This window comes from Oncorhynchus keta, chromosome 28 (genome assembly GCF_023373465.1).
Source record: "Oncorhynchus keta strain PuntledgeMale-10-30-2019 chromosome 28, Oket_V2, whole genome shotgun sequence".
Classification (NCBI taxonomy): Eukaryota; Metazoa; Chordata; class Actinopteri; order Salmoniformes; family Salmonidae; genus Oncorhynchus; species Oncorhynchus keta.
Genome location: NC_068448.1, coordinates 15106835 through 15353805, shown reverse-complemented (window position 1 = coordinate 15353805; position 246971 = coordinate 15106835). Strand labels below are relative to the sequence as shown.

Here is a 246971-nt window from a genome sequence, read left to right as displayed (position 1 = left end):
AGGTAGTTTCAGATAAAAATAAACACAGTTGCAACAAGTCTTAACGCAAAATTGCTTGAGAAAGACAAAGGAACAATGTGTTTACGCAACATCTTCCTCATCAAGTAGCCTAATAGACCTAGGTGTAATATCATGGTAACCTACTGCTCCATCCTAATAGACCTAGGTGTAATATCATGGTAACCTACTGCTCAATCCTAATAGACCTAGGTGTAATATCATGGTAACCTACTGCTCCATCCTAATAGACCTAGGTGTAATATCATGGTAACCTACTGCTCCATCCTAATAGACCTAGGTGTAATATCATGGTAACCTACTGCTCAATCCTAATAGACCTAGGTGTAATATCATGGTAACCTACTGCTCCATCCTAATAGACCTAGGTGTAATATCATGGTAACCTACTGCTCCATCCTAATAGACCTAGGTGTAATATCATGGTAACCTACTGCTCAATCCTAATAGACCTAGGTGTAATATCATGGTAACCTACTGCTCCATCCTAATAGACCTAGGTGTAATATCATGGTAACCTACTGCTCAATCCTAATAGACCTAGGTGTAATATCATGGTAACCTACTGCTCAATCCTAATAGACCTAGGTGTAATATCATGGTAACCTACTGCTCCATCCTAATAGACCTAGGTGTAATATCATGGTAACCTACTGCTCAATCCTAATAGACCTAGGTGTAATATCATGGTAACCTACTGCTCAATCCTAATAGACCTAGGTGTAATATCATGGTAACCTACTGCTCAATCCTAATAGACCTAGGTGTAATATCATGGTAACCTACTGCTCCATCCTAATAGACCTAGGTGTAATATCATGGTAACCTACTGCTCCATCCTAATAGACCTAGGTGTAATATCATGGTAACCTACTGCTCAATCCTAATAAACCTAGGTGTAATATCATGGTAACCTACTGCTCAATCCTAATAGACCTAGGTGTAATATCATGGTAACCTACTGCTCAATCCTAATAGACCTAGGTGTAATATCATGGTAACCTACTGCTCCATCCTAATAGACCTAGGTGTAATATCATGGTAACCTACTGCTCAATCCTAATAGACCTAGGTGTAATATCATGGTAACCTACTGCTCAATCCTAATAGACCTAGGTGTAATATCATGGTAACCTACTGCTCAATCCTAATAGACCTAGGTGTAATATCATGGTAACCTACTGCTCAATCCTAATAGTACAAATCACTACAAATTAATTGAAAGAACTCAGAGGCTGCGTTTACACATGCAGCTCAATTCTGATCTTTTTCCCCCCACTAATTGGTCTTTTGACTATTCACATCAGATCTTTTCACATCAGAATTGATCTGATTAGCAAAAAATACAAATTTGTGAAACATTTGTGAAGAATTGGGCTGCCTGTATAAATGTCAACGCATCCAAAGTTATGATCAATCAGTTATCTGCGCAATGGGCCATCTCGACCATTGTCCCGAAGAGAGGGGGCTCGTTTGAGTGGTAAGGCTGAAGCAATCCACTGCAGATGAAAGTTGAGGAATGAAGTCGGGGGAGGTGCATCTGCAACAGCAAAGTCGGACACCAATGTGGTTTTCCAACAGCAAGGTTCAACGCAACAAGGCAGGATTGCCATTGTTTATAAAAGTTTTTATTAGTAATGAAATACACATGGCTCCAACCCCCATATTACACACTCACAAACTGTTAATATATGTGTGTATATTGTCCAATCAATTCAATTGGTGAGAGAGACGAAAATATCACAATCATTTGTACTGTCAAGTGGAGCGGAACAGGGGAAGCCAAGAGCAGACTCAGACGAGGAGACTGGGATGAGGTAACCAAGGTATTTATTGAAACACGGGGGGGGACGGGGGGGACTGAGTGCAGGCCAGGGGAAGCTCAGGCGGATTGCCGAAAACCAGGTGCGAGGCTGAGGCTGGAGCGAGAGGTGTTGGGATAGGGTAAGCAGGTCCGGAGGGGAATCCAAGGGAGCGTAGAGTGGGGAATCCAGGACAGAGTAGCAGGACTGACGAGAAGTCGGACTGGAGACAGGGACCAGAGTCAGAGCGGGAAGAACTGTAGTGGAGAGGAAAACTGCGTCAGGCAAGGGAAAACAGGCCAACAGGATCTAAACAGGAACAAACGGCTAGAAACATGGACTGACTGAGCAGAGATTACAATCTGGCAGAGAGAAGAGGCAGGACTGAGTATATGTAGAGGTCTTGATTATGGAACAGGTTGCAGCTGGTGGGGATCTGCTCTGACTCCAGCACACTTGTCTCTGCCCACAAATCACACACACACACACACACACACACACACACGCACACACACACACACACACACACACACACACACACACACACACACACACACACACACACACACACACACACACACACACACACACACAGAGACAGAGAGAGAGAGAGAGAGAGAGAGAGAGAGAGAGAGAGAGAGAGAGAGAGAGAGAGAGAGAGAGAGAGAGAGAGAGAGCACTGGAGGAGTGGCAGCAGGTCAAGTAGACACAGGATGAGCACTAGTGGGCGTGGCAGGAGCAGATGTGACATGTACATTGAAGTCTATCAATGTACAAATGACCTGTCATCAAGGCAAAGGGTGGCTACTTTGAAGCTACTCAAATATAAAATATTTGTTGATTTGTTTAACACTTTTGTGGTTACTACATAATTCCATGTCATTTCATAGTTTTGAAGTCTTCACTACTTTTCTACAATGTAGAAAATGGTAAAGATAAAGAAAAACCCTGACAATAGAGGTTCCCACAATGCAGCTGCAATGCAAACTGCAGAAACTTGCAGTCAAAACTTCATGATCTTCGATCGCATTGTTTTTGTAAAGTCATGCAGTTGTCATGTAGGCACAAGTAAGACAATGTTGATCCTCTTAATGCAACACACTTTGGAAGGCTCGACAAAAGTGATCCTCTTGAACTCACCCAAACACTTCAGAAAAATTAATGTGTGGAGAATTGAGGCTACAAAGATGGGTTTCCTGGCGTTGTGGCGCTCTCTAGTGACAAAATAATGAACTGCAATTTAATGTTAGTGAGGGGACGTGAATAATCCTGCCACAGTAAAATAATGTATGCTGAAGAGACAGCCTACATTTCCTCCACAAACACAAACACAAACACTCACATTTAGGACAACATGTGTCACTTGTTTGTGTATTTGTTCCTAAAACACATGGTCTGAATGTCGGCCATCAACTTCAAGCCGCAGTCCGCTACTAAAAACTTCCGGACCAGTCACGGTGTGCGCCGCCCATTGTGCATGTGCCTCATCCGCCCACTTCTCGTTATCGCACGCTCGGCATTATGGTATGTATAAAATGTACAGTATGTCAGTAGGGCGGCGCACGCCCAGGCACATGCAGAGCGCACATGCACCGTGGCTTTACTAAACGCGTAGCACCGTCACATAAGCGCATCAAATCTCCCCTCAGCTCTAAATACCGGCCAATGAGAACGCATGATAGAGTAAAGGGTGAAAGGAGAGTTCAAATGGGACATATAGTGAGATGAGATATACATCCAAACAGACACAACAGAAGTTGAGTGAGGACGCAGAAGCGAGTCACATTTTTTAAAGTCACCTGAAAACGTGATTGATGTGGAAGTGAGTGCGTGTATTGTTTGATCTAGTTTACAGTTCAGTTCACCCTCGGAGATGCTGATGGAGCTGTGAATTATTGGGAGTTTAAAAATTAGAATCACTTGTTCTCTGCTCGCGACACTCCCTTCCGCCGAACCAAGCAACTCACTAGCACAGTGCAGAACGGATCCAGGTAGCATGCAATAATAATATATCCTGCACACCTGAGACAGTTGGACATAACTGTTCTGCATAGAATACAGCTGGACATAACCGTGCTTACAGTATGCTACAGAGTGTTCTGTCGTTGACAGATCAATACTATTGTCTTCAACTGTGCGCTCGTTCCATGGGTCAGGTATTTTACACAAAGGTAGTTCTCGACTATCACCTGTCTGTAGTTTAGTATTGATCCTGCAAATTGACATTCAGAAGCAGCTGTATATTGACAAGTCGAGCTTCATTCATCACAGCAAACAAGACACATAAAGAAACATGGACAGTCCGGGTGGTAAGTGCTATGATTGCGGTGATATGTTTTGTTATTTCCGTTGATTGCTGATTTTCAGATTATATTTTGTTATTGCACACATGTTATATATCAGTCGCATAGCAATACTATTTTTTTGTAGCTCAATATTGAATTTGGTATTGGAGTTATACATTTTGAGTTGAGTATGGTGATGATTTTTTAAAGAATTTAAAGAGTATTTACCACGTTTTATTGTGTTTGTTTCTCTTTGCAGTCGTGCGTATTTGTGTGTAAAATACGTTCCCAAACGTCCTGCATGATGAGGTTTTACATTGAAGGCGTCTCTTCATCGGCATGTTAGAAAGGGGGTCGACCATTTTATAAGGCTAGTACTGTATGTCCAATTCTATATGTTTAGAAAGTTGCGACATGGAGATTAAATATATATATATATTTGATTTTACCTTTATTTTACTAGGCAAGTCAGTTAAGAACAAATTCTTATTTTCAATGACGGCCCAGATGAGAACAATTGAACTTTATAACAGGACCATCATGCTTTTTGTGCATTATCCTCCCATGCGTGAACTTGGAAAATGCAATGAATACTGATTGATATAAGTTCTGAAACAGGTGTAATATCCAACAAGTGTATGTTTTCTTTCAAGCATACAAAGGTGCACATGAAAAACTGCTAAAAAGATTAACGATGATATGTGACAGTGCTTGAAGTTCACCAACTTACATTTACATTTACATTTAAGTCATTTAGCAGACGCTCTTATCCAGAGCGACTTACAAACTTCCCACATAAAAAATGACTACAGTTTACTATAGAATGCTACAATACTTAATATAGAATTCTGTAGTAAACTGTAGTATATTGTAGAATTGTACACACTGTAGCATCCCTCGATCATGTGTATTACTTACTATATCATTTTGTAGTATACTGTACTACAGTATACTACAGATCGCAAAAACACTACAGTAAATACTACAGTAATGTCGGCAAAAACGCTACAGTAAATACTACAATAATGTCGGCAAAAAGACTACAGTAAATACTACAGTAATGTCGGCAAAAAGATTACAGGAAATACTACAGTAATGTTGGCAAAAACACTACAGTAAATACTACAGTAATGTCATCAAAAACACTACAGTAAATACTACAGTAATGTTGGCAAAAACACTACAGTAAATACTACAGTAATGTCATCAAAAACACTACAGTAAATACTACAGTAATGTCATCAAAAACACTACAGTAAATACTACAGTAATGTCATCAAAAACACTACAGTAAATACTACAGTAATGTCTGCAAAAACACTACAGTAAATACTACAGTAATGTCGGCAAAAACACTACAGGAAATACTACAGTAATGTCGGCAAAAACACTACAGTAAATACTACAGTAATGTCGGCAAAAACACTACAGTAAATACTACAGTAATGTCGGCAAAAATACTACAGTAAATACTACAGTAATGTCGGCAAAAACACTACAGTAAATACTACAGTAATGTCATCAAAAACACTACAGTAAATACTACAGTAATGTCATCAAAAACACTACAGTAAATACTACAGTAATGTCGGCAAAAACACTACAGTAAATACTACAGTAATGTCGGCAAAAACACTACAGTTAATACTACAGTAATGTCGACAAAAACACTACAGTAAATACTACAGTAATGTCCGCAAAAATACTACAGTAAATACTACAGTAATGTCGGCAAAAACACTACAGTAAATACTACAGTAATGTCGGCAAAAACACTACAGTAAATACTACAGTAATGTCGGCAAAAACACTACAGTAAATACTACAGTAATGTCAGCAAAAACACTACAGTTAATACTACAGTAATGTCAGCAAAAACACTACAGTAAATACTACAGTAATGTCGGCAAAAACACGACAGTAATTACTATAGTATATTATACTACAGTATTTATTTGCATATACCCTGCCCATTTTCCTCCCCATACCCAGTTTGTACTACCCTAAAGTGTGAAACCTACATGCCAAGTATATATACAGTACCAGTCTAAAGTTTGGACACACCTACTCATTGAAGGGGTTTCATTTTTTCTTTCATTTTTACTTTGTTCCACATTGTAGAATAATAGTGAAGACATCAAAACTATGGAATCATGTAGTAACCAAAAAAGTGCTAAACAAATCTAAAATATATTTGAGATTTGAGATTCTTCAAAGTTGCCACCCTTTGCCTTGATGACAGCTTTGCACAATCTTGGCCTTTTCTCAACTAGCTTCATGGGGTAGTGACATGGAATGCATTTAAATTAACAGGTGTGCCTTGTTAAAAGTTAATTTGTGGAATTGATTTCCTTCTTAATGCATTTGAGGCTATCAGTTGGGTTGTGACATGGTAGGGGTGGTATACCCTATTTGGTAAAAGACAGAGTCAGCCATCATTACTTTAAGAAATGAAGGTCAGTCAATCTGGAAAGAACTTTGAACGTTTCTTCAAGTGCAGTTGCAAAAACCACCAAGCGCTATGATGAAACTGGCTCTCATGAGGACTTCCACAGGAAAGGAAGACCCAGAGTTACCTCTGCTGCAGAGGATAAGTTCAATAGAGTTGGCCTCCCGGGTGGCGCAGTGGTTAAGGGCGCTGTACTGCAGCGCCAGCTGTGCCATCAGAGTCCCTGGGTTTGCGCCCAGGCTCTGTCGTAACCTGCCGCGACTGGGAGGTCCGTGGGGCGACGCACAATTGGCCTAGCGTCGTCCGGGTTAGGGAGGGCTTGGTCAGTAGGGATGTCCTTGTCTCATCGCGCACCAGCGACTCCTGTGGTGGGCCGGGCGCAGTGTGCACTAACCAAGGTTGCCAGGTGCACAGTGTACCCTCCGACACATTGGTGCGGCTGGCTTCCGGGTTGGATGCGCGCTGTATTAAGAAGCAGTACGGCTAGTTGGGTTGTGTATCGGAGGACGCATGACTTTCAACCTTCGTCTCTCCCGAGCCCGTACGGGAGTTGTAGCAATGAGACAAGATAGTAGCTACTAAAACAATTGGATACCACGAAATTGGGGAGAAAAGGGGTCAAATTCAACAAAACAAAAAAATCAATAGAGTTAACTGCACCTCAGAGTTCAAGTAACAGACACATCTCAACATCAACTGTTCAGAGGAGACTGAGTGAATCAGGCCTTTCTGGTCGAATTGCTGCAAAGAAACCACTACTAAAAGGAGACCAATAATAAGAAGAGGCTTGCTTGGACCAAGAAACACGAACAATGGACATTAGACCGGTGGAAATCTGTCTTTTGGTCTGATGAGTCTAAATTTGAGAGATTTGGTTCCAACCGCTGTGTCTTTGTGAGATGCAGAGTAGGTGAACGGATGATCTCCACATTTGTGGTTCCTACCTTGATTTATTTCAAATTCAAGGCACACTTAACTTCTTGCGTCGAGCCATCCCGGATCCGGGATCGTGAATACAGCCTCAAGCTCATTACCATAATGCAACGTTAACTATTCATGAAAATCGCAAATGAAATGAAATAAATATGCTAGCTCTCAAGCTTAGCCTTTTGTTAACAACACTGTCGTCTCAGATTTTAAAACATTTGCTTCTCAACCATAGCAAAACAAGCATTTCTGTAAAAAACAAAAATTAATTCATCCAAACGCCAAACTTTCTTCCACATTAACTCCATAATATCGACTGAAACATGGTAAACGTTGTTTAGAATCAATCCTCAAAGTGTTTTTCACATATCTCTTCATGATATATAATTCCTGGAAGTCTCCTCTCTGTCTTAATCACATGGATGAATGCGAGCAGCTTGGAGATTACGCAACAATTTCAACAAAGGACACCGGGCGGACCCCTGGTAAATGTAGTCTCTTATGGTGAATCTTCCAATGATATGCCTACAAATACGTTACAATGCTGCAGACAAGTTGGAGAAACGATAGAAAGGGCAGGCTAATTCGTGGCGCTTTCACAGCCATATAAGGAGACAATGAAAAACAGAGCGTCAAAAATCCTGCTAATTTCCTGTTTGAAGTTTCATCTTGGTTTCGCCTGTAGCATCAGTTCTGGGGCACTCACAGATAATATCTTTGCAGTTTTGGAAACGTCAGAGTGTTTTCTTTCCAAAGCTGCCAATTATATGCATAGTCAAGCATCTTTTCGTGACAAAATATTGCGCTTAAAACAGGCAAGTTTTTTGATCCAATAATGACATAGCACCCCCATATTTGATTCGTGTTTACTTTGTTTCATTAAACATGGATCGCAATAGCCACGCCGCATTTTGGTCTGACTCTACTTCACCTGAAGAGAACCGTTACAATGGAAGCCAAAAGGGTTCTACTTTAAACCAAAAAGGGCTCTACCTGGAACCAAAAAGGTTTATCCTATGGGGACAGCCGAAGAACCTTTTTGAAACCGTTTTTCTAAGAGTGTAGTATTTATACCATAGTATACTATACTATTTTTTCATATGGGTAGGAGACACTTCCTGTTTTTCCTCATGAAAACAAATTCACATGGAGTCTGGTTACAATGCATTCTATGCTTATTGCCAACAGTAGGCAGGCGACTTTGTTTTTGTGTGTATCTATAAGTAAATTATTCTCTACCACCCCATGTGCATTGAGATGCTGAATAGATAGAAGTGTTGTGATTACTACATTAATAATTTGGTGGGTGCCTATTTTTGTCCTATTTCACACATGGACAAGTGTGTGTTATACACATGTGAAATGTAAATGTGTGTTGCGTATCCTTTCGGTTATTGGTCCAACGCTCTTAACCTCTAGGCTACCTGCTGCCCTTGGAGGCTGGGCCAGTGACATGGGTTGATAACGCAAAGCTTATGGCTATGGGAAACTATAGAGTTATGCATGGAGCATTGGGAGGTGTTTCCGCAAGGTTAGCCAAAGTACACCTGGCATCATTTATTTACATATTCTACTTCCACTCCCAGCTGTTGAGTGGTGATTAATGTACTAACTCTGCAGTCACGTTTCAGTCCAGGTGATGGAAACGGTCTGGGTCAAGGTGCCCTTCTGCATGTTCCACGGGTTCCATGTCAGTTATTATCTGGAGGACAAAACTTGGAGCTTTTCAGACCTCTGCATCCGACACTAAATTTTGTCATTTATTTGTTTAAATGTTATATATAAAAAACGTTTTTATTAACTTATTCATCATCTACTTTATTGGCCTTAGATATTTTGTATGGGCTACTCGGGTAGGCTAAATACTGTATACAATTTGTGGATGTTTGCATGATGTCAATACGAAGGTTAAAAGGTCACTGGTGCAGTAATGTGGGATATCTGAGCACCATGCCGCAGCATTTTTTACTCCTGCCATCTGCCTGCAACTTGGAGGCGGTTTTGAATGGTGGCTCTCTCTCTTTTCTTCATTGAGAATGTCATCCAACTTGACTCTATGATTACATGGCTCAGTTAACCTACAGCTAGTGCCCCTGTTTGACCTTGATATGTAATGGTCTTAGAGGGAGAGATACAGTACATGCATTCTTGATTTATCTTATCAAACCAAGCAGAAGTAAACAAAATCAGATGTAATCCATATAAATCAAATCAAATCAATTTGTATTTGTCACATACACATGGTTAGCAGATGTTAATGCGAGTGTAGCGAAATGCTTGTGCTTCTAGTTCCGACAATGCAGTAATAACCAACAAGTAATCTAACAATTCTAAAACTACTGTCTTATACACAGTGTAAGGGGATAAAGAATATGTACATAAAGATATATGAATGAGTGATGGTACTGAGCAGCATAGGCAAGATACAGTAGATGGTATCGAGTACAGTATATACATATGAGATGAGTATGTAAACAAAGTGGCATAGTTAAAGTGGCTAGTGATACATGTATTACATAAGGATGCAGTCGATGATATAGAATACAGTATATACGTATGCATATGAGATGAATAATGTAGGGTATGTAACATTATATAAGGTAGCATTGTTTAAAGTGGCTAGTGATATATTTACATCATTTCCCATCAATTCCCATTATTAAAGTGGCTGGAGTTGAGTCCGTGTCAGTGTCAGTGTGTTGGCAGCAGCCACTCAATGTTAGTGGTGGCTGTTTAACAGTCTGATGGCCTTGAGATAGAAGCTGTTTTTCAGTCTCTCGGTCCCAGCTTAGATGCACCTGTACTGACCTCGCCTTCTGGATGATAGCGGGGTGAACAGGCAGTGGCTCGGGTGGTTGTTGTCCTTGATGATCTTTATGGCCTTCCCGTAACATCGGGTGGTGTAGGTGTCCTGGAGGGCAGGTAGTTTGCCCCCGGTGATGCGTTATGCAGACCTCACTACCCTCTGGAGAGCCTTACGGTTGTGGGCGGAGCAGTTGCCGTACCAGGCGGTGATACAGCCCGCCAGGATGCTCTCGATTGTGCATCTGTAGAAGTTTGTGAGTGCTTTTGGTGACAAGCCGAATTTCTTCAGCCTCTTGAAGTTGAAGAGGCGCTGCTGCGCCTTCTTCACGATGCTATCTGTGTGAGTGGACCAATTCAGTTTGTCTGTGATGTGTATGCCGAGGATCTTAAAACTTGCTACCCTCTCCACTACTGTTCCATCGATGTGGATAGGGGGGTGTTCCCTCTGCTGTTTCCTGAAGTCCACAATCATCTCCTTAGTTTTGTTGACGTTGAGTGTGAGGTTATTTTCCTGACACCACACTCCGAGGGCCCTCACCACCTCCCTGTAGGCCGTCTCGTCGTTGTTGGTAATCAAGCCTACCACTGTTGTGTCGTCCGCAAACTTGATGATTGAGTTGGAGGCTTGCGTGGCCACGCAGTCGTGGGTGAACAGGGAGTACAGGAGAGGGCTCAGAACACACCCTTGTGGGGCCCCAGTGTTGAGGATCAGCGGGGTGGAGATGTTGTTGCCTACCCTCACCACCTGGGGGTGGCCCGTCAGGAAGCCCAGTACCCAGTTGCACAGGGCGGGGTCGAGACCCAGGGTCTCGAGCTTGATGACGAGCTTGGAGGGTACTATGGTGTTGAATGCCGAGCTGTAGTCAATGAACAGCATTCTCACATAGGTATTCCTCTTGTCCAGATGGGTTAGGGCAGTGTGCAGTGTGGTTGAGATTGCGTCGTCTGTGGACCTATTTGGGCGGTAAGCAAATTGGAGTGGGTCTAGGGTGTCAGGTAGGGTGGACTCGTCTCTCAAAGCACTTCATGATGACGGAAGTGAGTGCTACGGGGCGGTAGTCGTTTAGCTCAGTTACCTTAGCTTTCTTGGGAACAGGAACAATGGTGGCCCTCTTGAAGCATGTGGGAACAGCAGACTGGTATAGGGATTGATTGAATATGTCCGTAAACACACCGGCCAGTTGGCCTGCGCATGCTCTGAGGGCGCGGCTGGGGATGCCGTCTGGGCCTGCAGCCTTGCGAGGGTTAACACGTTTAAATGTCTTACTCACCTCGACTGCAGTGAAGGAGAGTCCGCATGTTTTCGTTGCAGGCCGTGTCAGTGGCACTGTATTGTCCTCAAAGCGGGCAAAATGTTTTTTTTATTTTTTACCTTTATAAATAAGGCAAGTCAGTTAAGAACATATTCTTATTTTCAATGACAGCCTGGGAACAGTGGGTTAACTGCCTGTTCAGGGGCAGAACGACAGATTTGTACCTTGTCAGCTCGGGGGTTTGAACTCGCAACCTTCCGGTTACTAGTCCAACGCTCTAACCACTAGGCTACGCTGCCGCCCCATTTAGTCTGCCTGGGAGCAAGACATCCTGGTCCGTGACTGGGCTGGATTTCTTCTTGTAGTCCGTGAATGACTGTAGACCCTGCCACATGCCTCTTGTGTCTGAGCCGTTGAATTGAGATTCTACTTTGTCTCTGTACTGACGCTTAGCTTGTTTGATAGCCTTGCGGAGGGAATAGCTGCACTGTTTGTATTCGGTCATATATACATCCAAATCTAAATAACACAAGATAGTTCAACTGATTGCATAATATTGAGTGAGGGTACTGCTGGTTTAACCTAGATGCCCATATTCACCTGCTGCCCAATTAGGTAAGTCTCACAGAGCAATGCAATGGGGTGATGGCATTTAACTGAGAAGCCCGGATACACACACACACTTTGGAACCATGCCAGTCAGGTCAGGTCATCTAAACGTGTCCACTACCCACAGGATATCTAATCAGATCATCCAACCTGTTTTCGGAACTGTAATCCAGTGTTTCTATGTGGTCAATATTGGCCACTGGCTCTATGAATGATCGCGTGCGGTGTGTGTGAGGGGGGGGTGTCCTTGCAGTTCGCACAAATGATTCTAGCGCCCATTCAGAACATCCCCAACCAACCGTACACCATGCTCTATTTGAGTTTCCTCGACAATTATAACAGAGGCTATAAAGCGCGGGTGGTGATTATCATTTCTGACTGCTGGTGATAGCTTCATGCAGCGCGAGTCTTCCCACTGAATGCACTCCTCTCATTCTCGAATCGTCCTCACGTGGATGCATTTGCTAAACCGCGTGCGGCGCGTGATTTTACAGGCCGATACAGTTCTCTCTCCCCATTTCTTTTTTTCTCTTCGCTCTCTCTCTCCCGGCACTTATGTAGTGATGGTGCCTCCGGTGGTGGAAAGGGGGAGGTTAGGTTGGAAAGTGATGGTGTCTCCGGTGGTGGAAAGGGGGAGGTTAGGTTGGAAAGTGATGGTGTCTCCGGTGGTGGAAAGGGGGAGGTTAGGTTGGAAAGTGATGGTGTCTCCGGTGGTGGAAAGGGGGAGGTTAGGTTGGAAAGTGATGGTGTCTCCGGTGGTGGAAAGGGGGAGGTTAGGTTGGAAAGTGATGGTGTCTCCGGTGGTGGAAAGGGGGAGGTTAGGTTGGAAAGTGATGGTGCCTCCGGTGGTGGAAAGGGGGAGGTTAGGTTGGAAAGTGATGGTGCCTCCGGTGGTGGAAAGGGGGAGGTTAGGTTGGAAAGTGATGGTGCCTCCGGTGGTGGAAAGGGGGAGGTTAGGTTGGAAAGTGATGGTGCCTCCGGTGGTGGAAAGGGGGAGGTTAGGTTGGAAAGTGATGGTGCCTCCGGTGGTGGAAAGGGGGAGGTTAGGTTGGAAAGTGATGGTGCCTCCGGTGGTGGAAAGGGGGAGGTTAGGTTGGAAAGTGATGGTGCCTCCGGTGGTGGAAAGGGGGAGGTTAGGTTGGAAAGTGATGGTGCCTCCGGTGGTGGAAAGGGGGGGAGGTTAGGTTGGAAAGTGATGGTGCCTCCGGTGGTGGAAAGGGGGAGGTTAGGTTGGAAAGTGATGGTGTCTCCGGTGGTGGAAAGGGGGAGGTTAGGTTGGAAAGTGATGGTGTCTCCGGTGGTGGAAAGGGGGAGGTTAGGTTGGAAAGTGATGGTGTCTCCGGTGGTGGAAAGGGGGAGGTTAGGTTGGAAAGTGATGGTGTCTCCGGTGGTGGAAAGGGGGAGGTTAGGTTGGAAAGTGATGGTGCCTCCGGTGGTGGAAAGGGGGAGGTTAGGTTGGAAAGTGATGGTGCCTCCGGTGGTGGAAAGGGGGAGGTTAGGTTGGAAAGTGATGGTGCCGCTCTGGCTAAATGACTTAAATGTAATGTAAATTTAGATCTAGCTATAAATTAGAGTGGAGCCAAATGGGTGAACTTCTCTACCTCCACCCTACTCTCTACCTCCACCCTACCCTCTTCCTCCACCCTACCCTCTTCCTCCACCATACCCTCTACCTCCACCCTACCCTCTACCTCCACCCTACCCTCTTCCTCCACCCTACCCTCTTCCACCACCATACCCTCTTCCTCCACCCTACCCTCTTCCTCCACCCTACCCTCTTCCTCCACCCTACCCTCTACCTCCACCCTACCCTCTTCCTCCACCCTACCCTCTTCCTCCACCCTACCCTCTTCCTCCACTCTACCCTCTACCTCCACCCTCCCCTCTTCCTCCACCATACCCTCTTCCTCCACCATACCCTCTTCCTCCACCCTACCCTCTTCCTCCACCATACCCTCTTCCTCCACCATACCCTCTACCTCCACCCTACCCTCTACCTCCACCCTACCCTCTACCTCCACCCTACCCTCTTCTTCCACCCGACCCTCTTCCTCCACCCTACCCTCTTCCTCCACCCTACCCTCTACCTCCAACCTGCCCTCTACCTCCACCCTGCCCTCTACCTTCACCCTACCCTCGACCTCAACCATAACCTCTACCTCAACCCTACTTTCTACCCTCTACCCTAACCTCTACCTCCACCCTACCTCAATCCTACCCTCTACCTCAACTCTACTTTCTACTCTCTTCCTCCACCCTACCCTCTTTCTCCACCCTACCCTTTACCTCAACTCTATCCTCTACCTCCACCCTACCCTCTACCTCTATCCTACTTTCTACCCTCTACCTTCACCCTACCCTCTACCTCCACCCTATCCTACCCTCTACCTCAAACCTACCCTCTATCTCAACCCTACTTTCTACCCTCTACCTCAACCCTACTCTCTTCCTCCACCCTACCCTCTACCTCCACCCTACCCTCTACCTCCATCGTACTCTCTACCGCCACCCTACCCTCTTCCTCCATCCTACCCTCTTTCTCCACCCTATTCTCTACCTCCACCCTACCCTCTTCCTCCACCCTACCCTCTTCCTCCACCCTAAACTCTACCTCCACCCTACCCTCTACCTCAACCCTAACCTCTACCTCAACCCTACTTTCTACCCTCTACCCTAACCTCTACCTCCACCCTACCTCAATCCTACCCTCTACCTCAACTCTACTTTCTACTCTCTTCCTCCACCCTACCCTCTTTCTCCACCCTACCCTCTACCTCAAACCTACCCTCTTCCTCCTCCCTACCCTCTACCTCCGCCCTATCCTCTTCCTCCACCCTACCTCAACCCTACTCTCTACCTCCACCCTATTCTCTACCTCAACCCTATCCTTCATGACATGTCATTGCAAAGGCAAAACAAGCTAGGAAAACACTAGCAGCCTTGCCAGGCTTACAGCTGTAGCATAGCATAGCTCAGAGAACAAACCAGGGGAAGGCTATAATAGGGGAGGGGGAGGAGGGGAGGAGGATGTGGGCAAGGATTGTTGTGCCTGTTAAGTGCTCAGCGCTCACGTTTCCCCACCTGACAGCCTGCCTGACAGCCTGCCTGACAGCCTGTCTGGCTCTACACCTCGACTCAGGCACATAGATTAGTGGCAGAACGGGTTGGTTAAGGTCACGATGGGAAGCTGCTCTCCTCACTTCCCAACCTGCTGCTGATTCCACAATTAACAGTAGTGTCTGTATGCACTGATGTGCATTTTAACTAGCTTGTGCTCGTGAGTGTATGTCTCCTCTTCTGTCTCTTCCCTGGGTTACATTGGGCATCCTCTGGTGAGGCTATAGGATATATGCTATCCTTCTGGCTGAACATCAAAGCCAATTTACATTACTAAAGTCCTATAGCCCCCTATGGTTTTCTATACTCTCATGAGGGCCATGTTCTCTGAATTTGAGTTAGTTGACTTGACACAAAGGCCATATACTTAAGGCCATATACTTTACTTAGCCGCTGGTCAAGTAGATGGCATATTACTGCAGTACCGTATATAGCAGTATAGTCAAGCTTTGCCTTCGGGAGACTGTAAAATATGATAATTAATTGACCACTTTTATGGCACCAGTTTTGAGGGACCCTCACACACACAAACTAACATAAAAGTAGCTCACGTGAGTATTCAAGTGGACATGCCAAAGTCTTTGTGTGCGGGTGGAGGTGGGACAAGTCCTGGCTGGGTCAGCAGCAGGCTGTCTGTTTCCAGTCTCAGGAAGTGGCAGGCCAGGGCAGGACCAGGAGGTCCCTGTCAAAAGACCAGCACTAGCTCTGCTGTGTTAACAATCAAGGGAAAAACAGGGAAGACAACAAGAGGAAGGAAAAGGACAGATGGTCATGTTTCCCATATAAAATGTAAGGTTACATGACAAGTGCATGCTATTTGGGAATATAGTTCTATGGGAGAATGTAACTCACTCTTTTCATACCTAGGGCAGCGTGCTAGTTTAATGTACAGTAGGCTACACCCTCTGTGCTGAATGACTACCGCCCTGTAGCCTTGACATCCTTAGTAATGAAATGCCTTGAGAAACTTGTGAAAAGTCATATTTTCAGCGTCACCCAGAAGCTTCTCAACCCATTTCAGTTTGCCTATCAGCCTAGCAGAGGAGTTGATGATGCCATTCTTACCTTCCTTCACATGGTCTATAGACATCTAGAGGGTGCCAAATCCCATGTTAGGGTTCTATTTGTTGACTTTTCGTCTGCCTTCAACACAATCCAGCCCTACATTCTGGCACAGACTCATTTGGGACTTCTCCTTGAGGGGCTGGTTTCGTGGCTGTTGGACTTCCCGAGCCAATGCTCACAGCGAGTCAAAATAGGTCCCCATGTGTCAGACATGCGCAATACCAACACAGGCTCTCCTCAGGGATGTGTTTTGTCCCCACTCCTGTACATCTTGTACACTAATAGTTGTACTAGTTCCCATCCTGACAGACACCTCGTTAAATTTGCTGATGACACTGCCTTAAACGGTCCTAGATGACTTTGTAGAGTGGTGTGAGGAATCACACTTGGTCCACAATACCAACAAGACCAAAGAGACGTGCATAGACTTCAGGAAGCGTACAAAACCTCCCTCTGCAACATCTATCAGAGGTCAAAATATAGAGATTGTAGAGGAATACAAATACCTGGGTGTCCTCTTAGACAATAAGCTTCAGTGGAGAAAATGTACAGACGTGACCTACAAAAAGAGCCAACAGTATTTTCTCAAAAAGCTGGGATCTTTTAATGTAGACTGTACTATACTGACTCTGTTATACAAATCTTTCACTGAGAGTATTTAAAAATGTTGTATTGTTTGTTGGTTTGGCAATGCCACTGTCAGCCAGAGAAATAAACTGAGAAGGATTATCACCACAGCAAGCAAGGTACGTGGAGTCAAACAGACAGGCCTGGATGAGATATTTAAGGTTAGAGCCCTCCACAAGGCTCACAAAATAGTTTTAAACCCAAGCCACCCCCTGTATCCAGACTTTGAACGACTCCCCTCTGGGCACAGGTATAGAGCACCCCTCAGCAGGCAAAACAGAACTAGACAATCATTTGTGCCAGGTGTGATATCACTCCTAAATAGCTCAGGCTAAGTAAGGCCAGCAGGCTAATGTTCCCATCGGCTCAGTAAGGCCAGCAGGCTGATGTTCCCATCGACTCAGTAAGGCCAGCAGGCTAATGTTCCCATCGACTCAGTAAGGCCAGCAGGCTAATGTTCCCATCGACTCAGTAAGGCCAGCAGGCTGATGTTCCCATCGACTCAGTAAGGCCAGCAGGCTAATGTTCCCATCGACTCAGTAAGGCCAGTAGGCTGATGTTCCCATCGACTCAGTAAGGCCAGCAGGCTAATGTTCCCATCGACTCAGTAAGGCCAGCAGGCTGATGTTCCCATCGACTCAGTAAGGCCAGCAGGCTGATGTTCCCATCGACTCAGTAAGGCCAGCAGGCTGATGTTCCCATCGACTCAGTAAGGCCAGCAGGCTAATGTTCCCATCGACTCAGTAAGGCCAGCAGGCTGATGTTCCCATCGACTCAGTAAGGCCAGCAGGCTGATGTTCCCATCGACTCAGTAAGGCCAGCAGGCTGATGTTCCCATCGACTCAGTAAGGCCAGCAGGCTAATGTTCCCATCGACTCAGTAAGGCCAGTAGGCTGATGTTCCCATCGACTCAGTAAGGCCAGCAGACTGATGTTCCCATCGACTCAGTAAGGCCAGCAGGCTAATGTTCCCATCGACTCAGTAAGGCCAGCAGGCTGATGTTCCCATCGACTCAGTAAGGCCAGCAGGCTGATGTTCCCATCGACTCAGTAAGGCCAGCAGGCTAATGTTCCCATCGACTCAGTAAGGCCAGCAGGCTGATGTTCCCATCGACTCAGTAAGGCCAGCAGGCTAATGTTCCCATCGACTCAGTAAGGCCAGCAGGCTGATGTTCCCATCGACTCAGTAAGGCCAGCAGGCTGATGTTCCCATCGACTCAGTAAGGCCAGTAGGCTGATGTTCCCATCGACTCAGTAAGGCCAGCAGACTGATGTTCCCATCGACTCAGTAAGGCCAGCAGGCTAATGTTCCCATCGACTCAGTAAGGCCAGCTGGCTGATGTTCCCATCGACTCAGTAAGGCCAGCAGGCTGATGTTCCCATCGACTCAGTAAGGCCAGCAGGCTGATAGTATAGTATATGCCATTTAGCTGACGCTTTTATCCAAAGCGACTTACAGTCATGTGTGCATACATTCTACGTATGGGTGGTCCCGGGAATCGAACCCACTACCCTGGCATTACAAGCGCCATGCTCTACCAACTGAGCCACAGAAGGATGTTCCCATCGACTCAGTAAGGCCAGCAGGCTGATGTTCCCATCGACTCAGTAAGGCCAGCAGGCTGATGTTCCCATCGACTCAGTAAGGCCAGCAGGCTGATGTTCCCATCGACTCAGTAAGGCCAGCAGGCTGATGTTCCCATCGACTCAGTAAGGCCAGCAGGCTGATGTTCCCATCGACTCAGTAAGGCCAGCAGGCTGATGTTCCCATCGACTCAGTAAGGCCAGCAGGCTGATGTTCCCATCGACTCAGTAAGGCCAGCAGGCTGATGTTCCCATCGACTCAGTAAGGCCAGCAGGCTAATGTTCCCATCGACTCAGTAAGGCCAGCAGGCTGATGTTCCCATCGACTCAGTAAGGCCAGCAGGCTAATGTTCCCATCGACTCAGTAAGGCCAGCAGGCTGATGTTCCCATCGACTCAGTAAGGCCAGCAGGCTGATGTTCCCATCGACTCAGTAAGGCCAGTAGGCTGATGTTCCCATCGACTCAGTAAGGCCAGCAGGCTGATGTTCCCATCGACTCAGTAAGGCCAGCAGGCTAGTCATTTTGTTTTGTTTTATTGGTATGTAACTGTTATGAAAGTTTTATTGTCAATTTCGTTTTGTATTTAAACTCCACTTTAAACGTGGACATGACACTGCAACAAAATTTCCCCATGGGGACAATAAAGTTGTTAAGTAAGTACCTCTCTATACCATTCCCGGGGCGCTCCACCATCAGACCTATATTTCTAAAATCAAGGCCCCATTTTTACATTTTAGCATACGGTCTCAAACATAGCGATTTACAGTAGTGTGTGCATTTATTTTCATAATTTCCCCCGTACTGGTCCCCAGTGGATCCAACTGAGCCACACAGAACCGGGTGGTGATTGTTTTAACTATAGTGTAGGCAGTATACCTCGCGCACACATGTCAGTGCGCGCAGTTTTGTCTCAGCGCGTGGACAGCTCATGATAACCAGAGATACGAGGAGAGGATGCGATGGCAGCTGAGGGGCCTGTTAGCCTATTTTATAACGACCGCAAATAAATACTGTGGTTTGCCTGACGCCAAAAAATGTTTAAATTACCACGTTTCCTCCACAGTTTTTATGCGAGTAGCCTAACGTCATATTTTATAAAAACTAAATAATGACAGCTGTGATGAAAACAGGAAGTTTCTGTGTAATTTTATAAATGCAGACAGATATTTTTTTCGTTCGACATGGTGTGATAATTTTGTGTCGGTAAAATACAAACGTTTTCGCTCTTAAAACAATCTCATCAAGTACTGTAGATTAGTCAACACACACAGCCTACCCTTCACTGTATCTTCGAGCTATTGGCTACAGCGCACATGTGCCAAAACCAGAGTAGTCACGTTTTATATTTAATGCAAATTTGTTTGAAAATGTGACGAAACACATTGAATATTCGATTTTTATACGGTAGGCCTACATGAAAACGTAAGCGGAAAAAGGACATCATCATACACTGATTTTAATTCTCCATCAAGTCAGTTTGTTGGAAACACACCACTGTTGGGAAAATGTGCATATTTAGAATTTGGTTGGCACAGAAGCAATGTGCTGTGTTTCCCACATGGTTTACTTTGCTCCACTCCCTGCATGTGCTTGAATGCACAATTATACCTAATTAAATTCATATCATATGATGTGGCAGGATGCTTGCAGCACATTCTCAGAGCTGACCTCCTTTGCAGGGTCAGAGGGATGTGCAACATGACATCACATAAAACTTGCTGTTCCAAAACATGTTATGCACTTGTATAAATTGTATATTTTTCGACACCAAAATGAATTCAGTACAGCCCTTTTCGAATGAAGGTTTTTGCTTGTTGAAAATGGCATCCTAAACTACAGCATGCACTTTGATACTTTAAACTCCTTTTCAGAGCAAACTTATCAGCTATTTTGTGTCAGCTACCTGACTAACTCCCTGCTCTGTCTCTGTTTTGTGAACAGGTGGTGTTATTCTGTATGCGGGCTCCTCTGGCAGTGCCAGCCCAGGCAGCCCGTCCAGTGGGTACCAGACCGAGTCTCCCCCCTCCTCCCACTCCCAGCCCTCCTCCCCAGAGGAGATCACCTTCACAGAGCTTGGGCACCTGGGGTCCCTGAAGGGCCAGAGGGGAGGAAGATGTACCCCTCCATCTTCCAAACTGGTGTTCCAGTTCCCAGAAGTCTACAAGGTGGCTACATCAACATCCACCCACCAGGACACCTACCAACACACCAGCGCTGGGACAAGACCATGTGGATTCACAGGAACTTTCACCAGTGAGTTGTTTACCAATGTGTTATTTTCCCTCTTTACTTCCTGAACCTTTAGTTTAGTTTATTTTATTTTTACAGGGACAGTGCACATTAATCAACGTTTCAGTAAAAGTGCCGGTTTTAGCCAGCCGGCTAATTTTCAACCGCAGTCCCTGGGCAGGTTATTAAAAACAATTACGATATAGACAATAGCACCATAGAACAAGCAAGACATAGCAACTTAGGACAAGCAAGACATCGCATACAGACAGAGCAACATATGACAAGTAAGACGTAGCATACAGACAGAGCAACATAGAACAAAAAGCAACAAGACAAAATTCATAAAAGCAACAGTGTTTCCACACCTCACAAGCTACAGACAACAGACAACATGGAAAGCGGCAACACACAGCTAGGGACCATGTTCACAAATCTGATTGACCTTTAGCCATGTCTTCAAGCATTTTGTGAAATCGTGATATGTGGTGCAGTTATGTGTGTCTGATGGCAGTGTATTCCAGACATGGGAAGCTCTCACAGAGAATGCAGATTTACTAAAGGTGCTTTTCCTTAGGGGAACTATACAGTCACCTCTCATGGCAGACCTTGTGGATCTGCTGCCATATGTCTGGGTTTTCTGTTTAACAAAACTATTGATCGGAGGGGGAGCCAGGCCATTAAGGATCTTGAAAACAAGTCATGCGTCGGTGTATTGCACAAGATTTTCCCAACTCAAGAGCTCATGCTTTCTAAGGATGTGACAATGATGATGGCTATTGGGCTTCCTATCAAGCCTGAATATCCACCTTATCCATGACCCATGTCCCCTGCATCTTTTAGTTGACTGTACACATCTTTTGTTGCTTGTACAATTGGTTGGTATTCACCCTCGTAGGCTCACTGATCTGATCACATTTCTGATTATCTGTGCCTCTCTCTTGCTATGTCTACAGAGGCTGGTGGGATGGTGCTTCTGTGCAAAGTGTGTGGAGACATTGCATCTGGGTTCCACTACGGAGTGCACGCCTGTGAGGGTTGCAAGGTAAAGACCCTGACAAATAAACACAAACTGTATATGATATGATTACATTACACAGTCTATATTACCATAAAAACCAACCAGGATGCAAACTAACTGTACATCTGCTTGTATTTCCTGTCTAGGGTTTCTTCCGTCGCAGCATCCAGCAGAATATCAACTACAAGATGTGTGTGAAAAATGAGAACTGCCTCATCATGAGAATGAACCGCAACCGTTGCCAACACTGTCGCTTCAAGAAATGCCTCTTCGTTGGCATGTCCAGAGATGGTAAGAGTTATAGTGAAATCTTAATGGTAGTGCAGGCTCAAAATGGGGCAGAGAGTCTTTTGAGGCCATCCAATGAGTGTTTGTCAGTTACAAGTTCCATCAGCACTGCACCTTATCTTTTTATCGGCAGGTAGTCTAGTGATTAGAGTGTTGGGCCAGTAACCGAAAGGTTGCTAGATCGAATCCCAGAGTTGACAAGGTCAAATTCTGTCGTTCTGCGCCTGAACAAGGCAGTTAACCCACTGTTCCTAGGCCGTCATAGTAAATAGGAATTTGTTCTTAACTGACTTGCCTAGTTAAATAAAGGTAAAATAAAAAATACATCTTTCACCTGAGACATTGCACTGGCCTACTGTTGAAGGGCAGACTTAGGAAAATACCCTACACAGCCTCTTGCACATTCCAAGGTTTCAAAGTCAGTCTGTATTTTTCTTGTTCAGATTCCTCCTCTCTCTCTTGTCCCTGCTCTTCTCCATGTTCCTCTCCTTCATGTTCCATGATCTCTCCTTCTGTGCTCTTCCTCCATCCCACTCTCCTCTCCCTCCCTCCATCCTACTCTCCTCTCCCCATCCCACTCTCCTCTCTTCCATCCCACTCTCCTCTCCTCCATCCCACTCTCCTCTCCCTCCCTCCCTCCATCCCACTCTCCTCTCCCTCCCTCCATCCCTCTATCCCACTCTCCTCTCCTCCATCCCACTCTCCTCTCCCTCCATCCCACTCTCCTCTCCCTCCCTCCATCCTACTCTCCTCTCCCCATCCCACTCTCCTCTCCTCCATCCCACTCTCCTCTCCTCCATCCTACTCTCCTCTCCCTCCATCCCACTCTCCTCTCCCTCCATCTAACTCTCCTCTCATCCATCCCACTCTCCTCTCCCTCCATCCCACTCTCCTCTTCTCCATCCCACTCTCCACCATACCATCCCACACTCCTCTCCCTCCATCCCACTCTCCTCTGCCTCCATCCCACTCTCCTCTCCTCCATCCCACTCTCCTCTCCTCCATCCCACTCTCCTCTCCCTCCATCCCACTCTCCTCTCCCTCCATCTAACTCTCCTCTCATCCATCCCACTCTCCTCTCCCTCCATCCCACTCTCCTCTCCTCCATCCCACTCTCCACCATACCATCCCACTCTCCTCTCCCTCCATCCCACTCTCCTCTGCCTCCATCCCACTCTCCTCTCCTCCATCCCACTCTCCACCATACCATCCCACACTCCTCTCCCTCCATCTAACTCTCCTCTCATCCATCCCACTCTCCTCTCCCTCCATCCCACTCTCCTCTCCTCCATCCCACTCTCCACCATACCATCCCACACTCCTCTCCCTCCATCCCACTCTCCTCTGCCTCCATCACACTCTCCTCTGCCTCCATCACACTCTCCTCTGCCTCCATCCCACTCTCCTCTCCCTCCATCCCACTCTCCTCTCCCTTCATCCCACTCTCCTCTCCCTTCATCCCACTCTCCTCTCCTCTCCCTCCATCCCACTCTCCTCTCCCTCCATCCCACTCTCCTCTCCCTCCATCCCACTCTCCTCTCCCTCCATCCCATTCTCCTCTCCCTCCATCTCACTCTCCTCTCCTCCATCCCACTCTCCTCTCCCTCCCTCCCACTCTCCTCTCATCCATCCCACTCTCCTCTCCCTCCATCCCACTCTCCTCTCCTCCATCCCACTCTCCACCATACCATCCCACTCTCCTCTCCCTCCATCCCACTCTCCTCTGCCTCCATCCCACTCTCCTCTCCTCCATCCCACTCTCCACCATACCATCCCACACTCCTCTCCCTCCATCTAACTCTCCTCTCATCCATCCCACTCTCCTCTCCCTCCATCCCACTCTCCTCTCCTCCATCCCACTCTCCACCATACCATCCCACACTCCTCTCCCTCCATCCCACTCTCCTCTGCCTCCATCACACTCTCCTCTGCCTCCATCACACTCTCCTCTGCCTCCATCCCACTCTCCTCTCCCTCCATCCCACTCTCCTCTCCCTTCATCCCACTCTCCTCTCCCTTCATCCCACTCTCCTCTCCTCTCCCTCCATCCCACTCTCCTCTCCCTCCATCCCACTCTCCTCTCCCTCCATCCCACTCTCCTCTCCCTCCATCCCATTCTCCTCTCCCTCCATCTCACTCTCCTCTCCTCCATCCCACTCTCCTCTCCCTCCCTCCCACTCTCCTCTCCTCCATCCCACTCTCCTCTGCCTCCATCACACTCTCCTCTGCCTCCATCACACTCTCCTCTGCCTCCATCCCACTCTCCTCTCCCCCATCCCACTCTCCTCCATCCCACTCTCCTCTCCCTCCATCCCACTCTCCTCTCCCTCCATCCCACTCTCTTCTCCTCCCACTCTCCTCCATCCCACTCTCCTCTCCTCCATCCCACTCTCCTCTCCCTCCATCCCACTCTCCTCTCCCTCCATCCCACTCTCCTCTCCCTCCATCCCACTCTCCTCTCCTCTCCCTCCATCCCACTCTCCTCTCCTCTCCCTCCATCCCACTCTCCTCTCCTCTCCCTCCATCCCACTCTCATCTCCTCCATCCCACTCTCCTCTCCCTGCATCCCACTCTCATCTCCTCCATCCCACTCTCCTCTCCCTCCATCCCACTCTCCCCTCCCTCCATCCCACTCTCCTGCATCCCACTCTCCTCTCCTCCCATCACACTCTCCTCTTCCCCCATCACACTCTCCCCTCGCTCCATCACACTTTCATCCTGTGCTCTTCCTCCATCCCACTCTCCTCACCCCCATCCCACTCTCCTCTCCGACAGTGATTTATGAGAACAGGAGCCTTGAAGTCCCAAAAGCTATCTGTCATCCAGAAAACTGCAGCAAACAGGGATTATTTTGGGAAATTGGAACAGGGGCAACTTGATTACCTTGTGTACTGTTTGCCCTTATAACATCTTGTGGAATTAATTAGGGATACAGCAAACAATTAAGCTTGAGAGGCAGGAACAAAACAGCCTGTCCTTGACACGCAATTAATCAATCGTATCCTACGGTTTTAGTCTTAATAAGCAAAATATTGATAAATTGCCCCATCATAGCAGATTACGAGAATACGTTTCGGTTTATCTAAAAAAAAGCATAGCAAAAATAGTGGTTCCTCGTGACTTCGTTCGAATAGTTTGCCTGTCTCCTACTCTTCTTCCTGTCAGTATTGTTGTAGTTATCTCTAGTTCTCTATATTGCTTAATCTATGAGAGAACCAAGCGTGATTTATGCATGCGGTCGACAGTTTGGTTGCTCAAAGGTTGATTACAAGAAACGAGGGTAGTGTATAGTGTAGAGTTTTTTTTAAGGGAACAAACACTCATATTGACCCTATTAAAAAATATGTTCTCGCAATTGTCAAGAACCGCAACCTAGAAACCTCTTTCCTTCTGCTGCAACTGTTGCGAAAACAGGAAAACCTCAGTCAACTGCCTGCAGTCCACATGAAAGAATACGCCCTAAATTCTCAGGAGCCTGATGATGTGTGATTCTGTGTCTTATGATACCGTATAGGCAAGGCAAATATTTCAGTCAGTTGGCACAGTAGTGGCATACTTTCCCTCCCTGAAACCAGTTAGTCTTCTTAAAGATACAGTCCATACTGTAATGACTAGACGCTACAGAATCATTTCTTGCCATATAATAGTAAATCCATATAAACTAACATAGCAGATCTCCTCTAACCTCATGCCACTGTGTATAGCCCTTTAGCTCGATCTAGGTCGATGATCTTTAGGGACAGTGCAGAGACCCAACCGATCATGTAATGATGCCAGATATATTAAAGGCCCAGTGCAGTAAAAAACATGAATATCCTGTGTTTATTATATACACTTGAAGTCGGAAGTTTACATACAATTTAGCCAAATACATTGAAAATCCGTTTTTTCATAAAACTCCTGACTTTTAATCCTAGTAAAAATTCCCTGTCTTAGGTCAGTTAGGATCACCACTTTATTTTAAGAATGTGAAATGTCAGAATAATAGTAGAGAATGATTTATTTCAGCTTTTATTTCTTTCATCACATTCCCAGTGGGTCAGAAGTTTACATACACTCAGTTAGTATTTGGTAGCATTGCCTTTCAATTGTTTAACTTGGGTCAAACGTGTCCGGTAGCCTTCCACAAGCTTCCCACAATAAGTTGGGTGAATTTTGGCCCATTCCTCCTGACAGAGCTGGTGTAACTGAATCAGGTTTGTCGGCCACCTTGCTCGCACATGCTTTTCCAGTTCTGTTCCAGTCATTGTCCATTTGGAAGACCCATTTGCGACCAAGCTTTAACTGATGTCTTGAGATGTTGCTTCAATATATCCGCATACGTTTCCTCCCTCATGATGCCATCTATTTTGTGAATTGCACCAGTCCCTCAGGCAGCAAAGCACCCCTATAAGCAATTATTATTTTATTTTTTCAATTTGAATTGAAAACAATCACAGTAAGGTACTTACTTGTTCCCCAGAAATGATTTGATATTGAGATAAAAAAAAGTCTGCATTGGATCTTTACCACAGATGTTCACATCTGTAACTAAAGCAACACACAAATAACTCCTCCAATCTCATAGCTTAGTGCAGTATCTTATTTTGCCCTCAAACACTATAACTTAGATTGTTTCTACAACATACGTTCATGACTGCACTTTTATTAATCATTCTTATACATGATTTACATTTGGCCTCATGCATTGTGCTGGCTTGGTTGGAGAACTCTCATGAGGCAGGACTGCCGTCTGAAGTCTACTTCTTATCTCACACTCCGCCTTGTGGCGTCTCACTCTCCTCACTCACCACTTTCTCTCTGTAATCCTCTACTTCACTCCTCTTCACTGTCACTTACCCCCTCCTTCACTGTAACCTCTCCTTCCTCCATCCCTCATTCTCTGCAACCTCTCCTTCCTGCGTGCGGAGAGCCTATCTCTCTTTTTCTCTGTCCGCCACAGTAGCAGTGACCCACTGCCCTACTTACAGAGCAGAGAGGGAGGGAGGGAAGGAAGGAGACAGAGAGAGAGAGAAGGATAGGAGGAGAGAGAGGGGGTCTGTCAATTACATCTCCAGCAGATGGATATTTTTAGAGAGGGGAATAAGGAGAAGAGGGGGAACGGAGAAGGAGAGGGGATAGGGTGGAGGAGAGGGGGTAGGGAGGAGAGGGGGTATGAAGGAGGAGAGGAGATGAGGAGGGGATAGGGAGGAGGGTAGGGAGGAGGAGAGGGAGTAGGGAGGAGGAGAGAGTGTAGGGAGGAGGGTAGGGAGGAAGAGAGGGAGTAGGGAGGAAGAGAGGGAGTAGGGAGGAAGAGAGGGAGTAGGGAGGAAGAGAGGGAGTAGGGAGGAAGAGAGGGAATAGGGAGGAGGAGAGGGAATAGGGAGGAGGGGAATAGGGAGGAGAGGGGGTATGAAGGAGGAGAGAGGATAGGGAAGAGGAGAGGGGATAGGGAGGAGGGTAGGGAGGAAGAGAGGGAGTAGGTAGGAGGAGAGGGGATAGGGAGGAGGAGAGGAGGAGGGGAAGGGGGAGGAGAGGGGGTATGAAGGAGGAGAGAGGATAGGGAAGAGGAGAGGGGATAGGGAGGAGGGTAGGGAGGAGGAGAGGGGATCGGGAGGAGGAGATGGAGTTGTGGGGTCCATTACAAGATTAACACAATCTGCTCAGATCCATCCATATTGAAGAGACAGCCAGATACAATTAACACATTTTAGTATTCAAGGATATGTGTGAATATTTTGGTTTCTGTACAGACCATTTAAACACGTTAGTCCAAGTCCATTTCCTTCTGTTTGTCTTCCTTAGCTGTGCGTTTTGGCCGTATCCCTAAGAGGGAGAAGCAGAGGCTTCTGGAGGAGATGCAAAGCTACATGAACAGCCTGAACGAGTCTAACACCACCATGGACGTAGACTCCTCCCCTATCTCCGAAGCCCCTCCCAGCCCAGCAGAGGTTCCCTCTAAAGAGGCAATCAGAGCCATCTCACGGTCCTATCAGGACATCTTTGCCAGCAGCCAGGGCAGGGCAGCCAAGTTGGGCATCAACATCAATAACAACAATAACAACCTCCCAACATCCTGCCCCTTCAAGAGTTATACATCTCAGGAGACCTCCCATGGCTCCCCCCACTCCGGCTCTACCCAAGGGTATCAGTCCTGTCCTGCAGGCCCAGCCCCTTGCTGCTCAGTAACCAATGACAACCACCATACACTCCCTTCTGTGGACAACTGTTGCTATAGTTACCCTGCGACATCCAATCAGAATCACGGACAGTCCAATATCGACACGCCTCAACGGGGCGTGGAAACACACTGTTTCTCCATTAAGGAAGAGACCCAAGAGACCCAAACTCAGACTTCCTGTCCATGGAAGTTAGCAGCGGGCACCAAAGTGCTGGTGAGTAAATGGAGAGTTGTTATAAAGTTGGTCTTAAACTTGACTTTTGTTAAGCTGCAAAACAAATAGTATAGTGTGATTATAATCTAACGCTCAATTCAATTCAATTCAAGGGGCTTTATTGGCATGGGAAACATATGTTAACATTGCCAAAGCAAGTGACGTAGATAACTTTCCCTCTCTATCTAACCCTCTCTTAACTCTCTCAGGCTTGTCCTCTCAATGCGTGTCCTGTCTCTGCGGCCAGTCGTTCCGGCCAGCAGGTATGGGAGTCTTTCTCCCAGTGTTTCACCCCAGCAGTGAGGGAAGTGGTGGAGTTCGCTAAGAGCATCCCTGGCTTCCAGGAGCTCAGCCAGCACGACCAGGTCATGCTGCTCAAATCAGGCACCTTCCAGGTAATAACTGCTTGGTTAGTCCAGGACTAGGCTTTATCTGGGAAACCGGCCCTAAATCAGATGTTTGTAACTGCAGCTGAAATTAAGTTAAAAATACCTCTTCATTTTCTCTCCCAATACATTTAATCCCACTCCATGTTGGCTAACCTTCCATTGTGTCTTATGTCTCGGTCAGGTGTTGATGGTGAGGTACTGCACCCTGTTCAACCCTGAGGAGAGGACGGTGACTTTCCTGAACGGCCAGACGTACCCTCTGTCCTCCCTGCGGGCGCTGGGCATGGGGGCGCTGCTCAACTCCATGTTTGACTTCAGTGAGAAGCTGGGAACTCTAAGGCTGGAGCCTGAAGAGATAGCTCTGTTCATGGCCGTCGTGCTGGTCTCTGCAGGTGTGACAAAGAGCTGTTTAATTCCTTATAGTATTGCATTTGCACCTTGACCAGTATGGAGATAGGCTTACATTTGTAACTTGAATGGTGTCATTTTTTTTAGAATATATTTTTGTATTTAATCATTAGCATAACGATAAACTAACCAACCACAAAGCTGTGCCAACATCCATAAATAGATATTGGTGTTTCTCAAACAAACTCTCACCCTGTCTCCTCTCGTCTTGTCAGACGGTTCAGGCATCGCTGACATGGGTGCAGTGGAACAGCTCCAGGAAGAGTTGATCCGCGCCATGCGTTCTCTCATCCACCGCCGTCGTCCTGAAGAGAGCGCTGACATATTCTCCAAACTGCTCCTGCGCCTGCCCGACCTGCACACCCTCAACAACCTGCACTCAGACAAGCTGCTGGCCTTCCGCATTGACCCCTGAACAGCCCTGAACACACACACACAGACAATCACAACTTGCCCACCACCACTTTCTAGGGCAGGACTTTCCAGAGACTTTCCATGAGAAGAACAATGATGACTTGGGCAAATCAAAAAATATATATTCAAGAAGCATGTTTGAAAAAATACAATATTGAACAGATTTTGATCGTCATCCTGTTTTCATGCACACTTATACACACACACACACGCACACACACACACACAAATAACCTGAAGATCTCCACGGTCTGTCAGAACGTAGTGTTTTACGCTCACCGTTACACTCCTGGACAGATTCATGTGTATTGCTGTTTACCCAGAGACCAAAAGACTGTTTGTTCACTTACTTGTTTAACTCATTCCTAATCTACTGACCATCGCCAAACCACAGTTGAGAGAGAATCAGAGAAGATGTTGTTTGTGGACAATGATGTGTCAGGGACCATTATTGGTGACTGAATGTGTGGGGGTTTAATGTGTGAATAAGAGAAAGAGATCCTGTATATATAATAATACATAGATCAACTTTACACTTCAGATTATGTGACTCCCATTTCACTTACAAACATGTCTGGGGTTTAAATATGCAATTAAGTCTATATATTCAACAGCCTTGGATTTCATATAGAAGTGCTATTTTCTGTGTATTGTTACATCTAAATCAGGTTGAATGGAGACAGAGACAGCACTGTGTCTCCAAGCTTGTTGGGTTTTGTTCTCCATTTTGTTCCGATGATTTTGTTGTTGTAAATAATACATTGTCTTATTCAAATAATAACAATATATGGTGGAACTGCTGGGCAAAATCACAGTACATAAGACAAGTTTATGGATTAGAGCCTATAGAAATGTTATTGACTCTCTAAAGGGTGGGGGTTGGCAATGAAGAAGTGGGCTATGCACTGGAGAAAGTCATGTTGGAGAGGGCTCTGTATTGTATTGGTGAGAGGGATGTGCCATTAGCAGACACTTATCCAGAGTAGAATAGTGAGTGCATGCATTTTCATAACTCACAAAGGTGTCAGATCAGATCGCATATTGAATAAAACCAGCAGAATCCCTGAATTCACCAGCTCTCCTCACTCCACAACATGCACATTCTCCCCTATCCCCATCCACAAGGTTTGTCATACAAACTTAAAAAGAGACTCGGGGTGAATAAGGATCTTACCTGATTGCTCCAGATCTGAGCACATCTATTGTTTGTAAATGTTGTTTCTTCTTGTTCTTCCACAGAAATGATATAAAGATGAAGTGATGTACCTATTGAATTCCACCTTGTGTTTCTTCTTTGGTGTCCCAGAACAATCTCACATAACACATCTAAAAGCCTTACATTCCATGATATGCAGGTTTCCACAAAAATGCTGCTTCACTAATGCCGTACAACACACTGACCCAATTTAGTACTTAATCCATGAAAATACTGCAGTAAAAATCAAGTCCTAAATATGACTGACTAGTGCCTATACCGCTTACTGCCTTTCAAATTGTTAAAGAGAGACAAACTGATTCTCAGTAGTAGGTTACAATTATACATACGTGCATGCATTTCAGATTTTTGGAATAAACGATAATGTTATGCATGAATCATCATGGCATAATCATTTCTGAATAGATTATTATGCAAAAAAATATATTCTGGATGTTCTGCAAGTGTAGCTGCTGGTCTTGACTCAGTTCCATTATATTACACATAAGAGTCATTGAAGGAAGGCCTCTTCTGTAGGGGGGAGTTTTGTTGAGAGCCGCGAAAATCAGTCTGAAAATGAACATGCATCACTTGCAGTACGGTTTTGGAAGCATAAGGACATAGCCGCGAAAAGTAGTTTGGGGGTAGGGGTGCTGTGATTTGTTTGCGGACATAAAAAATGCCTCACAAGTCCTCAACTGGCAGCTTCATTAAATAGGACCTGCAAACACCAGTCTCAATGTCAACAGTGAAGAGGCGACTCTGGATACTGGCCTTCTAGGCAGAGTTCCTCTGTCCGGTGTCTGTTATTTTGCCCACCTTAATCTTTTCTTTTTATTGGTCAGTCTGAAATATGGCTATTTCCTTGCAACTCTGCCTAGAAGGCCAGCATCCCAGAGTCGCCTCTTCACTGTTGATGTTGAGACTGGTGTTTTGAGGGCACTATTTAAAGAAGCTGCCAGTTGAGGACTTGTGAGGCGTCTGTTCCTCAAACTAGACACTCTAATGTACTTGTCCTCTTGCTCAGTTGTGCACTGGGGCCTCCCACTCCTCTTTCTAGTCTGGTTAGAGCCAGTTTGCACTGTTCTGTGAAGGGAGTAGTACACAGCATTGTACGAGATCTTCAGTTACTTGGCAATTTCTCACATGGAAAATCCTTAATTTCTCAGAACAAGAATAGACTGATGAGTTTCAGCAGAAAGTTCTTTGTTTCTGTCCATTTTGAGCCTGTAATCGAACCCACAACTGCTGATGATCCAGATACTCAACTAGTCTAAAGAAGGCCAGTCTTATTGCTTCTTTAATCCGAACAACTGTTTTCACCTGTGCTAACATTTTAATTTTAATGTATTTTTAATTTTACCTTTATTTAACCAGGCAAGTCAGTTAAGAACAAATTCTTATTTTCAATGACGGCCTGGGAACAGTGGGTTAACTGCCTGTTCAGGGGCAGAACGACAAATTTGTACCTTGTCAGCTCGGGGGTTTGAATTCGCAACCTTCCGGTTACTAGTCCATCGCTCTAACCACTAGGCTACGCTGCAAAAGGTTTTTCTAATGATCAATTAGCCTTTTAAAAGTATAAACTTGGATGAGCTAACAGGAGTGATGGTTGCTGATAATGCGCCTCTGTGCGCCTATGTAGATATTCCATTAAAAATGAGCCGTTTACAGCTACAATAGTAATTTACAACATTAACAATGTCTACACTGTATTTCTCATCAATTTTATGTTTTTTTTAATGGACAATAAACTTGCTTTTCTTTCAAAAACAAGGACATTTCTAAGTGACCCCAAACCTTAGAATGGTAGTGTATGTTTACCAGTTTCTTCAAGTACTTTGAAAATGCAAGTTAATTCTATGTGAAAATGTAAATAGTCTATTCATTCCTTTTCCAATTAAGTAGACACTCTTATCCAGAGCAACTTACAGTTGTGAGTCCATACATTTTCATACGTTTTTGTACTGGTCCCCCGTGGGAATCAAACCCACAACCTTAGCATTGCAAGCACCATGCTTTACCACAGCACATCATCACATCACATCATCACAAACCACTTGATGTCTCAATGTACTCAATTACTGTAGTGGTCATTGTTTTTCTTCATGGTGATAGAAAGTCTACAGGTATAAACCTAGATTACCAGCCCATGTACAGTACAGTAATGTACATTAAGTGGTTTGTAAGGATGGTAAATTAATGATGCATGAAAAGTGGTTGTTTTCTATGTTATTTGATCAAGAACAATATTTAATTTGATGTGGTTGTTTTGTGTCTTTGCCCATAACTTTGCACCTTTTGATGTAAATGTTTGAGGACAGGGTTTTGTTCTATCTGGATGCCATTAGAATGATGATCACAGAGAAAGAGACGGTTTGGTTCTTTCTGGATGCCATTAGAATGATGATCACAGAGAAAGGGACAGGGTTTTGTTCTTTCTGGATGCCATTAGAATGATGATCACAGAGAAAGAGACAGGGTTTGGTTCTTTCTGGATGCCATTAGAATGACATCACAGAGAAAGAGACAGGGTTTTGTTCTTTCTGGATTCCATTAGAATGATGATCACAGAGAAAGAGACAGGGTTTTGTTCTTTCTGGATTCCATTAGAATGATGATCACAGAGAAAGAGACAGGGTTTGGTTCTTTCTGGATTCCATTAGAATGATGATCACAGAGAAAGAGACAGGGTTTGGTTCTTTCTGGATTCCATTAGAATGATGATCACAGAGAAAGAGACAGGGTTTGCTCTCTCTTCGTCCGCCCACGTGTTCTCGCACACCCCGAGAGCTTCTGGTCAGCGGGATGGTGGCACCGGGATCCTCATCTCTCCCAAGTGGTCATTCTCTCTTTCTCCCCTTACCCATCTGTCTATCGCCTCCTTTGAATTTCATGCTGTCACAGTTACCAGCCCTTTCAAGCTTAACATCCTTATCATTTATCGCCCTCCAGGTCCCCTCGGAGAGTTCATCAATGAGCTTGATGTCTTGATAAGCTCCTTTCCTGAGGACGGCTCACCTCTCACAGTTCTGGGCGACTTTAACCTCCCCACGTCTACCTTTGACTCATTCCTCTCTGCCTCCTTCTTTCCACTCCTTTCCTCTTTTGACCTCACCCTCTCACCTTCCCCCCCTACTCACAAGGCAGGCAATACGCTCGACCTCATCTTTACTAGATGCTGTTCTTCCACTAACCTCATTGCAACTCCCCTCCAAGTCTCCGACCACTACCTTGTATCCTTTTCCCTCTCGCTCTCATCCAACACTTCCCACACTGCCCCTACTCGGATGGTATCGCGCCGTCCCAACCTTCGCTCTCTCTCCCCCGCTACTCTCTCCTCTTCCATCCTATCATCTCTTCCCTCTGCTCAAACCTTCTCCAACCTATCTCCTGATTCTGCCTCCTCAACCCTCCTCTCCTCCCTTTCTGCATCCTTTGACTCTCAATGTCCCCTATCTTCCAGGCCGGCTCGGTCCTCCCCTCCCGCTCCGTGGCTCGACGACTCATTGCGAGCTCACAGAACAGGGCTCCGGGCAGCCGAGCGGAAATGGAGGAAAACTCGCCTCCCTGCGGACCTGGCATCCTTTCGCTCCCTCCTCTCTACATTTTCCTCCTCTGTCTCTGCTGCTAAAGCCACGTTCTACCACTCTAAATTCCAAGCATCTGCCTCTAACCCTAGGAAGCTCTTTGCCACCTTCTGCTCCCTCCTGAATCCTCCTCCCCCCTCCTCCTCTCTGCAGATGACTTCGTCAACCATTTTGAAAAGAAGGTCGACGACATCCGATCCTCGTTTGCTAAGTCAAACGACACCGCTGGTTCTGCTCACACTGCCCTACCCTGTGCTCTGACCTCTTTCTCCCCTCTCTCTCCAGATGAAATCTTGCGTCTTGTGACGGCCGGCCGCCCAACAACCTGCCCGCTCGACCCTATCCCCTCCTCTCTTCTCCAGACCATTTCCAGAGACCTTCTCCCTTACCTCACCTCGCTCATCAACTCATCCCTGACCGCTGGCTACGTCCCTTCCGTCTTCAAGAGAGCGAGAGTTGCACCCCTTCTGAAAAAACCTACACTCGATCCCTCCGATGTCAACAACTACAGACCAGTATCCCTTCTTTCTTTTCTCTCCAAAACTCTTGAACGTGCCGTCCTTGGCCAGCTCTCCCGCTATCTCTCTCAGAATGACCTTCTTGATCCAAATCAGTCAGGTTTCAAGACTAGTCATTCAACTGAGACTGCTCTTCTCTGTATCACGGAGGCGCTCCGCACTGCTAAAGCTAACTCTCTCTCCTCTGCTCTCATCCTTCTAGACCTATCGGCTGCCTTCGATACTGTGAACCATCAGATCCTCCTCTCCACCCTCTCCGAGTTGGGCATCTCCGGCGTGGCCCACGCTTGGATTGCGTCCTACCTGACAGGTCGCTCCTACCAGGTGGCGTGGCGAGAATCTGTCTCCTCACCACGCGCTCTCACCACTGGTGTCCCCCAGGGCTCTGTTCTAGGCCCTCTCCTATTCTCGCTATACACCAAGTCACTTGGCTCTGTCATAACCTCACATGGTCTCTCCTATCATTGCTATGCAGACGACACACAATTAATCTTCTCCTTTCCCCCTTCTGATGACCAGGTGGCGAATCACATCTCTGCATGTCTGGCAGACATATCAGTGTGGATGACGGATCACCACCTCAAGCTGAACCTCGGCAAGACGGAGCTGCTCTTCCTCCCGGGAAGGACTGCCCGTTCCATGATCTCGCCATCACGGTTGACAACTCCATTGTGTCCTCCTCCCAGAGCGCTAAGAACCTTGGCGTGATCCTGGACAACACCCTGTCGTTCTCAACTAACATCAAGGCGGTGGCCCGTTCCTGTAGGTTCATGCTCTACAACATCCGCAGAGTACGACCCTGCCTCACACAGGAAGCGGCGCAGGTCCTAATCCAGGCACTTGTCATCTCCCGTCTGGATTACTGCAACTCGCTGTTGGCTGGGCTTCCTGCCTGTGCCATTAAACCCCTACAACTCATCCAGAACACCGCAGCCCGTCTGGTGTTCAACCTTCCCAAGTTCTCTCACGTCACCCCGCTCCTCCGCTCTCTCCACTGGCTTCCAGTTGAAGCTCGCATCCGCTACAAGACCATGGTGCTTGCCTACGGAGCTGTGAGGGGAACGGCACCTCAGTACCTCCAGGCTCTGATCAGGCCCTACACCCAAACAAGGGCACTGCGTTCATCCACCTCTGGCCTGCTCGCCTCCCTACCACTGAGGAAGTACAGTTCCCACTCAGCCCAGTCAAAACTGTTCGCTGCTCTGGCTCCCCAATGGTGGAACACACTCCCTCACGACGCCAGGACAGCGGAGTCAATCACCACCTTCCGGAGACACCTGAAACCCCACCTCTTTAAGGAATACCTAGGATAGTATAAAGTAATCCTTCTCACCCCCCCCCCCTTAAAATATTTAGATGCACTATTGTAAAGTGGCTGTTCCACTGGATGTCATAAGGTGAATGCACCAATTTGTAAGTCGCTCTGGATAAGAGCGTCTGCTAAATGACTTAAATGTAATGTAAATGTAAATGTTTGGTTCTTTCTGGATTCCATTAGAATGATGATCACAGAGAAATAGACAGGGTTTGGTTCATTCTGGATTACATTAGAATGATGATCACAGAGAAAGAGACAGGGTTTGGTTCTTTCTGGTTCTTTCTGGATTCTATTAGAATGATGATCACAGAGAAAGAGACAGGGTTTGGTTCTTTCTGGATGCCATTAGAATGACATCACAGAGAAAGAGACAGGGGTTTTGTTCTTTCTGGAGGCCATTAGAATGATGATCACAGAGAAAGAGACAGGGTTTGGTTCTTTCTGGATTCCATTAAAATGATGATCACAGAGAAAGAGACAGGGTTTGGTTCTTTCTGGATTCCATTAGAATGATGATCACAGAGAAAGAGACAGGGTTTGGTTCTTTCTGGATTCCATTAGAATGATGATCACAGAGAAAGAGACAGGGTTTGGTTCATTCTGGATTCCATTAGAATGATGATCACAGAGAAAGAGACAGGGTTTGGTTCTTTCTGGATTCCATTAGAATGATGATCACAGAGAAAGAGACAGGGTTTGGTTCTTTCTGGATTCCATTAGAATGATGATCACAGAGAAAGAGACAGGGACAACAACTCTTACAATTCCAACTATTGAATCCTGCAAGATACTTTTCTTAATTATACTACTACCTTTTTTTAGCAAAAGCAGAGATGCTGCAAAAAAAATGGCCCCTGCTACAGAAGTCTATATCGGTCTGCTAATACGAATAAAGGCCCAGTGTTACACCTATATATTTTTTGTAATCTGATTTTTCAGGGGGTGCTACAGCACCCCCACTTTCCGCACTTATGCATAAGGACCTTATATTTCATATCAGCAATAAATAATTGATTTAATTGATACACAACTTTATAGGGTTCCCAAACAGCCATATGTCCATGTTACAGAGCTTGTTCACGGAAAACAGACAGAATACAGAGTAGACTACCTATGCGAATTAGCTATCTGCTTCTCTGAACACTGACAGATGCCACAAACTTGATGTCACTGAAAAATACCATTGGCTGCAACTGTGGTAAAACCAGTTAAAACAGTGTCCAGAAAAATTGTATTTTGCATTCGTGAAAAGATTGTGATTTGATATGAAAGTAAAGGGATTTATGTTTTTATAACTGTACTGCAATTGATAATCGATTCACGTTTAGATGGAGTATTTGGCTGTTTTGGCTTCCAGAGACAATTCACCCTTTAAACAGAACATATAAGAAAGTCCTTGGAAGGTGTAACGTTAGGCTCCTTAAATCCAATATTGGGAAACTGCAAGGTTTCCAGTAGTTACCAAAGCCATAAAGTCAAAATTGCTCGTAAAAATTCATGAAAAGAAATGTGCTTTTAACACTTAATTTAAGGATAGGGGGTTAGCCATAAGGTTAGTAGTGTGGTTAAGATTAGGTTTAAATATAATATTAAGAAGATAAATTGTATAAAGGTTTACGACTTTGTGACTGGGGTAACGAATGACGACCCAACTGCAAGTGCAGAGATGGGTCATGCACAATCGGGATAGAAAAAGAAAGGCTGCCCCCAAGTGGTGAAACTGAAATCAGAACCCGGAAATGGGTGGTGAAATTAGGACGTTGTAGGACACGGTTTGTCCTCTTCTTACTCGTAGTTAAAGAACTTTTAACCCCTACTTTAATTTTAAAGTGGCATGGAGCATGTATCAGACAAGATGGTAAGCATATCACAAACTGTCGAATATTTCACAGCAAGGAAAGGGAGAGAGGTGGGAGGGGCACAGCCTGGCAGAACCGTGCATCGGTTATCAAAAGATGTACGGTAGGCTATCGCAATTTACTGGCTTTGTAATGTCTCGCGCAAATTCACTAAAGTAAGGGTTATCAATAAAAAGGCTGAGATATTCTACACGCAATAGACCAAAGACACACTAGCGTTTTTCATGGAGAAGAGAAAGGGGAGCAGGCAGAGAGAAAGAGGATTGGTGCAGGTAGAGAGAAAGTCAGAACCGTGCTCATAGTCTGTATCTTGGTCATCTATCAATCAATGCCTTCCAAATTCACCAAAAGTATATTAAAGTAAGGCTATATATTAGGCTATAAATGAGTATGGCTAAGCTATTCTTAATAGTGCCAGCGAAGGGGAACAGGTGAATTGAAGTTAGCCAAACAGCCAAATGCATCAGTTGAATTGGGCCTAAATGATCTTATTTAATGAAACCCTGTCTAGCTATCGATGTCCTAGGTCAAGGCTCTCCAACCCTGTTCCTTCATGTAGGCTTCTCCTCCAACGCCAGTTGTAACTACCCCGATTAAGTTTATAAACCAGCTAATTATTAAATCAGATGCGCTAGATTCGTTTTGAAGTGAAACCCGACATGATGGTAGCTCTCTACGAACAGGGTTGGAGAGCCCTGTCCTACCGAGGCAGTAGATCGCAAAATAGCATCCCGGCTAAACATTTTGGAAATGGCAAGTTCACTTTCTCATCCGTAAACACAGTCAAGTGGAAATACGGTTCAGTAGCTCAAATCAGCAGGATGTGGTACATTGTTATTGGGAATAACGTCTAACATGGATGGATCGCTAAAATCATGTTTATGATAACACTTTATACATGTACATATTATGGGGAGACCTATACATTTGGCAGCCAAGCACGAGTTATCAGTGTAGCGTATTATCGTGTGGACATGACGTTGAAATTAACGAAATATCTGCAGGTCTACAATAAAAGCCTCCAGGCTCCCGTCATAAGAGTCCATTTGAAATAATAATGTGACTAGATCATAAATGAACAATTGTCCAGACAGAGGCTTGAGTTTGCGAATTGACGGTTTATTAAACCAACTTTACACAGGCTACTGTTTGGGCCGTAGCACACGCCAAATAGATGACAGATAACCCACAAGCCAATCGTGACCTTCTCTTGTGAAGCCCAGACGTAAGAGAGAGAGAACAAAGGCTGAACCTGGTCTTAACTTCCAATGCCCAACCCCCCTCCACGCCACTCCGCCAACCACCAGGATGCCCGGTATCAGAACATTCCAGGCATTCCCGTGATTGGCAGATAGCAGGTTGATTGACATGTCGGACCCCGCGAACACCGGGTACTGGTCAGTACAACACTACCACCTCCTAGCCTAACCAGCTGTCTGTGCGGGTCGCTACAATAATAATAATTACAGGGGGGGCAGTTTGTAAATATTAATCCTGTGTGAATTGGCCTCTGGAATAACGCACATGCTTGGAAAATAGTTACAAAACCAATGCCTAGTAGTAATATCCGTCCAATAGGGCTGTAACATGGCAAAGAATAGGTTTATCAGAATAGTGTGTGCCGCATCACATGGGATCCGTTAAGGCTGCACACAGCGGAAATATTCCAGTTTCTACACATCACCTTATATATTCAAACAAAATGGGCAGCCTCATGCTCATATCAGTCCTCTAGAATGCAAATGTAGTCTTCCTAATAGGATTGCAATAATGAGATGGTGTGTATGTTTGTGCGCATCCGTTTGTGTGTTTTGGGAGTCGACTCCAATCACAGGAGTCGGATTTGGAGTCGAATCCAAAAATCCTGGAGTCTTGCGCCACAAATGAGTCATAGTGGGCAGGACAAGGGGGGCAGCCAGGGTACTGGTACAGTGTCAATGTGCGGGGGGCACCGGTTAGTTGAGGTAATATGTACATGTAGATAGTTATTAAAGTGACTTTGCATAGATGATAACAACAGAGTAGCAGTGGTGTAAAGGGAGGGGGGCATGCAAATAGTCTGGGTAGCCATTTGATTAGGTGTTCAGTCTTATGGCTTTGGGGTAGAAGCTGTTTAGAAGCCTCTTGGACCTAGACTTGGCACTCCTATACCACTTGCCATGCGATAGCAGAGAGAACGGTTTATGACTAGGGTGGCTAGAGTCTTTGGCAATTTTTTGGGGCCTTCCTTTGACACGCCTAGTATAGAGGTCCTGGATGGCAGGAAGCTTGGCCCGAGTGATGTACTGGGCTGTTTGCACTACTCTCTGTAGTGCCTTGTGGTCAGAGGCATAGCAGTTGCCATACCAGGCAGTGATGCAACCAGTCAGGATGCTCTCGATGGTGCAGCTGTAGAACCGTTTGAGGATCAGAGGACCATGCTAAATATTTTCAGTCTCCTTTGTATTTCCCTCTTCATGACTGTCTTGGTGTGCTTGGACCATGTTAGTTTGTTGGTGATGTGGACATCAAGGAACTTGAAGCTCTCAACCTGCTCCACTGCAGCCCCGTCGATGAGAATGGGGGTGTGCTCGGTCCTCTTTTTCCTGTAGTCCACACTCATCTCTTTTGTCAGTGATCATGTTGAGGGAGAGGTTGTTGTCCTGGCACCACACGGCCAGATCTCTGACCTCCTCCCTATAGGCTGTCTCGTCTTGGTCGGTAAGGACTACCACTGTTGTGTCATCGGCAAACTTAATGATGGTGTTGGAGTTGTGCCTGGCTGTGCAGTCATGAGTGAACAGGGAGTGCAGGAGGGGACTGAACACGCACCCCTGAGGGGCCCCTGTGTGGAGGATCAGCGTGGTGGATGTGTTATTACCTACCCTTACCACCTGGGGGCGGACCGTCATGAAGTCCAGGATCCAGTTGCAGAGGGAGATGTTTAGTCCCAGGGTCCTAAGCTTAGTAATGAGCTTTGAGTGCACTATGGTGTTGAACGATGAGCTGTGGTCAATGAATAACATTCTGACATGGGTGTTCCTTTTGTCCAGGTGGGAAAGGACATTGTGGAGTACAATAGAGATTGCATCATCTGTTGGGGCGGTATGCCAAAAACAACTTTATATTGAAGGAGTGTCTTTGATTTGACAGCCTGCACATGCGCAGTTCAGCGTGAGACGACGTGTTTCTACACATGAGCTTAGCTAGCCAACGTCACCATATTGGAGTATTGGAGTTTTAGCTTATCTTCAAACCACAGGAGGTTGGTGGCACCTTAATTGGGGAGGATGGGCTTGTGGTAATGGCTGCAGCAGAATCAGTGGGATGGTATCAAACACATGGTTTGATGCCGTTCCAGACATTATGATGAGCCGTGCTTCATACTGTACCGAAATAATCATATTTCAGATGTGTATCTTACTTAGTTTTTATTTGATGACTTTATTATTTAGAATTCCTTAAGGTCATCATCTCTGCTCAGGCCGTAGAAGCCAGACAACGTTCTGTGTTTTCCATACTGTACTGTCTTTAGTCATTCTATTTAGCTAGGCTTGCCTGCCCAAGCATGCTGCAAAGATGTCTAATGAAATAATAATAATCATCTAAATCTACTTACACGAACAGTCTCTATCCCTCTCTCTTGTCGTTGTGAACATGTCTATCTTATGTGGTCTGTGTGTATCTCACCATCCATCTCAGTCTGAGCCTGGAAAAACAGGTGCAATGGATTATGGTCATTGTGTTCATCAGTGTTTCTGTGCTGAACGAGGTTGAATATTTGCTTTATGAAACTTACAACTCCCTTCAGCCCAGAGTCCCACATAGTTATTGACTTGATTTCTGTCAATTATTAGATTTCTCTCTAGAGAAATGGCACGTTGGGCTCACACAAAACAAAAACTAAATGGAGTACTTGAACTGATGTCGGTCAATTAGTTGTTTAACCAACATTGAGTTGTTGTTTTTTGTCATTAATCACTCAGCACTTCATACTGATGGCTGAACGACCCAGAGGTAACTCATTTGGGGGTTTTAAGACTACAAGCTGGCGAACTCTATTCACCCCTCCATATAGGACTTTTTTCTCCACCATTTTGTTTAGTTAACAGACTTCAATATACTTTTGTTACTCACCAAAGTAAAGATGTTGCTGGAGTGCTGACTAACTTTTCTCTGTATGTCGCCAGAATAGCTGTAGTTCACACATCCGTCAGATGCAAAATGCACGTGGATGCATCCAGAATGGAATAGACATTCATTGCTGCATCTCGTGGTGCAGATCCAACGCTCAACTCTATTCTTTTTTCATTTTGGAGAAACAACAGTTTGCACAGACAGAGAAATGTTCTAGCCGATTTCATGGTCAATCCAACATCTAGCATTTACAGCGACGCGGTCGCCGCAGAAGTCAGGCCGTTCAAACTTCTTGCACTTCAGGGCGCTGTCATAGTGATTCAGGGCCATTGGTGTCAAGTACTTCAGTAAAAAATACTTTAACGTACTACTTAAGTAGTATCTGTACTTAATTATTTATATTTTTCAGAACTTTTACATTCCTAAAGAAAATAATGTACTTTTTACTCAACTTTTTTGTGACACCCAAAAGTACTCGTTACATTGTGAATTCTTAGCAAGACAGGAAAAGTGTCCAATATTCACACTCCTCAAGAGAACATCCCTGGTCATCCCTACTGCCTCTGGTCTGGTGGACTCACTAAACAGAGAACATCCCTGGTCATCCCTACTGCCTCTGGTCTGGTGGACTCACTAAACAGAGAACATCCCTGGTCATCCCTACTGCCTCTGGTCTGGTGGACTCACTAAACAGAGAACATCCCTGGTCATCCCTACTGCCTCTGGTCTGGTGGACTCACTAAACAGAGAACATCCCTGGTCATCCCTACTGCCTCTGGTCTGGTGGACTCACTAAACAGAGAACATCCCTGGTCATCCCTACTGCCTCTGGTCTGTGGACTCACTAAACAGAGAACATCCCTGGTCATCCCTACTGCCTCTGGTCTGGTGGACTCACTAAACAGAGAACATCCCTGGTCATCCCTACTGCCTCTGGTCTGGTGGACTCACTAAACAGAGAACATCCCTGGTCATCCCTACTGCCTCTGGTCTGGTGGACTCACTAAACAGAGAACATCCCTGGTCATCCCTACTGCCTCTGGTCTGGTGGACTCACTAAACAGAGAACATCCCTGGTCATCCCTACTGCCTCTGGTCTGGTGGACTCACTAAACAGAGAACATCCCTGGTCATCCCTACTGCCTCTGGTCTGGTGGACTCACTAAACAGAGAACATCCCTGGTCATCCCTACTGCCTCTGGTCTGGTGGACTCACTAAACAGAGAACATCCCTGGTCATCCCTACTGCCTCTGGTCTGGTGGACTCACTAAACAGAGAACATCCCTGGTCATCCCTACTGCCTCTGGTCTGGTGGACTCACTAAACAGAGAACATCCCTGGTCATCCCTACTGCCTCTGATTTGGTGGACTCACTAAACACGCATGCTTCATTTGTAAATGATGTTGTGGTGTGCCCCTGGCTATCCGAGTGTGCCCGTGGCTCCGCAATTGTCACACCCTCCGTAAGGAGCCTCTGGACCACATTTTGCGGAACAAGCATAAATCTGCTTTTAGTCAGCACTCTAGTAACAAATTCCTCCGTGGGTTGAATGGAAAGATGCAGGCTGTTGAAGAAAATTATCCCGAACATATTGGGCTGGACCAGAGCTACTAATGTTATCTGCCAAGCTTATGCTAGCTGTTTAGCTATCTTTTGGAAGCAAACTTACAAAATGTACATTGAAGAAGGTTGCTACCTGCCAGATCTTTAGTTTAATTTGAAGCCTTTGAAACTCTCAAACCAGGGAAGTATTTTGCTGCCTCGTTCACGTCATGTCGGAAACTCTGACATCTCTGACTTGCTAACCTTGGCAGGAGAGTGGTATCAGAATCAACCAATGGGAAGCTCTACGCAAATAACTTACATTCATTTGAACTCCGAGGTCCCGAGTTTCCGACATGACTTGATGGTGGCATAACACCTGCAAATCTGTGTACACGACCAATAAAGTTTGATTTGATTTGTAGTCCTCTCATGCAGCAGTATCCAGATGAGATGACAACCCTAAGCAAACATCTTCTTTAGATAGCTAGTATGGACGCCACGTTTACAGAACTTGGCTTTAAGTTATTTATGCTGGTAGATATTCACAATAACTGTCTTTATGGTGCCGTTAGTAATAGAGTCTCTGTCTCCACAGCCTTTGACTGAGCCACAACGGATAAGACAGGAGTGAAGAGACCTCCCCGCCCCTAACAGTCACACTTGGACAAACCCATCATGTTGGTGACAGCCTACCTGGCCATGGTGGTCCTACTGGTGCTATGTGTCGGACTGGAGCTAACGGCACGTCGCCTCACCCCACCTCAACCCACCCCCTCTGCCATGGGCACCAACCCTGCCTTCCGTAGGTTCCAGACCGTGTTCCTAAGAGGCTACCTCTTAGCCTTGTCGGCTGACTGGCTGCAGGGGCCATACCTCTACAAGCTCTACCGCCATTACAGCTTCCTGGAGTCCCAGATAGCCATCCTGTATGTCGTTGGCCTGGCCTCCTGTGTGCTGTTTGCCCCTGTGGCTAGCTGGCTTCCTCAGGTAACAATAACCAGGACCACAATGTAAATAAATCAAATTAAAATGATCTATGTTTATTCATCAAGTACACCATTTACTGCAGGTATAAATGATGCATTGTAATGCCTACTTGCAAGCTCCCTCAACAGTGCAGTATCAATATAATCCAAATTTAAATTTAAAAAAATAACAAGGAGTAGAAGAAAGTGGTATGCATTTTAGTAATGAAACTGATACAGTATAAATTATGAATGTGCTATGTCAAGTGTGATTATTTAGAAATATGAAGTCAATGGTGTCTTGGGTGGGCAATTGAGTAAAATAGTATATAAATAGAACAGCAGAGTTGGCTGTGTGTGCTTGTGTGTTAGGGTTGACTGTGTGTGCTTGTGTGTCAGGGTTGACTGTTTGTGCGCTTGTGTGTCAGGGTTGACTGTGTGCGCTTGTGTGTCAGGGTTGACTGTGTGTGCTTGTGTGTCAGGGTTGACTGTTTGTGCGCTTGTGTGTCAGGGTTGACTGTTTGTGCGCTTGTGTGTCAGGGTTGACTGTTTGTGCGCTTGTGTGTCAGGGTTGACTGTTTGTGCGCTTGTGTGTCAGGGTTGACTGTGTGCGCTTGTGTGTCAGGGTTGACTGTGTGCGCTTGTGTGTCAGGGTTGACTGTGTGCGCTTGTGTGTCAGGGTTGACTGTGTGCGCTTGTGTGTCAGGGTTGACTGTGTGCGCTTGTGTGTCAGGGTTGACTGTTTGTGCGCTTGTGTGTCAGGGTTGACTGTGTGGAGAGTCCATGTAAATAGTCTTTAAGATGCAGGTCTGAGCAGGTAGACAGATAGCGTTAGCCGTTCAGCAGTTTGATGGCCTGGGGGTAGAAGCTGTTTCGGAGCCTTTTAGTCCGAGAACCGATGATCTGAGAGCCAATAAAAATAAGTCCATTGTTTCTCAATCCTGGTCCTGGGTACGCAGTACTGTTTTTACCCTGGCACTAACACACCTGATTCAAATAATCAAAAACTTGATGAGCAGAAACCATGATGATGAGGGCAAAAACCAAAATGTGAACCCCTTTGGGTCCCCAGGACCAGGATTGGGAAACACTGCGTTAGATTTTTTACAATGTATATGTTGTTGAACTGCTACGACTGAGGTAACTATGTATTTAAAATGTGTATTAATTAATTCAGGTCCTGGGGCGGAGACGGACCTGCCTGCTCTTCTGCGTGGCCTACTCAGCCTGTTGCCTCACCAAGCTGTCCCGTGACTACTTTGTCCTGATCCTGGGTCGCGTGCTAGGAGGCCTGTCCACCTCTTTGCTCTCCACAGCCTTCCATGCCTGGTACGTGCACCGACATGCTGACGTCCACGACTTCCCTAAAGAATGGATCCCCAGTACCTTCACCAAGGCTGCTAGCTGGAACCACGGGCTAGCGATGGGGGCTGGGCTGGTGGCGAACATGTTGGCTGAGTGGCTCCACCTGGGGCCTGTGGCGCCCTTCCTCCTGGCCGTGCCCTGCCTTGGGGCCTGTGGCTGGGTGGTGCTGACTGATTGGGGCCTGGAGGAGAAGGATGGAAGCCTGGAAGGGGACAACAAGAAGCCCTTGCTCGGTCCTTCTAGTTCAGCACCTCTGGCCCGGGCTTCTGCACGGGCCCGGTTCTGGCGCAGCTGTCAGGAAGGCCTCCGCTGTCTCTTATCAGACAGACGGGTGATGCTTCTAGGAGGAGTCCAGGCTCTATTTGAGAGTGTCCTCTATATATTCATCTTCCTGTGGACCCCCGTCCTGGACCCCTATGGCCCTCCGCTGGGCATGGTCTTCTCCTGTCTGATGGCAGCCAGTATGGCGGGGTCCCTGCTCTACCGCCTGGCCACCTCCACCCGCTACCGCCTCCAGCCTGGGCACCTCCTCTGCTTCTCCATGCTGCTTGCCTTTTTCTCCTTCTTCATGCTCATCTTTTCCACTGCACCGGGCCAGCCCAGACCCCGCGAGTCCCTGCTGGCCTTCCTGCTGCTGGAGCTGGCCAGTGGCCTCTACTTCCCTGCTGTCAGCTTCCTCCATGGGAGGGTGATCCCAGAGGAGAAGAGGGCTGGGGTGCTGGTCTGGTTCAGGCTGCCTCTGCACCTTCTGGCCTGCCTGGGGCTACTGGCGCTCCACAGGGAGGTGTCGGGGACCGGAGGGGGCGAGGGCGGTAGTGGAACCAGGCATATGTTTGGTGGTTGTGCTGTTTTGATGCTAGCTGCACTCTTGGCTGTGGTCAGTCTCTTTACACTGGGAAGGAATGATGTGGATCTCAGACTGGATGGGCCCAAAGGAGAGGGAGATAATTGACATTTAGATTCAGAAAACTGAACTGTCCCAACATTGGACAATGCCATGGAGGAGGAGGACTAGGAATACACTTACTGCTTTGTTTACAGCGATGAAGACTTGTTTGGGAACTAAACAACTTTTGTATGACTGAAAACTGAAGCTTAATCAACATAGGAGTTGCAAATATAAGACAATGATTTAAAATAATCTGGTGTTGGTAAAAGGTATATATTTTTTGTTGCAAGATTTCCTGATATTTATTGGTTTTAATTTTGTTAAGACTAGCAAATATCTTGTTAGATTGTTGAGTATATGAAGAAAATGTGTTTTTATTTGGATTTACTATGTGGCGGTCTGCATCTTCTCAAGGGGTTGGGTTAAATGCAGAAGATACACTTTGGTTGAATGCATTCAGTTGTGCAACTTACTGATTTCTTTAAACACACACACACACACACACTCTGACACACTTGCTTGTGTATTAATGTTGCACCAGTTGGTAGCTCCAGGATGTTATTTATATCTCAGCCTGACCACGTTATAGGGTTTATCAACTGCATTGTTCAGGGTGTACCTCTCAGCCAGGGCAGAACAAGGCTTCCATCACTAGCGTTGTTCAGGGTGTACCTCTCAGCCAGGGCAGAACAAGGCTTCCATCACTAGCGTTGTTCAGGTGTCAGCCAGGGCAGAACAACCTTCCATCACTAGCGTTGTTCAAGGTGTCTCAGCCAGGGCAGAACAAGGCTTCCATCACTAGCGTTGTTCAGGGTGTACCTCTCAGCCAGGGCAGAACAAGGCTTCCATCACTAGCGTTGTTCAGGGTGTACCTCTCAGCCAGGGCAGAACAAGGCTTCCATCACTAGCGTTGTTCAGGGTGTACCTCTCAGCCAGGGCAGAACAAGGCTTCCATCACTAGCGTTGTTCAGGGTGTACCTCTCAGCCAGGGCAGAACAAGGCTTCCATCACTAGCGTTGTTCAGGGTGTACCTCTCAGCCAGGGCAGAACAAGGCTTCCATCACTAGTACAGCTGCTTGCTCCAGCAGAAATATCACCCACTCTAATATCACATAACAAGTACTTCAGTGTATCAATTCAGTTTCAGCTGTAACTTTGCAATCAATTGACATTACACATTGTCAGTGTAAGGAACATACACTGCTCAAAAAAATAAAGGGAACACTAAAATAACACATCCTCGTTCTGAATGGATGAAATATTCTTATTAAATACTTTTTTCTTAACATAGTTGAATGTGCTGACCACAAAATCACACAAAAAATGATCAATGGAAATCAAATTTATCAACCCATGGAGGTCTGAATTTGGAGTCACACTCAAAATTAAAGGTGGAAAACCACACTACAGGCTGATCCAACTTTGATGTAATGCCCTTAAAATAAGTCAAAATGAGGCTCAGTAGTGTGTGTATGATCTCCCTACAACGCCTGGGCATGCTCCTGATGAGGTGGCGGATGGTCTCCTGAGGGATCTGCTCCCAGACCCGAACTAAAGCATCCTGGACAGTCTGTGGTGCAACGTGGCGTTGGTGGATGGAGGGAGACATGATGTCCCAGATGTACTCAATTGGATTCAGGTCTGGGGAACGGGCGGGCCAGTCCATAGCATCAATGCCTTCCTCTTGCAGGAACTCCTGACACACTCCAGCCACATGAGGTCTAGCATTGTCTTGCATTAGGAGGAACCCAGGGCCAACAGCACCAGCATATGGTCTCACAGGGGGTCTGAGGATCTCATCTCGGTACCTAATGGCAGTCAGGCTACCTCTTGGCGAGCACATGGAAGGCTGTGCGGCCCCCCAAAGAAATGCCACCCCACACCATGACTGACCCACCGCCAAACCGGTCATGCTGGAAGATGTTGCAGGCAGCAGAACGTTCTCCATGGCGTCTCCAGTCTGTCACGTCTGTCACATGTGCTCAGTGTGAACCTGCTTTCATCTGTGAAGAGCACATGGCGCCAGTGGCGAATTCGCCAATCTTGGTGTTCTCTGGCAAATGCCAAACGTCCTGCACGGTGTTGGGCTGTAAGCACAACCCCCACTTGTGGACGTCGGGCCCTCATACTACCTTCATGGAGTCTGTTTCTGACCATTTGAGCAGACACATGCACATTTGTGGCCTGCTGGAGGTCATTTTGCAGGGCTCTGGCAGTGCTCCTCCTGCTCCTCCTTGCACAAAGGCGGAGGTAGCGGTCCTGCTGCTGGGTTGTTGCCCTCCTACGGTCTCCTCCACGTCTCCTGATGTACTGGCCTGTCTCCTGGTAGCGCTTCCCTGCTCTGGACACTACGCTGACAGACACAGCAAACCTTCTTGCCACAGCTCGCATTGATGTTCCATCCTGGATGAGCTGCACTACCTGAGCCACTTGTGTGAGTTGTAGACTCCGTCTCATGCTACCACTAGAGTGAAAGCACCGTCAGCATTCAAAAGTGACCAAAACATCAGCCAGGAAGCATAGGAACTGAGAAGTGGTCTGTGGTCACCACCTGCAGAACCACTCCTTTATTGGGGGTGTCTTGCTAATTGCCTATAATTTCCACCTGTTGTCTATTCCATTTGCACAACAGCATGTGAAATTTGTCAATTAGTGTTGCTTCCTAAGTGGACAGTTTGATTTCGCAGAAGTGTGATTGACTTGGAGTTACATTGTGTTGTTTAAGTGTTCCCTTTATTTTTTTGAGCAGTGTATATTATGAATGGTTTGTTGTGGAGCAATATCAGATAATTTCATCATGATTTCCTTTTTTTTCAATAGCTGTTATAGAAACAGAACTTGTATGGGGCTTGTCAGACCTGAATACATCTTGGAGAGGCATTGGTACTTGCCTTATTCTTAAATCCTTGTCCTCCAGGACCTTCAGTAAAACAGGACATCTTGTAAATATCTAATAAATAAGATTTTAATACCCTCTGACATTTTGTGGTCCTTTGAATTGCAGTGATGATGTTGTTAGACTGACTTGTCATACTCCACATACATAACATCAATACATATTCTACAGTCTTACATGAATGTTTTACAAGTAGGAGATTCTAGTATTTTCATGAATGTAGTAGTCGTTCAGGAATTAAATGTAGGGTACTGAATCATTGCATTACCTAAAGATAGACCATTTTAAACTTTGTTTTTTTTCTTGCTCTGAAAAATATGAATGCTGTTTTTATTTATAGCCTAACTGCTTCTGACAGGGATGTAGAGGGTCAACACAACTTTCAGAACATGTAATACCATCTACGTCATCCTATATATATATATATATATATATATTTTATTTTTATTTTTATACTGCAGACCAAATATTCCAGTTCTCTCTGGCCCTTTCCTCACTTGACTCACACAATGATACATCTGTACCTCCCCCTTTTTGCCAAGCGTATTGGTACAGTCCAATCTTCCCACAGCACTGCTGCTTCACCTGGATGTTGCTAGAATGTTCCTTTTTGGGTAAGGGGAGGGGGGGGGTCTGTGAGAATCCTAACTGCGTGGCTGTTGGATTAAGAAACTGCAGCATCAGAAAGGGTTTAATCTAAGAGAAGCAACAGCAGAGAGCGAGCGACCTAGTGTCAGTCCTTTTATTTTGACTGCAAGTACGACTGGGCAACAAGGATACATATAAGAGGATACAATAACAAAAGGAAAGCAGAGCTTCTTTGACTGGAGCAGAGAGATAAATAAACCATTGTAGTATCTGCTGCAGACACCAAACACAGCCATTATGACCCAGGGCAAGGTAAGGGCCTTACAGACACGTCCTACAGATCTCATTCTATGCTCATTCTGCTGCAAAAATATAGTTTCTTGGCTTCTTTCCTTTTTAATGTGTTTGGTCCAGTGTCTTCCGTTGTCATTGTGGCAGCATGTACACAGGCTGTGTGTCTCTGCCATCCTCGCATGTGCCTCTATTCAGGAGCTCATCTCATTGTGTTGCTCAGTAATGGTGCAAGGTCTGTTCCGCATCAGAGAATGAATAGAGGAAAATAAAATAACAGCTATTAACTAGATTGTATGGCGATAGAGACAAAGGTAGTCTTTAGCCTGCGTCACTACCTTCACTCCAGAGACGTACTACTCCTCTTTCTCACGTTGCTATTTCTCTCACAGCCAAGTGCTACATTTCAAATCTGAAATGTTGCTGTTATGCATTGACTGGAGGCTGATGAAATTATAGAAATATATTTAGCCTACTTAAACCAATTACTGTAAATTAGCTCATAAGACTGCTAATTGTATTTCTTTGCAGGAAATATGGAGGTACAGAGAGACAGAAGTTGGATATTCATATTCTTTGGTACATTAGCTCAGGGCCAGATAAGCCATCTGGACAGTTGTGTAATGTCTAATTTGCTGATTCTGGAACAGTCTGGGGTTCTGGAACTATGCTACAGTAGAGGGCTCATCTAAGAACTGATCACAGTCCACATCTTACAGTCAGCAATCAGAGAATCAGATAAAATTTCAAATTCACCTCAAATTGTGAATGCAAATTATTTATGTTTTCTGCTTAAAATGTGGATTGTTTTTGTTGTTAAAAAATGTACATTTTCAAAGCAAATTCGATGAACTTGGATTCACAAGATGGGGCTAATTTCAGATCAAGTATCACTTCTTAGTTGGTTAGATTGGCTCATAAGAATTCTCTTTCAATTATTAAAAAGTATTTACAGACAGCTATTATGTCCTGATTGGGGATCTTATGTTATTTACCCCCAGCTTTCAGTCGCAAACAAAGCTGCTGAAGCAGGAGAGAAGCAGTATGGCACATCAAGTGGAGAAGCAGGAGGGCCACCTGCCCCTCCCACCTATGAGGAGGCCACTGGCACAAGTGAGAAAGGTATGTTTGTGTCGCAAAAACAACTGCCGTCTCTCCACCCCTCTATCAATGAAAGCGAGAAAAATAACTGCCAATTTACTGTGTGTGTGTGTGTGTGTGTTGTTCTTGTCAGCAGGCCTCAGCGGCAGCCCCTGTTACGGTAGGGCTTGTCCTAGTGACGAGGAGATGCTAACAGAATTCAGCTGGAGTGATAAAAACATCCGGCGGATCTTTATCCGCAAGGTAGGCGATAATTAAAGCTATTCCCACCACATTACTACCAATATTACTACCACATTACTACCAATATTACTACCACATTACTACCAATATACAGAAGATAGCCCTGTTTGGTAAAAGACCAAGCCCATATTACGGAAAAAAACAGCTCAAATATGCAGAGAAAAGACAGTCCATCATTACTTTAAGACATGAAGGTCAGTCAATCCGGAAAATATCAAGAACTTTGAAAGTTCCATCATGTGCAGTCTCAAAAACCATCAAGCGCTATAATGAAGCTGGCTCTCATGAGGACCGCCACAGGAAAGGAAGACCCAGAAGTACCTCTGCTGTAGACGATATATTCATTAGAGTTAACTGCCCCTCAGATTGCAGCCCAAATAAATGTTTCACAGAATTCAGTAACAGAAACATCTCAACATCAACTGTTCAGAGGAGACTGTGTGAATCAGGCCTTCATGGTCGAAATGCTGCAGAAAGAAACCACTACTAAAGGACTTGCTTGGGCCAAGAAACACGAGCAATGGACATTAGACCGGTAAAAATCGGTCCTTTGGTCTGATGAGTCCAAATTTGAGATTTTTGGTTCCAACCGCCGTGTCTTTGCGAGACGCAGAGTAGGTGAACGGATGATCTCCGCATGTGTGGATCCCACCATGAAGCATGGAAGAGGAGGTGTGATGGTCTGGGGGTGCTTTACTGATGACAGTGTCAGTGATTTGTTTAGGATTCAACTTACACTTAATCAGCATGGCATCCACACCATTCTGCAGCGATACGCCATCCCATCTGGTTTGCGCTTAGTGGGACAATCATTTGTTTTTCAACTGCACAATGACCCAACACACCTCAAGGCTGTGTAAGGGCTATTTTAACAAGAAGGAGAGTAATGGAGTGCTGCATCAGATGACCTGGCCTCCACAATCACCTGACCACAACCCAATTGAGATGGTTTGGGATAAGTTGGACCCCAGCGTGAAGGAAAAGCAGCCAACAAGTGCTCAGCATATGTGGGAACTCCTTCTAGACTGTTGAAAAAGCATTCCATGTGAATCTGGTTGAGAGAATGCCAAGATTGTGCAAAGCTGTCATTAAGGCAAATGGTGGTTATTTTGAAGAATCTAAAATATAAAATATCTTTTGATTTGTTTAACACTTTTTTGGTTATTACATGATTCCATATGTGTTATTTAATGGTTTTGATGTCTTCACTATTATTCTACAATGTAGAAAATGGTAAAAATAAAGAAAACCCTTGAATGAGTAGGTGTATCTAAACTTTTGACTGGTACTGTCAACCTATTGACGCTTCAAGAATATAACTTATCAATGCCTCATGAGCTTATTTAATCTGTTTAACACCCCATCAGAGGCCAAAATTTAAAAAAAGCTTGTTTTACTCCAACATTTGTAAGCATTGTAAATGTGAACAACTACTATATAACCTCAAAATATGCTTAAAACTATCATTTTGATATCTTGCATGGTCAGTTCTTGCATCCATAGCTCTGTCTATGACTGTCATAGTGGTTACATTTCTCCAGACCCATCCTTTAGCTTTTACCACAGTTGTGTTTTTTTGGGGCCTCCTTTTAGGTTTACTCCATCTTGATGATCCAACTTCTTGTCACTCTTTCCATAGTGGCTCTCTTCACATTCTGGTAAGTCTTCTAATACCTCTGAATATGGATGCTACTTTTCACCCTTCAATAGTTCTATCTGGTCAGGCCTGGTCAGTCCTATACTTTGATACAGTAATGCTCCATCACTCTGTGAACCAGACATGAACCATTCAGAACACTCCATCACTCTGTGAACCAGACATGAACCATTCAGAACACTCCATCACTCTGTGAACCAGACATGAACCATTCAGAACACTCCATCACTCTGTGAACCAGACATGAACCATTCAGAACACTCCATCCCTCTGTGAACCAGACATGAACCATTCAGAACACTCCATCCCTCTGTGAACCAGACATGAACTATTCAGAACACTCCATCACTCTGTGAACCAGACATGAACCATTCAGAACACTCCATCCCTCTGTGAACCAGACATGAACCATTCAGAACACTCCATCCTCTGTGAACCAGACATGAACCATTCAGAACACTCCATGAACCAGACATGAACCATTCAGAATTCAGACATGAACCATTCAGAACACTCCATCACTCTGTGAACCAGACATGAACCATTCAGAACACTCCATCACTCTGAACCATTCAGAACCAGACATGAACCATTCAGAACACTCCATCACTCTGTGAACCAGACATGAACCATTCAGAACACTCCATCCTCTGTGAACCAGACATGAACCATTCAGAACACTCCATCACTCTGTGAACCAGACATGAACCATTCAGAACACTCCATCACTCTGTGAACCAGACATGAACCATTCAGAACACTCCATCACTCTGTGAACCAGACATGAACCATTCAGAACACTCCATCCCTCTGTGAACCAGACATGAACCATTCAGAACACTCCATCCCTCTGTGAACCAGACATGAACTATTCAGAACACTCCATCACTCTGTGAACCAGAACACATAGAACCAGACATGAACCATTCAGAACACTCCATCACTCTGTGAACCAGACATGAACCATTCAGAACACTCCATCACTCTGTGAACCAGACATTCAGAACTCCATTCAACCAACATGAACCATTCCATCCATCCCTCTGTGACCAGACCAGAACCATTCAGAACCATTCAGAACCAGACATGAACCATTCAGAACATCCATCCTCTGTGAACCAGACATGAACCATTCAGAACACTCCATCCCTCTGTGAACCAGACATGAACTATTCAGAACACTCCATCACTCTGTGAACCAGACATGAACCATTCAGAACACTCCATCCCTCTGTGAACCAGACATGAACCATTCAGAACACTCCATCACTCTGTGAACCAGACATGAACCATTCACAGGAACTAGATAGGAAGTTGCAAGTTTTGAGATGACTCATATGGAACGTTTAATAGAAAAGGAAGAAAACACATATACCAAACACTTTGAGGGAAATGGACAAACATCCCATATTTACAATTCTTTGTGCTTCCTTCATCAGTGAACCAGTGAAGTTCTACATTCAGTCCAACCCTGGATGGTACTGGGCTTCTTAGTAAGTCACAGCTTTGACCTTGCGTACATCATTACTATGTTGATTTCATTCTGAAAGTACTAACATATATGTTTTATTTCTTTACACAGTGCTGTATTCTTTGTCACATACATTACACTCGTCTGCTGTCCTGGACCAAGGTGGGTTTAACTTTTTAACGCAACTTCAGTTATTACGATAATAGAGAATGTATAATTTTAGCAGAATGTAACGACAGTACTTACTATTTTCTATTTCCGATAGGAGACAGTTTCCATGGAATCTGATCCTGCTCGCCGTCTTTGTAAGTATCATGTAGTGTTTGAAACAATAACAGTTATACACATTTATACACATTGTCTAAAGACAATACCTCACATAATTCAGACTCACGTGCTTTTCCTTTGAGTGTAACCTACAATAGGTTTTCTCAGTAATGTCTCTTTACTTTGTAATCTCTCCTGTTGCAGACCCTCTCTCTCTCCTATATGACAGGGATGCTATCCAGGTACAGTCTTTCATAGCTGTGTCTACAGTTGGTTTGCCTCTGCTGTCTTACTTCTCACTGTGTCTGTCTCGTCCACTATGCTATATGGCTAGAATGATGGCTAGAATGATGTTTTTTGCAGCCAGGTAAACTGCTCATGTAATATTAAATCCAGCTAGTCAAGGTCTTGGTGAGCTAATCAGGTATACTAAATTAGGGTTGTACTGAAAGGAATGTAGACCTCCAGGAAGAGGTTTAGGCAGCCATGCATGAAACTGTCAGTGTCAATCAGTTATGCCAAAGGTATACATGGTCTTACTAACAGGGACTTACCATATGTCAACATATCACTGTTGCACTGTTGTAGATTTGAGCTTTGCTTTGTTACTGTGTATTTACCAAAATAAGTCATTCAAATGTTATTACTGTATGATAACCATTTTAGTATGTCATTTCTTAGTAACTAAATACTTGTCAACTCATTTGTCTGACATATATTTCCCCTTTAATAGTTACTATAACACCAAGTCAGTGGTGATGTGTCTGGGTATTACTGCTATGGTCTGTCTTACGGTCACTCTCGTCAGCTTCCAAACTAAGGTCAGTCTGCCTGAACGTTCCTCCAGCGAAAAAGGAACTTCTACAATTTAAAAGAAAGATACTATGAATGACAAATTGTTATTTTGTAAGTTGATATTTTTAACTCGTGAGCAAGTTACCTTCTCTTTTCTCTCCTATCTTCTCTTCTGTCCTATTCAGTTTGACGTGACCTCATGCCAAGGCGTATTGTTTACCTTCTGCATGGTCATGATGGTGTCTGGACTGGTCTTGGCCATCGCCCTGCCCTACGGATATGTAAGATAATAATACACTTTCTTTGTAGAGCACATTGTCATACAGGAAGACTGCTGATCAAAGTGCTATACATAGTAAGAAGTTAAACTACCCTAATCAGAACCTATATAATGAATTAGATGAATAAATTAATGCAGATGGAGACTAACATGAGGAACTAGACAGAGGTCTCTACCAAGCCTAAAGCTGGGTCAGATCTAATTGAATGTGTTGGATATGATATTTCATAGATATAATATATGTCATGTGCTGCAGGTGCCCTGGGTGCATGGTGTCTATGGTGTCTTGGGAGCGTTACTGTTTACCATGGTAAGTGTAAAACCGATATAGTCTGATTTACTACACAGTCTATCAATGACAACTATCAAAGAGAGATGTACAGTCGTGGCCAAACATTTTGAGAATGACACAAATATTAATTTTCACAAAGTCTGCTGCCTCAGTTTGTATGATGGCAATTTGCATATACTCCAGAATGTTATGAAGAGTGATCATCTGAATTGCAATTAATTGCAAAGTCCCTCTTTGCCATGCAAATGATATGAATCACCCAAAAACATTTCCACTGTATTTCAGCCCTGCCACAAAAGGATCAGCTGACATCATGTCAGTGATTTTCTCGTTAACACAGGTGTGAGTGTTGATGAGGATAAGGCTGGAGATCACTCTGTCATGCTGATTGAGTTTGAATAACAGACGGGAAGCTTCAAAAGGAGGGTGGTGCTTGGAATCATTGTTCTTCCTCTGTCAACCATGGTTACCTGCGAGCTGTCATCATTGCTTTGCACAAAAAGTGTTTCACAGGCAAGGATATTGCTGCCAGTAGGATTGCATCTAAATCAACCATTTATCGGATCATCAAGAACTTCAAGGAGAGGACCGTCTCCTAAAGTTAATTCAGCTGCAGGATCGGGGCACCACCAGTACTGAGCTTGCTCAGGAATGGCAGCAGGCAGGTGTGAGTGCATCTGCACGCACACTCAGGCGAAGACTTTTGGAGGATGGCCTGGTGTCAAGAAGGGCAGCAAAGAAGACACTTTTCTCCAGAAAAAACATCCGGGACAGACTGATATTCTGCAAAAAGGTACAGGGATTGGACTGCTGAGGACTGGGGTAAAGTCATTTTCTCTGATGAATCCCCTTTCCGATTGTTTGGGGCATCCGGAAAAAAGCTTGTCCGGAGAAGACAAGGTGGGCGCAACCATCAGTCCTGTGTCATGCCAACAGTAAAGCATCCAGAGACCATTCATGTGTGGGGTTGCTTCTCAACCAAGGGAGTGGGCTCACTCACAATTTTGCCTAAGAACACAGCCATGAATAAAGATGGTACCAACACATCCTCTGAGAGCAACTTCTCCCAACCATCCAGGAACAGTTTGGTGATGAACAATGCCTTTTCCAGCATGATGGAGCACCTTGCCATAAGGCAAAATTGATAACTAAATGGCGTGGGGAACAAAACATTGATATTTTGGGTTCATGGCCAGGAAACTTCTCAGGCCTTAATCCCATTGAGAACTTGAGGTCAGTCCTCAAGAGGTGGGTGGACAAACAAAATCCCACAAATTCTGACAAACTCCAAGCATTGATTATGCAAGAATGGGCTGCCATCAGTCGGGATGTGGTCCAGAAGTTAATTTGACAACATTCCAGGGCGGATTGCAGAGGTCTTGAAATAGAAGGGTCAACACTGCAAATATTGACTCTTTGCATCAACTTCATGTAATTGTCAATAAAAGCCTTTGACACTTATGAAATGCTTGTAATTATACTTCAGTATTCCATAGTAACATCTGACAAAATTATCTAAAGACACTGAAGAAGCAAACTTTGTGGAAATTAGTATTTATTTCATTCTCAAAACATTTGGCCACGACTGTACTAACGCTTCAATTGTTTGCTTCTCTGTTTAGTTTTTGGCGTTTGACACACAGCTACTGATGGGGAACAAGCGCTACACAATAAGTCCAGAGGAATACGTCTTTGCCACTCTCAACATCTACCTAGATATTATCTACATCTTCTCCTTCTTCCTGTCCCTGTTTGGAACAGAGAGAACAAACTGATTCCACATCCAGGCCAGCATCGCAGATCACCATCTACACAGGATCCGTATTCATAGTCTCAAACTGCATTTACACATGTAGCCAGATTCAGATAATTTTTTCACTAATTGCTATTTGACCAATCAGATCAGCTCAAAAAAATGTCTGATGTGAAAAGATCAGATGTGATTGGTCAAAATACCAATTAGTGGAGAAAGGTCTGAATTGGGCTGCAGCCTCAGAGTAGTAGTGTTGATCAAGGATTTGCCATTTAGATCATCAAATCAAATGTATTTATATTGCCCTTCTTACATCAGCTGATATCTCAAAGTGCTGTACAGAAACACAGCCTAAAACCCCAAACAGCTAGCAATGCAGGTGTAGAAGCACGGTGGCTAGGAAAAACTCCCTAGAAAGGCCAAAACCTAGGAAGAAACCTAGAGAGGAACCAGGCTATGAGGGGTGGCCAGTCCTCTTTTGGCTGTGCAGGGTGAAGATAACAGAACATGGCCAAGATGTTCTATTGTTCATAAATTACCAGCATGGTCAAATAATAATAATCACAGTAGTTGTCGAGGGTGCAACAAGTCAGCACCTCAGGAGTAAATGTCAGTTGGCTTTTCATAGCCGATCATTAAGAGTATCTCTACCGCTCCTGCTGTCTAGAGAGTTGAAAACAGCAGGTCTGGGACAGGTAGCACGTCCGGGGAACAGGTCAGGGTTCCATAGCCGCAGGCAGAACAGTTGAAACTGGAGCAGCAGCACGGCCAGTTAAACTGGGGACAGCAAGGAGTCATCATGCCAGGTAGTCCTGAGGCATGGTCCTAGGGCTCAGGTCCTCAGAGAGAGAGAAAGAAAGAGAGAATTAGAGAGAGCATACTCAAATTCACACAGGACACCAGATAAGACAGGAGAAGTATTCCAGATATAACAGACTGACCCTAGCCCCCGACACATAAACTACTGCAGCATAAATACTGGAAGCTGAGACAGGAGGGGTCAGGAGACACTGTGGCCCCATCTGATGATACCCCCGGACAGGGCAAAACAGGCAGGATATAACCCCATCCACTTCCCCAAAGCACAGCCCCCACACCACTAGAGGGATATCTTCAACCACCATCCTGAGACAAGGCTGAGTATAGCCCACAAAGTATCATAGTATTATATACAGGGGGATCTGATCCTAGATCAGCACTATCAGCTATAAATGCAGGCTCTGATCTCACCATCATTATGTACTGTACAAAACCCATTGATCCTTGATCCACCACCTCCTCCCACATGCCCCCTCTAGCATGATATGGACCTATACTACTGTATCCAGTATTGAGTTTTTAGCCTGTCTATTAAGCTGTTGATCTCAGCACTAATGTACAGCAGTTTTCATCCATAGGGCCACAGATCTATAGATTTACATTGCTCGCAGTAGACAGATGTGAAAGAAAAAATAACATGCAAAAATACTGAGTCTAAAATCTATAACTGACCGTAGGTGTTTGTGTCATGCAGATGTGATGTAATTGTTTTCTCCTATCTTTTAACAACAACAGTCATCTATGACACTGCTCTAAAGGGGATCCCCTCTTATCACTCCTGAACACATGAATATCAGTTATGAAAATCAAATTCAACAATAGCAATACTGTTTTCATTTCGACTTTTGCTTTAAAAAGCAGCTCAAACAAAACATGTAAAATTAAATATAGCCATTGAAATCTACCATGCAAATATACTGTGCATTATAGGGAAATAATGCACACTCTAGAATGCCCTTCAAGCCAATCGGAAAGGAGACTTTTCACCACCATTTTACTGAATCAGGGTATATTTAAATGTATATTTAAATGTAGTTGGCGAATAAAGGTGATTCTCTAATACTAATGGTTTGAGCGTTCTCTGGCACTCCAGGATGGAATTCCGTTTGAGTCTTTGCATGTCAAAAAAGATACACGTCAAAGGTGTCAAATAATACTATTGCATTGGTGCTAGCTAGGTACCAAGCTAAAGCTAGCTAGGTACCAAGCTAAAGCTAGCTAGGTACCAAGCTAAAGCTAGCTAGGTACCAAGCTAAAGCTAGCTAGCTACCCCAGAAGTTGCTAATAACAGCTGTATCAAAGATATTTGCAAACATTTTTGATTCTAATCTAATTTCAAATGCTCACACAGACGTTTTTCCATTCGGTCGAACAAATAATGACTTATTACCAACGCAGTATTGTACAGATTTGACAGTGATCGTAATGGTGGCGCTTGGCTTGCACGTGCAAATTCAGCACACACAACATTCCATAATGGAATTGTGTTATTTGAAGTGTCAAATTAAAAGCTTATTTGACCATGTATATTTTTTGACACATAAAGACCCAAATGGCGTTCCATACTCCAGAGTGAATTTACAAACGCACCCTACATCAGTGTTATTACATTTACATTTAACCTTTATTTAACTAAGCAAGTTAGTTAAGAACAAATTCTTATCTACAATGACGGCATACCCTGGCCAAACCCAGACAACGCTGAGCCAATTGTGCGCCGCCCTATGGGACTCCCAATCATGGCCAGATGTGATACAGCTTGGATACTGGTACTCAAAGCTCTTTACATAGTGGAGAGGAACCAGAGACTGTCGTGACACCTCTTACACTGAGATGCAGTGCCTTAGACCACTGCGCCACTTGGGAGCACATTGAGTACAGATGTAGGATCTTAATTTGATCACTCTGTTGCAGGAGAACTTTCCGGCAATGCAGAAAATGTCAAACTTGTAGTGTGTTTAAGTTTTAAAATGTATTTGGGAGTTTGTCATTTGAAAATTAATGTCCATTAATTATAATCCTCATCATAATTCACATTTCCTGTTGCTGTATGATTATTTTACTGCTGCAGCAAACTGGCACCTGTGCACAGTATGTCTGTGGTTTGTTGTTTTTCTAATGCCTGTCCTCCGATCTGTCAGCTCTTAGCCTACTGGTTTAAATCTCAAACGAACATAAGATCCAGAGTATGCAGGCAATTGAATCCAATTCTGAATAAATGTGCATGTGGGCTAATTGCTTGGCTTTCCATGACTGCTTTAAATCAAGTTGCACTTAAACTGGAGATGCAATCCTGTCTATATGATGAGCCATAGTCCAATGATGTCCGTAGGGGTTTCACCACTCAACCCTGGTTGGCTGCTATGAAGTTCTAATTTATTTACAGATGGTCTAAACCAATGACTTCATACCCATTCTTTGCTGAGCATGTTTTGGGGGTCAATCTGGACAACTTTTATTCAGGGTTGTGGTAAATGTATTTGCTCCAGATGTTATATGTTCATGACTGAACTTGGTGGTTGTTACTGTTTTTATAGAGACCGAAATATGTTATATTTTGTAAAATCATTTATTTAAATGATTGTAAAAGTTCATCGTTTTGAATATTGTAACTAAAAATAGTTAATCATGCTTGCAACATGTCTGAGTGCCTTGCGAAAGTATTCGGCCCCCTTGAACTTTGCGACCTTTTGCCACATTTCAGGCTTCAAACATAAAGATATAAAACTGTATTTTTTGTGAAGAATCAACAACAAGTGGGACACAATCATGAAGTGGAACGACATTTATTGGATATTTCAAACTTTTTTAACAAATCAAAAACTGAAAAATTGGGCGTGCAAAATTATTCAGCCCCCTTAAGTTAATACTTTGTAGCGCCACCTTTTGCTGCGATTACAGCTGTAAGTCGCTTGGGGTATGTCTCTATCAGTTTTGCACATCGAGAATCTGATTTTTTTTCCCATTCCTCCTTGCAAAACAGCTCGAGCTCAGTGAGGTTGGATGGAGAGCATTTGTGAACAGCAGTTTTCAGTTCTTTCCACAGATTCTCGATTGGATTCAGGTCTGGACTTTGACTTGGCCATTCTAACACCTGGATATGTTTATTTTTGAACCATTCCATTGTAGATTTTGCTTTATGTTTTGGATCATTGTCTTGTTGGAAGACAAATCTCCGTCCCAGTCTCAGGTCTTTTGAAGACTCCATCAGGTTTTCTTCCAGAATGGTCCTGTATTTGGCTCCATCCATCTTCCCATCAATTTTAACCATCTTCCCTGTCCCTGCTGAAGAAAAGCAGGCCCAAACCATGATGCTGCCACAACCATGTTTGACAGTGGGGATGGTGTGTTCAGGGTGTTGTTTTTACGCCAAACATAACATTTTGCATTGTTGCCAAAAAGTTCAATTTTGGTTTCATCTGACCAGAGCACCCTCTTCCACATGTTTGGTGTGTCTCCCAGGTGGCTTGTGGCAAACTTTAAACGACACTTTTTATCTTTAAGAAATGGCTTTCTTCTTGCCACTCTTCCATAAAGGCCAGATTTGTGCAATATACGACTGATTGTTGTCCTATGGACAGAGTCTCCCACCTCAGCTGTAGATCTCTGCAGTTCATCCAGAGTGATCATGGGCCTCTTGGCTGCATCTCTGATCAGTCTTCTCCTTGTATGAGCTGAAAGTTTAGAGGGACGGCCAGGTCTTGGTAGATTTGCAGTGGTCTGATACTCCTTCCATTTCAATATTATCGCTTGCACAGTGCTCCTTGGGATGTTTAAAGCTTGGGAAATCTTTTTGTATCCAAATCCGGCTTTAAACTTCTTCACAACAGTATCTCGGACCTGCCTGGTGTGTTCCTTGTTCTTCATGATGCTCTCTGCGCTTCTAACGGACCTCTGAGACTATCACAGTGCAGGTGCATTTATACGGAGACTTGATTACACACAGGTGGATTGTATTTATCATCATTAGTCATTTAGGTCAACATTGGATCATTCAGAGATCCTCACTGAACTTCTGGAGAGAGTTTGCTGCACTGAAAGTAAAGGGGCTGAATAATTTTGCATGCCCAATTTTTCAGTTTTTGATTTGTTAAAGTTTGAAATATCCAATAAATGTCATTCCACTTCATGATTGTGTTCCACTTGTTGTTGATTCTTCACAAAAAAATACAGTTTTATATCTTTATGTTTGAAGCCTGAAATGTGGCAAAAGGTCGCAAAGTTCAAGGGGGCCGAATACTTTCGCAAGGTACTGTACATGACAAAAATAATAGCATATTGTATTCGACCTGGAAAAATAGGAAACATACAGTACCAGTCAAAAATGTGGACACACCTACTCATTCAAGGGTTTTTCTTTATTTTTTAATATTTTCTACACTGTAGAATAATTGTGAAGACATCAACTCTGAAATAACACATATGGAATCATGTAGTAACCAAGAAAGTGTTCAACAAATAAAAATATATTTTAGATTCTTCAAAGTAGCCACCCTTTGCCTTGCACACTCTTGGCATTAACTCAACCAGCTTCACCTGGAATGATTTTTCAACATTATAGAAGGAGTTCCCACATGTGCTGAGCACTTGTTGGCTGCTTTTCCTCCACTATGCGGTCCAACTTATTCCAAACCATAATATATAATAATAATATATGCCATTTAGCAGACGCTTTTATCCAAAGCGACTTACAGTCATGTGTGCATACATTCTACGTATGGGTGGTCCCGGGAATCGAACCCACTACCCTGGCGTTACAAGTGCCATGCTCTACCAACTGAGCTCCATCTCAATTGGGTTGAGGTCGGGTGATTGTGGAGGCCAGGTCATCTGATGCAGTACTCCATCACCCTCCTTGTTAAAATATGCCTTACACAGCCTGGAGCTGTGTTGGGTCATTGTCCTGTTGAAATACAAATGATATACTCCCTAAGGGTAAACCCGATGGGATTGTGTATCGATGCAGAATGGTTGGTTTTGCAGCAATTCGACCATGAAGGCCTGATTCACGCAGTCTCCTCTGAACAGTTGATGTTGAGATGTGTCTGTTGAACTCTGTGAAGCATTTATTTGGGCTGCAATCTGAGGTGCAGTTAACTTTTACCAAATAGGGCTATCTTCTGTATACCACCCCTACCTTGTCACAACACAACTGATTGGCTCAAACGCATTAAGAAGGAAAGAAATTCCACAAATTAACTTATTACAAGGCACACCTGTTAATTGAAATGTATGTCAGGTGACTACCTCATGAAGCTGGTTGAGAGAATGCCAAGAGTGTGCAAAGCTGTCATCAAGGTGAAGGGTGGCTACTTTGAATAATTTCAAATATAACATATATTTTGATTTGTTTAACACTTTTTTTGGTTACTACATGATTCCATATATGTTACTTCATAGTTTTGATGTCTTCACTATTATTCTACAATATAGAATAGTAAAACATTAAGAAAAACCCTGGAATTAGTAGGTGTGTCCAAACTTTTGACAGGTACTGTATTTGCTTACATAACACCCTGAATGGTTCATATGTGTATGAAATTTGTGGCCTTGGAATAGTTTTATCTGAACAAATTGTAATGAATTTGCAGGTGTAAATATGCGCCTCTTGGCTAAGTGCATTGCGTGTTATTCCATATGAATATGTTAGAATTATTATTATTTATTTTTACAATTCTTGCTGTACATAATACATATGTATTTATTAGAACGGGAATGTGAATGTTTTTTGCATTTACCTCTAAAATAAAATTTAAAAAATGGACTCACCAATCTTAATTTTTTTTTTGTATCTCAGACTAAATAGAATACAACAGAAAAATCCGTGTAGACTATAATATGCGTTTCGAAATCTGTGAACATCAAAGTAGCGCCAGAAAAAAAGCACTCCAATCAGCCAATCACGTTTCAGAATACTTTGATCTACTCGAGATGCTCATCCAATGAAAACGTTTCATGGTACAACTTCGAGCTCAGCCATGTTGTGGTTTTGAATGAGGAAGAAGCGGGAGAGGTTATCGTTTCGTGAGTTTATACACCGTATTTTTGTATTTGAAGTATTACATTGGGTTATTTTTGGCCCCTTGGTTAATTAAGAAACATCAATTGCATTGTAGAATGTGGTACTAGTGATTAAACTCAGTCCAGTGCGGATTAAAATCCTAGTAGCTAAAGCCACATACAACAAGCTTGTTAGCTAGCTAGTTTAGCTAACCAGTTTTCAACCTTGTTAGCTGTGCGAGCTAAATAACTAACTCATTCCAAGGGAAGGAAGGGGGAAGGTAACCTGATTAGTAGTGTTGGTCAACTAGCTACGATTTACTTGCCCCGGCCGAATGACGTTGGGTGGCTTTATGTGCTTTTGGCTGCGCTGCCAGGCAGGTTGGAAGCAACCATATGGATACCTTTTTTTCGCGGGCGGGAGGTTTTAAACTTCTCTAGCTAAACATGTTCAATAAATTTTACGAATGGATTGGAACGGGCTTCGCTAATCTCCGCTACGGACTGCCAGCTCCCGACCAACAGGATAACGTTGATACACATGGAATACAACAACGGCGTCCGATAAGGAGAAAAAGACCTATCGACTGGTAAGTTAAGGTTAATATTAGTTATAATAGCTGACTAACGTTATCTGTTATTATATTTTGTTTAGAAAGTTAGTTAAATAATTTAGCTTAGTTTCAGTTGGTGGTGACAAGGGATGACCAGTCAGTTTGTTTTATGACATAACTAGTTGTCTGTTAGTTATGTCTGAGTTGTAAATTTGCTGTCTAGTTCATTAGAAATTGTGGTGAGATGTTAGCAGGTATGGCACACATTGTCTCACTTGCTTACTCAACAACCCCTATGTATGGAGTGGATTGTAACAGGTCGCTGTCTAATGTGAATGTAGTTAACTAGCTATGAGAGTTCTAATGACAATACCCGCTATCACTGACTGGGTCTCTGGCTTATTCTCATTTTGAATGTTTTCCCCTTTTTCTCAAAGTTTGGAGGACAGAGAGGCTGTTGACCATGATGACCAAGCCCTAGCAGTGAAGAAATTCCAGATGGGTAAGCTTTGCTGCAGCCATGGCCATGCAGTCATAAGCATATATCTTGTGTTGTCTAACATGTTCTTGGCACTGTGTATACTGTGATCTATAAACAAACCATGGCTCCCTGTCTTAGACTGCATGTATGTCTATTACAGGGGATCTTGTTGATACAGTAAAGACTGCGGCTGAAGGGGTGAAGAGCCATAGTGCCGATGTGGCTTCATGGGTACGGAACAGTGTGACCCCTACCTTGAGGAACATACTGCCTGCTTCCCCTGGTCCTCTAGAAGAACACCCACGGGAAGAGCCTCCAGAAGAGCCCCAACTGGAGCCCTCAACCTTTGCACCCCCTCCCTCAACTGTCTGGGAAGAAACTGAGGTATTGGAGCTCTGTTTCAGGGCCCATAATTTGCAAACCATCTCGGAGTAGGGTGTGCTGATCTTGGATCGGCTTTGACTTTTAAATCATAAAAAATACGAGGGGGGACCTGATCCTAGATCAGCACTCCTTCTCTTAAGATACTTTTTTAATATAGGCCTAGTAGTAGATTTCTACGCATTCATTACTCCAGTTTACTGCAGTCCAGAACTTTGTTATATTCATATTGAACATTAATATCCTGTGTTTTAATGGTGGTGTTTTCAGGTCCTCGAGGTGAGGAACTCTACTCCTCTGGATGGGACTGTTGTTGCTCCCTCAACAACTCTGAAATGGAAAAGCTCTAAATCAGGCAAGACTATTGTACATTTTCTAAACTCTATTCTAAGAATGTCTTTGCCGGCTGGAAATGTCGCTATGGAAATGGACACTCTATTTCCTCCTTTCTTCACTGTAGAGTCCTATAGAATTGAGAAGTCGATGGTGGGATCTACGGTCTGCAGACGGAAAGTTTGCATGGCTCTTACACATCGTGAAGCACCCAAAACAAATGGGCACTCTGTCAGTCAGCCTCCTTCCTCCAGCAGCACCTCTAAGCCATGTCCCACTCCCCACCTCGGAAGGACCCACTTCAGAACACCTACATCAAATAGGTATGCTCATATTGTCCATAGATATAGGCCTTACTTTTTTCATCAGTGAGAAATTAATTCTGCTATTAATTAATCAAGCATTGTATGGGTTCTTGAAAACCTCAAATTAGATTGATTTTGAACCGTACCATTTCAAGGTTGTGAAAGTGTTTGATTTTCTAAAAGTGCTTTATTTTCTGTGTGTGATAGTGCTCCATTCACAATAATATAATTGAATTCTCTGTCTGTCCACAGGCGGTTTACCTCAGCAGGGTTAGGTACAGGAAGCGGCTCCATCACCAGCATGCATGAGAAGACCTTCCCTATCCGCGTGGTGCAGAGTCCTTCACACGGCAGCTCCTCCTACCGCCTCCTCAGAGCCAGGGCTCGCTGCACTGCACAAGAGGTCAGATACCACCTACCAGTATTTTTATGGATCCCACTCGCTGCACCGTTTGCTGAACTTTTGCTATTGGGCTGTTTTGGATGAACTTTTGCTATTGGGCTGTTTTGGATGAACTTTTGCTATTGGGCTGTTTTGGATGAACTTTTTCTATTGGGCTGTTTTGGATGAACTTTGTTATATTACTATTATTCTGCTTGTCAGCCAAGATAAACCTGGATAGATACAATATAATAACTTTCCCCAGAGGGAAGTTTGGTTAAGACGTAATGTTGCATCTTTTCCATATCAAAGCCCCATTTATAATAGTATTGGGTCCTCTGGGTGTCTCCAGTCTGTCCGTGAGGAGGAGAAGGAGGTGTACAGACAGCTACTGGCCATGGTCTCAGGTGGACAGTCCTCCTCGTGTCACAACGGCAGCTCCCATGGCTTTCCGCGCTCACACAGAGACTTGTGAGTACAACAACCACAAAGCCAATACTACAGTCTTCTCACTTCCCCAGTCGACACAGACAATTCAAATCCAATGTTTATTGGTCACATACACATTTTTAACAGATGATGTTGTGGGTGTAGTGAAATGCTTGTGTTCCTAGCTCCAACAGTGCAGTAATATCTAACAACTCACAACGATACACAAATCTAAAAGTAAAATAATAGAATTAAGAAATGTATAAATATTAGGACAAGCAATGTCGGAGTGGCATATTCTAAATTACAGTAGAAATAGAATACAGTATATACATATGAGATGAGTAAAGCAGTATGTAAACATTATTAAAGTGACTAGTGTTTCATTAAAGTGACCAGTGATTCCATGTATATGGGGCACCAGCATCTAAGGTGCAGGGTTGAGTAACTGGGAGGTAGCCAGCTAGTGATGGCTATTTAACAATCTGAGGCCTTGAGATAGATGCTGTTTTTCAGTCTCTCAGTCCCAGCTTTGATGCACCTGTACTACGTTCTAATATTTTTTGTTGAACACACAAGAATGGTGTATAGGTATAAAAGACAAGTATGCAATTCTTATTTAAATATGAAAGAGCGGACAGAAACAACAAGAGTTCTAGGTACAAAACAAATAATACAAGACATGCAGAACCAGGACATGTAGAAAGAAAGAGTGTAGATGTCACCCCCCTCCAATTGCTCAGGTGCCGGGGCAAGCACATGCTGCCCAAAGGTAGATTAAAATATTACAATTGAGAGTGCGTTAAAATGTACAAATTCACAGCGCCGACTGGTCCAAGCAAGAGAGGAAAGGCTGTCAGATTTGATAAAATGTTGATAATTTATTGTTCAGAATATATCTAATTCTTTCTAAGTGTACACTGTTTGCCAATTCGCTGAGCCATAATTTTGTTGAGGGAGCTTCCCTCCTTTTCCAAAACAGCAAGATGCATTTCTTTGCCGAAATGAGACTGTAAGTGATGAGTTGTTTTGGGGGTTTGGTTAATCCGTTTTGGGAATCAGACACTCCCAGGATTATCAGAAGCGGGTCTGGGTCTATTGAATTCTCTAGAGCTTCAGAGAGGATCCTAAACATTACACACCAATAACCATACAAGTTCGTTAGAGCATAAGGCAAAGCAGTGGAGTAGTGTACCCTGCGCAGCCTGACATATATCACACATAGGGGATGTATCAGGAAATATCCTATGCAGTTTAGTTTTGGAATAGTGTAATCTGTGTAATACCTTGAATTGTATGAGACGATGTCTGGAGTTAATGGGAGCAGGTGTGTATATACTCCAAGCTCTCTTCCCAGTCTGCCACAGAAATGTCCCTAGTTCTTCCTCCCATTTTGCCTTAATGGCATCTGTAGGTGTGCTAACAGATTGAAGAGTGTCATATTGACCAGATATCAGTTTGTCTGAGGTGGTGCATATTTTTATGCATCCGTCAAACATGGAAGGTTTAGCATTCCCAAATGTCGGGAGCTGTTTTCTAATTTAGTCTAATCTGTAGGTATCTGAAAAAGTTACTTCTGGGAAGAGTATACATTTCCTTCAGCAATGGAGGCAAAGGTCCTTTCTATATATAGATCCCTTATGGTATTTATCCCTAGCTCTCCCCGTCGCTCAAAGGTGTTATCAAGGTTAGCGGTGGCAAAGGAGGGATTCTTCGCAACAGGAAGCATGAATGCTATTGGTCTAAGATCAAAATGGACTTTAATTAGCTTCTAGATTTGGACTGCTATGTATAATAAGATTGTTACTATAACGTGACATCTCCAAATTGACAGGCGAAAAAATCACAGCGCCAATAGAGAAGGGGTGACACTCCTCACGCTCCATACTAAACCAGCTGGATGACGGCAGGATACACCTGTACTGACCTCACCTTCTGGATGGTAGCGATGTGAACAGGCAGTGGCTCGGGTGGTAGATGTCCTTGACGATCTTGTTGACCTTCCTGTGACATCGGGTGCTGTAGGTGTCCTGGAGGGCAGGCAGTGTGCCCCGGTGATGTGTTGGGCGGACCGCACCACCCTCTGGAGAGCCCTGCGGTTGCGGGCGGTGCAGTTGCTGTACCAGTCTGTGATATAAGCACGACAGGATGCTCTCAATGGTGCATTTGTAAGAGTTTGTGAGGGTCTTGGGGTCCAAGCCAAATTTCTTCAGCCTCCTGAGGTTGAAGAGGAGCTGTTGTGCCTTCCTCACCACACTATCTGTGTGGGTGGACCATTTCAGATCGTCGGTGATGTGTACGCAGAGGAACTTGAAGCTTTCCACCATCTCCTCTGCGGCCCCGTTGATGTGGATGGGGGCGTGCTCCCGCTGCTGTGTCCTGGTCCATGATCAGCTCCTTCATTTTGTTGATGTTGAGGGAGACATTATTTTCCTGGCACCACTCCGCCAGGGCCCTCACCTCCTCCCTGTAGGCTGTCTTGTCATTGTTGGTAATCAAATCAAATTGTATTGGTCACGTACACATGGTTAGCAGATGTTAATGCGAGTGTAGTGAAATGCTTGTGCTTCTAGTTCCGACCATGCAGTAAAATCCAGCAAGTAATCTAACAATTTCACAGCGACTACCTTTTACACACAAGTGTAAAGGAATGAATAAGAATATGTACATATAAATATATGGATGAGCGATTGCCGAACGGCATAGGCAAGATGCAGTAGATGGTATAGAGTACAGTATATACATATGAGATGAGTAATGTATGGTATGTAAACATATATAGTGCCATTGTTTAAAGTGACTGATACATTTATTACATCCAATTTTTCATTATTAAAGTGGCTAGAGATTTGAGTCAGTATGTTGGCAGTAGGCACTCAATGTTAGTGATGGCTGTTTAACAGTGATGGCCTTGAGATAGAAGCTGTTTTTCAGTCTCTCGGTCCCTGCTTTGATGCACCTGTACTGACCTCGCCTTCTGGATGATAGCGGGATGAACAGGCAGTGTCTCGGGTGGTTGTTGTCCTTGATGATCTTTATGGCCTTCCTGTGACATCGGGGTGGTGTAGGTGTCCCGGAGTGTAGGTAGTTTTGCCCCAGTAATGCGTTGTGCAGACCTCGCTACCCTCTGGAGAGCCTTACGGTTGTCGGCAGAGCAGTTGCCGTACCAGGCGGTGATACAGCCCAACAGGATGCTCTCGATTGTGCATCTGTAAAAGTTTGTGAGTGCTTTTGGTGACAAGCCACATTTCTTCAGCCTCCTGTTGCACCTTCACCACGCTGTTTGTGTGGGAGGACCATTTCAGTTTGTCCGTGATGTGTATGCCGGGGAACTTAACTTTCCACCTTCTCCTTTTACTGTCCCCATCGATGTGGATGGGGGGTGCTCCCGCTGCTGTTTCCTGAAGTCCACGATCATCTCCTTTGTTTTGTTGACGTTGAGTGTGCGGTTATTTTTCTGACCCTCACCACCTCCCTGTAGGCCGTCTCGTCGTTGTTGGTAATCAAGCCTACCACTCTAGTGTCGTCTGCAAACTTGATGATTGAGTTGGAGGTGTGCATGGCCACGCACTCATGGCTGAACAGGGAGTATATGAGAGGGCTGAGAACGCACCCTGCTATGGCCTGCTATGGTTTTGTCTGCAAACTTGATGATATGAGTTGGTGTGTGTGGCCATGCAGTCGTGGGTGAACATGGAATACAGGAGGGGCCTGAGTATGCACTCTTGTCGGGCCCCAGTGTTGAGGATCAGCGAAGTGGAGATGTTGTTTCCTACCTTTACCACCTGGGGGGTTGTCAAGAAGTCCAGGACCCAGTTGCACAGGGCGGGATTCAGACCCAGGGCCCCGAGCTTGATGATGAGCTTGGAGGGTACTGGTGTTGAATGCTGAGCTGTAGTCAATGAACAGCATTCTTACGTGGGTATTTCTCTTGTCCAGGTGGGATAGGCAGTGTGCAGTGCAATGGCGATTGCATCGTCTTGTGGTTATATTGGGGCGGTAAGCAAATTTAAGTGGTTCTAGGGTGTAAGGTAGGGTGAAGGTGATATGATCCTTAACTAGCCTCTCAAATCACTTCATGATGACAGAAGTGAGTGCTATGGGGCGATAGTCAGTTAGTTCAGTTACCTTGGTGTTCTTGGGTACAGGAACAATGTTGGACATCTTGAAGCAAGTGGGGACAGCAGACTGGTATAGGGAGTAGAAGTCGACCGATTATGATTTTTCAACACTGATACCGGTTATTGGAGGACCAAAAAAGCCGATACCGATTAATCGGCCGTTTTTTACATTTTTATAAATGTATTTGTAATAATGACAATTACAACAATACTGAATGAACACTTATTTTAACTTAATATAATACATCAATAAAATCAATTTAGCCTCAAATAAATAATGAAACATGTTCAATTTGGTTTAAATAATGCAAAGACAAAGTGATGGAGAAGAAAGTAAAAGTGCAATATGTGCCATGTAAGAAAGCTAACGTTTCAGTGCCTTTCTCAGAACATGAGAACATATGAAAGCTGGTGGTTCGTCTTAACATGAGTCTTCAATATTCCCAGGTAAGAAGTTTTAGGTTGTAGTTATTATAGGAATTATAGGACTAGTTCTCTCTATACCATTTGTATTTCATATACCTTTGACTATTAGATATTCTTATAAGCACTTTAGTATTGCCAGTGTAACAGTATAGCTTCCGTCCCTCTCCTCGCTCCTCACTGGGCTCGAACCAGGAACACATCGACAGCAGCCACCATCGAAGCAGCGTTACCCATGCAGAGCAATGGGAACAACTACTCGAAGGCTCAGAGCGAGTGGCGTTTGAAACGCTATTAGCGCGCGCTAACTAACTAGCCATTTTACTTCGGTTACACCAGCCTCATCTCGGGAGTTGATAGGCTTGAAGTCATAAACAGCGCAATGCTTGATGCACAATAAAGAGCTGCTGGCAAAACAGACGAAAGTGCTGTTTGAACAAATGGTTACGCGCCTGCTTCTGCCTACCACCGCTCAGACAGATACTTAGATACTTGTATGCTTGTATGCTCAGTCAGATTATATGCAACGCAGGACACGCTAGATAATATCTAGTAATATCATCAACCATGTGTAGTTAACTAGTGATTATGATTGTTTTTTATTAGATAAGTTTCATGCTAGCTAGCAACTTACCTTGGCTTACTGCATTCGTGTAACAGGCAGTCTCCCTGTGGAGTGCAACGAGAGAGAGGCAGGTCGTTATTGCGCTGGACTAGTTAACTGTAAGGTTGCAAGATTGTATCCCCGAGCTGACAAGGTGAAAATCTATCGTTCTGCCCCTGAACGAGGCAGTTAACCCACCGTTCCTAGGCCGTCATTGAAAATAAGAATGTGTTCTTTAACTGACTTGCTTTGTTAAATAAAGGTATAAAAAATAATTTTACAAATCGGTTGCCCAAAAATACCGATTTCCGATTGTTATGTATACTTGAGATCGGCCCTAATTAATTGGTCGACCTCTAATAGGGAGAGATTGAATATGTCCATAAACACACCAGCCTGGTGGTCTGCGCATGCTCTGAGGACGCGGCTAGCAATACCGGCAGCCTTGCGAGGGTTAAAACGCTTAACTGACTTACTCACATCAGCCATGGAGAACAAGTGCCCACAGTACCTCTGGGGCTCTTGTTCTCCAGGCCGCGTCGATGGTCTTGTGTTATGCTCAAAGTGGGCGAGGAAGGTGTTTGCCTTGTCTGGGAGCAAGTCATTGTTGTCCGTGACAATGCTAGTTTTCCCTTTGTAGTCTGATTGTCTGTAGACCCTGCCACATGTCTTGTGACTGAACTTTTGAATTGCGACTCCACTTTGTCTCTGTACTGAAGTTTTGCCTCTTTGATTGCCATTGTTTGTATTCAACCATATTCCCAGTCATCTTGCCATGGTTAAATGCTGTGGTTCAAGCTTCCAGTTTTGAGCGAATGCTGCCATCTATCAACTGTTTCTGGTTTGGGCCATTTTTAATAGTCCCAGTGGGATCAACATCCCCTATACACTTCCTGATGAACTCAGTCACCGTGTCTGTGTATACATCAATGTTATTATCCGAGGCTACCCGGAACATGTCCCAGTCTGCGTGATCAAAACTAATCTTGAAGCATAGATTCCGATTGGTCAGACCAGCATTGAATAGACCTTAGCATGGTTATTTCCTGTTTGAGTTTCTTTAGTCATGCTCAATGACATGTATAGGCAAGTTGATGCAAGTGCACATGTTTTCTACTTCTCCTTGGGGTTTATAATCCTACTTTTAGTCCATACATTTTTGTGTACTGGTGCTCCATTCTAGTATTCTCCTCCCCTTTTTCTTAGTTCTGACCTGTGTCCGTCTCTCGCCCTCACTCACACTCAGCACCAGCTTCCTGAATACCAGCAGACGTCTGCTCCAGTGTTCGTCCCCTGCCGGGTCAGGAGATGCCTCACGGGGCCCCAGTGGACCCCCAAGCCCCCGTCCAGAGTCCAGCCAGGGGTACAGCAACGTCCCCAGCCCAGGTGAGGGCTCCTCCAGTGGGGCAGGGAACCAGCCATGGGCCTCTGACTCAGACCTCAGCCCCAGGGGACAAGAGCCAGTACAGTCTGCCCCTTCCCCAGTTACCATACTGGACACCTGTTCTCAGGACTCACAATCATCAGGTAATGCATGAGACAATCATTTTTCAATTCCTCCAAGATGATTCAATTCAATTGATATTAACTTAGTTCATCCCTTTCAATTGTTCGTAGGGAATGAATAACGTTTATTGAATTGATGGTTGGATGCTGTAGAACCAATTTAGTGTTTTGCGTCATGTTTCCATTAAACCCTACCTGTTTGTCTCCTCACCATCATGTAGCTGTGGTCACCTCTTGTCTTGTTCTGTACAGCTCATGATGGGGACTCCGTAATCATTGTGAAAGAGCAGAAGGGCAAAAGGCCAGACAGTTCAAGGTAAGCATTTTGAATAGTTTGTTTCTATTGTGGGTGTGTTGTTATGTGCTTTGTTGTCCCCATCTAGCCTGGTTACTTTCTATCTCTTTCTCTGCAGTGTACCATGCTTCCAAGCTGAGCTCTGGATCAAAGAATTGTAAGTTCCCTGATTCCTTACACTCATGATTGGTACTGTTTTTGTTTCTTGGTAGATTCATAGTTAGCTGTATATCGCCATGCACCAGTGCATACTAGATGCTACGTAGAAATAAAAATGAAACCCTCTTCTAACCCATTACAGAAGTCCTTTCCTCAAGTCAATTTGAGTGTCTGTGTTTCCCAGGTCTAGCATGTACGACTTCCGTGCCCGGGAGAGGCGGAGGCAGATAGAGGGGCAGGAGGCCCTAACTGCTCAGCTGCTGCGACAGGTACTTTCTCTGTCCTTCTCATTGGTCTGATGTCGCTCGTCATTTCAATACATAGTCCTACACATACCTCAGCCGTGGTCCACAGAAATAACTTCTCCCTCTAGGCTTTATTCATCATTGCATAAGAATATGAAATGAGATGCTCTTTTACCACTGAAATAAACATTCACCTCTGTGGCGATAGCTCTGAACCTAACCCTCTTCTGCTGTGGTCTGGGGGTCCAGCGTATCTCAGATGACAGCCAGCTGGGCCACAGGGCCGTGGAGCTGCATGTTAGAGTCCCTCTGGAGAAGGAGGTTCCTCTGGCTCCCTTCATAGAGGAACCCAAACCCACAGAGGAGAAACCAGAGTTCCCTGAGCTCACTGAGGTACATTCACTGTCTTTTAGTTTTGTCTATTGTGCGAAAGCGCATTGCCAATAAAATGCAACCTGTTATGGCTGCAACCCTTTGTTCTCAATTTCCGCCTGAAGACATACCCAAATCTAACTGCCTGTAGCTCAGCCCCAAGGATATGCATATTCTTGGTATCATTTGAATGGAAACATTCTGAAGTTTGTGGAAATGTTAATTAAATGTAGGAGAATATAACACAGTAGATCTGGTGGAAGAAAAGCAAAAGAAAGAGCATACGTTTGTTTTTTATTGTTGTAGTACCATCTTTCACATGTACTAGAATAGGATGCTGGAGATAATTTTGATGGATAACACAAGAGGGCAACTGTAGGTGTGCAAAGTTTGAGACTGATAACTTCAGGAATGGGTGAGCTACATGACATTTAGCATGAAGTCACCCAGGTGTCCCACACAAGTTGCCCTAAGTGGCCAAATTGGTGAAATGACCTATAACTATATATAGCAGTGCAAATAACCATATACAACATATCAAAAAGCAATTCTAACACACACACACACAAAAATGTTTAAACATTTTTTTTTTTTTTAACAGTACACACCTTGGAAGTCCTCGTCATAATATTTTGCTGCCTGTGCCATGTCCCATAGCAGTCTCTTTCTGATGTAAAGCAGAGGCAAACTGAACAAGTGGTGCATTTAATGCGATACAGAACACAACGACGCCTCCATGCTGTGCCCTTTTGGCTCTGAGGCACAGTCATGCCTGCAGTAATGAACTGGCATATGAACACCACTGGCGGCAAAGGTATAGCGGGCAGCTTGGCACCGGGGCCTCCCAGTCGGAGTCGCTAATCACTGTGAAAGAAAACATTAAACAAATATTTGTATGAGCCTTTTATCATCACATAAAATAAACAGATATGTATTGATTGTATAGAGCCGAGGGAACAGTCACTAAGGTGTTCCATTCAACTCCGGCCATTGTTGTGTATGTATGTATGTATGTATGTATGTGTGTGTATAATCAACGCACACAAACTACACATTTCATTGCAACATTTTTTAAATATTTTCTAATTTTTTATATATAATATATTTTTATATTTCATAAAATGGCATTAGCACTTACCCATCCAGAAGTACGTCCTGTCCTTGCAGAAACAGCTCCTCAGTTCGTTTGAATGATAACACCAAGATTCCTCAAACAAAAAATCTGTCTGACTTTCACTTTAGAGTTTGACTTCGCTTTACATTAAGTATTCGCCAGGATATCTTCAATGAAATCATTGAAACTACAACTTTCCGAAATACAGCTGCGCGTAAAAAGCCTTACAGCAACCCCTCTGATCATCAAGGCGAAAATGGAGTTCCCTGCGCGTGCGATTACAACCAAGGAATTGTGGTCCAACCCCAAACCATTACATACTGGCGTTTACCTCAGCTCATTGGCTATCTACCCAGCTAGATTTCAAGAAGATCAGTGGTCATTGGGCAGAACTATAGTCAATCAATGAAGCTTCGCTAAAATTATTGGTGCGTCAGGTAGTCATTTATCATTGTCTTCAAATCAGCTCACTTCGGTCAATTCTCCCCGTAAAACAACATGGTTTGACTGTGTTGCAAACATCCAGAGGAATGCACTGACACCCACCATGACTATGTAAACGATTGTTTACAGGGGCGAATCACGCCGAATTCTCCGTAAAAAATTGATAGAGATGGAATTCACTGCACAAACAGTTTACAAAATGTTTAGATTTAGGCTATAAAAATGAATTTTATCAAAGAAAACGGCACTTCATTTGATCAATGGGATACTCAGGAAGACAAATAAGAGTGTAAGTCATAATTTTACCTTCAGATTTAAATGTGTAAAAACTGTCATGGCAGAAAATGTTTCTGTTCTTGATTACTCTTCTCAAACAAAAGCAAGGGATTTGTTCTCTGTAATAGCTATTTTAAATTGGAAAACGTAGTTTGATTACCAAGATTCTAATCTTTTGAGGGGTGTAAGACACTTGCATTTTCAAGAATGTTTAATGTTACGAAATTGTATTTTTAGTTGTCACTCTCTGAAATTTCCCCTGATGTTGATCCCTGTACAGGGACAGCAGCCATAACAGGTGAAGTACATTGACGTGTTTTAAATGTAGTTTCAAATTGACTTAATTGCTGTGCGCATCAGGAATGTACATAATAATAATAATAGATTGGATTTATATAGCACTTTTCTACCAACTGACGTTTTTATTTAATTTAAGTAGGCAAGTCAGTTAAGAACAAATTCTTATTTACAATGACTGCGAAACCCGGACGACACTGGGCCAATTGTGCGCTGCCCTATGGGACTCTCCATCACAGCAGGATGTGATACAGCCTGGATACTGGTACTCAAAGCTCTTTACATAGCAGGGGAAAACTCACCTCATCCACCACAGTGACCATTTCTGTGCCAGAATGCTCACCACACATCCGCTATCAGGAGGTGAGGAGTGATGTATGCCATTTAGCCTTTAGCTCATCTGTCTTGTTTGTTTGTCCGTGCCATCCAGGATATGGAGGGGGAGGTGGGCCGGGCACTGACGGTAGGCAGCCAGGACGAGGTGCTAAGTGAAGGCTTCAGACTCACCATCACACGCAAAGACCTCCAGACCCTCAGCCACCTCAACTGGCTCAATGATGAGGTGAGAGCTCATCAAACTGCTTCTGTTTGTCATGCTGCTGCCTGATCATTTTTCTGTGCCTAATGGGAGTTGTTCTTATTTTAGTGTGTGAGTGACAATTGAGTGTACTGGACACGTGTCTATAGTGTACTGGACACGTGTCTATAGTAGAGGTCGACCGATTCTGATTTTTCAACTCCGATACTGATTATTGGAGGACCAAAAAAAGCCAATGCTGATTAATCTACCAATTATTTTATTTATTTTTGTGTGTAAGTATGCATACAGTTGGAAGTCAGAAGTTTACATACACCTTAGCCAAATACATTTAAACTCAGTTTTTCACAATTCCTGACATTTAACCTGTAGTGACTCCCAGCCCGTGAACGGGACCGTTATCATCATCTGACACTAATTAGCATAACGCAACGGACATAAATCTTCCTAGAAAATATTCCTATTCATGAAAATCACAAGTGAAATATATTGGAACACAGCTTAGCCTTTTAACTTTTTGGATATGGGGGGCACTCTTTTAATTTATGGATAAAAAACGTTCCCGTTTTAAACAAGATATTTTGCCACGAAAAGATGCTCGACTATGCATATAATTGACAGCTTTGGAAAGAAAACACTGACGTTTCCAAAACTGCAAAGATATTGTCTGTGAGTGCGACAGAACTAATGCTACAGGCGAAACCAAGATGAAATTTCATACAGGAAGTGCCCCAGATATTGAATGTGCTGTGTTCCAATGTCTCCTTATATGGCTGTGTATGGGTCACGAATGAGCTTAGACTTTCTATATCGTTTCCCCAAGGTGTCGACAGCATTGTGACATATTTGTAGGCAAATCATTGGAAGATTGACCTTAAAACCTCTTACTTTTTAGAACATTCTGTTAAAAATCGCGCAACATTTCAGCGTCCTGCTACTCATGCCAGGTATATAGTATATGCATATGATTAGTATGTGTGGATAGAAAACACTCTGACGTTTCTAAAACTTGTTAAATCATGGCTGTGACAGAGCGTGTGTTTCATCGAAAAACTGATCACCCGAAAGCTGGGAAAAATATCCATGTGCCACTTGCATGTATTGTCTATGGGAAACCAAATTACATGGGGCAGAGATTGCAAGTCCTACAGCTTCCACACAATGTCGCCAGTCTTGTCAATTGCCTGGGCTTTGTTTCTTAGTCAAACGAGTAAGAGAGAGCCCATTCCTTCCGGTCTCCGACAGGATGTTTTGGAGTAGAAATTTTCGACCATGATTTCAAGATGTGGAGCTATTGAATACACATCACCCCGTGATCAATTTAATAGATTATTAACGTTTACTAATACCTAAAGTTGGATTACAAAAGTATTTCGAAGTGTTTTGTGAAAGTTTATCGTCAACTTTTTTAATAAAAAAAAATGATGTTGCGTTTTAAAACTTTTTTCCTGGATCACACACTTTTCATAGATCGATATTTAGGGTATATATGGACCGATTTAATTAAAAAAAAGACCCAATAGTGATGTTTGCATTTTCAGATTTTTTTCTTAGCCAAACGTGATGAACAGAGCGATTTCTCCTACACAAGTAATCTTTTTGGAAAAACTGAACATTTGCTATCTGAGTCTCCTCATTGAAAACATCCAAAGTTCTTCAAAGGTAAATTATTTTATTTGAATGCTTTTCTTGTTTTTGTGAAAATGTTGCCTGCTGAATGCTAGGCTTAATGCTATGCTAGCTATCAATACTCTTACACAAATGCTTGTGTAGCTATGGTTGAAAAGCATATTTTGAAAATCTGAGATGACAGTGTTGTTAACAAAAGGCTAAGCTTGTGAGTGAATATATTTCTTTCATTTCATTTGCGATTTTCATGAATAGTTAACTTTGCGTTATGGTAATGAGCTTGAGGCTATAATTACGCTCCCGGATACGGGATTGCTCGACGCTAGAGGTTAATCACCCTGTCATCTCAGATTTTCAAAATATGCTTTACAGCCAACGCTAGATGAGCATTTGTGTAAGTTTAGCATTATGCCTTGCTAGCAGCAGGCAAACTTGTCACGGAAATCAGAAAAGCAATCAAATTAAATAGTTTACCTTTGAACTTCGGATGTTTTCACTCACGAGACTCCCAGGTAGACAGCCAAAGTAAATTTTTTCCCAAAATATTATTTTTGTAGGCGAAATAGCTTCGTTTGTTCTTCACGTTTTGGCTGAGAAATCGCCTGGAAATTGCGGTCACCACAACGCCGAAAAATATTCCAAATTAGCTCCATAATATCGACAGGAAACATGGCAAACGTGGTTTAGAATCCATCCTCAAGGTGTTTTTCTAATATCTATTCGATAATGTATCCGTCGGGACAATTCCTTTTTCTCTAGGACAGATTGGAGTAATGGCTACCTCTGCACTTTACGCGAGAATCTCTCTCGGAGCCACCATGTGACCACTTACGCAATGTGTCCCCATACGGCTATTCTTCAACAGAACTGCATACAACTATGTTACAATGCTGTAGACACCTTGGGGAATACGTAGAAAGTGTAAGCTCGTTTATGGTACATTCGCAGCCATATAGGGAGTCATTGGATCGCAGCGCTTTCAAAACCTGGGGCACTTCCGGATTGGATTTTTCTCAGGCTTTCGCCTGCACATCAGTTCTGTTATACTCACAGACAATATCTTTACACTTTTGGAAACGTTAGAAAACACTATCCAAAGCTTTATTTTCAAAAATGAAAATACTGCCCCCTAACACCAAGAGGTTAATCCTAGTAAAAATTCCCTGTCTTAGGCCATTTTGGATCACCACTTGATTTTAAGAAAGTGAAATGTCAGAATAATAGATTTATTTCAGTTGTTATTTATTTCATCACATTCCCACTGGGTCAGAAGTTTACATACACTCAATTGGTATTTGGTAGCATCAAACGTGTCGGGTAGCCTTCCACAAGCTTCCCACAATAATTTGGGTGAATTTTGTCCCATTCCTCCTGACAGAGCTGGTGTAACTGAGACAGGTTTGTAGGCCTCCTTGCTCGCCCACGCTTTTTCAGTTCTGCCCACAAATTTTCTATGGGATTGAGGTCAGGGCTTTCCTCACTCATGATGCCATCTATTTTGTTAAGTGCACCAGTCCCTCCTGCAGCAAAGCACCCCCACAACATTCTGCTGCCACGGTTGGGATGGTGTTCTTTAGTTTTGAAAGCCTCCCCATTTTTCCTCCAAACATAACGATGGTCATTATGGCCAAACAGTTCTATTTTTGTTTCATCAGACCAGAGGACATTTCCCCAAAAAGTACGATCTGGCTTTTATATGGTGGGTTTGGAGCAGTGGCTTCTTCCTTGCTGAGCGGCCTTTCAGGTTATGTCGATATAGGACTTGTTTTACTGTGGATATAGATACTTTTGTACCTGTTTCCTCCAGCATCTTCACAAGGTCCTTTGCTCTTGCTCTGGGATTGATTTGCACTTTTCGCACCAAAGTACATTCATCTCTAGGAGACAGAGCGCGTCTCCTTCCTGAGTGGTATGAATGCTGCGTGGTCCAATGGTATTTATACTTGCGCACTATTGATTGTACAGATGAATGTACTTTCAGGCTTTTGTAAATTGCTCCCAGGGATGAACCAGACTTGTGGAGGCCTACAAAATGTTTTCTGAGGTCTTGGCTGATTTCTTTTGATTTCCCCATGATGTCAAGCAAAGAGGCACTGAGTTTGAAGGTAGGCCTTGGAATACATCCACAGGTACACCTCCAATTGACTCAAATTATGTCAATTAGCCTATCAGAAGTTTCTAAAGCCATGACATCATTTTCTGCAATTTTCCAAGCTGTTTAAAGGCACAGTCAACTTAGTGTATGTAAACTTCTGACCTACTGGAATTGTGATTCGTGATTTTTTAAAGTGAAATCATCTGTAAACAATTGTTGAAAAAATTACTTGTCATGCACAAAGTAGATATCCTGTCCGACTTGCCAAAACTATAGTTTGTTTAACAAGAAATTTGTGGAGTGGTTGAAAAACGAGTTTTAATGACTCCAACCGAAGTGTATATAAACTTCCAACTTCAACTGTATGTATAGTGGGGCAAAAAAGTATTTAGTCAGCCGCCAATTGTGCAAGTTCTCCCACTTAAAAAGATGAGAGGCCTGTCATTTTCATCATAGGTACACTAGTGAATGACCTGCAGAGAGCTGGGACCAAAGTAACAACGCCTACCATCAGTAACACACTACGCCGCCAGGGACTCAAATCCTGCAGTGCCAGGCGTGTCCCCCTGCTTCAGCCAGTACATGTCCAGCCCCGTCTGAAGTTTGCTAGAGAGCATTTGAATGATCCAGAAGAAGATTGGGAGAATGTCATATGGTCAGATGAAACCAAAATATAACTTTTTGGTAAAAACTCAACTCGTCTTGTTTGGAGGACAAAGAATGCTGAGTTGCGTCCAAAGAACATCATACCTACTGTGAAGCATGGGGTGTGGAAACAACATGCTTTGGGGCTGTTTTTCTGCAAAGGGACCAGGATGACTGATCCATGTAAAGGAAAGAATGAATGGGGCCATGTATCGTGAGATTTTGAGTGAAAACCTCCTTCCATCAGCAAGGGCATTGAAGATGAAACGTGGCTGGGTCTTTCAGCATGACAATGATCCCAAACACACCGCCTGGGCAACGAAGGAGTGGCTTTGTAAGAAGCATTTCAAGGTCCTGGAGTGGCCTTGCCAGTCTCCAAATCTCAACCCCATAGAAAATCTTTGGAGGGAGTTGAAAGTCCGTGTTGTCCAGCAACAGCCGCAAAACATCACTGCTCTAGAGGAGATCTGCATGGAGGAATGGGCCAAAATACCAACAACAGTGTGTGAAAACCTTGTGAAGAATTACAGAAAACGTTTGACCTCTGTCATTGCCAACAAAGGGTAAATAACAAAGTATTGAGAAACTTTAGTTATTGACCACATACTTATTTTCCACCATAATTTGCAAATAAATTCATTAAAAATCCTACCATGTGATTTTCTGGATTTTTTTTCTCATTTTGTCTGTCATATTGAAGTGTACCTATGATGAAAATAGGCCCCTCTTTTTAAGTGGGAGAACTTGCACAATTGGTGGCTGACTAAATACTTTTTTTGCCCCACTATGTGTAATAATGACAATTACAACAATACTGAATGAACAATGTCCATTTTTTATTTTAACTTAATATATACAAAAATATACATAATCTATTTAGTCTCAAATAAATAATTAAACATTCTCAATTTGGTTTAAATAATGCAAAAACAGTGTTGGAGAAGAAAGCAATGATGCAATATGTGCCATTGTAAAAAAGCTAACGTTTAAGTATCTAACTCAGAACATATGAAAGCTTGTTGTTCAATATTCCCAGTTAAGAAGTTTTCGGTTGCAGTTATAGGAATTATGACTACTATTTCTCTCTCTATAACATTTGTATTTCTTATACCTTTGACTGTTGGATGTTCTAATAGGCACTTTAGTATTGCCAGCCTAATCTAGGGAGTTGATAGGCTTGAAGTCATAAACAGCGCAGTGAATCAAGCATTGCAAAGAGCTGCTGGCAAACGCAGTAAAGTTTGAATGGATGCTTACGAGCCTGCTGCTGCCTACCACCGCTCAGTCAGACTGCTCTATCAAATGTCAAATCATAGACTTATAATATAATAAACACAGAAATACGAGCCTTTGGTCATTAGTATGGTAAAATCCGGAAACTATAATTTCGAAAACAAGACGTTATTCTTTCAGTGAAATACAGAATCTTTCTGTATTTTATCTAACGGGTGGCACCCATCAGTCTAAATATTCCTGTTACATTGAAGGCTGTGCAATGTTATGTCATAATTATGTAAAATTCTGGCAAATTAGTTTGCAACGAGCCAGGCTGCCCAAACTGTTGCATATACCCTGACTCTGCGTGCAATGACCGCAAGAGAAGTGACACAATTTCCCTAGTTAATATTGCCTGATAAAATAAATTAATGTTAACTAAATATGCAGGTTTAAAAAAATAAAAATACTTCTGTGTATTGATTTTAAGAAAGGCATTGATGTTTATGGTTAGGTACATTGCGAATGCGCTTTTGTTAAATCATCACCCCTTTGGCGACGTTGTCGGTGATTCGATGATAAATTAACGGGCACCGCATTGATTATATGCAACGCAGGACAAGCTAGTTAACTACACATGGTTGTTGATATTACTAGGTTAACTAATGATTATGTGAAGATAAGTTTAATTCTAGCTAGCACCTTACCTTGGCTCCTTGCTGCACTCGCAGGTAGTCAGCCTGGTAGTCACAGGTAGTCAGCCTGCCACGCAGTCTCCTCGTGGAATGCAATGTAATCGGCCTCCAAAAATGCTGATTACCGATTTGTTATGAAATCTTGAAATCGGCCCTGATTTTAAATTGGTCAACCTCTAGTCTATAGTGTGCTGGACAGGTGTGTAGAGAAACTCAACCAGTGGGTTGCAAAAAAAATAATATATTGTTTTAATGTAAACGACTTAAACTATGTAGAAAGTGTGTAGAAATTATAATGAACTTGCATTTAATATATTTATTCAATATAGAGAGATTAGCAGCATTCTGTATGGTTGTTTTGTGGTCTCAAGCCAGTGAGTTTAACATACGTCATCAAGAATATGGGCAAAAGTGTATTATTGACAATGAAAAACTAACCATATAATGTATACATTTACTATCAATATAGCATTAAATTGTTTTCCAGATTGTATTTTGGTGATTCTTTTTCGAAATGTGAGTTGGGTCGTGACAGAGAACCTGGTTGGGTCTTGAGGAAAAACCAGTTGAGAACCACTGCAGTAGTGTACTGGACATGATATTTACAGTAGTGTCTGTAGTGGTATACTGGACAGGATGTGTACGCAGTGGTGTACTGGACGGGATGAATACGCAGTGGTGCACTGGACGGGATGCGTACGCAGTGGTGCACTGGACGGGATGCGTACGCAGTGGTGCACTGGACGGGATGCGTACGCAGTGGTGCACTGGACGGGATGCGTACGCAGTGGTGCACTGGACGGGATGCGTACGCAGTGGTGCACTGGACGGGATGCGTACGCAGTGGTGCACTGGACGGGATGCGTACGCAGTGGTGCACTGGACGGGATGCGTACGCAGTGGTGCACTGGACGGGATGCGTACGCAGTGGTGCACTGGACGGGATGCGTACGCAGTGGTGCACTGGACGGGATGCGTACGCAGTGGTGCACTGGACGGGATGCGTACGCAGTGGTGCACTGGACGGGATGCGTACGCAGTGGTGCACTGGACGGGATGCGTACGCAGTGGTGCACCTATGTTGTATTTTCTTCATCCGTTGCCTCTCCTTTTTACTCTGCAGGTGATCAACTTCTACATGAACCTGCTGGTGGAGCGCAGTAAGGATCCCAGCCTGCCGACGGTCCACACCTTCAACACCTTCTTTTTCCCCAAGCTACGCAGCGCAGGCTACTCTGCCGTACGCCGCTGGACCAAAAAGATGGACATCTTCTCAATGGACGTCATACTGGTGCCTGTCCACCTGGGGGTGCACTGGTGCCTCTCTGTGAGTACTGAACAGCAGCCCTGTTATAACTCACTATTATACTGCAACTCTCCTCCAGTCAGCAATGCCTGATTCCATCTAAAGAGCCGAGCTGTACTGGGCTGGCCTGGAACCTTTCTGGAAAGGACGGTGTCAAAACAAAATATCAGAGACAGGACAGTGTGGTTCAGTTCGGCCCTGTAGTGTGAATCACAAGATCTGAAGTGTGATGTGTATTTTAATATCCTTCTCTTCGCAGGTAGTGGATCTCCGTAAGAAGAGTATCACATACTTTGATTCAATGGGAGGGAACAATGACGAAGCCTGCAGGATACTGCTGCAATATCTGCAGCAGGAAAGCAAGGACAAGAAGGGCAAAGACCTGGATACCGCAGAATGGACTGTGCAGAGCAAGAAACGCCATGTGAGTGTTATATATCTAACAAGGATCTCGGTCAACTCAACATTCCTTAACACATCACTGACGGATGTTGCCATCTTTTAACATTTATCTCCAAAATATTTCTCCCATTAGGAGATTCCTCAGCAGATGAACGGAAATGACTGTGGAATGTTCACATGTAAATATGCAGAGTACGTCACCAAAGACAAGCCAATCACATTCACACAAGTAAGTACTGTAAAACTTCAATAAATATCCCAGGAGCCAAGCTGCCCCTGTGTCTGTTAGAGACAGGCTTGTATTGGAGGCCAGTGTTTAATACAGTCTATGTGCAAAGCCCGGATCACCCTGTTATGATTGTTTTCTCACTCATGTAATGTTCTATCACCAATAGCCCTGTTTGATATTCAGAACACTGGTTGCATATGGAATGCACTGCATCTGTTTCAAACGGGATGAATTGATTAGTATTTTTCACTGGTTACATGGACAGACTTGCGTTTTGACAAGCAGGGATCAATAATTTAGCGTGAGGTAGAGATTCTGAAATTCTACTGGAGCAGACTGGCCTAAAGCGGGCACGCATCGTTTTACACCCGGCACTTGTAAGAGACTGCTGTTTATTTGCTCAAATGTGAAGTGATGGCCGGTCACTATGAGACCGCGACGTGCTGGAGACTCTGGGTTTAATGGAAGTGTTACGGTAAGCATGAGCAGTCCTGCCAGTACAGGAATGTCCTACAATCCAATGACTTGACTATGAGTAACTAACTCAGTATTTCCCTTCCCTCCAATTGACAGAAACACATGCCCTACTTCAGGAGACGCATGGTCTGGGAGATATTGAATCAGAAACTGTTGTGATGAAATCGTGGAGAGATTTTTGAACTGATAGCTACAGTTTGCTCAAGGGGAGGTGTCTGCAATGATGATGGTGCCTAAGACGCTGTGGCTGTTAAGCTGGAGGAGGATTCAGCTGGTCCGCTCCTGGGTGGGAAAGACTCAGAACAGGGACCTATGACCTTAATCTGGTAGAGCTCTGACCCCCCCACAAGTCCAGTCCAGTGGAGGATTTGACTTGCAAGGAGGAATGGAATGGAAAAGCACTACCTCATCATCTCAGTGCTTTATGTTGTGGTCCACTCTCACAAGTTGGGAAGTCTGGGGTCATTTTGTATCACCCAGCAAAGTTTGAATTGGTGTTGTTTTCAATAACCAATCATACTCATCAGAACTTCTGTCTAGTGAAGTTGGCCAACCAGTATTTTGTCACTGATATTTTTGTAAACTACGTAAGTACAGCTCAAAGAAAGATTGGTGTTCTGGCGCTGACACCTTATTTTTCTATAGTGTATGGTTCACACCCATACCTGGTTCATGGTTCACACCCATACCTGGTTCATGGTTCACACCCATACCTGGTTCATGGTTCACACCCATACCTGGTTCATGGTTCACACCCATACCTGGTTCATGGTTCACACCCATACCTGGTTCATGGTTCTCATGGTTCAATCAGAGAACACAGATGCGGTGACATTCTTTGATTTATATCTGGACACCCACATTTGATTATTTTTAGCTAAATTGAAAATATGCAACTGATTACGGTACGTGTACCATTACCTCAGAGTATAATTTGTAAAGTGGTTGCTGTTGTATTGTACTTTTATTTTACCAATTATTTAACTAGATAAGTTAGTTAAGAATAATTTCTTATTTACAATGATGGACGATGCTGGGCCAAATTGTGCGCTGCCCTATGAGACTCCCAATGACGGCCGGATGTGATACCGCCTGGATTCGAACCAGGGTGTCTAGTGACGACTCTAGCACTGAGATGTAGTGCCTTGTGCCACTCGGGAGCCCCATAGTTGAGGTGACACTAATATCTTCATTGGTAAGTGGACCCCAGAACAGATAAGCTGCAGTGATGCTTCCTTGTTAAAAGAGACCTACAGTTCCAAGATTAAATTGTAACTTGAAGTTTATTCTATTTTATAAGCAAAGCAAAAAAAACAGTTTAGGGCTTTTGTCAGGATATTTTCAACACTGTACGTACAGTTTCTTGGATAATGTGTTTAATATACAGTTTGTACCTCGATCAATATTTTTTTGAAATAAATCAAGTATTGTGTATATGCCTCTGTTTGGAAAGGTGTACGGTACATGAACATACAAAGTAATAAAAGGCACATGGACAAAAACAGTTTTATTTAAAAAAAGCACCAAGTTCAAAAACATCAAACCAAAAAAAACTCTTAAAGCTGTGTTTGTCTAGAACAGGACAATTAAGACCTGCTAGTGTGGCACATAAGTGAAAAAAAAAAGTACAATCACTAGAACCCACTTCTCTGCAAACCTTCAAATCCTAAATTGCAGCAAGATGTTTCAAGTGGACTCTTCATGTAAATCACGTGTCACTCATTCCACGGAGGGCAGAGAATCTGCGGGTTTTTCGCTCTTCCAACTTGATTGAAGAATTAAGGTCACTGATTAGTAAGTAACTCCTCACCTGGTTGTCGTTTGGAAAGTATTCAGACCACTACCCTTTTTTCCACATTTTATGTTTCAGCCTTATTCTGAAATATTTTTTTCCTTGATAATCTACACACAATACCCCATAATGACAGGTTTTTAGACATTTTTGAAAATGTTTTTACAAAAGTCTTCAGACCCTTTACTCAGTACTTTGTTAAAGGACCTTTGGCAGCAATTACAGCCTCGAGTCTTCTTGGGTATGACGCTACAAGCTTGGCACACCTGTATTTGGTGAGTTTCTCCCATTCTTCTCTGCAGATCCTCTCAAGCTCTGTCAGGGTGGATGGGGAGCATTGCTGCACAGCTATTTTCAGGTCTCTCCAGATGTTCAATCGTGTTCAAGTCCGGGCTCTGGCTGGGCCACTCAAGGACATTCAGAGAATTGTCCCAAAGCCACTCCTGCGTGGTCTTGGCTGTGTGCCTAGGGTCATTGTCCTGTAGGAAGGTGAACATTCGCTCCAGTCTGAGGTTCTGAGCTCTCAGGAGCAGGTTTTCGTCAAGGATCTCTATTTTTATTTAACCTTTATTTAACTAGGCAAGTCATTTAAAGAACAAATTTCTTATATTCAATGACTGCCTAGGAACAGTGGGTTAACTGCCTGTTCAGGGGCAGAACAACAGATTTGTACCTTGTCAGCTCGGGGATTTTGACTTGCAACCTTCCGGTTACTAGTCCAACGCTCTAACCACTAGGATGTACTTTGCTACATTCATCTTTCCCTCGATCCTGACTAGTCTCCCAGTCCCTGCTGCTGAAAAGCATCCCCAAAGCATGATGCTGCCACCACCATGCTTCACCGTAGGGATGGTGCCAGGGTTCCTCCAGATGTGAAACTTGGCATTCAGGCCAAAGAGTTCAATCTTGGTTTCATCAGATCAGAGAATCTTGTTTCTCATGGTCAAGAGTCCTTTTAGGTGCCTTTTGGCAAACTCCAAGCGGGCTGTCATGTGCCTTTTTAATGAGGAGTGGCTTCCGTCTGGCCATTCTACCATAAAGGCCTGATTGATGGAGTGCTGCAGACATGGTTGTCCTTCTGGAAGGTTCTCTCATCTCCACAGAGGAACTCTGGAGCTCTGTCCGAGACACCATCGGGTTCTTGGTCACCTCCCTGACGAAGGCCCTTCTCCCTCAATTGTTCAGTTTGGCCAGGTTTCAAATTTCTTCCATTTTAAGAATGATGGAGGCCACTGTGTTCTTTGGGACCTTCAATGCTGCAGAAATGTTTTGGTACCCTTCCCCAGGTCTGTGCCTCGACACAATCCTGTCTTGGAGCTCAGACAATTCCTTTGACCTCATGGCTTGGTTTTTGCTCTATCGTGCACTGTCAACTGTGGGACCTGATATAGACAGGTGTGTGCCTTTCCAGATCATGTCTAATCAATTGAATTTACCACAGATGGACTCCAATCCGGTTGTAGAAAAATAAAGGATAATCAATGGAAACAGGATGCACCTGAGCTCAATTTTTAGTCTCATAGCAAAGTGTCTGAATACTTATGTAAATACATTTTTCTTCTAAAAATCTGTATTCACTTTGTCATTATGGGGTATTGTGTGTAGATAAGGAAAACATGTTAATGAACCCATTTTAGAATAAGGCTGTAATGTAATAACGTTGAAAAGTGAAGCGGTCTGAATACTTTCCGAATGCACTGTAGGTCTTAATTGAAAGGAGAACCAGCAGACGCTACTAGGCCCTTAATGGAGTGACACTGACACTCCTGAATGAATATCTGAACTATGGAAAAGGGCAAGAGCATTTTGACATTTCAAACTAAGGCTGAACATTTTATTTGAGTTAAACAACAATCTGGAATGATGACTGACTCAAAATAAATATGACGGATAGTTTATCAAACATTGAATTGTGGTTTCCTAAAACTGATACTACAAATCTAAGAAAAGTATTCCTGTTTATCAAACATTTGCAGACAATGGATGAATGTTTCCAGATAGTAATGTAGTGTGTAGCACTCTTTAAATCCCCTCTTGATGAAATCTAAGGCATTTCTGTGATTCTTACTTCCTACCACAAATGAATTAATGATTCATAGAGATTATTACTAGTGTCAACAAATCAATGGAAAGGAACAAGATAAAACAAACGACAGATTTATTCTACAGCATTGATCACTTAGAAGAAATGTTCAAATGCCTACCGGAAGTCGTCTTTGGTAACAAACAAATCTACCAATATTTGGTTAACCAACAACAACAAGGACCCTATCTGGCTGGACAAGGTAGTCTGTATCCCATTGTTAGATGGTGTGAGGCCTTTTGCAAGATAGCTGAGGGATTTGCTCCAATCTCATGAACCATTCCCTTTTATGCAGCCATCTCACTGTCATTAGATGAACAATGAGGCTGATAGTCGTACAACTAGAGGTTTTGGATTAAGTTCAACTCAAATGAAAGCCACTGATAGCAGAATGATACATTTGTGTTTCAAAAGTCACTATTGACAAACAGTCCATTGTTGTCACCTGAAATATAAGTATTGCATTATTGTAGACAATAAATTAATTGCATAGATCACTGGCCATTTTGAGAAATAACAGTCGGATTAGAGGTTTGACCTTGGATGGTGGCCTAGTTTCTGAACATAGGACAGAAGAGTGAGGATATGGACACAGTACCTGCTGTGACTGTGAGAGCCGCCTTGAGAACCATGGAAGTTGTGACCTCATAAAACATCTCAGAACCTTGCACATTAACATTGTGCAAGGTTCTACATTGCTCTAGGAGGTAATCTAACTTTTCAGACACTGCATTCCCTAACCACTGACTGAATGATTACCATTTGGGACACATTTCGGAAATGATTTGTAAGAGGTATAACAGATAATTATCTTGGACTGATGAGCAGTAAGCACACCAGTGTGAAATTGCCAAAACCTGTTGACACAGATGGATTGGAAATCTCAAACATTTAAAGCCTTTTCCATGTGATTGAAAATAAAACCAGAGATGGAGAAAAACAAACACAGTTCTCACTAGCAGGAGTACTGCTATGACTGGAAGTGCCTTCTTCGTATCAGGTTAGGATCATTATCGTGGCAGGTTAAGGTTAGGAAAAGGGTTAGGGTTAGCTAAAATGTTCTAAGCTGCTAGGACAATTCCGGCCGTAGCTGTATTCCTTGTAGTCACAACCCAGAACACAAACGACAGTAATGGTAGACACTATTTCAAAAGAAAAATACAACAAATGTGTTTTTTACTTGAATCTACTGTCCAAAGAAACAAGTACCTACTCAATGCACACTACCAAAAATAACATTGATCAATCTTAAAAGTACTAAAGAACATGTTTTTTTTTAAATCAAGAAAACTTTCTTTAAATAAACAAAATGTTCACTCATCAAACAGAAACAGAGGAATCAACAGACCGAGAGAAAGCTGGAATCAAAAAGACACGGCAACGTATCTCAGTACTGGCCATACTTTTTGGAGCTCTAATTTACTTCTTTAAACTACTAGCTCAACACTCAATGATATGAACTCCTAAGAACAACGTTGGGTCTGTTTAAACGGTAGCAGCTTAACCCACTAAAACCAAATTGAAAGACTTATGTTGTTGGGTAGCATTGGAGCAATACATTCACAAAATATAACCAACAACTAAATTACTCTGTCAAATTTTATTGTGCGTATATTTTTCATTTTCCCTGTATAATTTTATTATAATTAGCCAGAATCTGGAAATAATCATTTCAATATATTTGATTGTCTTAAGCGTTCTTTCTAAATAACTATTTAAATTGTGACAATTTTAACTAGGGACCCAAGTGCTAAAAACAGTAAGACCACTTTCAATAATGTTTCATTCTCCTGCAATACTTGTCCCTTTAGAGAGAAAACAGGTGATACCACCAGATGATACACATCTAAGTAACTTGAGCAGTTTGTTCAGCCTTCTCTCTTCAAACAATTACACAATTAAAACCAGCAGCGTGAAGTGAACAAAAACAACAATGGTATTGTGAAATTAAGAAACAAATCATTGATCATTTACTTTTTGAATCTGCAACAAAAACAAACTGATGAAAAGCTTAAAAATAACATGACCAAAAAAAATCTGCATATAAAAAAATGTCAAACTAAAACTAAAGGACGACGACTAAAATGACACATGGTGGTGTAACTTATATTGCTGGTTTTCATTCTCCCCAGAATAGTGTGAAATCATTTAATACGTGCACAGAAAATAATGTGTGTGGTGTGTTTTTCTCTTCGACAAAAGTCATGTTCTGTTATTAAAATAGATGTTCCACGTGTCCAACAGTTTACCATAACCTCTGATTTGAAAATATCCTTTTGTCTTTAGTGTGACAGTCTGGTCTGTATTCGTCTGTCTGGTGTGTACTGCCCAGAGCCACTATGAGCTGAGCTGTATGGGCGGCAGGTTGCCCAGGAGACAGACTCTAGTAAACCCACCAGTGTCTCCTCTTCACTTGCTGTGCTGGTAGGAGTAGTCTGGGTGTTCTGTGGGCGTCTCCAGGGCAACCTGTTGTAGGATGGCAAGTTCCTGTTAATATATTGAAGAGGTGAGGAGGATCAGTTGATCATTGAACGGTCAGTGAAGTGACTGTGTAGGAGGGCGTTTCTTACCTCGACTGAAACGTTGCTTTGAGGCACTTGGGTGTACTGAGGGATGTAGGTCCCTTGCATTGATGTGTTTGCCGGCATATACTAAAATACAGAGGAGAAACATCTTAGAAAGTAATCATTTTAGAATCTATTCATGTGTCTGAATAAAACTGTCTTTATGGGGGGATGGAAATTGGCATTAGGAATCACACTGCGAACACAATGTCTTTGTCCAATGTATGCATCTGTGTCTATAGTTGTGTTCTGTGGGACTGACCGTGCCACTGCTGCCCATAGAGAGGTGGCTGAGCTGCTGTGTGGGAGGCCCCATCATAGAGGTGGGCTGGATGGACATGGTGTGGTCCATGCCCTGTGTCAGGAGTTGGCCCTAAGGACACACACAGAGTTGTCATACACACAGTCAAACAGAAATGCATGTATGCACAGGTGTCTCAGCTCAAACATCACAGAGAGCATTTGTTTATCCTTAACAGGTGTGTCTCTCTCAAACAGAGACGGATCACACTGATTCACTAATAGGCAGTAACAGACCCACAATAACAGTAGCGGTGGGTACAACTTACTGAGGTCTGCATGAGGTACGACTGATGATGCATCCAGGACTGTGGACTGTGGATCTGCAGCAGAGTGAAGACACAACATAAGATTGATTTTTGCAGATTTTCAAAATAAGAAATACAACAGACTGTACTGACCAGGTAGGTATTTACATGAAAAATGTAATAGACCATGTACTGACCAGGTAGGAATTTACAGGAGAAATGTAATAGACCATGTACTGACCAGGTAGGTATTTACAGGAGAAATACAACAGACCATGTACTGACCAGGTAGGTATTTACAGGAGAAATGTAATAGACCATGTACTGACCAGGTAGGTATTTACAGGAGAAATACAACAGACCATGTACTGACCAGGTAGGTATTTACAGGAGAAATGTAATAGACCATGTACTGACCAGGTAGGTATTTACAGGAGAAATACAACAGACCATGTACTGACCAGGTAGGTATTTACAGGAGAAATACAATAGACTGTGTCAGGGGTGTAGCCACACCCACCACTGGGGAGCCAGGCCCACCCAATCAGATTGAGCATTTTTCTGCTTTTTATTTGTCAGTGTTTTACCTAAACATGCAAACACCATCAGACCGATTCCTAGCAAGCAGGGCACTGGGTTGGTCCGATATGATTAAATATAACAGAACAGTTGAACTGGAATGACATTCACTTTCACGGGATTGGTTGCCAAAAAAAACTAACTGAAAGCCACACCCATAATAGCCACTAATATGACCACACTGAGACATGTCACTGTGCTTGTATTGCTGTCTGCACCATGCCACTGCCTACTTCAGTTGTTCATTTAGCAAACAAGACTGTTCATGATCCAGTGCCTTTATCACAGTCAACACACCTATATTTAAGCTTTAATTAGCTTTACAAATGCTACATTTTCTCTCAGTCTAATGTACAAATGTGTAGAATAGCAGGAAATTAGGTTAAAACAACATTTTCTCTGCCTCATTGCAAAAAGTGTAGAATAGCATGAGATTTGCTATAAAACAGCACATTTTTCTATTTGACCCAGACCCATGTAAAAATGTGTAAGATTACATGAAGTTAGCTGCTTCCCTCCCCCAAAACAGACGGTGTACTGAGCTTTTACGTATTTATAGGGGAAATACATACACATTTTATTAATTTAGCAGACACTTGTCCAGAGCAACTTACAGTAGTGAGTCCATACATTTTCACACTTCTTTGTACTGGTCCCCTGTGGGAATCAAACCCACAACCCTGGCATTGAAAGCACCATGCTCTACCAACTGAGACACATGGGACAACTGACAGTGTACTGACCTGGTAGATACAGTATTTTCAGGAAAGATTTATTTTTTATTTCACCTTTATTTAACCAGGTAGACTAGTTGAGAACAAGTTCTCATTTGCAACTGCGACCTGGCCAAGATAAAGCATAGCAGTGTGAACAGACAACACAGAGTTACACATGGAGTAAACAATTAACAAGTCAATAACACAATAGAAAAAAAGGGGAGTCTATATACAATGTGTGCAAAAGGCATGAGGAGGTAGGCGAATAATTACAATATTGCAGATTAACAATGGAGTGATAAATGATCAGATGATCATGTACAGGTAGAGATATTGGTGTGCAAAGAGCAGAAAAGTAAATAAATAAAAACTGTGGGGATGAGGTAGGTGAAAATGGGTGGGCTATTTACCAATAGACTGTACAGCTGCAGCGATCGGTTAGCTGCTCAGATAGCTGATGTTTGAAGTTGGTGAGGGAGATAATAAAAGTCTCCAACTTCAGCGATTTTTGCAATTCGTTCCAGTCACAGGCAGCAGAGTACTGGAACGAAAGGCGGCCGAATGAGGTGTTGGCTTTACGGATGATCAGTGAGATACACCTGCTGGAGCGCGTGCTACGGATGGGTGTTGCCATCGTGACCAGTGAACTGAGATAAGGCGGAGCTTTACCTAGCATGGCCTTGTAGATGACCTGGAGCCAGTGGGTCTGGCGACGAATATGAAGCGAGGGCCAGCCGACTAGAGCATACAAGTCGCAGTGGTGGGTAGTATAAGGTGCTTTAGTGACAAAATGGATGGCACTGTGATAAACTGCATCCAGTTTGCTGAGTAGAGTGTTGGAAGCAATTTTGTAGATGACATCGACGAAGTCGAGGATCGGTAGGATAGTCAGTTTTACTAGGGTAAGCTTGGCAGCGTGAGTGAAGGAGGCTTTGTTGCGGAATAGAAAGCCGACTCTTGATTTGATTTTCGATTGGAGATGTTTGGTATGAGTCTGGAAGGAGAGTTTGCAGTCTAGCCAGACACCTAGGTACTTATAGGTGTCCACATATTCAAGGTCGGAACCATCCAGGGTGGTGATGCTAGTCGGGCATGCGGGTGCAGGCAGCGATCGGTTGAAAAGCATGCATTTAGTTTTACTAGCGTTTAAGAGCAGTTGGAGGCCACGGAAGGAGTGTTGTATGGCATTGAAGCTCGTTTGGAGGTTAGATAGCACAGGGTCCAATGACGGGCCGAAAGTATATAGAATGGTGTCATCTGCGTAGAGGTGGATCAGGGAATCGCCCACAGCAAGAGCAACATCATTGATATATACAGAGAAAAGAGTCGACCCGAGAATTGAACCCTGTGGCACCCCCATAGAGACTGCCAGAGGACCGGACAGCATGCCCTCCGATTTGACACACTGAACTCTGTCTGCAAAGTAATTGGTGAACCAGGCAAGGCAGTCATCCGAAAAACTGAGGCTACTGAGTCTGCCGATAAGAATATGGTGATTGACAGAGTCGAAAGCCTTGGCAAGGTCGATGAAGACGGCTGCACAGTACTGTCTTTTATCGATGGCGGTTATGATATCGTTTAGTACCTTGAGTGTGGCTGAGGTGCACCCGTGACCGGCTCGGAAACCAGATTGCATAGCGGAGAAGGTACGGTGGGATTCGAGATGGTCAGTGACCTGTTTGTTGACTTGGCTTTCGAAGACCTTAGATAGGCTGTAACAGTTTGGGTCCAAGGTGTCTCCCCCTTTGAAGAGGGGATGACTGCGGCAGCTTTCAATCCTCGGGGATCTCAGACGATATGAAAGAGAGGTTGAACAGGCTGGTAATAGGGGTTGCGACAATGGCGGCGGATAGTTTCAGAAATAGAGGGTCCAGATTGTCAAGCCCAGCTGATTTATACGGGTCCAGGTTTTGCAGCTCTTTCAGAACATCTGCTATCTGGATTTGGGTAAAGGAGAACCTGGAGAGGCTTGGGCGAGGAGCTGCGGGGGGGGGCGGAGTTGTTGGCCGAGGTAGGAGTAGCCGGGCGGAAGGCATGGCCAGCCGTTGAGAAATGCTTGTTGAAGTTTCAATAATCATGGATTTATCGGTGGTGACCGTGTTCCCTAGCCTCAGTGCAGTGGGCAGCTGGGAGGAGGTTCTCTTGTTCTCCATGGACTTCAGTGTCCCAGAACTTTTTGGAGTTGGAGCTACAAGATGCAAACTTCTGCCTGAAGAAGCTGGCCTTAGCTTTCCTGACTGATTGTGTGTATTGGTTCCTGACTTCCCTGAACAGTTTCATATCGCGGGGACTATTCGATGCTATTGCAGTCCGCCACAGGATTTTTTGTGCTGGTCGAGGGCAGTCAGGTCTGGAGTGAACCAAGGGCTGTATCTGTTCTTAGTTCTGCATTTTTTGAACGGAGCATGCTTATCTAAAATGGTGAGGAAGTTACTTTTAAAGAATGACCAGGCATCCTCAACTGACGGGATGAGGTCAATGTCCTTCCAGGATACCCGGGCCAGGTCTATTAGAAAGGCCTGCTCACAGAAGTGTTTTAGGGAGCGTTTGACAGTGATGAGGGGTGGTCGTTTGACTGCGGCACTGTAGCGGATAGAGGCAATGAGGCAGTGATCGCTGAGATCCTGGTTGAAGACAACGGAGGTGTATTTGGAGGGCCAGTTGGTCAGGATGACGTCTATGAGGGTGCCCTTGCTTACAGAGTTAGAGTTGTACCTGGTGGGTTCCTTGATGATTTGTGTGAGATTGAGGGCATCTAGCTTAGATTGTAGGACTGCCGGGGTGTTAAGCATATCCCAGTTTAGGTCACCTAACAGAACAAACTCTGAAGCTAGATGGGGGGCAATCAATTCACAAATGGTGTCCAGGGCACAGCTGGGAGCTGAGGGGGGTCGGTAAGCAGGCGGCAACAGTGAGAGACTTATTTCTGGAGAGAGTAATTTTCAGAATTAGTAGTTCGAACTGTTTGGGTATGGACCTGGAAAGTATGACATTACTTTTCAGGCTATCTCTGCAGTAGACTTTAACTCCTCCCCCTTTGGCAGTTCTATCTTGACGGAAGATGTTATAGTTGGGTATGGAAATCTCTGAATTTTTGGTGGCCTTCCTGAGCCAGGATTCAGACACGGCAAGGACATCAGGGTTAGCAGAGTGTGCTAAAGCAGTGAGTAAAACAAACTTAGGGAGGAGGCTTCTGATGTTGACATGCATGAAAACAAGGCTTTTTCGATCACAGAAGTCAACAAATGAGGGTGCCTGGGGACATGCAGGGCCTGGGTTTACCTCCACATCACCCGCGGAACAGAGAAGGAGTAGTATGAGGGTGCGGCTAAAGGCTATCAAAACTGGTCGCCTAGAGCGTTGGGGGCAGAGAATAAGAGGAGCAGGTTTCTGGGCATGGTAGAATATATTCGGGGCATAATGCGCAGACAGGGGTATGGTGGGATGCGGGTACAGCGGAGGTAAGCCCAGGCACTGGGTGATGAGAGAGGTTGTATCTCTGGACATGCTGATTGTAATGGGTGAGGTCACCGCATATGTGGGAGGTGGGACAAAGGAGGTATCAGGGGTATGAGGAGTGGGACTAGGGGCTCCATTGTGAACTAAAACAATGATAACTAACCTGAGCAACAGTATACAAGGCATATTGACATTTGAGAGAGACATACAGCGAGGCATACAGTAATCACAGGTGTTGAATTGGGAAAGCTAGCTAAAACATTAGGTGAGACAACAGCTAATCAGCTAGCACAACAACAGCAGGTAAAATGGCGTTGACTAGGCAACGGGGCCGACAGATAAAACAAACAAGCAAAATGGAGTACCGTGATTAATGGACAGTCCAGCGTGCATCAGGGGTGAGGGGTTCCGGTTCCGAAGTAAATATAAATACTTTAGGAAAAGTAGCTACATTGGGTGAGGCGGGTTGCAGGAGAGTATTTGGAAGCTTAGGTTTAGCAAAATGTTTTTAAAGATATGCGAAGAAAAAAAATGTCAAAAGAAAGAGACTATATATACAGAGAGACGATACGACAGGACAACTTATTGCTACGCCACCTTGGATGTGTGCAGTATTGTCAGAGATACAACAGACTCCTGACCTGGTAGGTACAGTATTTACAGGAGAGATACCACAGACTGTCCTGACCTGGTAGGTATTAACAGGAGAGATATACAACAGACTGTCCTGACCTGGTAGGTATTAACAAGAGAGATACAACAGACTGTCCTGACCTGGTAGGTATTAACAGGAGAGATACAACAGACTGTCCTGACCTGGTAGGTATTAACAGGAGAGATACAACAGACTGTCCTGACCTGGTAGGTATTAACAGGAGAGATACAACAGACTGTCCTGACCTGGTAGGTATTAACAGGAGAGATACAACAGACTGTCCTGACCTGGTAGGTATTAACAGGCGAGATACAACAGACTGTCCTGACCTGGTAGGTATTAACAGGAGAGATATACAAGACTGTCCTGACCTGGTAGGTATTAACAGGAGAGATATACAACAGACTGTCCTGACCTGGTAGGTATTAACAGATACAACAGAGAGATATTAACAGGAGATACAACAGACTGTCCTGACCTGGTAGGTATTAACAGGAGAGATACAACAGACTGTCCTGACCTGGTAGGTATTAACAGGAGAGATACAACAGACTGTCCTGACCTGGTAGGTATTAACAGGAGATATACAACAGACTGTCCTGACCTGGTAGGTATTAACAGGAGAGATATACAAGACTGTCCTGACCTGGTAGGTATTAACAGGAGAGATATACAACAGACTGTCCTGACCTGGTAGGTATTAACAAGAGAGATACAACAGACTGTCCTGACCTGGTAGGTATTAACAGGAGAGATACAACAGACTGTCCTGACCTGGTAGGTATTAACAGGAGAGATACAACAGACTGTCCTGACCTGGTAGGTATTAACAGGAGAGATACAACAGACTGTCCTGACCTGGTAGGTATTAACAGGAGAGATACAACAGACTGTCCTGACCTGGTAGGTATTAACAGGAGAGATACAACAGACTGTCCTGACCTGGTAGGTATTAACAGAGATACAACAGAGATAGGTATTAACAGGAGAGATACAGACTGTCCTGACCTGGTAGGTATTAACAGGAGAGATACAACAGACTGTCCTGACCTGGTAGGTATTAACAGATACAACAGACTGTCCTGAGATAACAGGAGAGATACAACAGACTGTCCTGACCTGGTAGGTATTAACCTGGTAGGTATTAACAAGAGAGAGATACAACAGACTGTCCTGACCTGGTAGGTATTAACAGGAGAGATACAACAGACTGTCCTGACCTGGTAGGTATTAACAGGAGAGATACAACAGACTGTCCTGACCTGGTAGGTATTAACAGGAGAGATACAACAGACTGTCCTGACCTGGTAGGTATTAACAGGAGAGATACAACAGACTGTCCTGACCTGGTAGGTATTAACAGATACAACAGACTGTCCTGACCTGGTAGATAACAGGAGAGAACAGACTGTCCTGACCTGGTAGGTATTAACAGGAGAGATACAACAGACTGTCCTGACCTGGTAGGACCTGGTAGGTATTAACAGGAGAGATACAACAGACTGTCCTGACCTGGTAGGTATTAACAGGAGAGATACAACAGACTGTCCTGACCTGGTAGGTATTAACAGGAGAGATACAACAGACTGTCCTGACCTGGTAGGTATTAACAGGAGAGATACAACAGACTGTCCTGACCTGGTAGGTATTAACAGGAGAGATACAACAGACTGTCCTGACCTGGTAGGTATTAACAGGAGAGATACAACAGACTGTCCTGACCTGGTAGGTATTAACAGGAGAGATACAACAGACTGTCCTGACCTGGTAGGTATTAACAGGAGAGATACAACAGACTGTCCTGACCTGGTAGGTATTAACAGGAGAGATACAACAGACTGTCCTGACCTGGTAGGTATTAACAGGAGAGATACAACAGACTGTCCTGACCTGGTAGGTATTAACAGGAGAGATACAACAGACTTTCCTGACCTGGTAAGTATTAACAGGAGAGATACAACAGACTGTCCTGACCTGGTAGGTATTAACAGGAGAGATACAACAGACTGTCCTGACCTGGTAGGTATTAACAGGAGAGATACAACAGACTGTCCTGACCTGGTAGGTATTAACAGGAGAGTGCATGTAGGGGGGGAGGGAGGTCTGAGCGATCATTCTGTTAGGGGCCATACTGTAGGGAGCTGAGTAGAACCTGGAGAGACACACAGACAGAGAGAAGAAACCCATCAGTATCCAACACATACTGCTTCCCCTACAGTACATATGTCTAGGATTATCTCTGAGGTTTAGTGGAGTATCTGAACTCACCCATTCTGTAAGGCTGTGGTGGGGTCATAGGTCAGTGTCATTCCTCCCTGTGGTCAAACAGATACATGCAGTAAGCACACATACATTATTACATTATATATTTTATTTTCTTTAACCTTTATTTAACTAGGCAAGTTAAGAACAAATTCTTAATTACGATGATGGCCTACCCAGGCCAAACCCTCCCCTAACCCGGACGACGATGGTCCAATTGTGTGCCACCCTATGGGATCAAATCAGGGTGACACCTCTAGCACTGCAATGCAGTGCCTTAGACTGCTGTGCCACTTGGGAGCCACCGGCATTTGACTGAGAAATACCTAACCAGATAGAAGTTGGAACAAGACAGACATTTTAGCTTTAACATTATTGTACTTGATAGAGTAGAAAATGACCTGAATAGCCTTGATAAAATGAACGGCCTTGATAAAATGACCTGAACGGCCTTGATAAAATGACCTGAACGGCCTTGATAAAATGACCCGAACGGCCTTGATAAAATGACCCGAACGGCCTTGATAAAATGACCTGAACGGCCTTGATAAAATGACCCGAACGGCCTTGATAAAATGACCTGAACGGCCTTGATAAAATGACCTGAACGGCCTTGATAAAATGACCCGAACGGCCTTGATAAAATGACCCGAACGGCCTTGATAAAATGACCCGAACGGCCTTGATAAAATGACCCGAACGGCCTTGATAAAATGACCCGAACGGCCTTGATAAAATGACCCGAACGGCCTTGATAAAATGACCCGAACGGCCTTGATAAAATGACCCGAACGGCCTTGATAAAATGACCCGAACGGCCTTGATAAAATGACCCGAACGGCCTTGATAAAATGACCCGAACGGCCTTGATAAAATGACCCGAACAGCCTTGATAAAAATGACCCGAACAGCCTTGATAAAAATGACCTGAACAGCCTTGATAAAAATGACCTGAACAGCCTTGATAAAAATGACCTGAACAGCCTTGATAAAAATGACCTGAACAGCCTTGATAAAAATGACCTGAACAGCCTTGATAAAAATGACCTGAACAGCCTTGATAAAAATGACCTGAACAGCCTTGATAAAATGACCTGAACAGCCTTGATAAAATGAGAGGCTTCGGGGACGATAGCAGACTGTTTACTGTCTCAATGAGAGTCTACGGGGACCATAGACTGTTTACTGTCTCAATGAGAGTCTACGGGGACCATAGACTGTTTACTGTCTCAATGAGAGGCTACGGGGATGATGGCAGACTGTTTACTGTCTCAATGAGAGGCTACGGGGACCATAGCAGACTGTTTACTGTCTCAATGAGAGGCTACGGGGATGATGGCAGACTGTTTACTGTCTCAATGAGAGGCTACGGGGACCATAGCAGACTGTTTACTGTCTCAATGAGAGGCTACGGGGACCATAGCAGACTGTTTACTGTCTCAATGAGAGGCTACGGGGACCATAGCAGACTGTTTACTGTCTCAATGAGAGGCTACGGGGACCATAGCAGACTGTTTACTGTCTCAATGAGAGGCTACGGGGACCATAGCAGACTGTTTACTGTCTCAATGAGAGGCTACGGGGACCATAGCAGACTGTTTACTGTCTCAATGAGAGGCTACGGGGACCATAGCAGACTGTTTACTGTCTCAATGAGAGGCTACGGGGACCATAGCAGACTGTTTACTGTCTCAATGAGAGTAGCAGACTGTTTACTGTCTCAATGAGAGGGGGACCATAGCAGACTGTTTACTGTCTCAATGAGAGTTTACTGTCTACGGGGACCATAGCAGACTGTTTACTGTCTCAATGAGAGGCTACGGGGACCATAGCAGACTGTTTACTGTCTCAATGAGAGGCTACGGGGACCATAGCAGACTGTTTACTGTCTCTCAATGAGAGTTTACTGTCTCAATGAGAGGCTACGGGGACCATAGCAGACTGTTTACTGTCTCAATGAGAGGCTACGGGGACCATAGCAGACTGTTTACTGTCTCAATGAGAGGCTACGGGGACCATTGCAGACTGTTTACTGTCTCAATGAGCTACGGGGACCATTGCAGACTGTTTACTGTCTCAATGAGAGGCTACGGGGACCATAGCAGACTGTTTACTGTCTCAATGAGAGGCTACGGGGACCATAGCAGACTGTTTACTGTCTCAATGAGAGGCTACGGGGACCATAGCAGACTGTTTACTGTCTCAATGAGAGGCTACGGGGACCATAGCAGACTGTTTACTGTCTCAATGAGAGGCTACGGGGACCATAGCAGACTGTTTACTGTCTCAATGAGAGGCTACGGGGACCATAGCAGACTGTTTACTGTCTCAATGAGAGGCTACGGGGACCATAGCAGACTGTTTACTGTCTCAATGAGAGGCTACGGGGACCATAGCAGACTGTTTACTGTCTCATAGCAGACTGTTTACTGTCTCAATGAGAGGCTACGGGGACCATAGCAGACTGTTTACTGTCTCAATGAGAGTCTACGGGGACCATAGCAGACTGTTTACTGTCTCAATGAGAGGCTACGGGGACCATTGCAGACTGTTTACTGTCTCAATGAGAACTCACCGTTTCTCCATCTCTTGTCCAGGGACGGCCATGCTGCAGGTACTTTCCCTGGCTCTGTCTCTTCTTCTGTCCTCCGTCTGCAAACTTACATAACAGGGGTTCCGAGGGCACTGTGGTGGGGAGGAGAGGAAGAGGGTTGAGTGACTGTGGAACACTGAAGGGGCTATTCTGTGTGTATATTGTTTATTAAAATAGGACAGTGAATCCAGATACTGTGGAAGAGCCTTTCTGTTACTCCTGACCTGCTCCTTAGCTTCATACAGAAGTGTCTGATAAAAATAACACCTGTTCAGACAGAATGTCTCACCTGGAACTCCAGGTGGAGTCTTGATATATTTGCCGTTGAAATGTTGAATGATAGTCTCACATTTCTCTGTTGACTCCATCCTGAAAAGAAAGTGTGATTTTAAAGGATGATGTGATGTACTATCGCCAATGACCAGCAGAGGGTCCAGCAGATAGTTGAGTTCACCTGGCAAGCCAGCTATGCCTTAACCTGGCGAAGCAGGCGCAAAGAAACATCTGAGCGGGGTCTACAGAAACCCGGAAGCATTAGGTTCTCAGGCTCCGCCTCTTCCTCTATGCTTTTGCCCTAAACCGGGTGCTTCCGGTTTCAGTCGACCCCGCTGAGGATGGCCACGCGTTGACAAGGCATATGAACCCATAACATTGCATTTGTCACTGTTTAAATATGGAGGTACCCATTACTCAGCACAAGAGAGTCTGTTTATGCTTCTCCTACATAGCTGTGAAATTGTTTACCTGGCAAAGCCCACTCCTCTGCTGGTGCCATTGGCGTCTCTAAGGATGCGTGTAGAGATGACCTGACTGAAGGGCTTCAGCATATTCTCCAGCTCCTGCTCATCCAAAGACACAGGCAGGTTGGAGATGTACAGGTTAGTGGGGTCCTGCTCCTGTTGCTGTGGGGAGAGGGAGAGAGAAAGGGAGGGGGGTACAGGGTTAAATCTGCTCGTCCATAGACACAGGCAGGTTGGAGATGTACAGGTTAGTGGGGTCCTGTTGCTGTGGGGGATGGAGAGAGAAAGGGAGGGGGGAACACGGTTAAATCTGCTCGTCCATAGACACAGGCAGATTGGAGATGTACAGGTTAGTGGGGTCCTGTTGCTGTGGGGGGATGGAGAGAGAAAGGGAGGGGGAACACGGTTAAATCTGCTCGTCCATAGACACAGGCAGGTTGGAGATGTACAGGTTAGTGGGGTCCTGTTGCTGTGGGGGGATGGAGAGAGAAAGGGAGGGGGGAACACGGTTAAATCTGCTCGTCCATAGACACAGGCAGATTGGAGATGTACAGGTTAATGCATAGGGTCTTGTTTTTGTTGCTGGATTACAGACAGAGAGATGAAAGAGAGTGAGAGGCCTTTAACAGCATACACACCTGAAGCAGGGCTAGGCTACAGCATTCAGTTGCCTTTCTATACTTGAGGAAATCCTATGTGTGGTTCCTACGTGGGTGATAAATGGGAGCTGAAGGAGGGAAACGGGAAGATAGAAGCAGGGTAGAGGTAAAAGAGGGGGATGAAGTGGAGATCTAGAGAAAGACAGTCTGGCTGGACTTCATCTGACCTCACTGAAGAGAGGGTTCTTTCTCTCTACCTCTCTCTCTGCCTCTCTTCCTCTAACCACCTCTCACTCACTCCCTTCCTTCCTTTAACCCCTTCTCTTGCTCTGCCTCTAACCACCTCTCACTCTGCTTCACCCTGCCTCTCTCCCTCTAACCACCTATCTCTCACTCACTCCCTTCCTTCCTTTAACCCCTTCTCTTGCTCTGCCTCTAACCACCCCTCTACCTCGGCCTCACTCCCTCTATCTCTGCCTCCCTATCCCTATCCTCAACACGTTATTAGACAGCCAGTCACTGAGGAGAGAGAAAACAGGTCCATTGTGTTAGACTAGCTGTGTTAACAGGACAGAGGGTTCATGCATCTGTCAGGTAATATCATATCACAGTATAATTGCTATGCAATGGGCTCTGAGTCTCCACAGATATTCTCTACAATGATTGTGTGATCTTTGGACAGATATCTTCAGATTTGGACAGAGATCTACAGACTTTTGGAAATCATTCTGATTAATTTCTATGGCTCCACACACCATCATATTCCCAATGGGGATCTGATCAGGGCATGACAAAATGTGTCAGTCACATGCATAATCCTGACCTTGAATTCATATGCTCTTCTGGCTTGCATATATCAGTAAAATGATGGTTACTGGCCCAACGCTCTTCAGCTATGACAAATGCCATCTGAAACTCAGAGTCAAGAAGTCCTCGGAAAAACTGAGTTTTTCTTGAAATACCTGAATTATGCTTTTGATTAATTCAAGTGATTTCCACTTCTACTCCGTATGCTACCTGCCTGCCCAAACTACCTGAATTGGAATAACAGCAAAGTAAGATAGCCGTATGATATTGTATCTGAATCTCAACCATAACGGTTTTGCATATTCATTAGTGTGTCGATGTGAATAAAACACTATAAAATGCATTTCAGATTAATCTACATCATGAATTATGTATAGTTTAATCACTGTGACCTGTATTGAAGGTGATTCCTCTCAACGAGGAACACAGACGGACACACTCACACACACAACCCATGTGGAACTCACACACACAACCCATGTGGAACACACACACACAGCCCATGAGGAACACACACACAGCCCATGAGGAACACACACACACACAGCCCACGAGGAACACACACACACACACAGCCCACGAGGAACACACACACACACAGCCCATGAGGAACACACACACACACAGCCCACGAGGAACACACACAGCCCACGAGGAACACACACACACACAGCCCACGAGGAACACACACACACACAGCCCACGAGGAACACACACACACACACAGCCCACGAGGAACACACACACACACACAGCCCACGAGGAACACACACACACACACAGCCCACGAGGAACACACACACACACACAGCCCACGAGGAACACACACACACACACACAGCCCACGAGGAACACACACACACACACACAGCCCACGAGGAGCCCACACACACACACACACACACAGCCCACGAGGAACACACACACACACACAGCCCACGAGGAACACACACACACACACAGCCCACGAGGAACACACACACACACACACAGCCCACGAGGACACACACACACACACAGCCCACGAGGAACACACACACACACACAGCCCACGAGGAACACACACACACACAGCCCACGAGGAACACACACACACACACAGCCCACGAGGAACACACACACACACACAGCCCACGAGGAACACACACACACACACAGCCCACAGCCCAGGAACACACACACACACACAGCCCACGAGGAACACACACACACAGCCCACGAGGAACACACACACAACACACACACACACACAGCCCACGAGGAACACACACACACAGCCCACGAGGAACACACACACACAGCCCACGAGGAACACACACACACACACAGCCCACGAGGAACACACACACACACACAGCCCACGAGGAACACACACACACACAGCCCACAGCCCACGAGAACACACACACACAGCCCACGAGGAACACACACACACAGCCCACGAGGAACACACACACACAGCCCACGAGGACACACACACAGCCCACAGCCCACAGCCCAGGAACACACACACACACAGCCCACGAGGAACACACACACACAGCCCACGAGGAACACACACACACAGCCCACGAGGAACACACACACACAGCCCACGAGGACACACAGCCCACACACAGCCCACGAGGAACACACACACACACAGAACACACACACACACAGCCCACGGAACACACACACACACAGCCCACGAGGAACACACACACACACAGCCCACGAGGAACACACACACACAGCCCACGAGGAACACACACACACACAGCCCACGAGGAACACACACACACAGCCCACGAGGAACACACACACACACACAGCCCACACAGGAACACACACACACACACAGCCCACGAGGAACACACACACACACACAGCCCACGAGGAACACACACACACACACAGCCCACGAGGAACACACACACACACACAGCCCACGAGGAACACACACACACACAGCCCACGAGGAACACACACACACACACAGCCCACGAGGAACACACACACACACAGCCCACGAGGAACACACACACACACAGCCCACGAGGAACACACACACACACACAGCCCACGAGGAACACACACACACACACAGCCCACGAGGAACACACACACACACACAGCCCACACACACACACACACAGCCCACGAGGACACACACACACACACACACAGCCCACGAGGAACACACACACACACACAGCCCACGAGGAAACACACACACACACAGCCCACGAGGAACACACACACACACAGCCCACGAGGAACACACACACACACAGCCCACGAGGACACACACACACACACAGCCCACGAGGAACACACACACACACACAGCCCACGAGGAACACACACACACACACAGCCCACGAGGAACACACACACACACACAGCCCACGAGGAACACACACACACACACAGCCCACGAGGAACACACACACACACACAGCCCACGAGGAACACACACACACACACAGCCCACGAGGAACACACACACACACACAGCCCACGAGGAACACACACACACACACAGCCCACGCCCAGGAACACACACACACACACAGCCCACGAGGAACACACACACACACAGCCCACACACACACACACACACAGCCCACGAGGAACACACACACACACACAGCCCACGAGGAACACACACACACACACACACACAGCCCACGAGGAACACACACACACACACACAGCCCACGAGGAACACACACACACACACACACACAGCCCACGAGGAACACACACACAGCCCACACACACACACAGCCCACGAGGAACACACACACACACACACAGCCCACGAGGAACACACACACACACACACAGCCCACGAGGAACACACACACAACACACACACACACACAGCCCACGAGGAACACACACACACACACACAGAACACACACGACACAGCCCACGAGGAACACACACACACACAGCCCACGAGGAACACACACACACACACACAGCCCACGAGGAACACACACACACACACAGCCCACGAGGAACACACACACACACACACACACAGCCCACGAGGAACACACACACACACAGCCCACGAGGAACACACACACACACACAGCCCACGAGGAACACACACACACACACAGCCCACGAGGAACACACACACACACAGCCCACGAGGAACAGCCCACACACACACACACAGCCCACGAGGAACACACACACACACAGCCCACGAGGAACACACACACACAGCCCACGAGGAACACACACACACACAGAACACACACACACACAGCCCACGAGGAACACACACACACACACAGCCCACGAGGAACACACACACAGCCCACGAGGAACACACACACACAGCCCACGAGGAACACACACACACACAGCCCACGAGGAACACACACACACAGCCCACGAGGAACACACACACACACAGCCCACGAGGAACACACACACACACAGCCCACGAGGAACACACACACAGCCCACGAGAAACACACACACACACAGCCCACGAGGAACACACACACACACAGCCCACGAGGAACACACACACACACACACACACACACAGCCCACGAGGAACACACACACACACACAGCCCACGAGGAACACACACACACACACAGCCCACGAGGAACACACACACACACACAGCCCACGAGGAACACACACACACACACAGCCCACGAGGACACACACACACACACAGCCCACGAGGAACACACACACACACACACAGCCCACGAGGAACACACACACACACACAGCCCACGAGGAACACACACACACACACACAGCCCACGAGGAACACACACACACACACAGCCCACGAGGAACACACACACACACACAGCCCACGAGGAACACACACACACACACAGCCCACGAGGAACACACACACACACACAGCCCACGAGGAACACACACACACAGCCCACGAGGAACACACACACACAGCCCACGAGGAACACACACACACAGCCCACGAGGAACACACACACACACACACACACACAGCCCACAGGATCAGAACAAAGCAGAGGATAATTTCACCAGAAATGACTCACGAGGGCCTCCCCAGTGGCGCAGTGGTCTAAGGCACTGCATCGCAGTGTTAGAGGTGTCACTACAGACCCAGGATTCGATCCCAGCCTGTGTCGCACCCGGCCACGATTGGGAGAACCATGAGGCGGGTTTGGCCCAGCGTCGTCCGGGTTAGGGGAGGCTTTGGCCCAGCTTCGTCCGGGTTAGGAGAGGCTTTGGCCCAGCGTCGTCCGGGTTAGGGGAGGGTTTGGCCCAGCGTCGTCCGGGTTAGGGGAGGGTTTGGCCCAGCGTCGTCCGGGTTAGGGGAGGGTTTGGCCCAGCGTCGTCCGGGTTAGGGAGGCTTTGGCCCAGCGTCGTCCGGGTTAGGGAGGCTTTGGCCCAGCGTCGTCCGGGTTAGGGAGGCTTTGGCCCAGCGTCGTCCGGGTTAGGGAGGCTTTGGCCCAGCGTCGTCCGGGTTAGGGGAGGCTCCGGGTTAGGGGAGGCTTTGGCCCAGCGTCGTCCGGGTTAGGGGAGGCTTTGGCCCAGCGTCGTCCGGGTTAGGGGAGGCTTTGGCCCAGCGTCGTCCGGGTTAGGGGAGGCTTTGGCCCAGCGTCGTCCGGGTTAGGGGAGGCTTTGGCCCAGCGTCGTCCGGGTTAGGGGAGGCTTTGGCCCAGCGTCGTCCGGGTTAGGGGAGGCTTTGGCCCAGCGTCGTCCGGGTTAGGGGAGGCTTTGGCCCAGCGTCGTCCGGGTTAGGGGAGGCTTTGGCCCAGCGTCGTCCGGGTTAGGGGAGGCTTTGGCCCAGCGTCGTCCGGGTTAGGGGAGGCTTTGGCCCAGCGTCGTCCGGGTTAGGGGAGGCTTTGGCCCAGCGTCGTCCGGGTTAGGGGAGGCTTTGGCCCAGCGTCGTCCGGGTTAGCGTCGTCCGGGGAGGCTTTGGCCCAGCGTCGTCCGGGTTAGGGAGGCTTTGGCCCAGCGTCGTCCGGGTTAGGGGAGGCTTTGGCCCAGCGTCGTCCGGGGTTAGGGAGGCTTTCAGAGGGCCTCAGCGTCAAGTCCCGGGGTTAGGGAGGCTTTGGCCCAGCGTCGTACCGGGTTAGGGGAACAATGGCTTTGGCCCAGCAATGAGGTTGTAAACCTCCCCGGGTTGAACAATGAGGGTAAGGCAATGAGGTTGGCCCAGCTGAGGTTGTAAACCTCCCGGGTTAGGTTGGGAGGCTTTGAGGTTGTAAACTTCCCAGCGTAAACGTCCGGGTTAGGGAGGGTAAACTTTGAACAATGAGGTTGTAAACCTCCCAAGAACACTGAGGTTGTAAACCTCCCAATGAACAATGAGGTTAGGGAGGGGTTTGCTGTAAACCTCCCGCTGTAAACACGTTGTAAACCTGCCAATGAACAATGAGGTGTAAACGTCCCAATGAACAATGAGGTTTCCTCCAACAAATTGGTGCAATGAACTGGCTTCCCAATGAACAATGAGGTTGTTCCCAAGCTGAGGAGTAGTGTGTCAAGCAGCAGAGGCTGGAACCTTGGCAGGGTCATGTTTGAACAATGAGGACGAACAATGAGGGCTCCCTCAACCTTCGTAAACCTCCCTCTCAAGTCCATGAACAATGGGAGTTGCAGCAATGGGACAAGACTAACTACCAATGAACAATGAGGTTGTAATACCACGTCCCAATTGGTGAGAAAAAGGGGGGAAAAGTACAAATAAAAATGACTCACTAGGTTGTAAACCTCCCAATGAACAATTAGGTTGTAAACCTCCCAATGAACAATGAGGTTGTAAACCTCCCAATGAACAATGAGGTTGTAAACCTCCCAATGAACAATGAGGTTGTAAACCTCCCAATGAACAATGAGGTTGTAAACCTCCCAAGGTTGAACACTGAGGTTGTAAACCTCCCCCAATGAACAATGAGGTTGTAAACAATGAGGTTGTAAACCTCCCAATGAACAATGAGGTTGTAAACTTCCCAATGAACAATGAGGTTGTAAACCTCCCAATGAACAATGAGGTTGTAAACCTCCCAATGAACAATGAGGTTGTAAACAATGAGGTTGTAAACCTCCCAATGAACAATGAGGTTGTAAACCTCCCAATGAACAATGAGGTTGTAAACCTCCCAATGAACAATGAGGTTGTAAACCTCCCAATGAACAATGAGGTTGTAAACCTCCCAATGAACAATGAGGTTGTAAACCTCCCAATGAACAATGAGGTTGTAAACCTCCCAATGAACAATGAGGTTGTAAACCTCCCAATGAACAATGAGGTTGTAAACCTCCCAATGAACAATGAGGTTGTAAACCTCCCAATGAACAATGAGGTTGTAAACCTCCCAATGAACAATGAGGTTGTAAACCTCCCAATGAACAATGAGGTTGTAAACCTCCCAATGAACAATGAGGTTGTAAACCTCCAATGAACAATGAGGTTGTAACAATGAGGTTGTAAACCTCCCATGAACAATGAGGTTGAACAATGAGGTTGTAAACCTCCCAATGAACAATGAGGTTGTAAACCTCCCAATGAACAATGAGGTTGTAAACCTCCCAATGAACAATGAGGTTGTAAACCTCCCAATGAACAATGAAATGAGGTTGTAAACCTGCCAATGAACAATGAGGTTGTAAACCTGCCAATGAACAATGAGGTTGTAAACCTGCCAATGAACACTGAGGTTGTAAACCTCCCAATGAACAATGAAATGAGGTTGTAAACCTCCCAATGAACAATGAGGTTGTAAACCTGCCAATGAACACTGAGGTTGTAAACCTCCCAATGAACAATGAAATGAGGTTGTAAACCTCCCAATGAATAATGAGGTTGTAAACCTCCTAATGAATGCCAGGCAAACATACTGAAATAATACATGTGATTTATTCGGTATGCGAGAACTATGGTTGCAAAATAGGAATGCCGGAACAAAGAGAACATCCGGTATCCGAAAATCAGGATTTCTAGAAAATCAGTGAATGTTTTGAAGTTCCCGCAATTTTGCAACGCAAGTGAGAACCCTTTTGTGAATGTCAGTGATCCAGCCCAAGCCTCTCTGTGGGGTTTGGCGTGTGACGGTGATGGCAATGGTTGGAACAGTATGTGTGTGGTTTTAAAGTGTGTGTTTGGTGTGCGTGGTTGATGATGTGGCACTGAGGCGGAGGTTGGAGCTGTGTGTGAGAGTTTATGGTTGCCAAATGTGTGGTTTGAGATTGTGCCGAGGGGCTGGCCGGTGGGCCGAGGCTCATGGCTGGGCCCTGGTGACTGGGCTGGGAAGGCTGGGGGAGAAAGCTGCTCAGACAGTGACGCAGCCTCCTGCCTCACCACCAAGGAGAACAGGCTAGCCCTTTGTACAGGGTGCTGAGGAAGCAGTAGCTGCCTGCCTGGGACACACTACCCAAGCACCTTTCTAAGACACACACCACTCGGTACACACACACATACATACATACATACATACAAAAGTCCTCACACACACACTCATAGGCAGGAGATGAGTTAGGGAGGAGGAGACATCTTACCTTAGCCATCTGAGCCTGGACTCCACCAGCCTTCAGTGCTGTCACTGCTTTCTGTGCCGCTGACGGACTGTCAAAGTCTACAAAGCCATAGCCTGCAGACAAAGACAGACATACTTTGATTTGTGACACTGAGAAATACACAATGTGGCAACAGTCTAGGTGCAGGAGTTTTGTGAAAACTTCAGGCACTAATTAGACTGTAGCTAGTGCCCAGAGTTGTTCCTGGACAGGTGAAGGGTCACGATAATGAACATCTCCTGGCCCTTTAAAGTACTATCTTATCTTATGCCTGACATCAACTTCTGGAAGCACTACTGTGATGTACCCAGGTAAATGTACAGTACGCTTTGAATGGAGGGCAAACAGCAGGCAGGTTTGGGATCATGTTGAAGAACAGAAAAACTCTACCGTGGTCAGATGTGGAGTTATGAAACCAATGCTCCCGCTGTCCAAAGTGGTGTTCTGGTTACATCATGACACACATGCTGAGAATAAACAGACAGGCGCTCTCTGGGACGTTCGAGCTTTGTGTGACATACAGCGACATGTAGGTGCAGTGTGGGTGTTTGTCACAAAACACCTCTCCTCACCTTTGCATGTGTTAGTGGTCTTGTCCAGGATGGCTTTTGTGGACACAATTTTCCCATACCTGTAAAACACAACGGTGGATGGATGGTCAGGGTTTCTAGGGACCAAACAAGGCTTATATTCTACAGACCATTTTTTTCATTACTATCATCATATCATGTTAGCAACGTTGACAGGATTGAAGTATTATACTGGCTTTGGGTTGTAAATCTAGTTCGAAGTCATTACGTTATGTGAATTGAACAAATCGATCTGTGGAGATAAATGTTTTGAGAGGTGGAATGTGGTAGAGAGTAGAACCAGGGGACGAATTCTCTTAAGGAATCCCACATCCTACTGGAATGCGGTTTTAGCCAATCAGCATTCAGGATTAGACCCACCCGTTGTATAAAATCCAACATCACTCCATCAATGTCTATGAGGTGCATCATAAACCTGTCATGTCAAGATGGAGAACACAGTGAATTGGAGTATTGTTATGCTAAAAATGAACAGACATGCAGTCCTGTGATTCAGACAGAATCACAGGACTGAATGTCCTGAATGGAAATTGTAGATGAGCAATGACACACTGTTTAGTTGTGAATATAAATAAACTCATACGAATTCCCTCTGTTGCTGAGCAACCAGACATTGCTGTATAACTAACTCATCTTACTCATTGCAATTCCATGGTAATGGAAGTACGCTGCCACTCAGATTTTTCACTTTAAAAAGTATACCAAACAAAAAACATTGATTTCAAAGTTGAACAAACTATAGAACTCTATGCACAAAGACTACTTTTAACAATAATCCACAGACATGTTTACTTAACCATCTACATTTCAGGAGGAACATATAGGGTCTGTACATTGCTGTCTAGTAATGTTGCAGACCTACTGTAGCTATACAGAGGAACATAGGGTATATAGCTATTGCTGTCTAGTAATTAATATTGTAGACCTAGCTTGTAAAAAATGCATGATTGATCATTAGTTTGTTGTAGTTGGATTGCTGTCTAGTAACTCTTGGTACTGTAGACCTAGCTATACCATCTCCCCTGTTTCTGAGCCAACACTGCAGCAGGGTGCCATCAGCTCCCTGCATCTCTCTAGACATGTGCATGTTCTCCTTGCCTTGCCTTGGCTTGGCTGTGCTGTTCTGGTACATGGTATCTCTCTCCTTGCCTTGGCTGTGCTGTTACCTGGTATCTCTCTCCTTGCCTTGGCTGTGCTATTCTGGTACCTCTCTCCTTGCCTTGGCTGTGTTGTTATGTGCTGTAGAAGCAACCCTGGCTGGCTGAGATCCACAACCACACTCTCTCTGGGCAACACAACAGCCAGAACAGAGCCTCGTCTCTGGGTCCTACTGCCCCTCTATCTACCTAGCATAGCTGTCCGAGTGCCACTGAAGGGTATAGCAACACATTAACTAAAGGAGTAAGGGCTACCCTTGCTCGCTCTCAGCACCGATTTTACTACAGTAAATGAACATCATACCTGTTAAGGAGACAGGTTTTTTGAAAATCCATATAGCTGATGATGTTATTGTAGGATTGATATAGTGAATCTATGAAGAATAGAACCAGTGGTAGTAGTGTGATAGTCCCTGAGAGCATTTGAGAGAGTGTGATAACCCAGGTGTTGATATACTTGTGAAACAAACCTCTCATTGTTTCTCAACGTGCACTGTGCTAACAGATCCAGACAGAACAGGAAGTAGAGCCCCCCTTGTCTTTTTATGTAGACTTTCCTCCAACTGTATACACACATTTATATATATATATATATATATATATATACAGACATATATTTTAAATATGTTACTAAAATATCCTATTCTGTATATACTACAATGGTGGTTTGATTGAATCAACCCAGTGTCTACAATTCCAAACAACTCTAGAGAATTGGCTAAACAACATTCTCCAACATACTGTATTGTGTTTTATAGCACATTTGACGTCCAATGTAACATTACTATTTGACATGACATTTCCTGATCTATGCAGGATGCCATCAGTAACATTATTCTTTGGCATAACATATCCATTATTTTCTAGTGACATGAACAATACGTTGATTAGTTCTTTATGGATAAACATACCTTTTTAATTGCAGCCCCTGTTCATGCAGGAAGCCTTTTGCCTCTTGGTAGTCTGTCATTGTAAATAAGAATTGGTTTGTAATTGACTTCAATTAAGAACATTTAAAAAACAATTGATAGTATTGCTCTGTGTGCACATGGAAAAAAACTGCACGGGGGCAAGTTAAAGGCTGGTCATGGCTCACATCAATGCCAATACCCCAGAAACCCTAGACCCACTCCAATTTGCATACCGCACCAACAGATCCACAGATGATGTATTGCACTCCACACTACCCTTTCCCACCTGGACAAAAGGAACACCTATGTGTGTCACGTCCTGACCATAGAGAGCCCTTGTTTCTCTATGGTGAAGTAGGTCAGGGCGTGACTAGGGGTATTCTAGTTTATAATATTTCTATGTTGTGTTCTAGTTTATATTTTCTATGTTGGTGTTTTGTATGATTCCCAATTAGAGACAGCTGGTAATTGTTGTGTCTAATTGGGGATCCTATTTAAGTAGCTATTTTTCCCACCTGTGTTTGTGGGATATTCTTTTCGTTTGTGCATGTGCACCACGTAGTCACGTTCCGTTGTTCGTTTATTCGATTTATTGTTTTGGCTTATGTTTCACTTTGGAATGAATATGTGGAACTCAATCTCCGCTGCGCCTTGGTCCCGTTCTTACGACAACCGTGACAACGTGAGACTCCTGTTCCTGTTTATAAGCTAGGACAGAGTACAGTGTGAGCAGAGTACAGTGTCCAGCGCCAATGGTCAGCTGGAGCCAGGCCAGAGCCAGTCAGCCACCAAAAGAAGCGCTCTGCAGGAGGCAGAACCCCCAGAGCTGGGTTCAAACAGTATTTTAAATACTTTTTCTGTGCTTAGTGCTTAATTAGGCTGGCCTGATGCAATGGAACCATGGAAGTCTCATAAGTGCACATCTGGCACAGAATTGGTATGTGCAATCACGCATTCAAATTATTTTGATGAAAACAAATACTGTTTGAACCCAGCTCTGGGAGTTCTGCCCTAGCCCCCGCAGAGCGCTTCTTTTGGTGGCTGACTGGCTCTGGCCTGTGCTACACTGGACACTGTACTCTGCTCTCTCACACATGGCTGAGTCTCCTGCCCCTCCAACCTCCCTCTCTCCACATTATATAGCTACGGAGTCAGACCTCCCAGCTGAATGCAATAGTAGACAGACATCTCTCCATTGCGCAAGTAAAGATTACCCCATCAGAGCTCAGAGCGCTTTACCTCGCATGGAGAAACTGGCAAGTTTGTGAGTTATGTCAGCTACACATTGGGGGAGAGGGCTGTGCTTTCTCCTGATAAGCTGTGAGCCCTGTTTCCTGTGGTTTTCATCATTCATTTCATGACTTTTATTCAGGGTCTTCCCTGTATCACCAAGCTCTCTATATTAACATATATACAGTTGACATTAGTGCTCTCTATAAACATATATACAGTAGACCTTACTGCTCTCTATAGAACATTCTGTATATACAGTAGACCTTACTGCTCTCTATATTAACATATACACAGTAGACCTTACTGGTCTCTATATTAACATATATACAGTAGACCTTACTGCTCTCTATATTAACATATACACAGTAGACCTTACTGGTCTCTATATTAACATATATACAGTAGACCTTACGGCTCTCTATATTAACATATACACAGTAGACCTTACTGGTCTCTATATTAACATATATACAGTAGACCTTACTGCTCTCTATATTAACATATACACAGTAGACCTTACTGGTCTCTATATTAACATATATACAGTAGACCTTACGGCTCTCTATATTAACATATATACAGTAGACCTTACTGCTCTCTATATTAACATACACTGCTCAAAAAAAATAAAGGGAACACTTAAACAACACAATGTAACTCCAAGTCAATCACACTTCTGCGAAATCAAACTGTCCACTTAGGAAGCAACACTGATTGACAAATTTCACATGCTGTTGTGCAAATGGAATAGACAACAGGTGGAAATTATAGACAATTAGCAAGACACCCCCCAATAAAGGAGTGGTTCTGCAGGTGTTGACCACAGACCACTTCTCAGTTCCTATGCTTCCTGGCTGATGTTTTGGTCACTTTTGAATGCTGACGGTGCTTTCACTCTAGTGAAAGCATGAGACGGAGTCTACAACCCACACAAGTGGCTCAGGTAGTGCAGCTCATCCAGGATGGGACATCAATGCGAGCTGTGGCAAGAAGGTTTGCTGTGTCTGTCAGCGTAGTGTCTAGAGCATGGAGGCGCTACCAGGAGACAGGCCAGTACATCAGGAGACGTGGAGGAGGCCGTAGGAGGGCAACAACCCAGCAGCAGGACCGCTACCTCCGCCTTTGTGCAAGGATGAGCAGGAGGAGCACTGCCAGAGCCCTGCAAAATGACCTCCAGCAGGCCACAAATATGCATGTGTCTGCTCAAATGGTCAGAAACAGATTGATGCTATGGACTGGCCTGCCCGTTCCCCAGACCTGAATCCAATTGAGCACATCTGGGACATCATGTCTTTCGCTCCATCCACCAACGCCACGTTGCAACACAGACTGTCCAGGAGTTGGCGGATGCTTTAGTCCAGGTCTGGGAGGAGATCCCTCAGGAGACCATCCACCACCTCATCAGGAGCATGCCCAGGCATTGTAGGGAGGTCATACAGGCACGTGGAGGCCACACACACTACTGAGCCTCATTTTGACTTGTTATAAGGACATTACATCAAAGTTGGATCAGCCTGTAGTGTGGTTTTCCACTTTAATTTTGAGTGTGACTCCAAATCCAGACCTCCATGGGTTGATAAATTTGATTTCCATTGGTAATTTTTGTGTGATTTTGTTGTCAGCACATTCAACTATGTAAATAAAAAAGTATTTAATAAGAATATTTAATTAATTCAGTTCTAGGATGTGTTATTTTAGTGTTCCCTTTATTCTTTTGAGCAGTGTTTATACAGTAGACCTTACTGCTCTCTAAAGACCATATACACAGTAGACCTTACTGCTCTCTATAGTAACATACAGTACCAGTCAAAAGTTTTAGAACACCAACTCATTCAAGGGTTGTTCTTTATTTTTACTATTTTCTACATTGTAGAATAATAGTGAAGAAATCGAAACTATGAAATAACACATATGGGATCATATACTAACCAAAAAGGTGTTAAACAAATCAAAATATATTTTTTATTTGACATTCTTCAAATAGCCACCATTTGCCTTGATGACAGCTGTGCACACTCTTGGTATTCTCTCAACCAGCTTCATGAGGTAGTCACCTGGAATAAATTTCAATTAACAGGTGAGCCTTGTTATAGGTTAATTTGTGGAATTTCTTTCCTTCTGAATGCAATTGAGTCAATCAGTTGTGTTGTGACAAGGTAGAGGTGGTATACAGAAGATAGCCCTATTTGGTAAAAGACAAGAACTACATGGCAAGAACAACTCAAATAAGAAAAGAGAAACAACAGTCCATCATTACTTTAAGACATGAAGATCAGTCAATATTATTTGACCAAGAAGGAGAGTGATGGAGTGCTGCATCAGATGACCTGGCCTCCACAATCACCCGACCTCAACCCAATTGAGATGGTTTGGGATGAGTTGGACAGCAGAGTGAACGAAAAGCAACCAACAAGTGCTCATCATATGTGAGAACTCCTTCAAGACTGTTGGAAAAGCATTTCAGGTTAACTTGTTTGAGAGAATGCCAAGAGTGTTCAAAACTGTAATCAAGGCAAAAGGTGGTTACTTTGAAGAATCTCAAATATAAAATATATTTAGATTTGTTGAACACTTTTTTGGTTACTGCATGATTCCATATTTGTTATTTCATCGTTTTTATGTATTGACTATTATTCTACAATGTTACTATAGATTTTCCTCCACTGGAACTATGAAAAACAGCCCCAGACCATTATTCCTCCTCCACCAAACTTTACACTTTGGCACTATGCATTTGGGCAGTTAGCGTTCTCCTGGTATCCACCAAATCCATATTTGTCCATCGGACTGCCTGATGAAGTGTGATTCATCATTCCAGATGGTCCAATGGCCGTGAGCTTTACATGACTCCAGCCGACGCTTGGCATTGCATAGTGATCTTAGGCATGTGTGTGGCTACTCAGCCATGGAAATTAAAGGTCAGTGAGAGCCAGAAATCTTGCTTTTTTTGTAGGTGACCAAATACTTATTTTCCACCATAATTTGAAAATAAATTCCTTAACAATCCTACAATGTGATTTTCTGGATTTTTTTCTTCTCATTTTGTCTGTCATAGTTGAAGTGTACCTATGATGAAAATTACAGGCCTCTCTCATATTTTTAAATGGGAGAACTTGCACAATTGGTGGCTGACTAAATACTTTTTTGCCCCACTGCATAGTAGACTTTGCTTATCAACATGCATTCCTGTTTTATTGCCTTTTTTAAAGATAGCATATTTTCATCTCAGTAATGGTACACAAAACTTTTTAAAGCTCTCCCCTACTCAAAAACAAATTGCATGCAGTGATTTGATCTACTCTGTAAAAACCACAGTAGAAACCGAACTACCCAACCGTAGCTCCCTATATTCCTCTGTCTGATTATCCCGCCCTCTCTCCCCCCCTCATGCCATTGGTCTTGTTTGTCTTTCCTTTTCCCCTGGGCTCGGGGTTTCCTGTAGGGTTGGGCAGCTTCATGTGAGCCATATCTTCCAGACAGCTGTAAAATAGCAGGCCTCACTCCCTTTCCTTCTCTCCTGCCCCAACTCTCTCTCTGAATTATTCCCTCCCTCTCTCTACTTCCCAACCTTTATCGCTCTCTCTCGCTCTCTCTCCCCACCCTTTCTTGTTCTCCTTTATTCACTCTCACCTCCCCCTCTCTCTCGCCTCCCTTGTGGCCTCCCCGCTCTCTCACCTCCCCTCTGTCACTCTCTCGCACCTCCCCCCTCTCTCTCTCTCTCTCGCCTCCCTCTCTTGCTTCCCCCCTCCCTCTCGCTCACCTCCCCCACTCCCACCTCCCCTCTGTCTGTCTCTCGCTCTCTCTTTCCCATCCTTTCTCGCTCTTCTTCATTCTCTCTCGCCTCCCCATCTCATATATATATATAAATATCTCACTTTCCATTCATTCTCCCCTCCACCCTCTTTCCTTCCCTCTCTCTCTCCTTCCTTCCATCTCTCTCCTCTCAATGTCTTTCTCTCTCTCTTTCCACCATTTTGTTTCTCACCAGGCTCCAGTTTTCAGAAGCCAGCTCATTCATCTTCACCCAACGGTTCCTTTCCTCTGTTTCCCTGAATATCTAACAAACACAGACCAAGTGACTCTGGCATTCTGTTCTTGTTATCACTGTTGTGTGTATAATGCATATTGATATATCAAGGTAAAGCACATGTTTGACTGCAGTCATGTGGGTTTTATTATTCAGAGATACCAACCAGTCCAACCACTGGAAGCTTAGTGAGCCCATTCCCTGGTGATGGCAGGACCATCATACAGAGAGTAAGCACCAGGGAGAATAGCTAGCAGATGTCTGTGTCCAGTTGCAGGTGGTTCCTTTTCATTTAGAAAAATGCTCAGTTATAAAAAATGTATAAATGTTTTGCTCCATGAAGGAATCCAAAGATGTGTACGTGGCTATCTTGTCTATTTCATCATGGCGGCACACACATCATTGGATTCCTTCATGGAGCAAAACATGTATTTATTTTAATAACGGAGCATTTTCCAAATTCAAACGAACCTCCTGCAACTGGTCACAGACATTTTAGAAGATACAATCTTCATTCTCGATTCTCGGCCAAACATGTATCACCAAATTAATTAATTGTCTGGGCTACACCAAACAGTACCTATCCTGTAACAGTTAGACCTGCAGCACATCAGCCCATTACAATCTACTAACTACAGGGAGAGAGACAACATGCTTAGTAAGCTCTCTGTTGGAAAGTCTCCCCTCAATTCAAGCCATTCACAGATGCTAACTACCTTTAGCGCCTATTGACGATAGTATCTTCTGGCTGGGGAGTTTTGTTAAGAGCCTTTTCGCACTTTCTGAACTTTCAAACGCATCACTTGCGGTATGGTTTTGGAAACATAAGGAACGTATCTTTCATATCAGTGAGAAATGATTTCCAAAAAACAAAACACCTGTGTGTAAACAGAAGACCGATGCAGGCCACAAACATGTTGTCACTGAAAAATACTGTCGGCTGCAACTGTGTTAAAACCAGTTAAAACAGTCTACAGTATGTGTAGATTTTGCATTTGTGAAATTATTTTGATGTGAAATTAAAGTAGAGGGGTTTATGTTTGTAGAACCGTGCCACAATTGAGAAGGGATTCATGTTTAGATGGAGTATTTGTCTGTTTTGGCTTCCAGAGACAATTGGCCTCTAAACAGAACATGTAAGGCCCTTGGACAATACGAAGTGGTGCCACTCTGAAAGGTTTGAGGTTGCAACCCAAGCTCCTGTTGATCTTTCCACAGACCACAGACTTGTGCACCCACTTCTTGCTCTTTTCAGCTTAAGCATTATTTCAGGCCCCCATAGATTTATTGTGAGGTGTTGTGTGGTGGAAGAGTAGTTTGTTGATGAGCTACTCACGGCTGACACAGTTTGGCCAGGTCCTGATCTGTGGTTCCCGGGTGGAGGCCGCGGATGTAGAGGTTAGTTTTGCTCAGCTGCTCTCCACTGAGGCTGCCGCTACTACTGCTGCTGGTGGTGGTGTGGTTGGGGCTGGGTGGAGCCATCTGGTGGCTGGAGGACACATACGTCGGCTGGGGCAAGACAGAGACAGGATATGACATCAACAACATGATATGATGACATTGGGTAGTAGCTGGACAGCATGTTACGGGAGATTTGGTTCTGGGTGAGATTAGATATCTGGTGGTAATGTAATAGGGGAGTTTGGTAAAACAAATTTGCGTGTAGAGTAGGCTAACCTTGCTTGAGTTGAGATTTTATGCCTACAGGCTTTAGCTCAGAAGGCTAAGATGGGCATGAGACACAGATTTAAATGCCAAACTGTCACAGTGCAATCCTACAATCCTCTACAGTCCACCATCCTGAAAAGGCACAACCATTAGATCAAATCAGTGCTGTTATCAGTCAACTCTCCAGGGGCCTCATTTATCAATATTGCATAGAATCTATTTAAAAATACTACTTATGAATGGAATTAGAATGGTCGTACACATAGAAAGTGTAATTTATCAAACAATCCTACGAGCGTCATACACACACCGCTAGGAGATAATCATTGGTAAATACCAATTGTTCTCAGCCTCAATTCTTGTGCACGACCTTTGCTGTTTGCATTTCGAAACACCCCTAACTATCCATATACTGTATGGTCAAAATCATCTCTTTAAAACCTGTGGGGAATATGACTACCGGCTCTCACAGTCTACATCAGAATTAGATGTTCATCCATTTATTTCAAATGTCAAATTTTGAAGTTATTCTACACGTTAAATTTGGAAGAGTTTAAGTTCAGGCTTTAACTCCAAATTCTTAAGGTTAGGCATTAACTCTAAATGGTTAAGATAAGTGTTAAGGTTTGGAATAGGCTTATAAGAAAAATATCAAAAACAGCTTTGTATTGCAGGAATTGAACTTGCAACCTTTGGAATCAGGGGCAGATGCTTACGCCCATCCCGGTCCACAAAACTGACACCAACATGAAGGTAACAGCGCTCACTATTGCTTCTAGTGGGCGGTTTCCACGTCATGGCCTGACATCCGTAGACATGGATGGACGTTGAATACTGACTTGTATCACAGGTGACGTGGCTGGAATATACAATGTTGTGTCATGAAATACAATGGCGCTAAGAGAGGAAAAACAGTTTCAGAGACTGAAGTAGACGTGCTAGTGTCAGAGATTGAGTACAACCAAAAGGTTATATTTGTCTCACTCAGTTGTGGCCTGACCGGTAAAAAACATAGCTACAAAGAGAGGACCATTAGGACAACTAAAGATGCTTTAGCAATGGCAAAGTATACTTAAAACGGGTAGGTAACACTCATCCACTCTCAACAGCTCCCTCCTGTAGGAGTATAGGCCAACATTGCTGTTCTGCAGATTGATTGACTTGGGCATTCCACCTGGTCACCACATTCAGCAGTGTCTTTTGTACATCACATAACCTATCACCTACACATTAAGTGTAGAGTCCTATTCTGTTCACATAGTTGAAGTCGTTTTGGAATGTTGATTTTATGGCAACGTGGGGGCCATTTGTATTTGGGAACCCATTGATGGCATCATGAAACCCCTGTTGTTCAATGGTGTATGGAAATTGTATGTGCTACTCTTCGTTTTGCTGATTTTTACATTTATTTTAACTCAGTTAAGGACAAATTCTTATTTACAATGACGGCCTACTCTGGCCAAACCTGGGCCAATTGGGCGCTGCCCTATGGGACTCCCAATCACACCCGGCGTGATCCAGCCTGAATTAGAACCAGGTACTATAGTGAAGCCTCTTGCACTGAGATGTAGTGCCTTAAAACGCTGCACCACTCTGGAGCTGATGATTGCGTCCAAAATTTTGGTTTATTGAGGGCTGTGAGATGCCGATGGACAAGCTCCCACTGAAACGTGCCAGTTGCCAAAAACCAGAGGGTGGATAGGACTTGGATGTGCACCGGAATGGCATGTGTTCACCTTTTTAAAGTAAGTCTTAAAGCTGCAATATGCAACTTTTTTTCGGGCGACCCGACAAAATCTTATAAGATTGGTTTTGGGAAACAATATCTGATGAGCCAATCTGTACTTTCTGCAAAAAAAAGTCCCACCTGTCTCTAAAAAAGCGTTCTCTGTGAAATGCAGCATGTGCCAAATCTAACAACAGAGCAAGATCAGACATCTCATTCGATTTCTCATTATCTCAGACTTTTGTGGTCAGATTATATAGCAGGTCAATATGTTGCATCAATTCACAATGGAAATACAATGAACTGATTTGGTCAGATTATATAGCAGGTCAATATGTTGCATCAATTCACAATGGAAATACAATGAACTGAAACATTCTTATATATTATTGCTCTCACAATTTCACACATTTTCAATATATACAGTATTTTCCCCATTCTACTCTTGCAGTTCCCTTATTTCACCACTTGACACTGTGTGTACGCATAGTCATGTCTGTGTGTAAATTTACCACACTCTCAAGCAAACGTTCATCTTGATAAACCTCACACTTTGCGTGGAAATGATCCCACGCATGGTTTACACATAGATTTGTGTCTACGCATGATTGATGAATGAGGCCACAGGCTTCTCATGGCCCCATTGAGTGTAGCCTAATTTACACAAATCAATGAAGAAAACAATTAGCAAAAAGGCAACATTTCAAAATGGTACGCTACAGATCTGGGGTCAGGGCTGACAAATCAATAGCAATTTGCTTAGGGTGGTAGGTAGCCTAGCAGTTAAGAGTGTTGGGCCACTAATCAAATGATCATTAGTTCGAATACCTGATCTGACATGGTGAAACATATGTCAACGTGCTCTTGAACAAGGCACTTAACCCTAATTTGCTCCAGGGGCGCCATACTACTATGGCTGACCCTGTAAAACAACACCTATCATACTACTATGGCTGACCCTGTAAAACAACACCTATCATACTACTATGGCTGACCCTGTAAAACAACACCTATCATACTACTATGGCTGACCCTGTAAAACAACACCTATCATACTACTATGGCTGACCCTGTAAAACAACACCTATCATACTACTATGGCTGACCCTGTAAAACAACACCTATCATACTACTATGGCTGACCCTGTAAAACAACACCTATCATACTACTATGGCTGACCCTGTAAAACAACACCTATCATACTACTATGGCTGACCCTGTAAAACAACACCTATCATACTACTATGGCTGACCCTGTAAAACAACACCTATCATACTACTATGGCTGACCCTGTAAAACAACACCTATCATACTACTATGGCTGACCCTGTAAAACAACACCTATCATACTACTATGGCTGACCCTGTAAAACAACACCTATCATACTACTATGGCTGACCCTGTAAAACAACACCTATCATACTACTATGGCTGACCCTGTAAAACAACACCTATCATACTACTATGGCTGACCCTGTAAAACAACACCTATCATACTACTATGGCTGACCCTGTAAAACAACACCTATCATACTACTATGGCTGACCCTGTAAAACAACACCTATCATACTACTATGGCTGACCCTGTAAAACAACACCTATCATACTACTATGGCTGACCCTGTAAAACAACACCTATCATACTACTATGGCTGACCCTGTAAAACAACACCTATCATACTACTATGGCTGACCCTGTAAAACAACACCTATCATACTACTATGGCTGACCCTGTAAAACAACACCTATCATACTACTATGGCTGACCCTGTAAAACAACACCTATCATACTACTATGGCTGACCCTGTAAAACAACACCTATCATACTACTATGGCTGACCCTGTAAAACAACACCTATCATACTACTATGGCTGACCTTGTAAAACAACACATTTCACTGCACCTATCTGGTGTATGTGACAATAAAACAGTTTTTGTAATCTAACTACACTGCCTGCTAGATAGGCTTTCAGTGTACTTAAATGTCTGCTAGATAGGCTTTCAGTGTACTTAAATGTCTGCTAGATAGGCTTTCAGTGGACTTAAATGTCTGCTAGATAGGCTTTCAGTGTACTTAAATGTCTGCTTGATAGGCTTTGAGTGGACTTAAATGTCTGCTAGATAGGCTTTCAGTGTACTTAAATGTCTGCTAGATAGGCTTTCAGTGGACTTAAATGTCTGCTAGATAGGCTTTCAGTGTACTTAAATGTCTGCTAGATAGGCTTTCAGTGTACTTAAATGTCTGCTCGATAGGCTTTCAGTGTACTTAAATGTCTGCTAGATAGGCTTTCAGTGTACTTAAATGTCTGCTAGATAGGCTTTCAGTGTACTTAAATGTCTGCTAGATAGGCTTTCAGTGTACTTAAATGTCTGCTAGATAGATAGGCTTTCAGTGTACTTAAATGTCTGCTCGATAGGCTTTCAGTGTACTTAAATGTCTGCTAGATAGGCTTTCAGTGTACTTAAATGTCTGCTCGATAGGCTTTCAGTGGACTTAAATGTCTGCTAGATAGGCTTTCAGTGTACTTAAATGTCTGCTAGATAGGCTTTCAGTGTACTTAAATGTCTGCTCGATAGGCTTTCAGTGTACTTAAATGTCTGCTCGATAGGCTTTCAGTGTACTTAAATGTATCAATATCAATACTGAGCTAACCGTGCTTTGGAGTGGAAATCAGTTACTGTTCCAACCAATGACAGGCCCCTGTGAATCAATGCTGTCAATTTGGTGGAAAAAGAGATTGCACATACAGTGGGGCAAAAAGTTATTTAGTCAGCCATCAATTGTGCAAGTTCTCCTACTTAAAAAGATGAGAGAGGCCTGTAATTGTCATCATAGGTACACTTCAACTATGACAGACAAAATGAGAAGGAAAAAAAATCCAGAAAAATCACATTGTAGGATTTTTAATGAATTTATTTGCAAATTATGGTGAAAAATACACTTTTGTTATTGACCAAATACTTATCTCAATCCTTTGTAATATATCCTTTGTTGGCGATGACAGAGGTCAAACGTTTTCTGTAAGTCTTCACAAGGTTTTCACACACTGTTGCTGGTATTTTGGCCCATTCCTGCATGCAGATCTCTTCTAGAGCAGTGATGTTTTGGGGCTGTTGCTGGGCAACACGGTCTTTCAACTCCCTCCAAAGATTTTCAATGGGGTTGAGAGCTGGAGACTGGCTAGGCCACTCCAGGACCTTGAAATGCTTCTTACGAAGCCACTCCTTCGTTGCCCGGGCGGTGTGTTTGGGATCATTGTCATGCTGAAAGACCCAGCCACGTTTCATCTTCAATGACCTTGATGATGGAAGGAGGTTTTCACTCAAAATCTCACGATACATGGCCCCATTAATTCTTTCCTTTACATGGATCAGTCGTCCCGGTCCCTTTGCAGAAAAACAGCCCCAAACCATGATGTTTCCACCCCCATGCTTCACAGCAGGTATGGTGTTCTTTGGATGCCACCCCTGCATTCTTTGTCTTCCAAACACGACGAGTGACTTAAATGTAATGTAATGTAAATGAGTTGAGTTTTTACCAAAAAGTTATATTTTGGTTTCATCTGACCATATGATATTCTCCCAATCTTCTTCTGGATCATCCAAATGCTCTCTTGCAAACTTCAGACAGGCCTAGACATGTACTGGCTTAAGCAGGGGGACACGTCTGGCACTGCAGGATTTGAGTCCCTGGCGGCGTAGTGTGTTACTGATGGTAGGCTTTGTTACTTTGATCCCAGCTCTCTGCAGGTCATTCACTAGGTCCCCCCGTGTACTGGGATTTTTGCTCACCGTTCTTGTGATCATTTTGACCCCACGGGGTGAGATCTTGTGTGGAGCCCCAGATCGAGGGAGATTATCAGTGGTCTTGTATGTCTTCCATTTCCTAATAATTGCTCCCACAGTTGATTTCTTCAAACCAAGCTGCTTACCTATTGCAGATTCAGTCTTCCCAGCCTGGTGCAGGTCTACAATTTTGTTTCTGGTGTCCTTTGACAGCTCTTTGGTCTTGGCCATAGTGGAGTTTGGAGTGTGACTGTTTGAGGTTGTGGACAGGTGTCTTTTATACTGATAACAAGTTCAAACAGGTGCCATTAATACAGGTAACGAGTGGAGGACAGAGGAGCCTCTTAATGAAGAAGTTACAGGTCTGTGAGAGTCAGAAATCTTGCTTGTTTGTAGGTGACCAAATACTTATTTTCCACCATAATTTGCAAATAAATTCATTAAAAATCCTACAATGTGATTTTCTGGAATTTTTTTCTCATGTTGTCTGTCATAGTTGAAGTGTACCTATGATGAAAATTACAGGCCTCTCTCATCTTTTTAAGTGGGAAAATTTGCACAATTGGTGGCTGACTAAATACTTTTTTGCCCCACTGTATATACACTACATGGCCAAAAGTATTGTATTAGATACAGTAGAAGGTGAAAGCAAGCAGTGTGTCTCAAAATGGATGAAGCTCAGTTAGCCTAATGAGCTTCATTCCAGCCCTCTGTAGTCACCTCCCACTCTGTTAATAACCCCCAGATCCACTCTGTTCCAGTGTTGACCTTGTGGTGTCCAACTAGCTGGGACCGTTGTTTCCTTTGCTCGTGATTGGTGACCTGCTCTAATGAAACAATTCCTCCTCTTTCCCCTCCTCCTCCTCCTCTCTCTCAAACAACTTACATCCTTCCCCAAACCACTGTTCTTGTCACACCCCGATCTGTTTCATCTGTCCTTGTGATTGTCTCCACCCCCTCCAGGTGTCGCTTGTTTTCCCCAGTGTATTTATCTCTGTGTTTCCTGTCTCTCTGTGCCAGTGTATTTATCCCTGTGTTTCCTGTCTCTCTGGGCCAGTGTATTTATCCCTGTGTTTCCTGTCTCTCTGGGCCAGTGTATTTATCCCTGTGTTTCCTGTCTCTCTGGGCCAGTGTATTTATCCCTGTGTTTCCTGTCTCTCTGGGCCAGTGTATTTATCCTGTCTTTCTACTCCTCTACCTTTCTGTCTTCGCTCAGTTTTGTATTCAACATGGCCTTCAAAACATCCAGCAGCACCGAGCCTTGAACCCCTCCATAAATCAGAGGAGTTTTACCACCCCTTCATTTATCACTGTTACTCTCACAGAGCCCCTTCTTTCACCATGCCCATTCTAAACCTCTAATCTGCCTCTCTTCAGCATCAATAGTAAGCAGTGCATTGTTTGTTTCCTACAATCACAACCTCTTCCTGTCTGGAGACCCTATCAGGAGGGATGCAGCTGCCTGGGTACTGGGTAGATAGGATCTGTACATGGCTGGTGAATGGGAGCTGGGACTGGGGATGGCTATAGAATCTATATGATACTGGATGGAGATGTATGGAGCCTGGTGGTGGACAGGAATTGTATGTTTAATAGTTATATAATCTGTTTGCTGGAAGGAGCCTAAGCCTAGATGAGGCCTGTCTGGATCTGTCTGTTGGTTGGATGATGGGGCTGGATAGATGGGCCTGGGCCTGCCTATAGGATTTGTGTGATGCTTGACAGAGGATGGAGCCTGGGCTTGGTGCTGAATAGAGCTGTGTGCTGCTGGATGAGGCCTGTCTGGATGGGGCTGGATGGATGGGTGTGGGCCATTGAGACCTGTCTGCATCTATGTGTTGCTGGAGGAAGCCTGTCTGGATGGATGGGGCTGGATGGATGGGCGTGGGCCATTGAGACCTGTCTGGATCTATGTGTTGCTGGAGGAAGCCTGTCTGGATGGATGGGCGTGGGCCATTGAGACCTGTCTGGATCTATGTGTTGCTGGAGGAAGCCTGTCTGGAAGGATGGGGCTGGACGGATGGGTGTGGGCCATTGAGGCCTGTCTGGATCTATGTGTTGCTGGAGGAAGCCTGTCTGGATGGATGGGCGTGGGCCATTGAGGCCTGTCTGGATCTATGTGTTGCTGGAGGAAGCCTGTCTGGATGGATGGGCGTGGGCCATTGAGGCCTGTCTAATTGGAGATGTGAGCTGGTTAGCGGAAGGCGCTAATCCCTCTCATGTGCTCTCCGGTCAGAAGGTACTGACTCATTAAGGCTGCTCTACTATGCTATGTTCATTCTGAGAAAAGGAAGATGGCAGAGAATCAGATGGATCCATACCCACTAGGCTCCCACCTGCCCCAACCCTGCCTGTTGCCTGCCTGCTTGCTATCTGCTACCTGCTACCTGCCTGCCTGCCTGCCAGTTACAGGTATTATCTTCTGACACACAGTACAGCAGGGCTCCCATGAAAAAGAGATAAACAATCCTGACCTGGCATGTGCCTGTGTCCACAATGTACAGTATGTAACTGTACGGCTGCACATGATGGAGTTTTGCTCACACAACTCGCACATGAGGTGAAGCTCAAAAGTAGTGGTCCTTCTGTAGCTCAGTTGGTAGAGCATGGCGCTTGTAACGCCAGGGTAGTGGGTTCGATTCCCGGGACCACCCATAAGTAGAATGTATGCACACATGACTGTAAGTCGCTTTGGATAAAAGCGTCTGCTAAATGGCATATATTATTATATTATATTAGTCTTCTCGATTCCTCGAATCCACTCTCCTTGCCTCCTTCTCAAAGCTTCATAGGGAAGCAAGGAAAGCCTTTGAGAAGAAGATCCAAGGAGTGAAACGATCCTAGTGTCATTTATACTCAGTTCTCAATAAAACACACTTTCTAAATCTGTCAACATTTGGCACAAATAAATCAAACATTGCACATCTATTCAATTTCTCCAAAAAGTACTCAATTGTTTTATCTTAGACTTCTATCTGAAAAGGCAAAGGGTTACCTGCTTGGCACAAGTGATTTTCAGAGGCACTGTACAAAATATAATGTTTCTGAAAATACACAAGCTCTCTATTTGCTGCCTGGTACTGTATTCTGCTACAGTGTGCAGAAAAGGTTTTGGGAAAAACAAAAGATGGTGGAAAAATAGCAATGGCAGCCTTCTGATACTTCTACTGCAACCTGCAACCTCACCAACAAGTTAGAGACAACTGGTGAGGCTTCATTCTTCTCTCCCTTTCTAAGTCAATATAGTTCTACATTCAAAAGTGCAAAAAACCTAAACCAGCAAACTGTTGTTTTAGATATGCAAAAAAGACATTGAAGAAAGACATTGAAAGACACTGAAGAAAGAGGAACACCCAGGGTTTGAGAAAAGGGGTTAACTTCAGTCTGTACAGAGAAAGGAAATATTTGCTGGCTCCCTTGTCCATGGGAACCTCAACCACTGACAGCCAAAGAAGTCAAGGTATGTAAAACAGAGTGTGGAAAAAGAAGAAAATGGGAGAAGAGAGAAGGGGAAGGGATTGGTGTGTAATCAAAAGCAGGAGAAAGAAAGATAAAAAATCTGTGAATTCTTCTCTTTGCTGGACCCTTTTTTCTCGTAGTAAAAAGACACAGAGCAGAGTTTACCACTTGACGTTGGTTTTACAAGTTTTCCCTCAGTAACTTTTGAGCTCTCACAATGAGACTAAACGTTTTCCTGGCAAAAAAAGGCTTGAGTTTGCAAAAGCAGAGTAACAGACACCCCTTCTATCCTGAAATGAGCACATTGTTTGAAACCAGAGTGAGCGTCCCAAATGGCACCCTACTTCCCATGTAGTGCACTGCTTTTGACCAAGGCCCATAGCACTCTGGTCAAAAGTAGTGCACTATAGGGAATAGAGTGCCATTTGGGACATAAACAGAATTCCATGAATTCCAGGTCATTAATCTGAGCAATCTGAATTCCTGCCAACCATGAGGCAGGGAAAGGAATAACACAGCCCGGGAGGAGGGAGCTAGTGTTATGTTTCACGAAAGTTAAACACTACCTAGGCCTGTTTCAGCAATGTTCAGAAACAAGTGACAGGTGAAAACATCAGGCTGAAAACTAGGATCACAAAAAAGTTAATTCTAATTCTGAATTGTACAATTACCTGTGGAAAAATATATGCTTTATAGTTTGTTCATTAAAATTCCCTTAATACCTCACCGTCTAACACCCCATATTCAACTTCAGCATTATATTCTGTTCTTTGGATGTTCCATAGCAAAATCATCAGAGTACATCTTTAAAGTGGCAATCAGCAGATGAAACGATAACAAAGCGTCTTCCCCACCACTATTTCTGTAAAAAGATGCCGATGAGGCTGGAGAAATGTAACCACCGTCAAATTCATGGACAGACAGAGCTATGGATGCAAGGACTGACCATCCATGATATCAAAAGGATAGTTTAAACCATGTTTTGAGGCTATACAGTGTTTGTTTACATTTACTTGGTTTACAAACATTGGAGTAAAACAAGCTTACATTTTGTTCTGATGGGGTACGACAGTTGAATTAAGCTCATGAGGCATTTATACTTCAACAATCAATGGGTATATATAATTAATTTATAAGTCAAGAATTGGATGTAGCACCTGCAGATTGCACTTTTAAATGGTTAATTTTAAAATAAAATACATCTTATCAACTACCAATCAACATCATTATCATTACAAACTGCTTCAGCTGTTGCAAATATGTTACATAATATCCCATCAGCGTTTTAAATTGAACTATTTCAGTAGGCTACAGTATTTACAGCTGTGCACTAGCATTTTACATTCAGACAACTCTAATGTGGATGCAACATTAGATAATTATAGGTTACTAATGCCAATAGTAGATCTATATACACTACCGGTCAAACGTTTTAGAACACCTACTCATTCAAGGGTTTTTCTTTATTTTTACTAATTTTTATATTGTAGAAAATTAGTGAAGACATCAACACTATGAAATAACACATATGGAATCATGTAGTAACCAAAAAAAGGTTAAACAAATCCAAATATATTTTATATTTGAAATTCTTCAAATAGCCACCCTTTGCCTTGATGACAGCTTTGCACACTCTTGGCATTCTCTCAACCAGCTTCATGAAGTAGTCACCTGGAATGCATTACAATTAACAGGTGTGCCTTGTTAAAGGTTAATTTGTGGAATTTCTTTCCTTCTGAATGCATTTGAGCCAATCAGTTGTGTTGTGACAAGGTAGGGCTATTTGGTGAAAGACCAAGTCCATATTATGGCAAGAACAGCTCAGATAAGCAAAGAGAAATGACAGTCCATCATTACTTTAAGACATGAAGGTCAATCAATACGGAAAATGTAAAGAACTTAGAAAGTTTCTTCAAGTGCAGACACAAAAACCATCAAGAGCCATGATGAAACTGGCTCTCATGAGGACCGCCACAGGAATGGAAGTCCCAGACGTACCTCTGCTCCAGAGGATAAGTTCATTAGAGTTACCAGCCTCAGAAATAGAAAGCCTCAGAAATAAGCCCAAATAAATGCTTCAAGAGTTCAAGTAACAGACACATCTCAACATCAACTGTTCAGAGGAGACTGTGTGAATCAGGCCTTCATCATCAAATTGCTGCAAAGAAACGACTACTGAAGGACACCAATAAGAAGAAGAGACTTGCTTGGACCAAGAAACACGAGCAATGGACATTAGACCGGTGGAAATGTGTCCTTTGGTCTGGAGTCCAAATGAGAGATTTTTCGTTCCAACCGCCAATCTAAAATATATTTTGATTTGTTTAACACTCTTTTGCTTAGTACATGATTCCATGTGTGTTATTTCATAGTTTTGATGTCTTCACTATTATTCTACAATGTAGAAAATAGTAAAAATAAAGAAAAACCCTTGAATGAGTAGGTGTTCTAAAACTTTTGACCAGTAGTGTATATTGATTCAAAAATATAAATGCAATGCGTAAAGTTTTGTTTCCATGTTTCATTAACTGAAATTAAAGACCCCAGAAATGTTCCATACACACAAAAAGCTTATTTCTCTCAAATTTTGTGCACAAATTTGTTTACTTCTCTGTTAGTGAGCATTTTTCCTTTGCCAAGATAATACATCCACCTGACAGGTGTTGCATATCAAGAAGCTGATTAAACAGCATGATCATTACACAGTTGCACCTTGTGCTGGGGACAATAAAAGGCCACTCTAAAATGTGCAGTTTTGTCACCCAGCACAATGCCACAGATGTCTCAAATTTTGAGGGAGCGTGCAATCGGCATGCTGATTGCAGGAATGTCCACCAGAGCTGTTGCCAGAGAATAGTATGTTAATTTCTCTACCATAAGCCACCTCCGATGTCGTTTAAGAGAATTTGGCATTACATACAACCGGTCTCACAACCGCAGACCACTTGTAACCACGCCAGCCCAGGACCTCCACATCCGGCTTCTTCATCTGCGGGATCATCTGAGACCAGCCACCCGGACAGCTGATGAAACTGTGCCCCTACCCAGTCATGTGAAATCCATAGATTATGGCCTAATGAATGTATTTCAATTGGCTGATTTCCTCATATGAACTGTAACTCAGTAAAATCATCGAAATTGTTGAATGTTGCGTTTATAAATGACTTAAATGTAATGTAATGTATATTTTTGTTCGGTATATATTCAGCATTTCTATATCTGTAAGAGTAACTGTTTTATATTAGGAAAACAAAGCCAACGTTCCCAGCCATTTCAAGGGGTGGGGCAAATATTTACGCGTAAAGAAAGCTATTATATTTGGTTAACTTACGTTGCGATCTTTTCAAAGAGAGACCTTATTCTCATCAATATGTAAAACTGATTTGACACATCCAACAATTGGTCGTTGGGTTTACAATTAGCCTTCTGTATTAAACCCGAGAATGAGCGCAAAATGATCTCTGGGATATTCGCAGCGCAAATTTAATCCGTGCATTGACTTTCTCTGTGCCTATGGATAAAGAGAGGAAGAACACTAACGTTCGGATCGCCCCCGACGCATAGACTATAATTAATTAATTATACCACTATTCTATTCTAATATCTTTCCCCAATCTTATTTGGAGGATAGAAAACAGTTCAAAACAATGTTAAATCTACAAAATAGACTACAGTTAATTTATATATGGTCCACTTTCAAGGACACTGCAGTTTATAGCCGAGCAACCTAACTGCCAAAGCCGATCCAGGAATGATAGCGGCATATACTATACACTACCATTGGCATAACATTCAAATGCAGTAAATAGAATACAGTATCGCTTTACCTTTTTACTAAATCTGCTGGTATAGCCGTTGTATGGGTTGAATCCTGTCCTTGGCGGCACAGAGAGCAGCATTTTTACAGCACTATGTCCGGAGCGGAGAGCACGGCCAAGCAGGCAGTCATCAGCTGACGTCAGCCAAGGAAATTCAGATTGGAAACTGACTGGGGTTGTGATTTGAGTGGCGCTCTCCCAGCTCTCAGCCATTGGTGTAGCGTCAGCCTATGTATATGTGCGTTGAAGAGCGCGCTTTTCTGTCTTCCCTTTTCCATGTATGGCTATTTAGTAAACCTGGACACCAACAGACAGATAACATGTAGGCTTTAGACGTAATGACTTTTTAATGTTCCTGTTAAGTATAAATGTCTGTACACACATTTCACTTTCATTGGTATTGTATAAAGGCTTTTATAGTCCTCAACAAGAGTATACACTATAAATACATATCATTAAATGATATCTAACATTTGGACTAAAAGTCTAATAGGCCTATAGGTTACTAATATTGACCATGGCTGATATTTTACCAAAGGTGCAAGGCATTACACCATCACTATAAAGTATGGCAGTGGGTCATGAATGATCTCTAAACCTTATGTCATGTTCAGGACACTGATGTATTTGGATGGCTCTTATAATTATGTAATGACAGTGTTTTTATAATCAACTGCAAGTCGCTTGGCAACACAGTCAGTCCCTCAACCCTCTCTCTGCCTTGGCTCCTTGTGTATCTACCCTGATTAGCCCTCAAGGGTGCACAACATGCGTATGCAAGTGTTCACTTTCATCTACATAGTAGTATGAGTGTGAATAGAACAGAACAGAATCAAATCAAATAGAATAACTCGATTTTTTTCCAGAGAGAACTTTGGTTGCGGCATTCGGATTAGATAGTAAACACATAACAGCACAATGAATTAATTCACATGACAGATTCAACTACAAATGTTCTTTCAGATACTGAAATACACCGCAACAAATGACAGTTAAAAACTCCTTTAAAGGCCAGTTTAGGCCAGTTTGGACTAGGCAGAACACAGAAATAGGCTCCCATTTTCTCATTGACATATTAGGAAAAGTGGGATTTCACCCAGATTTCATCATAGTGTCTAGTCAGACAGAGTAGAAGCAGAGCAGAATGTATAATAAATGTGTTGCGTCTGTAACGTTCAGATTTCATCATAGTGTCTAGTCAGACAGAGTAGAAGCAGAGCAGAATGTATAATAAATGTGATGTGTCTGTAACGTTCAGATTTCATCATAGTGTCTAGTCAGACAGAGTAGAAGCAGAGCAGAATGTATAATAAATGTGTTGCGTCTGTAACGTTCAGATTTCATCATAGTGTCTAGTCAGACAGAGTAGAAGCAGAGCAGAATGTATAATAAATGTGTTGCGTCTGTAACGTTCAGATTTCATCATAGTGTCTAGTCAGACAGAGTAGAAGCAGAGCAGAATGTATAATAAATGTGTTGCGTCTGTAACGTTCAGATTTCATCATAGTGTCTAGTCAGACAGAGTAGAAGCAGAGCAGAATGTATAATAAATGTGTTGCGTCTGTAACGTTCAGATTTCATCATAGTGTCTAGTCAGACAGAGTAGAAGCAGAGCAGAATGTATAATAAATGTGTTGCGTCTGTAACGTTGAGATTTCATCATAGTGTCTAGTCAGACAGAGTAGAAGCAGAGCAGAATGTATAATAAATGTGTTGCGTCTGTAACGTTCAGATTTCATCATAGTGTCTAGTCAGACAGAGTAGAAGCAGAGCAGAATGTATAATAAATGTGTTGCGTCTGTAACGTTCAGATTTCATCATAGTGTCTAGTCAGACAGAGTAGAAGCAGAGCAGAATGTATAATAAATGTGTTGCGTCTGTAACGTTCAGATTTCATCATAGTGTCTAGTCAGACAGAGTAGAAGCAGAGCAGAATGTATAATAAATGTGTTGCGTCTGTAACGTTCAGATTTCATCATAGTGTCTAGTCAGACAGAGTAGAAGCAGAGCAGAATGTATAATAAATGTGATGCGTCTGTAACGTTCAGATTTCATCATAGTGTCTAGTCAGACAGAGTAGAAGCAGAGCAGAATGTATAATAAATGTGATGCGTCTGTAACGTTCAGATTTCATCATAGTGTCTAGTCAGACAGAGTAGAAGCAGAGCAGAATGTATAATAAATGTGATGCGTCTGTAACGTTCAGATTTCATCATAGTGTCTAGTCAGACAGAGTAGAAGCAGAGCAGAATGTATAATAAATGTGTTGTGTCTGTAACGTTCCAGGACAGTGGGAGTAAAGTCACTTATACCAAGTCAAGGAAATGTTGTTACCGGATGGGTGCAGGAGCATTGCAATTTGATCTGAGTTATAGTTTGGACTTGAATGAACACAGAAATATTGAGCATATTTTAGAGGATATTGTTTTATTTTCATGGGGGGACATGTAGGCAATAACAATTGTAAGCAGACTAATGTATGTACCTACATTGTTATTACCACAGACAATATAACAATGTTCGACATCCATGGTTGTTAAATTGTAACTACCGGCAACCATGTAAATACACAGGTTTTTGACACCTGTTGTGAGCTGAAGAGGGGCCCGAACTGTAGGTTTGGACACTTGTTGTGAAGTGAGGCCAGAACTGTAGGTTTGGACACTTGTTGTAAAGTGAGGCCAAAACTGTAGGTTTGGACACTTGTTGTAAAGTGGGACCAGAACTGTAGGTTTGGACACTTGTTGTAAAGTGAGGCCAGAACTGTAGGTTTGGACACTTGTTGTAAAGTGGGACCAGAACTGTAGGTTTGGACACTTGTTGTAAAGTGAGGCCAAAACTGTAGGTTTGGACACTTGTTGTAAAGTGGGACCAGAACTGTAGGTTTGGACACTTGTTGTAAAGTGAGACCAGAACTGTAGGTTTGGACACTTGTTGTAAAGTGAGGCCAGAACTGTAGGTTTGGACACTTGTTGTAAAGTGGGACCAGAACTGTAGGTTTGGACACTTGTTGTAAAGTGAGGCCAGAACTGTAGGTTTGGACACTTGTTGTAAAGTGGGACCAGAACTGTAGGTTTGGACACTTGTTGTAAAGTGAGACCAGAACTGTAGGTTTGGACACTTGTTGTAAAGTGGGGCCAGAACTGTAGGTTTGGACACTTGTTGTAAAGTGAGGCCAGAACTGTAGGTTTGGACACTTGTTGTAAAGTGGGCCAAAACTGTAGGTTTGGACACTTGTTGTAAAGTGAGGACCAGAACTGTAGGTTTGGACACTTGTTGTAAAGTGAGGCCAGAACTGTAGGTTTGGACACTTGTTGTAAAGTGAGGCCAGAACTGTAGGTTTGGACACTTGTTGTAAAGTGAGGCCAGAACTGTAGGTTTGGACACTTGTTGTGTGAGCCAGAAGTAGGTTTGGACACTTGTTGTGAAGTGAGACCAGAACTGTAGGTTTGGACACTTGTTGTAAAGTGAGGCCAGAACTGTAGGTTTGGACACTTGTTGTAAAGTGAGGCCAAAACTGTAGGTTTGGACACTTGTTGTAAAGTGGGACCAGAACTGTAGGTTTGGACACTTGTTGTAAAGTGAGGCCAGAACTGTAGGTTTGGACACTTGTTGTAAAGTGGGACCAGAACTGTAGGTTTGGACACTTGTTGTAAAGTGAGGCCAGAACTGTAGGTTTGGACACTTGTTGTAAAGTGAGGCCAGAACTGTAGGTTTGGACACTTGTTGTAAAGTGGGACCAGAACTGTAGGTTTGGACACTTGTTGTAAAGTGGGACCAGAACTGTAGGTTTGGACAATTGTTGTAAAGTGAGACCAGAACTGTAGGTTTGGACACGTTGTAAAGTGAGGCCAAAACTGTAGGTTTGGACACTTGTTGTAAAGTGAGACCAGAACTGTAGGTTTGGACACGTTGTAAAGTGGGACCAGAACTGTAGGTTTGGACACTTGTTGTAAAGTGAGGCCAGAACTGTAGGTTTGGACACTTGTTGTAAAGTGAGGCCAGAACTGTAGGTTTGGACACTTGTTGTAAAGTGAGGCCAGAACTGTAGGTTTGGACACTTGTTGTAAAGTGAGGCCAGAACTGTAGGTTTGGACACTTGTTGTAAAGTGGGACCAGAACTGTAGGTTTGGACACTTGTTGTAAAGTGGGACCAGAACTGTAGGTTTGGACACTTGTTGTAAAGTGAGACCAGAACTGTAGGTTTGGACAATTGTTGTAAAGTGAGACCAGAACTGTAGGTTTGGACACTTGTTGTAAAGTGAGGCCAGAACTGTAGGTTTGGACACTAGGTTTGTAAAGTAAAGTGAGGCCAGAACTGTAGGTTTGGACACTTGTTGTAAAGTGAGGCCAGAACTGTAGGTTTGGACACTTGTTGTAAAGTGAGACCAGAACTGTAGGTTTGGACACTTGTTGTAAAGTGAGGCCAGAACTGTAGGTTTGGACACTTGTTGTAAAGTGAGGCCAGAACTGTAGGTTTGGACACTTGTTGTAAAGTGAGGCCAGAACTGTAGGTTTGGACACTTGTTGTAAAGTGAGGCCAGAACTGTAGGTTTGGACACTTGTTGTAAAGTGAGGCCAGAACTGTAGGTTTGGACACTTGTTGTAAAGTGAGGCCAGAACTGTAGGTTTGGACACTTTTGTAAAGTGAGGCCAGAACTAGGTTTGACACTTGTTGTAAAGTGAGGCCAGAACTGTAGGTTTGGACACTTGTTGTAAAGTGAGGCCAGAACTGTAGGTTTGGACACTTGTTGTAAAGTGAGGCCAGAACTGTAGGTTTGGACACTTGTTGTAAAGTGAGGCCAGAACTGTAGGTTTGGACACTTGTTGTAAAGTGAGACCAGAACTGTAGGTTTGGACACTTGTTGTAAAGTGAGACCAGAACTGTAGGTTTGGACACTTGTTGTAAAGTGAGACCAGAACTGTAGGTTTGTTGTAAAGTGAGGCCAGAACTGTAGGTTTGGACACTTGTTGTAAAGTGAGGCCAGAACTGTAGGTTTGGACACGTTGTAAAGTGAGACCAGAACTGTAGGTTTGGACAATTGTTGTAAAGTGAGACCAGAACTGTAGGTTTGGACACGTTGTAAAGTGAGACCAAACTGTAGGTTTGGACACTTGTTGTAAAGTGGGACCAGAACTGTAGGTTTGCCACAACTGTGGGGCCAGAACTGTAGGTTTGGACACTTGTTGTAAAGTGGGACCAGAACTGTAGGTTTGGACACTTGTTGTAAAGTGGGACCAGAACTGTAGGTTTGGACAATTGTTGTAAAGTGAGACCAGAACTGTAGGTTTGGACAATTGTTGTAAAGTGAGACCAGAACTGTAGGTTTGGACACGTTGTAAAGTGAGGCCAAAACTGTAGGTTTGGACACTTGTTGTAAAGTGAGACCAGAACTGTAGGTTTGGACACTTGTTGTAAAGTGAGGCCAGAACTGTAGGTTTGGACACTTGTTGTAAAGTGGGACCAGAACTGTAGGTTTGGACACTTGTTGTAAAGTGGGACCAGAACTGTAGGTTTGGACACTTGTTGTAAAGTGGGACCAGAACTGTAGGTTTGGACACTTGTTGTAAAGTGGGACCAGAACTGTAGGTTTGGACACTTGTTGTAAAGTGGGACCAGAACTGTAGGTTTGGACACTTGTTGTAAAGTGGGACCAGAACTGTAGGTTTGGACACTTGTTGTAAAGTGGGACCAGAACTGTAGGTTTGGACACTTGTTGTAAAGTGGGACCAGAACTGTAGGTTTGGACACTTGTTGTAAAGTGGGACCAGAACTGTAGGTTTGGACACTTGTTGTAAAGTGGGACCAGAACTGTAGGTTTGGACACTTGTTGTAAAGTGGGACCAGAACTGTAGGTTTGGACACTTGTTGTAAAGTGAGGCCAGAACTGTAGGTTTGGACACTTGTTGTAAAGTGGGACCAGAACTGTAGGTTTGGACACTTGTTGTAAAGTGGGACCAGAACTGTAGGTTTGGACACTTGTTGTAAAGTGGGACCAGAACTGTAGGTTTGGACACTTGTTGTAAAGTGGGACCAGAACTGTAGGTTTGGACACTTGTTGTAAAGTGGGACCAGAACTGTAGGTTTGGACACGTTGTAAAGTGGGACAAAAGTGGACCTGCGGTGTTGATGTACAGTCCTGACCAGACAGGGTGTGTTTCCTTCTGCCCAAGAACAATTTGTAGAGTGACTCAGTCAGTTTGTGTCAGGGCCAGCATACAGCCCACACTGGGCATGGTTCCAAAAGGCATCCTATTCTCTATGTAGTGCACTACTTTTGACCAGAGCCTACAGGGCCTACAGAGCTCTGGGTACCATTTGGGACGCAACCTGTGACTTCAGCAGAAGTGTCCTCATCACCAGTAACGGGAACGTATTCAAGAAAGGGGCCTAGCTACAGTGACTGAGGTCAGGATGGAGGGTAAAGGTTAGGACACAAATTCCAGACGCAGACTTATTCATATAAAATGTTTTTCAGTCTTTGGGCAAAACTCTGTTGTGTTGTGTAATGATGTACTTTTTACATTCACCCCTCAATATACAATTTTGGCTTTGCCCCAAACACATTCCATTCAGACTTGTACCAAAGTAATGTCATTACATGTACCAACAAGTTGTGTGTATTTTACAGGTAATCTATGAATTCTGTGAAAGCGAACAGAGTGCGATGTCGAGGAGGGGGTGAGAGAGGTAGGGAAAGGGGAGAGAGTGGAGCAGGGAGGAAGTGAGGGGGTGAGAGAGGTAGGGAAAGGGGAGAGAGTGGAGCAGGGAGGAAGTGAGGGGTTGAGAGAGGTAGGGAAAGGGGAGAGAGTGGAGCAGGGAGGAAGTGAGGGGTTGAGAGAGGTAGGGAAAGGGGAGAGAGTGGAGCAGGGAGGAAGTGAGGGGTTGAGAGAGGTAGGGAAAGGGGAGAGAGTGGAGCAGGGAGGAAGTGAGCGGTTGAGAGAGTGGAGCAGGGAGGAAGTGAGGGGTTGAGAGAGGTAGGGAAAGGGGAGAGAGTGGAGCAGGGAGGAAGTGAGGGGTTGAGAGAGGTAGGGAAAGGGGAGAGAGTGGAGCAGGGAGGAAGTGAGGGGTTGAGAGAGGTAGGGAAAGGGGAGAGAGTGGAGCAGGGAGGAAGTGAGCGGTTGAGAGAGGTAGGGAAAGGGGAGAGAGTGGAGCAGGGAGGAAGTGAGGGGTTGAGAGAGGTGGGGAAAGGGGAGAGAGTGGAGCAGGGAGGAAGTGAGCGGTTGAGAGAGGTGGGGAAAGGGGAGAGAGTGGAGCAGGGAGGAAGTGAGGGGTTGAGAGAGGTGGGGAAAGTGGAGAGAGTGGAGCAGGGAGGAAGTGAGGGGTTGAGAGAGGTAGGGAAAGGGGAGAGAGTGGAGCAGGGAGGAAGTGAGAGGTGAGTGTAGGGAGGGAAAGGGGGGAGAGTAGAGCAGGGAGGAAGTGAGGGGGTGAGTGTAGGGAGGGAAAAAAGGTTGAGTGTAGTGGAAGGAGGTGGAGGGATACCAGTGTAGTGAAAAGGAAGTGGAGGGATACCAGTGTAGTGAAAAGGAGGTGGAGGGATACCAGTGTAGTGAAAAGGAGGTGGAGGGATACCAGTGTAGTGAAAAGGAGATGGAGGGATACCAGTGTAGTGAAAGGGAGGTGGAGGGATACCAGTGTAGTGAAAAGGAGATGGAGGGATACCAGTGTAGTGAAAGGGAGGTGGAGGGATACCAGTGTAGTAAAAAGGAGGTGGAGGGATACCAATGTAGTGAAAAGTAGATGGAGGGATACCAGTGTAGCGGGAGAGGAGGTGGAGGGATACTAGTGTAGTGAAAAGGAGGTGGACGGATGCCAGTGTAGGGGAGAGGAGGTGGAGGGATACCTGTGTAGAGAAAAGGAGGTGGAGGGATACCAGTGTAGGGGAGAGGAGGTGGAGGGATACCAGTGTAGAGAAAAGGAGGTGGAGGGATACCAGTGTAGAGAAAAGGAGGTGGAGGGATACCATTGTAGGGGAGATGAGGTGGAGGGATACCAGTGTAGGGGAGAGGAGGTGGAGGGATACCAGTGTAGGGGGAGAGGAGTTGGAGGGATACCAGTGTAGTGAAAAGGAGATGGAGGGATACCAGTGTAGTGAAAAGGAGGTGGAGGGATACCAATGTAAGGGGAGAGGAGGTGGCGGGGTACCAGTGTAGGGGGAGAGGAGGTGGAGGGATGCCAGTGTAGAGAAAAGGAGGTGGAGGGATACCAGTGTAGGGGAGATGAAGTGGAGGGATCCCAGTGTTGGGGGAGAGGAGGTGGAGGGATGCCAGTGTAGAGAAAAGGAGTTGGAGGGATACCAGAGTAGGGGAGATGAGGTGGAGGGATACCAGTGTCGGGGGAGAGGAGGTGGAGGGATACCAATGTAGGGGGAGAGGAGGTGGAGGGATACCAGTGTAGAGAAAAGGAGGTGGAGGGATACCAGTGTAAAGGGAAAGGAGGTGGAGGGATACCCGTGTAGGGGAGAGGAGGTAGAGGGATACCAGTGTAGGGGAGAGGAGGTGGAGTGATAGCAGTGTAGAGAAAAGGAGGTGGAGGGATACCAGTGTAGATTGAGAGGAGGTGGAGGGATACCAGTGTAAGGGGAGATGAGGTGGAGGGATACCAGTGTAGAGAAAAGGAGGTGGAGGGATGCCAGTGTAGGGGAGAGGAGGTGGAGGGATACCAGTGTAGAGAAAAGGAGGTGGAGGGATACCAGTGTAGTGAAAGGGAGGTGGAGGGATACCAGTGTAGTGAAAGGGAATGGAGGGATACCAATGTAGGGGAGAGGAGGTGGAGGGATACCAGTGTAGAGAAAAGGAAGTGGAGGGATGCCAGTGTAGGGGAGAGGAGGTGGAGGGATACCTGTGTAGAGAAAAGGAGGTGGAGGGATACCAGTGTAGGGGAGAGGAGGTGGAGGGATACCAGTGTAGAGAAAAGGAGGTGGAGGGATACCAGTGTAGGGGAGAGGAGGTGGAGGGATACCAGTGTAGAGAAAAGGAGGTGGAGGGATACCAGTGTAGAGAAAAGGAGGTGGAGGGATACCATTGTAGGGGAGATGAGGTGGAGGGATACCTGTGTCGGGGGAGAGGAGGTGGAGGGATGCCAGTGTAGAGAAAAGGAGGTGGAGGGATACCAGTGTAGGGGAGATGAGGTGGAGGGATACCAGTGTAGAGAAAAGGAGGTGGAGGGATACCAGTGTAAGGGGAAAGGAGGTGGAGGGATACCAGTGTAGGGAGATGAGGTGGAGGGATCCCAGTGTTGGGGGAGAGGAGGTGGAGGGATGCCAGTGTAGAGAAAAGGAGTTGGAGGGATACCAGTGTAGGGGAGATGAGGTGGAGGGATACCAGTGTAGAGAAAAGGAGGTGGAGGGATACCAGTGTAAGGGGAAAGGAGGTGGAGGGATACCAGTGTAGGGGAGAGGAGGTAGAGGGATACCAGTGTAGGGGAGAGGAGGTGGAGTGATAGCAGTGTAGAGAAAAGGAGGTGGAGGGATACCAGTGTAGGGGAGAGGAGGTGGAGGGATACCAGTGTAGGGGAGAGGAGGTAGAGGGATACCTGTGTAGGGGAGAGGAGGTAGAGGGATACCTGTGTAGGGGAGAGGAGGTAGAGGGATACCAGTGTAGGGGAGAGGAGGTGGAGGGATACCTGTGTAGGGGAGAGGAGGTGGAGGGATACCAGTGTAGGGGAGAGGAGATAGAGGGATCCCAGTGTAGGGGGAGAGGAGGTGGAGGGATGCCAGTGTAGAGAAAAGGAGGTGGAGGGATACCAGTGTAGGGGAGATGAGGTGGAGGGATACCAGTGTTGAGAAAAGGAGGTGGAGGGATACCAGTGTAGGGGAGAGGAGGTGGAGGGATACCAGTGTAGGGGAGAGGAGGTAGAGGGATACCAGTGTAGGAGAGAGGGGTAGAGGGATACCAGTGTAGGGGAGAGGAGGTGGGGGATAGCAGTGTAGAGAAAAGGAGGTGGAGGATGCCAGTGTAGGGGAGAGGAGGTGGGGGGGATAGCAGTGTAGAGAAATGGAGGTGGAGGGATACCATTGTAGGGGAGATGAGGTGGAGGGATACCTGTGTCGGGGGAGAGGAGGTGGAGGGATGCCAGTGTAGAGAAAAGGAGGTGGAGGGATACCAGTGTAGGGGAGATGAGGTGGAGGGATCCCAGTGTTGGGGGAGAGGAGGTGGAGGGATGCCAGTGTAGAGAAAAGGAGTTGGAGGGATACCAGTGTAGGGGAGATGAGGTGGAGGGATACCAGTGTAGAGAAAAGGAGGTGGAGGGATACCAGTGTAAGGGGAAAGGAGGTGGAGGGATACCAGTGTAGGGGAGAGGAGGTGGAGGGATACCAGTGTAGGGGAGAGGAGGTGGAGGGATACCAGTGTAGGGGAGAGGAGGTAGAGGGATACCAGTGTAGGGGAGAGGAGGTAGAGGGATACCAGTGTAGGGGAGAGGAGGTGGAGGGATACCTGTGTAGGGGAGAGGAGGTGGAGGGATACCAGTGTAGGGGAGAGGAGGTAGAGGGATCCCAGTGTAGGGGGAGAGGAGGTGGAGGGATGCCAGTGTAGAGAAAAGGAGGTGGAGGGATACCAGTGTAGGGGAGATGAGGTGGAGGGATACCAGTGTTGAGAAAAGGAGGTGGAGGGATACCAGTGTAAGGGGAGGAGGTGGAGGGATACCAGTGTAGGGGAGAGGAGGTAGAGGGATACCAGTGTAGGAGAGAGGGGGTAGAGGGATACCAGTGTAGGGGAGAGGAGGTGGGGGGATAGCAGTGTAGAGAAAAGGAGGTGGAGGGATGCCAGTGTAGGGGAGAGGAGGTGGAGGGATACCAGTGTAGAGAAAATGAAGTGGAGGGATACCAGTGTAGGGGAGAGGAGGTGGAGGGATACCAGTGTAGGGGAGAGGAGGTGGAGGGATACCAGTGTAGGGGGATAGGAGGTGAAGGGATACCAGTGTAGTGAAAAGGAGATGGAGGGATACCAGTGTAGTGAAAAGGAGGTGGAGGGATACCAGTGCAGTGAAAAGGAGGTGGAGGGATACCAGTGTAGTGAAAAGGAGGTGGAGGGATACCAGTGTAAGGGGAGAGGAGGTGGCGGGATACCAGTGTAGTGAAAAGGAGGTGGAGGGATACCAGTGTAGGGGAAGGGGAGCTGGAGGGATACCAGTGTAGATTGAGAGGAGGTGGAGGGATACCAGTGTAGAGGGATAGGAGGTGGAGGGGTACCAGTGTAGGGGAGAGGAGGTGGAGAGATGCTGGTGTAGAGAAAAGGAAGTGGAGGGATGCCAGTGTATGGGGAGAGGAGGTGGAGGGATACCAGTGTAGATAAAAGGAGGTGGAGGGATACCAGTGTAGTGAAAGGGAATGGAGGGATACCAGTGTAGGGGAGAGGAGGTGGAGGGATACCAGTGCAGAGAAAAGGAAGTGGAGGGATTCCAGTGTAGGGGAGAGGAGGTGGAGGGATACCTGTGTAGAGAAAAGGAGGTGGAGGGATACCAGTGTAGAGGAGAGGAGGTGGAGGGATCCCAGTGTAAGGGGAGAGGAGGTGGAGGGATACCAGTGTAGGGGAGAGGAGGTAGAGGGATACCTGTGTAGGGGAGAGGAGGTAGAAGGATACCTGTGTAGGGGAGAGGAGGTAGAGGGATACCAGTGTAGGTTAGAGGAGGTGGAGGGATCAGAACTTAACAGTTCTGTCAAGTGCAGAAATACAAAACAGAAAATAATTACCCACAAACATGTGGGAAAGGTTGCCTAAGTATGATTCCCAATCAGAGACAACGATAGACAGCTGTCCCTAATTGAGAATCATACCCAGCCAAAACATACAAAACCTAGAAATATAGAACATAGAAAGCCCACCCAAATCACACCCTGACCAAACCAAATAGAGACATAAAGAGGCTCTCTGAGGAGGGATACCAGAGCGCCCCCCAAAGGTGCGGATTTCCCACTTCCGAGCCTCCAGTTGTTTTGAAAGCTGGAATGACAGCATGGTCAATGTACTCAACATTTTCTGGCCCATCGTGTTGCACTTATAAGAATATTTTGAAGATAAATACACAATGCAGAGACAGAAGACCACAAGCCAATGGAGTACTAACCATCAATGGAAAGGGAGTTTTTTCTTTAATAGGGGATTAATGCAGAGACATGGGTGGAATGTGTCTATATATTGAGTTTGAAATAGGATGCGTGTTATTTGGCCATTGGCACAGTTTTATTGCATGGAATTCTAATTGGTCAACCACAGGCTAGGGCTGGGTTATAAACTACATCCTGTTCATTTGTTCTGTGGGGAGGACACGGGAGCATGAACATCTGCCATCTACCTCTCAGCATAATATCTTTGATTTATCCTATTTGAATAAACCAATTTTCCTCCTCCTGATTTGCTTTGGGGTCAGTGTAATAAAATAATAACATCAGCTGCTAACATTTGGTGTCGTGACCGTGTGAATTGGTCTGAACAACAAGAAAAACCCAACGGTGTGTTGATCCAGAAGAAAGAGTGAAGGCTGAGCACCACCCACCTTGGGAGAGTCAACTCTTAATCTCCTGATTGATGGCAGAAGTGCCGGGTGAGTCTAGACCAATATAAGTTTAAAATATCCAAATTAGGTTAAAATAAATGCATGGAATAAGTGATAGATATCTGTGATGTATAGGGGTTTGAGTCCTCTATATAAGGGTTGAGTCCTTTTGTTAAATCCAGTGATGTATAGGGGTTTGAGTCCTCTATATAAGGGTTGAGTCCTTTTGTTAAATCCAGTGATGTATAGGGGTTTGAGTCCTCTATATAAGGGTTGAGTCCTTTTGTTAAATCCAGTGATGTATAGGGGTTTGAGTCCTCTATATAAGGGTTGAGTCCTTTTGTTAAATCCAGTGATGTTGAGTCCTATATAAGGGTTGAGTTTTGTTAAATCCAGTGATGTATAGGGGTTTGAGTCCATTTTTTATATAAGGGTTGAGTCCTTTTGTTAAATCCAGTGATGTATAGGGGTTTGAGTCCTCTATATAAGGGTTGAGTCCTTTTGTTAAATCCAGTGATGTATAGGGGTTTGAGTCCTCTATATAAGGGTTGAGTCCTTTTGTTAAATCCAGTGATGTATAGGGGTTTGAGTCCTCTATATAAGGGTTGAGTCCTTTTGTTAAATCCAGTGATGTATAGGGGTTTGAGTCCTCTATATAAGGGTTGAGTCCTTTTGTTAAATCCAGTGATGTATAGGGGTTTGAGTCCTCTATATAAGGGTTGAGTCTCCAGTATAAGGGTTGAGTCAGGGTTGAGTTTTGTTAAATCCAGTGATGTGAGTCCTTTTGTTAAATCCAGTGGGGTTTGAGTCCTCTATATAAGGGTTGAGTCATTTTGTTAAATCCAGTGATGTATAGGGTTTGAGTCCTCTATATAAGGGTTGAGTCCTTTGTTAAATCCAGTTGAGTCATTTTGTTAAATCCAGTGATGTATAGGGGGTTTGAGTCCTTTTGTTTCCATGATATAGGGTTTGAGTCAATATAAGGGTTGAGTCCTTTTGTTAAATCCAGTGATGTATAGGGGTTTGAGTCCACTGTTTTATTTGTTCTCTATTATAGGGGTTCAAGTTCTCTATTAAAAGGTATATATATATACTAGTTTTTCAACCACTCCACAAATTGTGAACAAATTATAGGTTTGGCAAGTCGGTTAGGACTTAATTTATAAAGTAATTTTTCCAACAATTGTTTACAGACAGATTATTTCACATATAATTCACTGTATCACAATTCCAGTGGGTCAGAAGTTTACATACACTAAGTTAACTGCGCCTTTAAACAGCTTGGAAAATTCCAGAAAAAAATGTCATGGCTTCAGTATCTTCTAATAGGCGACTTGACATAATTTGAGTCAATTCGAGGTGTCCCTGTGTATGTATTTCAAGGCCTACCTTCAAACTCAGTGCCTCTTTGTTTGACATCATGGGAAAATCAAAAGAAATCAGCCAACACCTCAGAAAACATTTTGTAGAAGTCTGGTTCATCCTTGGGAGCCATTTCCAAACACCTGAAGGTACCACGTTCATCTGTACAAACAATAGTATGCAAGTATAAACACCATGGGACCACGCAGCCATCATACCGCTCAGGAATGAGACGCGTTCTGCCTCCTAAATCAAATCAAATCAAATTTGTCACATACACATGGTTAGCAGATGTTAATGCGAGTGTAGCGAAATGCTTGTGCTTCTAGTTCCGACAATGCAGTAATAACCAACAAGTAATCTAACTAACAATTCCAAAACTACTGTCTTATACACAGTGTAAGGGGATAAAGAATATGTACATAAGGATATATGAATGAGTGATGGTACAGAGCAGCATAGGCAAGATACAGTAGATGGTGTCGAGTACAGTATATACATATGAAATGGGTATGTAAACAAAGTGGCATAGTTAAAGTGGCTAGTGATACATGTATTACATAAGGATGCAGTCGATGATATAGAGTACAGTATATACGTATGCATATGAGATGAATAATGTAGGGTAAGTAACATTACATAAGGTAGCATTGTTTAAAGTGGCTAGTGATATATTTACATCATTTCCCATCAATTCCCATTATTAAAGTGGCTGGAGTTGAGTCAGTGTCAGTGTGTTGGCAGCAGCCACTCAATGTTAGTGGTGGCTGTTTAACAGTCTGATGGCCTTGAGATAGAAGCTGTTTTTCAGTCTCTCGGTCCCAGCTTTGATGCACCTGTACTGACCTCGCCTTCTGGATGATAGCGGGGTGAACAGGCAGTGGCTCTGGTGGTTGTTGTCCTTGATGATCTTTATGGCCTTCCCGTAACATCGGGTGGTGTAGGTGTCCTGGAGGGCAGGTAGTTTGCCCCCGGTGATGCATTGTGCAGACCTCACTACCCTCTGGAGAGTCTTACGGTTGAGGGCGGAGCAGTTGCCGTACCAGGCGGTGATACAGCCCGCCAGGATGCTCTCGATTGTGCATCTGTAGAAGTTTGTGAGTGCTTTTGGTGACAAGACGAATTTCTTCAACCTCCTGAGGTTGAAGAGGCGCTGCTGCGCCTTCTTCACGATGCTGTCTGTGTGAGTGGACCAATTCAGTTTGTCTGTGATGTGTATGCCGAGGAACTTAAAACTTGCTACCCTCTCCACTACTGTTCCATCGATGTGGATATGGAGGTGTTCCCTCTGCTGTTTCCTGAAGTCCACAATCATCTCCTTAGTTTTGTTGACGTTGAGTGTGAGGTTATTTTCCTGACACCACACTCCGAGGGCCCTCACCTCCTCCCTGTAGGCCGTCTCGTTGTTGTTGGCAATCAAGCCTACCACTGTTGTGTCGTCCGCAAACTTGATGATTGAGTTGGAGGCGTGCGTGGCCACGCAGTCGTGGGTGAACAGGGAGTACAGGAGAGGGCTCAGAACGCACCCTTGTGGAGCCCCAGTGTTGAGGATCAGCGGGGAGGAGATGTTGTTGCCTACCCTCACCACCTGGGGGCGGCCCGTCAGGAAGTCCAGTACCCAGTTGCACAGGGCGGGGTCGAGACCCAGGGTCTCCCAGAGCTTGATGACGAGCTTGGAGGGTACTATGGTGTTGAATGCCGAGCTGTAGTCGATGAACAGCATTCTCACATAGGTATTCCTCTTGTCCAGATGGGTTAGGGCAGTGTGCAGTGTGGTTGAGATTGCATCGTCTGTGGACCTATTTGGGCGGTAAGCAAATTGGAGTGGGTCTAGGGTGTCAGGTAGGGTGGAGGTGATATGGTCCTTGACTATTCTCTCAAAGCACTTCATGATGACGGAAGTGAGTGCTACGGGGCGGTAGTCGTTTAGCTCAGTTACCTTAGCTTTCTTGGGAACAGGAACAATGGTGGCCCTCTTGAAGCATGTGGGAACAGCAGACTGGTGTAGGGATTGATTGAATATGTCCGTAAACACACCGGCCAGCTGGTCTGCGCATTCTCTGAGGGCGCGGCTGGGGATGCCGTCTGGGCCTGCAGCCTTGTGAGGGTTAACACGTTTAAATGTCTTACTCACCTCGGCTGCAGTGAAGGAGAGACCGCACGTTTCCGTTGCAGGCCGTGTCAGTGGCACTGTATTGTCCTCGAAGCGGGCAAAAAAGTTATTTAGTCTGCCTGGGAGCAAGACATCCTGGTCCGTGACGGGGCTGACTTTCTTCCTGTAGTCTGTGATTGACTGTAGACCCTGCCACATGCCTCTTGTGTCTGAGCCGTTGAATTGAGATTCTACTTTGTCTCTGTACTGACGCTTAGCTTGTTTGATAGCCTTGCGGAGGGAATAGCTGCACTGTTTGTATTCGGTCATGTTACCAGACACCTTGCCCTGATTAAAAGCAGTGGTTCGCGCTTTCAGTTTCACGCGAATGCTGCCATCAATCCACGGTTTCTGGTTAGGGAATGTTTTAATCGTTGCTATGGGAACGACCTCTTCAACGCATGTTCTAATGAACTCGCACACCGAATCAGCGTATTCGTCAATATTGTTCACTGACGCAATACGAAACATATCCCAGTCCACGTGATGGAAGCAGTCTTGGAGTGTGGAGTCAGCTTAGTCGGACCAGCGTTGTTTTAGTTTCTGTCTGTAGGCAGGGATCAACACAATGGAGTCGTGGTCAGCTTTTCCAAAAGGGGGGCGGGGCAGGGCCTTATATGCGTCGCGGAAGTTAGAGTAACAATGATCCAAGGTTTTTCCACCCCTGGTTGAGCAATCGATATGCTGATAAAATTTAGGGAGTCTTGTTTTCAGATGAACGTACTTTGGTGCGAAAAGTGCAAATCAATCCCAGAATAACAGCAAAGGACCTTGTGAAGATGCTGGAGGAAACCGGTACAAAGTATCTATATCCACAGTAAAACGAGTCCTAAATCGACATAACTTGAAAGGCCCTCAGCAAGGAAGAAGCCACTGCTCCAAAACTACCATAAAAAAAAGCCAGACTACGGTTTGCAACTGCACATGGGGACAAAGATCATACTTTATGGAGAAATGGCCTCTGGTCTGACGAAACAAAAATAGAACTGTTTGGCCACAATGACCATTGTTATGTTGGAGGAAAAAGGGGGAGGCTTGTAAGCCGAAGAACACCATCCCAACCGCGAAGCATGTGGGTGGCAGCATCATTTTGTGGGGTGCTTTGCCGCAGGAGGTACAGGTGCACTTCACAAAATAGATGGCATCATGAGAGAGGGAAAATAATGTGGCTATATTGAAGCAACATCTCAAGACATCAGTCAGGAAGTTAAAGCTTGGTCGCAAATGGGTCTTCCAAATGGACAACAATCCCAAGCATACTTCCAAAGTTGTGGCAAAATGTCTTAAGGACAACAAAGTCAATGTATTGGAGTGGCCATCACAAAACCCTGACCTCAATCATATCGTAAGATTATCATGTAAGATTTAACATCTTACAACAGAATTTGTATGATTCTAAATTCGGGTAAAACAAAATGCATGGTATTTTCCAATGCCAGGCATGTTACAAACATGTCATTGTTACATTGGCTGGACATACTATAGAGCAAGTTAAAGTCTACAAATGTTTGGGTGTGTGGGTTGATGATAAGCTGAGCTTCACTGGGCATGTAGAGAACTTGATAAGGAAGCTCAAGCTGAAAATAGGATTTTATTTCCGGCATAAGGCTTGTTTTTCTTTTGAGGCCAGGAAGGAGCTGGTACAAGGTGCATTACTGTCGGCTGGTCATCATTGACCTTGTGTAGGCTTAAACACTGGTATACACTGATTTATAAGGCCATTTTGGTTAAAAATGCCATTTTATCTCTGTTCTTTTTTAGTCAGGTCAGTAAATAAATATAAATTACGGTCCCATTCTGATTTGCTTCTAAAAGTACCAAAAATTAGAACAGGTAATGGTAGAAATAGTTTTAGTTTTAGCACCGTGGTCCTGGAATTCTCTCCTTAACATTTTAAAATTGTCACGTCCTGACCTTAGTTCCTTTTTTATGTCTCTATTTTGGTTTGGTCAGGGCGTGAGTCGGGATGGGCATTCTATGTTTTTAATTTCTATGTTTTGTTCTGTGTTTTGTATTTCTATGTGTTTGGCCTGGTATGGTTCTCAATCAGAGGCAGCTGTCAATCGTTGTCTCTGAGTGAGAACCATACTTAGGTAGTCTGTTCCCACCTGTGTTTGTGGGTAGTTGTTTTCTTTTTTGTACCTTGCAGAACTGTTCGTTTGTTGTTTTTGGTCAAGTGTTCATATTTATTAACCGCATGTTGAATAATTACCAAGCTGCACCTTGGTCCTCTTCTCCTTCTCCCGACGACATTCGTTGCAAAAATGTGATGATCTAGTTTCATTGTCGGAGTTTAAACACTTGATCGATGTATATATCATAGAATAGTGTAATTGTTTTTAAGCCAGCTTTTTTTAGTTAAGATGTTTGTGTTTTTAATGTAATATGTCATTGTTGTACTGTATGTGTGTTTATGGTTTTGTTTAATGTTGTGTTAGTGTATGTAGGTTGTTTTTTCTGAAATGTTGTTCCCCCTGCTGCTATTGGACCAGGTCTCTCTTATAAAAGAGATATTATCTCAATGAGAACAAACCTGAATAAATAAAGGTAAAATGTTTATTTTATTTTTATTCTGATATATAAAAAGCTTGGGGAAAAGTACAGAGAATGTCTAATTCCTTGACAACGACACAAAGGTCTTTAACTGTATTAGCCGAAGTAAGAAACCGGGATGAGAAATTATTTCTGGAGAATCATGACAGGACATTGCAGAGAGATAAAGAAGGTTTGGAAACTCTTGGTGGACAGATCAAAACCTTGAAAGAAGAAATTCAACAATTACAGGCAAGGGTCATAAAACCAGACTTGGCTCCAACATGTGGAGGACCCTTTGTTCCTTCAATCCACCCTCAGGCTGAGTTGCTCAAGGATGATCGGGTTTCAAGCATCTGGTCAGCACTGCCTGGCTTTGAGTCAACAGATACTGACAGCGATGACGAACGATGTCTTAGGCCAACCAGAACACTGGCTGTAAAAGGTGGTAAAGACAAACCCACCGGTGACAGTAATCACACATAAATCAGCATCTCCAAAACAGTAGGATGGTCGAAATCTTTGAAACATCCTTGAAAAGTGGGTATGAAAACGTGGGACCATTTGAAGCATTAGAAGAAACTCTACAATCTACATCCGTATGATGGGTTACAGTTCTTAGCCATTGTTTTGAACAACCGTGAACATGGTGTACTTGAAGAAAAGGTTTATAGAGCTGTGGGTGGTGAAGAGCAAGATGTGGCCGATGGATGGAGAGCCATACATGTTTTCATTAAGGGTCCGACCAATGCAACGACCAATTGGGGAGAGAAGAACCAAACAAACCGTTTGTTGAATTTGAAGAAAGGTAGAAAGCAGAGGTGGTTAGACACAGTGGGTTACCTGACATGGAAGATGAAGATACACTCAATTCCTCCAAAAAGGGGGCAATCACTCATCAGCTGATGCAATCCATACATGATGATTTGCGAAAAACTTTTGTTTCCACAACTAATGACTGAGAGACAAAACTACGGCAACATCATCGACAGGTTGTCACTACTGGACAGAGACATCAATCAACATAATAAACCGGCTGTTATCAGAGTTGTGCAGGTTCTGAGTGAAACCAACAACATTATTCATTCAGCAGAAGAGAAACCTGGTGTTTGTCATTATTGCAGGATTTCTGGTCACTGGCAATGAGAATGTCGGAAAAGAAAACGTGTTCTTATGAGGAATGGCCAGGAGAAGCAAGTTTCGTCTAAGGCAAAATAATTGTTTTGGTAGCTACTATCTTGTCTTATCGCTACAACTCCTGTACGGGCTCAGGAGAGACGAAGGTCGAAAGCCATGCGTCCTCCGAAACACAACCCAACTAAGCCGCACTGGTTCTTAACCCGGAAGCCAGCCGCACTAATGTGTCAGAGGAAAAACAGTGCAACTGGCAACCTGGCCCGCCACAGGAGTTGCTAGAGACAAATGAGACAAACCCTACCGCCCAAACCCTCCCTAACCTGGACGACGCTAGGCCAATTGTGGACCTCCCGGTCACGGCCGGCTGCAACAGAGCCTGGGCTCAAACCCAGAGTCTCTGATGGCACAGTTAGCACTGTGATGCTGTGCCCTAGACCACTGCACCACCCAGGGGGGCCCCCCAATAACACAATGTTGATGCAGAAATGTAAGAAGCTCTTCGCGGCTCAGCATCCAGTTTGCTGGATTCTGTGGAGGGAAACTAGTAGACCTCCTCTTTACGTCCCATCTCAGCTGGTGTAAATATGAAATTGGATGAAATATATGTGAACATGATGGTTAACAACTTTGCAGTATATTCTTTAGTATCTACGGGTGCTGAAGTCACTGTATTGCCCATATCTTATGCAAAACATATGTCCTCAGGACACGGCAAGAAGATGAGAGCAACATCAATTTCTATTTGTCCAATGACAACTGGTGCAGGGGTGTGGATAGGCTCATTTGAACAACCTATTTTAGGCTTTGATGTTATTTGGACTACAAAGAAAAATGAGTGGGGAACTTTGGATATGGAACCAGTGTGCTAGCAAAGAAAGCTATGGCTGCTACTAAAGTAGTGGAGGCTCCTTACATCATCATACAACGTGGCACACCATGTAATCCAGCTACTCTGATGCTTCCTCCAGATACCACATTACTTGAACACGACTGTTGTGAGTTGGTTTTGGATCTGCTCTCTGATGGGTTTACTAAGAGTCATCCATTGGAAAACCCAGAGTTGATCTTTTACACAGACGGTTCAAGCATTTTAGAGAGGGGTGTGAGGATGGCAGGCTGGGCAGTTGCTACAATGGACAATGTGATAGTGACAGGCACGTTATCTGCAGGAACATCAGCACAGGTTTGCAGAATTGGTGGCTTTGACAGAAGCATGTAAACAAGCTGAAGGAAAAACAGCTAATATCTACACAGACTCAAGGTATGCTTTTGGTGTTACCCATGATTTTGGACAAATATGGAAAAACAGAGGATTCATAACATAACTGGGAGCTCCTGTGAAGAATGGACCAGAGGTGATGGCTCTACTGAATGCTCTCCTGTGAATAATGGACCAGGGGTGATGGCTCTACTGAATGCTCTCCAGTTACCTGGACAAGTTGCAATTTTAAAATTGGAAGCACATGGAAGAATCTTTACAAATGAGACTAAAGGTAATGATTTGGCTGACAGAGCTGCCAAGGCGGCTGCCAAGAGAACACTGTCACCTAAACTGATTAGGAGATACCACTTGGACAGATTGCAACACATTAGAGATATGCAAAGCAGTGCACCAAAAGATTAAGTTTGGGAATGGATGGCTGCAGGATGCAAACTCAGTGAAGAAGGTGTGTGGAAATACAACCTGAGATGTGTAGCACCAAATGCACTCTTACCCTACTTGGTGACACAGATCCACTCTTTGGGACACATTGGTGGAATCCAGGTGTGTGGAAAGAGGCTAAGGCTGTTGAAGTGAATTGCAACATTTGTATGGAAAACAACACCAAGGGACTAGTGAAAGTACAGACATGACGAGCGCCTGCCCCACCAGGACCCTTCAGACATCTACAGCTTGATTATATCATGCTGCCCAAATGTAAAGGAAATTAAGATATCCTTTACATTAATAGTTTATTTGAATAGTTTATCATGATGGGTTGAAGCCTACCCTACTAAGAAAGGAACTGCACAACACACAGCTAAAATTCTGATTTGAGAAATCATTCCCCGATGGGGATTTCCGGAACAAGTAGATTCTGACCAAGGCACTCATTTCACAATCAGGATGTAGCTCATCTTCTGAACATAGACTGGCAACTACACTGCCCTTATCATCCTCAATCTAGTGGACAGGTAGAACGCACCAATTTAGTTTTGAAAGAGAGACTTTCAAAGATGCATCAAGAAGGGATGGCATGGCCAGATGTATTGCCTACCATATTATGTATTATACGGACAACACATAATACAACCACAGGATTGAGTCCGTTTGAGATTGTCACAGGTCGAGCAATGCCACTACCAGATACGTTATACTTGAGAAAAGCAACTCACTAATGCAGTAGGGGAAGCAGACAGACAAGTAAAAGAGGCCAGGGAAATAAGTCCCGAGAGGAGGACATGACGTAGTACCAGGAAAGTCGGTGATGGTAAAAAAATATGTAACAGACACATTAGGGACAAAATGGGAAGGTCCTTATCAAGTTTTGCTCATAACGAGGTCAGCAGTAGAAGTCAGGGGAACATCACGATGGATACATGTTTGCAAGGTTGCACATTTTGATGACAAAGCAAAGCCTGGAGAATAAAGAACTGATTGATTAGCAATCGGGGGCCAATCTCAGGTGAAAAAGCATAGTAAGATGATCAGAACCTGATAAGCTTCTATGTTGTACATTGCAGTCATCATATTATGGATATCTAGGTGAAATGTCCAACTTTTTCCTGAAAATTAGGACATGTTGCGTTCACTTTTTTGTTTCCTTCGTTACAGGTTATGAGAATCTACAGTCTGAAGCTGAAGCAATATCCTTCCATTCAAGGACTGTACCTGAAACGATACAAGATCACTGGTGAAGTGCAACCAGTGGAACGGAAGAATTTCTCACTACTTGCAGACTGTCAGAACATAATTTCTAATAGTTATCTATATGAGACTGATACTGATGTGGAGGAGCTGGTCACTTTTATTTTTTTGTGAGCTTCCTCCTAATACAGGATGTGGTAGTAACTGTAAGGGACATCATTATTACACCTGTTAATACTTATTTTCTATAACTTTGATTGACAAATATTTATTATCGTAAAAGCAAGTAGAATATGTCCTTTGTGTCAATTTGTAAGTCGCTCTGGATAAGAGCGTCTGCTAAATGACTTAAATGTAAATGTTTTATAGAATTATTTTATGCTTACTGCTAATGTTTTTTAGACTGTCTATTTTTTTATGTTTTCAATTGTTTTCTAAAAATATGTTTTAAGTATATTTATTTTTTAAATGGTCTAGGGGGAGTATAAGAATATTCCAAAGATAAATATACAATGCAGAGACAGAAGACCACAAGTCAATGGAGTACTAACCATCAATGGAAATAGTGTTTTTTCTGTAATAGGGGATTAATGCAGAGACATGGGAGGTATGTGTCTATATATTGAGTTTGAAATAAGATGCGTGTTATTTGGCCATTGGTACAGTTTTATTGCTAAGAATTCTAATTGGTCAACCACAGGCTAGGGCTGGGTTATAAATTACATCCTGTTCATTTGTTCTGTGGGGAGAATCACTGAGAGAGTATCACTGAGGACAGGGGAGCATGAACATCTGCCATCTACCTCTCAGCATAACATCTATGATTTATCCTATTTGAATAAACCTACTTTCCTCCCCCTGATTTGCTTTGGGGTCTGTGTTATTTAAGAATAACATCAACTGCTACCACATGTGAATGTTTATCCTTTTAAGCTTGGAAAAGAGACCCTTAAACCCAGACTTGGACCACACACCCTCTCCACTGAATAGCAGGCTAGTGATTGCTTTGCAACAATTGCAGTTTGCCACTGATTCCTTCCAAACCACACATTGTTGAATTTGCGATTTCCAACTTGTTGTGTAATGTTTATGTCCAATGGCTGATGAGCACCGATACGTTTTATGTATAATTTCTCCTCATATGACAAGGATTGAAAAGGATTTGCCAGTAGATTGTCGACTTGATTCATGATGATGACTGCTTGTCTAACTTGCTAGCTAAGATTTTGAAAGTATGATGTTGACATCAGTCCAATCAAAGCAACGGTAGATATAACGTGATTTTAAGTATTTCTATCTGTGGCCAATGACCTTGAGTCTTCTTGGATAGGCACTTCTAATATAAATCTATGGCAGCACCCAAGGGACTTGAATTTTCTTATACACCCGGTAGATGTTTCAGCGACGTTGTGTCCCCATGAGTGACAGAACATTGAGCCAATCACCGCACAACTTGAGAACATTACCAACCCCTACACGTTGTATTTTGCACTGGCTGCCCCACCACCACAGATAGCACTGACCTAGGCTGAAACACCTGCATTTTGGAGCTGCCTTGCCCAAGAAAGCAAAAAGCATAATGATTGTATGCGGTTTTATTAACTCAATGATTTGTTTTAACATTGTTTGCGAACTAATATGTGACACGTATTAATGCCAAAATAACATGCAAAACAGACCCAAAAACCCTGAATGATGGGTCGCCTCTGCCACTACCTCTTACTCAGTTGCTGTGGAGGAAGGAAACCACTCAGGGATTTCACCATGACACCAAAGTTGACTTTAAAACAGAGTTTAATGGCAGTGATAGGAGAAAACTGAAGATGGATGAACAAGATTGTAGTTACTCCACAATACAAACCTAAATGACTGTGAAAGAAGGAAGCCTGTACAGAATAAAAAATATTCCAAAACATGCATCCTGTTTGCAATAAGGCACTAAAGTAAAACTGCTAAGAATGTGGCAATAAAATGTCCTGAATACAAACCATTGTTTGGGGCAAATCCAACACAACACATTATTGAGTACCGCTCATATTTTTAAGCATGGTGGTTTCTGCATCATGTTATGGGAATGCTTGTCATCGGCAAGGACTAGGGAGTTTTTTACGATAAAAAGAAACGGAATTGAGCTAAGCACAGGCAAAATCCTAGAGAAAAACCTGCTTTCCAACAGACACTGGGAGAGACAAATTAATATTTCAGCAGCACAATAACCTAAAACACAAGGCCAAATATACAGTGGAGTTGCTTACCAAGAGACAACCCTGAATGTTCCTGAGTGGCCTAGTTACAGTTTTACTTAAATCGGCTTGAAAATCTATGGCAAGACTTGAACATGGCTGTCTAGCAATGATCAACAACCAACTTGACAGAGCATAAAGAATTTAAAAAAGAATAATGTGGATAGATGTAGAAATCAAATCAAACTTTATTGGTCACATACACATGTTTAGCAATGTTATTGCAGGTGTAGCGAAAAGCTCCAACAGTGCAGTAATATCTAACAAGTAATATCTAACAACATATACACAATACACACAAGTCTAAGAAAATGAATGGAATTAAGAATATATAAATACATGAACGAGCAATGTCAGAGACTAAGATACAGTAGAATAGAATAGGATACAGTATATACATATGAGATGAGTAATGCAAAATATGTAAACATTTTTAAAGTGACTAGTGTTCCATTTATTAAAGTGGCCAGCCAACGCAAGTAGAGGTGTTTTAGTATTTCGTTTTCCCAACATTTGCAAAAAAATCTAAAAACATGTTTTCACTTTGTCATTATGGGGTGTGTTGTGTAGATGGGTGAGATTTTTTAAAATTTTAATTAATTTTGAATTCAGGCTATAAGACAACATAACATGGAATGGGTCAAGGGGTATGAATTACAGTGCCTTGCGAAAGTATTCGGCCCCCTTGAACTTTGCGACCTTTTGCCACATTTCAGGCTTCAAACATAAAGATATAAAACTGTATTTTTTGTGAAGAATCAACAACAAGTGGGACACAATCATGAAGTGGAATGACATTTATTGGATATTTGTAACTTTTTTAACAAATCAAAAACTGAAAAATTGGGCGTGCAAAATTATTCAGCCCCCTTAAGTTAATACTTTGTAGCGCCACCTTTTGCTGCGATTACAGATGTAAGTCGCTTGGGGTATGTCTCTATCAGTTTTGCACATCGAGAGACTGAAAATGTTCCCATTCCTCCTTGCAAAACAGCTCGAGCTCAGTGAGGTTGGATGGAGAGCATTTGTGAACAGCAGTTTTCAGTTCTTTCCACAGATTCTCGATTGGATTCAGGTCTGAACTTTGACTTGGCCATTCTAACACCTGGATATGTTTATTTTTGAACCATTCCATTGTAGATTCTGCTTTATGTTTTGGATCATTGTCTTGTTGGAAGACAAATCTCCGTCCCAGTCTCAGGTCTTTTGCAGACTCCATCAGGTTTTCTTCCAGAATGGTCCTGTATTTGGCTCCATCCATCTTCCCATCAATTTTAACCATCTTCCCTGTCCCTGCTGAAGAAAAGCAGGCCCAAACCATGATGCTGCCACCACCATGTTTGACAGTGGGGATGGTGTGTTCAGGGTGATGAGCTGTGTTGCTTTTACGCCAAACATAACGTTTTGCATTGTTGCCAATTTTGGTTTCATCTGACCAGAGCACCTTCTTCCACATGTTTGGTGTGTCTCCCAGGTGGCTTGTGGCAAACTTTAAACGACACTTTTTATGGATATCTTTAAGAAATGGCTTTCTTCTTGCCACTCTTCCATTAAGGCCAGATTTGTGCAATATACGACTGATTGTTGTCCTATGGACAGAGTCTCCCACCTCAGCTGTAGATCTCTGCAGTTCATCCAGAGTGATCATGGGCCTATTGGCTGCATCTCTGATCAGTCTTCTCCTTGTATGAGCTGAAAGTTTAGAAGGACGGCCAGTTCTTGGTAGATTTGCAGTGGTCTGATACTCCTTCCATTTCAATATTATCGCTTGCACAGTGCTCCTTGGGATGTTTAAAGCTTGGGAAATCTTTTTGTATCCAAATCCGGCTTTAAACTTCTTCACAACAGTATCTCGGACCTGCCTAGTGTGTTCCTTGTTCTTCATGATGCTCTCTGCACTTTTAACGGACCTCTGAGACTATCACAGTGCAGGTGCATTTATACGGAGACTTGATTTCACACAGGTGGATTGTATTTATCATCATTAGTCATTTAGGTCAACATTGGATCATTCAGAGATCCTCACTGAACTTCTGGAGAGAGTTGGCTGCACTGAAAGTAAAGGGGCTGAATAATTTTGCACGCCCAATTTTTCAGTTTTTGATTTGTTAAAAAAGTTTGAAATATCCAATAATTGTTGATACACTTCATGATTGTGTCCCACTTGTTGTTGATTCTTCACAAAAATATACAGTTTTATATCTTTATGTTTGAAGCCTGAAATGTGGCAAAGGGTCGCAAAGTTCAAGGGGGCTGAATACTTTCGCAAGGCACTGTATTTCTGAAGGCACAGACGCTTTTATCCAAGGCGATTTACAGTCATGCGTGCATAATGTTTTTTTCATATGGTTGGTCCAGGGAGTCAAACACACTCTCCTGGTGTTGCAAGCACCATGCCAACTCCATCCATACCTAGACCATCCCCCCTAGACTCCCTCCATGTCTAGACCATCCCCCCTAGACTCCCTCCATGCCTAGACCACCCCCCTAGACTCCCTCCATGCCTAGACCATCCCCCCTAGACTCCCTCCATGCCTAGACCATCCCCCCTAGACTCCCTCCATGCCTAGACCATCCCCCTAGACTCCCTCCATGCCTAGACCATCCCCCTAGACTCCCTCCATGTCTAGACCATCCCCCTAGACTCCCTCCATGCCTAGACCATCCCCCTAGACTCCCTCCATGTCTAGACCATCCCCCCTAGACTCCCTCCATGCCTAGACCATCCCCCTAGACTCCCTCCATGTCTAGACCATCCCCCTAGACTCCCTCCATGTCTAGACCATCCCCCCTAGACTCCCTCCATGTCTAGACCATCCCCCTAGACTCCCTCCATGTCTAGACCATCCCCCCTAGACTCCCTCCATGCCTAGACCATCCCCCCTAGACTCCCTCCATGCCTAGACCGTCCCCCCTAGACTCCCTCCAGGCCTAGACCATCCCTCCCTCCATGCCTAGACCATCTAGACTCCCTCCATGCCTAGACCATCCCCTAGACTCCCCCCCTAGACTCCCTCCAGGCCTAGACCATCCCCCTAGACTCCCTCCATGCCTAGACCATCCCCCTAGACTCCCTCCATGCCTAGACCACCATCCCTCCCTAGACTCCCCCCTCCATGCCTAGACCATCCCCCTAGACATCCCTCCATGCCTAGACCATCCCCCTAGACTCCCTCCATGCCTAGACCATCTCCATGCCTAGACCATCCCCCCTAGACATCCCTCCCCTAGACCATAGACTCCCTCCCTAGACCATCCCCCTAGACTCCCCTCCATGTCTAGACCATCCCCCTAGACTTCCTCCATGTCTAGACCATCCCCCTAGACTTGCTCCATGCCTAGACCATCCCACCATAGACTCCCTCCATGTCTAGACGATCCCCCCTAGACTCCCTCCATGCCTAGACCATCCCCCCTAGACTCCCTCCATGCCTAGACCATCCCCCTAGACTCCCTCCATGCCTAGACCATTCCCCCTAGACTCCCTCCATGCCTAGACCATCCCCCCTAGACTCCCTCCAGGCCTAGACCATCCCCCCTAGACTCCCTCCCTCTCTACTCTCATGTCCTCCCCTGTCCACTCCCCTTGTCTGGGTCAGTAAAGCAAGGGGATTGACTGTGTGCTGCTGCAGATGTACAGTCTGGAGAGAGGCCAGGTTGCCTTGCCTGGGATAACATGTGGTCATGGACTATTTACCCTGGCACCCTTTCAGACTGTCTCCCACACACCATGCTGTGTCCATGCCAGATTCACAGTACTAGCAATGGCTGAACACCCTATCCACTTCCTCTAGGGGGATTATCAGGATGAGAATTTCAGGTTGAGATTATCAGGTTGAGTTGTTACCAAGTATAATTGATGATTAATTGTATTGACAGAACAAATTCATACTTAACAAGATTCTATGTCTCTAAAAGTAATTCAAGTATATACAAACTGAACATAAAAGCCAGTCAGATATATTGCTTTGTAATGAGGTTCATCCACTTCAATTTACCCAACCTTGTTAATTCTCAGCTAAGGGCTGAGGAGTGATTGTCGAGACATTCTGCTGGTGTCTAGGTATACCCAGATGCTGTTTTTCACAGATTCTCCACGACATTACATTCTACCATTCTGTGCTTCTGTCTCTTATTAACAAACATCTACACTCTCAGAAAAAAAAGTGTTCCAAAGGGGTTCTTTGGCTGTACCCATAGGAGAACCCTTTTTGTTTCCAGGTAAAACCAGCAGCATACCACCCTGCATACCACTGCTGGCTTGCTTCTGAAGCTAAGCAGGGTTGCTCCTGGTCAGTCTGTGGATGAGGGACCACATGTTGCTAGAAGTGGTGTTGGAGGGCCAGTAGGAGGCACTCTTTCCTATGGTCTAAGAAATATCCCAATTCCCCAGGGCAGTGATTGGGGACACTGCCCTGTGTAGGGTGCTGTCTTTTGGATGGGATGTTAAACAGGTGTCCTGACTCTGTGAAGTCATTAAAGATCCCATGGAACTTATCGTAAGAGTAGGGGTGTTAACCCCGGTGTCCTGGCTAAATTCCCAATCTGGCCCTCAAACCATCATGGTCACCTAAAATAATCCCCAGTTTACAATTGGCACATTAATATAATAATAATAATAATATATGCCATTTAGCTGACGCTTTTATCCAAAGCGACTTACAGTCATGTGTGCATACATTCTACGTATGGGTGGTCCCGGGAATCGAACCCACTACCCTGGCGTTACAAGCGCCATGCTCTACCAACTGAGCCACAGAAGGAACACATTCCTCCCATTCATCCCCTCCTCTCCCCTGTAACTATTCCCTGGGTCATTGCTGTAAATGAGAATGTGTTCTCAGTCAACTTAGCTGGTTAAATCATGGATAAATAAAAACATGTAAAAAATACCTCTGTGGAAGGGATCAAGATGAAACCCAGAAGGGTTCTACCTGGAACCATAAAGGGTTATCCTATGGGGACAGCGAAATAACCCTTTTTATGTTCTAGATAGCGTGGTTTTTCTAAGAGTGTATGTTGGAAGACTTCTGCAGGCTGGGGTGTTTTCTGAACCAAATACTGAAAACTAACATCCGCACCCTGCAGCTTTTGGTTGTGAGAGTAAGCTCAAATGTAACATTTGAAAGCTGCAGCAATTACTTATATTCAATCTTTTAAAATGAATCTCTGCTATTATTACAATGATTAAATGGTTATTGTGATTTTAAATGAAATAACCCCAGTAAACATAAGATGTCTAAATATTAGTTAATAATAATTTGTCAACAATAATAATTTATCCTATATACACTCAGCAAAAAAAGAAACGTCCTCTCACTTTCACCTGCATTTATTTTCAGCAAACTTAACATGTGCAAATATTTGTATGAACATAACAAGATTCAACAAATGAGCCATAAACTGAACAAGTTCCATAGACATGTGACTAACAGAAATGGAATAATGTGTCCCTGAACAAAGGGGGGTCAAAATGAAAAGTAACAGTCTGGTGTGGCCACCAGCTGCATTAAGTACTGCAGTGCATCTCCTCCTCATGGACTGCACCAGATTTGCCAGTTCTTGCTGTGAGATGTTACTCCACTCTTCCACCAAGGCACCTGCAAATTCTCAGACATTTCTAGGGGGAATGGCCCTAGCCCTCACCCTCCGATCCAACAGGTCCCAGACGTGCTCAATGGGATTGAGATCCGGGCTCTTCACTGGCCATGGCAGAACACTGATTCCTGTCTTGCAGGAAATCACGCACAGAATGAGCAGTATGACTGGTGGCATTGTCGTGCTGGAGGGTCATGTCAGGATGAGCCTGCAGGAAGGGTACCACATGAGGCGGCAGGGTAGCCTAGCGGTTAGAGCATTGGACTAGTAACCGAAAGGTTGCAAGTTCAAATCCCCGAGCTAACAAGGTACAAAATCTGTCGTTCTGCCCCTGAACAGGCAGTTAACCCACTGTTCCTAGGCCGTCATTGAAAATAAGAATTTGTTCGTAACTGACTTGCCTAGTAAAATAAAGGTAAAATAATTTATCATTTTTTTAAATGAGAGAGAAGGATGTCTACCCTGTAACGTACAGTGTTGAGATTGTCTGCAATGACAACAAGCTCAGTCCGATGATGCTGTGACACACCTCCCCAGACCATGACGGACCCTCCACCTCCAAATCGATCCTGCTCCAGAGTACAGGCCTCGGTGTAACGCTCATTCCTTCAACGATAAACGCAAATCCAACAATCACCCCTGGTGAGACAAAACCGCGAATTGTCAGCGATGAGAACCTGCCTTACAACAGGCTTACAAGCCCTCAGTCCAGCCTCTCTCAGCCTATTGCGGACAGTCTGAGCACTGATGGAGGGATTGTGCGTTCCTGGTGTAACTCGGGCAGTTGTTGTTGCCATCCTGTAACTGTCCCGCAGGTGTGATGTTTGGATATACTGATCCTGTGCAGGTGTTGTTACACGTGGTCTGCCACTGTGAGGACGATCAGCTGTCCGTCCTGTCTCCCTGTAGCGCTGTGTTAGGCGTCTCACAGTACGGACATTGCAATTTATTGCCCTGGCCACATCTACAGTCCACATTCATCCTTGCAGCATGCCTAAGGCACATTCATGCAGATGAGCAGGGACCCTGGGCATCTTTCTTTTGGTGTTTTTCAGAGTCAGTAGAAAGGCCTCTTTAGTGTCCTACGTTTTCATAACTGTGACCTTAATTGCCTACCGTCTGTAAGCTGTTAGAGTCTTAACGACCGTTCCACAGGTGCATGTTGATTAATTGTTTATGGTTCATTGAACAAGCATGGGAAACAGTGTTTATACCCTTTACAATGAAGATCTGTGAATTCATTTGGATTTTTACTAATTATCTTTGAAAGACAGTGTCCTGAAAAAGGGACGTTTCTTTTTTTGCTGAGGTTATCTTGATGGTTGATACTTGATATACAGTACATTGAAAGTCTAACTCTATACTACAACAAGCATTCCATTTACACCATGTTCAGTGTTCAGTGCCCTCTACAGGTCTGGAAGGGTTAGATCATTTTAGTTTCTGTTTTTTATTCTAAAATCAACTACTATAAGCTGTCTATCTAAAATCCAACAGAAGGCATGATATCATGTAAGGTCGCGATAGAAGTACCTTTTTGAGTCATGTACTTTTGAAGTTTCATATTGTAGTTTGACTATAGCAACGAGCCAGGTCAATCCCTGTGCACAGAAGTCATCACTGAAGGCACATAAAAGATGTGTGTTGTGGATGATCTGTCCTCTGTATGCCTCTCTGGGTTGAATGTACTGTGCTATCCAAATCCCGCCACTCCATATTTGTAATAGTTGCTTATTACTTACAACAGTAGGAATCGGCCTTATATTGTCTGCTTCCCAAATGGCTCCTTATTCCCTACATAGTTCACTACTTTTGACCAGAGTACTATATAGGGAAAAGGGTGCCCTTTGGGATATAAATTCTCTCAGAGGGAGATCTAGATAGGATCTTTGTTTGTACTCAGACTTCCCCTCTCCTCAGGCCTTTGAAACCACACCAAATCCCTCTCTATGTTTTCTAAGTCAGTGATAATGGATTATGAATGGGCCAAAGTTTGTTAGATCGATAACCGTTTTGACAAACCGTCTATGTGTTTTAGACTCATAGGGAGAATCTTAATTGCATACTCCTCGCGTCCTCGCTCCTCATCTCCTTCTCAAAACCCATTGGATGAGAAAGCTAGAGGACCCTCCCCCCTGACTATGTCACTCACATTCTTCTTAAGTATCAGTCTTCACACTAGACTGAGGGAGGGAGGGGGTGGGAGTATGGAGAGAGGGTGAGAGAGGGAGGAAAGAGAGAGAGATTTAAGAGAAAGAGGAGATTTAGGAGAGATTTAAGCCAGCCTCAAATCTCTGTCCCTCTCTGAGGGGTCACAGACAGTTTCATTGTCTTACTGCTCCAGATTAAAAACATCTTACTACCCCAAGCCTTGTCTGCTTCCCAACTAGCACCCTATTCCCTATGTACAGTATTGCACTACATTTGACCAGGGCCCTAAGATATCCTTATGATAGGAATCCCTGTGACAAGGAACTGGTCAAAAGCGGTGCACTATAGATAATAGGGTGCCATTTGGGACTCACTTGGAAACAAAGCTATAATACAACTCCGCTGCTTTGGGAAGAAAACAGAGCTTTTTACTATGCAGCAATGTGAACTGAGCTTACATTCATAGGATGAGAATCCATATGTCACAGATGATTTGATCAGGAAGTCAGGTTTCATGTCAGAGTCCAGAGTCCATTTGTAATGTGCAGTTGGGCTATGGCTGGGTCTTTCATTGACTTTGTCTAAAGTCAATGAAATGTGTCAACTATTTTATAGCCTAACTCATAGGCTTATTATATGCATATGAATTGCATTGCTTAAAGTTATTGTTCAGTACATTTGCCTAAAATGCTGTATTTATTTTTTTGCTTTCATTTCCCCCCAGCCCATATACTCTACAGTTATTATGAGATGTTGCCATGTTAGACTATTGCGATGCGCCTACTAGGAAAACTCTGTGCTACTACTGTTGAGTTTTTATGCCATGTCCTTCATTTACCACAAGAGGAGGTTCTCTCCTGAGAAATGCAGTGGACTGGGTTCAATTATGTATATAAACCCTCAATTACTGATGCTATATATTGGCATTTGAGAGTATGCAGAGTCCTCCATAGGAATGAATTGAATTCTATTTTACTTCAATTAAAGGACAAAATGATTTAAGTATTTTTTGTTGTAGTAGTGGGTTGTACTACATTTAATTGAAATACTATAGAATTCCATTCATTCCTATGAAGTACTGCTCCTACAGGGGAGTACCACTGCCAATATGGCCAACCGGTGGCTTCAAAACGTCTCAATGGCACAAACATATCATCAGCAATCAAGGGTTTACATACATCATTGGTCTGAGTCAGAGAATGTTCTCTGAGCGGGATGTCATAGAAAGTCCAAAAACCTGTTTTGAATATAGCCCATCCTTCCTCTCTGGAACCCTGGCTGAGACACATCTCATGATCTCATCTGTCATCATAGTAACATAGAAGCATACTGGTATGATTCTTGGGAGCTCTACCGTGCATACCTATCAATGCTGAAGTTAAAAGCAGCTGTGTGTGTACAAAGCTAGGGAAAAGCTTCCAGTGTTGGAAGACCCAGTGTGGCATTCTTTAAAAAAATGTAAAATAAGGACGTTAAATAAGTTCTGTGTTATGTACAGTAAGCCAATGTGTTATAATATTTCGGACCTGTTCAACTCTAATGACAGACAGATTTGAGGGTGTACACTTGTCAATCAAATTGAAACTGCAGAAAACAACTGTCCTTGTGCCAATATGGTTGGTGTATGGGCGCCAGTTTAATGCGCAGAAAAGGGTCTCCGCGCTTGCGCAAAGGGAGCTTGCCGCGTAGTTTTTCGGTTGTCTGTAAGAATTGAATTGGTGACGTCATCCACTGGTTCCAGAGTGCTGTGTGTGTCGGCGCTTCACACTCACCGCCATCCACTCAACGTGTTGTAACCACCAGTAACAGAGGCGGTGGAGCTCCCAAAGAAAAACGCGCTTTTATTTTATATTTTATGGCATGGGTTATTTTCAACACTGCTGCAGTGACGGAAATCCGAGGAGATTGTGAACTAGTGGGACATTTCTAGATGAATGGTGTTCACAATATATTTTCATTTGAAAAATAGTGTGTGGGCTTATATGGATCACGCATGCTGATACTGTATAAAACATATACATGACTGCATGAGAACAACTCGTAGGCTCACTAGGTTGTAGCAAGCCTTTCAATGTTTCTACATTTGTATCCATTGCCTACTTCTGCCAGTGAAGCTACCTTAGCTATTCTCAGTGCGTGGTTGCAGGGCGCAAAGAGAACGGACAATCGCACCGGACTATTCGGGGTGTTCGGATGAGGTGTTTGAATATATTTTTTGATCTTAGAATTCTAGCCAACGTTATATCCAGTATTTTATATATATTAAACAAGCAATGACATCTGGCATTGCAAAGGTGTTGGCAATGAGGTTGTTCTTCGTGGGATTCCTGCTCAGTTTGGAGATCCTATCTCCTACAGCAGCTATTGATGGTAAGTGACAGTCCAGTGTGTTGTAGCCTATTGCTTTGTGAAACTGCATGCCCACTCTTTAGCAATATACGTCTAACATGGAATGTAGGCTATTCACCACATAGCCTACTATTGGCCCAGGACAAATGTCTCCATACCACCTATAGGCTTTAGACTCAACCAGTCTGCTAGTGATCGATATGAACAATAGGGCTGATCATATAGGTGCCATGTTTGTGAGACAGACTTCATAGGATATATCTCGCCTGCTCACCTTTTGTCAAATGAGCATTTCATAACCACCTGTCTGTAGCCTGGCATACCTGATTAATTTAGGGTGTTATTGACATAAAACCACTGTCAACTAAACTACAGATGTGTTGAGCTTCATATGGGTTCATGTTTTCTTAAATCAAAGGGGATTCAAAGCCATGCATGGCTACACGGACAGTGTTGTAATGCCAGCAACTCGGTTTGATTCCCATTCACAGATGAGATGTAGCCCCACGGATGATTCAAAATACTGTATGCCCTTTGTTCTTGTGCTGTTGTTGACATGCTCGTTCAATGTTGTCTTGTAAGGTTATTCAGCAGGTAGACGATACATATATCACAGCACATGCGTGAAAGGGAAAGGCCTGCGTGTCCTCAGTTCTAGGTAGGCTAGACAGACACGGCAGTACACTTTTCCTTGGATCGATCAGTAGGCTAATACGGACTCGATCAATATGCCTATGGCGTATTTATGCGTGTGACTCATTTATGGGTCAGAATCTATATGGCTGTAGGCTAAGGATTTTTTTTTGCGGTGATCAGGTTACACCTTCGCGGGTTCACTTCAAACCAAATCCTATTGAAATATCAGTTTTCATGTTTGTTTTGAGCTGCATGCGCTTACAATGTAAAAACAACTATGTTGCGGTTGGTCAGTTGTAATCTTTATAAATATAGGCTATTTTCGTGACTTGTCCGCACGAGCAGCCTAAGTTTAGAATGTCTTGGAAACTATACATTCATCACAACATCACATACCTACTCACTTGATGACAGTCAGATAGCCCATAGAGAACTGATTTAAATAATCGAGTAATTTTCGAGTAATTGACTATAATGATCAGCTACATTCTAAAGTGCATTCTTGCAACAGTTATACTATCTCGTGCGATATTATGGCCATGCACGTTCAGAGCGAGAACATTGTAAACAACGATTTGGAACGTCTGGCAACATTGTTGCTATACAGTGTCAAATAGACCAGCATTTGTCATATAGTGTCACTGGCATAGTTCATTTGACTTAAAGGGAATGAATAGGCTGCTCTTGTATTATAGGTAACTCATACCATATTGGCTATCCAGATATTGGACTGAATAGTTTTTCTCATGAACATTTTGTTGTGATAGAGATATGGACTTTACTTGTTTTGGTGTTTTAAAACCTAATGTCACTCAATAGTGCAGTACTAAGGCAGCACAACGTGCGTTACAAAATACACTCTAACTAAACAAGCCACTATTGCAAAAATACCCCAAATTATTTTTAGTGATGCTCATAAATAATGCATTGGGTTTCCAAGGCATTGAAGGCATGTTTATAAAGGTCCCTAGCAACCGATTTGAATAATACAGTTGGCCTACATCCACTCATTTAGTTCTTGAAACTAGGGATACTGAGATAGCAGTAGGTTTCCTTCTATTCACCTTCATAATCCTCCATATAATCCATATTGTTCAAATGTAGACTACTCCATAGTAGAAGTTAACAATGATGCTCTGGTATGAACATTAAAGAAAGAGACAATACTTCAGTCAATCAGTGCAGGCTCACAATTTGGGGACTGTTGGGAAACATTGGACAATACTAAACAGTACAGCAGCTGATCTTGTTGCTAGCACTCGCTTCTGATGGGGAAATGCACACTTTACCAGCAGCAGAGGTGAAAAAAGTACTCAATTGTCATACTTGAGTAAAAGTAAAGATACGTTAATAGAAAATGACTCAAGTAAAAGTAAAAGTCACCCAGGAAAATACTACTTGAGTAAAAGTCTAACAGTATTTGGTTTTAAATATACTTAATTATCAAAAGTAAAAGATGGAGTGTAAATAATTTAAAATTCCTTATATTAAGCAAACCAGACTGCGCCAGTTGTGGTTTTTTTTATTGCCAGGGGCACACTCCAACACTATAGACAAAGCGTTTGTGTTTAGTGAGTCCGCCAAATCAGATGCAGTAGGGATGACCAGGGATGTTCTCTTGATAAGTGTGTGAATTGGACAATTTTCCTGTCAAAATCTAACCCGTACTTTTGGCTACCATGGAAAATTTATGGAGTAAAAGGTACATTATTTTATTTCGGAATGTAGTGAAGTAAAAGTAGCCAAAAATATAAATAGTAAAGTAAAGTACAGATACCCAAAAAACTACTTAAGTAGTACTTCAAAGTATTTTTTTCACAAGTGCTTTACACCACTGACCAGCAGGAATCAATCCGTCTGGAGACCCTTGTGAGTCTCCACATGAGGTTCAGGTAACATTATGTACTGCCAGACCAGTGATGGTGAAATGTTGGGAGACACTGGACAATCACAGGACAGTACAGCATCTGATCTTAGAAATACTAAACAAACATTAGCAGCAGGAATCAAGCTCCGTTGATATTTGGGTAACAGTATGTACGACCAGAGCAATGATGGGAAATGTTGGGGACAGAATCTGATCTCATGTTGCAAGCAGCATGATGATGACCAATGGCACAGATGTCCAGATGCAAAGTCAGAGGCACGGGGGGGGCTATGCTAGAGTTCAGGAGAGAGTTGAAGGGGGTGAGTGAGTAAGTGGATGCTATGCTAGTCCAGGGGAGAGAGAAGGGAGGGAAGGGGGGTGAGTGAGTAAGTGAGTGGATGCTATGCTAGAGTCCAGGGCAGAGAGAAAGAGAGAAGGGGGGTTGAGTGAGTAAGTGAGTAAGTAAGTGAGTGGATGCCATGCTAGAGTCCAGAGGAGACAGGAGGAAGGGGATGAGTGTGTGAGTGAGAGAGATATGCTGCTATGCTAGAGGGCGGGGTCAGGCACTTAAGCTGAAACACAATCCGGATCACCACTGGGCTCGGCTGGCTGGACGCAGCGTGATTTAGGGATTTAGGAAAAGAGGAGATTGAGGAAGCCAAGGTCAGAGGTCAGAGTTTAGGGCTAACCACTGTTCTGGTCTGGAGATGGTTTATTTTTAGTTGTTCTGTTCCAGGACGATCCTGGCGAGCTGGAGATTATTTATCTTTAGTTGTTCTGTTCCAGGACGATCCTGGCTAGCTGGAGATTATTTATCTTTAGTTGTTCTGTTCCAGGACTATCCTGGCTAGCTGGAGATGATTTATCTTTAGTTGTTCTGTTCCAGGACGATCCTGGCTCGCTGGAGATTATTTATCTTTAGTTGTTCTGTTCCAGGACGATCCTGGCTCGCTGGAGATTATTTATCTTTAGTTGTTCTGTTCCAGGACGATCCTGGCTAGCTGGAGATTATTTATCTTTAGTTGTTCTGTTCCAGGACGATCCTGGCTAGCTGGAGATTATTTAGCTTTAGTTGTTCTGTTCCAGGACTATCCTGGCTAGCTGGAGATGATTTATCTTTAGTTGTTCTGTTCCAGGACTATCCTGGCTAGCTGGAGATTATTTATCTTTAGTTGTTCTGTTCCAGGACGATCCTGGCTAGCTGGAGATTATTTATCTTTAGTTGTTCTATTCCAGGATGATCCTGGCTAGCTGGAGATGATTTATCTTTAGTTGTTCTGTTCCAGGACTATCCTGGCTAGCTGGAGATGATTTATCTTTAGTTGTTCTGTTCCAGGACGATCCTGGCTTGCTGGAAATTATTTATCTTTAGTTGTTCTGTTCCAGGACGATCCTGGCTCGCTGGAGATTATTTATCTTTAGTTGTTCTGTTCCAGGACGATCCTGGCTAGCTGGAGATTATTTATCTTTAGTTGTTCTGTTACAGGAATATCCTGGCTAGCTGGAGATGATTTATCTTTAGTTGTTCTGTTCCAGGACAATCCTGGCTAGCTGGAGATTACTTAGCTTTAGTTGTTCTGTTCCAGGACTATCCTGGCTAGCTGGAGATTATTTATGTTTAGTTGTTCTGTTCCAGGACTATCCTGGCTAGCTGGAGATAGTTTATCTTTGGTTGTTCTGTTCCAGGACTATCCTGGCTAGCTGGAGATGAATTATCTTTAGTTGTTCTGTTCCAGGACGATCCTGGCTAGCTGGAGATTATTTATCTTTAGTTGTTCTGTTCCAGGACGATCCTGGCTAGCTGGAGATGATTTATCTTTAGTTGTTCTGTTCCAGGACTATCCTGGCTAGCTGGAGATGATTTATCTTTAGTTGTTCTGTTCCAGGACGATCCTGGCTAGCTGGAGATGATTTATCTTTAGTTGTTCTGTTCCAGGACGATCCTGGCTAGCTGGAGATGATTTATCTTTAGTTGTTCTGTTCCAGGACTATCCTGGCTAGCTGGAGATGATTTATCTTTAGTTGTTCTGTTCCAGGATGATCCTGGCTTGCTGGAGATGATGTATCTTTAGCTGTTCTGTTCCAGGACGATCCTGGCTCGCTGGAGATGATTTATCTTTAGTTTTTCTGTTCCAGGACTATCCTGGCTAGCCGGAGATGATTTATCTTTAGTTGTTCTGTTCCAGGACTATCCTGGCTAGCCGGAGATGATTTATCTTTAGTTGTTCTGTTCCAGGACTATCCTGGCTAGCTGGAAATGATCTATCTTTAGTTGTTCTGTTCCAGGACGATCCTGGCTAGCTGGAGATGATTTATCTTTAGTTGTTCTGTTCCAGGACTATCCTGGCTAGCTGGAGAGAGTTTATCTTTGGTTGTTCTGTTCCAGGACTATCCTGGCTAGCTGGAGATGGTGTATATATCTTTAGTTGTTCTGTTCCAGGACGATCCTGGCTAGCTGGAGATGATTTATCTTTAGTTGTTCTGTTCCAGGACTATCCTGGCTTGCTGGAGATTATTTATCTTTAGTTGTTCTGTTCCAGGACGATCCTGGCTAGCTGGAGATGATTTATCTTTAGTTGTTCTGTTCCAGGACTATCCTGGCTAGCTGGAGAGAGTTTATCTTTGGTTGTTCTGTTCCAGGACTATCCTGGCTAGCTGGAGATGGTGTATATATATATTAAGTTGTTCTGTTCCAGGACGATCCTGGCTAGCTGGAGATGATTTATCTTTAGTTGTTCTGTTCCAGGACTATCCTGGCTTGCTGGAGATTATTTATCTTTAGTTGTTCTGTTCCAGGACTATCCTGGCTTGCTGGAGATTATTTATCTTTAGTTGTTCTGTTCCAGGACGATCCTGGCTAGCTGGAGATTGTTTATCTTTGGTTGTTCTGTTCCAGGACTATCCTGGCTAGCTGGAGATAGTTTATCTTTGGTTGTTCTGTTCCAGGACTATCCTGGCTAGCTGGAGATGGTGTATCTATCTTTAGCTGCACAGTCAAACAACTCTGTTTAGATATCAAAGATGCAAATCCAGAAACATCGGACACTTGACGATCACATGTTAATGTTGTAATCGTGGCTAAAGGTTTTTAGCCAATAGCAATTGTATCATGTTGCATTTGATCCCGTATGTTATTAAGGGAGAGGATATACGGTAGCCTATGTGTAGTGCTTTCTCTGTGGGTTTCTAGTTCATTTCACCACCACTAAAACCACATAGCACTCCTCGTACTGTATGACTCATATCTTACAGAAAAAGATACAGATGGGATGCCTCTTACAGATCAACCCATCATGTGTAGGATGTACAGAGTTTCTATGTCCCTTTGACATTGAGCAGACTTACATGACCACAACAAAGGTAAAGGCTCAGCTCAGCCAACTATTGGTCAGCTGTGGAGACTTGGTTCACAAGGTGAAGAGCGAGGGTAAATTCCAGAGAAGACTGTATACCCAAGCCTTTAAAGGGGCACTTCACCACTTTTTTTACATCATATTGCTTATCTCCAGCACCATAATAGTGGAGATGCGATTTTCTCTACACTTTTAAAACCTGCGATTTTCTCTACACTTTGATTGTCTATGTTTTGTAGTAAAAAAGATAAGAAGAAAAGGTCCTAAGGTCCCTATGATCATCCACGGTCATTTTCTTTTGATGTTTTCTGTGGGTCAGGAGGTGAAGAGAGAGGGTGAATTCCAGAGGTGCCTAGTCTCTGTTTTCCTGACCCTATAATGGGCCCTGTTTCATGGCCGCTCCTCAGAACATTCATAACCAGCACTGGAAACATCTACCAGAAACATTCTAGAACATTCTGCATCCTCCACACACATTCAACAGGTCATAGATTTTTACATTACTCTCTTTAGACTCTATCTTAGCCTGGATGCCATTTTGTTTCTGCTCTCTTACCCTCTCCTTATGGAATTGTCATGTTTGACTGGACAATGACAGCAATGGAGTTGGCAAGATCACAAAGACATCTGGGACCATCTGGGACCATCTCTACCATGGCTAGCCTATCACTAGCAATGGTCATCAAAATGGTTTGTTTTTCTAATAAAAAATCATTCTAATCAGTTGGACAATTGATGAAGATTATCCAAACGTTTTCAGTTTTTTAAATCCAGATATTGACAGAATTATAGCACATAAAACATTTTACTGGCATGGACTGGGATTCTACCGATGGTATTGAGGAGTATACCACATCAGTCACTGGCTTCATCAATAAGGGCATCGATGATGTCGCCCCCACAGTGACTGTACGTACATTCCCAAACCAGAAGCCATGTATTTCAGGCAACATGCGCACTGTGCTAAAGGGTAGAGCTGCCGCTTTCAAGGAGCAGGACTCTAACCCGGAATCTAATAAGAAATCCTGCTATGCCCTCTGACGAACCATCAAACAGGCAAAGTGTCAATACGGGATTAAGATTGAATCGTACTACACCGGCTCCGACGCTCTTCAGATGTGGCACGGCTTGCAAAGTATTACAGACTACAAAGGGAAGCACAGCTGCGAGCTGTCCAGTGACACGAGCCTACCATACGAAATAACTTCTATGCTCGCTTCGAGGCAAGTAACACTGAAACATGCATGAGAGCATCAGCTGTTCCGGACGACGGTGTGATCACGCTCTCCGTAGCCGACGTGAGTAAGACCTTTAAACAGATCAATATTCACAAGGCTGATTACCAGGACGTGTACTCCGAGCATGCGCTGACCCACTGACAACCTACCCTTGACTGAGTCTGCAATACTAACATGTTTCAAGCAGACCACCATAGTCCCTGTGCCCAATAACACTAAGGTAACCTGCCTAAATGACTACCGACCTGTAGCACTCACGACACCATTATCCCAGAAGCCCTAGACCCACTCCAATTTGCATACTGCCCCAACAGATCCACAGATGATGTAATCTCTATTGCACTCCACACTGCCCTTTCCTACATGGATAAAAGGAACACCTATGTGAGAATTTTATTCATTGACTACAGCTCAGCGTTCAACGCCATAGTGCCCTCAAAGCTCATCACTAAGCTAAGGATCCTGGGACTTAACACCTCCCTCTGCAACTGGATCCTGGACTTCCTGATGGGCTGCCTCCAGGTGGTAAGGGTAGGTAACAACACATTCGCCATGCTGCTCCTCAACACGGGGCCCCTCAGGGGTGCATGCTCAGTCCCTTCCTGTACTCCCCGTTCACCCATGACTGCATGGCCAGGCACGACTCCATCACCGTCATTAAGTTTGCCGATGACACAACAGTGTTCACCGACAACGATGAGACAGCCTATAAGGGAGGAGGTCAGAGACTTGGCCGTGTGGTGCCAGGACAATAACCTCTCCCTAAACGTGATCAAGACTAAGGAGACTACAGGAGAAGGAGGACCAAGCACGCCCCCATTCTCATAGACGGGGCTGTAGTGGAGCAGGTTCAAACACACCAAGACAGTCGTGAAGAGGGCACGACAACGCGTATTCCCCCTCAGGATACTGATCCTTTGATCCTCAAAAAGTTCTACAGCTGCACCATGGAGAGCATCCTGACCGGTTGCATCACTGCCTGGATCGGCAACTGCTCGGCCTCCGACCGCAAGGCACTGCAGAGGGTAGTGCGTACGGCCCAGTACATCACTGGGACAGAGCTGCCTGCCATCCAGGACCTCTATTCCAGGCGGGGCCAGCTCTAAAAATTGTCAACAACTCCAACCACCCTAGTCATAGACTGTTCTCTCTGCTACCGCACGGCAGGCGGTACCGGAGCACCAAGTCTAGGTCCAAGAGACTTCTTAACAGCTTCTACCCCCAAGCCATAAGACTCCTTAACAGCTAATCAAATATTTTTAAACCTTTATTTAACTAGGCAAGTCAGTTAAGAACAAATTCTTATTTTCAATGACAGCCTAGGAACAGTGGGTTAACTGCCTGTTCAGGGGCAGAACGACAGATTTGTACTTTGTCAGCTTGGGGATTTGAACTTGCAACCTTTCGGTTACTAGTCCAACACTCTAACCACTAGGCTACGCTTCCGCCGGTGTCTAAAATGTCTACCCAGACTGTTTGCACCCCCCTTTTACGCTGCTACTACTCTCTGTTTATTATCTATGTATGGTCACTTTAACTCTACCTACATGTACATATTACCTCAATTAACTCGACTAACCGGTACCCCCTCACATTGACTCTGTACCGGTACCCCCTTTATATCGCCTCGCTATTGTTTTTTTACTGCTGCTCTTCAATTATTTTTTACTTTTATTTTTAGTAGTTTTTACATATCTATTTTGTACTTAAAACTGTTTTTCTTCTTCAAACTGATTTGTTGGTTAAGGGCTTGTAAGTAAGCATTTCACTGTAAGGTCTATGTGACAAAATAACATTTAATTTAATTTTGATAAATCATGAATGGATTTAGGGATGTTTTGGGGAATTCAGGTATTCAATTTATCGTAAATAAAAATTTACATATACAGTGGGGCAAAAAAGTATTTAGTCAGCCACCAATTGTGCAAGTTCTCCCACTTTAAAAGATGAGAGAGGCCTGTCATTTTCATCATAGGTACACTTCAACTATGACAGACAAAATGAGAAGAAAAAATATCCAGAAAATCACATTGTATGATTTTTTTATGAATTTATTTGAAAAATCTGGTGGGGTATTTCAGGTATTCAATTTATTGTAAATAAAAGTTTATATATACCTGTACATTGGTGCAACGACAGTGCTTTTTAAATCATCACCAGTTTGTTGAAATCGCCTGTGATTCAATGAGAAATTAACAGGCACCGCATCGATTATATGCAATGCAGGACACGCTAGATAAACTAGTAATATCATCAACCATGTGTAGTTAACTAGTGATTATGTTAAGATATATTGTTTTTTAATGCTAGCTCGCAACTTACAGTACCTTGGCTTCCTGCTGCCTTTGCGTAATAGGTAGTCAGCCTGCCACGCAGGCTCCTCGTGGAGTGCAATGTAAGGCAGGTGGTTAGAGCAATGGACTAGTAACTGGAAGGTTGCAAAAACAAATTCCCGAACTGACAAGGTAAAAATCTATTGTTCTGCCCCTGAACAAGGCAGTTAACCCACCGTTCCTAGGCTGTCATTGAAAATAAGAATGTGTTCTTAACTGACTTGCCTGGTTAAATAAAGGTGTAAAAAAAAATGTCATCGGCAAATCGGTGTCCAAAAATACCGATTACCTATTGTTATGAAAACTTGAAATCGGCCTTAATTAATCGGCCATTCTGATTAATCGGTCGACCTCTACACGTAATGTCTAACAAATTCCACAGCAAAACCTAATACACACAATCTAGTAAAGGAATAAGAATATATAAGTATAAAATATATGGATCAGCAGTGACAGAGTGGCTAATATGCAATAGATAGGAAGAATAGATAGTGAAGGATACATTATATACATATGAGATGAGTATTGTGAGATATGTAAACATTATTAAAGTGACTGGTGTTCCATTTATTAAAGTGGCATTATTAAAGTGACTGGTGTTCCATTTATTGAAGTGTACAATGATATCAAGTCTGTAGTTAGGCAGCCGCTTCTCTCTGCTACTGGTGGCTGTTTAACAATCTGATGGCATTGAGATAGAAGATGTTTTTCAATCTCTCTGTCCCAGCTCTGATGCACCTGCACTGACCTCGCCTTCTGAATGGAAGTGGGGTGAACAGGCAGTGGCTCGGGTGGTTATTGTCCTTGATGATATTTTCTGCCTTCATGTGACATCGGGTGTTGTAGGTGTCCTGGAGGGCAGGTAGGTTGCCCCCGGTGATGCGACCTGCGGTGGTGGGCGGTGCAGTTGCTGTACCAGGCGGTGATACAGTACGACAGGATGCTCTTAATTGTGCACCTCTAAAAGTTAGTGAGGGTTTTTGGTGACAAGCCACATTTTTTAGCCTCGCTGTTGCGCCTTCTTCACCACACTGTCTGTGTGCGTGGACAATTTCAGTTTGTCGGTGATGTGTACACCGTCTACACTGTCGATGTGGATAGGAGTGTGCTCCCTTTGCTGTTTCCTGAAGTCCATGATCATCTCTTTTGTTTTGCTGACATTGAGTGAGAGGTTATTTTCCTGACACCACATTCCTCCTTGTAGGCTGTCTCGTCGTTGTTGGTAATCAAGTCTACCACTGTAGTGTCGTCTGCAAACTTGATGATTGAGTTGGAGGCGTGCATCGCCACGCAATCGTAGGTAAACAGGGAGTACAGGAGAGCGCTGAGAACCACCCTTTTGGGGCCCCAGTATTGAGGATCAGCGAAGTGGGGATGTTGTTTCCTACCTTCACCACCTGGGGGCGGCCCGTCAAGAAGTCCAGGACCCAGTTTCACAGGGCGGGGTCGAGACCCAGGGTCTCAAGCTTAATGATGAGTTTTGGAGGGTACCATGGTGTGGAATGCTGAGCTGTAGTCAATGAACAGCATTCTTACATATGTATTCCTCTTGTCCAGATGGGATAGGGCAGTGTGCAGTGTGATGGCGATTGCATCGTCTGTGGACCTATTGGGCCAGTAAGGAAGTTCGAGTGGGTCTAGTGTGACAGGTAAGGTGGAGGTGATATGATCCTTGACTAGTCTCTAAAAGCACTTCATGATGACAGAAGTGAGTGCTGCGCGGCGATAGTCATTTAGTTCAGTTACCTTAGCTTTTTTGGGAACAGGAACAATGGTGGCCATCTCGAATCATGTGGGGACAACCAGACTGGGATAGGGATTGATTGAATATGGCCGTAAACACACCAGTCAATTGGTCTGCGGCTAGGGATGCCGTTTGGGCCGGCAGCCATGCGAGGCTTAACACATTTAAATGTTTTACTCACGTTGGCCACAGAGAAGAAGAGCCCACACGCTTTGGTACGGGCCGTGTCGGTGGCACTGTTTTGTCCTCAAAGCACGCAAAGAAATTGTTTCATTTGTCTGGAAGCAAGACGTCGATGTCCGCGACGGAGCTGGTTTTCTTTTTGTAATCCGTGATTGTCTGTAGACCTTGCCACATACGTCTCGTGTTTGAGCCATTGAATTACGATATAATTTTGTAATGATATCAAGTATTTACAAAATATTTTGTGTTAAAAGAAAGACAATTATATGTGCCTCATTTGCATCAATACACCCATCAAACTAAAGTTATCTTTCTTCTCTTTCTTGTGATGCGTTAAATTCCAGATGATGCTTTAGCAGTCTTATAGATGCTGCGGAAAGACAATGTATTCCACTGAGCCCATTTCCGCCATTAAAGGGGTATTTGACAGGTCATTACTAACATTTCCTTGGTGGTAACGTTAAAGGGAAAAACCAGAAGACACAAGCAAGAGTATGAAAGAGTCACAAGTGTAAAATGAAAGCAATCAATCCAGCGAGATTTAAGTGACAAGTCGATTTTGCACCCATCAAACACAGGAAATAGATGTCTGAAAGAAAACAGATCCTCAGGTGGGAGGGACATGTGCACTGATACAGTCACATAGGAATGGCCATTGATTGTAATGCTGCCTGGCCTGCAGCAGCTGCCAACTGAAGCAGTTAGTTAGTCAGCTTTTACACTCTCTCAGGTGGCACACCAAGTTCTCTGCAATAATTTTCTCTGTAGTGAGATTTGAGAAAAAGTGATGTATAATTCCAATTTAAGTACCGTATGTGAAGTGTAGGGAAGTGGAGCTGTGCCCTTTGGAACTAACATGCAAACAGGTCTCCATGTTTTCACAAAGTATCAGTCTTTGAATGGCTTGTAATAAAGAGCTTATGGCGGTGGGTGTTAACTAATACTTCCTTTCAGGAGACAATGCAGCTTGAACATTAACAGAACTATTAGTGAAATAATAATGCGGAGACAGCCTTGACAATAACTTTATAAAATCCTTTCCTGTATAGCGTTGTAGATTCAGCCTGAGCTGAGACTGGAGGCGAGAGGCAGGGTGTTTCCCAAGTGGCACTGGCATAATGCACTACTATCTCCCCGTAGGAAAGCTTGAGGCTCACAGATGAGTGTTTGTTGATGGTGAATAGAAGGCGTGCGTTCTAATTGGTGTTTTCTGGTAGCAGCTACACAACTGTTTACTCTATTTAGCTCCTATAAGACCTGGAAGGGAGCAGATCGGTTTATTGAACAGAATGGGGGTAACAACTGTGTGGGTGTTGATGTGGAAGGGAAGGATAGAAGATGTCTTGGATATCTCTTTACGTTATAGAAACTAGGCTTTGTCTCTCTTTTTATTTCTGCCTCACTGTTTTGGTTGTCAGTTGTGGTATGCTTCATCATTGCCTAAACCACAAATAGCAACATTCTCAGCCAGTTCTTTTTAAATTGACGCATACTTGATTTGAGTTCCCAGAAAAAAACGCTAGAGCTAGACATGTAAACAAGTATAAAACCCAATGCTTCCTAATTCGGATAAATGAAATGCTTCTCTGTCTTTTCCATGCATTTTACACAAGGAGTAAGCATAACTGGTCGTAACGTTTGCCTGATATTCGACACAAACTTGTGAATCCTGGCTTTGTGACTGAACATTGTCTTGTAGGAAGCGGCGCAGGTCCTAATCCAGGTACTTGTCATCTCCCGTCTGGATTACTGCAACTCGCTGTTGGCTGGGCTCCCTGCCTGTGCCATTAAACCCCTACAACTCATCCAGGACGCCGCAGCCCGTCTGGTGTTCAACCTTCCCAAGTTCTCTCACGTCACCCCGCTCCTCCGCTCTCTCCACTTGCTTCCAGTTGAAGCTCGCATCCGCTACAAGACCATGGTGCTTGCCTACGGAGCTGTGAGGGGAACGGCACCTCAGTACCTCCAGGCTCTGATCAGGCCCTACACCCAAACAAGGGCACTGCGTTCATCCACCTCTGGCCTGCTCGCCTCCCTACCACTGAGGAAGTACAGTTCCCGCTCAGCCCAGTCAAAACTGTTCGCTGCTCTGGCCCCCCAATGGTGGAACAAACTCCCTCACGACGCCAGGACAGCGGAGTCAATCACCACCTTCCGGAGACACCTGAAACCCCACCTCTTTAAGGAATACCTAGGATAGGATAAGTAATCCTTCTCACCCCCCCCCCCCTTTTAAGATTTAGATGCACTATTGTAAAGTGACTGTTCCACTGGATGTCATAAGGTGAATGCACCAATTTGTAAGTCGCTCTGGATAAGAGCGTCTGCTAAATGACTTAAATGTAAATGTAAATGTTGTAGTTTTACTATCTCTGATGGAGAACTTTGCACCTAATGCAGGAGCTGGTTCTGGAGCTGGCCCGGGGGGTTCGGTGAGGCAGACAGGCCGCTGGACCACGTTGATCTCTGGTGACGTTACTCTGAGCACTCTTCCAGTCTTCCAGTCTTCCAGTCTTCCACTCTTCCAGTCTTCCAGTCTTCCACTCTTCCAGTCTTCCAGTCTTCCAGTCTTAGTTCCACCTCCAGAAACACCTAGGCTGTTCCAAGGCTGGGTCTCTGTGTGTGTGTTTGCGCTCAATTGGATAATCAATTTAACGGGAGGCCCCAAGTTCCTCCACTCTGCTGCCTGCTTTCACACCTGGCCAGATGAGGAGATGTGACTGCTGCCATCTGTCAAACCTGTCTGCTTTTGTTAGTCACAGCTGTTGAACTCAGATTCATAATGTGTCCGAAATGGCCCCCCATCCCCTATCTAATGCACTACTTTTGACCCTGACCGGAGCCCTATGGGGAATATGGTTCCATTCGGAACTTAACCACTCTGTGATAAGAGGCTTGGCTGGCTATGCATGTGGCACACATTAGGATCAAAATGAATCACTATCCCAGTACTGAGCTCTTTGATGAGGAGGTGGTGGGCAATGTAGACTTCACAGAGGTGATTCCTGCCTTTTAAAAGCTTTTTGTTTAGATATCAGACTACTTTGTCAGTGACAACTTGATCACTTTTTCATCTTTACAAAGCAAGTCTTTGTATTTAACCAAGGGAAAGAATAATATCCATTTAAATGTAGGTTGCAGCCCATTTATACATTGTTTATTGTTAATTCCTGGCTATTATTGAGCCAGACACACTCACTCCTCTCAACCTACACCACTTTAATGTGATTCTGAGTGGTTTGGGCTAGCAGAGATCCAGATAAATCCCTACACATTAAACAATATAAACCTTGAATACAAAGAGAATCCTTTGAACTGAAAGAAGTTCTCTTGTTTTTTTAAACATACACTACCGTTCAAAAGTGTCACGCCTTGATCATAGAGAGCCCTTGGTTCTCTATGGTATTGTAGGTCAGGGTGTGACTAGGGGGGTGTTCTAGTTTTCCTATTTCTATGTTGGTGTGCTTGGTATGGTTCCCAATTAGAGGCAGCTGATTATCGTTGTCTCTAATTGGGGATCATATTTAAATTCTCCATTGTTCCCACCTGGGTTGTGTGATATTATTTGTGTATGTGCTTGTAGCACCACTGAGGTTACGTTTCGTTGCTTGTTAATTGGTTTTTGAGAAGTTTCACTGCAAATAAAGATGTGGAACTCAACCCACGCTGCGCCTTGGTCCCGTCCTTATTACGAACGTGACAAAAAGTTTGGAGCCACATAGAAATGTCCTTGTTTTTGAAAGAAAAGCGCATTTTTTTCCATTAAAATAACATCAAAGGTCTTTGTTTCTGTCCATTTTGAGCCTGTAATTGAACCCACAAATACTGATGCTCCAGATACTGAACTAGTCTAAAGAAGTCCAGTTGTATTGCTTCTTTAATCAGCGCCACAGTTTTCAGCTGTGCTAACATACTTGCAAAAGGGTTTTCTAATGATCAATTAGCCTTTTAAAATGATAAACTTGGATTAGCTAACACAACATGCCATTGGAACACAGGAGTGATGGTTGCTGATAACAGGCCTCTGTATGCCTATGTAGATAGTTCATTAAAAATCAGCCGTTACGAACTGCAATAGTCATTTACAACATTAACCATGTCTACACTGTATTTCTGATCAATTTGATGTTATTTTAATGGATAAAAAATGCGTTTTTCTTTCAAAAACAAGGACATTTCTAAGTGACCCCAAACTTTTGAACGGTAATGTATTTCTAAAACATTTGCTATATAATTCCTCCCACAGTGTTTGTTTGCTGATTTGGTTTCAGAAGGAATAAGTAAGCCATGCTGCGAGGCTTTTGTTTATGGCTTTTGTAGAGCTGCAATGAATGAATGCCTCAGTTCCATTTATGTGGTCTAGAGTTGGTTCATTTCGTGGCTCCCATGTTCTGTTTTCATAACAGCTGAATCTTGGTTGGCTTTTCCCCCTGTGGAAGGCAGTGTAGTGAAGTGTAGCCTGCTGTGCTGTGTTACGTATGCAGGGGCTGCTGGAGAGAGTGAGTTGACAGCAACTCGTAATCATTATAGGCTCCTCTCTGTATGTCTATCAATTTCCTTATCTCTTTCTATTTCTCTCCCCCCAGCTGTTGTTTGTATGCATGTTCAACTACTTTGAAAAATGACTGCTGTTAGGCATTAGAATGAGCTTGAATGACCCATGGATATTGTCTGGGGGCAGTAAACTGGTTAATTCTGCCCAGCTAGATAGCTGCAGTCAGGTACTGCATGGCCAGAGGTTTCTCAGCTTCTTTAGCACAAAGCTAAGGGGCCGTTCCTGTTGGCTGGGCACTGCACAGAGCCTCCATTGAATAAGTTGGGACCGAGGGTTGGGTAGTGTGTGTGTGCGTGCGTTCTTGTGTGTCTGCTTGTCACAGAGTGTGGATTTAAGTCTGAGTATGTATGGTGTGTTGCAGTGAGTGTCTTTGAGTCTAATTTTCCCTAAATATTTTCACCCTTCTTGGTAACACTTTACATTAAGTTGCTCTCATACCTGTGTAGTAACACTATTTTTTATTTATTTTTTACCCCTTTTTTCTCCCTAATTTCGTGGTATCCAATTGTTGTAGTAGCTACTATCTTGTCTCATCGCTACAACTCCCGTACGGGCTCGGGAGAGACGAAGGTTGAAAGTCATGCATCCTCCGATACACAACCCAACCAGCCGTACTGCTTCTTAACACAGCGCTCATCCAACCCGGAAGCCAGCTGCACCAATGTGTTGGAGGGTACACCGTGCACCTGGCAACCTTGGTTAGCGCGCACTGCGCCCGGCCCGCCACAGGAGTTGCTGGTGCGCTATGAGACAAGGACATCCCTACTGACCAAGCCCTCCCTAACCCGGACGATGCTAGGCCAATTGTGCGTCGCCCCACGGACCTCCCGGTCGCGGCCGGTTACGACAGAGCCTGGGCGCGAACCCAGGGACTCTGATGGCACAGCTGGCGCTGCAGTACAGCGCCCTTGACCACTGCACCACCCGGGAGGCCCTAGTATTATTAACCAAATGACTATATAGTTAATGTATAGTAGAAGAACAACTAAAAGTGTTACATTGAACAAGAAAAACATAAAGCATTGGACAAGTGTTCTGACACAACACTTCCTGTTGTAGAACCTCTTCCTTACATCTTATTTTTGCTCTCACAGTCTCACATAATACCCAGGGATAACATCTAGCTTCTCTGACCCCTTCCTCTCCTTCTCTCGGTTCTCTCTCCTGCTCCTTGTTTGGTGTTGATTGTTACTTTCAAAGTGAACGATTCTTGTTTTGAAATATTTCTGCTTCACTGAGCAACAGAGAAATGACTTCAAACTGGACAACAGAGGTCTAATTACATACCAGTGGTTGGTTTAGTCTGTGTTTGGAACTCACCCACACACACACCACACACACACACCACACACACACACACACACACACACACACACACACACACACACACACACACACACACACACACACACACACACACACACACACCACACACCACACACCACACACCACACACCACACACCACACACACACACACACACACACACACTCCAAGAACGCAGAGTACTCTCATTTCAGATTCCCATTTGGACTCTTATCTTGTAATACTGTGTAATAGAATCCAATCACTATCGCCAGGCCTAGGAAATGAGCCACTGGGAAATAGGAAGGTTAACATGCTCCACTTGGGTGAGCTCAGTGATAGAACATGTGGAAGTGTTTCTAGCATTTTAGTGTGCTCATTTGCGCTGTCTCTCTTAAGGCTGTGTTCTAGTTAGGGGACAATTGCAACCTTTCCTTGGCATGATGGAACACTTTTGACTGATTTTGATTAATTGAAATCAATTAACTGGGTCGTAATCTATGGATTTCACTTGACTGGGCAGAGGTGCAGCCATGGGTGGGCCTGGTGGGCCTGGGAGGGCATATGTCCACCCACTTGGGGTGAGTTTTCTTCCCACAAAAGGGCTTTATTACAGACAGAAACACTTCTCAGTTTCATCAGCTGTCCTGGAGACCATCCTGCAGGTGAAGAATCTGGATGTGGAGGTCCTGGGCTGGCGTGGTTACACGTGGTCTGAGGTTGTGAGGATGGTTGGACTTACTGCCAAATTCTCAAAAAACATGTTTGGAGGCAGCTTATGGTAGAGAAATTAACATTCAATTCACTGGCAACAGCTCTAGTGGACATTCATGCAGTCAGCATGCCAATTAATCGCTCCCACAAAACTTGAGACATCTGTGGCATTGTGTTATGTAACAAAACTGCACATTTCAGAGTGGCCTTTTATTGTACCTAGCACAAGGTGCACCTATGTAATGATCATGCTGTTTAATCAGCTTCTCGATATGCTACACCTGTCAGGTGGATGGATTATCTTGTCAAAGGAGAAATGCTCACTAACAGAGATGTAAATACATTTCTGTACAGAATTTGAGAGAAATAAGCTTTTTGTACATACAGAACATTTCTGGGATCTTTTATTTCAGCTCATGAAACATGGGACCAGCACTGTACATCTTGCGGTTATATTTTTGTTCAGTATATGCACCTTATTTACATAAATATTCAGACCTTTTGCTATGAGACTCGAAATTGAGCTCAGGTGCATCCTGTTTTCATTGATCGTCCTTGAGATGTTTCTACAACTTGATTGGAGTCCATCTGTGGTAAATTCAATTGATTGGACATGATTTGGAAAGGCACACACCTGTCTATATAAGTTCCCACAGTTGACAGTGCATGTCAGAGCAAAACCCAAGCCATGAGGTCGAAGGCATTGGTTTCCTCTGTAACGCCGTTCTTCTATCTCCTCCTCTGATGAAGAGGTAGAACAAGGATCGGACCAAAATGCAGCGTGATGATGATTCATGATATGTTTTAATGACGGAAAAAACTATACAAACAGAAACTACAAAAATAATTAAATGAAATAATGAAAACCGAAACAGCCCTATCTGGTGCAAACACAAAGACAGGAACAATCACCACGAAAACACTCACAGAATATGGCTGCCTAAATATGGCTCTCAATCAGAGACAACGAAAATCACCTGACTCTGATTGAGAACCGCCTCAGGCAGCCATAGACTAATTAGACACCCCACAAAACCCCAAGACAAAAAACACACCACAATAACCCATGTCACACCCTGGCCTGACCAAATAAATAAAGAAAACACAAAATACTAAGACCAAGGCGTGACAGGACCCCCCCCCCTTAATTTTGGAATTTGGCAGAATAACGGTGGTTAGGGGTTTCTCTCGATGTGCAAAACTGATAGAGACATACCCCAAGCGACTTACAGCTGTCATCGCAGCAAAAGGTGGCGCTACAAAGTATTAACTTAAGGGGGCTGAATAATTTTGCACGCCCAATTTTTCAGTTTTTGATTTGTTAAAAAAGTTTGAAATATCCAATAAATGTCGTTCCACTTCATGATTGTGTCCCACTTGTTGTTGATTCTTCACAAAAAAATACAGTTTTATATCTTTATGTTTGAAGCCTGAAATGTGGCAAAAGGTTGCAAAGTTCAAGGGGGCCGAATACTTTCGCAAGGCTCTGTATATATTCATGTTTATTTATTTTGCCTTTTGAATTTGAACTATTTGCACAAAATTTCACATTTATAATGTCTTTATTCATTTTGAAACTTTTGTGAGTGTAATGTTTACTGTTACTTTTGATTTCATGTTTCACTTTTGTTTATTATCTAGTTCACTTGCTTTGGCAATGTTAACATATGTTTCCCTTGCCAATAAAGCTCTTAAATTGAAGAGAGAGAGAAGAGGGAAGTGAGAGTCAGAGAGAGAGAGAGGCAGAGAGAGATGAGAGAGAAAGAGCCCTACACTTGAAATCAATGAACAGGTTCTGGAATGTGCTGTGAGGGTCTGGTTTTGATTTATAAAGAGAGAGACAGTGGGGATGGCGGGTTGGCCATATTGAGGGAGACAGATAGGGAGGGATGGAGGGAGACAGATAAGGAGAGAGAAAGATAGGGAGGGATAGAGGGAGACAGATAGGAGGGATAGATAGAGGTGTGGGGGGATGGAGGGAGACAGATGGGGAGGGATAGAGGGGTAGAGTGATGGAGGGAGGGAGGCAGATAGGGAGGGATGGAGGGAGACAGATAGGAGGGATAGATAGAGGTGTGGGGGGATGGAGGGAGACAGATGGGGAGGGATAGAGGGGTAGAGTGATGGAGGGAGGGAGGCAGATAGGGAGGGATGGAGGGAGACAGATAGGGAGGGATAGAGGGATGGAGGGAGACAGATAGGGAGGGATGGAGGGAGACAGATAGGGAGGGATGGAGGGGTGGAGGGAGACAGATAGGGAGGGATAGAGGGGTGGAGGGAGACAGATAGGGAGAGATAGAGAGGTGGAGGGAGACAGATAGGGAGGGATAGAGGGGTGGAGGGAGACAGATAGGGAGGGATAGAGGGATGGAGGGAGACAGATAGGGAGGGATAGAGGGGTGGAGGGAGACAGATAGGGAGGAATAGAGAGGTGGAGGGAGACAGATAGGGAGGGATAGAGGGATGGAGGGAGACAGATAGGGAGGGATAGAGGGGTGGAGGGAGACAGATAGGGAGGGATAGAGGGGTGGAGGGAGACAGATAGGGAGGAATAGAGAGGTGGAGGGAGACAGATAGGGAGGGATAGAGGGATGGAGGGAGACAGATAGGGAGGGATAGAGGGGTGGAGGGAGACAGATAGGGAGGGATAGAGGGGTGGAGGTAGACAGATAGGGAGGGGTGGAGGGAGAAAGTTAGGGAGGGATAGAGGGTTGGAGGTAGACAGATAGGGAGAGGTGGAGGGAGACAGATAGGGAGGGATAGAGGGATGGAGGGAGACAGATAGGGAGGGATAGAGGGGTGGAGGGAGACAGATAGGGAGGGATAGAGGGGTGGAGGTAGACAGATAGGGAGGGATGGAGGGAGACAGATAGGGAGGGATAGAGGGGTGGAGGGAGACAGATAGGGAAGGATGGAGGGAGACAGATAGGGAGGGATGGAGGGAGACAGATATGGGGGGATAGAGGGTTGGAGGGAGACAGATAGGGAGGGATAGAGGGGTGGAGGGAGACAGATAGGGAGGGATAGAGGGGTGGAGGTAGACAGATAGGGAAGGATGGAGGGAGACAGATAGGGAGGGATGGAGGGAGACCGATAGGGAGGGATGGAGGGAGACAGATAGGGAGGGATGGAGGGAGACAGATATGGGGGATAGAGGGTTGGAGGGAGACAGATATGGAGGGATAGAGGGGTGAAGGGAGACAGATAGGGAGGGATGGAGGTAGACAGATATGGGGGGATAGAGGGTTGGAGGGAGACAGATAGGGAGGGATAGAGGGGTGGAGGGAGACAGATAGGGAGGGATAGAGGGGTGGAGGGAGACAGATAGGGAGGGGTGGAGGGAGACAGTTAGTGAGGGATAGAGGGATGGAGGGAGATAGATAGGGAGGGATAGAGGGGTGGAGGGAGACAGTTAGGTAGGGATAGAGGGATGGAGGGGGATAGATAGGGAGGGATGGAGGTAGATAGATAGGGAGGGGTGGAGGGAGACAGATAGGGAGGGATAGAGGGGTGGAGGGAGACAGATAGGGAGGGATAGAGGGGTGGAGGTAGACAGATAGGGAGGGGTGGAGGGAGACAGTTAGGGAGGGATAGAGGGATGGAGGGAGATAGATAGGGAGGGATAGAGGGGTGGAGGGAGGCAGATAGGGAGGGGTGGAGGGAGACAGATAGGGAGGGATAGAGGGGTGGAGAGAGACAGATAGGGAGGGATGGAGGGGTGGAGAGAGACAGATAGGGAGGGATAGAGGGGTGGAGGGAGACAGATAGGGAGGGATAGAGGGGTGGAGGGAGACAGTTAGGGAGGGATAGAGGGATGGAGGGAGATAGATAGGGAGGGATAGAGGGTTGGAGGGAGACAGATAGGGAGGGATAGAGGGGTGGAGGGAGACAGATAGGGAGGGATGGAGGTAGATAGATAGGGAGGGATGGAGGGAGACAGATATGGGGGATAGAGGGTTGGAGGGAGACAGATAGGGAGGGATAGAGGGATGGAGGGAGACAGATAGGGAGGGATAGAGGGGTGGAGGGAGACAGATAGGGAGGGATAGAGGGGTGGAGGGAGACAGATAGGGAAGGATGGAGGGAGACAGATAGGGAGGGATGGAGGGAGACAGATATGGGGGGATAGAGGGTTGGAGGGAGACAGATAGGGAGGGATAGAGGGGTGGAGGGAGACAGATAGGGAGGGATAGAGGGGTGGAGGGAGACAGATAGGGAGGGATAGAGGGGTGGAGGGAGACAGATAGGGAGGGATAGAGGGGTGGAGGTAGACAGATAGGGAAGGATGGAGGGAGACAGATAGGGAGGGATGGAGGGAGACCGATAGGGAGGGATGGAGGGAGACAGATAGGGAGGGATGGAGGGAGACAGATAGGGAGGAATAGAGAGGTGGAGGGAGACAGATAGGGAGGGATAGAGGGATGGAGGGAGACAGATAGGGAGGGATAGAGGGGTGGAGGGAGACAGTTAGGGAGGGATAGAGGGGTGGAGGTAGACAGATAGGGAGGGATGGAGGGAGACAGATAGGGAGGGATAGAGGGGTGGAGGGAGACAGATAGGGAGGGATAGAGGGGTGGAGGGAGACAGATAGGGAAGGATGGAGGGAGACAGATAGGGAGGGATGGAGGGAGACAGATATGGGGGATAGAGGGTTGGAGGAGACAGATAGGGAGAGGATAGAGGGGATGGAGGGAGACAGATAGGAGGGATAGAGGGGTGGAGGGAGACAGATAGGAGGGATAGAGGGGTGGAGGTAGACAGATAGGGAAGGATGGAGGGAGACAGATAGGGAGGGATGGAGGGAGACCGATAGGGGAGGGATGGAGGGAGACAGATAGGGAGGGATGGAGGGAGACAGATATGGGGGGATAGAGGGTTGGAGGGAGACAGATATGGAGGGATAGAGGGGTGAAGGGAGACAGATAGGGAGGGATGGAGGTAGACAGATATGGGGGGATAGAGGGTTGGAGGGAGACAGATAGGGAGGGATAGAGGGGTGGAGGGAGACAGATAGGGAGGGATAGAGGGGTGGAGGGAGACAGATAGGGAGGGGTGGAGGGAGACAGTTAGGGAGGGATAGAGGGATGGAGGGAGATAGATAGGGAGGGATAGAGGGGTGGAGGGAGACAGTTAGGTAGGGATAGAGGGATGGAGGGGGATAGATAGGGAGGGATGGAGGTAGATAGATAGGGAGGGATGGAGGGGTGGAGGGAGACAGATAGGGAGGGATAGAGGGGTGGAGGGAGACAGATAGGGAGGGATAGAGGGGTGGAGGTAGACAGATAGGGAGGGGTGGAGGGAGACAGTTAGGGAGGGATAGAGGGATGGAGGGAGATAGATAGGGAGGGATAGAGGGGTGGAGGGAGGCAGATAGGGAGGGGTGGAGGGAGACAGATAGGGAGGGATAGAGGGGTGGAGAGAGACAGATAGGGAGGGATGGAGGGGTGGAGAGAGACAGATAGGGAAGGATGGAGGGAGACAGATAGGGAGGGATGGAGGGAGACCGATAGGGAGGGATGGAGGGAGACAGATAGGGAGGGATGGAGGGAGACAGATATGGAGGGATAGAGGGGTGAAGGGAGACAGATAGGGAGGGATGGAGGTAGACAGATAGGGAGGGATAGAGGGGTGGAGGGAGACAGATAGGGAGGGATAGAGGGGTGGAGGGAGACAGATAGGGAGGGGTGGAGGGAGACAGATAGGGAGGGATAGAGGTGTGGAGGGAGACAGATAGGGAAGGATGGAGGGAGACAGATAGGGAGGGATGGAGGGAGACAGATATGGGGATAGAGGGTTGGAGGGAGACAGATAGGGAGGGATAGAGGGGTGGAGGGAGACAGATAGGGAGGGATAGAGGGGTGGAGGGAGACAGATAGGGAGGGATAGAGGGGTGGAGGGAGACAGATAGGGAGGGATAGAGGGGTGGAGGTAGACAGATAGGGAAGGATGGAGGGAGACAGATAGGGAGGGATGGAGGGAGACCGATAGGGAGGGATGGAGGGAGACAGATAGGGAGGGATGGAGGGAGACAGATAGGGAGGAATAGAGAGGTGGAGGGAGACAGATAGGGAGGGATAGAGGGATGGAGGGAGACAGATAGGGAGGGATAGAGGGGTGGAGGGAGACAGATAGGGAGGGATAGAGGGGTGGAGGTAGACAGATAGGGAAGGATGGAGGGAGACAGATAGGGAGGGATGGAGGGAGACCGATAGGGAGGGATGGAGGGAGACAGATAGGGAGGGATGGAGGGAGACAGATAGGGAGGAATAGAGAGGTGGAGGGAGACAGATAGGGAGGGATAGAGGGATGGAGGGAGACAGATAGGGAGGGATAGAGGGGTGGAGGGAGACAGTTAGGGAGGGATAGAGGGTGGAGGTAGACAGATAGGGAGGGATGGAGGGAGACAGAGAGGGAGGGATAGAGGGGTGGAGGGAGACAGAGAGGGAGGGAGGGGTGGAGGGAGACAGATAGGGAAGGATGGAGGGAGACAGATAGGGAGGGATGGAGGGAGACAGATATGGGGGGATAGAGGGTTGGAGGGAGACAGATAGGGAGGGATAGAGGGGTGGAGGGAGACAGATAGGGAGGGATAGAGGGGTGGAGGGAGACAGATAGGGAGGGATAGAGGGGTGGAGGGAGACAGAGAGGGAGGGATAGAGGGGTGGAGGTAGACAGATAGGGAGGGATGGAGGGAGACAGATAGGGAGGGATGGAGGGAGACCGATAGGGAGGGATGGAGGGAGACAGATAGGGAGGGATGGAGGGAGACAGATATGGGGGGATAGAGGGTTGGAGGGAGACAGATATGGAGGGATAGAGGGGTGAAGGGAGACAGATAGGGAGGGATGGAGGTAGATAGATAGGGAGGGATGGAGGGGTGGAGGGAGACAGATAGGGAGGGATAGAGGGGTGGAGGGAGACAGATAGGAGGGATAGAGGGGTGGAGGTAGACAGATAGGGAGGGGTGGAGGGAGACAGTTAGGGAGGGATAGAGGGATGGAGGGAGATAGATAGGAGGATAGAGGGGTGGAGGGAGGCAGATAGGGAGGGGTGGAGGGAGACAGATAGGGAGGATAGAGGGGTGGAGAGAGACAGATAGGGAGGGATGGAGGGGTGGAGAGAGACAGATAGGGAGGGATAGAGGGGTGGAGGGAGACAGATAGGGAGGGATAGGGGTGGAGGGAGACAGTTAGGAGGGATAGAGGGATGGAGGGAGATAGATAGGGAGGATAGAGGGTTGGAGGGAGACAGATAGGGAGGATAGAGGGGTGGAGGGAGACAGATAGGGAGGGGATGGAGGTAGATAGATAGGGAGGGATGGAGGGAGACAGATATGGGGGATAGAGGGTTGGAGGGAGACAGATAGGGAGGGATAGAGGGATGGAGGGAGACAGATAGGGAGGATAGAGGGTGGAGGGAGACAGATAGGGAGGGATAGAGGGGTGGAGGGAGACAGATAGGGAAGGATGGAGGAGACAGATAGGGAGGGATGGAGGAGACAGATATGGGGGATAGAGGGTTGGAGGGAGACAGATAGGGAGGGATAGAGGGGTGGAGGGAGACAGATAGGGAGGGATAGAGGGGTGGAGGAGACAGATAGGGAGGATAGAGGGTGGAGGGAGACAGATAGGGAGGATAGAGGGGTGGAGGTAGACAGATAGGGAAGGATGGAGGGAGACAGATAGGGAGGGATGGAGGGAGACCGATAGGGAGGGATGGAGGGAGACAGATAGGGAGGGATGGAGGGAGACAGATATGGGGGATAGAGGTTGGAGGAGACAGATATGGAGGGATAGAGGGGTGAAGGAGACAGATAGGGAGGGATGGAGGTAGATAGATAGGGAGGGATGGAGGAGACAGATATGGGGGGATAGAGCGTTGGAGGAGACAGATAGGGAGGGATAGAGGGGTGGAGGGAGACAGATAGGGAGGGATAGAGGGGTGGAGGGAGACAGATAGGGAGGGATGGAGGGAGACAGATATGGGGGATAGAGGGTTGGAGGGAGACAGATAGGGAGGATAGGGTGGAGGGAGACAGATAGGGAGGGATAGAGGGTGGAGGGAGACAGATAGGGAGGGATAGAGGGGTGGAGGAGACAGATAGGGAGGATAGAGGGTGGAGGTAGACAGATAGGGAAGGATGGAGGGAGACAGATAGGGAGGGATGGAGGAGACAGATAGGGGGAGGATGGAGGGAGACAGATAGGAGGGATGGAGGAGACAGATAGGGGGGATAGAGGGTTGGAGGAGACAGATATGGAGGGATAGAGGGGTGAAGGGAGACAGATAGGGAGGATGGAGGTAGGAGATAGATAGGGAGGGATGGAGGAGACAGATATGGGGGATAGAGGGTTGGAGGAGACAGATAGGGAGGGATAGAGGGGTGGAGGGAGACAGATAGGGAGGGATAGAGGGGTGGAGGGAGACAGATAGGGGAGGGTGGAGGGAGACAGTTAGGGAGGGATACAGGGATGGAGGGAGATAGATAGGAGGGATAGAGGGGTGGAGGAGACAGTTAGGTAGGGATAGAGGGATGGAGGGGATAGATAGGGAGGATGGAGGTAGATAGATAGGGAGGGATGGAGGGGTGGAGGGAGACAGATAGGGAGGGATAGAGGGTGGAGGGAGACAGATAGGGAGGGATAGAGGGTGGAGGTAGACAGATAGGGAGGGGGTGGAGGGAGACAGTTAGGGAGGGATAGAGGGATGGAGGGAGATAGATAGGGAGGGATAGAGGGGTGGAGGAGGCAGATAGGGAGGGGTGGAGGGAGACAGATAGGGAGGGATAGAGGGGTGGAGAGAGACAGATAGGGAGGATGGAGGGTGGAGAGAGACAGATAGGGAGGATAGAGGGGTGGAGGGAGACAGATAGGGAGGGATAGAGGGGGTGGAGGGAGACAGTTAGGGAGGGATAGAGGGATGGAGGGAGATAGATAGGGAGGGATAGAGGGTTGGAGGGAGACAGATAGGGAGGATGGAGGAGACAGATAGGGAGGGATGGAGGGAGACAGATAGGGAGGGATGGAGGGAGACAGATAGGGAGGGATGGAGGGAGACAGATAGGGAGGGATGGAGGTAGATAGATAGGAGGGATGGAGGGAGACAGATATGGGGGATAGAGGGTTGGAGGGAGACAGATAGGGAGGGATAGAGTGGAGAGACAGATAGGGAGGGATAGAGGGTGGAGGGAGACAGATATGGGGTAAGGATGGAGGAGACAGATAGGGAGGGATGGAGGAGACAGATAGGGAGGGATGGAGGGAGACAGATAGGGAGGGATAGAGGGGTGGGAGGAGACAGATAGGGAGGGATAGAGGGGTGGAGGGAGACAGATAGGGAGGGATAGAGGGGTGGAGGTAGACAGATAGGGAAGGATGGAGGGAGACAGATAGGGAGGGATGGAGGGAGACAGATAGGGAGGGATGGAGGGAGACAGATAGGGAGGGATGGAGGGAGACAGATATGGGGGGATAGAGGGTTGGAGGGAGACAGATATGGAGGGATAGAGGGGTGAAGGGAGACAGATAGGGAGGGATGGAGGTAGATAGATAGGGAGGGATGGAGGGAGACAGATATGGGGGGATAGAGGGTTGGAGGGAGGGAGACAGATAGGGAGGGATAGAGGGGTGGAGGGAGACAGATAGGGAGGGATAGAGTGATGGATGGAGATAGATAGGGAGGGATAGAGGGGTGGAGGGAGACAGATAGGGAGGGATAGAGGGGTGGAGGGAGACAGATAGGGAGGGGTGGAGGGAGACAGTTAGGGAGGGATAGAGGGATGGAGGGAGATAGATAGGGAGGGATAGAGGGGTGGAGGGAGACAGTTAGGTAGGGATGGAGGGAGATAGATAGGGAGGGATGGAGGTAGATAGATAGGGAGGGATGGAGGGGTGGAGGGAGACAGATAGGGAGGAATGGAGGGAGATAGATAGGGAGGGATAGAGGGTTGGAGGGAGACAGATAGGGAGGGATAGAGGGGTGGAGGGAGACAGATAGGGAGGGATAGAGGGGTGGAGGGAGACAGTTAGGGAGGGATAGAGGGATGGAGGGAGATAGATAGGGAGGGATAGAGGGTTGGAGTGAGACAGATAGGGAGGGATAGAGGGGTGGAGGGAGACAGATAGGGAAGGATGGAGGGAGACAGATAGGGAGGGATAGAGGGGTGGAGGGAGACAGATAGGGAGGGATAGAGGGATGGAGGGAGACAGATAGGGAGGGATAGAGGGTTGGAGGGAGACAGATAGGGTGGGATGGAGGGATAGAGGGTTGGGGGGATGGAGGGAGATTGATAGGGAGGGATGGAGGGAGACAGATAGGGAGAGATGGAGGTAGATAGATAGGGAGGGATGGAGGTAGATAGATAGGGAGGGAGTGAAAGTGTGTTCATGTGTGAGTAGGAAAGTGGGTCAGTAATGGGGTGTCCCTGCTGGGCTTGGTGTCTGGAGACCTCTGTCATTTGGCTGCCTACTCTGCTGGTTAAACAGTAGATGCCATACTGTACCGAACTGCCACACTACTAGTCTATACTCTGCTGTGGTCTCTTTCTGCTATGCTGCCTCGAGGTCGTTTATGCTCTCTCTCTCTCTCTCTCTCTCTCTCTCTCTCTCTCTCTCTCTCTCTCTCTCTCTCTCTCTCTATCAGTAGTCTTGTTCTCTCGCTCTTTATCCCGACACACACAAACACACACACACACGCACGCACATACGCACGCACGCACGCACGCACGCACGCACGCACGCACGCACGCACGCACGCACGCACACACACACACACACACACACACACACACACACACACACACACACACACACACACACACACACACACACACACACACACACACACACACACACACACACACACACACACACACACACACACACAGTGATGTAATCGATGAAGCTGACTGTGGTTTTGTCTCATCCTGCCCTCTGCCACCTCATTGACATTCACCAGCAGAGTGTGAAGAGCAGAGCTCTTTTCTATGATGAATTGATAATTACCTCAGATGTGCCTTATGCTTATTTGTAAATACAGCACTGACAAACCATAACATCAATTAATAGTAAGGCCACATTAACATAACATTGTATCTTGCAGTCCTACTCATAAAGTATCTCAGAGTTGGATGCTGATGTAGGATCAGTTTAGCCTTTTAGATTATAATGAATAAGATTATATGGACAGCATGGAGTTAATCCTAGATCAGCACTCTTACAGGACAGAGCACTTCCTCCTGACTGTCTAGTCACACAGATACTGGCATACAGTAGACTCCTGTAACCCACTCAGACAGATATGTGAAAAGCCTTCCACTGCTCAGGTATTTCATGGACAAATATTATGGCAAGTATTACAGTGGGGCCAGGCTGACTGAGAGTATTCTTCAGCTTCTAGTGTGTACTGAGAGGGGGTGGTTGAGAGAGAGGGAGAGGAGAGAGTTGAGGGGGAGAGAGGATGAGAGGGAGAGGGGGGAGATTTGAGGGAGAGGGGAAGAGTTGGGGGAGTGTTGACAGAGATAGAGGGGGAGAGTTGGAGAGTTGAGGGAGAGAGAGAGAGTGGATGGAGAGCAGGAGAGTTGGGAGAGAGAGGGATAGGTGGAGAGGAGAGTTGGGAGAGAGAGGGATAGGTGGAGAGGAGAGGAGAGGAGAGGGAGAGAGAGGGATAGGTGGAGAGGGAGAGAGAGGGAGAGAGAGGGATAGGTGGAGAGCAGGAGAGTTGGGAGAGAGAGGGATAGGTGGAGAGGGAGAGAGAGGGAGAGAGAGGGAGAGATGTCACTGAAGGAAAATCCCCACATAATAGATTTGAATAGTGGTTTTAAAAAAGGCTTCAGTGCTGTTATCAGTAGAGCTGGGACGATACCAGCATCACAATATGTTTTCCACAGCAAAAATGTAAACACGAAGCAGACTTACTCTTTGGTCCTTTAAAAGCCTGCTGTATGTAAAATATTGTGTGCTTTCGCTTGGAAAATACATAAATGTGACTCTGGATGACAACATAATGATATTTGTTTCCAACATTAAGGATATTTTCCTAAAGAAGTTAAATCCGCTTCATGTTTTGTTTCCTTGCAACGATACTTGTGTATTGCGATACTGGTATCATCCTGGCCCCAGTTATCAGTAGAATGGGGCTGTTGGATTTTGAATGGGGCTGTTGGGTGTTGAATGGGGCTGTTGGATGTTGAATGGGGCTGTTGGGTGTTGAAGGGGGATTGTTGGTTGTTGAATGGGGCTGTTGGATGTTGAGTGGGGCTGTTGGATGTTGAATGGGGCTGTTGGATGTTGAATGGGGCTGTTGGGTGTTGAAGGGGGATTGTTGGATGTTGAAGGGGACTGTTGGATGTTGAATGGGGCTGTTGGATGTTGAATGGGGCTGTTGGGTGTTGAAGGGGGATTGTTGGTTGTTGAATGGGGCTGTTGGATGTTGAATGGGGCTGTTGGATGTTGAATGGGGCTGTTGGATGTTGAAGGGGGCTGTTGGATGTTGGAGGGGGCTGTTGGATGTTGGAGGGGGCTGTTGGATGTTGGAGGGGGCTGTTGGATGTTGAATGGGGCTGTTGGATGTTGAATGGGGCTGTTGGGTGTTGAAGGGGACTGTTGGATGTTGAATGGGGCTGTTGGATGTTGAATGGGGCTGTTGGGTGTTGAATGGGGCTGTTGGGTGTTGAATGGGGCTGTTGGGTGTTGAAGGGGGCTGTTGGATTTTGAATGGGGCTGTTGGGTGTTGAAGGGGGCTGTTGGATGTTGAATGGGGCTGTTGGATGTTGAAGGGGGCTGTTGGATGTTGAGTGGGGCTGTTGGATGTTGAAGGGGGCTGTTGGATGTTGAAGGGGCTGTTGGGTGTTGAATGGGGCTGTTGGGTGTTGAATGGGGCTGTTGGGTGTTGAAGGGGGCTGTTGGATTTTGAATGGGGCTGTTGGGTGTTGAAGGGGGCTGTTGGATGTTGAATGGGGCTGTTGGATGTTGAATGGGGCTGTTGGGTGTTGAATGGGGCTGTTGGATGTTGAAAGGGAATGTTGGATGTTGAAGGGGACTGTTGGATGTTGAAGGGGGCTGTTGGATGTTGAGTGGGGCTGTTGGATGTTGAAGGGGGCTGTTGGATGTTGAAGGGGGCTGTTGGATGTTGAAAGGGAATGTTGGATGTTGAAGGGGCTGTTGGATGTTGAGTGGGCTGTTGGATGTTGAAGGGGCTGTTGGATGTTGAAGGGGACTGTTGGATGTTGAAGGGGACTGTTGGATGTTGAATGGGGCTGTTGGATGTTGAATGGGGCTGTTGGGTGTTGAAGGGGGCTGTTGGGTGTTGAAGGGGGATTGTTGGTTGTTGAATGGGGCTGTTGGATGTTGAATGGGGCTGTTGGGTGTTGAAGGGGGATGTTGGGTGTTGAAGGGGGATTGTTGGTTGTTGAAGGGGGCTGTTGGATGTTGAATGGGGCTGTTGGATGTTGAATGGGGCTGTTGGGTGTTGAAGGGGGGTTGTTGGTTGTTGAATGGGGCTGTTGGGTGTTGAATGGGGCTGTTGGATGTTGAATGGGGCTGTTGGGTGTTGAATGGGGCTGTTGGGTGTTGAATGGGGCTGTTGGATGTTGAATGGGGCTGTTGGATGTTGAATGGGGCTGTTGGATGTTGAATGGGGCTGTTGGGTGTTGAATGGGGTTGTTGGTTGTCGGATGGGGCTGTTGGATGTTGAATGGGGCTGTTGGGTGTTGAATGGGGTTGTTGGTTGTCGGATGGGGCTGTTGGATGTTAAATGGGGCTGTTGGGTGTTGAATGGGGTTGTTGGTTGTTGGATGGGGCTGTTGGATGTTGAATGGGGCTGTTGGGTGTTGAAGGGGGTTGTTGGTTGTTGGATGGGGCTGTTGGGTGTTGAATGGGGTTGTTGGTTGTTGAATGGGGCTGTTGGGTGTTGAATGGGGTTGTTGGTTGTCGGATGGGGCTGTTGGATTTTGAATGGGGCTGTTGGGTGTTGAATGGGGTTGTTGGTTGTCGGATGGGGCTGTTGGATGTTGAATGGGGCTGTTGGGTGTTGAATGGGGCTGTTGGGTGTTGAAGGGGGTTGTTGGTTGTCGGATGGGGCTGTTGGATGTTGAATGGGGCTGTTGGGTGTTGAATGGGGCTGTTGGGTGTTGAAGGGGGTTGTTGGTTGTTGGATGGGGCTGTTGGATGTTGAATGGGGCTGTTGGGTGTTGAAGGGGGCTGTTGGTTGTTGAATGGGGCTGTTGGGTGTTGAATGGGGCTGTTGGATGTTGAATGGGGCTGTTGGGTGTTGAATGGGGTTGTTGGTTGTCGGATGGGGCTGTTGGATGTTGAATGGGGCTGTTGGGTGTTGAAGGGGTTGTTGGTTGTTTGGTGGGGTTTTGGGTGTTGAATGGGGCTGTTGGGTGTTGAATGGGGCTGTTGGGTGTCGGATGGGGCTGTTGGTTGTTTGGTGGGGGTTTTGGGTGTTGAATGGGGCGGTTGGGTGTTGAATGGGGTTGTTGGTTGTCGGATGGGGCTGTTGGATGTTGAATGGGGCTGTTGGGTGTTGAATGGGGCTGTTGGGTGTTGAATGGAGCTGTTGGGTGTTGAATGGGGCTGTTGGGTGTTGAATGGGGCTGTTGGGTGTTGAATGGGGCTGTTGGGTGTTGAATGGGGCTGTTGGGTGTTGAATGGGGCTGTTGGGTGTTGAATGGGGCTGTTGGGTGTTGAAGGGGGTTGTTGGTTGTTGGATGGGGCTGTTGGGTGTTGAATGGGGCTGTTGGGTGTTGAATGGGATTGTTGGTTGTTGGATGGGGCTGTTGGGTGTTGAATGGGGCTGTTGGGTGTTGAAGGGGGCTGTTGGGTGTTGAATGGGGCTGTTGGGTGTTGAATGGGGCTGTTGGGTATTGAATAGGGATATCCCTTCCTATCTGTCTACCTCCACCCCTCTATCCCTCCCTATCTGTCTCCCTCCACCCCTCTATCCCTCCCTATCTGTCTCCCTCCACCCCTCTATCCCTCCCTATCTGTCTCCCTCCACCCCTCTATCCCTCCCTATCCGTCTCCCTCCACCCCTCTATCCCTCCCTATCTGTCTCCCTCCACCCCTCTATCCCTCCCTATCTGTCTCCCTCCACCCCTCTATCCCTCCCTATCTGTCTCCCTCCAGTCAAGAGGACGATGGCAGTCGCTGACGTCACAGCAGTAAACATATCTTCAACTGCTCGTCACTGATCTTGTTTTCAGGTGTTTTAATCTCTTTCAGTGAAGTATCCTGATCTGACCTCAGTACAAACTTACCAACCCCAATCACTCACTCATTCTCAAACCGATTACAACCATGTATTCATTTGTGTAACCCCAGACAGGAATTTATAGACCAACGTCCTTAATCAATCATCATCAACTCCAATATCTAACAGTCATTCTGTTGTGGCTGTTTTCCTTTTGGATAAATGCAGTGAGGTGAAAAAGCATTCATTGATGGATGTTTCCAAAGCAGGTTGACGTTTGTCACTAATCTTGTCCTGGAGGTCGAACTGAGCCTTTTCCCCTTAGATAGGACAGCTGCAAAGTCAAAATGTGCGATATTTTTATTTTTATTTTTTTTATTTCACCTTTATTTAACCAGGTAGGCTAGTTGAGAACAAGTTCTCATTTGCAACTGCGACCTGGCCAAGATAAAGCATAGCAGTGTGAACAGACAACACAGAGTTACACATGGAGTAAACAATTAGCAAGTCAATAACACAGTAGAAAAAAATGGGCAGTCTATATACAATGTGTGCAAAAGGCATGAGGAGGTAGGCGAATAATACAATTTTGCAGATTAACACTGGTGATAAATGATCAGATGGGCATGTACAGGTAGAGATGTTGGTGTGCAAAAGAGCAGAAAAGTAAATAAATAAAAACAGTATAAAAACAGTATGGGAATGAGGTAGGTGAAAAAGGGTGAGCTATTTACCAATAGACTATGTACAGCTGCAGCGATCGGTTAGCTGCTCGGATAGCTGATGTTTGAAGTTGGTGAGGAGATAAAAGTCTCCAACTTCAGCGATTTTGCAATTCGTTCCAGTCACAGGCAGCAGAGTACTGGAACGAAAGGCGGCCAAATGAGGTGTTGGCTTTAGGGATGATCAGTGAGATACACCTGCTGGAGCGCGTGCTACGGATGGGTGTTGCCATCGTGACCAGTGAACTGAGATAAGGCGGAGCTTTACCTAGCATGGACTTGTAGATGACCTGGAGCCAGTGGGTCTGGCGACGAATATGTAGTGAGGGCCAGCCGACTAGAGCATACAAGTCGCAGTGGTGGGTGGTATAAGGTGCTTTAGTGACAAAACGGATGGCACTGTGATAGACTGCATCCAGTTTGCTGAGTAGAGTGTTGGAAGCCATTTTGTAGATGACATCGCGAAGTCGAGGATCGGTAGGATAGTCAGTTTTACTAGGGTAAGCTTGGCAGCGTGAGTGAAGGAGGCTTTGTTGCGGAATAGAAAGCCGACTCTGGATTTGATTTTTGATTGGAGATGTTTGATGTGAGTCTGGAAGGAGAGTTTGCAGTCTAGCCAGACACCTAGGTACTTATAGATGTCCACATATTCAAGGTTGGAACCATCCAGGGTGGTGATGCTAGTCGGGCATGCGGGTGCAGGCAGCGATCGGTTGAAAAGCATGCATTTGGTTTTACTCGCGTTTAGGAGCAGTTGGAGGCCACGGAAGGAGTGCTGTATGGCATTGAAGCTCGTTTGGAGGTTGGATAGCACAGTGTCCAATGACGGGCCGAAAGTATATAGAATGGTGTCGTCTGCGTAGAGGTGGATCAGGGAATCGCCCGCAGCAAGAGCAACATCATTGATATATACAGAGAAAGAGTCGGCCGAGAATTGAACCCTGTGGCACCCCATAGAGACTGCCAGAGGACCGGACAGCATGCCCTCCGATTTGACACACTGAACTCTGTCTGCAAAGTAATTGGTGAACCAGGCAAGGCAGTCATCCGAAAAACCGAGGCTGTTGAGTCTGCCGATAAGAATTTGGTGATTGACAGAGTCGAAAGCCTTGGCGAGGTCGATGAAGACGGCTGCACAGTACTGTCTTTTATCGATGGCGGTTATGATATCATTTAGTACCTTGAGTGTGGCTGAGGTGCACCCGTGACCGGCTCGGAAACCAGATTGCACAGCGAGAAGGTACGGTGGGATTCGAGATGGTCAGTGACCTGTTTGTTGACTTGGCTTTCAAAGACCTTAGATAGGCAGGGCAGGATGGATATAGGTCTATAGCAGTTTGGGTCCAGGGTGTCTCCCCCTTTGAAGAGGGGGATGACTGCGGCAGCTTTCAATCCTTGGGGATCTCAGACGATATGAAAGAGAGGTTGAACAGGCTGGTAATAGGGGTTGCGACAATGGCGGCAGATAGTTTCAGAAATAGCGGGTCCAGATTATCAAGCCCAGCTGATTTGTACGGGTCCAGGTTTTGCAGCTCTTTCAGAACATCTGCTATCTGGATTTGGGTAAAGGAGAACCTGGAGAGGCTTGGGTGAGGAACTACGGGGCGGAGCTGTTGGCCGAGGTTGGAGTAGCCAGGCGGAAGGCATGGCCAGCCGTTGAGAAGTGCTTATTGAAGTTTTCGATAATCATGGATTTATCGGTGGAGACCGTGTTTCCTAGCCTCAGTGCAGTGGGCAGCTGGGAGGAGGTGCTCTTGTTCTCCATGGACTTCACAGTGTCCCAGAACTTTTTGGAGTTGGAGTTACAGGATGCAAACTTCTGCCTGAAGAAGCTGGCCTTAGCTTTCCTGACTGACTGCGTGTATTGGTTCCTGACTTCCCTGAACAGTTGCATATCACGGGGGCTATTCGATGCTATTGCAGTCCGCCACAGGATGTTTTTGTGCTGGTCGAGGGCAGTCAGGTCTGGAGTGAACCAAGGGCTGTATCTGTTCTTGGTTCTGCATTTTTGAACGGAGCATGCTTATCTAAAATGGTGAGGAAGTTACTTTTAAAGAATGACCAGGCATCCTCAACTGACGGGATGAGGTCAATGTCCTTCCAGGATACGGGCCAGGTCGATTAGAAAGGCCTGCTCACAGAAGTGTTTTAGGGAGCGTTTGACAGTGATGAGGGGTGGTCGTTTGACTGCGGCTCCGTGGCGGATACAGGCGATGAGGCAGTGATCGCTGAGATCCTGGTTGAAGACAGCGGAGGTATATTTGGAGGGCCAGTTGGTCAGGATGGCGTCTATGAGGGTGCCCTTGTTTACAGAGTTAGGGTTGTACCTGGTGGGTTCCTTGATGATTTGAGTGAGATTGAGGGCATCTAGCTTAGATTGTAGGACTGCCGGGGTGTTAAGCATATCCCAGTTTAGGTCACCTAACAGAACAAACTCTGAAGCTAGATGAGGGGCGATCAATTCACAAATGGTGTCCAGGGCGCAGCTGGGAGCTGACGGGGGTCGGTAGCAGGCGGCAACAGTGATAGACTTGTTTCTGGAGAGAGTAATTTTCAAAATTAGTAGTTCAAACTGTTTGGGTATGGACCTGGAAAGTATGACATTACTTTGCAGGCTATCTCTGCAGTAGACTGCGACTCCGCCCCCTTTGGCAGTTCTATCTTGACGGAAGATGTTATAGTTGGGTATGGAAATCTCTGAATTTTTGGTGGCCTTCCTGAGCCAGGATTCAGACACGGCAAGGACATCAGGGTTAGCAGAGTGTGCTAAAGCAGTGAGTAAAACAAACTTAGGGAGGAGGCTTCTGATGTTGACATGCATAAAACCAAGACTTTTCGATCACAGAAGTCAACAAATGAGGGTACCTGGGGGCATGCAGGGCCTGGGTTTACCTCCACATCACCCGCGGAACAGAGAAGGAGTAGTATGAGGGTGCGGCTAAAGGCTATCAAAACTGGTCGCCTAGAGCGTTGGGGGCAGAGGATAAGAGGAGCAGGTTTCTGGGCATGGTAGAATATATTCAGGGCATAATGCGCAGACAGGGGTATGGTGGGGTGCGGGTACAGCGGAGGTAAGCCCAGGCACTGGGTGATGATGAGAGAGGTTGTATCTCTGGACATGCTGGTTGTAATGGGTGAGGTCACCGCATGTGTGGGGGTGGGACAAAGGAGGTAACAGGGGTATGCAGAGTGGATCTAGGGGCTCCATTGTGAACTAAAACAATGATAACTAACCTGAACAACAGTATACAAGGCATATTGACATTTGGGAGAGACATACAGCGAGGCATACAGTAATCACAGGTGTTGAATTGGGAAAGCTAGCTAAAAACAGTAGGCGAGGCTAATCAGCTAGCACAACAAACAGCAGGTAAAATGGCGTTGACTAGGCAACTGGGCCGACAGATAAACAAACAAGCAGAATGGGGTACCGTGATTAATGGACAGACCAGCGTGCGTCAGCTATGTAGCCAAGAAATCAGTGTCCAGGGGCAGCGGTGGATGGGCAGGGAAGCTGGGCTGGCGAGTGTTATCCAGGTTTTTTTTTTTTTTTTTTTTTTTTAAACTAACAATGACTAAATAGCTTGTAGCTAGTTAGCTGGTTAGCGTCTGGAGGTTCTTGAGTGTGTCATAAAAATAAATCAAAATTAAAAGTGATAGCGAATCCGTATCACAGTGGGTGAGGCAGGTTTCCGGAAGGTATAAACAAATAAAAATCAAAGAGAGAGAAAGTAAATGGGTTCAGAAGTGTTTGGGATGAGGTGAGTCAGATGGTTAGCAGGCCTGTGCTAACAAGCTAACAGTTCTAGGCCCGGGCTAGACAAGCTAGCCGTTAGCAGGCCGAATAGCAAGTAGGGAGATAGCGAGGGCTAGAGAGCTAACCTTTGGGGACGTCGCGATGGGGTGAGTCTGTTTATTCCTCTTCTTGCGGTGGCATTGACAGACCGGTCGTGGGCCCGGGTAATTGTAGCCCAGGATTATGCTACAGGAGCTCTGGTGAGCTGGAGACACAGCGTTTCAGAAAGCTCGCGGGCCTTGGCCAGCAGATGGGTCTTTGGCGATGTCGCAACGAAAAAGCCTGTTGAAACCACCTCGGACGATTATGTCGGCGGACCAGTCGTGATGGATCGGCGGCGCTCCGTGTCGGCAGTAAAGGGTCCAGGCCAATTGGCAAAAGAGGTATCGTTGGGCCTCTTCGGCTAGTCGGGAGATGGGCTTAGCTCAAGGCTAACTGTAGCTTGTTTTGGGCCAGAGACGTTGGCCAGGAGTAGCCACTCGGAATTGCAGCTAGCTAGTTGCGATGATCCGGTGTAAAGGTTCAGAGCTTGCGGTAGGAACCGGAGATGTGGTAGAGAAAGAGCAGTCTGATATGCTCTGGGTTGATGTCGCGCTGGTGTTCTAGTTAGCTTAGAAGACCGCTAGCAATGGCTAACTGAGTACGAGCTAGTAGCTAGTTGCTGGCTAGCTTCTGATGGTGGCTCCGGATCTAATGTAAAGTATAGAAAAGGCGGATCCGTACCACATTGGGTGATGCGGGTTGCAGGAGAGTATATTCAGCTCTAGTTTGAGAGTGAGATTAAAATATGTACGAAATATATACAGAAAAATAAACGAAGAAAACTATATTTACACTAGACAGGACGGGACAAGACAAAACATACGTACGACTGCTACGCCATCTTGGAAATTAAAAGAATGAATGAATGAAAACAGAAATGAGCTAATGTAAGATTAGGGTTAGCAGTGTGGTTAAGGTTAGGTTTAATGTTAGAGTTGGATTTTATGACTTTGTAACTGTGCTAGCTAGTGACCACTGCAGAGCTGCCTTCAGAGCAGGATTCATGACGATAAACGCTAACCTGCATTTCCAGAGGTCCAGTCATACCAGTGTCAATGTAATAGCAATACTAATGTAATCAAGTCACCTTTCAGCGGTGGCAGGAAAATAAAGTAATTTAACTGGCATTGCCAGCTTTAGCTTCAGCTGGCATCATGTCCTTATGCCTCTGCTGTTTACTGTTGGGTCCAGCCAGTCCCAGCAGGCCAAATAAAGGCCTTCTTCATTCATTACCTCTAACCTGTACCCCGCAAACTAACTCGGTGTAACGATGTGGATCGAGAGTCAGGAACCAAGTTCGGGTAGTGAGTGTTTTAATAAATAAACGCAAAACAAGAAACACAAACAACGCACAGACTTAACACTGGAACAGAAACAATAACACCTGGGGAAGGAACCTAAGGGAGTGACATATATAGGGAAGGAACCTAAGGGAGTGACATATATAGGGAAGGAACCTAAGGGAGTGACATATATAGGGAAGGAACCTAAGGGAGAGACATATATAGGGAAGGAACCTAAGGGAGAGACATATATAGGGAAGGAACCTAAGGGAGTGACATATATAGGGAAGGAACCTAAGGGAGTGACATATATAGGGAAGGAACCTAAGGGAGAGACATATATAGGGAAGGAACCTAAGGGAGAGACATATATAGGGAAGGAACCTAAGGGAGTGACATATATAGGGAAGGAACCTAAGGGAGTGACATATATAGGGAAGGAACCTAAGGGAGAGACATATATAGGGAAGGAACCTAAGGGAGTGCCATATATAGGGAAGGAACCTAAGGGAGTGACATATATAGGGAAGGAACCTAAGGGAGTGACATATATAGGGAAGGAACCTAAGGGAGTGACATATATAGGGAAGGAACCTAAGGGAGTGACATATATAGGGAAGGAACCTAAGGGAGTGACATATATAGGGAAGGAACCTAAGGGAGAGACATATATAGGGAAGGAACCTAAGGGAGTGACATATATAGGGAAGGAACCTAAGGGAGTGACATATATAGGGAAGGTAATCAGGGAGGTGATGGAGTCCAGGTGAGTCTGATGATGCGCAGGTGTGTGCAATACCGCTACTCGCGCACGACAACGAGCGCCTGCGTTGCCAAGAGCTAAAATAGAAGTCATTCCTATTTCTGAAGCAGATCACACTGCAAGTCCTGCCTCTCCCATCTCCTCAGTGGTTTACAGAAGCAGGTACCCACGTGCCATCTCCTCATTGGTTATACCCACGTGGGTGATTGAAAGACGAAATATTCTGCCAGTTGTCGTGGTAATACTATGAAAATGTAGATGCCAATCACCATATAAGTTCAAAGATGAAAAAGTCTGGAAGGAGGAGAGATGACTAGAAACGATTCGGTTGACCGTTTTATGTCGGAGTAGAGGTCCTTGTGCATTTTAGGTATACAACTCAATGTTTATATCCCAGGACAAATTAGCTAGCAAGTGCAAGCTAACTAGCTAAATTGCCATACATGTTTAATGTTTTTTGACCTGTCCCCAAATTAATGTCATTGGTTCAGAGTTTGCTTTGATATTTTAACCTGCGTGTCGTGATCGCGTTTGGTGTAGGGGGACAAAATAAATGTAGACGGTTTGGGTTCCGTGTAATGATGGTGACAGGTGTGCGCCATAACGAGCAGCCTGGTGACCCAGAGGCCGGACAGGGAGCACACGTGACACTCTGTACCGGTACACCTGTATATAGCCTCATTATTGTTATGTTATTGTGTTACTTTTTATTCTTTTTTACTTTAGCTTATTTGGTAAATATTTTCTTAACTCTTCTTGAACTGCACTGGTTAAGGACTTAAGTAAGCATTTCATGGTAAGGTCTACATGGCACATGTGACAAATGAAGTTTGATTTGATTTATATAGCCCTATATATCGATGTCCTAGCTTACCTCTTTCAGTTAATACATGCAATGCAGTATTAGCCTTATATTTAGCTAATGAATGATGGGCTAAGCATAATAAGTTTCTAACTTATAGCCTCTGTCTCTTGCCCAATACACACACACCTGTGCTCCACTAGCCTCCCTGTAAAAACGGCTCCTTAGCTCTCGGAGTCCCATGGAGGAAAAGCTAGACTAGAAGAGCTTGCTGGACATTTATTTTTTTGCTTTTCTTATACCAATAGGCTATTCAAAGAGGGACACGTGCTCTTGTTTGCTGAATGTTTAATATAGCAACCAATAGAATTCACAGGTAGTTTGAAAGAAGCGCAAACGCGATGGCGGTAGGCTATAGCAGTTATTTATTCAGACCCATAATCATTCATTCTTTGTGAAGAAGCCTAATTCTACTCCTATATTACGATTATTTTATATATATATGTTTTTTTAGGTGGTTGATCAGCTTTAATGTTACAGATAGTTTGTGGTTTCCATCAATGTAATTGTGTGCATCATTTCCAATCCCCCAGTCAAAAGTTTGGACACACCTACTCATTCAAGGGTTTTTCTTTATTTTTACTATTTTCTACATTGTAGAATAGTGGAGACATCAAAACTATGAAAGAACACATATGGAATCATGTAGTAACCAACGAAGGGGTTAACAAATCAAAATATATTTGAGATTCTTCAAAGTAGCCACCCTTTGGCTTGATGACAGCTTTGCACACTCTTGGAATTCTCTCAACCAGCTTCACCTGGAATGCTTTTCCAACAGTCTTGAAGGAGTACCCACATATGTTGAGCACTTGTTGGCTGCTATTCCTTCACTCTGCAGTCCAACTCATCCCAACCCATCTCAATTGGGTTGAGGTCTAGTGATTGTGGAGGCCAGGTCATCTGATGCAGCACTCCATCACTCTCCTTGGTCAAATAGAACTTACACAGCCTGGAGGTGTGTTTTGGTTCATTGTCCTGTTGAAAAACAAATGATAGTTTCTCTAAGCGCAAACCAGATGGGATGGCATATCGCTGCATAATTCTGTGGTAGCCATGCTGGTTAAGTGTGCCTTGAATTCTAATCTATTTATTTTTATTTTTGAACCCTGTGGCACCCCCATAGAGACTGCCAGAGGTCCGGACAGCAGACCCTCCGATTTGAACTCCCTGAACTCTATCAGAGAAGTAGTTGGTGAACCAGGCGAGGCAATCATTTGAGAAACCAAGGACTGTCGAGTCTGCCAATGAGGATGTGGTGATTGACAGAGTCGAAAGCCTTGGCCAGGTCAATGAATACGGCTGCACAGTAATGTTTATTATCGATGGCGGTTAAGATATCGTTTAGGACCTTGAGCGTGGCTGAGGTGCACCCATGACCAGCTCTGAAACCAGATTGCATAGCAGAGAAGGTATGGTGAGATTCGAAATGGTCGGTAATCTGTTTGTTGACTTGGCTTTCGAAGACCTTAGAAAGGCATGGTAGGATAGATATAGGTCTGTAGCAGTTTGGGTCAAGAGTGTCCCCCCCTTTGAAGAGGGGGATGATCGCAGCTGCTTTCCAATCTTTGGGAATCTCAGATGACACGAAAGAGAGGTTGAACAGGCTAGTAATAGGGGTGGCAACAATTTCGGAAGATAATTTTAGAAAGAAAGGGTCCAGATTGTCCAGATTGTCTAGCCCGGCTGATTTGTAGGGGTCCAGATTTCAGAACATCAGCTGAACGGATTTGGGAGAAGGAGAAATGGGGAAGGCTTGGGCGAGTTGCTGTTGGGGGTGCAGTGCTGTTGACCGGGGTAGGAGTAGCCAGGTGGAAAGCATGGCCAGCCGTAGAAAAATGCTTATTGAAATTCTCAATTATGGTGGATTTATCAGTGGTGACAGTGTTTCCTATCTTCAGTGCAGTGGGCAGCTGGGAGGAGGTGTTCTTATTCTCCATGGACTTTACAGTGTCCCAGAACTTTTTTGAGTTAGTGTTGCAGGAAGCAAATTTCTCCTTGAAAAAGCTAGCCTTGGCTTTTCTAACTGCCTGTGTATAATGGTTTCTAGCTTCCCTGAACAGCTGCATATCACGGGGGCTGTTCGATGCTAATGCAGAACGCCATAGGATGTTTTTGTGTTGGTTAAGGGCAGTCAGGTCTGGGGAGAACCAAGGGCTATATCTGTTCCTGGTTCTAAATTTCTTGAATGGGGCATGTTTATTTAAGATGGTTAGGAAGGCATTTAAAAAAAATATCCAGGCATCCTCTACTGACGGGATGAGATCAATATCCTACCAGGATACCCCGGCCAGGTCGATTAGAAAGGCCTGCTCGCTGAAGTGTTTCAGGGAGCGTTTTACAGTGATGAGTCGTTTGACCGCTGACCCATTACGGATGCAGGCAATGAGGCAGTGATCGCTGAGATCTTGGTTGAAGACAGCAGAGGTGTATTTAGAAGGGAAGTTGGTTAGGATGATATCTATGAGGGTGCCCGTGTTTAAGGCTTTGGGAAGGTACCTGGTAGGTTCATTGATAATTTGTGTGAGATTGTGGGCAACAAGTTTAGATTGTAGGATGTCTCTATAAGCTTGGAACATTTAGCTACTGGGATTTTTGCCCATTCTTCAAGGCAAAACTGCTCCAGCTCCTTCAAGTTGGATTGGTTCCGCTGGTGTACAGTAATCTTTAAGTCATACCACAGATTTCCAATTGGATTGAGGTCTGGGCTTTGACTAGGCCATTCCAAGACATTTAAATGTTTCCCCTTAAACCACTCAAGTGTTGTTTTAGCAGTGTGCTTAGGGTGATTGTCCTGCTGGAAGGTGAACCTCTGTCCCAGTCTCAAATCTTTGGAAGACTGAAACAGGTTTCCCTCAAGAATTTTCCTGTATTTAGCGCCATCCATGATTCTGACCAGTTTCTCAGTTCCCCTATTAATGGAAGGGTAGTATATTAATGGAAGGGTAGTATAATAAATGGAAGGGTAGTATATTAATGGAAGAGTAGTATATTAATGGAAGAGTAGTATATTAATGGAAGAGTAGAATTTCATTGGAAGTGGAGCTAATGTATTTACAGCATTTCAGAATTGACCAATAAATAAACAAAATAGACAGAAATTACCAATAAATGTAGGAAGCTGTAACTTCCAATAACCCTCAGGTTAGCCTTGGTTAGCCTAGCCTAGTATCTCAGTGCTCCCTCATGTGCTGTGTGTGTCGTCTTAGTTGATTCAGTCATTGGCCTCTGTCCCTTCTTTTATAGCTTTCTCTCCCTCCCTCCACTCATTCCCTTTCTTATTTCCCCTCTCCCCTTTGCTGTTGTTAGGGCACTTTCCACTTAGTACTCTCATGCCTCCCAATCTATTCATGGTTGTGTTCAAACATTACATTCCTGGGACACTGGAAAATGCCTTCATTTGGAAATGTTCGTTCTCTCATGTCCTTGAGTGTAAATTGAGAGGCCTGAAAGAGAGCTGCGATGTGGCTTTGAATGTTAAGTGTCATCACTCTCTTCATTGTTTCAAATATCAAGGTGTTGTTAGTGTATTAAAGACAGCTGTCATTTGATCTGCAGCAAAACATTTAGCTTCTAATTGTATTGATAATAACCTGACACTCATGAGTCACCACATTTGACCACACACACACACACACACACACACACACACACACACACACACACACACACACACACACACACACACACACACACACACACACACACACACACACACACACACACACACACACACACACACACACACACACACACACGAACAAAACCACACATGTTATGTTCTTCTATCCTCGTGGGGACCTAAAATTAATTTCCTAACCCTGACCCTATATGTAACCTTAAACCTAACCCCTAAGCTTAAAATAGCCTTTATCCTCAGGGGATGTGGGAAATGTCTCCACGAGGTATAATTGTCCTTGTTTTATTATCCTTGTGGCGACTTTTGGGGATTTTAGGTCCCCACAAGGATAGAACAACCAATCCACACACAAACACACACCCTCCCTCCCAGCGCTCTCTAGCCTCAATCCCTTACCCTGACAGTTTAGAGAGAACGTGACCGCAATGATACACTGCCCTAATACTCTCTAGTGATTACTGTCACATTGCTTCTCCTTTGTGGTGCACCCGCATCGCCTCCCTTCCCACAAACACTTCTCTGCCTGCCAAGTGAAGGAGAGGGGGAAAGAAGGAGAGGGGGAAAGAAGGAGAGGGGGAGAGGTCAGCCAGGGCGAGTAAGGACACCCAGGGTGAGTGGGGATAGGGCTCCGTACCTGCAGAGAATTACAATTAGATGGTCTGCTCTGCGCTGCGACTCTGTGAGTGAGTGTGTGTGACTCCTCCCCCTCCTCTTTTCCCACCTCATCCTCCCCATCTTTCTCCTTCCCTCCTCTTTCCCTCCATCTGTCTCCTTCCCTCCTAAGATGAGGGTTCTCCTCCTCCTACCCCTCTTCATCCTCCTCCTCTATATGAATACCAATGTCACTGAGTGAGTGAGGAAACGCACTGGCAGTCTCAGCCTGTTAAGCTAGCATCTTTGTCATAAGACACACACACACACACACACACACACACACACACACACACACACACACACACACACACACACACACACACACACACACACACACACACACACACACACACACACACACACACACACACACACACACACACACACACACACATGCACAACCTGTGGCTGGATGACCATGCAGGGGTCAACACAAGTTCACACAACCTTGCTCTTTATCCCACCCACCACAGGAAATGAGATGCCTTCTAAGAAAAAGCCCAGTGTGGTATTTCTGAGCAGTATATGTCAGCAGAGATTATTGAGGTTGATGTACCACATGGTAGCACCACAGAGTAGCCCTGACAGCTCAATGGCCCAGTAACTATTTCTGGCACTGCCCCACGGCTGACATCATTAAACAGAAACTCACACCTGGGTCCAAATAGTATTAGCTATCTTCAAAATATTCTAGCTGCCCTGGATTGGGCTTGCCTGGTGCAATGGAACCAATGGAATAGTCCCGAAAGTTGCAAACCCACCCAGCTGACACTCCAGCCAGGCTCAATCAAACTCTGAGCGTTTTTTAAAAGATAATAAATACTACTTGAACCCAGGTCTGGTAAGTCAGCCACACTCTGGAAAATGTGTAAAGATCCACTGTATTAGGCCAGTCTATGTAAGTCTATATTCATAGGTTGCATGTGTCGTCACAATATTGCTTTGAACGTTCGTTTTGGACTGATGAGTAATGAGAGCTGATGGAGATTTCATCAACAGTGCATCATAGTGGCTTGGCAATACAATGACATTCAAAAGGAGGCAAATAATTGCAGGAAAACCTTTGTAATAATTTTGATGTCACCAGATTGACTTTAGATGAAGTATAACGTTAGCTAGCTAGCTAAGATTGAGGGCATGCCACGGGATTTTAGCTAGATAATGTTAGCATTACTAGCTATTTTTGACAAACTTTGCTAGCTAATGACAACATTGACATCTGTCTAAAGTAATTCTGATGACATGATAATGCTGGCAAAGTCATTTCTTGCTAAATATTTTACTACTTTAGCAATGTCATCTTATTTCCAGGCACTATAGTGTAATTTAGACAAAACAGTAGTTAGCCTACGTCCAGAATGTCTGGTTATCACCACTTTAGAATGCTTATCACCACTTTAGGGCACTACTATGGCGCCGCCGGTAGATTGCAGCTTGAGAACGTTCATAACAATGGAATGACGCAACGAGTGACGGAGGTGCAACCTATGAACATTACCACTATGTCAAACCGCCCACAAAACATGACAAAGTTGTCTCAAACAAAGTACACTCCTGATTCAAGAAATAGATTCAGTGGTGGTCTACTAGCCTGCTTTCTGTTCAGTTTAAAATAAAACATAAATGCCTTTACAGAAGTACAGGAATACAGTATACTAGTTTGGTTTTAGGGGAAAACATACAAAAATAAATAACTAGAAATACAAAATGTTGGGCCTCCCGGGTGGCGCAGTGGTCTAAGGCACTGCATCCCTGTGCCACCAGAGACTCTGGGTTCGAGCCCAGGCTCTGTCACAGCCGGCCGCGACCGGGAGGTCCATGGGGCGACGCACAATTGGCCTAGCGTCGTCCGGTTTAGGGAGGGTTTGGCCGGTAGGGATATCCTTGTCTTATCGCGCACTAGCTACTCCTGTGGGGGGCCAAGCGCAGTGCACGCTGACCAGGTCGCCAGGTGTACAGTGTTTCCTCCGACACATTGGTGTGGCTGGCTTCCGGGTTGGATGTTTCAAGAATCAATTCGGCTAGGTTGGGTTGTGTTTCGGAGGACGCATGGCTCTCAACCTTCGCCTCTCCTGAGTCCGTATGGGAGTTGCAGCGATGAGATAAGCATGTAACTACTACCAGTTGAATACCACGGAATTGGGGAGGAAAAAGGGGTAAAAAAACAAATGTTGGTAATAGTACATGTGTTCTGTGTTCTGTCTTTTCCAGCTCCGAAGACGTGTAGTCCTAAGCAGTTTGTGTGTAAAGATCAGGTGACCTGCATCTCTAAAGGATGGCGCTGTGATGGTGAGAAGGATTGTCCAGATGGGTCGGACGAGTCGCCTGATATCTGTAAGTACAGTTTAGGGCTGTCCCCTACTAAAACAAATTATGATAGACCGAGAGTCATCTTTCCTTTCGACCAATCGATTGGTTGAAATTTTTATAGACACATCCTATGTGTTTTAATCAAATCAACTACATGCACTGAGCTTGTCTGATGCTTTAAACACACTGTTTGATTAAATAATTAAGACACAAATTACTACAGGGAGTTCGACCGTGTTAAAAACAATGACAGCGAGTGACTGTGTGACTAGCACCCAATGTCTCTCTCTCCTCCCTGCTGCAGCGACCACCACCGAACATCAACAGTGCGTATTGTGCTGTCCGTGTTGCAGAAGATGCAATATAAGTACAGCCACTTCGGACTCAAAATTCTGTTACTGAAATCCCTCATTTGTTTAGGAAAAACATCAGAGAGAATGATTTATTTCAGCCTTTATTTCTTTCATCACATTCCCAGTGGGTCAGAAGTTTACATACACTCAATTAGTATTTGGTAGCATTGCTTTTAAATTGTTTAACTTGGGTCAAACATTTCAGGTAGCTTTCCACAAGCTTCCCACAATAAGTTGGGTGAATTTTGGCCCATTCCTCCTGACAGAGCTGGTGTAACTGACTCAGGTTTGTAGGCCTCCTTGCTCGCACATGCTTTTTCAGTTCTGCCCACAAATGTTCTATGGGATTTAGGTCAGGGCTTTGTGAGGGCCACTCCAATACCTTGACTTTGTTGTCCTTAAGCCATTTTGCCACAACTTTGGAAGTATGCTTGGGGTCATTGTCCATTTGGAAGACCCATTTGCGACCAAGCTTTAACTTCTTGACTGATGTCTTGCATGAGGCTCTGCTGAACAGAATCAGTAGGCTATTAAACAAACACTCAAACAGGCAACAGAAGCAGGATCTGTCTTATTTCTGTAAATATATATATGTATGAATTATAAAGCCAGGTACATTTAACAGTTGATTATAGACCTAATTAAGTTGGAGTTTCCTCTCTCCTCACTCTCTTCTTAGACAATAAGACAAGGGCTGTTTTCTCCTAACTCCGCTGCTGCCTCCGCCACATTGTTTTCCACACCAGTAAGCTGATTAACTTTGCTGTTATGCATATAGCAACATGGTCTAGGAAAAGGCGCCAATTCAACAGTGCAATGATGTGTTTCAGAACCCCGGACAGCAACCGCTGTTCATCACGGGAGAAAGCACATTTGTCATAAAATAATAATATTTGTATTAGTTTAGCACCCTTGTTCTTACGTAATATAACCATATACAGTTTCAGTAGCACATGTCTTAGACTGATGGACTGGACCATCCCCACTGCCTCCACAATGGATCCGGGTTTTTTCTATGTTTGTGCTTTTCTGTAAACCAATTTCTGTGTTCATGCAAGTGACTGATTGAACAAATCTTCACTCTCAGTGTCGGCAATTTGGCACTACGCCCAGAACCTTGTTAAGAGAAAGGGATATCTCAGTTTCATGGTCTCGATTTAGAGAGAAGAAGCCTTGTGAGGTGTTGGTCTGTCACCTGCTTGAACCAGTATTGGTTGGTCACATGAATTAAACAAACGTTAATTATTAATTAATTATTAACAAGCTAAATCATGCAAATATGACTTGTCTGCAGTATATAAGAACTAAACAGGACTGCCCCGTTATAACTTCTGACAGATGTCCACTATGATGCATTAAGTTTGTTGGAACCTCTCCAACGCACTGACAATAAACAATGATTAATTTAAGATTGACTTTGAGTGTCTCCGAGTAAGAATTTCCACAACATTACCTTTGTAATTTTTTTCTTAACTCTATTTTCTTACAACTGCATTGTTGGTTTGGGCTTTTCAGTAAGCATTTCACAGTAAGGTCTACACTTGTTGTATTGTTACATAAAATCACATTTGATTTGATTTGAGATTCAGCTGCGGGCCAATTTTGCCTGGAGAGGCTGGTCGGGGGGCCGGAACCGACTGTAATTACAAATAATTTGCAGACTGCAAATTGACTGGAATTGACTAAAACATAATAATTTCAAACCTCGCTTACATTTGAATACGATGTGTCTCTATTATGTGTGGGAATACTTGGGAACAGATTTCTTCAATTAAAATCACTTGGAGCTTAGTGTTTTTTATGTCCAACAATGAAATTTGGGTTTAGAAAGGACATTGGGTTTAGATGTTTTCTGATGGCTCTTTAGCTTCACTAACCTCGCTTCCCATTCAGCTCATCCACAGATGATATTCAGTACAAACCATGGTGGCTATGTCTTGGTACTCACATCGCCATTTAATTAGTGCAGTAAAGACATAAAGCCTTGTTCAGCCAGTGTAACATTGGTCAGGTTCTGCCCTCTCTGTCTGTCTGAAGGACATGGGTGTAGCATCTGCCCTGTCCGACTGCCATGTCTGGCTGGGCTGGGATGGCTGTTATAGTCGAGTGAGTTATAGCGCTCTCTAATGAAGTCCTGTTGTTTAGTCTGACTTTTCAGAGGGATGTGTCTGCTCATGTCTAAACTCTGCCTCATCTGATATGTGTGGTCTCTCTGAGAGGCTGTCCCAGGCAAGACACTCCCATCTAACAGCCACCCTCTCCATTGATATTCTACACCCTATAAACTCTCATCATGTACGGCCTCCCTGTGTGTATCTATGCGTATGAAGGAGGCTCCTAACGGAGACAACAAGTGTCTGTGTGCCACACCTTACATCTGTTAGGCCACGAACACTCTCCCTCCCAACAGTCAGGCTGGCATGGGGAGACGACTCATCAGACAAATGGCTGACAGCCAGAACAAACACGTTTGTTATTGCTGGAGAAAAACACCATTAAGTGCACACAGATGGGCCTTTTGGATTCAACATTTATGAAATAGCTCAGTGGAAAAAATCCTCCTCTGTTGTTGTGCTGAAAGCTAAATAAAACATGAACATTGGTGTTGAAATAGAGAGAGGGAAGTTTATATTAATGTGTATGTCATTGTGTCTGAGCTTGGATGCGTCTCCCATGGATAGGTCATCAAGTTCTCTGTTGTGTTCTGTTGTATTCATGCCTGGTTCCAGATCTAATTGTGCTGTCTTGTCAACTCCTATGGTCATTGGTGTGACTGTTACCATAGAAATTGGCAAGACGGTACAAACAGATCTGGAACCAGGGGAGTTGTATCACATTCCCCTCTCCAGATCTCCTATCTCTGGCAGTTCTGTGAGTACACTGGATCCCCAGACGGACTTCGTACAAGCGCTGGTTGCCTCAGTCTGGGTCAAAATGTGTTAGACACAAACACACTCTCTCTCTCCTAACTCCATGTCCTCCTCTTCTAGACACAAACACACTCTCTCCTAATTCCATGTCCTCCTCTTCTAGACACAAACACACTCTCTCTTAACTCCATGTCCTCCTCTTCTAGACACAAACACTCTGTCCTACCTCCATGTCCTCCTCTTCTAGGCACAAACACTCTGTCCTACCTCCATGTCCTCCTCTTCTAGACACAAACACTCTGTCCTACCTCCATGCCCTACTCTTCTAGACACAAACACTCTGTCCTACCTCCATGTCCACCTCTTCTAGACACAAACACACTCTCTCGTAACTCCATGTCCTCCTCTTCTAGACACAAACACTCTCTCCTAACTCCATGTCCTCCTCTTCTAGACACAAACACTCTGTCCTACCTCCATGTCCTCCTCCTCCTACCTCCATGTCCTCCTCTTCTAGACACAAACTCTCGTAACTACATGTCCTCCTCTTCTAGACAAACACTCTGTCCTACCTCCATGTCCTCCTCTTCTAGACACAAACACTCTGTCCTACCTCCATGTCCTCCTCTTCTAGACACAAACACTCCGTCCTACCTCCATGTCCTCATCTTCTAGACACAAACACACTCCATGTCCATGTCCTCCTCTTCTAGACACAAACACTCCTCCTCTCTAACTCCATGTCCTCCTCTTCTAGACACAAACACTCTGTCCTACCTCCATGCCCTCTCTTCTAGACACAAACACTCTCCTACCTCCATGTCCACCTCTTCTAGACACAAACACACTCTCTCGTAACTCCATGTCCTCCTCTTCTAGACACAAACTCTAACTCCATGTCCTCCTTCTAGACACAAACCTCTGTCCTACCTCCATGTCCTCCTCTTCTAGACACAAACTACCTCCATGTCCTCCTCTTCTAGACACAAACACACTCCTGTCCTCCTCTTCCAAATGTCCATGTCCTCCTCTTCTAGACACAAACACTCTGTCCTACCTCCATGTCCTCCTCTTCTAGACACAAACTCCATGTCCTCCTCTTCTAGACACAAAACACTCTCTCGTAACTACACTCCTCTTCTCCTAACTCCATGTCCTCCTCTTCTAGACACAAACACTCTGTCCTACCTCCATGTCCACCTCTTCTAGACACAAACACACTCTCGTAACTCCATGTCCTCCTCTTCTAGACACAAACACTCTCTCCTAACTCCATGTCCTACTCTTCTAGACACAAACACACTCTCTCCTAACTCCATGTCCACCTCTTCTAGACACAAACACTCTCTCCTAACTCCATGTCCTCCTCTTCTAGACACAAACACACTCTCTCCTAACTCCATGTCCACCTCTTCTAGACACAAACACTCTCTCTCCTATCTCCATGTCCTCATCTTCTAGACACAAACACACTCTCTCCTAACTCCACGTCCTCCTCTTCTAGACACAAACACTCTCTGTCCTACCTCCATGTCCTCATCTTCTAGACACAAACACTCTGTCCTACCTCCATGTCCTCCTCTTCTAGACACAAACACTCCGTCCTACCTCCATGTCCTCCTCTTCTAGACACAAACACACTCTCTCGTAACTACAAGTCCTCCTCTTCTAGACAAACACTCTGTCCTACCTCCATGTCCTCCTCTTCTAGACACAAACACTCTGTCCTACCTCCATGTCCACCTCTTCTAGACACAAACACACTCTCTCGTAACTCCATGTCCTCCTCTTCTAGACACAAACACTCTCTCCTAACTCCATGTCCTACTCTTCTAGACACAAACACACTCTCTCCTAACTCCATGTCCACCTCTTCTAGACACAAACACTCTCTCCTAACTCCATGTCCTCCTCTTCTAGACACAAACACACTCTCTCCTAACTCCATGTCCACCTCTTCTAGACACAAACACTCTCTCTCCTATCTCCATGTCCTCATCTTCTAGACACAAACACACTCTCTCCTAACTCCACGTCCTCCTCTTCTAGACACAAACACTCTCTGTCCTACCTCCATGTCCTCATCTTCTAGACACAAACACACTCTCTCCTAACTCCATGTCCTCCTCTTCTAGACACAAACACACTCTCTCCTAACTCCATGTCCACCTCTTCTAGACACAAACACTCTCTCTCCTAACTCCATGTCCTCCTCTTCTAGACACAAACACACTCTCTCCTAACTCCATGTCCACCTCTTCTAGACACAAACACTCTCTCTCCTATCTCCATGTCCTCCTCTTCTAGACACAAACACTCTCTCTCCTATCTCCATGTCCTCATCTTCTAGACACAAACACTCTCTCTCCTAACTCCATGTCCTCATCTTCTAGACACAAACACACTCTCTCCTAACTCCATGTCCACCTCTTCTAGACACAAACACACTCTCTCGTAACTACATGTCCTCCTCTTCTAGACACAAACACTCTGTCCTACCTCCATGTCCTACTCTTCTATACACAAACACTCTGTCCTACCTCCATGTCCACCTCTTCTAGACACAAACACACTCTCTCGTAACTCCATGTCCTCCTCTTCTAGACACAAACACTCTCTCCTAACTCCATGTCCTCCTCTTCTAGACACAAAGACACTCTCTCCTAACTCCATGTCCACCTCTTCTAGACACAAACACTCTCTCCTAACTCCATGTCCTCCTCTTCTAGACACAAACACTCTCTCCTAACTCCATGTCCTCCTCTTCTAGACACAAACACTCTCTCCTAACTCCATGTCCTACTCTTCTAGACACAAACACACTCTCTCCTAACTCCATGTCCTCATCTTCTAGACACAAACTCTCTCTCCTAACTCCATGTCCTCCTCTTCTAGACACAAACACTCTGTCCTACCTCCATGTCCTCCTCTTCTAGACACAAACACACTCTCTCTCCTAACTCCATGTCCTCCTCTTCTACACACAAACACACTCTCTCCTAACTCCATGTCCACCTCTTCTAGACACAAACACTCTCTCCTAACTCCATGTCCTCCTCTTCTAGACACAAACACACTCTCTCCTAACTCCATGTCCACCTCTTCTAGACACAAACACTCTGTCCTACCTCCATGTCCACCTCTTCTAGACACAAACACACTCTCCTAACTCCATGTCCTCCTCTTCTAGACAAAAACACTCTGTCCTACCTCCATGTCCTCCTCTTCTAGACAAACACTCTGTCCTACCTCCATGTCCTCCTCTTCTAGACACAAACACTCCGTCCTACCTCCATGTCCTACTCTTCTATACACAAACACTCTGTCCTACCTCCATGTCCACCTCTTCTAGACACAAACACACTCTCTCCTAACTCCATGTCCTCCTCTTCTAGACACAAACACTCTCTCCTAACTCCATGTCCTCCTCTTCTAGACACAAACACTCTGTCCTACCTCCATGTCCTCCTCTTCTAGACAAACACTCTGTCCTACCTCCATGTCCACCTCTTCTAGACACAAACACTCCGTCCTACCTCCATGTCCTCCTCTTCTAGACACAAACACACTCTCTCGTAACTACATGTCCTCCTCTTCTAGACAAACACTCTGTCCTACCTCCATGTCCTCCTCTTCTAGACACAAACACTCCGTCCTACCTCCATGTCCTCCTCTTCTAGACACAAACACACTCTCTCGTAACTACATGTCCTCCTCTTCTAGACACAAACACTCTGTCCTACCTCCATGTCCACCTCTTCTAGACACAAACACTCTCTCTCTCCTAACTCCATGTCCTCCTCTTCTAGACACAAACACTCTCTCTCTCCTAACTCCATGTCCTCCTCTTCTAGTCACAAACACACTCTCTCTCCTAACTCCATGTCCTCCTCTTCTAGTCACAAACACACTCTCTCTCCTAACTCCATGTCCTCCTCTTCTAGACACAAACACTCTCTCTCTCCTAACTCCATGTCCTCCTCTTCTAGACACAAACACTCTCTCTCTCCTAAATCCATGTCCTCCTCTTCTAGTCACAAACACACTCTCTCACCTAACTCCATGTCCTCCTCTTCTAGTCACAAACACACTCTCTCTCCTAACTCCGTGTCCTCCTTGTCACATCGAAATTTTCTCCCCAATTTTGTGGTATCAACTTGGTAGTTACAGTCTTGTCGTCTCATCCCTGCAACTCCCGTACAGACTCGGGAGAGGCAAAGGTCGAAAGCCATGCTTCCTCTTAAACACAACCCGCCAAGCCTCACTGCTTCTTGACACAATGGCCACTTAAACCGGAAGCCAGCCACACCAATGTGTCGGAGGAAACAGTGCACCTGGCAACCGGGTCAGCGTGCACTGCACCCGGCCCGCCACAGGAGTCACTAGTGCGCGATGGGACAAGGACATCCTTGCCGGCTAAACCCTCCCCTAACCTGGATGACGCTGGGCCAACTGTGCACCGTCCCATGGGTCTCCCTGTCACGGCTGGATGCGACAGAGCCTGGACTCAAACCCAGAATCTCTAGTGGCACAGCGAAGCAGTGCCTTAGACCACCGCGCCACTCGGGAGGCCACAGTAAATCTATTTTGATGAAGAACTTCAGATAGTTATTACGATGATAGTAATTTCAATGCTTGCATGAACAGAGACGGGTTTCAATAGAAACAATGCCATATAAATCCATTAAATCTGTGGAGCATCAAGATCACCATTGTGCTGGAGTTTCTTTTCAGTTCAATGGCTACTGAAGGAACAGTAGTGACTGTGAAGGGTTTCATTTACCAGAACAGATCTTGATGGTCTGCTGTGGCTGAAACATTGCTCTCTACCCAGTCCCCTTTGAGGCAAATGAAACACTGCATTGTCTTTGTGGAGATATTACAGAAGTAATATGGAAATTTCACTCACAGCCAATTGCTTTGTAGCCTAACTGACGGGGGAGAAAAAGAATAGTCTTTCGGGAGTTCGTCTTTTACTATTCATTTCACTCTTCAAGCAGGCATAATATAAATTGTGTGTAAAATATTTTAAATCCAGGCAGGTTTGGGTACTCGAGTCATCAGCCTTGGCCGTTCTCTCTGTCTCCCCTGCTTTAAAGCCTTAGATGAGAGGCATTCGGTCCAACAGGCTGTAAACAATGAGGCCTCTCTCCCTAGACAACAGCTCCAACACAATATTAAATAAGGGATGTTCTTGCCCTCTGTACTGTCCCAAAGCCCCAGAACAGGACAGGTATAGCCACATAACAGCCACGTATCAACCTAGTAGTTGCTGGGCTATGTGAAGACCTTCAGTGGGATGTCCCATACTAGGCTCCATAACAGGACACATACGTGTAACCACATAACAACTCAGCAGTGAACACATGCTAGAACCTTTCTCTTTCTTTCCCACTACCTCCCTCTCTCCTTCCCTTTCCCCTCTCCCCCTCTCTCTCTCTCTCCCCCTACCTCCCTCTCTCCTTCCCTTCCCTCTTTCTCTCTCTCTCTCCCCCTACCTCCCTCTCTCCTTCCCTTCCCTTCCCTCTCTCTGTCTCTCTCTCCCCCTACCTCCATCTCTCCTTCCCTTTCCCCCTCTCCCTCTCTCTCTCTCTCTCTCTCTCTCTCTCTCTCTCTCTCCCTACCTCCATCTCTCCTTCCCTTTCCCCCTCTCCCTCTCTCTTTCTCTTTCCCCCTACCTCCCTCTCTCCTTCCCTTCCCCCGCTCCCTCTCTCTCTCTCTCTCCCTCCCCCTACCTCCCTCTCTCATTCCCTTCCCTCTCTCTCTCTCTCTCTCTCTCTCTCTCTCTCTCTCTCTCTCTCTCTCTCTCTCTCTCTCTCTCTCTCTCTCTCTCTCTCTCTCTCTCCTTCCCTTTTCCCCTCTCCCCCTCTCTATCTCTCTCTCTCTCTCTCTCTCTCTCTCTCTCTCTCTCTCTCCTCCCCTCTCTCTCTCTCTCTCTCTACCCCTACCTCCATCTCTCCTTCCCTTTCCCCTCTCCCTCTCTCTCTCTCCTCCCCCCTACCTCCATCTCTCCTTCTCTCTCCCCCTACCTCCATCTCCTTCCTTTCCCTCTCTCTCTCTCTCTCTCTCTCTCTCTCTCTCTCTCTCTCTCTCTCTCTCTCTCTCTCTCTCTCTCTCTCTCTCTCTCTCTCTCTCTCTCTCTCTCTCTACCCCTACCTCCATCTGTCCTTCCCTTTCCCCCCCTCCCTCTCTCTCTCTCTCTCTCCCTACCTCCATCTCTCCTTCCCTTCCTCTCTCTCTCTCTCCTTCCTTTCCCCCTCTCTCTCTCTCCCCCTACCTCTCTCTCTCCTTCCCTTTCCCCCCTCTCTCTCTCTCTCTCTCTCTCTCTCTCTCTCCCCTACCTCCATCTCTCCTTCCCTTTCTCCTCTCTCTCTCTCTCTCTCTCTCTCTCTCTCTCTCTCTCTCTCTACCCCTACCTCCATCTCTCCTTCCTTTCCCCCCCCCTCTCTCTCTCTCTCTCTCCCTACCTCCATCTCTCCTTCACTTTCCCCCACTCCCTCTCTCTCTCTCTCTCTCTCTCTCTCTCTCTCTCTCTCTCTCTCTCTCTCTCTCTCTCTCTCTCTCTCTCTCTCTCTCTCCCCTACCTCCCTCTCTCCTTCCCTTCCCCCGCTCCCTCTCTCTCTCTCTCTCCCTCCCCTACCTCCTCTCTCATTCCTTCCCTCTCTCTCTCTCTCTCTCTCTCTCTCTCTCTCTCTCTCTCTCTCTCTCTCTCTCTCTCTCTCTCTCTCTCTCTCTCTCTCTCTCTCTCTCTCTCTCTCCTTCCCTTTCCCCCTCTCCCCCTCTCTCTCTCTCTCTCTCTCTCTCTCTCTCTCTCTCTCCCCCTACCTCCATCTCTCCTTCCCTTTCCCCCTCTCCTCTCTCTCTCTCTCTCCCCCTACCTCCATCTCTCCTTCACTTTCCCCCTCCCTCTCTCTCTCTCTCTCTCTCCCTACCTCCACCTCTCCTTCCCTTTCCCCCCTCCCTCTCTCTCTCTCTCCCCTACCTCCATCTCTCCTTCACTTTCCCCTCTCTCTCTCTCTCTCTCTCTCTCTTTCCCCCTACCTCCCTCTCTCCTTCCCTTCCCTCTCTCTCTCTCTCCTTCCCTTTCCCCTCTCTCTCTCTCTCTCTCTCTCTCTCTCTCTCCCCCTACCTCCATCTCTCCTTCCCTTTCTCCCTCTCCCTCTCTCTCTCTCTCTCTCTCTCTCTCTCTCTCTCTCTCTCTCTCTCTCTCTCTCTCTCTCTCTCCCCTACCTCCACCTCTCCTTCCTTTCCCCCTCTCCTCTCTCTCCCCTACCTCCATCTCTCCTTCACTTTCCCCCTCTCTCTCTCTCTCTCTCTCTCTCTCCCTACCTCCATCTCTCCTCTCCCTTTCCCCCCCCTCTCTCTCTCTCTCTCTCTCTCTCTCTCTCTCTCTCTCTCTCTCTCTCTCTCTCTCTCTCTCTCCCCTACCTCCACCTCTCCTTCCCTTTCCCCCTCTCCCTCTCTCTCCCCTACCTCCATCTCTCCTTCACTTTCCCCCTCTCTCTCTCTCTCTGTCTCTCTCTCCCTACCTCCATCTCTCCTCCCCTTTCCCCCTCTCCTCTCTCTCTCTCTCTCTTTCCCCCTACCTCCTCTCTCCTTCCCTTTCCCCCCTCCCTCTCTCTCTCTCTCCCGCTACCTCCATCTCTCCTTCCCTTTCCCCCTCTCCCTCTCTCTCTCTCTCCCCTACCTCCATCTCTCCTTCCCTTTCCCCCTCTCCTCTCTCTCTCCCTCACTCTCCCCCTACCTCCATTTCTCCTTCCCTTTCCCCTCTCTCTCCTCTCTCTCTCTCTCTCCCCCTACCTCCATCTCCTTCTCTCTTCTCTCTCTCCCTCCTTCCCTCTCTCTCTCTCCTTCCCTTTCCCCCCCCTCTCTCTCTCTCTCTCTCTCTCTCTCCTTCCTACCTCCATCTCTCTCCTTCTCTCTCTCTCTCTCTCTCTCTCTCTCTCTCTCTCTCTCTCTCTCTCTCTCTCTCTCTCTCTCTCTCTCTCTCTCTCTCTCTCTCTCTCTCTCTCTCTCTCTCTCTACCCCTACCTCCATCTCTCCTTCCCTTTCCCCCCTCCCTCTCTCTCTCTCTCTCTCCCTACCTCCATCTCTCCTTCACTTTCCCCCTCTCTCTCTCTCTCTCTCTCTCTCTCTCTCTCTCTCTCTCTCTCTCTCTCCCCTACCTCCATCTCTCCTTCTCTCTTCCCCTCTCTCCCACTCATTCCCATTAGTCTCTCTCTCCCCCTACCTCCATCTCTCCTCCCCTTTCCCCCTCTCCCTCTCTCTCTCTGACTCTCGCCCTACCTCCATCTCTCCCCCCTCTCTCTCTCCCCCTACCTCCATCTCTCCTTCTCTCTTCCCCCTCTCCCACTCATTCCCATTAGTCTCTCTCCCCCTACCTCCATCTCTCCTTCCTTTCCCCCTCTCCCTCTCTCTCCCTCACTCTCCCCTCCCTCTCTCTCTCTCTCTCTCTCTCTCTCTCTCTCTCTCTCTCTCTCTCTCTCTCTCTCTCTCTCTCTCCTCTCTCTCCCTACCTCCCTACCTCCATCTCTCCTTCCCTTTCCCCCTCTCCCTCTCTCTCCTTCACTCTCCCCCTACCTCCATCTCTCCTTCCCTTCCCCCCTCTCTCTCTCTCTCTCTCTCTCTCTCTCTCTCTCTCTCTCTCTCTCTCTCTCTCTCTCTCTCTCTCTCTCTCTCTCTCTCTCTCTCTCTCTCTCTCCCTACCTCCATCTCTCCTTCCCTTTCCCCCTCTCCCTCTCTCTCTCTCTCCCCCTACCTCCATCTCTCCTTCCCTTTCCCCCTCTCCCTCTCTCTCTCTCTTTCTCTCTCCCCCTACCTCCATCTTTCCTTCTCTCTTCCCCTCTCTCCCACTCATTCCCATTAGTCTCTCTCTCCCTCTCGTAAGCAGGACATATTACCCCAACAGTGACTAGACAGTAAAGCTGATGCCTAAACAAACCCATGTATTTATGTGTATTTAGGGAGTTTACAGTGTTCCTTATTTGTTCCAAAAGTGAAAAGTTTATTTGGCCACTGAATTAAAGGTCTGACTCTGTCTGTACACACACACAACACAGAGAGCTGGTGTCAGGGGGTGCAAACAAAACTCCCTGCTCTTTCCCAGCAGTTTCCTTTCGGCATGCCTTCCCCCCCTGAGTCCTGACCACAGTCTAGTGTGTGTGTGTGTGTGTGTGTGTTGGGAATCAGACTACTTTACTTACAGCATTATCACCAGTTCAAGGTAATTACTATAGCAAATTGGATCCCAAAGTGTGTACAGTTCACCCAGATCTTACAAGGCGGACAATCTTCTTTCTCTCTCGTTCTCGCTTGATCCTCTCTCTTTTTCTCTCCCTCTTTAACTCCATCTTTCTTTCTTGTTCTCTCTCTCTCTATCTTTCCCTCTCTCTTTTCATTTGGCTGTTGTTCTATCTCTGTACAGGGTTGACCTACTGCTGCGCTCTCAGTGAATGTACTGATATACAGTACGTTGTGACAGGGCAGGCGGAGCTGGCAGACAACATGGGCCTTGCTTATTTCTTTAAGTAGGTCAATATATCAGTAGGAAAATGGCACTCCATTCACTGTGAAAGAACAGAAATAAAGGAACCCCATGGCTTCTACTGTCTCTCTCACACTTTCTCTCTCACACTTTCTTTCTCTCTCTCAATTCAAATATTACACTCACAAAAGTTTCAAAAGAATAGAGACATTTCAAATGTTATATTGTGGATATGAAAAGTGTGGTAACAATGTGCAAATAGTTGAAGTACAAAAGGGAAAATAAATAAACATACTCTTGTATATATAGTGTATGTGGACACCTCTTAAAATGAGTGAATTTGGCTATTTCAGCCACACCCGTTGCTGACAAGTGTATAAAATTGAGCACAAGGCCATGCGATCTTCATAGACAAACATTGGCAGTAGAATGGCCTACCTTTCCAACAAGTCAGTTTGTCAAATTTCTGCCCTGCTAGAGCTGCCCCGGTCAACTGTAAGTGCTCTTATTGTAAACATCTAGGAGCAACAACGGCTCAATGGTAGGCCACACAAGCTCAAAGAACGGGACCGCTGAAGCGTGTAGCACGTACAAATCGTCTGTCGTCAGTTGCAACACTCACTACCGGGGGTGATAGGGTCCGTAGGTGTGACCCTGTCACCCCCTCCCCTCCTCCTCTCTCTCTCTCAATTCAATGGGCTTTATTGGTATAGGACGCATATGTTTACATTGCCAAAGCAAGTGAAATAGATCATAAACTAAGTTAAATAAACAATCAAAATGAACAGTAAACATTACACAGTAGACATTTCAAATCTCCTATTATGGCTCTTTCTCTGGGCTCTCCCTCTGCATGGTTCCTATTGTTTTAAAACACAACCTACAGTACCCTTCAGCTCAGTCAGGGCTCAGGAACGGACCTACAGTACCCTTCAGCTCAGTCAGGGCTCAGGAACTGACCTACAGTACCCTTCAGCTCAGTCAGGGCTCAGGAACGGACCTACAGTACCCTTCAGCTCAGTCAGGGCTCAGGAACGGACCTACAGTACCCTTCAGCTCAGTCAGGGCTCAGGAACGGACCTACAGCGGCACCAGTCTTCAGGACTGAACTACAATGACAGTCATGTTCCTCACTGTACGCTTCCTTTGTGAGTTTTTTAAATTGTTTAAAAGTAATTTAAACTGTATGTTTTTCAGCTAATGTACTGTAAGGGACATTGTGTGTATCTGGGTTGTTTGAGTGAGGCAACGTTATCCTCCTTGAAGTCTTTACATAACGGGATCTGTCTTACCTCTGGAATCCTCTCTAATGGCACAGCCACAGGAAGACAGGAAGCAAAGGATCAACCAGGAATCCACATACTGTACCGGATTGAATAAGTGGGGGTAGAAAGATGTGGAATTAAAGATGTTTTTATTTGTGTGCACGTGCATTTGTGTTTGTGCTTGTGTGTGAGGAATAATGATGAGTCAATCTATTTCAGGTAGGCTAAGTATCAAACAAATCCTTTGGGACAAACTGCACAGTAAGCTCCCCTCTCTTTCTCTCTATGCTACAATATTTCTACTATTTAGCAATAGAGCACAGTCAGCAAATACCCACTTATTTATTTTGCAATTAATTTCTTTCCTTGCTTTTCGTCCATTTTATTTATGCTGTGTGGATAATGGTTTATAGTGAATTTGACAGGGCCTGAGTTCTTCAGACTATTCTGTTGTTTGCTGATGTAAGTGAATGGGCCAACTTCTTACACAAATATTTAGGATGACTGAAATCCAACTAAGCCATAATTGAGGAAGCTTCCCTTGGAGCTGGTAACATATTTGTTTCAAGAACCACATAAGCTGTTCAATTGTATTTCTGTCGTTGCATGAGAGGACATACTGCATGTATAAACCCTACTGGGTGCCAGGTAGCCTGGTTAAGAGCGTTGGGCCAGTAACCGAAAGCCAACTGGCTAGGGGCTCTATTTTAACAAATCTAATGCAATCATAAATCTAAGCCAGGCGAGAGGCTATAGGTTCAGGGGTTTGTCAGAAATATTTTTGCTATTTTCACTATTACAATTATCGGCGCACTTGATGGCATTGGCACGAAATGGCTGTGTGTGTCGAGGTTTGACCCCTCACCGGCCAATCAAATTTCGAAATATGTGGTTGTTTCAAGTTATGTATATTTTATGTGTTGCCTTGGAATCATCTCCATTTCCAATGTTAGTGCATTATAGTTTGTTTAATGGCTTACAGAAACGTCATAACAAAATGTAGACGTATCTTTGCTAAATACGTTAACTTGAACCCATTTGCAGTCCACATCGTTTTAAGTAATTGCATGGCTTCAAAAGCATTCACACTGATTTAAGGGCCAACTGTAAATTGCTTTATGGCTGCGCATGGCAATGGCAAACATTGTCAATAAGCAAGATTCAATTCATTATTGATAGGGCCTAAAAAGAGAAGGAATAATTCTAATCAAATTCCAAACAAAAGGAAACAACATGTTTTAAATAGGTTATATCACACTTACAGGCACCATAACTTCTCCCCGTTGGCATATAATATTAAAACAACGCGGACTATGGAGGGTTTTACGCACATCGAAACGGGACCTGCATGGCTAAAATAATGTTGGCCTGCCTAATGCATATATAAAAGGGAATGTCAGCTCACTGTTTTACTACTCTTAGACTTTATATTTTAATAAAGCTTTCGTGTTTAAGATTTATTTCCAAGCGGTCTCAAAAGCCAACCCCTTTATCAACAGTCTTGAAAACTTCGGGATTGCATTGGGCAGACAAAAACAGGCTTAATTGAGAGGAGGGTAGGCTATGCTTGGTTTTAAACCAAATAAAATTAAATTGGAAAAAACATGAGTTTATGTTTCTAAATACGAAGTACATTCGGCAACTCTTGTTCCATGCGTATATGGGCAGTCTGCATCACGGCTGGATAGGCTGCATTTTCGCTGTCAAAATTCATGCCATAACCAACTGCGGTACCGCTAAAACCAGCTTTTGGTTGGTCTTAAATATCTCTTAAATATTTATTTTATTTCTTTTCAAACTTCATATGTCTCTTCTATGCCCTATAGGTTATTTATCGTCATGAACGATGTAAGCAAAATTTCTCTGAAAAGTGGTTGGTTTGAACTGTGTCGATAATTTTCGCTCTAGTACACACACACACACACACACACACACACACACACACACACACACACACACACACACACACACACACACACACACACACACACACACACACACACACACACACACACACTGAGGAAGGACCAAAGCCCTGTAAATCCCTCAGCCCTGCTCACCCTCCTCAATCTGGGCTATCAGTAGCCAACAAACACAGCCCTTTCTCATGCCAGCCAGGCATAGCTTCTCTCTTCCTTCTGTCTCTACCAGCTGTCTTTTAACACACACACACACACACACATACACATACACACACACATGCGCATGCACACACATACACACACACACACACACACACACACACACACACACACACACACACACACACACACACACACACACACACACACACACACACACACAGTGAGGCTTCGGACACGCACACACCACCCTCCGCTTCCGAGTATATTACTCGCTAATGTCCAGTCCCTAGTTAACAAAGTCAATGAAATTAGGGCAAGAGTTGCTTTCCAAAGAGATATCCGGGACTGTAACATACTCTGTTTCACGGAGACATGGCTAGCTGGGGACTTGCTAGTGGAGTCCGTACAGCCAACAGAATTTTCAGTGCTTCGCGCCGAGAGGAACAAACATCTCTCTGGTAAGAAGAAAGGCGGGGGTGTGTGTTTCATGATTAACGACTCATGGTGTAATTGTAACAACATACACGTCCTTTTGTTCACCTCACCTAGAATTCCTCACAATCAAATGCCGACTGTATTATCTCCCAAGAGAACTCTCCTCGGTTATCGCCAAAGCCGTGTGTATCCCCCCGCAAGCGTACACCAAGACAGGCATCAAGGAACTTCACTGGACTTTATGCAAACTGGAAACCATATATCCTGAGGCTGCATTTATTGTAGCTGGGGATTTTAACAAAGCTATTCTGAGAACAAGTCTACCTAAATTCGATCAGCATATCGATTGCAGTACACAAGCCAGTAACACACTGCTGATCTAACTTCCACGATGCATACAAGGCCATCCCCCACCCTCCTTCTGGCAAATATGACCATGACTCCATCTGGTTGCTCCCCTCCTATAGGCAGAAACTAAAACAGGAAGCACTCGTGCTTGGGTCTAGCCAACGCTGGTCTGACCAATCGGGGTCCACGCTTCAAGATTAATTCGATCCCGTAGACTGGGATATGTTCCGGGTAGCCTCAGACAATAACATTGACGTATACGCTGACTCAGTGAGCGAGTTTATAAGGAAATGTATAGGATATGTTGTACCCACTGTGACTATTAAAACCTTCCCTAAGCAGAAACCGTGGATTGATGGCAGCATTTGTGCAAATCTGAAAGCCCGTACCACCGCATTTAATCATGGCAAGGCGACTGGAAACATGACCGAATGCGAACAGTGTAGTTATTCCCTCCGTAAGGCGATCAAACCAGCAAAGCATCAGTATAGAGACAAAGTGGAGTCGCAATTCAACAGCTCAAACACAAGACATATTTGGCAGGGTCTACAGACAATCAGGGATTACAAAAAGAAAACTAGCCCTGTCACGGACATCAACGTCTTGCTCGCAGACAAACTAAGCAACTTCTTTGCGCACTTTGAGGACAATACAGTGCCACCGACGCAGCCCCTTCTCCGTGACCAACGTGAGTAAAATATTTAAATGTGTTAACCCTCGCAAAGCTGCCGGCCCAGTCGGCATCCCTAGCCGCGTCCTCAGAGCATGCGCAGACCAGCTGGCTGGTGTGTTTACAGACATATTCAATCAATCCCTATCCCAGTCCGCTGTCCCCACATGCTTCAAGATGGCCACAATTGTTCCTGTTCCCAAGAAAGGTAAGGTAACTGAACTAATTGACAATCGCCCCGTTGCACTCACTTCTGTCATCATGAAGAGCTTTGAGAGACTAGTCAAGGATCACATCACCTCCACCGCACCTGTTACCCACTCCAATTTTCTTACCACCCCAATAGGTCCACAAACGATGCCATCACCATCACACTGCACACTACCCTATCCCAACTGGACAAGAGTTCATTGACTACAGCTGTTCATTGACTACAGCTCAGGAATCAACATCATAGTACCCTCCATACTCATCATTAAGCTTTAGACAGTGGGTCTCTACCCCACCCTGTACAATTGGGTACTGGACTTCCTGACTGGCCGCCCCCAGGTGGTGAAGGTAGGAAACAACATCTCCACTCCGCTGGTCCTCAACACTGGGGCCCAACAAGGGTGCGTTCTCAGCCCTCTCCTGTACTCCCTGTTCACCCATGACTGTGTGGTCATGCACGCCTCCAACACAATCATCAAGTTTACAGACGACACTACAGTGGTAGGCTTGATTACCAACAACGACGATACAGTCTACAGGAAGGAGGTGAGGGCTCTCGGAGTGTGGTGTCAGGAAAACAACCTCTCACTCAATGTCAGCAAATCAAAAGAGATAATTGTGGACTTCAGGATACAGCAAAGGGTGCACCCCCCCTATCCACATCGACGGTACAGCAGTGGAGAAGATGGAAAGTTGTAAGTTCCTCGGCGTACATATCACCGACAAACTGAAACTGTCCATGCACACAGACAGTGTGGTGAAGAAGGCGCAACAGTGCCTCTTCAACCTCAGAAGGCTGAAATTGTTATGCTTGTCACCGAAAACCCTAACTAACTTTAATAGGTGCACTGTAAGGGGTGGCAGGGAAGTCAGGCGCAGGAGAATCGAACTTGGTATAAACAGAGTCGTTTAATTCAGTGCTTCACAAAACTCCAAAACGACAAAATAATCTAAATGTGGGTACAAAACCCAGTGCGAACACAGGGGCCTCACTGCGGTGACGGTCTGCGCCAACTTTCTGGTGCAGTACGCGCGTTGAAAGCGGACATGGGCGGTGTCCCATGTTTCTTCCACGCGCCGGAACCAGTCATCCACCGCAGGAGCCTCGGTCTGACTCTGATGCCAAGGAGCCAGAACCGGTTAGTGGAGGAGTGGCGGAGCGAGTTCTGGGCCATCTCTGCCCAGGGCACGAACGCCGCCCACTCCCCCGGCCAGTCCTGGCAATAAGACCTCAGAAACCTACCCAAATCCTGGTTAAGTCTCTCCACCTGCCGTTACTCTCGGAGTGAAAACCTGAGGTAAGGCTGATTGAGACTCCCAGACGTTCCATGAACGCCTTCCAGACCCTTGATGTGAACTGGGGACCCCGATCAGACACTATATCCTCAGGCACCCCGTAGTGCCGGAAGACGTGTGTAAACAGGGCCTCCGCAGTTTTTAGGGCTGTAGGGAGACCGGGCAAAGGGAGGAGACAACAGGACTTAGAAAAACGATCCACAATGACCAGGATCGTGGTGTTACCCTGTGAAGGTGGAAGATCAGTCAGGAAATCCACCGACAGTTGAAGTACAGTTGAAGTCAGAAGTTTACATCCACTTTAGCCAACTACATTTAAACTCAGTTTTTCACAATTCCTGACATTTAATCCTAGTAAAAATTCCCTGTCTTAAGTCAGTTAGGATCACCACTTTATTTTAAGAATGTGAAATGTCAGAATAATAGTAGAGAGAATAATTTATTTCAGGTTTTATTTATTTCATCCCATTCCCAGTGGGTCAGAAGTTTACATACACTCAATTAGTATTCGGTAGCATTGTCCTTAAATTGTTTAACTTGAGTCAAACGTTTCGGGTAGCCTTCCACAAGCTTCCCACAATAAGTTGGGTCAATTTTGTCCCATTCCTCCTGACAGAGCTGGTGTAACTGAGTCAGGTTTGTTGGCCTCCTTGCTCGCACACACTTTTTCAGTTCTGCCCACAAATTTTCTATAGGATTGAGGTCATGGCTTTGTGAGGGCCACTCCAATACCTTGACTTTGTTGTCCTTAAGCCATTTTCCCACAACTTTGGATGTATGCTAGGGGGTCATTGTCCATTTGGAAGACCTATTTGCGACCAAGCTTTAACTTCCTGACTGATTTCTAGAGATGTTGCTTCAATATATCCACATAATTTTCCTCCCTCGTGATGCCATCTATTTTGTGAAATGCACCAGTCCCTCCTGCAGCAAAGCACCCCCACAACATGATGCTGCCACCGCCATGCTTCACAGTTGGGATGGTGTTCTTCGGCTTGCAAGCTTCCCCCCTTTTCTTCCAAACATAATTATGGTCATTATGGCCAAACAGTTGTATTTTTGTTTCATCAGACCAGAGTTAATTTTCCCAAAATGTACGATCTTTGTCCCCATGTGTAGTTGCAAACCGTAGTCTGGCTTTTTTATGGCGGTTTTGGAGCAGTGACTTCTTCCTTGCTGAGAGGCCTTTCAGGTTATGTCGATATAGGACTCGTTTTACTGTGGATATAGATACTTTTGTAACTGTTTCCTCCAGCATCTTCACAAGGTCCTTTGCTGTTGTTCTGGGATTGATTTGCACTTCGTTCATCGCTAGGAGACAGATTGCGTCTCCTTCCTGGCCGTATGACGGCTGAGTGGTCACTTGGTGTTTATACTTGCATACTATTGTTGTTTGTACAGATGAACGTGGTACCTTCAGGCGTTTGGATATTGCTCCAAAGGATGAACAAGACTTGTGGAGGTCTATAATGTTTTACTGACGTCTTGGCTGATTTCTTTTGATTTTCCCATGATGTCAAGCAAAGAGGCACTGAGTTTGAAGGTAGGCCTTGAAATACATCCACAGGTACACCTCCAATTGACTCAAATGATGTCAGTTAGCCTATAAGAAGCTTCTAAAGCCATGACATAATTTTCTGGAATTTTCCAAGCTGTTTAAAGGCACAGTCAACTTGGTGTATGTAAACTTCTGACCCACTGGAATTGTGATACAGTGAATTATAAGTGAAAAAATCTGTCTGTAAACAATTGTTGGAAAAATGACTTGTGTCATGCACAAAGTAGATGTCCTAACCAACTTGCCAAAACTATAGTTTGTTAACAAGAAATTTGCGGAGTAGTTGAAAAACAAGTTTTAATGACTCCAACCTAAGTATATGTAAACTTCTGACTTCAACAACTGTATATACTGTATCCTTCACTATCTGTTCTTTACTATATATTGCATATTAGCCGCTCTGTCACTGCTCATCCATATATGTTATACTTATATATTCTCATCCCATTCCTTCACTAGATTGTGTGTATTAGGTTTTGTTGTGGAATTGTTATATATTACCTGTTAGAGACTGCTGCACTGTCAGATCTAAAAGCATAAGCATTTCGCTACCCTCACAATAACATCTGCTAACCATGTGTTTGTGACCAATAAAATTCGATTTGATTTGACACACACATATACGCACACACACACACACACACACACACACACACACACACACACACACACACACACACACACACACACACACACACACACACACACACACACACACACACACACACACACACACACACACACACACACACACACACACACACTCTTTTTTTCCTCTCCTCCCTCTGCCTCGCTTGTCTCCCTCTCCATCTCTCCACTCTCCACCCATGTGACCATCTAGACATACTTTAGCAAGTAAGCCGCCTCTCTCTGTTCTCTCCTCTTCAGATTTCATCTCTCTACTCTTTCCTCTTGTGTAATTGCCTCCGTGTTTTTTTCTGTCTTTCAAACTTGGGTTGTTATTGTTGTTATTCATTTTCTGTTCCCTTTCCCTGGCTGTCTTTCACCACTAACTTTTCCTATTCTATTTTATGAGATTTGTAGAGACTGTTTTCTTGTATCTGAAGCACTAAAGATACATTTGAATGGTATGCTGTGATTCCATCAACCTCTGGAGATATGCAACATTTATAAAATGTTGTTCTGGTATTCATTAATTCAATTGTTTGAATGTTGTGTAGAAAATCATTTGTTTATATCGTCCCCCTGTCAGACTTCTTCCATCTTTGTCAGAAGAGATATGCCAGTGTTTTGCAGCAATCTATGCCCTCTCTGACATTTGTGATCAATGGACACTGCCACACACACTCAGGCACACACCTTATGCTATTAAAATGGTATGGAGTATAATTAGTTACAGAAATGAATTGGGAATGGAACAATGTGTGTTGTGCAGTGATCACATCTTCCCTGTTGAATATAATTGTTTCCATTACTCTATTGTACTGTTGCACCTAAAGATGTGACGATGCTGATTACATATTATACATCACCGTTTTATATTAATCTGAATTCCAGTGACTAATTCCTCTCATTGCTGAGATTTAAAAGCCATTCTATATGTTTTATTTACCTCAGGTTTGTTTGATGATTGTACATCCTGTATCTGTAATTGTAATTTATTGGGCTGTATGAGTCATACAGCATTCAGAGAGAAATTTGTCTCAGAAATGATATTAGGTTAATTAAATACCAGATTGTTAGAAGGGATATGGCCATTTTTCATCACTCTAATATTGTAGGAAATGCTTAGCTTGACTTTGAACCTGAACTGTGTAGAGAGACCGAGGTGGCGGAAGGCAAGCCCGGAAGCTTTCCATAAGTCTCTCGTTCGCTCTCTGGGCTGCACTGTGCAGCAATGTGCTGACCAGGCCCACTGAGGGATCAGGAAGGAAGTCACTGTGGTGTGAGGGAGTCTGTTTGTCACTCAATACAAAGCCAACAACTTCCCAGACTGTAACAGAGAGGCCAGAGCCCACAATTATTTTCCTCCTGTTAAAGTCACAGTAGTTCTGGTATGGTTGTGTGTGTCACACTTCCTCCTTTCTATTTACATTTCTCCTGTCATTTTCTGGTCTTACACTGACCTCCGGCCTTAGAAAGGTATAGAAGTGATTACCCTCTATATCTAGTACTTACAAGGCCTTTATTTTACTTTTTATTTCTGTAGACAACTGTCCTGCACATGGTTTGGAGTGTTGCCAAACAGTTGAGTTCTATGAGCTAGCTAGTTTGTTCCATGTCTTTCAGTTATTGTGAAATAGCTAGGCTCAAAGTTGATTGAATTTAAATCTGAAGCTTACAGAGGACAAGACTCTGGGAGGTCTTGTTATGAGGCATTATCCCCTGGAGTCAGGGCTGGCTCTAGCCTTTTGGGAGCCCTAGGCGAGATTGGGTTGTTGAGTCCCCCTACCTCGCGGCAAAACATTTTAGTGGTCTCCCCTCTTGATGATGGAGAGGACATTTTTAGTTTTAAAGTTAATTTCCTGCAATTCTACACATTTTGTAATGACTTATGGCATGTTAATTCGATATATGAGTGAAAAAAATACCTGTGTGCCCAGTCAGTTTAGATATCTGGCAATACCGATTTACCAATCTAAAAATGTTTAGGTGACATGGATAATTGAGTGACTGTCAGTGAGTGATATAGCGAGACAAAATGCTGATGCACAACCAAATTTGGAGGCCATGAGTGAATATTTTTGTGGCAGGGGGCCTCCTAGTGGCCCGGGGCCCTAAGCAACGCTTATGTTGTTTATGCCTACCTGCAGAGCTTTATATTGAGTTATTTTATTATATCTAAAGGCTCTGGGACCTGCTGTTACCTAGTACCTGCTGTTCTAGTACTGAGCCAAGTGTGTATTAGTACCTAATACCCCATTTACACAAAGGCAAAACCATTTTGTTTTTTTGCTTTGCTTATTTATTTTTTTAAAACATTTTGTTAACTTGTTTTTTGTATATGTGAAAGGGGTAGGAGGGTAGATCTGGGACCATAAACTGAAAATTACAGATCAAATGTGAAGTTTGAAAATACATTTGTTTGCTCATATGGGTGATTGTTAATGGGACAATTGATTGGCTTCAACCATCAAATTAGTAATAGAAGTTTAAAGGATAATAAAACCAAAACTGTTGTGCATCGATTCAGGCAATTTATCGCAATATGGATTTTTGTCCGTGTTGCCCAGCTCTAGTTGGGGTTACACACAGTGGTATATTTTGACTAAAACCCAGCTGGAGACCTAACAATGTAGCAGATCAAATCAAATTTTACTTGTCACATGCGCCAAATACAACAGGTTCACCTTTCAGTGAAATGCTTACTTACAAGCCCTTAACCAACAATGCAGTTTTAAGAAAATACCCCCCAAAATATGAGATAATTAAGAAAAACAAATAATTAAAGAGTAGCAGTAAATAACAATAGTGGGACGAAATACTGGTAATTGAGGTAATATCTACATGTAGGTAGAGTTATTAAAGTAACTATGCATAGATAATAACAGAGAGTAGCAGCAGAGTAGGGGGGGGGGGGGCAGTGCATATAGTCTGGATAGCCATTTGATTAGCTGTCTTATGGCTTGGGGGTAGAAGCTGTTTAGAGGCCTCTTGGACCTAGACTAACGCTGAGGTTCGTTTTGTCCATGTGTGAAAGGGCAGTGTGGAGTGTAATAGAGATAGCATCATCTGTGAATCTGTTGGTGTGGTATGCAAATTGAGTGCGTCTTGGGTTTCTGGGATAACGTGCTGACATGACTACAGACGTGAGTGCTACGGGTTGGTAGTCATTTAGGCAGTTCACCTTAGTGTGCTTGGGCACAGGCACAATCGTTGTCTGCTTATAACATGTTAGTATTACAGATTCAGACAGGGAGAGGTTGAAAATGTCAGTAAAGACCCTTGCCAGTTGGTCAGCGCATGCTCGGAGTACACGTCCTGGTAATCCATCTGGCCCTGTGGGCCTTGTGAATATTGACCTGTTTATAGGTCTTACTCACAATGACTGTGGAGAGCGTGACCACGCTCTCATGCATGTTTCAGTGTTACTTGTCACTGGGCAGGTCTCAGCTGTGCTTCCCTTTGTAGTCCGTAATAGTTTGCAGGCCCTGCCACATCCGACGAGCGTCAGAGCTGGTGTAGTATGATTCTATCTTAGTCCTGTATTGATGCTTTGCCTGTTCGATGGTTCATCGAAGGGCATAGCAGGATTTCTTATAAGCTTCCGGGTTAGAGTCCCACTCCTTGAAAGCGGAACCTCTACCCTTTAGCTCAGTGAGAATGTTTCCTGTAATCCATGGCTTCTGGTTGGGGTATGTACGTACTGTCACTATGGGGACGACGTCCTCCTTGCATTTATTGATGAAGCCAGTGACTGATGTGATGTACTCCTCAATGCCATCGGAAGAATCCCGGAACATATTCCGGTCTGTGCCAGCAAAACAGTCCTATAGTTTAGCATCTGCTTCATCTGACCACTTTTTTATATACCAAGTCACTGGTGCTTCCTGCATTAATTTTTCCTTGTAAGCAGGAATCAGGAGGATAGAATTATGGTCAGGTTTGCCAAATGCAGGGAGAGCTTAGTACGCGTCTCTGTGTGTGTAGTAAAGGTGGCCTTTTCCCTCTGGTTGCACATTTAACATGCTGATAGAAATTAGGTAAAACTGATTTAAGTTTACCTGTAGTAAAGTCCCCGGCCACTAGGAGCGCTGCCTCTGGATGAGCGTTTTCCTGTTTGCTTATGGCGGTATACAGCTCATTGAGTGCAGTTTTAGTGCCAGCATCGGTCTGTAGTGATATGTAGACAGCTACGAAAAATACAGATGAAAACTCTAGGTAATAGATAGTGTGATCTTATCATCAGATACTCTACCGCAGGTGAGCAAAATCTTGAGACTTCCTTAGATATTTTGCACCAGCTGTTGTTTACATATATGCATATGCCCCCGCCCCGTGTCTTACTAGAAGCTGCTTTTCTATCCTGCCGATAGAGAGTATATCCCACCAGCTGTATGTTCATAATGTCATCGTTCAGCCAAGACTCGATGAAACATGAAACGTAAGATATTACAGCTAGCGCCCCACCTCGACAACGTCCTGTGATATTGCAGAGCGCGAAATTCTAAATACAAAATTCGTAATATTAAACATTCATGAAAATACAAGTGTCTTACATTGTTTAAAAGCTTAACTTCTTGTTAATCCAGCTGCTTTGTCAGATTTCAAAAAGGCTTTACGGCGAATGCATACCATGTGATTATCTGAGGACAGCGCCCCGCGTACAAAAGCATTAAAAACATTTTTCAAACTAGCAGAGGTGTCTCGAAAGTCAGAAATAGCGATAAAATAAATCACTTATCTTTGAAGATCTTCCTCTGTTTGCAATCCCAAGGGTCCCAGCTACATAAGAAATGGTAGTTTTGTTCGATAAAGTCCTTTATATCCCAAAAAAGTCAGTTTAGTTGGCACGCTTAATGTTTCCCTGGTTCAAAATGCATACAAAGGAATCCAAAAAGTTACCAATAAACTTTGTCCAAACAAGTCAAAACAATGTTTATAATCAATTCTCAGGTGCCCTAATATGTAAATAAACAATACAATTTAAGACAGAGAATAGTACGTTCATTACCGGAGATAAATAACGAAGTGTGCGCCCTCATCCACGTGCGCCACAATACTACAGTCAAAATGGGAGCCACCTAGAAAAACTACAAATTCTAGCTCATTTTTCACAAAACAAGCCTGAAACTCTTTATAAAGACTGTTGACATCTAGTGGAAGCCCTGGGAACTGCAATCTGGGAGGTATTCCTTTGATTTTCCCGAAGACAGCCATTTCAATGGGTGGTGATCTCAAAAAATAAAAATTCCAGATGGATTCTCCTCAGGTTTTCGCCTGCCATATCAGTTCTGTTATACTCATATTTTAACAGTTTTATAAACTTCAGAATGTTTCCTATATAATACTACCAATTATATGCATATCCTAGCTTCTGGGCCTGAGTAACAGGCAGTTTACCAAACTTCCGAATACTGCCCCCTATCCCGAAGAAGTTTTAATGTCCCATTGGTAGTATATACGTGCTTTCAGTTCATCCCATTTATTTTCCAAATATTGAACATTAGCTAATAGGATGGAAGGCAAAGGCAGATTAGCCACTCGTCACCTGATCCTCACAAGGCACCCTGATCTTTTTCCGCCAAATCTCTGTTTCCTTTTCCAGCGACTGACGGGGATCTGGGCCTGGTCGGGTGTCTGTAGTTTCTCCCTCCCGTCCGACTTGTTGAAAAAATGTTTTTTTGTCTAATCTGAAGTGAGTAATCGCAGTTCTGATGTCCAGAAGCTCTTTTCGGTCATAAGAGACTGCAGAAGCAACATTATGTACAAAACAAGTTACGAACAACGGGAAAAAAAAACGAACAAAATAGCATGGTTGGTTAAGAGCCGATAAGACGACAGTCATCCCCTCCGGTGCCACACTGTTTTCTCCTCAAGGTAACTGACAGTCAACTCAATTCAGTGTCAACTCTACATTTATCATCAGACGTTTTTGTGGTGAAGGTACAAGGGCTGTGAAATGACACTACATAGCCAACGTGAGCTCATGTTGAGCAACATTTCTATAGGCTATACAATTACAGGAGAAAACAGAGTGATGTCTTCTAATAAAAGAGGAGGCTCCCATCAGTGTTCAATAGGCTGGGCCTACGATATTTATTATTTATTACAACTTTCCTCATATTAAGCACATTGCATATATTTACAACAGGGGTTATATCCTACCTGGCTGGCATGAAAATAAACCAGGGGGAAAAACATCCTCCATTCACTATTTAAGTGCATAGATGACATGTCTTTTTCCCGCTGCCCTTGTGTCCATACAGAAGCATGATAAAAGTCCATTCTAAATCAAAACACATGTCATACGTATATTATTTAGCATATGTAAAGACAAGATTAAATCAAGAATAGTAGATTGACATAGGCTGGTGCTTTTTTTGTTCATTAGGCCTACTCATCTTGTTGGCTGCTGAAAACATATGTTCAATATGCACCTCGGAAATTGGATAAGGATGCGCGTCCCTGATGTGTTTCTTTTAACTTGTAGTCTGTAGAGCCGTGTGAGTGAGACGCTTCAGATTGCACAGCACACTCAGGGAGAAGGGCACAGTGCAGCACTCCGGGACGCAGAAGGCATGGACCTTTTAAGGGTGCATTACGGCCACAAAGGGGATGCTGCTGTGAAATTCGAGGCATTATCAGGTGCTTGTCAAATTGTGAATGAGAGACTGATGTAGTGTGTGCAGCCTGCACAGAAAACAAAGCAGAGATCATGCCTTTCAAGCCTTTTTTCAAATCATCATTAGAGTCTCATCATGCAGCCTAACAATGTTACAAATCAAAACATATAGGCCAACGTTTGTAGAACAACTAAAGTTACATTAATAACTCTAAAATAATCATATAGGGGTACCTATTTCTTTCTTAACCTCTCAACACAGAATATCTGCATGTGCACACTCCCTCAAATCGTTGAGAGAAAATATTTATATTTTATTCAGCTTTGTTCAATTGTATTCTT

General features: G+C 44.9%; 6 protein-coding genes and 2 long non-coding RNA genes across 15 annotated transcripts in view; 6 read left to right on the top strand and 2 right to left on the bottom strand.

Moving 5' to 3' along the window:
* Positions 1-3441: 3441 nt before the first annotated feature.
* Positions 3442-30943, top strand: LOC118376091 (nuclear receptor subfamily 1 group D member 1-like). Its single transcript, XM_035762761.2, has 8 exons — positions 3442-4129; positions 20483-20794; positions 21727-21815; positions 21938-22082; positions 27864-28453; positions 28663-28848; positions 29024-29234; positions 29466-30943. The coding sequence occupies exons 1-8, from the start codon at positions 4114-4116 to the stop codon at positions 29663-29665; spliced, it is 1749 nt and encodes a 582-aa protein (XP_035618654.2). The 5' UTR covers positions 3442-4113; the 3' UTR covers positions 29666-30943.
* Positions 30944-37938: 6995 nt separating this feature from the next.
* Positions 37939-50002, top strand: LOC118376090 (molybdate-anion transporter-like). 4 transcript variants are annotated; one of them, XM_052484964.1, is made up of 4 exons: positions 37939-38143; positions 44403-44794; positions 45950-47694; positions 47791-50002. In XM_052484964.1, the coding sequence occupies exons 2-3, from the start codon at positions 44483-44485 to the stop codon at positions 47087-47089; spliced, it is 1452 nt and encodes a 483-aa protein (XP_052340924.1). In that variant the 5' UTR covers positions 37939-38143; positions 44403-44482; the 3' UTR covers positions 47090-47694; positions 47791-50002. The 4 variants fall into 4 exon arrangements, with proteins under 4 accessions (XP_052340924.1, XP_052340925.1, XP_052340922.1 ...); XM_052484965.1 differs by having other exon boundaries at positions 45950-47744; positions 47892-50002; XM_052484962.1 differs by having other exon boundaries at positions 45950-47744; positions 47839-50002.
* Positions 50003-50515: 513 nt separating this feature from the next.
* LOC118376092 (protein lifeguard 2-like) lies at positions 50516-65251 on the top strand. Of its 3 annotated transcripts, XR_008085317.1 has the most exons (13): positions 50518-50822; positions 51803-51923; positions 52036-52145; positions 53739-53803; positions 55242-55295; positions 55385-55435; positions 55539-55578; positions 55745-55782; positions 56274-56361; positions 56521-56616; positions 56872-56925; positions 58530-60701; positions 60746-65251. XR_008085317.1 is itself a non-coding variant. In XM_035762763.2 (12 exons), exons 1-12 carry the CDS (start codon positions 50808-50810, stop codon positions 58680-58682), a joined length of 882 nt encoding a protein of 293 aa, XP_035618656.1. In that variant the 5' UTR covers positions 50516-50807; the 3' UTR covers positions 58683-65251. The 3 variants fall into 3 exon arrangements, 2 of the variants coding, with proteins under 2 accessions (XP_035618656.1, XP_035618655.1); XM_035762763.2 differs by having other exon boundaries at positions 50516-50822; positions 52039-52145; positions 58530-65251; XM_035762762.2 differs by having other exon boundaries at positions 58530-65251.
* A 184-nt stretch (positions 65252-65435) lies between these two features.
* LOC118376089 (sentrin-specific protease 1-like) lies at positions 65436-88865 on the top strand. The gene is made up of 17 exons (XM_035762758.2): positions 65436-66069; positions 66471-66535; positions 66675-66898; positions 67166-67250; positions 67356-67551; positions 67786-67936; positions 68268-68386; positions 74739-75019; positions 75251-75314; positions 75412-75450; positions 75637-75721; positions 75947-76090; positions 78631-78762; positions 86141-86344; positions 86583-86747; positions 86859-86954; positions 87528-88865. The coding sequence occupies exons 1-17, from the start codon at positions 65927-65929 to the stop codon at positions 87588-87590; spliced, it is 2256 nt and encodes a 751-aa protein (XP_035618651.1). The 5' UTR covers positions 65436-65926; the 3' UTR covers positions 87591-88865.
* Positions 88866-88921: 56 nt separating this feature from the next.
* On the bottom strand, positions 88922-136904 carry LOC118376093 (RNA-binding motif, single-stranded-interacting protein 2-like). The gene is made up of 13 exons (XM_052484961.1): positions 136761-136904; positions 123624-123796; positions 114942-115000; positions 114352-114443; positions 105427-105584; positions 104972-105051; positions 104665-104774; positions 102096-102142; positions 101886-101979; positions 94440-94493; positions 94133-94243; positions 93877-93957; positions 88922-93772 (listed from the first exon to the last, which is right to left on the bottom strand). Exons 1-13 carry the CDS (start codon positions 136830-136832, stop codon positions 93716-93718), a joined length of 1188 nt encoding a protein of 395 aa, XP_052340921.1. The 5' UTR covers positions 136833-136904; the 3' UTR covers positions 88922-93715.
* Positions 100003-101413, top strand: LOC127913218 (uncharacterized). Of its 2 annotated transcripts, XR_008085315.1 has the most exons (4): positions 100003-100121; positions 100313-100396; positions 101013-101180; positions 101305-101413. It is a non-coding gene; the product is annotated as an uncharacterized LOC127913218 (long non-coding RNA). The 2 variants fall into 2 exon arrangements; XR_008085316.1 differs by lacking the exons at positions 100003-100121; positions 100313-100396 and adding an exon at positions 100658-100776.
* LOC127913217 (uncharacterized) lies at positions 112584-113425 on the bottom strand. The gene is made up of 3 exons (XR_008085314.1): positions 113329-113425; positions 112899-113249; positions 112584-112701 (listed from the first exon to the last, which is right to left on the bottom strand). It is a non-coding gene; the product is annotated as an uncharacterized LOC127913217 (long non-coding RNA).
* A 34153-nt stretch (positions 136905-171057) lies between the features above and the next one.
* LOC118360521 (low-density lipoprotein receptor-related protein 1-like) overlaps positions 171058-246971 on the top strand; it is a 260259-nt gene continuing 184345 nt past the window's right edge. For both annotated transcript variants that reach the window (XM_052484956.1, XM_052484955.1), the window contains exons 1-2: positions 171058-171640; positions 218712-218834. In XM_052484956.1, coding sequence (XP_052340916.1) covers positions 171544-171640; positions 218712-218834 — 220 coding nt within the window. In that variant the 5' untranslated portion in view covers positions 171058-171543. The remainder of the gene's footprint in view (positions 171641-218711; positions 218835-246971) is intronic.

Coding starts and splice junctions, on each gene's coding strand:
- LOC118376091 (XM_035762761.2), top strand. Junction 21,816..21,937: donor ACGCCTGTGAGGGTTGCAAG/GTAAAGACCCTG, acceptor TTTCCTGTCTAG/GGTTTCTTCCGTCGCAGCAT. Junction 29,235..29,465: donor CGTCGTGCTGGTCTCTGCAG/GTGTGACAAAGA, acceptor TCGTCTTGTCAG/ACGGTTCAGGCATCGCTGAC.
- LOC118376090 (XM_052484964.1), top strand. CDS start 44,483: ATGTTGGTGACAGCCTACCTGGCCATGGTGGTCCTACTGGTGCTATGT. Junction 44,795..45,949: donor TGGCTAGCTGGCTTCCTCAG/GTAACAATAACC, acceptor TAATTAATTCAG/GTCCTGGGGCGGAGACGGAC.
- LOC118376092 (XM_035762762.2), top strand. Junction 55,296..55,384: donor GGATGGTACTGGGCTTCTTA/GTAAGTCACAGC, acceptor TTCTTTACACAG/TGCTGTATTCTTTGTCACAT. Junction 56,926..58,529: donor GAGCGTTACTGTTTACCATG/GTAAGTGTAAAA, acceptor TTCTCTGTTTAG/TTTTTGGCGTTTGACACACA.
- LOC118376089 (XM_035762758.2), top strand. CDS start 65,927: ATGTTCAATAAATTTTACGAATGGATTGGAACGGGCTTCGCTAATCTC. Junction 75,315..75,411: donor AAAAGGCCAGACAGTTCAAG/GTAAGCATTTTG, acceptor CTTTCTCTGCAG/TGTACCATGCTTCCAAGCTG. Junction 75,451..75,636: donor GAGCTCTGGATCAAAGAATT/GTAAGTTCCCTG, acceptor TGTGTTTCCCAG/GTCTAGCATGTACGACTTCC.
- LOC118376093 (XM_052484961.1), bottom strand. CDS start 136,832: ATGCTGCTCTCTGTGCCGCCAAGGACAGGATTCAACCCATACAACGGC. Junction 115,001..123,623: donor CTGGCCAAACTGTGTCAGCC/GTGAGTAGCTCA, acceptor TGTGTTTTACAG/GTATGGGAAAATTGTGTCCA. Junction 94,494..101,885: donor CTCCTGTTAATACCTACCAG/GTCAGGACAGTC, acceptor ACTCTGCTGCAG/ATCCACAGTCCACAGTCCTG.